The sequence below is a fragment of the Buteo buteo genome, chromosome 22 (assembly GCF_964188355.1).
Source record: "Buteo buteo chromosome 22, bButBut1.hap1.1, whole genome shotgun sequence".
Taxonomy (NCBI): Eukaryota; Metazoa; Chordata; class Aves; order Accipitriformes; family Accipitridae; genus Buteo; species Buteo buteo.
This window is the reverse complement of record NC_134192.1, coordinates 12,724,311-12,994,798: the sequence shown is the minus strand read 5'-3', so window position 1 is coordinate 12,994,798 and position 270,488 is coordinate 12,724,311. Positions and strand designations below refer to the sequence as shown.

The 270,488-nt window shown below is 53.3% G+C and overlaps 19 protein-coding genes, 1 long non-coding RNA gene, 5 other non-coding genes and 1 pseudogene across 46 annotated transcripts; 10 read left to right on the top strand and 16 right to left on the bottom strand.

Annotated features, from left to right (window-relative positions):
• Positions 1 to 1,158: 1,158 nt before the first annotated feature.
• On the top strand, positions 1,159 to 21,748 carry MPP1 (MAGUK p55 scaffold protein 1). Of its 2 annotated transcripts, XM_075054497.1 has the most exons (12): positions 1,160 to 1,425; positions 8,104 to 8,247; positions 8,595 to 8,673; positions 9,685 to 9,770; positions 11,009 to 11,077; positions 14,886 to 15,082; positions 15,341 to 15,447; positions 16,376 to 16,456; positions 17,079 to 17,159; positions 17,640 to 17,842; positions 18,474 to 18,548; positions 20,374 to 21,748. In XM_075054497.1, exons 1-12 carry the CDS (start codon positions 1,324 to 1,326, stop codon positions 20,548 to 20,550), a joined length of 1,401 nt encoding a protein of 466 aa, XP_074910598.1. In that variant the 5' UTR covers positions 1,160 to 1,323; the 3' UTR covers positions 20,551 to 21,748. The 2 variants fall into 2 exon arrangements, with proteins under 2 accessions (XP_074910599.1, XP_074910598.1); XM_075054498.1 differs by lacking the exon at positions 17,079 to 17,159 and having other exon boundaries at positions 1,159 to 1,425.
• Positions 21,749 to 22,191: 443 nt separating this feature from the next.
• On the bottom strand, positions 22,192 to 34,618 carry DKC1 (dyskerin pseudouridine synthase 1). Of its 3 annotated transcripts, none has more exons than XM_075054496.1 (15): positions 34,317 to 34,618; positions 33,429 to 33,490; positions 33,065 to 33,151; positions 32,394 to 32,485; positions 31,666 to 31,850; positions 31,095 to 31,159; positions 30,391 to 30,517; positions 29,876 to 30,006; positions 28,753 to 28,896; positions 28,169 to 28,289; positions 26,769 to 26,887; positions 25,523 to 25,626; positions 24,995 to 25,061; positions 24,073 to 24,231; positions 22,192 to 23,569 (listed from the first exon to the last, which is right to left on the bottom strand). In XM_075054496.1, the coding sequence occupies exons 4-15, from the start codon at positions 32,462 to 32,464 to the stop codon at positions 23,501 to 23,503; spliced, it is 1,362 nt and encodes a 453-aa protein (XP_074910597.1). In that variant the 5' UTR covers positions 32,465 to 32,485; positions 33,065 to 33,151; positions 33,429 to 33,490; positions 34,317 to 34,618; the 3' UTR covers positions 22,192 to 23,500. The 3 variants fall into 3 exon arrangements, with proteins under 3 accessions (XP_074910597.1, XP_074910596.1, XP_074910595.1); XM_075054495.1 differs by having other exon boundaries at positions 34,076 to 34,537; XM_075054494.1 differs by lacking the exon at positions 34,317 to 34,618 and adding an exon at positions 33,796 to 33,866.
• LOC142043421 (small nucleolar RNA SNORD83) lies at positions 26,375 to 26,450 on the bottom strand. Its single transcript, XR_012654042.1, has one exon. It is a non-coding gene; the product is annotated as a small nucleolar RNA SNORD83 (small nucleolar RNA).
• Positions 27,671 to 27,920, bottom strand: LOC142043418 (small nucleolar RNA SNORD17). The gene has a single exon (XR_012654039.1). It is a non-coding gene; the product is annotated as a small nucleolar RNA SNORD17 (small nucleolar RNA).
• On the bottom strand, positions 29,568 to 29,702 carry LOC142043424 (small nucleolar RNA SNORA36 family). Its single transcript, XR_012654045.1, has one exon. It is a non-coding gene; the product is annotated as a small nucleolar RNA SNORA36 family (small nucleolar RNA).
• LOC142043417 (small nucleolar RNA SNORD83) lies at positions 30,110 to 30,185 on the bottom strand. The gene has a single exon (XR_012654038.1). It is a non-coding gene; the product is annotated as a small nucleolar RNA SNORD83 (small nucleolar RNA).
• Positions 30,743 to 30,992, bottom strand: LOC142043419 (small nucleolar RNA SNORD17). The gene has a single exon (XR_012654040.1). It is a non-coding gene; the product is annotated as a small nucleolar RNA SNORD17 (small nucleolar RNA).
• Positions 34,619 to 52,242: 17,624 nt separating the features above from the next.
• On the bottom strand, positions 52,243 to 54,076 carry LOC142043073 (40-kDa huntingtin-associated protein-like). The gene has a single exon (XM_075053772.1). It carries the CDS (start codon positions 54,046 to 54,048, stop codon positions 52,954 to 52,956), a length of 1,095 nt encoding a protein of 364 aa, XP_074909873.1. The 5' UTR covers positions 54,049 to 54,076; the 3' UTR covers positions 52,243 to 52,953.
• A 5,998-nt stretch (positions 54,077 to 60,074) lies between these two features.
• LOC142043221 (putative G-protein coupled receptor 34) lies at positions 60,075 to 61,469 on the bottom strand (annotated as a pseudogene).
• Positions 61,470 to 69,900: 8,431 nt separating this feature from the next.
• On the top strand, positions 69,901 to 71,419 carry LOC142043216 (40-kDa huntingtin-associated protein-like). The gene has a single exon (XM_075054112.1). The coding sequence runs from the start codon at positions 69,929 to 69,931 to the stop codon at positions 71,021 to 71,023; it is 1,095 nt and encodes a 364-aa protein (XP_074910213.1). The 5' UTR covers positions 69,901 to 69,928; the 3' UTR covers positions 71,024 to 71,419.
• Positions 71,420 to 89,328: 17,909 nt separating this feature from the next.
• Positions 89,329 to 98,311, top strand: TRMT2B (tRNA methyltransferase 2B). 4 transcript variants are annotated; one of them, XR_012653933.1, is made up of 13 exons: positions 89,329 to 89,650; positions 90,228 to 90,495; positions 91,819 to 91,873; positions 92,286 to 92,405; positions 92,828 to 92,927; positions 93,936 to 94,006; positions 94,455 to 94,601; positions 94,742 to 94,836; positions 95,378 to 95,592; positions 95,721 to 95,822; positions 96,007 to 96,165; positions 97,127 to 97,226; positions 98,047 to 98,070. XR_012653933.1 is itself a non-coding variant. In XM_075053782.1 (13 exons), the coding sequence occupies exons 2-13, from the start codon at positions 90,314 to 90,316 to the stop codon at positions 98,171 to 98,173; spliced, it is 1,434 nt and encodes a 477-aa protein (XP_074909883.1). In that variant the 5' UTR covers positions 89,336 to 89,650; positions 90,228 to 90,313; the 3' UTR covers positions 98,174 to 98,311. The 4 variants fall into 4 exon arrangements, 3 of the variants coding, with proteins under 3 accessions (XP_074909883.1, XP_074909886.1, XP_074909885.1); XM_075053782.1 differs by having other exon boundaries at positions 89,336 to 89,650; positions 96,007 to 96,126; positions 98,047 to 98,311; XM_075053785.1 differs by lacking the exon at positions 89,329 to 89,650 and adding an exon at positions 89,685 to 89,891 and having other exon boundaries at positions 96,007 to 96,126; positions 98,047 to 98,311.
• A 1,863-nt stretch (positions 98,312 to 100,174) lies between these two features.
• On the top strand, positions 100,175 to 104,860 carry TMEM35A (transmembrane protein 35A). Of its 2 annotated transcripts, XM_075053825.1 has the most exons (3): positions 100,175 to 100,505; positions 103,323 to 103,421; positions 103,521 to 104,860. In XM_075053825.1, the coding sequence occupies exons 1-3, from the start codon at positions 100,386 to 100,388 to the stop codon at positions 103,707 to 103,709; spliced, it is 408 nt and encodes a 135-aa protein (XP_074909926.1). In that variant the 5' UTR covers positions 100,175 to 100,385; the 3' UTR covers positions 103,710 to 104,860. The 2 variants fall into 2 exon arrangements, with proteins under 2 accessions (XP_074909926.1, XP_074909925.1); XM_075053824.1 differs by having other exon boundaries at positions 100,178 to 100,505; positions 103,323 to 104,860.
• Positions 104,861 to 106,530: 1,670 nt separating this feature from the next.
• CENPI (centromere protein I) lies at positions 106,531 to 124,504 on the top strand. The gene is made up of 21 exons (XM_075053818.1): positions 106,531 to 106,606; positions 108,374 to 108,701; positions 108,984 to 109,121; positions 110,094 to 110,212; positions 111,363 to 111,470; positions 112,710 to 112,758; positions 113,055 to 113,101; positions 113,796 to 113,885; positions 115,401 to 115,529; positions 115,792 to 115,956; positions 116,218 to 116,338; positions 116,544 to 116,635; positions 116,966 to 117,083; positions 117,181 to 117,245; positions 117,717 to 117,814; positions 118,217 to 118,352; positions 120,142 to 120,266; positions 121,353 to 121,401; positions 121,558 to 121,791; positions 123,404 to 123,445; positions 124,264 to 124,504. Exons 2-21 carry the CDS (start codon positions 108,503 to 108,505, stop codon positions 124,393 to 124,395), a joined length of 2,256 nt encoding a protein of 751 aa, XP_074909919.1. The 5' UTR covers positions 106,531 to 106,606; positions 108,374 to 108,502; the 3' UTR covers positions 124,396 to 124,504.
• Positions 124,505 to 127,015: 2,511 nt separating this feature from the next.
• On the top strand, positions 127,016 to 166,248 carry DRP2 (dystrophin related protein 2). 5 transcript variants are annotated; one of them, XM_075053812.1, is made up of 25 exons: positions 127,016 to 127,063; positions 135,442 to 135,561; positions 135,819 to 136,042; positions 144,364 to 144,517; positions 149,017 to 149,150; positions 149,973 to 150,129; positions 151,293 to 151,413; positions 151,938 to 152,206; positions 152,688 to 152,834; positions 153,350 to 153,428; positions 154,629 to 154,689; positions 155,093 to 155,154; positions 155,433 to 155,507; positions 157,534 to 157,735; positions 157,941 to 158,026; positions 158,758 to 158,915; positions 159,054 to 159,220; positions 159,537 to 159,648; positions 160,044 to 160,180; positions 160,470 to 160,535; positions 161,321 to 161,386; positions 161,684 to 161,827; positions 162,501 to 162,738; positions 162,881 to 163,001; positions 163,161 to 166,248. In XM_075053812.1, exons 4-25 carry the CDS (start codon positions 144,410 to 144,412, stop codon positions 163,295 to 163,297), a joined length of 2,847 nt encoding a protein of 948 aa, XP_074909913.1. In that variant the 5' UTR covers positions 127,016 to 127,063; positions 135,442 to 135,561; positions 135,819 to 136,042; positions 144,364 to 144,409; the 3' UTR covers positions 163,298 to 166,248. The 5 variants fall into 5 exon arrangements, with proteins under 5 accessions (XP_074909913.1, XP_074909917.1, XP_074909914.1 ...); XM_075053814.1 differs by lacking the exons at positions 127,016 to 127,063; positions 135,442 to 135,561; positions 135,819 to 136,042; positions 144,364 to 144,517 and adding exons at positions 146,939 to 147,035; positions 147,205 to 147,363; XM_075053816.1 differs by lacking the exons at positions 127,016 to 127,063; positions 135,442 to 135,561; positions 135,819 to 136,042; positions 144,364 to 144,517 and adding an exon at positions 146,926 to 147,035.
• An 899-nt stretch (positions 166,249 to 167,147) lies between these two features.
• LOC142043258 (aryl-hydrocarbon-interacting protein-like 1) lies at positions 167,148 to 171,352 on the bottom strand. 2 transcript variants are annotated; one of them, XM_075054209.1, is made up of 6 exons: positions 170,857 to 171,352; positions 169,990 to 170,169; positions 169,591 to 169,779; positions 169,338 to 169,514; positions 169,065 to 169,206; positions 167,148 to 168,532 (listed from the first exon to the last, which is right to left on the bottom strand). In XM_075054209.1, the coding sequence occupies exons 1-6, from the start codon at positions 170,950 to 170,952 to the stop codon at positions 167,388 to 167,390; spliced, it is 1,929 nt and encodes a 642-aa protein (XP_074910310.1). In that variant the 5' UTR covers positions 170,953 to 171,352; the 3' UTR covers positions 167,148 to 167,387. The 2 variants fall into 2 exon arrangements, with proteins under 2 accessions (XP_074910310.1, XP_074910309.1); XM_075054208.1 differs by lacking the exon at positions 170,857 to 171,352 and having other exon boundaries at positions 169,990 to 170,555.
• Positions 171,353 to 171,516: 164 nt separating this feature from the next.
• TAF7L (TATA-box binding protein associated factor 7 like) lies at positions 171,517 to 177,179 on the bottom strand. The gene is made up of 11 exons (XM_075054212.1): positions 176,985 to 177,179; positions 176,195 to 176,273; positions 175,899 to 176,032; positions 175,387 to 175,513; positions 175,120 to 175,178; positions 174,031 to 174,103; positions 173,514 to 173,630; positions 173,124 to 173,312; positions 172,912 to 173,024; positions 172,543 to 172,602; positions 171,517 to 171,949 (listed from the first exon to the last, which is right to left on the bottom strand). Exons 1-11 carry the CDS (start codon positions 177,048 to 177,050, stop codon positions 171,905 to 171,907), a joined length of 1,062 nt encoding a protein of 353 aa, XP_074910313.1. The 5' UTR covers positions 177,051 to 177,179; the 3' UTR covers positions 171,517 to 171,904.
• On the top strand, positions 177,021 to 182,105 carry LOC142043259 (magnesium transporter NIPA2-like). Of its 2 annotated transcripts, none has more exons than XM_075054210.1 (5): positions 177,021 to 177,579; positions 178,179 to 178,235; positions 178,932 to 179,022; positions 179,162 to 179,322; positions 180,621 to 182,105. In XM_075054210.1, exons 1-5 carry the CDS (start codon positions 177,021 to 177,023, stop codon positions 181,253 to 181,255), a joined length of 1,503 nt encoding a protein of 500 aa, XP_074910311.1. In that variant the 3' UTR covers positions 181,256 to 182,105. The 2 variants fall into 2 exon arrangements, with proteins under 2 accessions (XP_074910311.1, XP_074910312.1); XM_075054211.1 differs by having other exon boundaries at positions 177,328 to 177,583.
• Positions 182,106 to 182,878: 773 nt separating this feature from the next.
• TIMM8A (translocase of inner mitochondrial membrane 8A) lies at positions 182,879 to 184,353 on the bottom strand. The gene is made up of 2 exons (XM_075054214.1): positions 184,142 to 184,353; positions 182,879 to 183,727 (listed from the first exon to the last, which is right to left on the bottom strand). Exons 1-2 carry the CDS (start codon positions 184,262 to 184,264, stop codon positions 183,566 to 183,568), a joined length of 285 nt encoding a protein of 94 aa, XP_074910315.1. The 5' UTR covers positions 184,265 to 184,353; the 3' UTR covers positions 182,879 to 183,565.
• Positions 184,354 to 184,446: 93 nt separating this feature from the next.
• On the bottom strand, positions 184,447 to 197,260 carry BTK (Bruton tyrosine kinase). Of its 5 annotated transcripts, none has more exons than XM_075054206.1 (20): positions 197,207 to 197,260; positions 195,206 to 195,273; positions 193,038 to 193,220; positions 192,766 to 192,864; positions 192,434 to 192,499; positions 191,777 to 191,858; positions 190,103 to 190,231; positions 189,940 to 190,007; positions 189,226 to 189,407; positions 188,839 to 188,901; positions 188,526 to 188,580; positions 188,136 to 188,218; positions 187,899 to 188,026; positions 187,674 to 187,748; positions 187,131 to 187,302; positions 186,641 to 186,857; positions 185,929 to 185,993; positions 185,317 to 185,435; positions 185,030 to 185,187; positions 184,447 to 184,926 (listed from the first exon to the last, which is right to left on the bottom strand). In XM_075054206.1, the coding sequence occupies exons 3-20, from the start codon at positions 193,176 to 193,178 to the stop codon at positions 184,840 to 184,842; spliced, it is 1,989 nt and encodes a 662-aa protein (XP_074910307.1). In that variant the 5' UTR covers positions 193,179 to 193,220; positions 195,206 to 195,273; positions 197,207 to 197,260; the 3' UTR covers positions 184,447 to 184,839. The 5 variants fall into 5 exon arrangements, with proteins under 5 accessions (XP_074910307.1, XP_074910308.1, XP_074910306.1 ...); XM_075054207.1 differs by having other exon boundaries at positions 184,447 to 184,894; XM_075054205.1 differs by lacking the exon at positions 197,207 to 197,260 and adding an exon at positions 196,616 to 197,135 and having other exon boundaries at positions 189,226 to 189,308.
• LOC142043264 (uncharacterized) lies at positions 185,326 to 190,338 on the top strand. The gene is made up of 4 exons (XR_012653981.1): positions 185,326 to 185,458; positions 186,116 to 186,249; positions 189,884 to 190,031; positions 190,122 to 190,338. It is a non-coding gene; the product is annotated as an uncharacterized LOC142043264 (long non-coding RNA).
• A 23-nt stretch (positions 197,261 to 197,283) lies between the features above and the next one.
• On the top strand, positions 197,284 to 200,010 carry RPL36A (ribosomal protein L36a). The gene is made up of 5 exons (XM_075054213.1): positions 197,284 to 197,320; positions 197,624 to 197,729; positions 197,976 to 198,043; positions 199,734 to 199,856; positions 199,941 to 200,010. Exons 1-5 carry the CDS (start codon positions 197,318 to 197,320, stop codon positions 199,959 to 199,961), a joined length of 321 nt encoding a protein of 106 aa, XP_074910314.1. The 5' UTR covers positions 197,284 to 197,317; the 3' UTR covers positions 199,962 to 200,010.
• Positions 200,011 to 201,501: 1,491 nt separating this feature from the next.
• Positions 201,502 to 207,577, bottom strand: GLA (galactosidase alpha). The gene is made up of 7 exons (XM_075054070.1): positions 207,389 to 207,577; positions 206,884 to 207,058; positions 206,473 to 206,650; positions 204,865 to 204,956; positions 203,771 to 203,932; positions 202,951 to 203,148; positions 201,502 to 202,742 (listed from the first exon to the last, which is right to left on the bottom strand). Exons 1-7 carry the CDS (start codon positions 207,568 to 207,570, stop codon positions 202,479 to 202,481), a joined length of 1,251 nt encoding a protein of 416 aa, XP_074910171.1. The 5' UTR covers positions 207,571 to 207,577; the 3' UTR covers positions 201,502 to 202,478.
• A 4,976-nt stretch (positions 207,578 to 212,553) lies between these two features.
• On the bottom strand, positions 212,554 to 221,255 carry LOC142043168 (glycine receptor subunit alpha-4). Of its 2 annotated transcripts, none has more exons than XM_075054000.1 (8): positions 221,141 to 221,255; positions 220,694 to 220,761; positions 219,678 to 219,901; positions 219,463 to 219,545; positions 219,130 to 219,270; positions 218,814 to 219,028; positions 218,360 to 218,509; positions 212,554 to 214,664 (listed from the first exon to the last, which is right to left on the bottom strand). In XM_075054000.1, the coding sequence occupies exons 1-8, from the start codon at positions 221,217 to 221,219 to the stop codon at positions 214,377 to 214,379; spliced, it is 1,248 nt and encodes a 415-aa protein (XP_074910101.1). In that variant the 5' UTR covers positions 221,220 to 221,255; the 3' UTR covers positions 212,554 to 214,376. The 2 variants fall into 2 exon arrangements, with proteins under 2 accessions (XP_074910101.1, XP_074910100.1); XM_075053999.1 differs by having other exon boundaries at positions 212,554 to 214,661; positions 221,141 to 221,249.
• A 16,498-nt stretch (positions 221,256 to 237,753) lies between these two features.
• Positions 237,754 to 245,165, top strand: PLP1 (proteolipid protein 1). 2 transcript variants are annotated; one of them, XM_075054072.1, is made up of 7 exons: positions 237,754 to 237,887; positions 240,256 to 240,442; positions 240,932 to 241,088; positions 242,020 to 242,188; positions 242,404 to 242,477; positions 242,587 to 242,652; positions 243,119 to 245,165. In XM_075054072.1, exons 1-7 carry the CDS (start codon positions 237,884 to 237,886, stop codon positions 243,188 to 243,190), a joined length of 729 nt encoding a protein of 242 aa, XP_074910173.1. In that variant the 5' UTR covers positions 237,754 to 237,883; the 3' UTR covers positions 243,191 to 245,165. The 2 variants fall into 2 exon arrangements, with proteins under 2 accessions (XP_074910173.1, XP_074910172.1); XM_075054071.1 differs by having other exon boundaries at positions 240,932 to 241,193.
• Positions 245,166 to 249,979: 4,814 nt separating this feature from the next.
• Positions 249,980 to 256,636, bottom strand: RAB9B (RAB9B, member RAS oncogene family). 3 transcript variants are annotated; one of them, XM_075053988.1, is made up of 4 exons: positions 256,573 to 256,636; positions 254,298 to 254,367; positions 252,972 to 253,442; positions 249,980 to 252,036 (listed from the first exon to the last, which is right to left on the bottom strand). In XM_075053988.1, the coding sequence occupies exons 3-4, from the start codon at positions 253,405 to 253,407 to the stop codon at positions 251,825 to 251,827; spliced, it is 648 nt and encodes a 215-aa protein (XP_074910089.1). In that variant the 5' UTR covers positions 253,408 to 253,442; positions 254,298 to 254,367; positions 256,573 to 256,636; the 3' UTR covers positions 249,980 to 251,824. The 3 variants fall into 3 exon arrangements, with proteins under 3 accessions (XP_074910089.1, XP_074910088.1, XP_074910090.1); XM_075053987.1 differs by lacking the exon at positions 256,573 to 256,636 and adding an exon at positions 256,066 to 256,124; XM_075053989.1 differs by lacking the exon at positions 256,573 to 256,636 and having other exon boundaries at positions 249,980 to 253,442; positions 253,997 to 256,021.
• A 9,794-nt stretch (positions 256,637 to 266,430) lies between these two features.
• On the bottom strand, positions 266,431 to 268,081 carry LOC142043036 (thymosin beta-15A homolog). The gene is made up of 3 exons (XM_075053704.1): positions 267,925 to 268,081; positions 267,403 to 267,507; positions 266,431 to 266,927 (listed from the first exon to the last, which is right to left on the bottom strand). Exons 2-3 carry the CDS (start codon positions 267,500 to 267,502, stop codon positions 266,890 to 266,892), a joined length of 138 nt encoding a protein of 45 aa, XP_074909805.1. The 5' UTR covers positions 267,503 to 267,507; positions 267,925 to 268,081; the 3' UTR covers positions 266,431 to 266,889.
• Between the last annotated feature and the right edge of the window lie 2,407 nt (positions 268,082 to 270,488).

The window sequence follows — 270,488 nt, the reverse complement described above, 5'->3', positions numbered from 1 at the left end:
CTCTTCCCCACGTCTCACAGCACTCTGGGCTTTCTGATAGCCCAGTCAGTCAGGAGCAGTTTTATTCCCACAGGGCAGGAGAAAATTGCTGTCAGAGCAAGATGGATTTTCTTTCTTTTCTTTTTCTCCTCCTCTTACTCCCCTGCTTTCTTGTTTCCTTTCTCTAGGGATTTATGGTCGTCTTTTTTCTTGTATTTCTTAGGGTAAATTTAGACCGAGGCAACCTGGGGAACTCGTCGAGCAGCAGTGTGGGAGTCCGGTGCAAGGAAACCTCAAAACCTGCAGGATCCCAGGGATGGCGTGAAAAATCCTTTCAGTGATTATCTTAAAGAAGATTCCACCAGAATTAATTTCCCATGCCCAAATAAAGCGCAGACTTCACCTGTGCTCTGGCGTCAGTAAGACTCACAGCAAGAGCACAAAAAGTTTGACAACAGCCCTTCCCACCACACACAGCTCTTGAATGCAGGGGTCTGCCATCCCACCCATAGCCATGCAAGTCACAGATGCACGAGGAGGTGGAAAACCCAGAACGGCACAAGGAGAAGACAGCAGTCTCTGCCGCAGCACAGAGAAAGCCCTCCTTCTTCTCCCCTCAGAGGCACTCTGGCGCACAGCACACCCCGCTCTGCGCACCAGTGTGGCCCAGGGATGACTGTTGGCTTATGAGAGCCAAGTATGCACCAGTGCTGCTTGGGAGAGGTGCTCCCGGTGTCATTGCTGGGCCTCTGCCCTGGCTGTGAGGGGACAAAGCCTTTCTCAGATCCAGCCTCCTGCCCTGGTTTTGGCAACCACGCGAGCTGGTGCAGCCAGTCCACCCCAGCAGGGTCCCATCTGCGTCCAGGCTTGTCGGCACCCTCCCTGGTGTGTGCAGGCTAACGGCTCTGCTAGTGCTTGGCCACGTCCAGGGGCTGGCACGGGCCAGGGGCCGCTCCCAGCAGAGCCATGACGGGGACACCGTGTCACGGGGGAAAAGACCCCACGCGGGCAGCGAGGCGAGGCTCCGACTGGCAGCTGGCGGTGCTGACGTGCCGCCTGTGCGGCGACGCCGTGCGCCATCCCTGCCACTTCCGGCACCACCCGCCGCCGCCGCCCGCTCGGCAGGCGGCCGCACCCCCCGTGCGCCGGCGCGGGGCCGGCCCCGACCCGCCCCCGGCCGCCCGGCTCCGCCCGGCCCGGCCGCCCGCAGGCCTCCCCTGGCTGCCACACGGGCGGAGCGTGCGGGCAGCCCGCGCCGCTGCTGGAGCCGGGGCCCGGGCACTCTGCTGGAGCCAGCGGAACCGGCTGCAGCTGCCGGCGGCGGATCGGCGGATCGGCGGCGGGATGACCCTCAAGTCGGGGCGCAGCGCCAGCGCCGGCAGCATGCGGACGGCGCTCTCCGACCTCTACCTGGAGCACCTCCTGCAGAACCGGGCCAAGCCCGAGGTGAGCGGCGGCTGGAGGGCAGCGCCGCCCTCCAGCCCCGATCCGCCCCCCGCGGCGGCCCCGGCACCCCCAAGGAGAGCGCGCCTGTGCCCCCTCCGGCCCCCTTCCCCGCCGAGGCCGGGCAGGGAGCCCCCGAGTGCCCGCCCTTCCGCGCGGGCCCTTAGCCCAGCCCCCTGCCCCCAGCTCTGGCCCGGCACAGAGCCCCCGGGGGTCCACCTCCGTCCCGCCCCTCCCGCACACGCAGCGGGGAGCAGGGCCCCTAAGGCAGAGACCTTACGGCGGGAAGGAGGCGGGCGTCCAGGTCCGTGCCCTGTGTGCGCCACTGCCGGTCCCCAGCACCCCAGGAGCAGGGCTTCTCGCTGGGGAGCGGGAGGCGCTTTGGGGGAATGGCCAGCCAGCGTGGCCGGCACAGCGTGGGAAGAAGGAGGTGGGTGCAGGGGAGGAAGGCTTCAGCATCCTGCCACGGAGGAGCTTGTGCTTGTTTTGCTGCAAAGTTTTAGCTGGTCTGAACTGGAACTGCCTGTCACATGAGCTGATTCAGCTGCTGAGCAATCTCCAGGTCCACAGCATGGGCTGGAGGGGGATGGTGGTGGTGGGTCTCAGCCCCGGAGAAGGAGGATGCAATCAGCCCTTCCCACACCTACCCCGGGGCAGGGAGTGAGCTGGGGGGGGCACATGCATCCCACCTCCAGTGGAAGGAGAGCAGGCTGCACTAGCCGTCTCGGTTCTGCTGGGAGGGCTCCTTCCCCAGCTGGTATCATTTGGGGTAGCTTGGGTGCAGCTGGGAACAGGTCAACAGTTCCTGGTGCTTTTCTCCCAGCAGAGATTTTCAACTTTGAACAGGAGTCCCTGACGAAGCCATGGCATAACGTGCCTGGGCTGAGGTTTCCAGGTTTCCTTGCAGCTGTGGGGAGCCTCTGAGAGCAGGGAGGAAATTTCCCTGAAGTGCTGTCCTTGGCCCGTCCACCACACAAAAGAGGCTTGTCAGATCTGTCCCACACCAGTTTGTGCGCTTTTTATGGCTCAACCCTGGTAGAGTGCTTTAAAAAAAAAAGAAAAAAGCTTTTAAAGCAAAGTGCTTGGATCAGGCAGCTGCTGTGAGAAGCTCTCCCATCCCTCTGCCTGCAGGATCCAGGCAGAGGACCTTCCTGACCGCAGGCAGAGCAGGGATAAATTGCCAGTGGCAACAGGGCATGGAAAATGCAGGAGCTGGCCTACAGCTCCCTGGCATTACGGTATATTTATTCCACTAGGGATAAAGAGAGAGATGACAAACTGGGATCTGCCTGGGGCCTTTTAAGAGGAGCTCTGTAGAGCTGGCACCCAACTGGCATTACATGTCCTGAGCTTGCCAGTTGCTCACACGCTCATCTCTGTGTCACGTGCATGCAGAGACAGTGCTGGCCCAGTGTGGCTCTGGGCCGCTCTGTGGGATAGTAGGGACATTGCCCAGCAGCAGCTTTTGGGAGGGGTGCTGAGTCCAGCTGGCTGCTCCTTGGCTGGAGTCAAACAGGGTGGCCGGGAGGTTCTCTTCCCCATTTCCTCTGGCAGAGCCACGTGCTGGAAATGCTGTCCTGCGTTCCTCCCATGGTGGCAGGGCACACAAACCCTCGGCAAGTGGAAGCTGTGTCATTGCTAGAAAACAAGCCGAAGTGGAGGAAGCCACTTGCTGTCTTCCCTGGAGCCCCACCACATGCCTGCATATCTTTTCCTTATCTCCCAAGCTGCAAATACAGATTTACCAAAGAGGTGTGGGCTTTATTCCCAGCTGTGTACCTGGTTGGCAGGGTGACCTTGGGCATGTCCTCTTATCAGCCATGACTCAGTTCCCCAGCTGTAAAATAGGCAGCAAATGTGACCTTTGAGAGTCCGGTGGAGAAAAGGAGGGTACTTCTGGAGAGAGCTGAGCCTAAGGGTGCAGAGGGAACACTGTGCTTCCCTGTGGGCAGCAGATCCCAGCATCCAACTGGTGCCAGCTCCAGAGTAGACTGAGGCCACAGTCCCCAGGGACCAAATCCTGAAATGACTGCAGGCAAAACGAGTGGTTGAAAGCCGAGCAAAACTTTTGGGCTTTACCAAAATGAAGTGGGGAGGGCCGGTTCCAACTTTTTCATCTCAAATGCATTTTGCAGCGTTCCAGTCTGTAACAGCTGCAGGGAAAAAGCCATTTTGAAGGGCTTGTTCTGGAAGGTGGGGATGGAGCAGTTGGGCAGCTCCTCAAGATTTCTTCTGTTAGTGTTGTGGTTTTACTGACTCTCCCTTGGAGGTGACCGATTTCACAAACACATCTGGAAGGCTGCATCAGCCTTTCCTGGTGGGAAGATGGTGCCTCAGCAAAACTGACTGTGCTCCCTTGAAAATCTGGCCCTTCTCCATTGCAGCACTCCATGATCTGGAGTCAGTGCGAGGGCATGCAGAGCCAGTGGCATCTCCTGGCCTCCACGACTGCTTATATTTCTATTTCTCAGTTCCCCTTCCCACTGCGACTTGTTGGTGTTGCTGGGCCTTTTCTCAGTGTCAGCAATGTAATCCTGTTTGGTTTAAATGTTTGTTTGTTTTAAAAAACTGGATCATGTTGCTGGAAGGGGTGTTGGGTGAGGTTGCTCCTGCAGTTGTGCTGGCAGACCTGAGAAGGCAGTAGCCCCTGGCAGAAAGCAGGGATGAATTATTTCTAAATGTGCATATGGCTGTTGCTCCCCAGCCTGCTGGAGCAGCCCAAAAGCAACTCCCAAGCTCAATTTTTTTTTGCTAGTTTGCTCTTTTTACACATTGCTGTGCTTTATAAGCTGTACTGAGACCATGATGGACGCATCTGCTGGACAGTGAGGTTGGAGCACTAGAGGGCCAGAGGAGATGTTGCTGAGCCAGGACATCTCTGCACCAAGCAGTGCCCCAGCCTCCCTGCACACGCCTACAGTGATTATAATGTGAGGGGTGATGATTCCTGGAGGGAGCTGGGATTTTGTTGCTCACTGTGGGCAGCGGAGCATGTCTCCCTGCCAGCTGAGAGGGCAATCCTGGGGGATCCCAGCTCCAGGGTTCCCTCCTGACTCCAAGCTGCTGTACTTTGGAGGCCTGCTTTGCAAAGCCAGCATCATCTGACCTTTCTCCATGTGCTCACCAGGGCGCCGTGCTCTTCCAAGGCTACCCGATACTGAAGTCTCTTGATTAGAGCAACAAGGAGAGCCCAGGAGCCAAACCACCGAACGTGCCCTTTGCACTACGGTGCTGCTTTTCCCAAGTGCTGCTTCAGCCTCCTGCAAACAAGCTGCCCAGTTAATGTTTGATTTGCCCAGTGACGTGCAGCCCAGCTGAGCCAGCACAGCAGCAGGAGCAACCCTGGCAGATAACGCTGACCTGCCAGGGGACAGGATGCCAAGCCCTGGGGTCCTCACCGGGGATTAATCCACACTCACCAAGTTCCCTGGTGGCAAACACTCCCCAGGGAGCTGGTGCCCTTCCCTCTGCCCCAGGATACAGGGCATGCAGCAGTCTGGGGTCTTGAGCAAAATGCAAGCAGGGGACTGGGGTGCACCTCTTTGACCCATGGAGCTGGTGTCTCTGCACATTGCCACCTGGAGCAGGATTTGTGTGTGAGGATTTGTACCCTCACCAGCCCGCTGCAAGGTACCCGTAGGGTTCGGCCCTGCCCAGAACCCAGCAGCCCTATTGCACAGCTCAGCCCCCCAGACTCCTCGTCCCATGTCTGCCCCAAGGCTGGCTCCAGTGGTGACCAAGCCCAGGGCTGTGCAGAACTGGCAGTGGCTGGTGGCCACAGAGCTGGCTGTTAGCAGCACTCGCAGATGTTTCCTGTGGAGCAGCACATAAGTAGCAGCGTCTGGCCTGCTGCCAGCATGCCTCAAAAGGCTCTTGAGGTCACAAGCTACACCAGGCCAAGCTGGCCAAGAGCATGGCGGCGGCCAGGAGCATGGCAGCTGCCAGGAGAGTGCACAGTAGGCAGTCCTGTCGGCCGGCTCACATGCATGGAGCATGAGAGCCATGCACATCTCCTGTCTCTGGCTTCTGGATGCCCAACACTGGGGCTGGAATCTGCCACCCTGTGGGTCCTGGTCCTCCTCATGAGCTGGGCACTTTCCCATCCCCATCCACTGGCTGCCCAGTGCAGTCAGCAAAAGCCCACACCATCCCAGCGTGGCTCTGTTTGGGGCAGAGGGAGTTGCCAGAGGACCCTGCTGGGTTCAGAGCTGCCATCAAGTGCTGGTGGCCATCTCCAGGCACAGCAGAGATTCTCTGGTGACAAGGCTTGCTCTCTGGGAGTCACTAGGGTGACACTGGTACTGCGTCAGCATTGAGGGCTGGGTGTTTTCTCCAGCTCTCAGCAAAAAGCAAAGGTCAGGGCTGGGAGGCTCAGCTAGTGGGGATGGTGGGGACTGTGGGGATGGGAACTTCCAGCATCTGGAGCAGACTGTGCTGTGTCCTGGGTCACTGGACTCTGCTGAGCCTAGAGGTTTGAAGCTGGAGATTGCGTGGTATAACACTTTCCCAAGGCATGACCAAGATAAGTGTGATCTGTGCTGAGTCAACCACCACATGGGCACTTTGGCCTCGGACAGGGCTGGAGAAGTTCCTCATCCTCTTCCACCTCCCACCCGCTCAGCAGAGCCAGGACAGCCGGCAGAGCACTGAGAGCCAGCTCTAGGCACCCGCACTGCTGGATCTGTCCCTCTGCCCTGTGAATGGCATGGTAGCAGCGTGCCCTGCTGGGGCTGGCAAGTCAGGCTAGGGGGCTGCGAGTTGCTCTTCCTTCCACCCGTGAGTCCTGGGTGCTGCTCTGGGCTGGGATTCAGCTTCCTCCTTCACGTTTAAGCCGTTGGCAGCCGGAGCCCACGCAGTTGCCTTTTTCCTCTGAGGAGGAGGTTGGTTGGCTCTCTTAAAAGTAGTTGGCTTAAAAATAAATCGCACATCTTCCCTGTTGCTGCAGCATAGGCACACACCTCGCTGCACCCTTCCTGCCCCAGCCGGGCCCCGCCAGCACCTTTTCGTTGAGGCTGCAACAGTGCCCATGCCTCGATCCTGATCTGTCCCTCTCTGCCAGCGCCTCTCCCACTGGCCTGGCTAGTCCTGGCTCTGTTGCCCCTGCCTTCAGCTCCCTCCCTGCTTTGGGCCATTGTGCAGGGCTGGACCGCTGTCTCAGCCCGGCAGCACTCCAGCACATCCCTACCAAAGGTAATGTTGTTGTGCTTTAGTGCTGTGCTGCACCCCACCAGCAAATGCTCTTCACCCCAGCTGCACCTGCACAAACCTCCCCATGGCCTGGCTGGATCTTACCGCTTGGTGGCATGGTGCTGCACCCTCCTCCACACTGGGTCCGGTGCCTGTGGTGGGTGAGAGCAAGCTGGGGTGGCAGGTCAGGCTGCCGCTTCCCCAGCCACTGGCACGGAACCCTGGAGCCTGGCAGTCAGTCAGGTGTTGGCAAGTCGGCAAGCAGTGGGGAGAGGTTTTGGCTCTGTCTGGCTGGGCATGGTGTGCCGTGTTGCTGATGCAGGACTAAAGCCAGCGAGGACCTTGCTGGGTGTCCCCACGGGTTTGCTGGCTGTGGCTCCCAACCCAGGTGTTGCTGGGAGTTAGGGTGCAAGGTGCGAACTGGGCAGCAAACTGGGCAGCAAAGCTGGGAGCCTGGTGTAGAGCGGGGCGGCCAGGAGGGTTTGCCATGCCTCGCAGGCTGGTGTGGGGATTTGAGCATGCTGACAAGGTGGGCAGGGGCTGCAGATCAAAGCTGGCCTGGGTTTTGCTAGGCCAGCACTGATCTGGGAGAGGCTCAAGGGAAGTCCACTGGACTTGGCACTAAACCGGCACATCTGCAAGCTGTGCTGAGACATTGCCCAGCGTGCCCGAGGTATTGAACGGGACTGTGCCAGGCTTTCTCAGACTGGGAGGTGGCAGCTCACTTTGCAGTGTCCCTGCTGTATGACAGGGTGGGTTTGGAGGTCTCTGCCTGGGACCCCATGCACCCTCCACCTGCCCTAGTGCCAGCACCTGCTGGAGATTAAGAACAGAGGTTTCCCCGTAGCTGAAAGCCCTTGCTTGGCCTCCCAGTACTGGCCAGCATGAACTGGCCTGGAGCTGGGATCTGGGGAGGGGAATGGGGAGTTTCTGGCTGGTTTGGGAGCACATTGCCTTCAGTGCCTGGATGTGGACACGGCTCTGCACTGTGTTGGTTGCCCATTGACGTAGATGAAGAAAGGTTGAACTTGCACACTGAGCAAGAGCAGAGCCTGGCCCCAGTTCTCAGGAGTGAGTCCCAAACTGCTCCGTTCACTTGGTGAAGCTGTCCTTGGCTTTATGCTCTGCAACAAGCCAGCTGTGGGTCAAGCGCTGCTGCGACACAGAAGTAGTGTTTGGGACTTGTTGCTGCAGAAGATGATCAGCTGTGGACTCTTTTGGCTTCTGCTACCTGTAACTTTTCCAAAGTTGTCTTACCTCCTGTGTTTCCCAGGCTGGAAAACTGCAGATCAAGCCCACATACACATCTTCAAGGGTGAAGCTCTTTTGCTCTTTTTCTTTTCTTGCAGCCAGGTCTCTCCTCCCTCTGTGCCCCACCTGCACCCCAGGCACCCTAACACGGTGGAGTAGCTCAGCCCCAAAGCAGGGAGCCAGCACTCCCAGGCCCCATTCAGGTAGAGCCCCTAAACCCTGGTCTTTGTTTTGCCCCGACAGGCCATCACTCAGTCCCTGAACACCATGACTGAGGACATTTATACCAATGGCTCAGCGACTCTGGGCAGCCCCTCCCACAGCAACGGCCGTGAGGTGCGGAAGATACGCCTCATCCAGTTCGAGAAGGCTACGGAGGAGCCCATGGTGAGAGCTGGCAAGATCCCAAAGCCTGGTGGCACCCAAGGGGGTGGAGGGGCAGGTAGATCTATGCCAGTGGGCTGGCCTATAGGGGGAGCAGGAGATTGCTGGAGACCTTGGCCACAGGAAGAAGGTGCTGGATCCTGCCTCCTGTCTGGGGACCTGGAGCGAGCCCCATCAAAGAGTGGTGACGCTTGTGCCAAGAGGAACTGCAGCAGGCTGAGCTGGCCAAGCAGGGGGCTTCCCCCCAGCCACTGCACAGCCCACCGTGGACATGGGCCTGGAGAGGACTTTGCTCAGAGCGCAGGAGCTCTCCCCTCCAGCGAGCAGTCATGGATTTTCCTGTCTTCCAGGGAATCACGCTGAAGCTCAACGACAAGCAGAGCTGCATGGTGGCCAGGATATTCCACGGGGGCATGATTCACAGACAAGGTAACAAGGCCCTCATAGAAGCAGTGTATGGGGTGCATGTCTGCAGCTCATTTCTTTCTGTGCAGAGATGAGGCAGTCCCCCAGCACTGCTGGCTTTCCCCTGTGATGTGGACATCTGTGTCTGTTCCTCCACTAGGAATGTCAGGAACTCAGGACTCGCTGATCTTGCTGCATGGTTGTCATGTTACTATACTGGAGGCTTTAGGGAGAAATGAAGGGTTGGGGGAAGGGCTCTTCCAAAAACGAACTGGAGACTGTCTGTCTCTGTCTCGTGATGGGGTCACTGTAACAAGAGATGGATCATACCCCAGAGACTGCAGGGAAAGCTCTTCCAATTCCTAAAGTGCACAGGTGGGACAGGCTTGCTGTGGATTGGCTCTGCAGACCAAAAGAAGATGCCAAAAGAAATGAATAGGTGCTATTTTCTGGTTTGGGGTCCTGCCAAGGGGGCATGGAAATTAGATGTTCTGTTCTTAGAAGAGGCCCCTTTTCCAGCCTTGGATCTAAGTGGGAAGTCTGAGCTTACCCCTGGCAAAATAACCCAGGAGCCATTCCAATAATGCACTGGAGCCTGATTTATAACAGTATATCTGAGGCTGTAATCTGGCTGGGTATATAAACTGAAAACACACAAAGTCAAGAATGCTTGTGTTAAGGGCCCTGTAAGGAGGCTGTCATTTGGCTTCAGGTGAGGTACTTGGGGTTGTACCTGAAACAGGTGCTTTGACTAGTCTAAAGTGCTGAAGGACACACAGTGGAAAGCAACCTGATTATCTTCAGACCAGATGAAGTGTGTGTATTGGGTGGAGTGGGAAGAATTCATTCCCCTTGTGCTTTGGTCCCATGTGCTTAGGTGATGTGTGGCTCTGCAAGCATTGCCCAGGCAAACACCACAGTGTCCTGGCCACAGCTTGCCCAGGGGGTTGGGAGGCTGGTGGAGCTGTGTAGTTTGGGTTTGGTGAGCAGCTCTTGTTCAGTCCTGCATTTTCATGTTTCTCCCATTGCTGGCAGGCTCCCTTCATGTGGGTGATGAAATCATAGAAATCAATGGGCAGAGTGTGAGCAACCACTCAGTTGACCAGCTGCAGAAGATGCTGGTAGGTATTTGTGTTTGGCAGGGCTGTTCCCCAGGAAGGACCCATTTGGCCTGCAGATGTGCGTGCTGGCTGAACATTCACCCCCTTCCTAGATACCAGACCCAACACACAGCTGCCTGCAGCAGTGTGATGTGGCAGGAGAAAGGGCCGCTGTGCCGTAATACGGCCAAATGCCAGGTCTATGTACACAGCCTTGGTGGTCTGTGCTTGCTGCTTGTTTCTGTCCTCCTGAGACCAGCAGCGAAGGCTGTTGGCTGGGTCCCTGACATGTGCTTGATGGGTGTGGGGCTTGGAAACCACCTCTGTTTGCCAAGGCTGGTGTGCAACTCCAGCCCAGGGGCCAGCTGCTCTTGCAGACCTAAGCTGCTCCTGCAGGTCATCTTGGTGCCATTTTCCTGCTGCTGAGGTCATGGTGATCCTGCCAGACCCTTGCTAGAAAGAGCTTTAGACAGAGTCTCAGACCTGCCTTGGGTTCTCACACTAAGGCCATTCTGGTCCATGCCCAGCATGTGGGACCTGGCTGGAGGGAGGTGGTGGTGGTGCTAAGGACACCCACCAGCAGCCTCAACAGGAGGCCTGGCCCTGCTGCAGTGCCATGGTCCTCTCCTGCTTGGTGGCAGGACATCCCTGCTCCAGACAGCAGGACCAAGGAGGAGCTTGTCTTTATCTGTTTCCTGAGAAGGGCAGTTGGCCCAGGAGGCCCTCGAAGCCTCCAAATGTGGTTGTCCCCACAGGATCGTGTAGGTCTTGTGAAGCACGTGGGGCAACAGTGCATCTGGCCTGTGGCAGGCAAGGGAGTGCTGTGCCTCTAATGTCACCAGGAGGGCAGGAGTGAGAAGCCAGCATGGAGAGGACAGATGGAGGGGACCTGGCAGAACCAGCCTCTCCTCCCAGGCTCCTCACTGGGGCAGCCAGGCCGGAGACAATACAGATCTCCGTGTTTGTTCCAGTGATGTTTAGCAGTGCCCACAGCCAGTCCCTTGTGGGGGTGTTGGTGTACCCCCATGGGGATGGGACAAGCATGGCAAAGCTATACTGCCACAGCTCTTAGCCCCAGCAGAGCTATTTCTGGCCAGGCTGTGGTGTCCCCAAGCATCACAGCATGGTTGGGAGCATCCAGGATGCTTGCCTTTGCAGGTCCTGGCACTCAGCAGCTCCCTACACAGGTTGCTGCTGTCAGGCTGCCTCCAGGCATCACCTCCTCCAACTCTTCTTTCTCCCCTTCCTTTGTTCACTAGAAAGAAACCAAGGGGATGGTCTCAATAAAAGTCATTCCCAACCAACAAAGCCGCCTCCCTGCTCTCCAGGTAAGTGCAGCCTCCAGACCTGTGGGCTGTGCTGGGACATGGTTGTGGGGCCGGGTGGGGCCAGAGCAAACCATGAGGGACCAGCGCTGGGGAGAGAGCTGTGCTGAGCCAGGGGAAGGACAAGGAGATGGCTGCCCAGTCACCTTGCCTGAGCTGCTGGAGGATGAAGGGACCTGTCCTGTGCTTACATCACTGCAAACGAGCAGATTTTGGCCCCATGTGGATGTATTTACCCAATGTGTATGTAGGAACGTGCACCTGGGATGCCTGAGCCACAGTGGTACGTGTGCAGTGTTTGGTGATGGGACAGCAGTGGCACGTGCACACCAGGAAGCGTGAGAGAGTTTCCTGCCACCTTCAGAGCCACAGCCATTAGAACCACATCCCTGTTACAGGGCCACAGCAGCACCTCCAGGTGCACCACCAGGCTCTCACTGCTCCCCGCCATCATTGATGACCAGTGCATCAGCCACAAGGAGGGTGACGTAGGTCCGGATGCTGCCAGCATGCTTGTGACCAGCAAGTGGCAGGAAGGAAGTGGTGAGGGGGAGGAAGGCAGGTCCTTGCACCTGCTGCCACTGCCAGGGTGGGGGTGATGTGCTGTGGCAGGGGGTGACACCTGCCTGGCTTTGCCTTTGAAGTCCTGCTGTGGCCAAAATACTCAGGATAGTGGGGAGGGCTAGCTCCTCTGCCAAGACTTAAGTGCATGGTGGCTGGGATGCTGTCCTATCTCTGGGTGCAGGAACCAACCCAGTGCTGTGGAGAGGCAGGAGTGGGAGGGTAGCTCAGAGACAGAGGGTGGGGGTGGATGGTGCTGGGCTGGGGGAGTCCATGTCACCCTCCTTCCTTTACCCAGAGAAGCTGAAGTTGAACATGATGGCAAGTGAAAACTGTCTCTGATTCTTGCTCAGCCCATGCTGTCCCCATTCCAGCTCAACCAGCCTTGCACATTTGTTTATTGAACAGTGGCCCATGTCTGCCCTTCCCTGCTGTCCATCTGCTCTCCCGGACCTGACCCAGCCAGCTCCAATTGGCCAGGCCAGCTCAGTGCCGGGGGGGAAAGTTACCTCAGAAAAAGAACATAGTTGCTGGCTTCCTCAAGGCTGGCTGTGGGCTCAGGGAAGGATACAGGGTCAAACTCCTTCCCAGCAACAGTTGTCCTTCCTCTTCCTGTCTCCAGGGCCGTGGTGCTGTCTGCTCCCCAGAAACACAACTCATGGGCTGCCCATGTCTCTACTTGTTGCAGTCCACTGCCAAGAATGGAATTTTGATTTTGTTTAAACTCCTGGATCCGCATGATCACCATCATTTCAGAGCCTGGCAGGCAGGATGGTGCAGATCCTGGCATCACGATGACCCCCTGCCCTGGCTTGCCCCACAGCCTGGCAGCCAGCCATTTTGAGGCCAACTGAGTGTCCCTTGGGGCAGGTCTCCTTGGGAGGATCTTAATGAGGAGAAGCACTGAGCACTCAGGGCTCTCGAGGTCACCTCCAACATGTTCCCAGGCTCAAACTGCAGCCTTTTGACTTTAAAGACCAGGGCTTCTCATGCTGGAGCCTGCTCAGTGCCTGGGCTTCTAGCCCCAGAGAGGTGGCTGGCAGCAGGCAAGCAAATAAATAGCTTGCATTTGGAGCTGGCCCTTTGCAGTCTGTGGGTGGTGCCTGGAGCTGTCTAATGCTAATTCATAATTGGTGTAAGGGAAGGTCTTTCCAAAAGTGATGTAGCTATGTCTGGTTGGGGGTATGAGGGCCGAGAAGCGGGAGCAGAGGGCTCCAGGCAGGCGCCTGGGTAGTGCTTGTTGTATGACCCTTGTGTGTTTGTGTTGATGACCAGCTTCCTGGTGCCAGAGAGTGCTTTCAAAGCAAGCATCAGTCCTCATACTGAAAGGAGATTCCACTCGTCTTCCATTGTGAGAGATCTCATGTCAGAGTTTGATCCATATGCTCTGTTTTTCTGGCAGTGAAAGAGAACCACGTTTGTTCACAAACCTGCCGGCCCTGTGCCTCCAGCAGCACTGCTGAAGGAGGACATGCTGTGGGAAATTGTTTTGATGTGGAACAATGACAGCATGGTATACCCTACCCAGGGAGCATGACTTTCCAGGCCCTGCCTGTCACATCTGAGGACAGGACATAGGCATCAGCCCACATGAATCCTTTTGTCCGCTTGCTAAATGCTGCATTTCTGGGATAAATAACTTGATGGGGTTGTACCTGGGGAAAGCCTGCATTAGAACAAGAATGAGGCTGATTCTGATGGTGCTGCTTCCCCTGTAGAAGGATCTCCTGCTGATGGCACGACTGCTGGGCAGCCCTTCAGGCACGCTGCTGGCTCAGGGCCCAGCACCCTCCTGAGTGATCACAGAAGTCTCAAACAGGAACCACCCATGACTTGTGGGAGAGCCTGCAGGACTTTGCACCATGACTGGGGGCTCCCAGCAGCCTCAGGCCCACAGGACAAAAAAACCCCAGGAGGGTAGCAAACGCAATGTGAGGTTTGTGCTTAGCCACAGCCTTACTTTGTTCCCTAAACCCTGCCTTTCACTCCCCATCCTCCATATCCTGCCTTGGCTTTTCCCCCACCCTAGTCCTGACCTGGTCCTGATCTTGCCAGTAGCACTGGCCAGAGACAAATTGCAGCATTTTAGATGAGAAACTGTTCATCCAGGCATTGAGAGCAAGCAGTAGTGCAGAAAGTGCTGGGTGCACATGCGTGGTCTGCCCTCCTCCTGGGGATAGGTGACTCTCATCCATCCTGTTGCTCTCTGATGGTCTGTTCTTCCTGAACAGGCTTCCTGGAAAACAAGGTCTGTGTGTGAAAGCCACATGCTGTTTCTTTCCTGACCTTGCAAAGACATTTGGGGGGCAGCAAGAGCCCAGAGGTGCCCAGCTGCCTGCTGGCTTCAGGCCTTGAGGCCAGGGGGAGGCAGCAGGGTGGGCTACCCCAGTGGGAGCAGGTGCCGTAGACTCCCTCCAAAAAGCTGAGTGAGCAGAAGGGAGAGGGAAAGGCCGCTCTGTCATGCTTTCCTGGTTCCCAGCACTTCCCCAGCCCCAGGAGGGTGGCACAGTGGCCTGGGAAGCAGCAGCAGCTCCTTTCCAGTTGCAGCTGTGATGAACATAACATTGCAAGAGTAGTTGATGTTGAAGAGACCAGACACAGGCAGGGATGGACATGACACTGCAGCCTTGGCTCCCCAAAGGCCCCGTGCCACTCAGGGGAGTGTCTGCTGCTGGGGAGAGGCCAAGGTACAGCTGAGATGTGGCCTTTCCTGGGGTCCCCAGGACACGGGATTGCAGGGTGCACTGTTGTGATGGCTCCTCTCTGCTCATCCCATTGCAGACCCCAATTGCTGTGCGCCCTGTTGGTCCAGGTAGTGGGACTCATCTCTGGCTGGCTCAGCTCACCAGCACTGTGCAGCACATGTGGGACTACGGGGGGGGCTACATGTCAGGGTTCGAGCACCAGCTGTGGGGCTTGCAGGCCTGCCTCGAGGCAGCAGCCATTTCACTGGCTCTGAATAGGACCAAGATGTTGTCCTCCTCCCTCCCTCACCCACCAGCACGTCTCACTGCAGCTCCATGCCTAAGAGCTTCCCCCAAGGCTTTGTGCATCTCCTTTCTCCCCACCTAGCCTTGTGAGGCCTGGAAAGCGGCAGGGACTGGGGTCCCTCCTGGAGCAGGGACCTTGTGCCTGGACCCAGCTCTGCAATCACTGCCAGGGGATGCAATGTGGGGTCAGCAGCTAGACGCGACCAAGTTTAGCCACCCTGCATGGCCATGCTGACTCCAGCCTGCTCTCTTGTTTGCAGATGTTCATGAGGGCACAGTTTGACTACGACCCCAAAAAAGACAACCTAATCCCCTGCAAGGAAGCAGGGCTGAAGTTTCAGACCGGCGATGTGATTCAAATCATAAACAAGGATGACAGCAACTGGTGGCAGGGCCGGGTGGAGGGGTCCTGCACCGAGTCAGCAGGACTCATCCCTTCTCCGGAGCTGCAGGAGTGGTAGGTCCCTGGATTTGGCCAGAAGGGCTGGATCTGGGAGTGGAGGCGGGAACAGGAGTGTGACTGTGTTGGGTAACGCCAGCGTTACTGTTAGGAAAAGGAGGCAAACGTCCCCTTCATCTGCCACAGAGTGAGCCTTTACCTGTCCCAGCAGCCACCCTGCTCCTCTTGCCCTTGCATGTCTGAGGGACAATCCCACTGCTCCCCCAGGTCTTGGGGTAACAGCTGGACCATGGTGGTGTCCTCCTCTCTTGGCAGGCGTGTGGCGAGCATCACCCAATCCAGTCAGAGTGAATCCCCAAGCTGTAGCCCATTTGGGAAGAAGAAGAAGTGCAAAGATAAATACCTGGCCAAGCACAGCTCAAGTAAGTGTGAGCAGGGCAATGGGCTCCATCCCCAGCCCTGGCCATCACTCCTGCCTCTGGGCAGAGGCAGGTCTGTCCTCCATGGGAGTCAGACAAAACGGCCCACCTGTGTTGGCAGTGGGTCCTCTGGAAGATACCCCACAGCTGTCAGCTTTTTTGAGTCCCTTCTCCAAAGTCCTCATACCCCTCAGGTGGCCACAGCTGTGTACCCATGCAGCTGTGCAGTGCACAAGGCTGGGGCCAGCTCATGCAGGAGCCAGACACTGAGCTCCCATACTCTCCTGCAGTGACAAGCCCTGGCACTCCTGGCCCCGAGCTCCTTGGGACGTCAGGCTCCCAGGCCTCAAACCTTGCAAGCTGCTGCATGCAGGGCAGGTAGTGGCCTTGCTGCTGCTCAGCAATGAGGGAGCAGCCTGAACTGCTCCCCACAGCTGCCAAACCATGTCCCTGGTGGGGCAGGGAGCCTGCCCCTCAGTCGCCCATGCAAACACCTCATGCTAAGCATGCCCTGGGCCAGCAAACATAGGTGCCTGAGGACATCCTGGCTCCTAGCCCAGCCTGCAGCTCCAACCAGCAACAAACATGGCCATAAATCAGGAAGATAAATAAAGCTCCGCCAGCAACAAGCTCCCTGCAGCATCCTGCCCCATGTCCTAATGTCCTGAGCAGAATTACTGAGCAAGAGCAGCCCTGGCTTCTCCTTCAGCAGCTGCTGGTCCAGGACTCCAGCACCCCCTCTGCACCTCACATGCTGCTTGCTGCTGCCCTTTTCCCCAAAGCAGCCAAACAGGGACAAGCTCCCAGCCCAGTCCTGATCACTCCCTCCATTATGCCCAAGGACCTGCCTGTGGTCCAACATGCATGCAGTCCTGCTGCTGTGGCCAAGCCAGCTCTGACCACTTGCTGTCTTGTTTCTCCTCCACCCCAGTTTTTGACCAGCTGGATGTGGTTTCATATGAGGAGGTGGTGAGGCTGCCTGCCTTCAAGAGGAAGACTCTGGTGCTTATCGGTAGGTCCTGCCCCAGGCATCCTCCATAGCACAGGGGCTGTGTGTGGTGGGTCCCGGGGCGGAACCAGGACTGGACAGGGGCTAGAGCAGTGCTGCCCTTCAAAACCTAGTAAGCTCTGGGGAGTATTTTTTCCACCTGCAGCAGTCACCAAGCAGGCTGACCTCCTCCATGCAGCATTGTGCATAGTCTAGCCACCTGCACTGTGATGCTGAGGTAGAGTTAATTCAGGAGTTTCCAGCTCCTATGTATTTTTATGGATAATTTTTATTAAAAGCAGCTGTGGTCTGCACAGCTGCACCAAAGCAAGCACTCCCAAGCTGTGGGTGCTGAGCACTTGTCAGTGGATGCCATGGGCATAGGCAGCCCATGTGGCCCAGCTGTGGTGGCCGCTCAGCAGGCACAGGTCCTGTCTCCAGCTGGGGCTGGAGGTGAGTACACCCAGGGCAGGGAAAGCTTCTGCGAGGGCTGGAAGACACCATGGACCAGCTCAGAAAGCAGATCCTGGGCAAGGCCCCAGGAGCTCTGCACCTTTCCTCAGATGCAAAGCTGCAGAGGGGCCCCAGCATCTCCTGCAAGGCTTCTCTGAGCCCAGCTCCAGCATCCATCCCTCCTTCTCTGCAGGGGCCAGTGGTGTGGGCCGTAGCCACATCAAGAACGCTCTGCTCAGCAACAACCCAGAGAAGTTCATGTACCCACCCCCATGTAAGTACCCAGCCAGGGTGAAGGGCACAGCACAGGACACGTTTCCTCTCACCTCCTTGAGCTGGGACCTTCTGACAGGAGATGGGAGATGGGGAGATGTTCCTCCAGCACCACCAAGCCCCTGATGTCAGAGGCCACCACAGAGGGCACTGTAGGACCTCCCTGCCTGCTGTCCCATGGGCTGAACCTACCCACAGATGGCTGCAGGCCTGCTACCGCACACACTGCAGAGACACCTCACTCTGCATATCCCAGTGGCTCTCCTCAGGCTGGCCAAGTTCCCTACTTGTCCCAAGCAGGAAGGAGTTGAAAGGGGACTAGTACAGCCTAGTCCTGAGGTACACAGGTCCTCCATGCCATAGCCCCATGCTCAGAAAGGGGAGGCAAGACACCCAGGTCACCCATAACAGAGGCTGTCCACTCTGCTCTGTTCCCCAGTCCTTTTGGGGGACAGCACTCACCATCTCCCTCCCTCCCCAGACACCACACGCCCCCAGAAGAAGAATGAGGTGGATGGGAAGGACTACTACTTTGTGTCTACTGAGGAGATGACCCGGGACATCTCGGCCAACGAGTTCCTGGAGTTTGGAAGCTACCAGGGAAACATGTTTGGCACCAAGTTTGAAACAGTGCACAAGATCCACCAGCAGGACAAAGTCGCTATTTTGGACATTGAACCCCAGGTAGTAAGCAGGGGAAGGGGTGGGCAGGATGGGGGCTGCCACAGATTGAGCTACCTGTGTGCTGGCTGTAACTGTCCCTGCCTTCCCTGTTGCACTGCCCACTGGCCCTTCCCAAAGGAAAAAGCCAGGGAGTGCTGGCGTGCCACTTCCATTCCCAAGATACAAGAGCAGTGAGGGTATTCCACATCACAGCAAGACCAGGGCCAGGCTGCTGTGGTGGTGCAGGGCCAGCACAGGCCCCACACAGGGACCCTTTCCCCCTCTCCAACACCAAGCATCTGGGTGCTGCTTTGCAAAGAGACAGTTGTGTCCAGTAGCCAGCCCAGAGCGGGGCTGGCGATGCCCTAATGTTCTGCTCCATGACATGCAGGGGAAGCCATGCTGGAACTCCTACTCCAGCTTTGCCGAACTGTCTCCACATCACCCAACTACACCCAGGCTCAGGAGTCCACCCAGAGAGCCCACGGACCCAGACTAGGGGTGGCCCCTTTAGCCCACCACTGCATCAAGTGCACCATCGCATCCTGGCTGGGGGGGGAAGCATGGGGTAGTGGGGGACAGCAGCCAGCCAGCTGCACTTGCTCCCACCCTGAGGAATGGCCACATTCTAACTACACCCCTCTCTCCACAGACCCTGAAGATCATCCGCACGGCTGAGCTCTCCCCATTCATAGTCTTCATTGCCCCAACAGACAAGGCAGAGCAGGTGGGTGGCAGGGCACCAAAGCTGTCTCCCTCTGGCCAGGCTTGCCTGCCCATGGCAGGGGGGGCAGGGAGCCTGCTGCAGCAGCCCAGGACTCTCTCCCTGCTTCACATCAGCTTCTTCCTGTCTGCATTGATTTTTGTGGTCCAGGAGAGCACAGCAACTTCCTCAGCCCGGACCTGAGAAACAGGAATTGGCGATTCCTGCAGCTGTAAATTCTCCCAGATTAACACTGCCCAGCAACCATCATCCCTGCAGCATAATCAGCTGCTAACATGTAGTAGGGAGCACAGCACAGCCCAGCCCAGCCCAGCACCCAGGGTCATTTCCAGCTGCAGCAGTGCTGCAGAGCAGGAACATTTATCCTGCCATCAGCAATGCAAATGGGACACACAAACAGCAGCTCCTTTCATTCTTTGCCTCAAGATGCTCATCCCTCCAAAATTAGGATGACAGAAGCACTGATGACACAGTTAACTCACACAGCGCCAAGCACCGCAAGGCTGGCAGCCACACACTGCTATTTCCTGGGAAGCCCCCCAACACAGGGAGCAGTGCTGCCTACCCTGCCCTGCTGCAGCCTGCAACCCCTGATGGCTAACCTCCACAGGGAGACGGGAAGCAAAGGGGAAGCAGGGAAACCCATAGAGTTGTGCTTCTCCTGGACTCATGGCCAGCCACCTCTTCCAACCTATTAATTTGGGGTTCACAAAGCTTAAGATACCGATATTTATGCAGCCTTCAGAGCAAACACTGCACAGGCATTTAGAGCCACGTTAACCTGCAGAGGATTGTAAACCCAGATGCAGCAGGCTGGGGAGGGGGGGAAGGGGGGCCAGTGTCAGGGCAGAAAGGGCAGTTAGGCAGCCTGCTACCCCCACCTCCATATCCCATCACCCACCACTGCCTCCAGAGGAATTAAGTCCTGCCGCAGTGGGCAGGGCCAGCTCTGCTGGTGCAAGCACTATATATAGCTAGCTGCCACAGCTCAGGGAACTGCTTACTAGAAGGCATGCAGCAGAGCCAAAATGTGACCCAGCAGAGCTCACATGACCCAGGCAAACTGCTTATTGCTCTCCCCTCTCCACCCCCAAGAGCTGCCGGGCAAGACACAGCAGAGCTGCAGTGAGAACGGCACCCCAAGCTCATGCCCCATCCCACCCCCAGCACTGAAGCATGGAGCCACCTGCGTTTCAAGCTCCGTTAGGGAGCTATATGAGTGAAAATCGGTCTGGGCTTTGCTATTGAGGGCACAGCTGCCCACAGGGACACACTCCCAGGATGCCCCTGCTAGCTGGGGAGCTGCACAGGACAGCAAAATTGGCAGGAGGGAGCAAGCAGCTTACTTTTACTATGAAGAAATTTAACTCTATCCCAGCCCAAACCAGTAGAGAGGCTGGTACAGCACTGCCAGCAGGGAGACACCATCCTGCAGGGATCCTACCTTGAAACCAGCCTTAGGCCTTGAGCTGTCTATACTGCATAGTGTAGTAAAGAGCAGCCTGCTGCTCAGTGAACATTCTCCTCCCAGGGAGCTGCCGCAAAGCATTTTGAAGATAAATATGAGACCAAGCAGGTCTGGCCTCACTTAGCAGGTAACCTGATGCCCCCAGCATTGCATGAAAGTCCAGCAAAACCCCCAGACACACTCCCAAAGATCACACAACAGCTCCTAGCTTGTCAGACAAGCTGCAGGGATGGGCTGTGCTCTGATAGTTAGCAACCACTTGAGTTGGTTTTGGTGGTGGGAGGGAATTTGCCTGTTGGGGTGGGCTGTGAAATTACCCTCCTCCCCAGCCTCCTGAGCACTCTCTCCCATTTCTTGCAGTCAGAGGCTTTGCAGCAGCTCCGGAAGGATTCAGAGAGCATCCGGAGCCGGTATGCACACTACTTTGACCTCTCACTGGTCAACAACGGGGTGGAAGAAAGCCTCCAGCTGCTGCAGGAAGCCTTTGAGCAGGCCTGCAGCTCTCCGCAGTGGGTGCCTGTCTCCTGGGTCTACTGAGAAGGCATCTGACCCCAGCTGCTTCCCATCAACCATCCTGCAGCCATGGGGAGAAACCTTCTCTTTAGCTTCCACACACAACCCAGCACAACTCCCCTCCTCTGCTGCTCCACAGACATGGTCTCAATTGGTTGACACACATGGACACAGAGTCTCTGGATCCCCTCTCCCAGGGGAATGCAGGTCAGGGGCTGCCCAGGAGATGGCCACCTCCCTCGGCACTGCAATGCAGCACTAAGTGGCTACAGCAGAGCCCAGGGCACCCCGTTAGCTCAGAGGACGGCTCCCCACCTCACCAGGCAAGGGAAAGCACAGTCCTGCTGTAGTACCCGGCCAATCTTCTCGGCATCAGTCCCAAGGGAAGTGGTAGAGCAGGACCTTTCCAGGCAGATGTCCCCTGCAATCATGGGAGTGCACACTGTGCCACAAACACCTTGAAAGCCTGGCTGGTGTCTGCAAGGCTTCAAGGATGCCCACGGCTTAGGAGGTTTTGCACAGACCATGCCAGAGCTCCTACATCCAAGGGTTTCCCCTCACAAATGGGGAAGAGCAGAAAAAGGCAAGCATGGATTTGACAAAGGTGGCATTCTCCATGCCACTCCCAGGCAGGTCTCACCCTGCGTTCTGACCTTGGGAGTTCTGATTCACCCTGTGCAACTGTAGTTGTAAAAACTCACTGTATTTAAATTCTCACTGTCCAGCTTGGATTGTTATTGCCTGGCCAGAGAAACTCGGCAGCAGCTGAGAAGTCCCACAAATCAAACCCCAGAGGAACAGTTCAATGGGTAAACTGGATCCAGCTACAATTATCTGTTGCATGCAGTAGAAACAGTGTCTCTACAAAGATCATCCAGGCATGCTTTCCAGAGTCTAGGGTGTCTCACACATTGTATGCAAACATAAAAGCCACCCACACAAAGGGGTTCTTTCTTCTGCAGGAGCATACTGACGCATAAGCCCCACCATGACCATGTCCCAGAAAGCACCACCATGCCTCCCGGGCAAACTGTAGCCATCATTTAGGTGAAAATCTCATTTGTGTTCAGCAGTCAGCTAGGGGAAAGGGGAACGGGGTTAAGAAGTCTTGTGCAATTTTTTAAGGATGCCAAAAATAAAATCTGTTGATGTGCAATAGGGACCTTCGTTCTGATCCACTACAGGGAAACAAAGAGCAGCAATAAACATGTGCTGAAACATTGCTGTGACTGGTGTTTTGCCTCTTAAGCTGAGCACTTGCTCAGAGCTGAAGTCTGCTCCTGCCTCTCTGACTCTGACGCTCAAGGTTCAGCAGGCCAGGGCCAAACAGTCCCTCCAGCCACCGTCAGACCTCTCCAGAAGCTCACTTCAGCACAGGCAAAGGAGGAAAGAGAATACCCAGATTCCAAGCACACACCCCAGTGGGTTTTACCGAAGTGGAGGGTGGCCCCTAAGCACCTGCAAAGTCCTGACCAGCAACAAAGGCCCCTCTAGTGATAGTCCACATCAACATGACCACTTCTCTGCACCAGCAGCTTCTTCAGGAAAGCAGCACAAAGGCTGGGCAGAAGGGGCAGCCATTTACATGCCCAGCTGCAGCACGCACATGCATTAAGCTGCTTCCCCTCCCCACAAACAGACCACTGACCTCTTATAGGAACCAGATGAGCAAGAAAATCACCCATTCAAAAATAGGGCTTTTATTTTTATGTAAAAAAGTAAATAAAAATGGACTTTTTCTGCTCAGGTTCTGACAGCTACCAGCTGCTGGCCCCACTGCCTGCATGTATCTCTAACACTGGATGGGAGAAAAGTCACACAGTTAAGACAAAAGCAATGCACGAGGCTAAGACAAACATTACAGAATCTCTGCAGGGATGAAGCAGCCTGGATCCTTCCCCATTAAAAGGGGCTAAAATCCTGCCTCAGCACTACCCCTGTGCCAGAGAAGCGACCTCCTGCCCCCAGTGAGCCACCCCAGATAAGGAAATCAGGACAAGTGTTTCTGAAACTGCTCAAGCCCCACACCCAGTGCCCCTTGCAGAGCTCCCTCTAGCCAGGCTTTTCCTCACAAGGACTCCAGTCCCAACAGCCCTTTAGAACAGCATACTGGCCAGCTGCCTTCTGGTCACTTCACTTCTGCCACCCAGCAACCTTCAGAGCATATTAGATATCAAAACCAGGGAAGGCAACTGAAAGCGCTGCAGTCCCATTCCAACAACTGGGTAGAGAAGAGCCAGCAAAAGGTACACACTGACAAGGTCACTGGGGCACTGGGTCTGGGGATCAGCCGACAACTAACAAACAGGTCCCTGCACTATAAAGTGAAAAGCAGGAATTTAACATTCTAATCCTTTTATGATAAAGTTAAAAAAAAAAAGTACTTAAGAATATCTGGTGGACTATTTGATCTCATCTAGCTGAGGGTCAAGCCAAGCACATGGCCAGGTTAAAGCAAACCAGAGCCCTTCAAATAACCAATTTGACTGTCCCCATCCAAACCCATTCAGATGGGCCATAACAAAGCCAGTCCTCCAGACACCAACACATTCTGTGACTGTCAGGTAACAGCTCCAACCTTGGAAGAAAAGGAAGAAAGAGGCAGGACAAGAAAGGAGAGAAACAGTATTCCTCCCTCTCAAGGTGAAAATTGAGACACCAAGTAAGAGCCAGGAGCTACAACTTCCCTGAAGATACCACTTCTATTGGCATCATGGTGTTCAGCTTTAGAGAGCAAGCCAGTGCAGGTGCAGTCAGGCACCCCGCTCCTCTGGCAACCCTTAAAACAGGATGAGGAGGGGTACTGGAACAGGGCATATCCTGGGCAACCACACCCACTTACTCATATACACAGCAGAAAAGGAACTTGGAACTTGATGGCCCCTCTGCCACACAGCCAGTCCTCTTTTTCTCAAGGCCTCAGACTCCTCCCTCCCTACCAACGAGGTCTCCTGCTTTGGACAGATCCAGTCGCTTACTCCAAGCTCTCTTCTACCTCCTTTTGTTTCTTCTTCTTCTTCTTCTTGGTGCTGGTCTCACTGGTCTGTGAAGAGGTTGGAGACGTCAGGCAGGAATCAAAAAGGAATCCCCCACTGCTCATTTCAGTAGGAACAGCCTCACTCTAGGCACAGTGCAGGCTCCCCATGGCCATAATCCTCCCTCACCACCATACAAGCACTCAAGCACGCTGACCAACCACCAGCACCATGCCAGGAACCATCCTCCCATGGGGCACATTACAGGGCACCAGAGCACAGAGGTGGCCTGGCAGGAACATGTACCCTGCAACTGCCCCAGGGCATAGATAGCTGTTCACCCCATCCCTGCCCCACTGCAGATCAAGCCTCACCTGCCCAGTCTCCCACCACCCTCAACCAGTTCAGTTTACAAGTGCACCTATACAGACATCTTTCTCTGACTGTGGGGAGCCTGGCACTTTGGGGACATGCACAGCAGGATGCTGATGCATTTATCCTGGAGGTATTAGGGAGAGACAGCAATGTCTGCCATGCTTGGACAGGACTGTGGCACCACCCAGTTACATACCACTTCTATTTGCTCTCCCCCACTCTCAGCTGCCTCTCTGGCCTTCTTCTCTTTCTTCTTCTTTTTCTTTTCCTTTTTGCTCAGCTCCTCTGGTGGTGGGGTGGCAGAGGATGGTGGGGTCACAGCCTCCTCATTTTCACTCTCCGACTCTCGCTTCCTCTATTAGGGGAACATGTCAGACACACCGTCTTCCAAAGGAACTCAAGTGATGGGAAAACTTTGCAAGCCCATTGCAACTATTTTACCCAATTCAACCAAACTTCACAGTTAATGCTTCAAGTAGGAGGGTGAGCTACAGACTGCCAGTGGTCACCTCCAGCATACATTGTCTAGGATTTGCTCCTTCCAGAATTGCACCCCATATTTCTTAGTGCTTCCTGTACCCCAAATGCTCCAGAGATTGAAACACTGCTGCACCTTTCCAAGTGCATGCACAAGCCCTGACTTAGATTCTTAGATCACAGCACAAGCTCCAGCTTAGGGAACTTTAGATGCAACTCTTGCACAGACATTTCTGCAACTGTCTGCAGTCTCCAGAAAGGTTCTCTGGCACAACAAACCTCCACCATGACTCCATACAACGTATTTCCTTGGATGCTGCAGTTTGTATGCCACAAGTTAGAGCTCCTCATTCTCATACTGTGCTACAGGACTTGCACCCAAAGTACAACGTCCCAGAGACAAACACCCAGGGGTAAGGCCCTAAACAGGTCACCTGACAGCTAGCTCATGGGCCACGCAACCACAACACACATCAGGGCACTAGGCTCCCAGAATACTAAACACTTTCACCTGTAAAACAACCAACCAAAGCAGCACACAATCCAGCACCTGATACCAACTGCCTAAAGGAACAGGTGCATATCCACCCTTCATCAGAGCCCAAACAACCTTACAGCCAGAGAACACTAACAATACTTACTTTTGGAGCCCTCTCCAGCTCTGAAACACCTCGGGGAACAGCAGCTGCCTCTTTCTTGGAAGCATCCCTGAAAGAGAAGATCCCCAGGATAAGCAGGACAGCCACTGCCTCACGCTGCTTTATAAAAGTACAAAGCCCTATCCCCCTCACAAGGGCTCCATAACCCATGCCAAGCACTGGGTGGGGAGACTGGTGTGTGGAAGACCTGCCACCTGCACCAGGCCCAGCTGGGCTGGGTAACAGCAAGGCCTCCCCCGTTTAATTTAGCAGACTGACTCCCTCTAAAACCACAAACACAGGCTAGAAAGGGACAACCATCTGCTCAGGGCCTTTCCCTCCGGCACTGCCCACTAGCAGCACATTCCCTGGGACTGCAAGAAATGCCACTGCACCCCACAGGTCCAGGCAGCCGACTGCCTTGGGCCAGGCCTAACGTGCTCCAAGCACAAATGGCAGCACCCAGCCCAGCCCTCACTGCACAGGGCTCCCCTCTGCCCACTATGCAGGAGCCACACACCCTGTACCCACCTGTAATCCACGTACTCCTTCTTCCAGGAATCTGGTGTGCTCTCGTTGGGCTTTCCGTGCTTGTCCAGTAGACCCTTCTGGATCATCATCTTCTTTTGACTGGCCTGAAAGCAACGTGCAACAAATCAGACTGCCACTCCAGGGAGGAGAAATCCTCCCTGGGGCTTCAGCCACTCAGCCTAAGAGGAGGTAATCCAGGAACAAGCCAAGCCAACTACAGTGTTACTGATTTAACACTTCTCCAAGGACCTTCTAACAAATCACACAAAACATCCCTTGCACAGCAGCCTAACAATCTCAGAAAGGAAGCATCTTTATCAGTAAATAAGGACTAATTTGTGGGGGAAGTAACAACAACAGAGTAAGATGACTCTGCACATCATGGAGCTCAGATCTTTGACTGGGTTCCTCCAGCTTAATGACCTGCCACATTTCAGCTGAACCACTCCAGCTGCAAATAAAAGGCTTTGCTAAAGACTCTAAGATGCTTGAACTGGCCCACATTACCTCACATTTGCTGTGAGATAGATGTGCATGCATCTCCACAGCTTTCTACATTTCACCTGAACCACAGGAATGGGAATAAGCCACAGCAACTTGACACTGAGTTTTAAATCCAAGCTGCATCACTTGCCACAGTGAAACACCAGTCTGGCTGCAGTTAAGCTAGCACTGCTGACCTGCTGATTTCCATGACTACCACATATTTGAGACAGGAGAGGAACCCAATAACAGGTGTTCCGACTACTCCTGTCCTTCAGGCACAGTTTAGTGTCTCACGAGACAGTTTGCATTTTGGCACTGTTGTAGTTGCACCAGAAGGAAAAGCAGCTCCTTGCCCGGCCCCTCCAGAGCCATCAGTATGGGGTGATGGATGAAGGTCATCTTTGCGCAGAGTGCTAATGCCATCCACTTCACATCATTTGGCTCTTTACCAGAGGAAGGCTGGTGCTGTACAGACCTGAGGAGCCCGTGTCTGAGCACCAGTGGCAGCCCCAGCTGGGCCTCGGATAGAGCTGCCCAGGTTCCACTGGGAGGGAAAGCCTCACTCCCACTGTCACTGGGCTGGCATGGCCCCGGCACTGGGAAGCACCACCATTGTGGCTCCAGGAAAGCACAGCAGAATTACACTGAAGCCCTGGAGAAGACATGAGCACAGCTCTGCCCGAGGGGCCCAGAGTCGCACATCCCAAGAGCCAGGCTCCCACCTCTGCTCTGGGCCTGACCGCACCTCCACACCACTCACCTTAGGACCGAGACCCCATTTGCGGGGATACGTATCTCTCTCCATGATCACTCTCTTGATCTTTGCAACAATACCATGGTCGCAGGTAGAAATGACTGCTGTGGTCATCAAGGCAATAGCTGCAGAAGCAGGCAGAGAGTTCATTAACTCTTTAACAGCAGAACGGCAACAGCGACACAGGAACCTGCTGCTTTCAGCCTGTTCTTCCTCTGTCAGCACAAAGAGGAGCAACACACCCCACCAGTGCCATTTCACCCTAAAACCTCACTGGAGGTAAGTTCTGGATGCTTCAGAAAGCTGCCCTGCTCAAAGGCAGAAAGAGCATCAGTCATGGATTAACAACACCATAAGCACAGGCCTCTCTGGCTTACACCAGAAGACCATTCTGGATCAGTGAACCCAGTATAGACCATTTCCCAGAGCAGCACCAACACCACCACTGGATAGGGAAGAGCTCTGTGAACAGCTGCTGGAACACTTCCAGGCAGCTCAGAGAACCACACCACTATAGAAAGGAGCAGTGTTGCTCCTTCATCAGCTCCCAAAACCTTGCAGAGCCAAACTAGAGGAGACTAAGCCTACCAATAAATTATGCTTTTCTTGCCAGGTCCCCGAGATGACCAGAGTGCAGGCAGTACAAACAACAGGGTGGAACAGCTTGGCTGTGTTACACCTCCAAGGCCCCTCAGTTCCATGGGTCTGGACAGAGTGTAAGACCATGCAGCACTGAGCACCATAACAGACCATCTGTACAGTATGTTAGCACCCATCATCTACACAGCTTCTTTGAAGACCCTCGTTAAAACAAAGCACCCTTTCAAGTCACTTCACAGAAGCTGGTAGCTGCTCAAGCCCTTTTACACTGATCTGCTCAGGAAATGTGATGTGCCAGGCAGAAGTATGTGATCAGACATCATCCCTCATCCCAGTGAGGATGGAGCCCCCCCACAAAGAGGGGCTCCAACCCTGCCGGCACCACTTCACTCCTGCAGGCAGCCAGCCACACACCACAGCAGCCCCCAGTAGGACACTGGGAGACTGGAGAGTCTCTGGAGGCTGCACAGCACCCAGACCCTAGAACAGGAATCGGGGTGCTGCAGGAGGGCGGCGCCACTGCACTCAGAGAATGGATAAACTTTGTCATCACCTCACACACAGAGCACACCTGAGCATCATGCAGCTGAAACCAGACTGAGGAACTCTTCACACCTTGCCAAGGACTGATGCAGCTGCTGTTTCTTAATATCCTGCCCAGTACCAGCTGCCTTGGGCCATACTAACCCACAGTCCCCATCAGGAAGCACTGTTTAAACCTTCTGTATATGGGGACTCATTTGTTGTGCATTCACTGGAACGCAGTCTGTTATTTCTGCAGTTAGTTGGGCACAAGAGTTTCATACCTAGGCAGATAGCTTCTCCTTTTGTGGTGATGACAACAATCTCCTGATTAACCTCAATACCATCTTCGTACCTCAGGACACCAGGCAGCATGATCTTGGCTCCATAGCAAATGGCATTAACCTGAAAATGTAGGGAACAGGAGGGCTTATAAACTATTAGAGAATAAAAACAAGGTAAGAAGTGCCTCTAATATTTTAGTTTCCCATTGCCATTACTGTCCCAGCAATAACATCCCTCTGTTTCTATTTCTTATTGTCCACTGTAGAAAACTTGGGGGCTGTGGAAAAAGCAAGCAAAGCAAAGCACCCATCACAGAAAACAACATGCGAGGTAGATCTCTTATAATCATCAGCATCCTCCTGAAGTGATAGCAGGAAGAGCAGCTTCTCTGCCACTTAATTCTTGGCTCTTGCATCTTACTGCTGACCTGGCAGTGGCCCATACTAGATCCTACACAGCTCATAATCAGGACAGCACTGCACACCATGTGGATCCTGATCCTCCATTTATTACATTAGCTGTACAAGTTAGGAGGATACTTTGCAGCCTCTGGCTGTCAACTGGCACTATCTCAGGAACTCACCGCACTGTCTTTCATGACTAGCCGCTTGTGGGAAGTCAGCAGTTTCTCCAATGGCAGGATAACTCTTCGCAGATAGCTGTCATCCTTGTTGTTGTCGTATTGCCACTGTGCATCCAGTACATCGTGCATAGTCACCATGTTGTCCTGCAAAGACACAACCCCTCTAAACTCTCCTACAAGCCACCAACTTGAAGCATAGACAAGAAAACAGCTGAAGTCCAACAGCAAAGTGCGCTGAAAGGGAGTGAAAAACAGATGCCCAACTCAGAAGCACCAAAGAAGCAACCTAAAAGAGGCAAGAATACTTTCCATCAACAGCTTGAGGTCAGCCTGACTTGTGCTACCACAGACTTCAGCCTTTCTAATCTCAGACAGCACTTGGATCTAGTGTATAAGGTCTGTCTACATGAAACTTTGGAATATGACCAAACTTTAAACAAATACCTGGGATTTCTAGACAAAGAATAATGAGTAGAAGTTTAAATCAACCAGGTCTTCAATCTGTGACATGGAATAAATTCTTGAAGCAGTTGTAAGCACCCAACACTTGGAATTCATTTCAGTCATGCCAGTGATTACAACTGTGGTAAGAGCACAGACAAGTGGAGCCGCACTTGCACTCTGATATGCCTACTTTGCAAGGAAAGAAATTAATTCTGGAGCTGAAGAGACTGTATGAGTGTTCAAGATCACACAAGACTGCATCTCCCAGGTTCATTTAAGTGAAGCATGTTCCCTGCATCGTGCCCTGACACCAAGCAGTCACAGATTGCTAAGCAGACAGCTCACACGCCTGAACTTGTAGCATGTGCGTGGTTTGTAGGCTGAGAAACACAAGTGGCATAAAACAAACTTTCAGTCACCATGGTGCACTTCCCAGTCACTTACTGTCCCAAAGCTTAATTACCAGAACAGGGGCAACACCCTGAACTGAACTCAACACTTTGGTTACAAACAGTCTATAGCAAGAGCTCCCATGTTTTCAGGGCTACTCACAAAACTCCTCCCAGCCACCATGCACCTATACCTTCTCCTAACAATGTAAAACTAACACAGTTCCAAGGAACTCTTGCAATTCTGACAATTTCAAATTTGCTAGTTATAGTCAGAGCTACTACTCTACCTTCTCTCCCAGGATGCCTGAGCGCACTCTGCGGAGCTCTTGCATCTGGCCCCCCACACCAAGCAGCAAACCAAGGTGAACACAGAGTGTTCGAATATATGTGCCTGCTTCACAGCTCACCCAGAAGATACCTGAAATGCAAGATAGGACAAAAGAGTATTTAAATACATATCTAGAAATGAAATACATCTAGAAGCTCCCTTCATGAGAAGTGGTATGTCCAACCCTTCATAGAGCCATCAGCCTGGGGTGATAGATCAATGTCATCTTTGCACTGAGTGCTAATGCCATCTAATTGACATCATTTGGCTCTTCAATGAAGGATGCAAGCAGTACAAAAAATAGATGGGATTTACTTCTCAGCACACCAACGTAATGCATGAAGCAGCTACTGCTTGATGGTGGTGAGGATTTAGGTCTTAAGACATCTGCCAAGAACAGGAAGCAGCCGATTTCACAGGAAATTTTATCAGCTGTCAGCTTAATAGGAAGAAGGCAGGAAAGCCCTGTTTTACCTAATCTTCTCTCAGGATCATACTCCACCAGCTTGCTCTCATAGATGGTTCGGACTCTCAGTTGTCGTTTGACAGCAGCAATGAGGGGTGGTCGCTGAAACAGCGCACCTGTCAGAGTTTCTATTGCCTGAGGGTAGAAGCAGAAGAATTAACAGCTCATACCTATGCCCTCAGGAAGGAGCACCTTGGGGTCCCCAGCAACGACAACCACTTCCATGAGTAAGAAACCACACGGTCCATCATAATTTGGTGATGTCATATTTAATAAAGCTGATATGAACCAGTGATGTGGTCAAAATGCTACCCCAGCTGCCAGTGAGCACAGCTGGGCTTTTTCATCAGGTGGCAGTATGTGATCAGACATCATCCCTCATCCCAGTGAGGATGGAGCCCCCCCACAAAGAGGGGCTCCAACCCTGCCGGCACCACTTCACTCCTGCAGGCAGCCAGCCACACACCACAGCAGCCCCCAGTAGGACACTGGGAGACTGGAGAGTCTCTGGAGGCTGCACAGCACCCAGACCCTAGAACAGAAATCGGGGTGCTGCAGGAGGGCAGCGCCACTGCACTCAGAGAATGGATAAACTTTGTCATCACCTCACACAGAGTGCACCTGAGCTCCGCTCCTACCCTCTCATCTCCCACCGATGCTGAACACTTTGCATGTAAAGTGCCAGCATGGCTAAGAGCATGCCGAGACTTACCCTGGCAAGCTGAGCCTCATTTTCAATTGCATTGTGCAGCCGAACAATTCCCACATACTCTTTGCCTGAAAGAACGACAAGAGCAGTCAGGAGTGGCCACTTACATTTAATATTGACCTCAAGGTCCACAATGCTTCACAGCCACACATCCACAAAGCCCTGAAATTTTCACAACCACCTCTCCTAGGAATTGCACCCAGTTTATGACAGAGTTGGTTATTCTTCCAACAAAATAAATCTAAGCTACATTTATTTCTTCACCAAGTTTTATTTCACTGGACTGGTAGAGGCCAAGGCCATTAAGTTCAGTTAGTCCATGAAACCAGTCTGTCAGAAGTGTATTCACTGACTTAAAACAGCACAAGCCCAAGAAGCAATAAAAATAAAAAAAACTTGTGACACTGTGGATGTGCCCTCACTGGCTTGGAGTGAGGATAAGCAGCCCTTAAGCTCAAGGCACTGAAGACCAAGGGTAGCCCTTTCAAACAGTGGAAATCTCCATTTTGTCTCCAAAAGAACTCCACACCTCCCCAGTCATTTAGACTGTAAATGGTCCTGGCAATAAACATACCTGCACTCTGCTGAGATTTGACCAGTCGTGTTGCCCTCTCAATGCACACAATGAGGCATCCAGTCACCTTAGGATCCAGAGTGCCACTGTGTCCAGTCTTCTCTACCCGAAGGATGCGTCGGATCCATGCAACCACCTCATGGGAAGATGGATTGGAAGGTTTGTCGAGGTTAATAAAGCCAGACCTATAGGGCAAGATGACAGAGAGTAGGACCTAAGCATCAGGGCAAACACAGCAAAAGCGCAAAAACTTTGACAATATTTGTCATGGCTTTAAAGAAATGTATTTCTATACAGCCAAATAAGCTATGAGCCTCACAGCTGTGCCCAGTGAGCACATGTCAAGCTGCTCTGGGGACAACAGGTGATATAATCCACAGTCAAAGAATTCTCTTCTCCCTAGACTGCTCATCACTACTCTGCACTTAAACCAAACCAAATGCTACAAACTCCAAGCAGTGCGCCAAAGCCTAGCAGGCTAAAAGACTTTCCCCAAGACCCCTGAGAATTCCTCAAGTGTTTCAACTGAGGAATCACAGACCACCCACAACCCCAGAACAAAGCAGACTTTACAGGAAGTGACCAGTGGGTCCTATTTAGACATTTACTGGTTAGTAGCAAGACACCGAGTCAAGCAGAAAGTTACAAGAGGAATCCAGAACAGAAAATGTTTTGAAGATATTAACTCTGAAAGAAAAATAAACCACTCTGGCCCTTATTGCACTCACCTAACATAGTCAGAAATCTCTCTCTTCAGGGGATTAGCACCAGAAGAAAGAGGTGTGTAGTGTGCTGTCATCACATTTAACTTGTCAAAGTTCTACAAAATCAAAGCAAAAGTTACAAGCGTTCTTGAGCTCACCTTGGTTTCAGCATTGCTTTGCCCCAATACACCTCCCTAGCTACGCAACATCTGATTTGTACATATAAGTGAAAGAGCATCTTCCAAAACGATAATGGCCCAACAATGAAACCACAACAATGTTTTACAGAAAGAGAAAGAAACAGAAGTCCTGCACTGAAAGAGATGGGAAAGCAGAATACCAACCTTTACAATGCAGGATAAATCCAGTGTGCCCCAGAAACTCAACCTCAGCAACTCAGAAGTCTACACAGACCACTATCAGACCAAAATAAATAGCTGAACAAATCTGGTGGGGTCTTTACAGGAGACAGTAAACTTAGAAAGCAGGCATGCAAATGATCCTGCCAGACAAACTTTATAGCATGATTTCTGCATGCAGAGTTTGCCTCTGCTTTGAGTGTCACACATGCTATTTCTTAGCAGCAGGGTTACACAGAGATTGAGCTGTGCATCTCCAAGGGCCTGCACTGACAGAGGACAGAAGAAGGAGCAGGAGCAGGGATGGGCCACGAGGTTGTCTACAACCCGCTCTACCTTCAGCAGCAAGGGCCACTGAGACGTGTCCAGCTGGGCGACCCGGGACTCGGGCTTGATGAAAAACTCCTCCGTGTGCTGAATCTCCTGAGAGCAGATGAAGTTACTCGAGATCAGAGAAGGGAAATCCGCAGGCCCGCGCTCCCGCCCGCTGCCACGCGCTGCCTCCACGCGGCGCGTGAACCGCACCCGACGGGGCGGCTCCGCTGCCCACCGCGAAGCGCGGCCTCTGCTCGCGGAGCGACCACGCTCCCGCCCGTGACGGCGGGGAGAATCGCCTTTGCGCACGCCGCGAGGCACCGCTACTCCCGGCCCTCCCCCGGACCGTCCCACCGAGGCACCCCCCGCCCGACCCCGCACTCACCGCTACATCCTCATCGGGAAGCGCCCGCTTCTCCTTCTTCCGCCGCTTCTTCACGCTGGAACCTGCCGGAGCGACACGCTGAGCGTCCCCGCCGAAGCCCTCCCAACCCCACCGCGCCGGGAGCGGCGCAGGCGCGGGAAGGCACCCGCAGCCCCGAACCGCTCCGGGCCGGACGCGCCGCCGACCCGCCCCCACGTGCCGCCACGGCGGCCCTGAGCCCCGCGCGGGCGCCTCCCCGCCGGGGCTCGCCGGGACGCCCCGAGGCACCCCCAGGCGCGCCGCCCGCCCCCCCCCCCCCCCCCGCCGCCTATGCACACCGCGCCCGGAGAGGCGAGGGGCCGCCCCGGCGGTTCCCGCCACTGCGCACCGTCCCCGTCCGCCATGGCCGTGCCGCGTGGTGCCGCCGCCGCGCAGGGACCGGAAGGGCTGCCCCTTCCCGACAAGCCCCGCGCCGATACGTGACCGATGCCCGCCCAGCGCTACGCGGAACGAGACCGCCCCCTCCCCCGGAGTAACCGACCGCCCTGCCCGCGGGGACCCGCCCGAGCCCAGCCCGACCCGGCCCCGCCCCGCCCCGCCCCCCCTCCCCTCCCGATGTGCCCGGCGGGCGCTCTCATAGTTCGGTGCTGCCGTAGCTCGGCCCCCACCTCGCCCGGCGAAAAGCTCGCTCCTTCCGCTGGCGGCCGGCCGCCTCCCCGCGCTCCCGGGTCTCGCCGCCCTGCGCGGCGTCCGCGGCCGAGAAGCCTCCCCGGCCCAGGGAGCTCCACGCCGCGCCGCGCCGCGAGCCGGCCGAGCCCCGCGCCAGGGCCAGCTCCCCCCGCCCCGGGGCGGGACGGGGCCCTCTGCTCGGCGGCGAGTCCCGCCGCGCTCCCGGGGCCCGCGCCTTACCTCCCGGCGCCGCGCCCCAGCCCCGCCGCGGGCTCCGGCCCGGCGCTCTCCGGGTCCGGCCGCGGCAACGGGGCGCGGGGCGGTGCCCGAGCCGCTCCCCGAGCCGCCCCGGGGCGGCGAGCCGTGCCCCAAAGGCGCCCGCCTCCTGTTCGCGGCGCGGAGCCCCGGCACGCCCCGGGGCCGCCGCGCTGCACGCCCCGGCCCTCTGCGCAGGCAGGAGCGCAGGGCGGCCCGGCAGCCCCCCCCCGCCCCCTACCCCGGCGGCCGGGAGCGCCCTGCGCGGGGAAGGCTGCGGCGGAGGGCGGCAGCCGCGCAGGGCCTGAGAGCAGCCCCGCCGAGCGGGGCGAGGGGGCGGCACCGGCCGATGTCACCGCAGCTCGCCCCGAACGGGCGCCTGAGGCAGAGAGCGCCGCAGCGGGAGCGAGCGGGCTGCCATCCGTTCTGCCCCGGGCTGTTGGCGTCCCGGAGAATTCTGCGAAGGAGCGGCCCTGGAGCTCCCGGCGCTGCGGGAGAGGGAAACTGCCCCGGAGCAGCTGCGGGCAGACGAGGCTGGCTGCTCCGTTCTGCCGGCACAAATGGCGATGACTGCAGCTGCGGTCGCTCCCAGCCCTGGTGCCTCCAGGAGGGCTCTCGGCAGCGGCCCAGAATTACCTGTGCACACTTTTTAAGTATGCTGATTTCAGACAATCTAGGCATCTTGGAGAGGTCTCTTGTCTGGGACTTCACACAGCCAGCTGTCGCTCGAGCCCCTAAAAAGCGAGGGTAGAGCGGTCACGGTCTTTGGATAACCACCACATCATAGTGTAGTAACAGTTTCATCTGTTTTAATTGAAAAGGAGAGGCTCTTAAGTACTTCCGATGCACGGATTTGGCGTTTTTGCTTCACGGCATGGCACGTCCGTAGCTAACTTCACTATAAAATAACATCAAATTCTGAATTAAGCATCTATCAACTGTAATTTTTATCTAGGCAAAAAAAAAGCTTTGTGCTAATTGGCTCTTCTTGGGTACTGTAGGGATGAATGGCTGCCCTTCGGCTAGGAACACCGCAAGTTCCTAGTTATTTAAGTGCGGAACCTGAAAAACATTTGAAAAAAACTGCTGTCTCTCGACCCAAATATTAAAATCAGAAGTGCACGTAATACCACCGTTATACCAGAATTACCTCTTGCCTCTGTCTTCTCCCCTAGCTGTGCAAACGGGACTGCTCTCTCTCCCAAAGCCTCGGCCTTCTGCGGGGACTCTGGGGAGCGTTTGCTGCAAGCGTTCGTTTCATTTACCATTAGCCGGGTGTACTAGAATTGCTCTTTATTTGTGCGACACACACAATTATTCGGGGACCGCCAGGGCATCTCTGGCTTCCAGAATAAAGCATCCCCTTCTTGAGATTGCATCTTAAAGCTGAAGAAATTTGGCTAGGCCTGTAGGCAACAGCTGGGTGCAGCAAAGACAGCGGGTTCCTTTCTTTTCTCATCTAAAGACAGACCGCCTTCACCTAGGTACTGGAAAAGGTCCCAATAAGCAGAAGGCAAGAGGCAGAAGTGCCCAACAGCAGTCAGGAATAGCAGCTGAAAGGAACTGAGCAAACAGTCCATTCAAATAACTCATCCTTCTCCACCTCCACCATTAATTCTTGTTCCTAATTACCCTCAGCTGTAGTGGATTTGCCATCTTGCAATCTCAGTTCTCCAGGTTGCCAGCTGTTCTACAGAAAACGTAGTCAGGCCATGGTTATGGATTTATGCACACTGGCCGCCCTAACAGGATCCAGCCCTAGGATCCTGCTGAAAATGCAATCAATGTCCGAGTGAAGGTTTCCGATGCCTCTTTTATTAGTTCTCAGGTCACAGCTCGAGCTGCGTGCCTCTGGAGAGGGACCCCTACCCCAGATTGCACCCCTCAATTATACCCAGCACCCAATCCCCAAGTCTAATCACTTAATTCTGGTCAGCGGTCTCTTGATTTCTTACTGGTTTTCACTGTCGCCGGGCCAGCCTTCTTCTGAAGTTACTTCATTCTCTTGGAATTGTTTCCTTGGTCCTCATCTTCTTCGTTCTGCTCGTATCTGCCAGATTCAGCTAGTTCTGTGTTAGCAGCATTAGTTTTATCAAAAAGTTTACTCTCAGTCGCCTCTCGCGGCCTAAGGCTTCAACTACTTTAGCTTCTACTGCCAAGCTACTAACGCTAAACGAGACTCTTCAGAGAGAAGAATACAGTTAATCGCATTTCTTCTGTAACAGTCCTCCCTTTGTTTCTTTCAGGCATCCCTGCCTGTCTATAGTTGGTCTTGTATGAGGACTCTTCGATACCCATGTACAGATTTCATAAGCATATTCTGTAAACAGTTCCAAATGCAAGTAAAAACACAGCAGGCCACCAGAAGCATAGTAACCACAGCTAAAAGACTCTTTAGCAATGAACTAAATAAACTGCTAAACCATGAGGATAATCCCCATCCAGAGAACAAGTTTTGTAACCAGGGATTCAATGGCTGTTCCTCGATCACTGATAGAGTCTCCAAGTTCTAAAGCAACCTTTTCTAAGGCCTTTTGTAGTATATCGGCATGGTGGGGCCGGTCACTTACGGAATCATTCTTGAAATGGAACATCCTATTAGTTTTCCCTCTGCTGGTGGATTTTTCCATGTGCTATTGTCCTGGTTTCAGCTGGGATAGAGTTAACTGTCTTCCTAGTAGCTGGTACAGTGCTATGCTTTGAGTTCAGTATGTGAAGAATGTTGATAACACTGATGTTTTCGGCTGTTGCTCAGTAGTGTTTAGACTATAGTCAAGGATTTTTCAGCTTCTCATGCCCAGCCAGGGCACCTGACCCAAACTGGCCAACAGTGTATTCCATACCATGTGACGCCCCATCTAGTTTAGGAACTGGGAAGTGGGGGTGGGGAATCGCCGCTGGGGGACTGGCTGGGTGTCGGTCGGCGGGTGGTGAGCAATTGCCCTGCGCATCATTTGTACATTCCAATCCTTTTATTACTACTGTTGTCATTTTATTAGTGTTATCATTATCATTATTAGAATCTTCTTTTCTGTTCCATTAAACCGTTCTTATCTCAACCCAGGAGTTTTACTTCTTTTCCCGATTTTCTCCCCCATCCCACTGGATGGGGGGGAGCGAGTGAGCGGCTGCGTGGTGCTTAGTTGCTGGCTGGGGTTAAACCACGACAGCTATCTAGTGCTTCTTCTAGTCTTTGGAGAGTTTGTTCTCAAGTTTCAATGAGGGAAGTTTCTGTGACGTTTCTAATTGTTCCCTGAGGTAACTTAGAAGTAATGTGTAAATAGGGCACCCCGCGGGCAACCTAACAACTGCCAGTCCAATTGGCTGGTAGTATTTTATAAGCTTTTCGGCCACAGGCAAAATAATGGCCTTGTAGGGCCCACAGTGGGGAGTGATGTCTACTTGTTAGTACACTGGTGTGTAAGATTAAAATCCCATATCTTCCCAACGGAAGGTCAAAACCATCTTTGTCTTCCGATATGTGCGTTCCACTTAGACTACGTTGTCCTTTACCTTTCCACCACTTGTAGCTCGTTCTGGTGCCATACGTTGGGACGCTACTGCAGTTGTTCCTCCATGGCCTGAAGCTTATAGTTTCAAAAAAATGGGGTTTGACCTTTACAGAAAGTGTGGGTGTTCTTAAACCAGTAACCATCTCTCCACTGGGTTATGAGGCATGAGCTGTTTCCTGCCGGGTAGGCACATTGGTCAGACTGGTTGCGAGTGAAACAGAAAGTTCCTTCTGTGAGCATGGCGGTGGTATATTCCCAAGCCTGACGTTTGGTCCGAGTTAAGAGTCTTATTCCAGAAAAGTGAATTGGAGGGGTTGTTTATAAGTATAGTTCCCTGTCGCTTTCAGTTCAACTAGGGTCAAAGGATAATAACGGAATATTGGCGAGGAGGATTGTAAACACCCTCAAGTGACCTGCAGCTGGAGTGTAGAAAAATAAATGGATCATATTGATAGTCGTTTATCCTTGTGTGCTGGACAAGTAGAACATCTGTGTTTAGGTAACACAGGCAGATGGCAGACTTAGAGGCACCCTATTGGACACGCTTGAAATTCCTGCCCCGCTACGCAGAAGGCCAAAGCACAGGGGTAAACCACACCTGCGCGAATCCCTGATAAACACGCAAAACCAGCAGGGTCGGCGATCCTCCAGCATGGACCAAGCTCAGCGGTGCCTGCGTCCCTGCTTGTGTGCCTCTGCCTGAGTGCTGCTTCGGGGATGCCCCGGCTGGCGAGGTAAGAAAAATAAATTCACTCTTTGCATTTCATCCGTGGGCTTGTGGTTGTTCCTGTGTTCTGCCTGCGCTCACTCACACAGCTGCTTTATCTGCCAGTTCATTATTTCTTTCAGTTTCGCTGGATCCTTTGGTATGAGCTGGACAGTGGACTACAGCGATTTCCCTTGGAAGCTTAATAGCTTCCAACAGCATTTGGACTTCAGTTCCATGAGAAATATTTTTGCCCACCAAGGTACGGAACCCTCGTTCTTTCCATAGCATACCCGTTGCATGACACACTCCAAAGGCATATTTAAAGTCAGTATAAATAGTTACCTGCTGATTATGCCCCACCCAGGCTGCTCTTGCTCATGCAGTTAATTCAGCCCCTTGGGCGCCCACCGAGAGTTGTAGAGGTTCTGCTTCAAGTACCTCTAAGTTTCTCACCACTGCATAGCCGCGTGTCGTTTTCCATCCACACAGTATGACGATCCATCAGTGGAAAGGGTTAGATCCAAGTTCTCTAGAGTTTGATCCCGCAGATCTTCCTGTAGGCGGCTGGAGCGGAACACGACCTTAGCACAGTCATGATGCGGCTCACCGTCGGAGGGAGCGGGCAGTAAAGTTGCTGGATTCAAAACATTACGTCTTTTCAAAGTAACATTACCTGCATTTAAAATCGTTAATTCACAACGATGTGCTCTTTGTGGGGACAATGCTCGTGTAGCATGTTGCTTAAGAATCAGTTCCACTTCATGCGGGACACACACGGTTGTTGGGTGACCCAGGACTAACGGTCTCCTGCTTTCTATGGCAGTCGCTGTTGCTGCTATCACTCTAACACAGGAATTATTCCCTGCAGCTACAGGATCCAGTTGAGTCGAGTGGTAAGCCACAGGGCGGCGGTGCGGACCTAGCTTTTGAGTAAGGACTCCGCTGGCACAAATAGTTTAAAGGGCTTGGAGTAATCTAGCGATCCTAATGACGGAGCAGAAGCTAAAGCTCCTTTTATAGCTTGGAAAGCCTTTTCTCTCTTTGGACCCCACCGTACAGGCTCCACTTCCTCTGCCTTGGTAGCTTCTGTCCATGGCTTACTTAACTTCCCTAGCCCCGATAGCCATAGTATCCTACTGCACCTAAAAATCCTCGCAATTGCATCTTTGTTACCGGGTGAGGTATTTCTACAATAGCCTGGACCCATTCTGGGTCGACTAACCTTTGTCCCTCTTTTAATACAAATCCTAAATATTTCACTTCCTGGTGACACAGCTGAAGCTTAGAGAGAGATGCACAGTGACATTTTTCTGCTAAAGCAGTACATAGACAAATAGTATCTTTCAAGCAATCTTCGTATGTCTTGCTGGCAACTAACGAATCATCTACATATTGTACAAGTGTAGAACCTCCAGGTAATACAGCATCTTTCAAATTTTCTCCTTGCCACCCCAGCATGTGATCCTTAAAATAGCTGCAGATGTCAGAGGTGGCTTGGTCCACAAACACACTTGCTGCCAGTTCATTATTGAAATTCTGAAGAGTCATTCCCCCATAAGCCAACAAAGCCTGTCGCAATCTTCCCCAGTAGTCGCTGGGGTGTTCCTCTGGCCTCTGTCTGCATTCCTGTACTTTAGTTTGCTTTACTCTCATCTCCTCCAAAGCTCTAATCACATTTATCAGATTTCTAACCACTGTTTGGCAATTATCTCTGTCTGTTTGATTATTCTAATGCCAACCGGGATCAACCTGAGGCCAGGCAGTCCAATTTCCCCCTGCCTGTAGTGTTAATTCCACATTCTTTTCAATTACCCTACCTTTCTGTCTGGGTGGAACAACTCACTCAAAAATGACTTGGGGGATGGGAAATTAATTCTGGTGGAATCTTCTTTAAGATAATCACTGAAAGGATTTTTCACGCCATCCCTGGGATCCTGCAGGTTTTGAGGTTTCCTTGCACCGGACTCCCACACTGCTGCTCGACGAGTTCCCCAGGTTGCCTCGGTCTAAATTTACCCTAAGAAATACAAGAAAAAAGATGACCATAAATCCCTAGAGAAAGGAAACAAGAAAGCAGGGGAGTAAGAGGAGGAGAAAAAGAAAAGAAAGAAAATCCATCTTGCTCTGACAGCAATTTTCTCCTGCCCTGTGGGAATAAAACTGCTCCTGACTGACTGGGCTATCAGAAAGCCCAGAGTGCTGTGAGACGTGGGGAAGAGGAGGTGTGGGAGCTGCAGGCGTTGATGCGACCGGCTCCGACAGCTGCTGTAACGCTGCCGGGAGGAAAGAGCCCCAGCAGCATAGCCTGGGCAGGGACCGAGGGGAGAGCTCTGCTGCGGCAAGGCAGCCCAGCCCTGCCCCTCACAAGGCGGGTGCTCAGAGGCGGGAAAGGTGCTGGGGGTCTGCCCGTAACAGATCCCAGAGGGGAATTCAGACCGTGTCACCGGGAATGCTTCAACTTGGTACGCAAATGGAGCCAGAAAGCTTACTTCTTGAGCAGACGCCCTGATCTGGAAACTTGGGGAAAGTTCTGATGTGAGCTTTGTGCTCTGGGGCCCTGTCTGCTTTTTTTTAAACTTACTTTTAACTGTGGCCTCGTAGACTGGGGACTAGCTTTTGGTCAGCATCCTCCCTTGGGAATCTTCTCCTGCTGCATCTTCCAGAGGTGGCCAGAGGTGCACCTCCTCGCTGCCATGTCTTGCGCATGACAGTGGGGATTTCGGAGCTATGACCCAGAGAGCAGGACCCTGAGGAGCAAACCCGCCCCAGAGGAAGGGACCACCACACACGTACGTGAGGCAGCAGAGGAGCAGCAGGGTGCCAGGGAGGATGTACGGGAGTGCCTGTGGGAAGTTCTCGTACAGGTGAGAATGTTCCCGAAATCCGGAATAAAACTCCTTAACAGCAATGAGAAGTTAAGAAGCAGGCACTTCTTTATTGCAGTGCTGGGCACACAGGGGATCACTCCACCTAGTGTGTGCACCTGTCTGGTTTAATCATGGAGGTTAAATACACACCTGTTATACATATTCACTAAATTTCTGGGAAATGTCATACATAATCATCAACTGTCCGATAAATCATTAGCATATGTAAATATCCCTTTTACGCAGGCGTGGTGAGGTCTCTGGTGGTCTTCAGAAGCCCTCTGGTGGTCTTCCACAGTCTTCCTCACTTTGTCCGATAGTTGACCTCTCTTATGTGATTCTGCGCAGTATGATTTTCGCCATCATGTATTAGATTTACATAAAAGTACATTCAATGTTAATTCTTAAATTTAACGTTTCTAGTGATTGGCCCTCAGTCACACCACCTTATCAATATTCTTATATTAAAACATTCATTGGTTAATCTTACTTAATTCCACTAACTGGAATCTTGATCAAAGTGGGGTTTCTAAGCAACAGAACTAAGGTCCATAACGATCTCTCTTAGTTTCTTAGGACAAAACACTACAAACTAACCAATCGGTCGAAGTTTCTATGGTTAACTAATTTTAGACAATACTTATTTTCTTATGACTGTATACAGCACATTTTGTATGTTCCTAAGTTTCGATGACTACATTGCAAGCTTCAAACCCCTATATTCTACAGTCTTTACCTTTTGATCAAACCCAGCTTATATAAAATTTTAACTTATCAGAATATTTGTAACAAGAACACACGTCGCTCAGGTAGTCCAGGACCAGCGGACGCCTGCGGAAGAGACGTGTCCTAGTGACTGCGAGGAAGTGATGGGAGAGGGATATGAGCCAGGGCCCACCCTCCCAGGAGATCTTTGTGGGACAGGCGGTGGTCAGGGCCGCTCGCCGCGGGGGGTTTGCTGGTGGCAGACCCAGGGATGTTCAATCCTGACTCAGATTTCACACACCCGATGCTGCCAAAAAGAACCCCTCTGATCCCAGAAGCTCTTTTGAGTCTTGCAGCAAAACTCGCTACTGGGGAGAGCAGAGGGACACTAGACACCCTCCTTTTTCATAGATCCGAGTGTATTTTGAGGCAGGGCCAGGCCTTCTTCCCTGTGCTGGTGTGCAGCATCCAGCCCCTCTCACTACACACGCACACACGCGCGCACACACGCACGCCTGTGCGCGCGCCACTGCCCTCGCTCTGGAGCCACCATAAGGAACTTCAGCCCCGGGACAAAGCCGGTGCCCTCTGTGCAAACCGGTTTTACTTGCGTGCACAGCAAGCGGAGGAGCGAGCCTGGTCGTGCAGCCACATACATGGAGGACAAGAGGGTCATTTGGGGCAGCACAAAGAGTGCTCCCTGCTTGGGGCTGCTGGGTGCCTCGTCTGCTGCAGGCTGAGGCCAACAGGGTGGACAGGGAGCCCCCAGATCACGAGGGGCAGTGTGCCCACCCCTCCGGTGCTGCAAAACTTCATCCTTCCCAAGGAACTGCCTGGAAAACTCCAGCCCCCTGGGCTGAAGTTCCTGCAGTGCTCTCCAGCCCAGGACTGCCCCGTAGGGCTAGCTGCCCACCCCTTATCTCCTCCACAGCAGGTAAGTCAAGTGGATGGGGATGAAGAGGCAGAAACCCATGGCTCTGCCGCTCAGAGGCGGCTGGGGTGGGCAGTCAGGGCTGCTCGGGGCAGGCTCCTCCCGTCAGTCCCTCTCCTGTGGCAGCTGTTGCGCACTTATGTGGGATCACCTGGCTGGAGTCTTCTGCATCATCCACGTGTAGCTCCAGATCCACTTCTGGCCCTGTCCTCAGCCTCACCACTGCCCAGCTGGGAGGTGGCCTTGGGCTTTGTTGAGGGAATTATGCCGCTTGCCAGGAATTATGCCACTCTCAACAGGGCTTAGCCCTCGGTTCCTGCTCAAAGAAGACTAGTCGCCAATCAATCCACCGAGTAAATAAGTGGCATATTTATCTGACCTGCAGAGCAGCTCCAGCTGGGTGCCTCCAAAGAGGGATGCCCAACTGTCCTGGGTTCAGCTGGGATAGAGTTAATTTTTACAGGAACCTGGGAGGTGGGGGGCATAGCCGGGGCAGCTGACCTGAACTAGCCAAGGAGCTATTCCATACCATGTGACATCATGCTCAGTATATATATAGGGAGCGGGCCGGGGGGGTGGATCCTTCTTTCGGTGGGGGAAGTGGCAGAGCGTCGGGTCCCGGGTGGTGAGCAGTTGCACTGTGCATCACTCTTTTTGTATACTCGTTCATTAGTACCGTTGTTATTGTTGTAATTCCTTTGTGTTGTCCCAGTAAACTGCCTTTATCTCAACCCTCGAGGTTCCAGGTTTTTTTTCTTTTCTCTCCTCCGTCTTCCCCCCATCCCACCGGAGAGGGGCGGGAGGAATGAGCGAGCGGCCGCGTGGTTTTTTGTTACCGGCTGGACTAAAACCACGACACCAACAAAGACACCCCTGGGCAATTATACCCTTACAGTCCAAGTTCCTCACTACTCACGCAACAGTTCTGACCAGTAGCAGTAGTATTAGGGTCTGGGGTCTTGCCGTTCTTCACTGGGTCCCTTCGTTGTCTCTAGGCGGGCTGTTTCTTCTCTCTAAGGTTGCTGCGTCAGCTGACGACGGTAGCGGCCTTCCTTGCTTCCTGATCTTCCAGCTCGAACCAGCTCTGGGGCCTTCTTTTACTTAACTAGGTAAAAGTTCAGTGTATCTGGATGCAAGTTCACAGCTTGCAGCCTAAGGCTTCAGCAAATTTAGCTGCTAATGCTAAGCAAGTTATACGAAGCAAGTTCTGTGTAAGTAGTACACCAAATCGCACAACAGGCTTGCAGTGACGGTAGAAGATCAGGGCAGTCAGCACCAGGAGCAGAAGACAGACAGCTATGAGGGCCACGTTTTGCAGCTAGGCATGGTGGGACCTGTGGCCCGGACTTCGTCTGCAGGGTTCCCTGGGAAGCCTGTAAAGTCAGATTAGGATGAGAAAATACTGGAGTAGGTCGGGGGCCTAGAAAAGTCCCGGGGTGCCTGACTGCATTCAGCACCAACAGATGTGCCCAGTAGGCTGGAGGATGCTGCTTGGACCGTCATCTCCCCTAGCCCTGCCCGGCTGACCAAGAAGGATCTGCAGAGCACTTTGGAGCATCCTTACGCAGCGGCTGAGGCAGCGTGGGAGGCGGAGTACCCATCGAGAGCAAGCCTTGCGTCGCCTGGAGAGAGCGGGCTAGCGGGAGAGTACAGACGTACAGTGGGATGGGGGGGCACGGCTTTGAAACGTGCCGCCCTGAGCACGTCCGGGAAGCAGGACGCCTTGGCTCCAGGCTCCTCTTGCACTCACGGGCTAGAAACAGGCTGGCAACAGCGTTGGGTAGGAGGCAAGAGGTACAGAGAGCAGAGAGAAGGCCTGCAATTAATCGTGGTACACATAGTAGGAGGGAGAAATGTGACAAGAGACACCTGACAGACAGAAAAGGGAAGTCTAGGTCTGTTCATTCCCTCTTGGTTACGTAGCGGGAAACCGAGGTGCAGGAGGTGGTGAGCCGCTTGGCCCTAGCTCCATGGCTGAGCTGGGAGTTAAGCTGTGCTTTCCTGAGTCCGCTTCGCTCCCTGTTGGCCACGGTCCCTGCTCAGGTGCTCTCTTCAGCACGCTGCTGCCCGTTTCTGTTACGTGCTGGCAGCTTTTCCGAAAATGGTGCCCGTCTGCCCAGCTGCAATACCTGCATACATCTCCCACGTCTGGCTCAGGTGGGGGCTGCATACGGGGGGCTCTCCATCCAGCACAGGAGAAGCCAGATTCAGAAGCGGCCCTGGCCCATGGCTCATCTGGCTGGGGCTCAGCATTGAAACACTTTGCACACTTTGGACTGCAAAATAATCTCTGCTTGGGCTATGCTGGAAAGGGAGGGCAGGGATGTGTTTTGTCTTTCTGGAGACACCAGATAGCTTCGTGATCACTGGATTCCCCCAGCCCAGGCAATCCTAGCAGCCGAGCCACAAGAAAGAGTAAGATCCCCAGCGCCCGGGAGGATTCGGCCAGGCAGCCCCTGCCGCAGCAGGGCTCTTTGCGGGGTGGTGACCAGGCAGGGCATCCCCTGCCCGAGAGGCAGAGGGCTTTGTGCTGGTCCAGCCCTTCCCCTGCACAGAAACGTCTGTGGCTTGGGGGAGGCTGTGATGCATCTCAGGTCTGCATCACGCTAGGAGGAAACAGCGCCTGGTCTCCATTCCCCACAAGCTAAATGTCAAGAGGCGCTTCCAGTAATGGACACCAGAGCTTGGCAGGCTCGGACACGTCTGCCCACCTGCCCACAGCCCCTTCCCGGTGCTTTCGCTCAGCACAGCCGCCCCTTCACTGCTTCCCGGGCGGCTGAAGAACATCCTGGAGCTGCTCAGGGCTGGTTGGTGGACACTGCTCGGTCACCTGCAGAAGATTTCAGCCCTGTTTCCTCTTTGAAAATGATCCAGAGGGGACTCCGCTGCACACAGCTTTCTCTCTGACCTAACCCTGTGTCACCGGACAAGTGTGCCGCAACACGGCAGCCTGTTTCTGGAGGCGGGATGAGCCCAAGCATCCACTGGTACAGGCAGGGACCGTGTCCCTGCTTCACCAAGCAGAGCTGGGTACCAGCCCTGAGAGACAAGGCAGCCAGGACCATACGGAGCAGCCAGTCCTGTGTGGCTGGCTACGCCTGCATCTGAGCCAGCTCCTGGGTGGGCCTGTGGGCCTCACCAACTTTGTGTTGCCAAAACCCCCTGCTCTTGACCAATCCCTGTCAGCCCCTCACCCTGATGGGTATTTAAGCTTCAGCTGGTCAGGCCCAGCCTGGTCTGCAGTGGTAGCCATGGGCAGAGGGTGCAGATGTCTGCCCTTGTCCAAGGGCATCAGCATGGGGGACCGGGCCAGTTCCTCAGCGAGTGCGTGCAGGTCTCTGTCTACAGTCCAGCTGCTGTTTGGGGCTGAGCTGATGTCTCGGCTCTGTTCTCTCTGCCATCAGGCCCTTCGCCATGCCCGGGATGCTCCTCTGCACTGCTGGTCCAGAGACTGCAGCCAGCTGTCCTTGTGCAGCATTGGCCACTGCGCTCAGGAGAGATGTACTTGCCTTGGAGCTGAGGAAGGCTGCCTTGAGAAGGGCCCAAGGTGGCAGGTTTTGGCCTCCCAGGCTGAAGGCTACCCTGCCTCAGGCAGGCATGCTCCCCTCTGAGAAGCTTATGGCTCCAATTCCTCTCTTCAGGCCCCACTTGCCAGGCAGCCCCTCCTCACATCTGTGCCTGGTGATTGTCAGAATGCAATCAAGCCAAAGGGTGATTGCATCTCCTGCTTGTTGCTGTAATGTAATCACTGCCAGGGCCACTGCAAAGGCTCCTTGTACAGCAGTGTGGAGCCCGGCAGTTGCATGAGGCTTTTTCAGCCCTCTGTCACTTGAGACACCAGCTTCTCATCTCTGCTGGGTGTGGGTTCCCAGACAGGTCACGTCACCGGGCTGATCCGCAGCATGAGTCCCTGCTTACCCCGGACGCAGGCCATGGAGGGGAGCGTCTGCGTGCACCACAGCCAGCCCAGTGCACCTGAGGGCGGGCAGGAGCTGGGTGGCTCACAGCAGCCGTTCCTCGCACGACCACCCTGCCTCATGGCCTGGGGTCCCCACCACGACCCTCCCCTGGTGCTGCCGGCAGAGCTCTCCTCAGGGCTGCCCCAGGCCACATCTCGCAGGTGTGAGCAGAGACTACCTGACTCTGACGGGGTGCCGTGGGAATCCACAAGCCAATCGCTGGCTGTTGATGGGCTGGCCTGTTTGAGTTAATGCCTAGGCTGTGGTGATGCTGGGACGTGACCTGTTGTGTAAACTGAAAGCGCAAGCAACATTTTCTGGTAAGTCTATTCAGCTACACGTGCCTGAAGAAACAGCACGGAGACCCCAGTTGTGTCTATTGACTGAAAAGAAACAAGAGGGGACTAGAATCTCAGAGGAAATTTTGGATGCTGTAATACCCCTGGCATAGGCCTCCAAGAAACCTGGATGAGACAAAAACGCTACTCCGGTAAAAGTTGAATTAAAATTGGGAGCTCAACCGGTAAGGAAAAAACCACTATCCTATGAAGTTAAGAGGTCAGAGTGGGCTTAGAACCATTGATTCATACTTTTGTGCAGCATGGACTGCCGTGGGAATGTCAGTCAGAGCGTAACACCCCCATCTTAGCAGCTAAGGAACCTCGAACTCAAGAGTATCCGTTGGCACAAGACTTGGGAGAAAGTCACAGTTGACATACGCCCAGCTGTCCCAAATCCTTATACCAAGAAAATCACAGCTGATGTACACCCAGATGTCCCAAATCCTTATACCTTGTTGTCGGCAATACCAGAAGATAGTGCGTGTTTTACAGTGTTAGATCCAAAAGATGCCCCTTGGAAGAAGAAAGCCAGAAGATGCTCGCCTTTGAGTGGGAGAGTCCTACCACAGGGAAGAAAATACAACTCTGCTGGACCGCGCTGCCACCAGGATTCAAGAACAGCCCAACACTGTTTGGTAATGCGCTTGCCAAGGAATTGGAAAATTGGCCATTACTTTCCTACAGCATGTAGATGACTCCCTACTTGGGGCAAAGACTGAACAAGAATGTAAAATTGCAACTACAGAGTTGCTGAGGTTTCTTGGGACTGGCTGGATATCGAGTATCTCAGAAAAAGGCTCAAATAACACAGACCACTGTAACTTACTTGGGATTTGAGCTATCTCAGGGAAAGAGGGAACTAAGCGCAGAGAGAAAAGCAGCTATTTGTCTAATGGCTCCCCCGCCCCGGTCTAAGAGAGAACGACAAGGGTTCTTGGGAACGGCTGGAATGCTGTAGACTCTGGATACCAAATTTCAGCCCGATTGCCAAACCACTATACGTGGCTATGAAGGGGCCTGGAGAAACTTTGGAATGGACACCAGAGTGCCCGAAAGGATTTGAGTCCATTAAACCTGAACTAATGAGAGCCCCTGCTCTGGGTCTGCCAGACTCAAGCAAACCCTTTACGTTATATGTGCATGAGAAGCAACACATAGCACTGGGAGTCCTGACTCAGGCTCTGGGAGACTGGAAAAGACCAGTAGCTTACTTCTCCAAGCAGTGAGACAAAGTAAGCAAAGGATGGCCTGCATGTTTGAGAGCTGTGGTTGCAGTGGTGCTGTTAGTTAAAGCCCAGAAATTAACCCTGGGGCAGCCTTACCACAGTTTTTGTACCACATGCAGTGATAGCTGTACTTGAACAAAAGGGGCACCACTGGATCTCTCCTAGCAGGTTAGCCCAAGGTCAGCTGGTGCTGATCAAACAGGACGATGTCACTTTAAAAATGTCTTTGACCTTGAATCCTGCCACTTCTAATGCCCACAGACAAAAAGGGAGAGCTGGAACATGACTGCCTGCAGGTTATGGAGCAGGTATACTCTAGCCGACCTGATTTGAAAGACGTAACAACATTAATCAACCCAGAAATTGACCTTTTTACAGGTGGAAGTAGCTTCACGGTGAATGGAGAACGGAAAGCTGGGTATGCTGTGATAACCCTACAAGAGGAAGCTGAAGCACGAGCATTGCCACCCCAATACCTCCGCTCAGAAAGCAGAAATCATAGCTCTAACTCGAGCTTTAGAGCTATCCAAAGATAAAAAGGTAAACATACACACAGGCTCCAAATTTACATCGGGAGCGGTCCACGCACATGGAGCCATTTGGAAAGAGCGTGGGCTGTTATCCTCTCAAGGAACCCCTATCAAATACGGCCCAGAGATTTTAAAACGGCTGCAAGCTGTTCTAGGACCAAAAGAAGTTGCAACTGTACGTTGCAAAGCTCACCAGAAAGGACAAACCGAGATAGTCAAAGGACATCGAAAGGCAGATGGAACGGCTAAAAGAGTTGCAGAAAGGGCATCACCGACTGGGGCACTGATCCCACCAAGAGAAGTTCAGTGGGAATCTCCAGAATATTCTGAAGAGGAGGATCGGCTTGCCAAATATTTGGAATGTACCGTATCAGAGGAAGGTTGGTGGGCAACTAAAGACGGACAGGTGTTGATCACCACCCCAGCGGTAAGAGAAATACCGAGGAAAACCCACAATGCATCCCATATGGGAGCAGATGCTTTGGTTGCAAGCGTTAAAAGATATGCTGTAGGAACAAAAATGCAAAAATTAGCCGATATAATTGGAGGACAAGGTCAGCGGTATTGCAAGAATAATCCAAAAATTCAAAAAAAGCCTCCGTTCGGAGAAGCAAGACAAGGCCGAACCCCAGGGGAATACTGGCAAATAGATTTTTCTGAATTACCAAAATGTAATCAGTTTAAGTATCTTTTGGTTTTGGCAGACACTTCTTCTGGGTGGCCTGAAGCCTTCCCGTGCCATACCAACAAATCTAGAGAAGTAGTTAGAATATTGCTCAAAGAAGCGATTCCGAGATTCAGCATCCCACAAAGGATGTCATCAGACAGCGGGCCTCACTTTATAGCTGAAGTAGTTCAGGGGGTCACCAAGTTCCTACAAATACAACAGGATCTACATACACCTTGGAGACTCCAATCAAGTGGGAAGGTAAAAAGGATGAATCGGACCCTAAAGAGACAAATCTCAAAGTTGTGTCAGGAAAGACAAATGAAGTGGGTAGATGTCCTACCTACAGCATTAATGAGAATTCGGATTACTCCTAGAGTAAGAGAAGGAGTGAGTCCTTTTGAAATTCTGTACGGGAAACCATATCCTGTAAACCGGACAACAGGAAAACGGGACCAAATGCACATGAAGGGAGAGGAAACGTTTATCAATTATTATCCTTGTCGCAGACTTTTATCTTCCTTACACGGGTACCCTAACCAGTGAGCTCCTTCACCTTTAGACTCGCTGGTGCACAAATTTTACCCCGCAGATGAAGTCTACATCCGTACCTAGAAAGATGAGCCTTTGAAAGAAAGGCGGAAAGGACCTTACCTGGTGCTACTTATTACTTATACTGCTGTGAAAGTAAAGGGTACAGATTCGTGGGTACACTATACCCGCGTGAAGAAAGCTCTGCAGAAGGAACGGACCTCTGCAAAGATGGGACCACTGAAGCTGAAGCTCTCTCGATCCCAGTGAACTGTGGCTGGGACTCTGAACAAGTCATATATCGAGTTAGACTGTACACAAGGCCTAGTAACATTGTATTGCGTTTTGATAACTATTTTCATACCTTTGTGAGTGTAAATTATGTAGACAGACAGATTTCTTTAAGAAAAAAACATGAAGGAACTAAGGGGGGGGGGGGGAGGGGTAATACTCCTCTGTTGCCTACGGATAAAGTTAAAAGATGCCAGGGTGTTCTGTGGGGAACCAGGAAATCCACAGGAGCAGAACTGGCATTTTACTTTGATGCAAAAACCAAGATAAATGGCAAACAAGTCCAATTGTTGGATCTGTACTCATTTCCCCCATTTAAGTTTACGGGTAAAAAGGTTATTGAGCCATGTAACAATTGCTTTAATAGCTTCTGCATGTATTTACGCACTAATATCTTGTGTTGTTAAAGGCTGTTCTACTATTGGATCTAAGGTTTATGGGAAAATAATTTGAGGTGAGACCGATATAAGAGAAACCACACTGAGGTTCCTCTTTTACAGTCTCAAATGGCGGGGGAGGGGGGGGAGGGCAGGGTAGCCGTGTTTGAGTTAATGCCTAGGCTGTGATGATACTGCTTAATTTAGGGTTAGACGTGATGCATTGTCCTTTAAGGAGGAGCATTGCTCAACAGTTTCACTATGCAGGCCTGATTACGTAGTAAGGTATGATACAAACGACTATGCCCTTGAAGAAGAACTAAGAGACTGATAAAAAGGGAACATGCTGCCCCAGAAGGCGCCAAAGGCCAGATGATTGCCAAAGAAACATGAAGTCAGAAAAAAAGAAACATGAAGTCAGAAATACTGCAGGAACTAAGGGAAAGGTAAAGGCAGCAGGAGGAGATCACGACCGCAGCCTCAATTCAAGACTGGAAAGACTTGCTCTTGCCATACCACCACCCCCCCCCCCCCATCCCCTGCCACCTGCAAGGGCCATGCTTCCTAATTTACATAGCAAGCAAGGCTAATTGAAATACAACTGACCAACAGTAGGTGAGATGGTGTCTACCAATGTGCCAATAAACGTAAATTTAGGCGGGTTTTTACTAATCATGTAACAGGATAAATACGTTGTAGTTCTTTGGTGTGGTGTGCTAGCTTTGTGGAATGATCACCTTGCATCCACCTTTGCGCAAACATGAAATAAGGATCTCGGCTCTGCGTGCAAGATTGGCTTATTGTGCACCGGGTATCGAACCCCACTTATGGGACAACAGGCACACCTACCCTGCCCCTCCCACTGTGATGGCAGCCAGCACCCGGCTGACCCCCCGCCATTCTCCAAAGCCCCCTTGTAACTGTGCTTCAATTTACTCTCATCTCCTCGCAAGCTCTGATCGCATTTATAATCCCAATTAGGATCAACCGGAGGCCAGGCAGTCCCATTTCCTCCTGACTGTAGGGTTAATTCTGCATCCTTTTCAATTATCTTATCTTTCTCGTCTGGACGGAACAACTCTCTCAATAACAGGTTAACATCGACCCAGGATGGATTATATCCCAAACAAATATTAGAAAATAATGACACACATCGACCCACATCTTCCCTTAACCTGCGCATCGTCTTCCCCACACAACCAAAGCCCCGGAGTTCCACGGTGATGGGTGTACGCATGTAACACACTGGAGGTGGGGGTGGAATGTTTCACACACAGACACATGTCCCCCCAGCTGCACTGCAAGAGCATTAGGGATAACATTAGACACCTCAGGGTGAAGCCCAACAGAAGCAGTGGGGACAGCAGAGGCAATCAGGGGCCGGGGGGGGGGGGGGGGGGCATCAACAAGCAGTACAGTGGGAGGAGTATAGGGTGGTGCAGAGACCGACTCTGCCAGCTGTTCTACAGCAGATGTAGTCAGGCAACCGCTTGCAGGTCAGCAACCAACTCCTCCGGTCCACCCCAAGAGCCAAACGCATGGCCTCACGCCGGCTGCAGTGTCTTTCTTCGGGAAGCACACAAAATTAAAATCTCACTTTAATGTGGTGGGTTTTTTTTAAAAGGCAACTCCAGCAACACTTGACTCCCAGATGTGCAAACCCTCCAACACAGGTACCCGGGGCGATACGCTCCCAGCAAGTTTTCCTGTCTGCAAACTGCAGCCGGTTCTTTAAGGAACAGCCTGGTTCTGCCTCAAACCAGCCTTTCTGCTTTGGGATTACGCTTTTTCGGTCATGACAACTTCCAACACGTACAGCGAGCAGTTTACTACGACGCAAGATAAACGAGTGGGTGAAGGCATTCGCTTGTCAGTTATCACTCGCTTCTGTCGGAGCACTCCTATTAACGCTGACACAGCTCGTGGCTTAAGTAACAAGTCCAAGCCTGGGCAAGGTCCGTCTGTGCCGGCGGCGCTCAGAGCCCCTGTCCAGCGGGGCTGAGCATCTCCTGCAGCACCAGGTGCAGCAGGTGGTTCTGCTCGGCGCTGAGCAGCGGCCACAGCTCGGCCTGCAGGGCCTTCAGCGCCTCCGCGTCCTTCTCCTGGCACGCCAGCACGGCCGACTGCAACAGCAGGAAGAGCTCAGCCGGCAGGTAGCTCGCCGCCGGCGGCAGCCCGCCGCCGGCCCCGGGGCCACCCCCGGGCCCGGGCCCCGGCCCCGCGCCGCCCTCCGGCGCCTCCCAGCAGTACTGCTCCAGCGTCCGGGCGTGCTCGGGCAGCAGCTTGGCGGGCGGCGGCTGCAGCAGCAGCAGCAGCAGCACCCGCGACACCTCGCAGCGCGCCAGCACGTCCAGGAAGGCGCCGCCGGGCGCGGGCGCGGCCCCGCCGCCGCCGCCGCCCAGCCCCAGCCCGGCCCCGGCCAGCGCCTGCGCCCGCGTCAGCGTCGCCAGCGCGCCGGCGTAGTCGCGGCCCAGCAGCAGGCAGGAGGCGCGCTCGGCCAGGCAGCGCAGCGCCTCCAGGGGCAGCCGCGCCGCCGCCAGCAGCTCGGCCGCCCGCTGCAGGGGCGCGGCGGCGCGGGCGGGCCGGCCCGTGTCGCGCAGCGCCGCCGCCAGCTCCAGGCACAGCCCGGCCGCCAGCGCCGGCTGCCCCCGCTCCAGGTGCAGGCGGGCGGCGAAGGCGCCGCAGCTCTGCGCCGCCGCCACGTGCTCGCCGAAGCCGCCGCGCAGCCCCAGGCGCTGCCGCAGGTCCCGCTCCTGGCGCAGGAAGAGCCGCGCCGCCTCAGACAGGGCGGCCGCCTCGGCGGGCCCGTGGAAGAGGCTCTGGGCGCAGCGCGCCACGGCCAGCTGGCACCAGGCCGCGTAGGGCAGGCTCTCCTGGGCGCGCAGCTCCCGCGCCAGCGCCGCGAACTGCTCCGCCGCCTCCGCCACGTTCGGCTTCCGCAAGAACCGCCGCCGCAGCTTGGCCGACACCAGCCGGTACCGCGACAGGAAGTCCCCGTCGCCGCCGAGGCCCGGCCCGGCGCCGCCCGCCCCGCCGGGGCCGGAGCTGGAGCTGCCCGCCGCCGACAGCATCGCGCGCCGCCCGGAACTGACGCGCGCCGCGCCGCTCCGCGCCGCGCCGCCTCGCGCGCCGCTGGCCAATCGGCGCCCGCTCCGGGGTCACGCGGACGGCGGGGCGGGGCTATTACAGACAGACGCGATCTCGGCGGCGCCCCGCCCATACGGGGGCGTGCTCATTTGTGGCGGGTCCCGCCCCCGGACTGGGGCGTGGCGCCAGGGTGCTCCTCCGCGGCTGGGGCGGCCCCGGGGGAGCCGCAGTGTAGGGGAGCGAGGGCTCTGGGGTTAGGCCGGTAGCAGCCACGTCCAGACAAGAAGAGTTCACCCAAATGGTAGCAAGTGGGTGAGACTCTGGGCCAAAGGCTTTGTGGGGACAGGAATTTTACATGAGTTCAAAGGGTGACAGATAAACACTTGGATGAGAGAGCCGTTGGGGTTCATAAATGGATAAATCACATCTGACTCTGGAAATCCCCAGCGCTGAAAATGTTTGGTCCCAGACCATGTAAGTGGGTGGGGGAACTATCACGTGCTTGCCTGCTTCTTGCTTTTCCCTGAGCATCTGCTTACAGAACTGCCAGGGGCAAGGTCCTGTGGTGGGCAGGCCCTTGGTCTGGCTGAGAGAGGGTGTTCTTACACTCCTATATATATGAGCACATATGTGAGCTGAGGTGCAATGGCTGGGGAGCCCTGCGGGGTCCTCTGCAGCCAGACTTCCCTTCTGCTCTCCCCCCACTCCTGAATATCATATTGCACAGGCTTGGTGGCTGGCAGCACTCAGCTTTCAGCTCGTCCCAAAAAAGCGCAGAGCAGCTGTGTGGTTGCTGTGACATGTAGGCATTTTCCTACACCATCCTACTGATGTCCCATGAGTACACTGGTAAAAGGTTAGTACCAAAGGACAACATGAGTGTCAATGCCTGAAACTGAAGTTCAAGTTCAGTACTTCACTTTGATGCTCAGAGTTCAATTCCTGTAATAAAAAAAACCAAACAGAATTATAAGAAAAACCCACTCTGACCTATGCTCTTGGCTCACAAAAGGTACCGCAAAGCTGGCAAGTGAAACTGAAGTGTGATTGATAATGTAGCTCATCCCTCTGTGAGTCTTCAGAATGAGTAAAAAATTCCCCAAGCAAGTGATGATGCTGCAGCATAACAATGCTCACAAAACACCAGCTCGCAACAGCTGCGGAGACCACAAGCTGCCAGTGTCTCACTGTGCTGCAAGACAGCCTGCAAGCTGCGGGTCACTGTGCTTCCTGTGCTTCCTGAAGCTAAGCACGGGCAGTAGCCACACATCCTCAGGACTACAGACCTTATTCCTGCTCCCAGTCCTAGCAGATCCCTCTGCTCTGCCAAACTCTGGACTGGGCTGCACAGCCAGGCTGGTGCCAACCCAGTGGTACCAGCCAGTCTAATAGAAGACGTCCCTCCCTTCAAACCTGGCCTTACTTCTCTCCTTTATGCCCTCATGGCTCCCACCCAGGGTGGTAGGGACCGAGAGCTCACTCCTCCCAGCTCTGTCCCTGGGCCCTTTCAGGAGCTGGGTTGCTACAGAAGGGCTGGGCAGGAACACGGGGGACGCAAGTGTGGCAGTGTGCTTATCCATATGGATATGTTTGAAAGTGGCTGACAACCAGCCAACTGGTGCCGTAGAAATGCCCTTTCAAATCTCCTGGCCTTTCTTGGTTTACAGTTCCTTCTCTGCCTGCCAGCTGGAAGGTCTGCTTAGGTGTATCTCTCCTAATATCATATTGCATTACTCAGCAAGGGCTAGAGGTCAAGCTGATACAGCACAAGATGCTGGGACAAGCTGGAGAAATCAGGAGTTTGACAGCCTCTGACCTCCGTTCTTCAGGTTTTAAGATTTCCATGGCTGGAACAAACCCTCCTTCCTTACTCATTTCCTACACTGGCCCTGCAGGGAAGCCGTGGTTTCTCTCTGGAGGGAAGCAGCACCTGGAGCTCACTCACCCAGGGCAGGGATGCTGTCGGGGCACAGGTTGTCCGAGGAGCATAGCCAAGGTGTTTCAAATCAAGCCACATGCACCTGCTGGTAAAGCAACCTGTGGATCTGGATTTCATTCCTGTTTCCCAGAGCCACTAAGTCGGTATGTGATAGTGCCTTGTGGTGGAACAGAGGATGGCAGGTGACCCAGCCCATCCCCAGGTCTGGGTTAGGCTTCAGTGTCAAGCCTGAGGCTGCTGATACTGGGAAGGCAGGCTGGGGGGCTCCTGCCGAGGGGAGACAGATGAGCAACAGATTTCCGCTGGCCTGGGAAGCGGCATTTCTGCAGGAGGGCAGCTGGTGCTGACACAAGCCCCGGCAGCACAGCGCCTGCCCGCAGGCTTCCTGTGCAAGTCCCTGCCAAGGGTTAAGAGCACAGGCAGGTACAAGCAGGAGTTTCTCTCCAGACTGCGTGACTGGTGACTTGTCCTATTTTTGAGGGGTCTGAACGCATCTGGACCTAAAGTCTCTCACAGGGCATCTGCAGGGTGGGAAGCAGGAGGGTAGGATGTAGACACCTTTCTCCAAGGGGCTCAGACCCCTGTTAGCCCTCCCGAGCTGCCCTGCAGTCCCCATGCTGTGGTCACAGCAAGGATTTCTGGTGCGGAGAGCTCTGCGCTGCCCACGCTACTGACAGACGTTTCGCACTGCTGACATTCAGACGCATGTGGCCAGAGCACTGACACACTCCTTGAGACCTGCTTCATTTACTGCCCTTTGGGAGTCATGCTGGAAGACGAGTAGCAGATTAAGAGATCCTGAGTTCAGGTCCCTCCAGGGGGCACGAGGAGCTGCCTGTGTAGCTGGAGACAGGTGTATTTGTGGGAAGAGGGGCTGCAGGACTTGCCATAGGACTGGGAGGATGCTGGGCTCGACACTGAGCTCTGCCCAGCCACCTCAGCTGTTGTTGCCTCCCCTTGCTTGCGTGTACAGCAGTGCTGACAGCACAGAGGGTGCTGCCCCATCCGTGGTCAGGACAACTGTGTACAGCTCCATTTGCTCTCTCAACCCCGGCCAGACCCTGCAGCAGCAGGCGGTGATGAGCAGCATACAAAAGGATTTCTCCTTTCCACTGCCATCACCTGCCTACTCCTCCCCTGCCTGCTGGCGCTATTTGCATCTGTGTGGGCGCACCTCACGCTGCTCTGCGAGCTTAATCCGGTAGTGTGGAAACAGTCTGCAGAATGATCTGCTCCACACAAGTGGCTGTTGTGCTTTCAGTCTGGAATGAGGGCTGGGGGACAAGCCACCTGTCTCCTCTCTGTGCAATTCCCATGCCCAGAGGAGCTGTCCTGGCAGCTCTGGTCTGTCTCCACACCACCCCAGCCAGACACTTGGTGCAGGCAATGCTGGGGATATCACTTGGGCAGGGCTGAAGCCAGTGCAGGATCAGGCCAAAGGTCTCCAAGAAAATAGATGCTTCAAGGACTTCCAGCTGAACTGCTTCCACCTCGGCATGTGCAAAAGCTGGGAGAACTCCCCTCCTTCTGCCCGCATAGACCTATGCTCGCAGCCCCAACACCATGGGGTAGCTGGGAGTAGCAGTGCACCGCTGTGCCCCACCTCCCTGTGGCTGAGCTCTCCCATAAGTTCGTGGCATCCCCTGTGGTCCCCAAGGGCAGTGGATGATGTGGCATGGGGTGCTTTCATAAGGCATATCAGGTTTGGCTTGCAGATTGACCCATGCTGGTGCGAATGAGCTGATTTGGAGAGGGCAGCACTCTGGGCTGGACCACTGCTCTCTCCAAATTGGCTCACTAACATGAGGTGCTGCTGTGGCCAGTGCTTGCTTGGGGAATTGGGTGCACGGGGTGCATTGAAGAGCCTGCATCAGGATAAACCCCTGCAAAATGCACCCCTTCTCCAGGGCCAGAAGGGGAAAAACCCACCAAGCCCACATGGGAGGAGCAGGGAAACCACAGAGGAGGTTTGTCACGGTGAGACCTGTCACCACCAGCCAAGGGGTTATCGGGGCCCCAGTGAGAACAGGAACCACTGTCACAGCAGAGGAAGGAGCAGAGGAGAGGTGCTGAGAGAGGTAGGTGACTCTGGGGTGGCTTTTCTTCTTGCTATGAGTCACTGGGATGTTTTTGTCATAGGGGGTGAGTGTTGGGGGGAAGAGGGAGCGGGGGCTACTGAGGCCACCTAACTCAGGTGGGGGCTATAGCTGGTGGGAAAAGTGGGGCTGGGACTGGGTGGGGAGGGCTGCGGGCTCAGCAGAAGGCACCCAGGACAGGCAGGGACACCTGCCACACACATGGCCGGGAGCTGACCGTAAAGAACCGGATCGGTACGGCGGGCGGGGTTGCCCCGCGGTCCGCTGGGGGCGTGGCGGAGGACGGCTGCCCCGCCTTGGGCCGCGCCCCCCTCCCGTCCCCCCCGGCTGTTCCCCGGGCCGGCGCCGGCCGGCCTCCTGCTGTGCCTTCCCGTTCCGGGCGCGCTCCCGAGGGTCGTTTCCCGGGGCCGGCGCCCAGCTCTGTGAGTCCGGGACGTTCTGCGCTGCGGGCTGGGAGGTGCCCGTAGCTCCGGAAAGGAGCTGGCTCAGCCCGCCTCTCTCCGGGCCGAGGGGAGCAGCGGCAGGAGCTCCTTTCTTCGTCAAGGAAAAGACATGGCGTGGGGCACCTGCCTCTCGGGAGTGAGCGTCAGCCCCTTCGCCCTGTGACTTCTACTGCCCGGGGGCTGTCTCCGCTCCTCTGCTAGCGTCCTGCTTCCTCCTGCCTGCTGGCCCCCCACCTGCACTCGGGGTCCCATCTCCTCTCACCGCCACCACCGTCTTGTTTCCCCCAAAGGGGAAACCTGCACTGGTACTTCGTGTCTGCTCGGACCTCCGCTGTGTGTGGAGCGGGGCACGGGGTGCTGGCCGGGTGTGGGCTTGTGAGGATTTCTAGCCTCTGTGCTACTCTACAGGCAGGGAGGTGTAGAGGGACTCCGCTTTAGGAGGGGGGAAACTTGACTTCCCACAAGGGAAGGGCTGTATAGGGTGAACATACTGTGGTGTTGCGATGCTTCAACTCTTGTTAACACTAGTCGGAAAATGTGAACGGGTTTGTGACCTTTATTTGCAGCTTTCCACAGGAAGAGCTTGGCTTTTAGTGTTTCCCCCCACCCCCATTAAAGAGAAAAATATCCCTCTCCTGGTCTTAACGTTTTTAGTAGCTGAGATGAAAAAGCACAGTGAGTCTTGTTCTCTGATTTTTAAGGTGCTCCTTCAACAGAGCTACAATGCGGTTTGGGGTTGCTCAGACCTTAACTGCAAAGGTCAGAGGGTTCAGTCTTTAACGAAACATTTTATTCTCCCAAGTATTATTCAAGTGTTTGAGCTAAACAGTTACTAGAACAGTTCGCAGTCTGAGTGAAAATCCTCCTCATACCCCAGGCTGTGTTTGCCTGATGTGTGAATGGCTGTCTCTGTCTCCAAGTCTACAGTCTTCTAAAATAAGCAAACGGATGAGCGTATAAAATGGAAAAAATACAAACAGGGAAATGTTCTCTTTTGCAGGAAGAGAATGGACACCAAAGAAGAAGAAAAGCAGAAAATCTTGTTAGGCCCTTCTGTGGTGCATTCCCTTTGGCCATTGGACCCCTTGCTGGATGTTCTTGGCATGGTTCAAGCACCAAACAAGTGCTGTGCAATGGCCAGGCATGGCTGCTGGTCCTGGCTGAACATGCCAGTGAAATGAGTAAAGGAAAATTGCTAAAGAAGGCCTGGAGCTATCTGTTTGAGTACACAGAAAACCTGGAGTTACAAAGACTCTGGGAACAACAAGAGAGGAAAAGTTATCATTATCCTGGTTTGGGGTTACAGGTTTGCAATGTTTCCTGGCATGCCTGTCCTCCAAACCCCACAGTACACATTTCTGGGCCCCATCATGGAGCAAAATACTCACCCACTCCCCAAGTAATGCTCTGATGGGTGTCTCCCTCTTCCCAATGCTTCTGCACTCTTCATCTCCCTTTCCCTTTTCCTGCTTTCTCTGGCGTGGAGATGATGTGGTACTTAGGAAACATTCACAGCAGATTCTCATTCCTCCCATCGCTCCCCTTCCTCGCGTTGAAGGAACCTGTCTCAGTCCTGGGCTCTGTACCTGCCCTTCCCCAGGCTGGGTGGAGACCCTAGGCCAAGGCTGTTTCTCCTTTGACACTTCCAGCCTTCATTCTTCCTGGGAAATATGTTCTTCAGCTATGTCAGCAGAGCTGGTGCAGGAAAAAGTAAGGTCCCAGTTATCCTTTCCTCTTCATCTACCCCCCTCAAGGAAGCTCAAGCCCTGGTGATATCAGTGGAAGAAACATGAAGTGGTTCCAGTTTCTTTCTCCATCTTCCCAGCAAGTCTTGTCTGGTAAATACCAGCAGTCAGAGCAAATCCTTGATGAGAAGGTCCCATGCCTGAGACCTTGGGCCCACTGGAGAGCCTATATCTCTGTCACAGACCTGCTGTGGCTTAGCCCCCATTAGTTCCTTAGAAGAGCTCTCTTCAGCCTGCCCTGGATGGTGCAGAGGACAGCCCTCCGGAAGCTGCTGGACAGGAAGAAGATGACTGGATCAAGGCAGCTGTTGAGAGCTGAGATGCAGAGCACAGGCTCATTAGTGAGGTGGAGACCCTGCTTCCAGGGCAGACTAGAAATGGCCCCCTCTTGCACGAGGATGTAAGGAATGCAGATAATGTGATAGGGAGTGAAGCATACAATAAAGATGATCAGGACTGCGAAGGTCTTGGCAACGCCTCTCATGCTGGTCCTCTTGTTCAGCTGCTGAGCTTTCATTGAGGACACTCTGTGGAGCTTGGCAAATATCTTGCTGTAGAAGTAGAGGAAGAGCAATAGCAGGATGAAGAAAGTAGCTACTGCAACCATGTTAAAAGCTGCTGCTGTGGTGCTTTTGCTCCTGAAGTGGAAGCATTTGTGGTCACAGGGCCCCTTTCCTCTTGTCTCAAAAAAGAAAGGCAGCATGAATGCTGTGTGCACCAACCAAACCACCCCAGAGGCCATGGTGCTACAGGATTATAGTATGAATCCTAAATTTCTACAGGGGCCAGATGATCTTCAGGTAGCGGTTGAGGCTGATCAGGCTGAGGAATGTGATGCTGACTTACATATTGAGGTAGAAGAAGGCCCCGATGATGTTGCAGAAGATCAGAGGCTCGCTCTTGCTTTGAAAAGTGATGCAGAACGGCAGGCAGAGGGAGAGCAGCAGGTCAGAGAGTGCCAGGTTCTTCATGTACATGGTGTCCTGTGCTGCACACTGCATGAGAACACCCAGAGGGCCAGGGCATTGCTGAGCAGCCCAATAATGACGATGAGGGAGTACATCACAGGGAGCATCACAGAGAGGAACTCGTCTTGGATCTGATAGCAGGAACTGCTGAGTCTGTGCTCTGTGAGCTGGCTGGCAGGAAAGGGGGTGCTCTGGGAATCCATCGTCAGGGCCATGGAACTGGAAAGAAAAATGCAGGAGGTGTTGGAGCAGACATCTGCACGAGCTGGCTCTATACATACCGTCACTTGTAGGTATTGAAGACCCCTGCGGTACCTCTGTCGTTCCCTGGTGCCCCAGGTCACTGCAAACACAACTTCACGGTCCCCAAACTGTTATGTGAAGGCCACCAGCTTGTATAGCACATGGAAAACCGGACTGGGGACTTAAGAGCATGAGCCTGCCAGGCTCACACACTGGCTTTTTAGCACTGCCTTCACTCCTGTGGGGCTCAGGCCTGCAGGGAAGCCTGCACAGAGAATCTTACAGGCCACCACACTGCTGCCACAGGCTGGTCTGGGCAGCCAGCAGCACTCTGCTGTCCCAGGTGTGGTAACCATCTTTTCTCCTGGCTTCTCTTGTGCTGTTCCATGCTACCCTCTGCTAAGGAAGGATGTGAGGCTGGAGTGGTGGAAGTTGGCTGCTGTGTGCTAGGTAAGCACACCCTGCTAAATAGCAAAATCTGCGGTTCCTCAGCAGGGGAAAACCTCATTTTTACTTGTACATGAGCAACCCAATGGGTATAGCAAACATGAATTCAGACGACATGCAGCATGATACATATGGGTATCTTGGTGTTGTTAAGGGACACTGCTGAGGTCTGTCAGAGCTCCCTACCATCCTCTCTGAGGTTGGGAAAACAAACCCACACTTGGCTGTTCCTTCATTGCCATTCCTCTGCTCTCACGTGAGATACCCGGGCTTCACTCAGGAGCAAGACCCCTCCACCAGACTCCCCTCCCACCCAACTCTTTCTCATGCCCATCCCTTCTCCCCCTGTGATCCTGGCATTTGCAAGGTGCAGGACAGTGGCACAGGTCTGCAGTTCTCCACCAGCAGTGATGGTGCAGAGGGGTGCAGTCATGCTGCTGGTCCCAGTGGCTAGGCTGCAGCTCTGATGCCGGGCGCTGCATGCATGTGTGTGCCTGTGTGGTTTTGGTCTCAGTCCTCTTCTCATGACTTTACCCATAGCTGCTTTTCCATCCATGGTGCAAAGCCATAGGGCTCCTCTGCCAGCGACAGAAGGCAGAGAGTAAGCCCACATCAGGGATGGAGGCACTGCAGCCGTGGTGGCCCAGCTCTCCCCAGCCCTGCTGGGGACTGACCCCAGAAACACTTTGCATGCCCACAAGCTCCTGTTTCCCCTGATCAGGGATAGGAGGCCTGGCTCCTTCCAGTCCCTCACGCTTGTGAGAGACTGAAAGAGTTAATATCTCAAACATTGTGGTGAGGCAAGTTCTGCTTAACTACGAACAACGAACTCTTCATAAAAATGAACTCTGCCTAGCAAGGAACCACAGGTGAAAAGAAGCCGATCAGCAACAGGACAGAAAGAGCATGCTGGAGGGTGCACTGCTGTGTGTTCTGAGATGCTGTTCTGAGGTGCTGAGCAGGACAGCTCACCATACATGACAAAAGATCACGTTTGCGGGGAAGGGGAAGTTACTCCCCAAACAACCCCCAAGTCCCAAAGACTCACAAACCACTCATGACTGTAGAAGATTTTAGAAATTTAGGACTATTAAGACTGTTAGAAATTAATATAAAATGAGTTAAGGTTATTATTGGAACAGAGCTGCTCAACAAGCCATGAACAGCTTTTTCAGCCCGCCCCCCTGTATAGCCCCAATCCAGGACTGGTTTAAGACCCAGTCAAGCTAATCAGTAGAGACAGATCAAACAAAAGATGAAAAATCAGCAAGATACAGGTGCTTAGCTGGGGAGTGATTAAAATATGTAGAGTTTACAAAGATAAAGGTGAAATAGTTAATGGAACAACCAGAGAGGTTTTCTCAGAATTGTGTAGGTATCAGACTTCAAGGTAAAGGGGATGAGAAGACGACTGACCCAAGATGGACTTCAAAAACCAGAGGATGATGACCAGACTGAATGAGACAAGAATTGATGAGATAAGATGATGATGAATGATAACAACATGGGAACCCGAGATCAACTGGAAAATTACAAAGACTGGACTGAGATAATGAACTACCTAAAGGGTATATAAAATCAAGAGAAAATTTTGTGGGTTGCCGTTCACTGCAGTGGTGGCCCAACTCTGAGTTGTTAATAAAGCAAACCTAGAGAAACCCATGACTGGGAATTCTTTAACAATGACACCTAATTGGCCTAATAAATTTGAGTGCCCACCCAAAGGAGGGGGAAGGATGATAAAAGGACACAAACTGAAGCCCCGGGTGCGCAAGTCCACTGGAATTGGACCCCTTGGCTGACCGAACCAACGCTGGACTCAGGACCATTGAAATCTTTCTCTTTTCCTTTTTTTCTTGTTGAGGATTTCTTGGCTGGGCAAAGGCATGTGAGCAATCCAGCCGCTATGTGGGAACGAAGCATAAGTTTACAAAATACTGGAGCAGACAAGGACGCTGTGTCCTTGTACGCTGGGAAAAAGGAAGATAAGAAGAGCCTGACAAACAACACCTGGATGCTGAAGAATGAGACAAGTAACTGCTGGACGCCTCGTGAAGAAGCTTGCACAGCCAATAGAGATTAAGATAGTGTCGCATGAAACGGGGTATTGTACCAATTAGAGTATTGTATAAGGCGCGTGGACAAGTCAGTTTTGTATAAATGTCAGAATGTCTGAACAGTAAATGAGCAAGATGTTAACTCATATTGAGTGTGATTCTTGACTACGGCCGTTTTTCCCGACATTTTCTCTCTGTCTTAGTCTCTCTTTCTTTTTCCTTTTCCATAATCCCTACACCTCATCCCTTTAAGACATAAAACTGTTGACCAAGTCTGGGACTAAGAATGAATCCAGCTGCCCCTAGGCCCTTCTCTGAGAAGGAATCTAGAAAGCAAGCTGGTCTGCCTTGAACCTCCTGACTCAACGGGAGGGATCTTCTTCCCTAAATTGATGTATATGGTTACCACGGGTTATCTGGTTTACTGAGATAGTTCCATGCTAATTCCTGTTGTGAGAAACCTTATGCCTCCCAAGTTCAGTTTGCTTCTGTCATGAATAAGATGTTTAACTGATTGTTTGGTGTCGTTTCACTTTAATTTAGCCTGAGGGAATTCCAAATTCAATACGACTTCCTGGTCTGTCCAGTCTGGGTTGTGACAATGCTTCACTCCCCTTCCTGCTTTTCATGATGTCTGTTGTGGAGGAATCACAGGGGACATCACACACAGACCAATGTGATCAAGTGAAGCCCATTTACTACAATTTTAGCACAGTTATATACCTTACGCGTTTGTGCACGCGCCTTATACAATACTCTAATTGGTACAATACCCCGTTTCACGCGACACTATCTTATCCTCTATTGGCTGTGTAAGCTTCTTCACGAGGTGACCAGCAGTTACTTATCTCATTCTTCGGCATCCAGGAGTTGTTTGTCAGGCTCTTCTTATCTTCCTTTTTCCCAGGTACAAGGACACAGCGTCCTTGTCTGCTTCAGCACTTTGTAAACTTATGCTTCGTTCCCAGCTAAAGGCTGGATTGCTCACATGCCCTCGCCCAGCCAAGAAATCCTCAACAGATGTCGAGTGACCCATAGCTGCAAAACCCTCCAACTTTCTTCCCACTTGCCCCAACTTCTCTAACAGACTGCTCTGCTCCCTTCATACCTCCCCAGCATGGACTGCAGGGCAGAGCCAGCCTTGGGCACTTTAGGACAAGGCAGCAGAGCTAGCTGGATTTGCTGCTTGCAACACACAGTGCTTTAAAAACGCTATGGATTGAATGCCTCAAATTCACAGTTCTGCCTTGCTGCATGGGGGTGATGCCACCGGGTACCTCATTGCTTCAAGCTGGATCCTAGCAGCATCCATGTGCGCCTGCATATGCACTCACCACAGTGCCTCTTAGCTCGGCAGGCTGTGCAGGTCCCTGCAAGGGCAGGAACTGCGTGTGTGCATAGACTGACTATTGATACAAACGTATAGAGAGCTGCGTGTGTGTCGTGCAGGGGTGCATGCATGTATGTACAGCTCTGTGTGGGTATGTGCATGCATGTGCAATTGCATGGCAGCGTGACCTTCACATGCAAGTGAGAGTTGGTACAGCAATACACACGCTTTGTGTGTGTCTGCACACTTGTGACTACTATGGAGCTGTGACAGTTTGCCTGAGCATGCACAGCTGTGCTACAGTCCCCATGCCTGTGTGTGACTCCAGCCATGCTTGAGCCTATGTGTGTGGCAGGTGTCCCTGCCTGTCCTGGGTGCCTTCTGCTGAGCCCGCAGCTCTCCCCACCCAGCCCCAGCCCCACTTTTCCCACCAGCTATAGCCCCCACCTGAGTTAGGTGGCCTCAGTAGCCCCCGCTCCCTCTTCCCCCCAACACTCAACCCCTATGACAAAAACATCCCAGTGACTCATAGCAAGAAGAAAAGCCACCCCAGAGTCACCTACCTCTCTCAGCACCTCTCCTCTGCTCCTTCCTCTGCTGTGACAGTGGTTCCTGTTCTCACTGGGGCCCCGATAACCCCTTGGCTGGTGGTGACAGGTCTCACCGTGACAAACCTCCTCTGTGGTTTCCCTGCTCCTCCCATGTGGGCTTGGTGGGTTTTTCCCCTTCTGGCCCTGGAGAAGGGGTGCATTTTGCAGGGGTTTATCCTGATGCAGGCTCTTCAATGCACCCCGTGCACCCAATTCCCCAAGCAAGCACTGGCCACAGCAGCACCTCATGTTAGTGAGCCAATTTGGAGAGAGCAGTGGTCCAGCCCAGAGTGCTGCCCTCTCCAAATCAGCTCATTCGCACCAGCATGGGTCAATCTGCAAGCCAAACCTGATATGCCTTATGAAAGCACCCCATGCCACATCATCCACTGCCCTTGGGGACCACAGGGGATGCCACGAACTTATGGGAGAGCTCAGCCACAGGGAGGTGGGGCACAGCGGTGCACTGCTACTCCCAGCTACCCCATGGTGTTGGGGCTGCGAGCATAGGTCTATGCGGGCAGAAGGAGGGGAGTTCTCCCAGCTTTTGCACATGCCGAGGTGGAAGCAGTTCAGCTGGAAGTCCTTGAAGCATCTATTTTCTTGGAGACCTTTGGCCTGATCCTGCACTGGCTTCAGCCCTGCCCAAGTGATATCCCCAGCATTGCCTGCACCAAGTGTCTGGCTGGGGTGGTGTGGAGACAGACCAGAGCTGCCAGGACAGCTCCTCTGGGCATGGGAATTGCACAGAGAGGAGACAGGTGGCTTGTCCCCCAGCCCTCATTCCAGACTGAAAGCACAACAGCCACTTGTGTGGAGCAGATCATTCTGCAGACTGTTTCCACACTACCGGATTAAGCTCGCAGAGCAGCGTGAGGTGCGCCCACACAGATGCAAATAGCGCCAGCAGGCAGGGGAGGAGTAGGCAGGTGATGGCAGTGGAAAGGAGAAATCCTTTTGTATGCTGCTCATCACCGCCTGCTGCTGCAGGGTCTGGCCGGGGTTGAGAGAGCAAATGGAGCTGTACACAGTTGTCCTGACCACGGATGGGGCAGCACCCTCTGTGCTGTCAGCACTGCTGTACACGCAAGCAAGGGGAGGCAACAACAGCTGAGGTGGCTGGGCAGAGCTCAGTGTCGAGCCCAGCATCCTCCCAGTCCTATGGCAAGTCCTGCAGCCCCTCTTCCCACAAATACACCTGTCTCCAGCTACACAGGCAGCTCCTCGTGCCCCCTGGAGGGACCTGAACTCAGGATCTCTTAATCTGCTACTCGTCTTCCAGCATGACTCCCAAAGGGCAGTAAATGAAGCAGGTCTCAAGGAGTGTGTCAGTGCTCTGGCCACATGCGTCTGAATGTCAGCAGTGCGAAACGTCTGTCAGTAGCGTGGGCAGCGCAGAGCTCTCCGCACCAGAAATCCTTGCTGTGACCACAGCATGGGGACTGCAGGGCAGCTCGGGAGGGCTAACAGGGGTCTGAGCCCCTTGGAGAAAGGTGTCTACATCCTACCCTCCTGCTTCCCACCCTGCAGATGCCCTGTGAGAGACTTTAGGTCCAGATGCGTTCAGACCCCTCAAAAATAGGACAAGTCACCAGTCACGCAGTCTGGAGAGAAACTCCTGCTTGTACCTGCCTGTGCTCTTAACCCTTGGCAGGGACTTGCACAGGAAGCCTGCGGGCAGGCGCTGTGCTGCCGGGGCTTGTGTCAGCACCAGCTGCCCTCCTGCAGAAATGCCGCTTCCCAGGCCAGCGGAAATCTGTTGCTCATCTGTCTCCCCTCGGCAGGAGCCCCCCAGCCTGCCTTCCCAGTATCAGCAGCCTCAGGCTTGACACTGAAGCCTAACCCAGACCTGGGGATGGGCTGGGTCACCTGCCATCCTCTGTTCCACCACAAGGCACTATCACATACCGACTTAGTGGCTCTGGGAAACAGGAATGAAATCCAGATCCACAGGTTGCTTTACCAGCAGGTGCATGTGGCTTGATTTGAAACACCTTGGCTATGCTCCTCGGACAACCTGTGCCCCGACAGCATCCCTGCCCTGGGTGAGTGAGCTCCAGGTGCTGCTTCCCTCCAGAGAGAAACCACGGCTTCCCTGCAGGGCCAGTGTAGGAAATGAGTAAGGAAGGAGGGTTTGTTCCAGCCATGGAAATCTTAAAACCTGAAGAACGGAGGTCAGAGGCTGTCAAACTCCTGATTTCTCCAGCTTGTCCCAGCATCTTGTGCTGTATCAGCTTGACCTCTAGCCCTTGCTGAGTAATGCAATATGATATTAGGAGAGATACACCTAAGCAGACCTTCCAGCTGGCAGGCAGAGAAGGAACTGTAAACCAAGAAAGGCCAGGAGATTTGAAAGGGCATTTCTACGGCACCAGTTGGCTGGTTGTCAGCCACTTTCAAACATATCCATATGGATAAGCACACTGCCACACTTGCGTCCCCCGTGTTCCTGCCCAGCCCTTCTGTAGCAACCCAGCTCCTGAAAGGGCCCAGGGACAGAGCTGGGAGGAGTGAGCTCTCGGTCCCTACCACCCTGGGTGGGAGCCATGAGGGCATAAAGGAGAGAAGTAAGGCCAGGTTTGAAGGGAGGGACGTCTTCTATTAGACTGGCTGGTACCACTGGGTTGGCACCAGCCTGGCTGTGCAGCCCAGTCCAGAGTTTGGCAGAGCAGAGGGATCTGCTAGGACTGGGAGCAGGAATAAGGTCTGTAGTCCTGAGGATGTGTGGCTACTGCCCGTGCTTAGCTTCAGGAAGCACAGGAAGCACAGTGACCCGCAGCTTGCAGGCTGTCTTGCAGCACAGTGAGACACTGGCAGCTTGTGGTCTCCGCAGCTGTTGCGAGCTGGTGTTTTGTGAGCATTGTTATGCTGCAGCATCATCACTTGCTTGGGGAATTTTTTACTCATTCTGAAGACTCACAGAGGGATGAGCTACATTATCAATCACACTTCAGTTTCACTTGCCAGCTTTGCGGTACCTTTTGTGAGCCAAGAGCATAGGTCAGAGTGGGTTTTTCTTATAATTCTGTTTGGTTTTTTTTATTACAGGAATTGAACTCTGAGCATCAAAGTGAAGTACTGAACTTGAACTTCAGTTTCAGGCATTGACACTCATGTTGTCCTTTGGTACTAACCTTTTACCAGTGTACTCATGGGACATCAGTAGGATGGTGTAGGAAAATGCCTACATGTCACAGCAACCACACAGCTGCTCTGCGCTTTTTTGGGACGAGCTGAAAGCTGAGTGCTGCCAGCCACCAAGCCTGTGCAATATGATATTCAGGAGTGGGGGGAGAGCAGAAGGGAAGTCTGGCTGCAGAGGACCCCGCAGGGCTCCCCAGCCATTGCACCTCAGCTCACATATGTGCTCATATATATAGGAGTGTAAGAACACCCTCTCTCAGCCAGACCAAGGGCCTGCCCACCACAGGACCTTGCCCCTGGCAGTTCTGTAAGCAGATGCTCAGGGAAAAGCAAGAAGCAGGCAAGCACGTGATAGTTCCCCCACCCACTTACATGGTCTGGGACCAAACATTTTCAGCGCTGGGGATTTCCAGAGTCAGATGTGATTTATCCATTTATGAACCCCAACGGCTCTCTCATCCAAGTGTTTATCTGTCACCCTTTGAACTCATGTAAAATTCCTGTCCCCACAAAGCCTTTGGCCCAGAGTCTCACCCACTTGCTACCATTTGGGTGAACTCTTCTTGTCTGAACGTGGCTGCTACCGGCCTAACCCCAGAGCCCTCGCTCCCCTACACTGCGGCTCCCCCGGGGCCGCCCCAGCCGCGGAGGAGCACCCTGGCGCCACGCCCCAGTCCGGGGGCGGGACCCGCCACAAATGAGCACGCCCCCGTATGGGCGGGGCGCCGCCGAGATCGCGTCTGTCTGTAATAGCCCCGCCCCGCCGTCCGCGTGACCCCGGAGCGGGCGCCGATTGGCCAGCGGCGCGCGAGGCGGCGCGGCGCGGAGCGGCGCGGCGCGCGTCAGTTCCGGGCGGCGCGCGATGCTGTCGGCGGCGGGCAGCTCCAGCTCCGGCCCCGGCGGGGCGGGCGGCGCCGGGCCGGGCCTCGGCGGCGACGGGGACTTCCTGTCGCGGTACCGGCTGGTGTCGGCCAAGCTGCGGCGGCGGTTCTTGCGGAAGCCGAACGTGGCGGAGGCGGCGGAGCAGTTCGCGGCGCTGGCGCGGGAGCTGCGCGCCCAGGAGAGCCTGCCCTACGCGGCCTGGTGCCAGCTGGCCGTGGCGCGCTGCGCCCAGAGCCTCTTCCACGGGCCCGCCGAGGCGGCCGCCCTGTCTGAGGCGGCGCGGCTCTTCCTGCGCCAGGAGCGGGACCTGCGGCAGCGCCTGGGGCTGCGCGGCGGCTTCGGCGAGCACGTGGCGGCGGCGCAGAGCTGCGGCGCCTTCGCCGCCCGCCTGCACCTGGAGCGGGGGCAGCCGGCGCTGGCGGCCGGGCTGTGCCTGGAGCTGGCGGCGGCGCTGCGCGACACGGGCCGGCCCGCCCGCGCCGCCGCGCCCCTGCAGCGGGCGGCCGAGCTGCTGGCGGCGGCGCGGCTGCCCCTGGAGGCGCTGCGCTGCCTGGCCGAGCGCGCCTCCTGCCTGCTGCTGGGCCGCGACTACGCCGGCGCGCTGGCGACGCTGACGCGGGCGCAGGCGCTGGCCGGGGCCGGGCTGGGGCTGGGCGGCGGCGGCGGCGGGGCCGCGCCCGCGCCCGGCGGCGCCTTCCTGGACGTGCTGGCGCGCTGCGAGGTGTCGCGGGTGCTGCTGCTGCTGCTGCTGCAGCCGCCGCCCGCCAAGCTGCTGCCCGAGCACGCCCGGACGCTGGAGCAGTACTGCTGGGAGGCGCCGGAGGGCGGCGCGGGGCCGGGGCCCGGGCCCGGGGGTGGCCCCGGGGCCGGCGGCGGGCTGCCGCCGGCGGCGAGCTACCTGCCGGCTGAGCTCTTCCTGCTGTTGCAGTCGGCCGTGCTGGCGTGCCAGGAGAAGGACGCGGAGGCGCTGAAGGCCCTGCAGGCCGAGCTGTGGCCGCTGCTCAGCGCCGAGCAGAACCACCTGCTGCACCTGGTGCTGCAGGAGATGCTCAGCCCCGCTGGACAGGGGCTCTGAGCGCCGCCGGCACAGACGGACCTTGCCCAGGCTTGGACTTGTTACTTAAGCCACGAGCTGTGTCAGCGTTAATAGGAGTGCTCCGACAGAAGCGAGTGATAACTGACAAGCGAATGCCTTCACCCACTCGTTTATCTTGCGTCGTAGTAAACTGCTCGCTGTACGTGTTGGAAGTTGTCATGACCGAAAAAGCGTAATCCCAAAGCAGAAAGGCTGGTTTGAGGCAGAACCAGGCTGTTCCTTAAAGAACCGGCTGCAGTTTGCAGACAGGAAAACTTGCTGGGAGCGTATCGCCCCGGGTACCTGTGTTGGAGGGTTTGCACATCTGGGAGTCAAGTGTTGCTGGAGTTGCCTTTTAAAAAAAACCCACCACATTAAAGTGAGATTTTAATTTTGTGTGCTTCCCGAAGAAAGACACTGCAGCCGGCGTGAGGCCATGCGTTTGGCTCTTGGGGTGGACCGGAGGAGTTGGTTGCTGACCTGCAAGCGGTTGCCTGACTACATCTGCTGTAGAACAGCTGGCAGAGTCGGTCTCTGCACCACCCTATACTCCTCCCACTGTACTGCTTGTTGATGCCCCCCCCCCCCCCCCCGGCCCCTGATTGCCTCTGCTGTCCCCACTGCTTCTGTTGGGCTTCACCCTGAGGTGTCTAATGTTATCCCTAATGCTCTTGCAGTGCAGCTGGGGGGACATGTGTCTGTGTGTGAAACATTCCACCCCCACCTCCAGTGTGTTACATGCGTACACCCATCACCGTGGAACTCCGGGGCTTTGGTTGTGTGGGGAAGACGATGCGCAGGTTAAGGGAAGATGTGGGTCGATGTGTGTCATTATTTTCTAATATTTGTTTGGGATATAATCCATCCTGGGTCGATGTTAACCTGTTATTGAGAGAGTTGTTCCGTCCAGACGAGAAAGATAAGATAATTGAAAAGGATGCAGAATTAACCCTACAGTCAGGAGGAAATGGGACTGCCTGGCCTCCGGTTGATCCTAATTGGGATTATAAATGCGATCAGAGCTTGCGAGGAGATGAGAGTAAATTGAAGCACAGTTACAAGGGGGCTTTGGAGAATGGCGGGGGGTCAGCCGGGTGCTGGCTGCCATCACAGTGGGAGGGGCAGGGTAGGTGTGCCTGTTGTCCCATAAGTGGGGTTCGATACCCGGTGCACAATAAGCCAATCTTGCACGCAGAGCCGAGATCCTTATTTCATGTTTGCGCAAAGGTGGATGCAAGGTGATCATTCCACAAAGCTAGCACACCACACCAAAGAACTACAACGTATTTATCCTGTTACATGATTAGTAAAAACCCGCCTAAATTTACGTTTATTGGCACATTGGTAGACACCATCTCACCTACTGTTGGTCAGTTGTATTTCAATTAGCCTTGCTTGCTATGTAAATTAGGAAGCATGGCCCTTGCAGGTGGCAGGGGATGGGGGGGGGGGGGTGGTGGTATGGCAAGAGCAAGTCTTTCCAGTCTTGAATTGAGGCTGCGGTCGTGATCTCCTCCTGCTGCCTTTACCTTTCCCTTAGTTCCTGCAGTATTTCTGACTTCATGTTTCTTTTTTTCTGACTTCATGTTTCTTTGGCAATCATCTGGCCTTTGGCGCCTTCTGGGGCAGCATGTTCCCTTTTTATCAGTCTCTTAGTTCTTCTTCAAGGGCATAGTCGTTTGTATCATACCTTACTACGTAATCAGGCCTGCATAGTGAAACTGTTGAGCAATGCTCCTCCTTAAAGGACAATGCATCACGTCTAACCCTAAATTAAGCAGTATCATCACAGCCTAGGCATTAACTCAAACACGGCTACCCTGCCCTCCCCCCCCTCCCCCGCCATTTGAGACTGTAAAAGAGGAACCTCAGTGTGGTTTCTCTTATATCGGTCTCACCTCAAATTATTTTCCCATAAACCTTAGATCCAATAGTAGAACAGCCTTTAACAACACAAGATATTAGTGCGTAAATACATGCAGAAGCTATTAAAGCAATTGTTACATGGCTCAATAACCTTTTTACCCGTAAACTTAAATGGGGGAAATGAGTACAGATCCAACAATTGGACTTGTTTGCCATTTATCTTGGTTTTTGCATCAAAGTAAAATGCCAGTTCTGCTCCTGTGGATTTCCTGGTTCCCCACAGAACACCCTGGCATCTTTTAACTTTATCCGTAGGCAACAGAGGAGTATTACCCCTCCCCCCCCCCCCCTTAGTTCCTTCATGTTTTTTTCTTAAAGAAATCTGTCTGTCTACATAATTTACACTCACAAAGGTATGAAAATAGTTATCAAAACGCAATACAATGTTACTAGGCCTTGTGTACAGTCTAACTCGATATATGACTTGTTCAGAGTCCCAGCCACAGTTCACTGGGATCGAGAGAGCTTCAGCTTCAGTGGTCCCATCTTTGCAGAGGTCCGTTCCTTCTGCAGAGCTTTCTTCACGCGGGTATAGTGTACCCACGAATCTGTACCCTTTACTTTCACAGCAGTATAAGTAATAAGTAGCACCAGGTAAGGTCCTTTCCGCCTTTCTTTCAAAGGCTCATCTTTCTAGGTACGGATGTAGACTTCATCTGCGGGGTAAAATTTGTGCACCAGCGAGTCTAAAGGTGAAGGAGCTCACTGGTTAGGGTACCCGTGTAAGGAAGATAAAAGTCTGCGACAAGGATAATAATTGATAAACGTTTCCTCTCCCTTCATGTGCATTTGGTCCCGTTTTCCTGTTGTCCGGTTTACAGGATATGGTTTCCCGTACAGAATTTCAAAAGGACTCACTCCTTCTCTTACTCTAGGAGTAATCCGAATTCTCATTAATGCTGTAGGTAGGACATCTACCCACTTCATTTGTCTTTCCTGACACAACTTTGAGATTTGTCTCTTTAGGGTCCGATTCATCCTTTTTACCTTCCCACTTGATTGGAGTCTCCAAGGTGTATGTAGATCCTGTTGTATTTGTAGGAACTTGGTGACCCCCTGAACTACTTCAGCTATAAAGTGAGGCCCGCTGTCTGATGACATCCTTTGTGGGATGCTGAATCTCGGAATCGCTTCTTTGAGCAATATTCTAACTACTTCTCTAGATTTGTTGGTATGGCACGGGAAGGCTTCAGGCCACCCAGAAGAAGTGTCTGCCAAAACCAAAAGATACTTAAACTGATTACATTTTGGTAATTCAGAAAAATCTATTTGCCAGTATTCCCCTGGGGTTCGGCCTTGTCTTGCTTCTCCGAACGGAGGCTTTTTTTGAATTTTTGGATTATTCTTGCAATACCGCTGACCTTGTCCTCCAATTATATCGGCTAATTTTTGCATTTTTGTTCCTACAGCATATCTTTTAACGCTTGCAACCAAAGCATCTGCTCCCATATGGGATGCATTGTGGGTTTTCCTCGGTATTTCTCTTACCGCTGGGGTGGTGATCAACACCTGTCCGTCTTTAGTTGCCCACCAACCTTCCTCTGATACGGTACATTCCAAATATTTGGCAAGCCGATCCTCCTCTTCAGAATATTCTGGAGATTCCCACTGAACTTCTCTTGGTGGGATCAGTGCCCCAGTCGGTGATGCCCTTTCTGCAACTCTTTTAGCCGTTCCATCTGCCTTTCGATGTCCTTTGACTATCTCGGTTTGTCCTTTCTGGTGAGCTTTGCAACGTACAGTTGCAACTTCTTTTGGTCCTAGAACAGCTTGCAGCCGTTTTAAAATCTCTGGGCCGTATTTGATAGGGGTTCCTTGAGAGGATAACAGCCCACGCTCTTTCCAAATGGCTCCATGTGCGTGGACCGCTCCCGATGTAAATTTGGAGCCTGTGTGTATGTTTACCTTTTTATCTTTGGATAGCTCTAAAGCTCGAGTTAGAGCTATGATTTCTGCTTTCTGAGCGGAGGTATTGGGGTGGCAATGCTCGTGCTTCAGCTTCCTCTTGTAGGGTTATCACAGCATACCCAGCTTTCCGTTCTCCATTCACCGTGAAGCTACTTCCACCTGTAAAAAGGTCAATTTCTGGGTTGATTAATGTTGTTACGTCTTTCAAATCAGGTCGGCTAGAGTATACCTGCTCCATAACCTGCAGGCAGTCATGTTCCAGCTCTCCCTTTTTGTCTGTGGGCATTAGAAGTGGCAGGATTCAAGGTCAAAGACATTTTTAAAGTGACATCGTCCTGTTTGATCAGCACCAGCTGACCTTGGGCTAACCTGCTAGGAGAGATCCAGTGGTGCCCCTTTTGTTCAAGTACAGCTATCACTGCATGTGGTACAAAAACTGTGGTAAGGCTGCCCCAGGGTTAATTTCTGGGCTTTAACTAACAGCACCACTGCAACCACAGCTCTCAAACATGCAGGCCATCCTTTGCTTACTTTGTCTCACTGCTTGGAGAAGTAAGCTACTGGTCTTTTCCAGTCTCCCAGAGCCTGAGTCAGGACTCCCAGTGCTATGTGTTGCTTCTCATGCACATATAACGTAAAGGGTTTGCTTGAGTCTGGCAGACCCAGAGCAGGGGCTCTCATTAGTTCAGGTTTAATGGACTCAAATCCTTTCGGGCACTCTGGTGTCCATTCCAAAGTTTCTCCAGGCCCCTTCATAGCCACGTATAGTGGTTTGGCAATCGGGCTGAAATTTGGTATCCAGAGTCTACAGCATTCCAGCCGTTCCCAAGAACCCTTGTCGTTCTCTCTTAGACCGGGGCGGGGGAGCCATTAGACAAATAGCTGCTTTTCTCTCTGCGCTTAGTTCCCTCTTTCCCTGAGATAGCTCAAATCCCAAGTAAGTTACAGTGGTCTGTGTTATTTGAGCCTTTTTCTGAGATACTCAATATCCAGCCAGTCCCAAGAAACCTCAGCAACTCTGTAGTTGCAATTTTACATTCTTGTTCAGTCTTTGCCCCAAGTAGGGAGTCATCTACATGCTGTAGGAAAGTAATGGCCAATTTTCCAATTCCTTGGCAAGCGCATTACCAAACAGTGTTGGGCTGTTCTTGAATCCTGGTGGCAGCGCGGTCCAGCAGAGTTGTATTTTCTTCCCTGTGGTAGGACTCTCCCACTCAAAGGCGAGCATCTTCTGGCTTTCTTCTTCCAAGGGGCATCTTTTGGATCTAACACTGTAAAACACGCACTATCTTCTGGTATTGCCGACAACAAGGTATAAGGATTTGGGACATCTGGGTGTACATCAGCTGTGATTTTCTTGGTATAAGGATTTGGGACAGCTGGGCGTATGTCAACTGTGACTTTCTCCCAAGTCTTGTGCCAACGGATACTCTTGAGTTCGAGGTTCCTTAGCTGCTAAGATGGGGGTGTTACGCTCTGACTGACATTCCCACGGCAGTCCATGCTGCACAAAAGTATGAATCAATGGTTCTAAGCCCACTCTGACCTCTTAACTTCATAGGATAGTGGTTTTTTCCTTACCGGTTGAGCTCCCAATTTTAATTCAACTTTTACCGGAGTAGCGTTTTTGTCTCATCCAGGTTTCTTGGAGGCCTATGCCAGGGGTATTACAGCATCCAAAATTTCCTCTGAGATTCTAGTCCCCTCTTGTTTCTTTTCAGTCAATAGACACAACTGGGGTCTCCGTGCTGTTTCTTCAGGCACGTGTAGCTGAATAGACTTACCAGAAAATGTTGCTTGCGCTTTCAGTTTACACAACAGGTCACGTCCCAGCATCACCACAGCCTAGGCATTAACTCAAACAGGCCAGCCCATCAACAGCCAGCGATTGGCTTGTGGATTCCCACGGCACCCCGTCAGAGTCAGGTAGTCTCTGCTCACACCTGCGAGATGTGGCCTGGGGCAGCCCTGAGGAGAGCTCTGCCGGCAGCACCAGGGGAGGGTCGTGGTGGGGACCCCAGGCCATGAGGCAGGGTGGTCGTGCGAGGAACGGCTGCTGTGAGCCACCCAGCTCCTGCCCGCCCTCAGGTGCACTGGGCTGGCTGTGGTGCACGCAGACGCTCCCCTCCATGGCCTGCGTCCGGGGTAAGCAGGGACTCATGCTGCGGATCAGCCCGGTGACGTGACCTGTCTGGGAACCCACACCCAGCAGAGATGAGAAGCTGGTGTCTCAAGTGACAGAGGGCTGAAAAAGCCTCATGCAACTGCCGGGCTCCACACTGCTGTACAAGGAGCCTTTGCAGTGGCCCTGGCAGTGATTACATTACAGCAACAAGCAGGAGATGCAATCACCCTTTGGCTTGATTGCATTCTGACAATCACCAGGCACAGATGTGAGGAGGGGCTGCCTGGCAAGTGGGGCCTGAAGAGAGGAATTGGAGCCATAAGCTTCTCAGAGGGGAGCATGCCTGCCTGAGGCAGGGTAGCCTTCAGCCTGGGAGGCCAAAACCTGCCACCTTGGGCCCTTCTCAAGGCAGCCTTCCTCAGCTCCAAGGCAAGTACATCTCTCCTGAGCGCAGTGGCCAATGCTGCACAAGGACAGCTGGCTGCAGTCTCTGGACCAGCAGTGCAGAGGAGCATCCCGGGCATGGCGAAGGGCCTGATGGCAGAGAGAACAGAGCCGAGACATCAGCTCAGCCCCAAACAGCAGCTGGACTGTAGACAGAGACCTGCACGCACTCGCTGAGGAACTGGCCCGGTCCCCCATGCTGATGCCCTTGGACAAGGGCAGACATCTGCACCCTCTGCCCATGGCTACCACTGCAGACCAGGCTGGGCCTGACCAGCTGAAGCTTAAATACCCATCAGGGTGAGGGGCTGACAGGGATTGGTCAAGAGCAGGGGGTTTTGGCAACACAAAGTTGGTGAGGCCCACAGGCCCACCCAGGAGCTGGCTCAGATGCAGGCGTAGCCAGCCACACAGGACTGGCTGCTCCGTATGGTCCTGGCTGCCTTGTCTCTCAGGGCTGGTACCCAGCTCTGCTTGGTGAAGCAGGGACACGGTCCCTGCCTGTACCAGTGGATGCTTGGGCTCATCCCGCCTCCAGAAACAGGCTGCCGTGTTGCGGCACACTTGTCCGGTGACACAGGGTTAGGTCAGAGAGAAAGCTGTGTGCAGCGGAGTCCCCTCTGGATCATTTTCAAAGAGGAAACAGGGCTGAAATCTTCTGCAGGTGACCGAGCAGTGTCCACCAACCAGCCCTGAGCAGCTCCAGGATGTTCTTCAGCCGCCCGGGAAGCAGTGAAGGGGCGGCTGTGCTGAGCGAAAGCACCGGGAAGGGGCTGTGGGCAGGTGGGCAGACGTGTCCGAGCCTGCCAAGCTCTGGTGTCCATTACTGGAAGCGCCTCTTGACATTTAGCTTGTGGGGAATGGAGACCAGGCGCTGTTTCCTCCTAGCGTGATGCAGACCTGAGATGCATCACAGCCTCCCCCAAGCCACAGACGTTTCTGTGCAGGGGAAGGGCTGGACCAGCACAAAGCCCTCTGCCTCTCGGGCAGGGGATGCCCTGCCTGGTCACCACCCCGCAAAGAGCCCTGCTGCGGCAGGGGCTGCCTGGCCGAATCCTCCCGGGCGCTGGGGATCTTACTCTTTCTTGTGGCTCGGCTGCTAGGATTGCCTGGGCTGGGGGAATCCAGTGATCACGAAGCTATCTGGTGTCTCCAGAAAGACAAAACACATCCCTGCCCTCCCTTTCCAGCATAGCCCAAGCAGAGATTATTTTGCAGTCCAAAGTGTGCAAAGTGTTTCAATGCTGAGCCCCAGCCAGATGAGCCATGGGCCAGGGCCGCTTCTGAATCTGGCTTCTCCTGTGCTGGATGGAGAGCCCCCCGTATGCAGCCCCCACCTGAGCCAGACGTGGGAGATGTATGCAGGTATTGCAGCTGGGCAGACGGGCACCATTTTCGGAAAAGCTGCCAGCACGTAACAGAAACGGGCAGCAGCGTGCTGAAGAGAGCACCTGAGCAGGGACCGTGGCCAACAGGGAGCGAAGCGGACTCAGGAAAGCACAGCTTAACTCCCAGCTCAGCCATGGAGCTAGGGCCAAGCGGCTCACCACCTCCTGCACCTCGGTTTCCCGCTACGTAACCAAGAGGGAATGAACAGACCTAGACTTCCCTTTTCTGTCTGTCAGGTGTCTCTTGTCACATTTCTCCCTCCTACTATGTGTACCACGATTAATTGCAGGCCTTCTCTCTGCTCTCTGTACCTCTTGCCTCCTACCCAACGCTGTTGCCAGCCTGTTTCTAGCCCGTGAGTGCAAGAGGAGCCTGGAGCCAAGGCGTCCTGCTTCCCGGACGTGCTCAGGGCGGCACGTTTCAAAGCCGTGCCCCCCCATCCCACTGTACGTCTGTACTCTCCCGCTAGCCCGCTCTCTCCAGGCGACGCAAGGCTTGCTCTCGATGGGTACTCCGCCTCCCACGCTGCCTCAGCCGCTGCGTAAGGATGCTCCAAAGTGCTCTGCAGATCCTTCTTGGTCAGCCGGGCAGGGCTAGGGGAGATGACGGTCCAAGCAGCATCCTCCAGCCTACTGGGCACATCTGTTGGTGCTGAATGCAGTCAGGCACCCCGGGACTTTTCTAGGCCCCCGACCTACTCCAGTATTTTCTCATCCTAATCTGACTTTACAGGCTTCCCAGGGAACCCTGCAGACGAAGTCCGGGCCACAGGTCCCACCATGCCTAGCTGCAAAACGTGGCCCTCATAGCTGTCTGTCTTCTGCTCCTGGTGCTGACTGCCCTGATCTTCTACCGTCACTGCAAGCCTGTTGTGCGATTTGGTGTACTACTTACACAGAACTTGCTTCGTATAACTTGCTTAGCATTAGCAGCTAAATTTGCTGAAGCCTTAGGCTGCAAGCTGTGAACTTGCATCCAGATACACTGAACTTTTACCTAGTTAAGTAAAAGAAGGCCCCAGAGCTGGTTCGAGCTGGAAGATCAGGAAGCAAGGAAGGCCGCTACCGTCGTCAGCTGACGCAGCAACCTTAGAGAGAAGAAACAGCCCGCCTAGAGACAACGAAGGGACCCAGTGAAGAACGGCAAGACCCCAGACCCTAATACTACTGCTACTGGTCAGAACTGTTGCGTGAGTAGTGAGGAACTTGGACTGTAAGGGTATAATTGCCCAGGGGTGTCTTTGTTGGTGTCGTGGTTTTAGTCCAGCCGGTAACAAAAAACCACGCGGCCGCTCGCTCATTCCTCCCGCCCCTGATGGGGGGAAGACGGAGGAGAGAAAAGAAAAAAAACCTGGAACCTCGAGGGTTGAGATAAAGGCAGTTTACTGGGACAACACAAAGGAATTACAACAATAACAACGGTACTAATGAACGAGTATACAAAAAGAGTGATGCACAGTGCAACTGCTCACCACCCGGGACCCGACGCTCCGTCACTTCCCCCACCGAAAGAAGGATCCACCCCCCCGGCCCGCTCCCTATATATATACTGAGCATGATGTCACATGGTATAGAATAGCTCCTTGGCTAGTTCAGGTCAGCTGCCCCGGCTATGCCCCCCACCTCCCAGGTTCCTGTAAAAATTAACTCTATCCCAGCTGAACCCAGGACAGTTGGGCATCCCTCTTTGGAGGCACCCAGCTGGAGCTGCTCTGCAGGTCAGATAAATATGCCACTTATTTACTCGGTGGATTGATTGGCGACTAGTCTTCTTTGAGCAGGAACCGAGGGCTAAGCCCTGTTGAGAGTGGCATAATTCCTGGCAAGCGGCATAATTCCCTCAACAAAGCCCAAGGCCACCTCCCAGCTGGGCAGTGGTGAGGCTGAGGACAGGGCCAGAAGTGGATCTGGAGCTACACGTGGATGATGCAGAAGACTCCAGCCAGGTGATCCCACATAAGTGCGCAACAGCTGCCACAGGAGAGGGACTGACGGGAGGAGCCTGCCCCGAGCAGCCCTGACTGCCCACCCCAGCCGCCTCTGAGCGGCAGAGCCATGGGTTTCTGCCTCTTCATCCCCATCCACTTGACTTACCTGCTGTGGAGGAGATAAGGGGTGGGCAGCTAGCCCTACGGGGCAGTCCTGGGCTGGAGAGCACTGCAGGAACTTCAGCCCAGGGGGCTGGAGTTTTCCAGGCAGTTCCTTGGGAAGGATGAAGTTTTGCAGCACCGGAGGGGTGGGCACACTGCCCCTCGTGATCTGGGGGCTCCCTGTCCACCCTGTTGGCCTCAGCCTGCAGCAGACGAGGCACCCAGCAGCCCCAAGCAGGGAGCACTCTTTGTGCTGCCCCAAATGACCCTCTTGTCCTCCATGTATGTGGCTGCACGACCAGGCTCGCTCCTCCGCTTGCTGTGCACGCAAGTAAAACCGGTTTGCACAGAGGGCACCGGCTTTGTCCCGGGGCTGAAGTTCCTTATGGTGGCTCCAGAGCGAGGGCAGTGGCGCGCGCACAGGCGTGCGTGTGTGCGCGCGTGTGTGCGTGTGTAGTGAGAGGGGCTGGATGCTGCACACCAGCACAGGGAAGAAGGCCTGGCCCTGCCTCAAAATACACTCGGATCTATGAAAAAGGAGGGTGTCTAGTGTCCCTCTGCTCTCCCCAGTAGCGAGTTTTGCTGCAAGACTCAAAAGAGCTTCTGGGATCAGAGGGGTTCTTTTTGGCAGCATCGGGTGTGTGAAATCTGAGTCAGGATTGAACATCCCTGGGTCTGCCACCAGCAAACCCCCCGCGGCGAGCGGCCCTGACCACCGCCTGTCCCACAAAGATCTCCTGGGAGGGTGGGCCCTGGCTCATATCCCTCTCCCATCACTTCCTCGCAGTCACTAGGACACGTCTCTTCCGCAGGCGTCCGCTGGTCCTGGACTACCTGAGCGACGTGTGTTCTTGTTACAAATATTCTGATAAGTTAAAATTTTATATAAGCTGGGTTTGATCAAAAGGTAAAGACTGTAGAATATAGGGGTTTGAAGCTTGCAATGTAGTCATCGAAACTTAGGAACATACAAAATGTGCTGTATACAGTCATAAGAAAATAAGTATTGTCTAAAATTAGTTAACCATAGAAACTTCGACCGATTGGTTAGTTTGTAGTGTTTTGTCCTAAGAAACTAAGAGAGATCGTTATGGACCTTAGTTCTGTTGCTTAGAAACCCCACTTTGATCAAGATTCCAGTTAGTGGAATTAAGTAAGATTAACCAATGAATGTTTTAATATAAGAATATTGATAAGGTGGTGTGACTGAGGGCCAATCACTAGAAACGTTAAATTTAAGAATTAACATTGAATGTACTTTTATGTAAATCTAATACATGATGGCGAAAATCATACTGCGCAGAATCACATAAGAGAGGTCAACTATCGGACAAAGTGAGGAAGACTGTGGAAGACCACCAGAGGGCTTCTGAAGACCACCAGAGACCTCACCACGCCTGCGTAAAAGGGATATTTACATATGCTAATGATTTATCGGACAGTTGATGATTATGTATGACATTTCCCAGAAATTTAGTGAATATGTATAACAGGTGTGTATTTAACCTCCATGATTAAACCAGACAGGTGCACACACTAGGTGGAGTGATCCCCTGTGTGCCCAGCACTGCAATAAAGAAGTGCCTGCTTCTTAACTTCTCATTGCTGTTAAGGAGTTTTATTCCGGATTTCGGGAACATTCTCACCTGTACGAGAACTTCCCACAGGCACTCCCGTACATCCTCCCTGGCACCCTGCTGCTCCTCTGCTGCCTCACGTACGTGTGTGGTGGTCCCTTCCTCTGGGGCGGGTTTGCTCCTCAGGGTCCTGCTCTCTGGGTCATAGCTCCGAAATCCCCACTGTCATGCGCAAGACATGGCAGCGAGGAGGTGCACCTCTGGCCACCTCTGGAAGATGCAGCAGGAGAAGATTCCCAAGGGAGGATGCTGACCAAAAGCTAGTCCCCAGTCTACGAGGCCACAGTTAAAAGTAAGTTTAAAAAAAAGCAGACAGGGCCCCAGAGCACAAAGCTCACATCAGAACTTTCCCCAAGTTTCCAGATCAGGGCGTCTGCTCAAGAAGTAAGCTTTCTGGCTCCATTTGCGTACCAAGTTGAAGCATTCCCGGTGACACGGTCTGAATTCCCCTCTGGGATCTGTTACGGGCAGACCCCCAGCACCTTTCCCGCCTCTGAGCACCCGCCTTGTGAGGGGCAGGGCTGGGCTGCCTTGCCGCAGCAGAGCTCTCCCCTCGGTCCCTGCCCAGGCTATGCTGCTGGGGCTCTTTCCTCCCGGCAGCGTTACAGCAGCTGTCGGAGCCGGTCGCATCAACGCCTGCAGCTCCCACACCTCCTCTTCCCCACGTCTCACAGCACTCTGGGCTTTCTGATAGCCCAGTCAGTCAGGAGCAGTTTTATTCCCACAGGGCAGGAGAAAATTGCTGTCAGAGCAAGATGGATTTTCTTTCTTTTCTTTTTCTCCTCCTCTTACTCCCCTGCTTTCTTGTTTCCTTTCTCTAGGGATTTATGGTCATCTTTTTTCTTGTATTTCTTAGGGTAAATTTAGACCGAGGCAACCTGGGGAACTCGTCGAGCAGCAGTGTGGGAGTCCGGTGCAAGGAAACCTCAAAACCTGCAGGATCCCAGGGATGGCGTGAAAAATCCTTTCAGTGATTATCTTAAAGAAGATTCCACCAGAATTAATTTCCCATCCCCCAAGTCATTTTTGAGTGAGTTGTTCCACCCAGACAGAAAGGTAGGGTAATTGAAAAGAATGTGGAATTAACACTACAGGCAGGGGGAAATTGGACTGCCTGGCCTCAGGTTGATCCCGGTTGGCATTAGAATAATCAAACAGACAGAGATAATTGCCAAACAGTGGTTAGAAATCTGATAAATGTGATTAGAGCTTTGGAGGAGATGAGAGTAAAGCAAACTAAAGTACAGGAATGCAGACAGAGGCCAGAGGAACACCCCAGCGACTACTGGGGAAGATTGCGACAGGCTTTGTTGGCTTATGGGGGAATGACTCTTCAGAATTTCAATAATGAACTGGCAGCAAGTGTGTTTGTGGACCAAGCCACCTCTGACATCTGCAGCTATTTTAAGGATCACATGCTGGGGTGGCAAGGAGAAAATTTGAAAGATGCTGTATTACCTGGAGGTTCTACACTTGTACAATATGTAGATGATTCGTTAGTTGCCAGCAAGACATACGAAGATTGCTTGAAAGATACTATTTGTCTATGTACTGCTTTAGCAGAAAAATGTCACTGTGCATCTCTCTCTAAGCTTCAGCTGTGTCACCAGGAAGTGAAATATTTAGGATTTGTATTAAAAGAGGGACAAAGGTTAGTCGACCCAGAATGGGTCCAGGCTATTGTAGAAATACCTCACCCGGTAACAAAGATGCAATTGCGAGGATTTTTAGGTGCAGTAGGATACTATGGCTATCGGGGCTAGGGAAGTTAAGTAAGCCATGGACAGAAGCTACCAAGGCAGAGGAAGTGGAGCCTGTACGGTGGGGTCCAAAGAGAGAAAAGGCTTTCCAAGCTATAAAAGGAGCTTTAGCTTCTGCTCCGTCATTAGGATCGCTAGATTACTCCAAGCCCTTTAAACTATTTGTGCCAGCGGAGTCCTTACTCAAAAGCTAGGTCCGCACCGCCGCCCTGTGGCTTACCACTCGACTCAACTGGATCCTGTAGCTGCAGGGAATAATTCCTGTGTTAGAGTGATAGCAGCAACAGCGACTGCCATAGAAAGCAGGAGACCGTTAGTCCTGGGTCACCCAACAACCGTGTGTGTCCCGCATGAAGTGGAACTGATTCTTAAGCAACATGCTACACGAGCATTGTCCCCACAAAGAGCACATCGTTGTGAATTAACGATTTTAAATGCAGGTAATGTTACTTTGAAAAGACGTAATGTTTTGAATCCAGCAACTTTACTGCCCGCTCCCTCCGACGGTGAGCCGCATCATGACTGTGCTAAGGTCGTGTTCCGCTCCAGCCGCCTACAGGAAGATCTGCGGGATCAAACTCTAGAGAACTTGGATCTAACCCTTTCCACTGATGGATCGTCATACTGTGTGGATGGAAAACGACACGCGGCTATGCAGTGGTGAGAAACTTAGAGGTACTTGAAGCAGAACCTCTACAACTCTCGGTGGGCGCCCAAGGGGCTGAATTAACTGCATGAGCAAGAGCAGCCTGGGTGGGGCATAATCAGCAGGTAACTATTTATACTGACTTTAAATATGCCTTTGGAGTGTGTCATGCAACGGGTATGCTATGGAAAGAACGAGGGTTCCGTACCTTGGTGGGCAAAAATATTTCTCATGGAACTGAAGTCCAAATGCTGTTGGAAGCTATTAAGCTTCCAAGGGAAATCGCTGTAGTCCACTGTCCAGCTCATACCAAAGGATCCAGCGAAACTGAAAGAAATAATGAACTGGCAGATAAAGCAGCTGTGTGAGTGAGCGCAGGCAGAACACAGGAACAACCACAAGCCCACGGATGAAATGCAAAGAGTGAATTTATTTTTCTTACCTCGCCAGCCGGGGCATCCCCGAAGCAGCACTCAGGCAGAGGCACACAAGCAGGGACGCAGGCACCGCTGAGCTTGGTCCATGCTGGAGGATCGCCGACCCTGCTGGTTTTGCGTGTTTATCAGGGATTCGCGCAGGTGTGGTTTACCCCTGTGCTTTGGCCTTCTGCGTAGCGGGGCAGGAATTTCAAGCGTGTCCAATAGGGTGCCTCTAAGTCTGCCATCTGCCTGTGTTACCTAAACACAGATGTTCTACTTGTCCAGCACACAAGGATAAACGACTATCAATATGATCCATTTATTTTTCTACACTCCAGCTGCAGGTCACTTGAGGGTGTTTACAATCCTCCTCGCCAATATTCCGTTATTATCCTTTGACCCTAGTTGAACTGAAAGCGACAGGGAACTATACTTATAAACAACCCCTCCAATTCACTTTTCTGGAATAAGACTCTTAACTCGGACCAAACGTCAGGCTTGGGAATATACCACCGCCATGCTCACAGAAGGAACTTTCTGTTTCACTCGCAACCAGTCTGACCAATGTGCCTACCCGGCAGGAAACAGCTCATGCCTCATAACCCAGTGGAGAGATGGTTACTGGTTTAAGAACACCCACACTTTCTGTAAAGGTCAAACCCCATTTTTTTGAAACTATAAGCTTCAGGCCATGGAGGAACAACTGCAGTAGCGTCCCAACGTATGGCACCAGAACGAGCTACAAGTGGTGGAAAGGTAAAGGACAACGTAGTCTAAGTGGAACGCACATATCGGAAGACAAAGATGGTTTTGACCTTCCGTTGGGAAGATATGGGATTTTAATCTTACACACCAGTGTACTAACAAGTAGACATCACTCCCCACTGTGGGCCCTACAAGGCCATTATTTTGCCTGTGGCCGAAAAGCTTATAAAATACTACCAGCCAATTGGACTGGCAGTTGTTAGGTTGCCCGCGGGGTGCCCTATTTACACATTACTTCTAAGTTACCTCAGGGAACAATTAGAAACGTCACAGAAACTTCCCTCATTGAAACTTGAGAACAAACTCTCCAAAGACTAGAAGAAGCACTAGATAGCTGTCGTGGTTTAACCCCAGCCAGCAACTAAGCACCACGCAGCCGCTCACTCGCTCCCCCCCATCCAGTGGGATGGGGGAGAAAATCGGGAAAAGAAGTAAAACTCCTGGGTTGAGATAAGAACGGTTTAATGGAACAGAAAAGAAGATTCTAATAATGATAATGATAACACTAATAAAATGACAACAGTAGTAATAAAAGGATTGGAATGTACAAATGATGCGCAGGGCAATTGCTCACCACCCGCCGACCGACACCCAGCCAGTCCCCCAGCGGCGATTCCCCACCCCCACTTCCCAGTTCCTAAACTAGATGGGGCGTCACATGGTATGGAATACACTGTTGGCCAGTTTGGGTCAGGTGCCCTGGCTGGGCATGAGAAGCTGAAAAATCCTTGACTATAGTCTAAACACTACTGAGCAACAGCCGAAAACATCAGTGTTATCAACATTCTTCACATACTGAACTCAAAGCATAGCACTGTACCAGCTACTAGGAAGACAGTTAACTCTATCCCAGCTGAAACCAGGACAATAGCACATGGAAAAATCCACCAGCAGAGGGAAAACTAATAGGATGTTCCATTTCAAGAATGATTCCGTAAGTGACCGGCCCCACCATGCCGATATACTACAAAAGGCCTTAGAAAAGGTTGCTTTAGAACTTGGAGACTCTATCAGTGATCGAGGAACAGCCATTGAATCCCTGGTTACAAAACTTGTTCTCTGGATGGGGATTATCCTCATGGTTTAGCAGTTTATTTAGTTCATTGCTAAAGAGTCTTTTAGCTGTGGTTACTATGCTTCTGGTGGCCTGCTGTGTTTTTACTTGCATTTGGAACTGTTTACAGAATATGCTTATGAAATCTGTACATGGGTATCGAAGAGTCCTCATACAAGACCAACTATAGACAGGCAGGGATGCCTGAAAGAAACAAAGGGAGGACTGTTACAGAAGAAATGCGATTAACTGTATTCTTCTCTCTGAAGAGTCTCGTTTAGCGTTAGTAGCTTGGCAGTAGAAGCTAAAGTAGTTGAAGCCTTAGGCCGCGAGAGGCGACTGAGAGTAAACTTTTTGATAAAACTAATGCTGCTAACACAGAACTAGCTGAATCTGGCAGATACGAGCAGAACGAAGAAGATGAGGACCAAGGAAACAATTCCAAGAGAATGAAGTAACTTCAGAAGAAGGCTGGCCCGGCGACAGTGAAAACCAGTAAGAAATCAAGAGACCGCTGACCAGAATTAAGTGATTAGACTTGGGGATTGGGTGCTGGGTATAATTGAGGGGTGCAATCTGGGGTAGGGGTCCCTCTCCAGAGGCACGCAGCTCGAGCTGTGACCTGAGAACTAATAAAAGAGGCATCGGAAACCTTCACTCGGACATTGATTGCATTTTCAGCAGGATCCTAGGGCTGGATCCTGTTAGGGCGGCCAGTGTGCATAAATCCATAACCATGGCCTGACTACGTTTTCTGTAGAACAGCTGGCAACCTGGAGAACTGAGATTGCAAGATGGCAAATCCACTACAGCTGAGGGTAATTAGGAACAAGAATTAATGGTGGAGGTGGAGAAGGATGAGTTATTTGAATGGACTGTTTGCTCAGTTCCTTTCAGCTGCTATTCCTGACTGCTGTTGGGCACTTCTGCCTCTTGCCTTCTGCTTATTGGGACCTTTTCCAGTACCTAGGTGAAGGCGGTCTGTCTTTAGATGAGAAAAGAAAGGAACCCGCTGTCTTTGCTGCACCCAGCTGTTGCCTACAGGCCTAGCCAAATTTCTTCAGCTTTAAGATGCAATCTCAAGAAGGGGATGCTTTATTCTGGAAGCCAGAGATGCCCTGGCGGTCCCCGAATAATTGTGTGTGTCGCACAAATAAAGAGCAATTCTAGTACACCCGGCTAATGGTAAATGAAACGAACGCTTGCAGCAAACGCTCCCCAGAGTCCCCGCAGAAGGCCGAGGCTTTGGGAGAGAGAGCAGTCCCGTTTGCACAGCTAGGGGAGAAGACAGAGGCAAGAGGTAATTCTGGTATAACGGTGGTATTACGTGCACTTCTGATTTTAATATTTGGGTCGAGAGACAGCAGTTTTTTTCAAATGTTTTTCAGGTTCCGCACTTAAATAACTAGGAACTTGCGGTGTTCCTAGCCGAAGGGCAGCCATTCATCCCTACAGTACCCAAGAAGAGCCAATTAGCACAAAGCTTTTTTTTTGCCTAGATAAAAATTACAGTTGATAGATGCTTAATTCAGAATTTGATGTTATTTTATAGTGAAGTTAGCTACGGACGTGCCATGCCGTGAAGCAAAAACGCCAAATCCGTGCATCGGAAGTACTTAAGAGCCTCTCCTTTTCAATTAAAACAGATGAAACTGTTACTACACTATGATGTGGTGGTTATCCAAAGACCGTGACCGCTCTACCCTCGCTTTTTAGGGGCTCGAGCGACAGCTGGCTGTGTGAAGTCCCAGACAAGAGACCTCTCCAAGATGCCTAGATTGTCTGAAATCAGCATACTTAAAAAGTGTGCACAGGTAATTCTGGGCCGCTGCCGAGAGCCCTCCTGGAGGCACCAGGGCTGGGAGCGACCGCAGCTGCAGTCATCGCCATTTGTGCCGGCAGAACGGAGCAGCCAGCCTCGTCTGCCCGCAGCTGCTCCGGGGCAGTTTCCCTCTCCCGCAGCGCCGGGAGCTCCAGGGCCGCTCCTTCGCAGAATTCTCCGGGACGCCAACAGCCCGGGGCAGAACGGATGGCAGCCCGCTCGCTCCCGCTGCGGCGCTCTCTGCCTCAGGCGCCCGTTCGGGGCGAGCTGCGGTGACATCGGCCGGTGCCGCCCCCTCGCCCCGCTCGGCGGGGCTGCTCTCAGGCCCTGCGCGGCTGCCGCCCTCCGCCGCAGCCTTCCCCGCGCAGGGCGCTCCCGGCCGCCGGGGTAGGGGGCGGGGGGGGGCTGCCGGGCCGCCCTGCGCTCCTGCCTGCGCAGAGGGCCGGGGCGTGCAGCGCGGCGGCCCCGGGGCGTGCCGGGGCTCCGCGCCGCGAACAGGAGGCGGGCGCCTTTGGGGCACGGCTCGCCGCCCCGGGGCGGCTCGGGGAGCGGCTCGGGCACCGCCCCGCGCCCCGTTGCCGCGGCCGGACCCGGAGAGCGCCGGGCCGGAGCCCGCGGCGGGGCTGGGGCGCGGCGCCGGGAGGTAAGGCGCGGGCCCCGGGAGCGCGGCGGGACTCGCCGCCGAGCAGAGGGCCCCGTCCCGCCCCGGGGCGGGGGGAGCTGGCCCTGGCGCGGGGCTCGGCCGGCTCGCGGCGCGGCGCGGCGTGGAGCTCCCTGGGCCGGGGAGGCTTCTCGGCCGCGGACGCCGCGCAGGGCGGCGAGACCCGGGAGCGCGGGGAGGCGGCCGGCCGCTAGCGGAAGGAGCGAGCTTTTCGCCGGGCGAGGTGGGGGCCGAGCTCCGGGAAGAGTGGCAAGGCCGGGCCGGGCCGGCGGGGACTGGCAGCGGGCGCTGCTAGCCGAGCCCCAGCGCGCCGGCCGCCGGAGGCCGGTCGCCTGCGGCCGGGGAACGAAACGCCGCTTTTTGCTGCTCCTTCCCTCCGCGCCTCCCGCTCGGCCCCGGGCAGGGCCCCTCGCTGCGCTACCAGCACCGCCCGGCAGCTCCGAGCCAAGGGAGAATGCACCCGCTTGTCAGACGGCCGTGGGTATTTTTAAACTTAAGTGGTTTCTCTTCTGGAGCGGACCTGGCCCCGAGCGTGGTGTTTTTCTCTACCTGCCTCCAGATCCGTAGCTGACGTGCCGCTTCCTGGGACGCTGACTGTGGGCCGGCTGTGCTGCTTGCAGGGGTGCAGCCCCTTTCCTTCCCACCATGGCTCTGTCCTGCGCGTTGAGGCTACCGCACCGGCGCCTTTGCCCTTCGGGTGCTCACTTGAGCAGCCTGTCCGGTCAGGACCACAGCCTGCTGACAGAGAAGAAGACAGCAGCAAAGTGGAAGGAGAAGAAAAAGGCCTGGCAGGGCTGCAGCCTGCCAGGTTCCTCCTGGGAGGAGAGGTACGGCAATTCAAAAATGACCAAGCATTCTTCCAAAGCACCAAGCACCTGAAGCGGTTAGAGCAGTCAGTTGGGGGTTTCACGGACGCCCAGCTCTCCCCAGTAGGAATAGAAGAGCCAGGGCTCAGCTGGCTTCCCTGGAGCTTCGCCTCGCAATAGGAATAATGGAAAAGAAACAAAAAGGTCTAAGAGGAAAGGAGCAGGAGCAGAGCAGTTGCCATACTGGCAAGCAAAAAGTAATAGTCTGTTTGATTTGCAGTTCTGTGCCTGAAAGTAGCTGGTGCTGGTTGCTTTGGAAGCAGCTCCAAAAATCCCAGGAAACAATAACAGCAGCTTATCCAGCTGTGGGGTGAGGTTCTCCATGGGCTCAGTGAGCCAGTAGTTGATGGATAGTTATGATAGTTTGGATCATATCCACCTCACGCCTTACTCTGTCTTTTTTTTTTTTTAAATCAGCTTGTATGTGTTTTGTTCTTGCTCGCCCTGCTTCAGGTGCAAGTAGTGGCAGGTTCCGAGGTTTATCTCTAAACTGCTGCTGTGTGGGTGGCTGAGCCGGTGAGAGTGGGCAGCCTGTAATTCCCTGCCTGCTACACACAAACTGTGCACTTCACTGCGGTGGATTTAATTAGCATTAGCAAAAAAGATGTAGTAGTGGCTGGAAATGTGAGCAGGTAGATGATGCAGGATGGATGCACTGAGTGATGAAAGGAAGCATCTTGCTCTTTTAGGGGAAAACTCCAGGGAGATAGGACTTGGGCAGTCCTCAGAGCAGCAAGGGATGGCCAAAGCCTCTGATTCAGTGGGACAAAGCAACAGAGCCTATCTGAAGCTACAACATGATCTCTTTTTTGTTCCCTTCTCTGCACTTTGGGGTTTTTTTTTCCCCTCTGACCCCAGTAACATCTGAATACTCATTCCCCTGGCTTTGCCAGCCTGGAGTCAGATCTCACCCGGGGCTTGGCAGGGCATCTCTGGGTCTCTGTGGGGGGGGGGGGAACGCTGTTCCTGGCCCTGTCTTCTAAAGAGGAATCAGAAAGATACCTGGGTTACCCAGGACACCAAGGCATTGCTGGTCAGTCTTCTGCCAAAGGCTCAGCCTGTCCTCTAGAGAGTTGGTCATTGTGGTTCCTGGGTCCCTCTTCCAGCCACAAGTATTCTGCACCAGGAAGGTGCCACGAAAAGGGAGTTTGGATGTTCACATCCAGCTCTGGTGCAGAGCCCATACCAGAATGGTCCTCCCCATGAAGGAGATGGTGGGGATGTTATGCCATAAGTATCAGAGGCAAGTAGCTCTGGGCACTACTGCGATGTTGTGCTTTCCAGGTTAGCGAACGCGGTGACTCCACTGTGGAGACTTCCCTATCAAGAGCAGCTGCAGGTAAGATGCGCTTACATGGACTTTTCTCTGTCGTGTTGCCCCAGCTGTCCTTCCTATCCCCCTTGAGCAACAACCCTTAGCATCTTAGTCACTTAATGCTGTAAACTCTTCAGACCCTATTTACTGCTGCTTTAATTCTTTAGTTATTGTGAAGGATAGAACTGGGAGGTTCCCTGTGGATGGTGTGTGTGACCAAGTGCTCCAGGCCAGCACTTGGGGACCATGGACACAGGATTTCTCTCTCTCCCCATTGCTCCAAGCAGCTGTGGTGATGAGAAAGGCAAAGTTCCTCTGGGACTATATCCCACTTGCAGTATTCCCTCCTGTTGCCCTTCCCAGAGGGGGGTGATGAAGAGCTGCCCCCTGTTGTGTGGTCCTGTAAGAGTGTTTCTGGCTTAGGACTCCTCTGCAGGTGAAGTATCAAAGCCAGAGGAAGATTTTGCAGACACTGGCATCTCGTCTTGAGAAGCTGGGCATAGATGCACAGAAACCTGATGGACTCTGCTGTCCTCTCCAGCCTGTAGTCCCTTCAGTGAGTATCCTGTGGGGACGCTGTCCCCGCTGAGCCACTAACAGTCTCCCACTCGACTTCCAAAGAGTCTCATGGCAGGGGTTACTTGGTTGCAGAGAATGTGTCTGTGGCAGTCTTTGCTAGCTTCTGCTTTGCAGCCTGTGACTGCCAGGGAGTGAAACAAGCCCAGTGATTAGGAGCCCTTTTTTGTGCCCAAGCCTTCCCTGATAAACCTGTCACTCTTATGTCACAGAGAGCCATTTCTTCTTCCTGAGTGGAAGTACTGGGGGTCTCGTGCACAAGTTCCGTTTCTGCATTTTGCACATTCATGTGTATCTTCCCATGTTGCCGACAGAACAACCAGGCTGGGTTTTGGCTTTCCTCCATTACTTTCTCTTTTTCTTTTAATCCAAGGCTTTACTTTTCCTTCTTTTCTCCTTCAGCCCATCATTAATGGCTACCGAAACAAATCTACTTTCTCTGTGAACCGAGGACCGGATGGGAACCCCAAAACCGTGGGGTTGTATGTGGGAACTGGCAGAGGTCAGCGCAGGACAAGGAGCTGGGTAGAAAACTGCTGGTATGGGCTGGGTTGGGGCAAGGCTCTGCTGTGACAGCCTCCACCCAAGTTAGAAGCCTGAATCCTGGGGGATGCCAACAGAAACACCATCAAGTCTGGGGCAGAAATTTTAAAACCTCACTTCATTAGCCTCTGAAGAAACACCAGCTTCTAATTTGCTAAATACAGCAGTAAGGACAACAGCTGTGGAAGCAGCCCCTGCAGGATTTAGCTTTGTTATTCTTAATTATGCTGTTCCTGTGTTTTTGGTGTGTTCCGAGGGCCTGTGCTGAGCAGGGAGAGCATTGGGGGGGGGGGGGGGGGGGGGCGTGTGTGCAGGTCCATAAGCAACAGAGCAACATTGGAGCGTTTGGGATGCATGAGACAGTTTGGTTTTGTGCAGCAAAGATGTGAGCTGTGTGCTCCTTGCAGGCTGCTCAGTGGTGAGCTTGTTCACACTGTCTGTACTGGGTTTTGCTTGCCAGCACCCATAGCAAGAGGTGCTGGGGTGGTTGCTGTGTACTTTTCTCATTGAAAAATAATTCCATGGATGCATTTTACCTCTGATAGCATTTAAACTGAAGTGGGAATGCTGTTTTCCAGGCAACCTAAACTGTTTTGCTGCTGTAAGCCCACACCATTATTCTCCAGTTAGAAAACCATCTTGCTCTGCTCTGGCTCCCTTACTTTAAGAACAGTGCAGTGGGTCATTTGGGAGTTGCTAGAGGACATTTAAAAAGCTCTTCATGGAAGTGAGTGACAGTTATCACTGGCAAAGGGAGTTCTGGCAGGTCCTGCAGACTGCAAGTACCCAGAACATCCCAGGATTTAGTGGGGCACGTAGGTACCAGGTGGTTTGTTTTTTTTCTTCCTTTTTTTTGTACAGTGGGAGAATTCAGGGGAAAGGCCTCTCACAGTTTATCATGTCAGATGCTACAGTGGTTTATGTGCCCTGAAACAAAACAATTAAATACCTGTCTGTCTCTCTCCAGCAAGAAATATTGTCTGTGTGAAAGCCAACCACGTGGAGAACATACCCCCAGAACACAAACAAGTAGCTGAGGTAAATGAGTAAGTCATGTCTGTCCCTAGACTGTGGAGTAGAGGCACTGCCATAACTCTTATTTGGGAGAACGTTGTAATTTTAGTTAGGCTGTTTTTTCAAGTCCATTTTCATGTTGTCAACAGTTTCAGGCCTGACTGGTTGATGGATAAATGTTTTTTTTAAACTTGCATGTTAATGTTGCAGCCTCTAAACTGTCCCAAAGAATGAAGTTAACCAAGTGACAATAAATTCCTGCCAATCTGTTAAAATACATAAGAATTGAAATTATTAAAATGTCTTGTCTTCCAAGAACTTGGAAAGACCTTTCACTCACGTGTATTGAAATCAAACAGAAAAAAAAAGATTATACTGGTGGAAGGGTCACCTGTTTGGGGTGCACAGAGTTATGCTAAGACCAGGCCAGTTGTCTTCGCTGTACCACAAGTGCCATTTCCCCTCTGCTCAGTGCTATGAGGAGTTCATCCGTCACTCCTCCCTGGACCCCTGCATCCTCTTCCATGAAGGTGGACACTGGCGGGAGCTCGTGGTACGCACCACCAGGCATGGTCACACCATGGCTATCATCACCTTCCACCCCCAGGAGCTGGGCCAGGTGAGTACATGGAGCACAGAGCACCCAGCAAGAGGCACATCAGGTATCTGGCTGACCTGAGCTTGCTAGGTGTATCGCTGGGGAGAGGTGTTTAATCAGATTACCCAAACAGCTAGGTTTTCCTTTCTTGCTCTTGACAGGAGGCACTGGCTACTCAGAAAGCATTGCTTAAGGAGTTCTTCGTGTGTGGACCTGGAACGGTCTGTGCCTTGACTTCACTATATTTCCAAGAGAGGTATATGTCTTGACACAGGGAAAGAGTGGAAACAAAATCACCTCCTTTTTCTCCCCCCTTCTCTGATCAAAGTCAAATTCTACCAGTTCAGGGAGTGCTTGAAGAGAATGACAGATGTTTGGATGCTTCTTGCAGATGTGGTTTTGAGATGGCCACATCTTTTGTTTTCCCAGACCTGAAATACTTGAATACACTATGGCTCTACCTCATGGGAATTATGAGCCTGAGAAACTAAAGAAAAAAACCTACAGTGACTTCCCCAAGATAGTAAATCCCATTAGCAGCAAAACTGGGGAATAGACCCTAGGACTGCTGCCTTCTGCAAAGTAATTTTGATCCTTTTAATGAATACTAGGCTGTGCAAGTTACAGACCCCTTATAAAGAATCAAAATTCTTTGATCCTGTTGAAAGGCTTACATGAAATAAAAGTTGGTGGGGGGAGAACCATCCTCCCTTGCACATAAGCACCCCAGGAATGGAAATGGAAATCAGCTGCCTCTCTGCTGCCTTCTAACAGCTAGGTTTGTTGTGCTCTGCTAGCACCATGACACGCTGCTCCCATGAGCAGTCCCCCTTCCAGCTCCTTCACGGAGAGCCACACATCTTTGAAGAAGTGCTAGGCCTGAAGTTTCGCATCTCTCCAGATGCCTTTTTCCAAGTAAACACGGGTGCAGCAGAAGTTCTGTACCAGGTGGTCGGAGAGCTGAGTCAGGCTGGTGGGGACACCATCCTCCTCGACATCTGCTGTGGAACAGGTGAGCGGGGGCTGTGTGAGCCTGGCTCCCAGGGCTGGTGCTTTGCGTGCCAAAAATGATCCCCACTATCTAAAGGCTTGTTTCTTCAGCATGGATGTACGGAGTATTTTTGTTTCCCTTGTTTCCAGGCACAATTGGTCTCTCTCTGGCTCACCAAGTGTCCAAGATTATTGGTATTGAGGTGGTGGAGAAGGCAGTAGAGGATGCCAGGTGGAATGCAGCATTCAATGGTGAGTTCAAACTAGCCATGGCAGAAAGTTTCAAACTAACTGCTGAAAAAATTGGAAGCAGAAGGGAGCAGAGGGATTTTAACAAGTTACCTCCACACAGCCCCTCCAGGGCAGTACTTCATGTTATACCTAACATCTGGTGAGACTGACTGCTGAGTTCATGTGGCTGCTTTTTGCTTCACAGGAATTTCAAACTGTGAGTTTCACAGTGGAAAGGCAGAGGCCGTGTTACCACAACTCCTGTCATCGTGGGAGGATGCCCGACCCCTTGTGGCTGTGGTGAACCCATCTCGGGCTGGGCTCCGTGAGAGAATATGCTGTTTATTTTCATCTTGAAAACAGAGTATTTTGAACAACTTCTGAGAGACCTGTTATACTGGCTCCAAACCCTCTGCTTGCTTAGCTTTCTAGTTTCTTGCCTTGTTGCTGACAGCAGCTAAAATCCCACAGAGCTGTTGTTTTCAGTGCCTTTATCATGCTTTCTCTTTAAAGCAGACAGCTCTAATCTTTTTTCCATCTTTTGTAGGCTCACAGAATTATTTAGGAGAGAAGGAGCCTCTGGAGGTCTGTGGTGCAATCTCCCAAATAAAGCAAGGCCAACTTCAGAGTTGTATAGGGTTGCACAGGGCTATAAAGCCCAGTTGAGGTTTGAATGTGTCCAAGGGTGGATACCCTTTCCTGAAAATGTTTTCCCTAGTATATTTAATCATAATTTCCCCTTGCTGCAGCGCATCTGTTGCCTCTCATCCTCTTCTTGTACCCCTCTGAGGAGATTGTGGCTCCATCTTCTCTGTAATCCCCCCATGAGGCCCATGAAGATAGCAAATGGATCCCAGCTCACCTTTTCTTCCCCAGGCTGAATAATCGCAGCCCTCACACTCTCCTTGTGCGTGCCGTGCCCCAGCCCTCTAACTGTCTTAGTGGTCTCCACTGGACTTGCTCCAGTGTGTACTGGGAAGTCCTAAACCAGTCCTGGTGCCCAGATGCAGTCTCACAAGTGTGTGTGGAAGGTTTTTTGTGCCTCTGTGTCCAATTTTTCTCTCATCCTTCATCCCTCTGCTTCCCAGAGGGATTTCTCCCGCTGCTCTACCCTGCCAAAACAGCTGAGCTGTTAGCAGCATGGGTTGCATCCCTGGCCTTCTAAAAGCCTGCATCTGTGACACGACATGGAAAAATATGTATATTCTTTTTTCCCTGTATTTTTGACAGTTCACTGCAGTTCTGTGATGCTTGCTGTGCGATCGTTCCTTCTGGAGAGCTCATGGTGGTGGGTCACTGGGAAAGCACGTTATCTTTTTTTGTAGATTACAGGGTTGTGCGAGCCATCCGAAACTGCAAGCCTATCCGAAGGCTGCTCTACATCTCCTGCAAGCCAGAAGGTGAAGCCATGAGGAACTTTCTTGAGTGAGCACCCTCCTCTCTTCCTTTCCACTGACCTTAGTGACAGACCCTATTATGTCCAGACAAGGACATAAATATCTGACCTTGGCTTAGGAGGGTTTTTGTTGTGACTGAATTTCACTGGGTGAGTTCTGCAGGTGTGATATAGGACTAGTCAGTGCATGGTAAGAAGTGGTTTATGCTTCTTTGTTACTTTGGGTTTACTTGCAAGCTGCGCTTACTGGTTTAAGGTAGCAGGTATTCTTTGGGTTTTATGTTCCAGCAGGATGCTTTAGTGCATCAGTAAGGAATAGAAAATAATGCAAACATGCTATAATGGTATTGTGCATCCTTCCCCAACAAAATAGCACATCTGGATGTGGGATGTGGAGTCCACTGGGTTCACTGCAGGAAGGTTGGCCCCTAGCCAATGAAGTGAAGCGAAAGGGATTAGTCACCTGCTTAGGGTTAACCATATAGCTAAGTCTTTATCTGGGGCAGGCCCGTTTGCAGGTGATAACTGTCTGCAGGTAACCAATGCAGGTAGTGCAAAACTGAGGATTATTTCCTAAGGGTATCAAGTACCTTTCAGCTGGGATTGCTTGTGAGAGAGGGAGCTTTAAAGCTGCCACTGACTCTTTAGCTTGTCCATGAGGTTTTCAGAGCTGGTTTGGGATTCAGTATTGATGGTTCCAGACCTCAGCCAGTGTCAGCCGCAGACTCTGAGGGATGTTAGCCAAACACACGATACCTCCTTAGTGCATCCTCTGTGCTATTGTGCTACCGATAACGGTGGGAAGGCTGCTGCTGCTGGTCTAAAGGATGCTTTCTTTGCTTTCCACAGGCTGTGCTGCCCACCTGACCCAGGGAAGAAGCTGGCAGGAGAGCCATTTGCCCCCACATTGGCTATACCTTTTGACATGTTTCCTCATACTGTTCATTGTGAGCTGGTGCTGCTGTTCACCCGCTAACAAGGAAGCAGGTATGCCAGCTCTGAGAGCTTGGGAAGCAACCGCCTACTGTCCTGAAGACTGGAGTCGATGTAGTTAGGATTTTAACTTGTTTTCTTGAAAGTTGTATAAAAATAAATAATTTTGCTTTTGCTCTTACTTTGGGTTGCCTAACTACACTGTTCTGTAAGGAAACACTTGGATTTCTGGGGTGAAAAGGTTCTCTGCAGCATTTCATCACCCTTCCCTCTCCTGCAAACCTTTTCTTGGGCTGCTGGTTAAAGTAGTCTGGAAAATACCCTCTCTCTGGTGTTGTGGTTTTTCACCGTCAACATGTGAATACAAAGTGCTAACATCTACTGTATTTTCTAATACTGCCATGCCATTAGTTCTCTGCTTGCTTCAAGGATATTTCAGGTGTTTTTCAAGTTGATAACAAACTTGCTATGAAGAAACTGTAGGAACTAGAAATCCTCATGCTTGACTGGGAAAATGTTGACTTTTGGGGTCAGGGAAGTATTTCCTGTATAAACTTCCAAAATCAATATCGAATGTCTATCAGTCACGTGGATAAGTTGGAGGCAATGAGAAAGTTTCTTCTATAAAACAAAATCAAGAGAGAACAGATTTCAGTGTCTCTCCTTCCACACCTGCCTCCCCCTTCCCCACTAATGCTTGCTGATACCTAAACATGAAGTGCCCTGTGAAAATGTCAGCAGCAAGAAGTTATTTCCTCACCAGGTTGCTCTGCAATAGCTAATTCAAAAATTTAGTGTGTTTTGTGTCTGTCCTGCCATGCTCACTGACTGGCAAGCTGTGAACCTCAACGTTACATTTAAGTTCTCTCCAGCTCTTCAAAAGATGGAGCTGCTACAACCTGGAGGTAGGTCTGAGTGAGTGGAGTTCCCTTGTGTTTTGTGAACTTCATGTTGTTTTGAGGGTTCCTTTTATTTTTATTTTTAAATTTTTACTTTTATGTTGTACTGAAGTTACCTTTTGGTTTATCCTGGTCATCTAGGCCAGACAAGTAGCAGAACACATTTCTACAGTCAGGCTGTTAAATTTGACTCTTTCATCCAAAAGAGGAATTCCCTATCTGATTTGGGTGAATCAAGGCTGGTAAACTCCCAAGGAAAAGGGGAGCTGCCTGTATTTTTCAGACTTGTAGCTCGAGTCTTAAGAAACCCTGAGCTTGGAATAATAACAACAACCACCAGTTCTCAAGCCACGGGGGCTTAAAATACATTTGTTTAGGACTTGAGACTTACTATGCCAGAAAGGGAGGTGATGGGGAGAATCTTGACAGGCATAGGAAGTGTCACTCTTGTACTATCCCATGAGTGTAAGATTTTTGCACACTGTTACTGCCTCTTATTTTCAGTTTATAGCAAAGGATGCAGTTTTCCAGCAGTTCTGTTTTGTATAATTATACCTAGGCTTCTCACTGCAAGATCTGAAGAATGGTTTTCTGCTTAGCTTAGCTATGCTTTTGTCAAAAGGAAATTTGTTGCAAATTAGAGGGGGAGAGATAATGACTTTAAATCAGAAAGTAACAGAGGATCAGGAAACCTTTCCACTAGTCTCTGGAGAGCTGAACATACAGGACAGGTTTTATCTGCAATGGGGGAGGGTGGCACAGTGGCCTCGCCGTCCCTTTTGGGCATCAGGTTCCAGGAGAGCCATAGGGGCAAGACATCTTTTTTGCTTTTCTGGGGCAAATATATTAAGCAATATGTTGTTTGCTGTGTATTAGTGTCTGAGCATCTGAAACTGAAAGCTGTCTATGTAGAAGAGACCTCCAACCACTTTTCCTCCATAGCAGGTTACTCTTGTGCCCTCTGCTAACATGTCCCCGTTTTCCCACTGTTGAGCAAGTGCTATGCGTTTGGCTGCCATCCGCATCCCCAGAACTGGCTCAGTTTCAGCTTTCTGTGGGTAATTTATGGAACGTGTAAGGAAACAGAGGGTGACTTAGAGGTAGGAGCGGTGGCAATGCTCATCGCTGGGCAGGTGCTAGAGCTGCCTGGCTCTGGCCGCATGGTTGCGGGGCATTAGGACCCGGAGGCTGCCAAGTGGAGGAGGCTGAATCCCCCTCCCGCCGTCAGCCTCGCCGCCTCTGCAGCTTTATTCCTCATCTCCTTCAATGGTGACTGACTACCTCCCGCCCGGGCTGGCAGCCGGAGCGAGAAGGCCTCGCTAGGACCAGTTCCCCGGACCGGTTCCCAGCGGCTCCATGGCATCTCCCAGGACTATCACCATCGTCGCCCTCTCGGTGGCCCTGGGGCTCTTTTTCGTCTTTATGGGGACCATCAAATTGACCCCTCGGCTCAGCAGAGATGCCTACAATGAGATGGTGAGTACGGCGGTGGCAGCATGGAGGGAGACGCATTAGTGCTCTCTCCCCTCAACCTTGCGGCAGCAGCAGTGTTTGCAGTGGGATACAGGGAGGGTGACCGCTCTGGAGCCCTGAGCCATGGGCGGGAGAGGGAAGAAGCTTATCTGTCTCCTTATTTGATGGATACGGAGAGAAACAAATAATACACAGTGCCGAGGATATCCTGGCAGCCCTCGCCTGGGCTCCATCTGAGCCCATCCACGGAGAAACCTCTTGTGGATAAGGACAGGGAGGGGAGGCAAGGAGGAGGGGGTAGCACAGCACACCGATGCCTGCAAAAGATGGGGACGCAAGGGTCTCTGAAAAGCAAGGTTTGAAGAAGTGCCAGACATGTAGCAGGCACGTACAGCTGATCCCTGGGAGAGTACCTACCCCCTAGACCGGGGGTACGAAAAGCAGATGCCTGCTTTGGCAGCCAGATGATCATCCTCAAAATTCTGTGCTTTAAAGCAAGGATACTGAGACTGACTGTCCCTGCCTCACTGGACTTGTGCAGGGGCTAATTCATGACTGTGAAATGCTTTGAGATTCTTAGCTGGCAGAAGAAGATATTATTAATAGTCACCTTATTATTCTCTTTAGCCTGGGAAATGAGCCTCTCCTCCTCTTGCCTAATGGGAAAGGGGTGAGGAGAGGAAGGGAAGTCACTGTGTGCATTTCTCAGCTGGTGAGCTAGTTTGTGCTCCCCTCTGCCCAGGGCCAACCCTGCTGCAGAGCTTTTGCCAGCTGCGAGCTGCAGGCAGGTGAGGGACTGGCTGCCACGTTTTGCTTCCTTGTCTATATTTATTTATTCTCCTGCTCCCCACTCCCACCCCCTGTTATATTTATTGCAGTGGCTGAAAAGTGTTGGTATAATTTTTGTGCCCATAAAAAAATAGTGCTGGCTGGAAGTTTCCAGCACATTCTGTTCTCTCCCTTTGCTCCACCTGCCCAGCTGCTTTTCCTTAGCTCTCAAATAACATCTGAATTGCAGTGCCTCATCTGCAGCCCAGCAGCACAGGGATCTCACAGAGGAGAATCACCAAAAAGTAACTCGGGAGCAAAAGACTGAGATAAAATGCCCAGAAAACAAAGCTCTTAAGCTTCTGCTACATAAGGGACAGAAAAAAACACTGAGACTTTAGAAGCATTGCAAAATCCTTGCTCTGTAAAGTATTTCTCTGTCCCTTTCTGCTTTACCAAGTCAGGCCTACAGGTAGGAATGATCTCTATTTCTACAAAGAGAAAGCAGAGGTACTTGGATATTACACACCGTCATCATTCTTAATAGCCCATATTGTAATGTGTTCATGGCTCGTTAGGCTTTCATGCTTTTGCTGTGCTGTGTACCAGGGTGGTCTGTCATGTAATGGAGACAGTTAGTGAAAACCTGATCTTGCCAATCAGTAAGCATGGCTTCTTGCCCCAGCAAAAAGAGAACCTCTGTTACCTACCTACAACACCAAACTTGCAGGTTTTTATTCAGCAAAAAACAGACACGCTAGTTTGTCTATCAAAACAGTTAAAACACCAGAGTACTCTAGGACATACTGATAGTACATTTCTTTAAAAAGCTGTATCTTTCACAACTGTTTAAAAATACTCTGCTCTGAGGTTTTATTCACTGAATGTTTAAAATGCATCCTTACAATGCATACACTTAGAGTAAATGTGTCATGAGATCTTCAATTATTTAGTAGCAAAAATGACAATGCTGTGTATTTGTTAACCACATGTGAAGTGTAAGCTCCTCATAGAAGGAAGCAGCAAAATTTACAGAGAAGTGGGGAAGTTCTGTGTGCCTGTAGTGCAGGTTTCCAAAATCACATGGCAGTAAATCTACAATCTGATCAGTGCCCATGAGAGCTGGACAACCTGAGATTCAGCTTCCATTTCCCTCTCCCTGATTAGAAAGCAGAAAACACAATGGCAAGAATATCTACAGGGATAGTACACTCAAGTGTAAGTGGAAATAATTTCAATGTCTCCAATAATTAGGAGCTTTATGAAAATATATAAAAAAGAGGAAATACTTGACTGAAAAAAAAAACCCAAACAAAAACAATAAGCCCACGAGTACCTGATGTTCACGTGCAAGAACTTGAATGTGTGTAAGGACAGAGGCTGTTTCTTCCCTGAAACAATGAGGCAGCTGTGTAAGGAGGCTGTCTTGCAGCTTACACTGCTTCGAAATCCAGCATAAACCAGGGAGCAAAGGATGTCATGTCAGCTTGCGTTCATCTGAGGAAAGAAAGGATCATAAACATCTGTAAGCAAAGGATAGGGTTGGTGAATCTCAGCTTTGACGTATAGTCCCATGCTAAGATTGTAGTGCCCATAAACACTGTAAGTTGCTTTGAGGTAGAGACTTCTGCTTTTATTTGCTGTGCCTTGGCTTTGCAGGGACTAGGTGTGTTATGAATTATAAAGGACAAGCTACTCTTAGAGAGAGGTACTTTTTTTTAACAACATGGTTCTGCATTGCTAATTCTAGCAATTGGAACTTCAGATTTCAGGAGAGGGTACACCTGGCCAGGTCCTAGCTCCACAGATGGGTGCTAGGTTGCCGAACTTTTTCCAGTGAGGAGACAACAGCTTATGAAGGGGGAATTGCAGGTTGATGGTGTTAATATCCCTCCAACAGAAGCTTTAGGGGTACAGACTGGATATTGTGCTAGAGGGGCCTGTGATGATTGAAGTGATCTTTAGGTCATATTGCAGATCAGTCTATTTCAATGGAAGTCACCTTTACTTTCTCACATCATGGTGTTCTACACTATTACTGCTTGATTTCAGAAACGAGCATACAAAAGCTACGTGCGGGCCCTCCCCATGCTAAAGAAGATGGGAGTCAGCTCCATCCTTCTCCGCAAGAGCATTGGTGCCCTAGAAGTGGTATGTGGCATTGTCATGACACTGGTGCCTGGTCGCCCCAAAGACGTGGCCAACTTTCTCCTCCTCCTCCTTGTGCTGGCTGTGCTCTTTTTCCACCAGCTAGTGGGGGATCCACTCAAGCGTTACGCCCACGCACTAGTCTTTGGGATCCTGCTTACCTGTCGTCTGCTGATTGCCCGCCAGCCTGAGGAGCAGCCACCAGAAAAGAGGATCCTGTCAGTGAATGGGGATGAGCAGCCACTCATCCATGAAGCAGCTCCTGAGAAAGGCAAAATGAAGGTATCCTAGTTGAGTGCGTGTGAGAAATACGGACCCTCAAGGCAGCTCTCTCCAAAATCACCCAGAAAATTTGTTTTTTATTTACCTATTCGTATTTTTTGTCTGTATAAATAAAGTTGCACTTGGGGTCTGAGAGACACGTTATGTCTACACTGTAGTCTTGCTTTTGCTGCTGCCCTGTAAGGTAGAAAAATACAAGCTAGTTTTCACCAGGACAGCTTGGAGGCAGTTAGCAGCCTGGCTGGAATAGCACTGGCCTCAGCAGGAGCTGCAAAACCAGCCTGAGAGCATGGGCAAAGACTTGGCCAGGTAGTCACGCTAACTTGGCAGTGGGGAGATTAGTCCCCGAGCATTTGCCCCAAGCCCCATGGCAGTTGAAACCTAGCCTGGATGCAATTCTGCTACGCGGCAGTCTTGGCAACAGTGGCTGGGTAGAACATAACCAGAGTGTCCCTGTGCTGGCTTGTGCAGCCCCATCCACAAATCTACGTTTCCTCTTCCACGGTCAAGGGGGGGGAAAGGACCCTACTCAGCATAAAAGTGTTGTTTGTTGTGTTTGAAAGGGATCCCTTAGCCTTTGCTGGCTCTGTGCCCAGTCCTTTCTTTGGACTGGTTATCCACGGAAAACATGGGATGCACTATTTGCATCTTCCTTGATTTCCACACTTTGCACAGGCTCTAAAACTGGGACAATGGCCTGATAACAGTAATTTTCTGCCTGCTTCACACAAGGCAATGGCATCTCTTTACCTCTCTTGGCAGAGAGTAGGGACCCCTGGTGAGGGAATGGGGAGCAGAACTGTCCAAAAAACTCCAGAATATGTCTGCTGTTGGCAGATAGCATCAGGCTCCCAATTTCCTTGCAAGAAAAAAATTCCTTTTTCCACAACTACTGCAACTTTATAGAATTGTCGGTTATTGCTGATAGATGAGGGACTGAATGTGTCCAGGTACCTCATTGTTCATCCCATATACGGCTTTGGTGAGCTGTGGGAGGTCCTGTCACCAGAGCCTGAATCCCCATGTGTTGTATCTGAAATCTTGCAATGTGTCATAGGAAGCATGTGTTACCTCTGAGTGAGTTTGTTTTTCTTGATGTTTGTCTGTTTTCAGTTCTTCCTTATTTTCTTAATTATTCATGAAAATAAACTTTTTGAAATTTGGAGAAAAATGTCTTGACAGAAACAAATTTTCTTTTTTTGAGAGACACATCTGAAAATATTTTTCCTGTGCCCAAACACTGCACCTAGAAGGGGCAGAATCATGTCAGGGGAATTTCAGAGGAAGACAAGGTGATGCAGGACGGAAGCCGCCTGAACACTACTGTGCTATATATTAATAACCACAGGCATTTTAATTGACCATTTTCATGAAACAGTCTCAGATAAATTTCTGCTTCAGTACAATGTGGCAGTGAGAAAAGACATTAAAACTGCAGTAAAATGTCAGTATAATATCTCTATAAAAATTGATAATGGATGTTCATATGCAGTATATCCAGTTTTCTTATGTTTTCTGCTGAAACAAATGTAATCCCAAATATATATATGCTGAAAAATCCTCCTAGAACCCTAAAGAGTGACCAGTTATCTCTTATCAGATGTGCACCCTGTACCAACAGGCTGCCTGTTAGACAATCTCTTGTCTTTACGGACTACCTTAAGGTCATCCCAAATGCACATAGAATTTGCTTTACTTCCCAAAACACACTTCATCTACCATGCCCTAACTGGAGTTATTCACTTTTAAATTCAAAACGAAATAAAAATACCACCAACTCAAAACCACACCATGATGTGTATTCCTACACAAAGTACTGACAACTGAATTGCTGCAACCTTTTGGCCAGCTGGCCCTCACATGTGCAGCTAACTCGGTAAACTTTTGGAAAAGAGTGTTTGTCTTTTGTAATGTTCTTCACCAAAACCTGTATAGAAGCCATAATAGTAAATGTAAAATATTCCGCATAGCAAAGCTTATCCCTGCAAAAACTGTAAGTGAATTCTGGAAAATGTCCCCCCCTTGTCACATTTCCAACAGTACGAATCACTGATCTGCAGTGGTGGCTACATATTCTTTATTACAGAGGAAGAAAAGATTCTTCCTGGAGCCCAGTAACAATAATTCTGTATGTATCTATATTAGGTTGACCTCAATCATTGCCCCCCAGCATTAGCAAACTATTTTTGGAAGCTAGCAGTCATCTTTGCTTGCTAGAGGTGATAAGGCGCCAAGAGCTGATTTAGTCCTTTTGTAAGGCCACGATGCCAATTTACTCTTCCTCTCCCCCCCCCTCCCCCGCGCTTTTCTTTCTTCTTTTTATCCCCAAACCCGTAGTTTCATTCCCGTCGGTCTCATCCAGCTGCTGCCATGGCAGGCACCTAATAGCGCCAAGTTGTGAGAGGAGAGGCGCCCGCAGAGCGTGCCGGGCGGAGCTGCGGCCTGCCTGAGGGAAGGCTCACCAGACCCGCCCGCGGCACCGCAGGACCTGCCCGTCCAAAGAGGGGTGAAACGGACCGCCGCTTATCGCTGCCCTCCTCCAGTTCCAACCTTTTAGGGCCCATCCCCCACAGGCCTTCCCCGCTGCGCCCCCCCCCCCGGCCCGGCCACCTCCCGCAGGCACGCCGAGACCGCTGCGCACGCGCCACGCCACCGCGAGACCGCGCATGCTCAGCACCGCCCGGGACAGAAGCACCGCCCTTCCCACCCTGCGCATGCGCGAGACGAGGAGGCGGCGGAGGAGGAGGGGGAGGACGGGGAGGGGGAGGGGGCGCGGGCGCGGGCGCGGGCCCGGGCCCGGGCCCTCCCATTGGCCGCCGTGGCCGTGGCTGGCGGGCAGTGCGCATGCGCCGGGTGTGGCGCGGAGGTTTGAACTGCGGGGCGGTTGGAGCCGGCGCTGACAGGAGGTAACTGCGGCGGGGGCAGCGGCCGTGGCAGTAGGCCCCGTGCCCGGGGGCCTCCCTGGGGTGGCTTCTCCGCCGGGGTGGGGGGGCTCCTTGCCGCCGCTCTCGGGCTTCGGAGCCGGAGTGCCTGAGCGCGGCGGTGGGGCTGGGTCGGGAGGGCCTCGGCTCCTTCCGTTCCCTCAGGGCCGCTCCTCTGCGGAGCATCACAGAGGGGTCTGCGGGGGCGTCCAGGGGGAGCCGCTGTGTGGAGTTGGAGGGGGAAGAGTGTGCGTGCGTCGGCTGGCGAGAAGGGGAAGGGATGTTCGTGCCAAATACCCGTGTGGAAGTGTCTAGTACTGAAAGAGCTGTGCAATGGCGGGCTCGCTGTTAGTAAGAAGTGGTGTTCCAGCCTGTCTGTTAGTTCTGCTTTAAGGTCTGGTGGTGCTCTCTTCCCCACCAAACCTTTCTGGTAGAAATCCTGCAGGACAAAAGAAAAAAAAATAGGCAGAGCAGGTGCTAAGGATTCTGTGAGAAAGCTGTTGTTGTACTCCAGAGTGTGGTAGCGGAGGACTGTTAGCTCGATCTGCTTTCTGAACCGCTTACAGTGTGCTCAGGTGATTCAAGGTGCAACAAGCAAGATTCCAGAGCATTTGGGGTTTTCTGTAACTCTTACATGTCAGTCCAGCTCATGTCAATCTAACCACGGTATAGTCACCATCAGGAAGTTTCACTGTTTCGAAGCATCTCAGTTATTCTTAGCCACCATCATGCAAAGCATCTTTGTAGGAGTTCTGGTGTGTTTGGTGTTATCCTTTAATACTGAGGGGGTACATTTCACCTGATGTCAGTAGGTTTCATTTGTAAATTGAATGCCCTGTGTGCTCTTCAGAGCAGGTCTCAACACATCTAGCCAGAGATTTGTTCTTAGTATGCTGCACAGGGAAGTTAGTGACAAACAAACCCGTAGGAAAATAGGGATGATTCTAACATCTTAAGGAAGTGAGAGACAAAGAGGGAGTAGGAATTGAAAATCATTCTGTTTTATTGTGTCAGGAAAGCTGGGAAGCAAAAGATAGGCTCTACCATCTAGGGACGCGCATGCATACTCTACCAAATCCAGGAAATTGTAGCAAAATTTCACATTTTGTGGGTAGAAGGTTGATGTTTCTAGCATATCGAGGAGAAAATGACACTTATCGTGGTTGTATTTTGCCCAGAGCTAGGCAGTTGTGTAGTGTTGGTAGCTCTTGTGCTTCACTTGGAAGTTTACCAAAATGTCATATTTCTTTCAATCCTAGCAGCTGGGTAGAAAGGCTGCAGAATAATCTAATTTTTTGTAAAATAGGAAGATAAGTTTCTTTATGATCTTCTAAAATCTGTACATTACCTTGCAGGAAGTCATGACCTGATGACTGATTACATTGGCATACACAATACAATTAGTGAAACTGATAATGCACAAACTAAACTCAGAAGAAAATTGTTGATTGTGTTTTGCTAACTTTCTGCTTATGTTAATTTTTGGATTAAAATACTATATAAAATTTTATCAGACAATTTTTAAATTGAAAGGAGTTTGTGTTAATTTTTACTTGTACATTTTTTCTTCCCTTTTTAATGAAAGAAAGACTGGAGTTTTGACACACTTGTCCGTGCATCTTCTGAATATATTGTCTGATCTTTTTGGTGGCAGGCAGCTCTAAATGATTTCCTCTGAAGTTACTCTGTTACGTTATGCAGGATCCCTCTAAAATCTGTTTGTCAGGAAAACAAATTTTTCTTTTCTTGCAGGGAACTGGCTCTCTGATGTTCTTCAGCTGTTGGATGCTGATCTATTTTCTTGCCTCTTCATAACTGAAGGATTGGAACCCACATGACAAATGAATAAAATTCTCCAGTCTCAGCTGAGAGTCTGAAAAGATGCCGCGAAGACAGAGTTTTAAGACCCAAAAGCAGCCTCTGCAAGTTCACCATAAAAATCAAACTGATCTCTCTGCATGGCGAAAAGGAAGGACAATTGACCCTGAAAAAAATGTCCAGAATAATCAGTCTCCTAACAATCAGAAAAACGACAGCAAGCAAGGCTCTCTTGAGCAAGCTTTGAGCTACTTTGAGAAAGGTAAGAGCAGTTTTAAGGTTAGCTACCAAGTACTGAAAAAATAACTGAATTCTTAATAACAACAATGATAAAAAAACCCTAATTTTACCTGCTGTTTTCCCTCTTCACTGCCTGAGATTTGTAATATTTCTTTAATGTCTTAAAAGGTTTTCCCCTTTCTGTTACTATGTAAAGAACCCAACAAAAAGGAATATATGTAGGGACAGTTCAGAGGAGTTTAAAATTGTTTTCAGTTCAGAAGTTGTCTCATCCTTGTGTTGTCTTTTTTTTTTTTTCCCCTAGTTCAAGACCGAGTTTCACTGAAAAAGAACAGTGTTCTGCAGAAACACTTGACTACTGTGGAAAGCATTGCCCTGCAAAGTGGGTTACCCCCTGAAGCATTTGATGTATTGCTAAACGTGGCACTCAGTGGCAAACTTGGTAAAATGTTTATATACTGCTAGTGTGTCTTCCGTGGATGTCTTTCCCCTCTAATCAAACCTGTTTGAGATAATGTGTTTATGGTGACTGTATTTTTAGGTACTTTAGTGTAAATTTAATCTTTCTGGCATGCTTTGGTGTAATTTCTGAGTTCATGCTAAAATAACCTCAGGTTTTGCTACAAGGGAGTGATATCTGGAAAAATATGAGGCTTGTTACAAATATTTTTTGAAAAGCTTATTTCCTTTGTTTGTAATTGCAGGTCTCTGAAAGGCTTAAAGTATGTCTTTAGCAACCATTGTGTCTTTGCCTTGTTGTAACTGTGTAGGTTACTTTTCCCCAAGATCAAAATAATTGAACAAACTGACGTAGTTGTATTAGTGAAACTTGCTAAAAGTAAAATGTCATCCTAACAATCAATTGAGCAATGTCAGTGCAGCTCTCATGCTGCTTTCTTAGAAATGGTGGCCACTGTTTATACTTCTAAATAATGAAATACTCAATGAAAAAAAACCTTAAACTTTCCCCTCCCTCCAACCCAAGAGGAGCACACAAGGTTCTTTCCCCATTATACAAGTGGTTTAGTGCTTTTCTTGATTTAAAATTACTAGCTTATCTCCAGAACACTAATCTGCTGATGTTTGGCTGACAGTCATATACTCATTTGCTGAAGGAATTGTTCGTTTAATTTTACCAGAAATTTGTGTTACTTTTGGTTGTCTTGCCAAGAGTTTAAAGGCTATTTCAATACTAAAATACTCAATATTCCATTTTCTTTCTTTAAGCTGGAAAGAAATATTTGTCATCATTTTTTGAGGTATACGTAAGTCCCTACTAGATTCTTGTGCACTGTTACTTCAAGCAATGAACCTCTGAATAATCTTGTCCAGAGGGAATTTTTACCTAAGCTGCAAAACCATGTCAAAGAACCTGATACATGGGCACCATCTTATTTTATTGTTTGTTTTCCAGCTGATACAGTGAATACTCGCTTACTGAAGAGCCTGCTTCCAGCCTCAGTAATACCAGAAACTTCAGTGGTTTCATCTGTATCTTGGCTCTGTGTCAGTAAATGCTCAGGCAACATCCAGGTAACTTAGTAAATGTTTATAGTAGTTATTGCTTCTGCACAGAAATGATGAGGACACATTATTTTAGGAAGAAAAAATCCTTAGGTTTTAATGTACGAGGTTCTTACGTAAGATACTGTCATTTAAAAAAATTGGCAGAGACGCCCATTGCTGGAACGCAGTGGGAACTGAGGAATGTTTTTTAAGTGTGAGAGGAAATTTGCACAGTTCCTCCTTGTCTTGTATCCCTGAATTCCTTAGGAATGGTTTCCCCACCAACATTTCTGTGAAATACTTCACCTATGTGACGCATTCCTCACCAACTTCAGCAAGGTATTCCTTATGTTCTGTGTACCTTGGCCATGGCATACATGACGACATGACAATGTTAGCAAAACAGTCTTGTTTGTCTTCATGTAGTCTGCTCAAAGGTTTACATCATAGCATCATTTAGGTTGGAAAAGACTTTTAAGATTGAGTCTAACCGTAAACCTAATGCTGCTAAGTCCACCACTAAACCATGTCCCAAAGTGCCACATCTACACATCTTTTAAATACCTCCAGGGATGGTGACTCAACCACTTCCCTGGGCAGCCTATTCCAATGCTTTAACCCTTACGGTGAAGAAATTTTTCCTAGTGTTCCATCTAAACCTACCCTGGTGCAACTTGAGGCCATTTCCTCTTGTCCTATCACTTGCTACTTGGGAGAAGAGACCAACACCAACCTTCCTACAACCTCCTTTCAGGCAGTTGTAGAGAGTGACAAGGTCTCCTGTGAGCCTCCTTTTCTCCAGGCTAAACAACCACAGTTCCCTCAGCCACTCCTCATAAGACTTGTGCTCTAGACCCTTCACCAGCTTCATTGCTCTTCTTTGGACATGCTCCAGCACCTCACTGTCTTTCTTGTAGTGAGGGGCCCTCAGATCATGTCTAAGGGTTAGCACATGTTCAGAACTGAGCTGCTTTTTCCATTCTGATACGGTAGTTGGTGCTCTTGGCAGGCTTTCTTCCACAGCTGAATTATCCCTGTACTGTTCATCTGTAACTATCTGGTTGTCCTTGAAAGTGGCATGTATCCTTCATGATTGTGTCTCTTAAACTGTCTAGTGACTAGTCTGTCTTGCTTTTACCCATCACTTAATGTAATACGGCTTCTTTCCTTCCTGCAGCTGCTTTTTTTAAGATGGCTGATCGCGGTGTTTGACTTCATTGATCATAAGGAACAACTTCATGCCCTCTATGGTTTCTTCTTTTCCTTCCTGCAAGATGAGAAGATGGTAAGGAGAGCTGAAGAATATATGGAATTGACAAAATAAACCTAAATGTTCATAAGTAGTATGCATATTAATGCTAGAGTTAGTCTAGAGTAGCTGTTGGTTAGAGACCATTTTCTGATGGCTGGATTTTTTTTTTTTATTTATTTATTCTAAGATTACTGGGTAATTTAGATTCAGAAACAGGGAAGTGCTGTAGGATTGTTTTAGTTTCAGTGCTGTGGTCTGGTTGTTTAAGCATGTTTCCAAGGATTGCCATTCTGCATCACAAACAGAGTGACAGTATATTCTGTCTAAATTCCAAAGAGTGACTACGATGCTGCAGTCTCTGGGATTGCCTTTGATGTCAGACATCAGCAGGTGAAGTCTCCCATTCCTGCGGAGAAACTGACTTGCACACCTTGGGCAAAAAGAAAAAAAAAACCTTTTAGAGCAATGTTTCTTTAAAGGTGAGGAACTCTAAATGGTGTTCTACTTAATTGATTTGAAATGTGGCTTAAATGAGAACAAGCAATCAGGAGATTTCTGCTATGGCAACTGTAAAATCCAGGTGCTGGAATATTGAAATGTTTGGATTCAGTTCATATTAAGATGATCTTGCCAGTCATGTTAGATGTGAAATTGTTAACATTCTTTCAGTTTAGAATATTTTCTGGTTAACTTTTAAAGTTCCTGAAGTTCTGAGTTATACTTCTTGCAAAGTTTTTAATTGTTTTAGGTTAACATTAGTTATAATCTTTTCATAAAACTGGATTTAAGTTCTTACTGTTTAAAATAGCATTTTCAGGCATGATGGGCCAATTGGAAATTGCACCAGAGTTGTTGTGAAACTAATCTAAGACCCTTACAGCCTCAACTGTAGTTAGAAGCTCTAATAAATTATTTTGATTCAAAGGTGCCTTTCTTTTTGAAAATGTAATTGTACTTTCACTGCTGACTCCTGAAATATCTAGACCATGTTCCAAAAAACAAGATCCAAGCTCCCTGAGTAGCTTGATTACTATGGGGACTGCTCATAGTGTAGATAATGTTTTTAAATAAAATTGACATGTGACATGTAAAAAAAATGCTACTTTCTAAGTGAAGCAAGGTGTGCTCTGTCCCAGTGGGGACACAGTGATGACTTGAGGCAGCCAACTGAATGAAACTATGTTAGCTTGTGAAGCCTGTATGTTGCTTTTAGTGTATCTTGGTTAGCAGTCTGCACCAGCAGGATAGTTCATTGCTGCCTTTTCTTTGCAGTGCCCTTACGTCTGCCACTTGCTCTACCTGCTGACCAGGAAAGAAACTGGTGAGTATATCCAATTGTATGAGACGGAATACCATTTTATTTCGTATTCTGTTTGCTGGCACTGCCTTTTCTTCCAAAGGAGCTAATGCAATGACTAGCCAATATATTGCTTTTAAGGTAAGAGAGCATGAGTGGTAGTTCAGCCTGATTTGGAAACCTGTCTGCTAGCCTAGAAATAAGACTGATTGGTTCTGCTCTTTGCCATGACTTTCTGTAATAAAAGTGATGTTGCATTTTTGCTTAAATATCTGATCCAGTGCTTTTTAAATCCATTATGTTCTTGATGGTGTTTCTAGTCAAGCCTTTTCGGATTAGGAGACTGCTTGACCTCCAAGCAAAAATGGTGAGTTTATTTCAAATCTTGTAGAGTTTGAACTGTGGTTAATAATGCAGTTTGTAAGACTAATGTCCTTACAGGATGGAGAAGAGTGGTTAGTGTCTCAGGACAGGGTTGGACTTGGAATTGTAGGTTGTAGTTGTAGCAGCAGGGCTTGTCCATCTTGCATATGCATCGTTAATTTTCATTTGTGTTTTATGAGCACACAGAAATGACATGCACAAAGCTATACGTTTTATGACTAGGTGTGGTAAAATCTCTGAAGCAAGGGGCAGCTTCATTTATCTATTACCATCTTTAATTTTCTATTCATCTTCCAAGTGGTATAAAAAAATGACTGAGAAATACACGGTTGTAGAGGATCTTGCTTCCTTTTTTGTAAGAAAAAACTATTATAACAACATGTTTTTGGAGCATTTAGACAGCAGAAGACTATTTTTCATAGTTTTGATTGTTAAACTTTTTATTAGAGTTATGACTACAGAAAGTTCTTTCTTCAATCCCCTTCCTATGGTATTTCATTTACATGGTTTCTGTTCTGCCTTTCATTTTCAGTTGTTCATCTATGGTTACTTACTGGCATGTAGCTTTAGAAAGCTTTTAGTAGTCACTGGGGTTTTTTTGCTTCTAGAATACAGTATTCACTTTCTGTATAAAAACATACCCCACGTGTTTTACCTCTTGTTCTGCTATTTGACAGGGAATGCAGTCTTATCTGCAGGCTCTACTATCACTTTACAAACTCTACTGTCCTGAGCTGGTGACCATAACCCTTCCTGGGAAAATGAAGGTAAGAATTAGATTTAATCTACTTGGAACCAGTACTTATGACAGTATTTGTACTGAGCTTTCCACGTAAGTTATAATATGATTTAGTGGTGAAGATTAATTCTATTTCCTCTTTTCACTGAGTAATATCAGGTTTAGATGAGGATTCCTAGCCTTGCATTTTGTTCCCTTTTCAGCACAAGGAGATGATTTGAAATGGAATGGCATGTACCTTTTTCCTTGTGAGGTTTACTTTAATACTCCTTTTGGTGTTCTTGCTGGTTTTGACTTGTTTCACACAGTGTTAAGTTCTTCAGGAAACAAACTGTCTTAATTGTATAAGGCACAGTCCAAATAGCTGACTTTCTCAAGTACAAATAATGAAGAACAGTAAGTAACTTCCTACTTGGAAAGTCTATGTCACAGGAAAGAGAAAAAAAGTGGGGAAAATAATGCGGTAAGCTGATTTGTCAGAGCCTCAAGGTAACAGCAAAAAATACGACTCTCGTTTTAGAAAGGCCTATGTGTGTGATTAGCCCCTTGACCAAGTAGAATATATGTAGCAGAAACTGAATATATAACAGAAAATAGCAGCAGGTGAGACCTAAATTCTGCAAAAAATTTTCTTTTGGTACTTCAATGGGATAGACTTAGGGTTTGGGTTTTGGGGTTTTTTCTTAGGGTTTTGTGGTTTTTTTTCTTAGAAGAGACATTTAATTTATAAGTAGGCAAGTTCTGTCTGTATAAAAGAATTTGTTATATTTCAATCTGCTTGTGTACTTTGCTCTATAAATTTATACTTTGCATTGTGTTGCACAGTCATGTGTTGGAGAATTTATATTTTTTGGCATGCACAGAAGTGAAGTAAATAACTAGCAACTAAAACTCAAATACATCTTCAGCTGTTTTTATGAACATGCTGTGTTAACTTGTATAATAAAAGCTTGATTACCTAGGCCCAAACCAGTCTGATACTTTTGTGATGATTTGGCATTTGATCGGGATTTAAAGACTGATTGCAACTGAAGTGGCAAAAAATAAGTTTTGTGCAGAAAAGGTGTTGGGTTCATTTTTCCAGTTTTCTTTTTAACTGTAGTATCCACATATTTGAGAATTCAATTACTCATTGAATTGTTCTGTTCGGTGGATATTACTGATGCTGAATTCGGGAAGCTTTCCTAGTAACTTGCATAAGCATACCTTTGTTATGCTTTATTTTAACATATGCTTGAGATTTACGCTATAAATTGATTGATCTGAATGAGGATTATAAATCAGAAGTGCTGGACATGTCTTCTGAAAAAGGGAACATTGTTTCAGCAGGAAATAAAAGTGTAACTGTTGAACTATAGTTAAAAGGTAATGAAACTGAGGAACAATGAGAGTTCTGTGCTGTGAAAACCTAGCCTCTTGGTCTGTCAAACAGAGTTGAGTGTATATACATTGCTGTGGTGATGTTTATCAGAATAGAAACTGATCTTTCTGTCATTTTGTCTTAGTTTGGCTTCTTGCATAGATGTCTCATTTATGTTTTCAGACTTACTTCAAGAATTCAGAGGGCCCATGGAAAGCAGGAATCAACACAGTAAGGCAAAGAAACCAGGAAAACTCTCCAGTGTTCCAACCACTGTTTTTAGGCACAGCCCAACCTCAGTCACGAAAAAGGGTAGGTTATGGGCCTGAGGTAGACCCTAAAAAGGTGCAAGGCAGCTGTTTTCATAATGAATATTGCCAAATAATGGGAGTCAGGCTTTATTGTAGCACTGGGGAGGGTGGAGTAGCTATATAGAAATGCTGCATTCCCATTATAATGAAAGCCTGGATACCATTTTTGCAAAACAGGGTCTTTATGGGAACACTGGTCACAAGTGCACTTGATTTCATTGGAAACCAAGTCATTGTCATTCATTTGTATTTCTTTTCTACAGAAATGGAATACCCAGTTGATTATACCTGCGAGCGGTACAAACACAAATAATTTAGAAGAGGACAAGAAAAAGAACCGTGTTGATTTGTACAGTGTGAGTGAGTCTTTTCGAGTGGAGCAGCTGCAGACCTTTTCTCAGCTTCTACAAAATATTCACCATCTAGAAGTGAGTTTCAGGAAGGTCTTGGTAAGCTCACTGAATGTTTTGAGAGATCAAAGGATATTCCTCTGTGCCCTGTTTATATGTGAATAGTGTGTGGGCTACCTAGTTCTAACAGAGCATCTAGTCCTACCTGAGGGTGATGAATGAGTCCTGGAGATGGTCTTGTTGCTGGTGAAAGGATTGGACAACTCTGGCAGAATGAGATTCTCTGGCAATTTGCTGATGTAAATACTGAATAACTTTTTTTCTTGATTTCTCTTGCAGTTTCCTTCCCAGATGGGTTCAGTGCTAACAAACCCTTTATTGCTTCACTACATGAATTGCATCAAAGATGAATCTGTTTACCTAAGGCTCTACTATTGGATGGGCCAGACTCTTCAGGAAGGTAGGAACTTAGTATTACCTTGCATGGTAGGGAGGTAAAGGATGCCTGAAGCTTTACACCTTTCAACAATGGTACTTTGCTATTCAGATTTATAGTGATAATCACATAGTGTTAAAACAGCTACTGGAGGAGAACTGAATTTTGTTTCTGATTGTGCTTATTCTTGCTGTGCTCATATTCAAATACAGTGTTCTCTCCTGTTTAGAATGCACCTGGTGTGCGGTTGATAATAACCAAGATGAAGAAGAATTCAAGGACTTCCTGGAAACTGTCTACAAGACCGAGTGTTTCTTGCAGGTAAGTGCCTGTTTTGTGGAAGCCAAGGGTTTCATGAAGTCTTCCCTTAAAATACTTTCGGGACTTACCTGTTTCCTGTAGTATCTCTGAGAAGTGACAGTGTCCTAAGTAATAAAAATACATATTCCTATAGAGAGTCAATATTCTGGGGATGGCCTTCTTTTCTGCAAGAAACATAATTTGAGAATGACATTGAGAATGATAATTTGAATGTCCTGGTGAATTGTATGGCAGGAAGGAGGTGTAAGCCTGTTTCTCCAGGGTGCAGTGAGTATGGCAAGGTGCAGGCATACGAGATGAGTTTTTGAGTGTTCATTTTCTGCTTTGTAGGAGGGATTTTCTTCATGTGAAGAGTTCCTGTATAAGAGCCTTCCTCTCTGGGATGGCTTCTGCTGCCGATCACAAATCCTCAGACTTGTGAGTTGGATCCCCCTCAGCAGCTTCTCTGGTATGCGTTGCAGATCCTTTGGGTGAGGCTGGACAGTGTCTGATCTTCGGGGCAGAATTTGTGCACAGATTGCATAATGCTTTCTTATTTCTTCCAGAAATAAAGTCACATCTCTATGATCCCCTGGCACAGTTCTTTTTCACATCATCCCTTTACTTTAAGGTAATTTAAGTGAGTACAGTTGCTGTTTACTTCTAGTTGATATTGCTATCTGCACTTGTGTCAGTTGTAGCAGTCTGAGGGATTGTATAGGGGACTTCTTTTGGGAAAGTCTGTGTCCAAATGAGGGTAAAATATATACTTACAACATAACTTTTTTTGGAATTTGAATGCCTTTAAGATATTTTCTTTTTTGACTTTTTTGACTGGAAAAAAGAACTGATAGTACACAGGACAATAGTTGGTTTGTTTTACTGTGATTTTAGTATTTGAAACTCACATTCTCCAGGAAAAACTATGTAATGCATACATTCAGTTCAAGGGGACATGCAATTATCTCACTGCTATTTGTGAGGTCCTGAGAAACTCTTGATACTTTTCCTTATATATATGTCAATTCTTGTGGCACTTTTTGTTTAGTATTATTCACTTACGTAAATTGTCGTCAACCTGTTTTCTTTTTGCCTCTTGCAGTGCAGTATTCTTGAGTGCCTGAAAGAGCTGTTGCAGAATTGGTTAAATTGGCATGTGATTCATCTGGATTCACAGTCTGATTCTCAAGTCCATTCTTCGTAAGTTTGTCTGAAATGAATGCAATACAGTGTTCTGTGCATGGTTCACTAGTGTATTTAGATACATATTCTAGCCCTATTACCTAGCATAAAGACCAACTAGAAGGTTAATAATGCTGTAACGTTTCTGCTGTGTATTGTAAGCTACTTTGTGAATCCTGTTCTTTCTTTAAAAGTATTTCTGTTGATGCTGAAAATTGAAATGTCCAGAAGTCAACATCCTTGTAACACTGACAGCTGGGTCATGTTTGTAATAATGTTGGTTACAATATGTTACTAGATATATTGAAGAGCAAATGCATGTTGCTGAACACTTAGTGGGGCAGAAGGATAAACTTCAACTTCTTTTTTACCACTTTTCCTTTTTACTGTTAGCAATATTGTGTCATGTCATTGCTGCAGGAATACCACCCATTCTGAACTACTGAACGTGGTGGCTGAACTAATCCACTTTGTTGGATGGATCTCTACTCTTGCGTTGCGTTTGGAAAACAATCCTACTTTCTTGCTATACTTCATCCTGGATTTCTATGAGACAGTATGTATCCTGTTAATTTTGGCTTTCAAAATCCCAATACTCTAATGCTGTTTGCATTTTTAAGCTAGGGCATGAAAACACCTTCCTTACTATAGCTTACAGAATTCTGTGAATAAATGCAAGAATGTTCCAAATACTTGGTAGATCTACAGGTGATTGCTGCTGTTGCATCCACAGGCAGAACTAAATATGCTGCTAGAAAGTGGTTGCTCTTAAGTCAGAGGTGTACTGTGGAAGAGGAAGTAACAATATGGCATAACGTGCTTTTTTAATGCTAATTTATAGAAAAGAACAATGTTCAGTTCAATTTTAAACAACATATCCTGATTTTTTTCCCTTAAATGTTCCCTTAAAAAATGAAATTTTTTCCCCAGTTTGTCCTGTAGACAAACTAAGCAGCACCAAATAGGCTTAAGCCTGTTCTCTTTTCGTCACGTCCTCTCTGTAGATGTGCTTACTGCCATGTGAACTCCAGCCATGCTGTTGTTGCTCCTACGATTTGGATAAAATTGTGAAGAGTTGAAAAAACAATGATAGTTCTGGAATCTACTTGTAACTAAAATGTCCATTAAAAATGCACGAAACTAATGGACAATGACATTTGCATAAGACTGTGTTTAAAATAAATGCTCATTTTATGGGAATATACAGAGAATAATGCACCCTTTGCTGTATGATTATTGGTGCTCTAGCAGACAACTAGGGTTTTCTTGATGTTTTGCTTATGTATTCAGAACTCTAGAGACTTCTAAAATCATGCAGTGGAGATATTAAGTAAAGAGTCTAGATTTCTGAAAATACCAGAAATTCAGTTACATGCAAATATCTGCCTGTATGTTACATGGTATAGCTGTACCAAAGGCAAGAGGAAAGGTGAAGGTCTGGAAAACAATCTTTAGTGAAAAGTCTGTTATGAGATTAGGAGAAGGAGTCCTAAAACGATTGTTGTACCTAATTTAACAAAATGTAAAAAGTATCCATGTTTGGGATGGTGGGCTGTCACAGCTTAATTGTTTATGGTCTGAGCTGTAGTGACTAGATTTGTATATTCTTAGATCACTACTCTTCTGAGAATGATGTGTACCTTCCTGAAGAGCATACCTTTGGGAATAGTTACTGTGGCTAAGCTACACAGGAAGCAATGTGTTAAGTTACAGCAATATTGCTTTCAATTATTTATCCATAATTTAAGACTGTTGTCATAGCTGAAGATCTTGTTAAATCTGCAGAAATTTTTAAATGTCTTTTTTACTTAAACTCAACCTTAAATTCTAAACATGAGTCTGATAATAAACCCATGTTTTATGACCATATCATCTTCTCTTAGAGCAAAGCTTTATTGTGTGTTCGTGCAATTCCAGCAAGGTCAAATAGAAAGATTTAATTTCCTAGTTGGACGAGGTGTGTGGTCTGTTTGGTTTGCTGCTATCAGCAAACCGGGCTAGGAACAAGGTCAAGTCTAGTGCAATCCCAGTGACGTATGTCGGAATGATATAAAAGATCAGAAAAAAATGGCTGCTGCTTTTTTATAGGGATCTGGGTAGATTTGACTCCGCAAGTAACGATGTCAAAACATATGGTATATCTAAATGGTTGAAACAGAGACCAAGATTTGAACTGATGAATATGTCTCATACCAAGAAGGAAACAAATGGAATTGCTTCACCCTGGCCTTACCTCCTAGGTGAAGTTGATGGAGCTAGCTGGAATTGCAGTGTCATGCTCTCTTTTGCTTCAGGGTTTGTTAATGGTAGTAATAGTCTGCCTGGATTTGCTTTCATTCCTGCAGGCGTGTGACATGTATCTGAGATACAATCTGCCTTTGTTGATAATGCCTCCTGCTGGAGTTTTCTACCCAGCACTTCTCAGCATGGATTCTGTCAGCTTGAATCAGCTCTGCTACATTATGTACAGGTACTACAAATGGTGTGGGCTGTAGGGACTCCTTGTCTTCTCTTTCTGTCTTTTGGAAATGAAATTACTTTGGTGTAAAATCTGAAATCTACTTTTTCTTACCATGCAAGGCAAAGGTGAAAGTTCCGGTTGTGTCCAGCTTTCATGATACAGGATTTTATAGCTGTAGTTCCTACTCTTCTTTTCAGTCTGTTATCCAAAATAGCAGGATTCTGACCTCTTTCCTAGTATTATTTCCATGTCTTTGATATGTGAAGGAAGGAGTTCCCATATTGTTTTGTGAGAACTTAAGTCAGCCAGCTGGAATCACTAGTAGTTAACTATACAACTTCTCACTCCTGTCCTTTGACCACTAAACTTGAGCTTTTCATTACAAATTCTGTAATGTGCTGAGTAGGAAGCACTTCTGCCACCTACAAACTGTGGGAATTTGGAACCGCCTTGTGCTGCCTGCAGGTCCAAAGACAGCACTGTTTAGTGCTCTGCAGGATCCACCAACATGGCCGCTGTGCTTGGCCTTGTTAGTTCCAGTGGTTGCATCTGAGAAGAAGAATAGTCAATTGCTGACAGCTGGCACAGGGCTCTCCATGTGGCTTTTTCTCCAAGGAGTTTGCAGGGTAATTAACATGACAGGATGGTCTCTGGGAAATAAGAGGAGCTAGTGCTTATTATATAGAACAACTGTCAAGTTGTGTTACTTTCAGTGGTTTCTGTTTCTCTGCTTAGTGAATGAAAGTCTCCCTTCTTAAAAACACACTGCATTTTTCTGCTGATTTTAAGGCTCTGTGTCAATTCTTGTGTATTGCCTTTATGAAGGTGACTGTCCCAGGCAAACCAGTCATGTTTTAGTCATTTAAGAGATGAATATTATCAGGTGTCTCCCTACTCTGCCTGGAAAGGGAGTTCTATGCCAATTGACAAAGTCCCTTTGAATTCTTTTTCATGTTTCTTTTTTACCAGTAAAGTTTGATGATCTCTCATGGAGGAAATAAGCTTTCTTTATACATTCCTCCAGCTTTTTTCAACACTGCTAGGTAGTAAAAATTTACAGGCCCTCAACTTTCTCTTTTGTTTGTTTTTTTTCAGGTATCGAACCAACTTGGTGGCTGCAAAAGAAAATGAGCTGAGTAAAAAGGTATTGTGGACAAATCTGCTATGTGCTAGAATGGACCTTAGCAAAGGGTTTAGTTGAATGGAGGGGAGGTGCTCTGATGGCATTCTTTTAAGGACTGGAGAGAGCACACAACTGCTTTGAGGATGCTATTTATTGATTTGTTTTCTTGCCCCTCAGGAAACGGTGCAATTCAGGTTCAGTAACCAGACATACCAAGAGTACAACCAGTACATAACAGCTATGGTGGGTTGTCTGTGGACATCCAGTGTGTTCCAGAAGGATATTCACCCTCAAGGTCTTCATATGGATGACGAACTGCTGAAGAAAACCGCAGTGCAGGAATTCAAAAACAGCTTTAACATCGTCTACCACCCAGCCATGATGGGCTATGCTGTTCTCTTCCTGCAGCAGGTAATGGTATAGGCCAACATTTAGGCCTTTGGCATCACCAGATGTTCTGGCTTGACAGTTTCTGTAGAGAAGTGTCTCTCGGTGTACTGGCTGATTTGTAGAGTCAACTGATCTTTCAGAAGCTGGTATGGCATTCTGTGTTTGTGTCAAATCAGTGGCACAATTTGAATAGTCTTTGTTGGCATGGTATGAAAGCATGAATGTAACAGTTTTAGATGTGAATTTGTGCTTATCATTTTGAGGATAGAACTAAAATAGCAAAATAATGAAATAAATTACTAATTCAGTAAAAGCTTTGCAATAGTGCATCCTGCCCCACAAAATATGGAGTGTGACCTAAACTTTTAAACTCCAGCAAGTCGAGAAATATTTAGTTAAATTGTATACAGGTGCACACGGTAACAGTGCTTTCTGGCTCTTGCAGTAGCTTTTGAGAATCGCCTATTAAAAAAGAAATACAAGTAGCTACTTCAAGTACAGAAGTTAAGATAATATGGTGCTCTCTTGTATTGTCTGATACAAGTTCTGCTAGAAGTCATCTTGAATTCTGGGTGCCATCATATATTCAATGCAGCTACTGAATGGTGAAGGGAGCAGCTTGCCAGAGTTGCTATTGTTCTGAGATGTGCATGCTGCTCTAAAAACGGAGGTTTTGTAGGGGGTGCACAAAGATGCCGTTTTGTTGCAATGAACACTGGCAGACTGAAGGTATGCGTAGGTGTGGCTCCTGGAATGAAGCAAGGGAAACTTGAGGTTAAAGTTGAAGCAAAGAATGCTGGTTAGGAAGACTTCATAAATTTTACTTCCTTTATATACTCAGTGTCCTCTATCTAGGTAGTTTGTCTCTTAGTGCTGTTTAAACCCAAGTTTTGTCTTTGCCAGAGGCGGCTATTTTATTTTTGTTGTATACAACTTCTTTTCCTTGGTCTTTCTCCTGTTGTAGCAGGATTAGTTTTTCATATCTTTTGTCTAGATCCTTTCTGTTCTGAGGCTTCCTGATTCTTCTTTGTAGCTCTTGCAAGTAAAAAAAGCAACCCCAAAAACCTAAACAAACAAACCAACACCAAACAACCGAAAAAACAACCCAAAACCTTCTGGTGGAGAATTTTTGCATTCTTCCTACTGCAGAACCAAGAAAGATTTTGCTTAGCAGCTATCATAGTAAATACTTAGTCGCAGTGCCATCTTTTCTTAAACACTTCAGTGCTGAGCACCAGAGGGCACTGCTCTGCAGCACACTCAAAGAACACAAGCAATAATCTAAATGTCAGTAGGTTCTCTCCTCTTGCTCTTTCTCATTGTTGGGAATTATGTATTTAATGTTTTGAAGGGGTAGCTTTTACACTGTAGAGAGACAATGGTTAAAGATACTTATCAATATTCTCTGTTGCTATCCAGTAATGCTGCAGCACAGGGCAAGAGGGTCTCCACATTACCTTGCCACTTACGGACACAGTATGATGCTGGTAGCCCATTCTGAAGTATGATTAAAAAACTCTGAATTTCTTTGCACACCTGCAATTCCTGATTTAAGAGGGGACTAAGCAGAGGCCCAGCAACTCTGGACATACTCATTATCTGACTTGATACTGTTTTTATTCCTCTCCTTAAGGCTTGGCCAGATGATACCACCTTCAACTTCAGTTTAATTAAGGTAAGATTTCTTGTTTTAGTGAAATGAAAACAAGCGATTTTCAGCAGCTATGTGGAAGAGGATGTGGTGATAATATTCACCAATTCCACAAATGCTCTATAAAAACTTTGAAAGAGGAAAATTCCAGCTGTAGACTTTGGTTCAGTCTCTTAATAGGGCCAAACATGAGGGCATCAACATCTGAGATGTTATGTATCTAGCCATCTGTGGGTAGTGGTCTGAGATTTTTATATATTTCCTCCATAAGTCAGTGCAGTATCAGGACAAGGCTGTTTGTTGTTCTCTGCAGGCTTCATATTTTTGGTGTACCTGAAGCAGAATTTCTATTATCAAGGAACTTAATATTAAATTCTGAGATGGATGTGTAGCTTTGTTATAGCTTTGAACAGGGATCCTCCACTTAGCAAATACAGTGGCAGGTTGTTTCGTTTCCTGTATCACAGTGTACTTCAAACCTGATCTGGAAGAATCACCATTAGTGATGAAAGGAAGGCTTTAATATCCATGTTCATTTGGTTCCTGACATCTTCACTGTTGATCCAATAGACTTTTCTCCTTTTAGAACTGGGATTTATAAACATCTTCAGTATTAAAAAAAGATCATGATTTGTCATGTTCAAGCTAAGAATGTGTAATAAGTAAGTGAAAAGTTTGGGCACTTGGGAAGAGGACATGACCCAGTATACCTGTGGGTATTTACAGACTAGGATGGATGTTGTCAAACTGTGGAAGGTGATATTTGCAGACCTTTTCAGATTGGCCTAAGAAAGAGACTAAGTTATGTCTTGTACATCTGACTATGCCTTCTGTTTTTATAGGGAAAGAAGTGGAACTGGTATCTGGAATATCTCTATGCGCATGGTTTAAAGGGCCTGAAGGTCTTTATTGAAAGCAGCATCAATCGTGTTTCCCGGGCCTCTCACAGTAAAGCAGGGAATGTGCAAGTGTGACCCTGGGACTCACTGGAGCCTTTTTATCATATGGAACAGGAAAGCAGAATACAATGGACAGTGTTACTAAGTCTTCCTTCTTCAGAGGAAAGAAACAGAGCAATTACACTTGTCTGCATTTTTGTACTGACATCTGTTTTAGGAAAGCAAAGACACAGAAGGAATGCTTAGGCTGGCTTGGTTCACTAACACTGAACCCTCCCTCTTGTACCTGTTGAACTTCTCTGGTCTGAAGATGCTAAGCTTATATGTTATGTATCATCCACATTTTTCATCCTTATTTTTCTGTTGGAGTAATTGCTTTGATTGAGAAACATTTTCCATCTCAAAACTGCAGTGAGCAGTGCTGCTTCATTTATAACTAATGTTGATCCCTGACCTGCTTTGCCTTCCTCGACAGTAGGTTATGAGAAACAATTTAATCAGCCTTTCAGGGATACCATATATGTACTGGATTGGAGCACTACAAGTTTACCAATTCCCCGTTGTACCATGTATATACTGGCTTTTAACAGGCTGACCAAACTGACCTTCCTGAACTTCATTTTCATTATGAAGCTTGCAAAAGAGACTTTTTGCCAACATTGCTTCTAATGTTCTTCTAATGAAGCTGGAAAATTTGGTGCTCAGTTGATGGTTTCTTGATGGTTTATTGATGATTGAGCACTTGAACAGAGTTGCCACCAGCTCACCATTTTCTATTGATAAGTGCAAATGTAGTTTTCCCGTTTGTGGTTTTAGCTCTGTACGTGTTGTATATTATACGTGTACATATATATAATTTATATTCTGTAAAATGTTTCCAACATGCCATTTTGAAGGAACTGCTACAAAATGTATCTTCTCCTGTCAATTCATTTTAACACTGAGTAGAAGTTGGGAGAAGCTGAACTCAGGTCTCCAAAATCTGAGTGAACTTTATTTCACTGCTGTAAAACGAGATTGTAACCATTTGAAAGATGGGTCAGAGTATACTGAATGTTGCATTTTGAATCTGTACTTTGATCCTGTAAAGGAAACAGTCCTGAGAGTGACTCCAGAGCCACTAAGGATGTGTTTGGTTTTTTCATCCTCTCAAAATCATACTGGCTCTAGGTTGAGTACCATACTTCTCAGCTCAAATAGATGATCTGGTTAATATGTGTATATATATTTATATGTGTATATATATTCTCCAGAGAATAAGAAAATCTTTCACTGAAGACTTTGAAAGAGAGATTTGCAGAGAGATCTGCTTAGACTAAAGTATTGCTCTTTCTCATCTGGCTGTGTTATTCCAGCTAGTGTAAGTGGAATGCTTATAATTTCTGTCAAGAGAAGCAGATCTTCAAAAACCCTGATTCTATTTACTCAAGAGGGGAAACTCCACAAATTACAAATTCTTCCAAGTGGCTATGTTTCAAGATGTGGTCCTAACATAGAACCAGTTATCTCCTTTAAAGGCCGGCAATCCCTGTCATAGTGTTGCCTGTTGTTTGTTAGACTTGTTAAAGGTTTCAGCTAAGGACCCAAGAAATAGACCTCGGTAGCTCCATACTTGTTTTTATAGTTTTTCTATGAAGCTACTGTCAGAAAGGTGTTGGAAATGCTAGCACTTACACTGGAAAGCCTGTGTACTGCATTCCATAAGGACAACTTAATCCTTAGCTCTTGTCCTCACACCATACAATTGTCTTCAGATGTTGACCAGACTTGTACTTCCATATTGCTGCACTGGAATTCTGTATAGGAATAGGGCTGGAGGGATTGACAGCCCTAGGGAAACATGAGATGGAGACATGGATCCAGTTATGGATCTGTGTACGGCACACTCATTCAGTGGAGAAAGGAGAAAATACGGAACACCTCGAAGAAGCATTTAGTTCTGGCTAGGAAGACAGACTTCATGTTACCTGGGTGCTGTTTGGAGTTTATGTGGAAGGAGCAGAGCTCTGTATCATTCCTGTCAGACTAGAAGGTGCTGCCAAAGTCTTCATTTCAGTTGTGAAAGGTGCCTAGATTCATAAGAGTGTGTGTGATGTATGTAAATGTATTTAAAGAGTCTTATAGCAGAATCCTTTAGGATATACTGAATGTTGTATAGTTATTGGTCCCTGAGATCAGTTTTCCCTTGAGGCTGGTGTTTGGTTGAGAAAACACAGAACAAGCATCACAGGTCTTTTATTACGCCCTGTGTTACAAAAGTCTTCAAACAAATTATGTACAATTTTGTCATTCAGGTGCACAGGCTGGATGCTTAGAGGTGCAGAAATAAAGAAACAGGGCAGATAATTTTCCTTTAATGTCAGCTTTGTTGGCCAAGATGGCTGTTTAAAATCCTTCCCATGCAGCAATGATGTGCCTAGGTATTACTGATCACTTGAGATGACTTTTAGCCTCTTTGTACACCTTGGTAGTTCTTGTCTTCTTTCACAGCTGGATTTTTTTCTTTTTTTCTCTAATTGTCTGACTTTACTAACATTCCACTTGAATGGATGAATGGTCCTTTTAGGGAGGAATATGCTGCTGTACCTCTTCCTTCCTCCCCTGCCCCACGCTTTACCATCTAATCACCATGGTAAATTTTGTAGACCATTTTCTATTACAGGCATGTGCTCAGAGACTTGGCTGACCACAGCATCTGCTCTGAGGACTAAAATGCAGATAGTTGAGACCCATCCATTTCATGGTAAGTGACAAATCAGCGATTTACTTCTAGTGCCTGTTTCTGCCCGTTGTAAGGTGCTGCCTGTATGTATACACTATGAAACTAGCAGAAACAACTGTTTTGTGGTACTATTTGATAAGAATGATGCAGGATGAAAAGTTCATTTAAGGCTCACTCACATGTTGTCAACCAGCACCCCAGAATATTTCAGTTTAGGTCAGGCCTGCAACCTCCCTCCGAGGGTATTATATTCAACATGATTCACTAGAAAGAAAGTGCATGCTTTCATGTCACTTGGGTCTGCTCTTGAGTGTTTTTTCTTTCTAAAGGATGCTGTTTCAAGATCCAAATTTCTAGTATCAGCAGATCTCAGGGAATGCTGGTTTGTGTCCTGTCTACCTGTCAATAAAAGTTGATGACTTGCTCCAATTCCTGTCTGGCCTCCCTTTTCGGGAGGCTTCTACATGCTTTCGATTTAGGGGTTTTGTAATACTACAAGCAGGCCAGGGCAGTGGTCATTTCAGCTTAACCACATTCTGCAGCTTTTCTAGTAGCCTATTCAGATGCTTCCAAAAAGTGAGGCCTTTCCCTCTAGAAAAATCTTTGACTGGGTATTAGATAGGATTTCAAAGTACAGGGCCAGAATCCTGTCTGGGGTAAGCAGGCATAGCTCCACCAATTTCTAATTGGATCTATGTTGAGTTGCACCAGCTGAACATCTGGTCCACAGTTCACAGAACCAAAGCCATTAACTCCTACCCTGTCAGACACATTAGCCTGAGCAGTATGCATCTGAAAATGCAAATACCTCAGGCTAGAGTTAAGCTGAATTCTTTTTCTGAAGCCACATTTGCTTTGTGTTTCTGTTAATCATTATCTTCTTTTGTGGGGAGAGATTCATTTGTGTATTTTTATGCATCAGCCTGTGTTGCCCTTTCAGAGAGAGCTTGCTCTGAAAGAGTTAATAATTTCAACCTGTTTTCAGCTGGAATGAAGAAACTGGTTCTTCTGTGTCCCTGCTTTCTATTCTCTTGTTGGCCTACTTCCCTCTGCTTGCATTTTGCATTCCTAATGCCATGAATAAATCAGGACCCAAGGATTTAGAAGGTGGTACAGCTGTAGCCACTCAGAAAATTGAACCTCTGAGGCTTGCACTGCAGCTCTAACAACTGCCAATATGTGCGCTCCTGAACTCTTCTAATAACATTTAACTGGTACCAAAATAAAATTCACTTTGGCCTTTTTATATAGTTTTAATTTTTTTGTGCCTCTACCCAGCGTCTCCTCACTTGGCTCCCTTTGTCTTTTAGTTAAAGCTCAGTTATAAGCCCTTTAGGGCAGGGCAATTGCCTCTCAGCTGCTGTGACAACATGGTTTATCACAAATCTTTGCACAGAGGATCAAAGAATAAGGGAAACTGAGGGATCTGACCTGGCTAAGGGTTCATCTTTACAGAATCACAGCACAGTGAAACTCCAGTCTGGCTGTGGTCCTAGATCCTCTGATAACTTGTCATTAATAATACACACTGGACTGCTTTTATTTGTAGTGCTGTGGCTCCTGAGAGTGAGGGAGCTCTTTATGTGCTCTTTAGTCAGAGGATACATCCAGTCTGGGTGAAGAACAACAGGCATTGGTAACAAGCTTGCTCTGGAGAATTAATATCTTGAAAGAACAATGTCTCCAAGTATTTTCTTTTTGGAAAGATTATTTATGTTGTACCAATCCCTTTCCCTCATGGCTCTGCTTTTTAGAATAAAAATAATCATTCTGGTCTGATGATGGTTTGATTTCACCAAACTTTGCTTTTGACTAAGAACATCTTTTATGACCTTAGCATATGGTGACATGGTTTTTGGCACAGGATTCCCAAGATCTGTATCTAGCTGTTAGAACTGCCCAAGTAACTCCCAAGTAATTATAGTTGGCAAGGGAGGTATTGAAGTACATAAATAATGTTCAGTAAAGTGCAGATCTTGTAATGCTGCTTCATTTCTCTGCTTCTCAGTTTCCTGTCTTGTAGGAGTAAAAAGTCTGCACAGCAGAGGGTAAGTTTTTAAAAAATGCCTTAATTATTTTGGCATCTAATTTCCATTTTCAGGCTCACTGTGGTCTGGCACAAACGTAGAAACAAACAGTTGGTCTTCAAAAAAAAAAAAGCTGCAGATACCTTACACAGGTTCTAAATACTATTTTAACCTTGACTGTATTTTGAAAACTAGGCTCAGAAGTGATCCCATTCTACAGCTTAATGAATGCACATGCATCAGGCAAGCTTTGGTACCTGCCAGAAATGTGACACAAAGTAGACTGTTCTAGTACAAGCTAGGTGGTGGGATATTAAGTCACTGTAATATGGTTGAGCTCCTGAGCCTCAGGCATTCGGTTTAGGTGCAAATTGCAACAGATAACTTTTGAAAATTTTATTCTCTGCCTACATCATTTGGGGTCTTCCTTTAAAGAATTCAGTGATAAGCTTCTTGTGTATATGTATATTTTTATATGCAGCTGTATTCCCATGCAGTTTGACTTGCTCTCCTCCAGTATCTGTGCTGCCTGTAAGTCTTGAGTGTGATCTCTGCAGGAAGAGGTTGCTCTCTGCAGGTATTCTCCCAAACCTCTGACTAGAGTCTCTGGGCCTGTAACATTCCCATCATAGTTTGTTGTACACGGATCACTAAGCAGTTTCCTTTCTCTTAGGGCACCTCTGTTCTATGTCGAAGTGAATCTTCGGCAGCTTCTGTATGATTGCTTTCCTTCTCCTTTGTGTGCATGGCCCAGTAAATAAGGAGGGGGATGGAAAGTACATTGTAAATGTGTTGACAGCTTTTGAAGAACAAAACAGCTGCTGAAACTGCCTGTCTGCCTTCCCCTTCTCTTCTGCATGTTTTTTTTTTCTTTACTACCATTTTCTCCTTTCTCTTTTCTTTCTCCATCTCTCCCCCAAATTCTTTTACACTCTTGACACCCACCCCTCATTCTTTTGGTGCTTGCTGCTCTGAAAAGATTTCCTCTCTCCCCTATAGTCCTTTTCATTCCTCATTCAGGGGGGACTGTTTCAATCTCTAGGAAGGAACAAATGAAAAGGGGGATTCATTCTGTTTCTGAGTGCATGTCAGCTGTCTGCTTGTATCAGTTCTCTACCCATTCTTCTCTCTCACCCCAGGTACTGTGCTGTTAGAAAGTATCCCGCTGTTTTTCTAAACACTTTTGGCAGGGTCGAATCTGTGCTTGGAAGATTTTTGTGCTTATTGATGCTAGCAAAGGAGGTGCAGTTATTTATTTGACATCAGTTATTTAAACAAAAAAAGGAACAGGATGGTACAATATCTGGGCCACTATTCTTAGATTCTTGTCAAGCTGAATTTAGGGCCCCTAATTCTAGTTTTGCTCCTTCTTGAAAAGAGGCTTTTTGTGCTCTACTCACAGGCATGTTTGCCTATCTAATGTACTGGAATTGATGAGCAGGTCTGCCCCTTTGTGTGAGATATGTTCCTTCTGGCTTTCCCTTTGCAGGTAGGCACAGTATACTGCTGTTTTGATATGGACGGCTGTGTGAGAACTCAGTTGACAATCAGAACGACAATCTGTTACTTCAGTTAGGAGGAGACCCAGATGAGGGAGCCCGATGTCTCAGGAAAAGAGGGATTCACAGGCTCTTGGGGAGAAATAGGATTTCTTGAAGCCATAAGGGACCTTGTCCTGGCTCACAAGCCTTTCACCAAACCCTTCTTCAGCAGCTGGATCCACAACAACATTGTTGGTGTATGGCTCTAGGGAAAATGCTCTTTTTTTGGTCTCTTCCTTTATTCTCCTTTTAGTGAGGATGCGCTTTCATATATATTCTCAGTCAATGTTTAGCTCTGTTCTTTGGTTTAGGTGTTTGGGGTTTGGAGACTGTTAGGTAGGATATCAAAGACTTGTTTCTGCACGTAGGAACTTCACAACCTCCAACTGCTTCTCCAGCACTAGTTGGGGAATTAAGCTCATCAGGCTCTACCAGCTGTTTCTCTGCTCAAAATGCCGCATGGGTTCCTCATCAGAGGTTGCTTGACAAAATGCTGCAGCACTCTTTGTGCAAGGAAAGATCAGTGGAATACAGGTGTATGAACATGCTCTAACCTACTGCCTTCCTTGCTGCTGTTGTGTTGTGCTCCCTAAAACCTTTCTTCGCTTTGCATTCTGTGTGAGGGATTTTTGACAATTTATTCCACACCAGTAAATTGTAATCTTCCTTGCATAATCTACATTCTAGATTCATAGGTAAAGGATCATTATCTAAGATATTTTAATTGGGATAAATTGATAAATTTGAGCTTTACTCAGAAAGGGAAAGAATCTAGCAGTTTCCAAAGGTTGGTGATATCACTTCTTCTGTACAAGAGGGAAGATGATCCTCCTCTTTCAGGAGATGTGAGATTTCAAAAGGAGGGAAGTTGCAGTGTTTGAAGAGGAGACAGAGTGTGCATTTTGGGAAACAATTCTCTGTCAAGGAGTCGGGGTTTAAGCCCAGCTGACAACAAAGCACCATGAAGCTGCTTGCTTGCTCCTCCCCCCCATGTGATGGGGAGAAAATACAAGGAAAAGCTTGTGGGTGAAGTCAAGAACAGGGAGGGATCACTCACCAGTTATCACCATGGTTAAAAACCAGACTCAACTTGGGGAAAAACCAATCAATTTAATTTGTTACTAATCAAATCAGAGCAGGCTAATGAGAAGTAAAACCAAACCTTAGAACACCTTCCCCCCCCCCTCTGTCCTTCCCAGTCTTATATCCACTCCTGATTTTCTCTACCTCCTCCCCCCCCCCCCCCCAGCGGCACAGGGGGATAGGGAATGGGGGTTGGGGTCAGTTTGTCACACATTGTCTCTGCTACTCCTTCCTCTTCAGGGACTCCTCACTCCTCCCCTGCTCCACTGTGGAGTCCCTTCCACAGGAGACAGTCCTACAAGAACTCTTCAACGTGGGTCCTTCCCATGGGCTGCAGTCCTTCAGTCACAGCCTGTTCCAGCACAGGCTCTCCCACGGAGTCCTGGCCATCTTCAGGGGCATCCCCCTGCTCCAGCATGGGGTCCTCCCTGGGCTGCAGGTGGGCATCTGCTCCCCTGCTCACCTCCATGGGCTGGGGGGGGACAGCCTGCCGTCTCACCACGGGCTGCAGGGGCACAGGGCTTTCTTTCACATTCCCATCTTGTCCCCCATTGCAGGTTTCCCTTCTTAAATATGTTATCCCAGAGGTGCTACCACCGTCACTGATGGGCTCAGCTTTGGCCAGAGGCAAGTCCAACTTGGAGCCAGGAAGCTTCTAGCAGCTTTTCACAGGAGCTGCCCCTGCAGCCCCTCCCCCGCTACCAAAAACTCCGCCACACAAACCGAAAACACAGGGACTATTTTTGAAGAGGAAGTCAATAGGTGGGAGGTTATGGGAAGCAAAAAAGTAAAAGTAGTAACAGCCTTTAATGGTGTCGACAACCTGAAGTGTTGAAAAGGCAAATACTAGAATTTTAGTTAATATTTTTATTGTTTGGTAATGCAAGACACTTAGTGTGTTGGATGGTCCAGCTTACAAGTGATTTGGCCAAATTAATATTGACTTTGAATAAAGAGAAAGTAATAGAGACTTTAGGGTCAGGCCAGACAGCCCTTGCTTCTAGCTTTTTTAAATTTTCAAACTAAAAATACTGTTAGTGTATGTCAAAATAGCATAGTTTTCACCATTCATTTTCAGCAAATGCATTTGTATTCAGGGTATTCTGCATTTTGTGACTTTGTATGTTTACTCAGTGTGGCTGATTCTGATTTCACAAATGTAAACTGGAATCTGTTTCAATGATTTAAATTTATTTAGACTCCAGTGTTTTAAAGGGAGCGATTCTGGTGTAAATCAGAACCTGACTTCAATTTCATGTCCGTGCCTTATAAAACCTGGCTTGATTTTTATCTATTGTATGTTTGTACACTGTATTTAGCATTGTGTGTCTTGAGATGTCCCTGTTGGGTAGATGGGGATTCTTAGTTTTGCTAAAAGGGTACATATTTGCCATTTAGTAAAACATAAAATGTCTGAAATGTTTTGTTAGGGAAAGGCATATGGTAGGTACCACTGTGTCTTCTGGAAGCTGGGTTCTTGGAGTTCCTTGGGAGATTTTTTTTGGACTAAGTTCTCTTCAGAACTTAAAGCACACCAAATTTAGCATCCCATCTCATAAACCTTCTCACATGCTTTAAAAAGTTGTAGTGCTTATGTGAAAGGCTGTGTTTATGACAAATTTGAGTTCGTCTCCCTGATTTCCTTTGAGTTCTGAATTGCTCGGCTGTTTGTCCTAATCTTATGCTTAAAACAGAAGGTATTGGGGGACTTAGGAAGATGCTCCCAGCCATGGAAGCAATTCTTTCACCAGAGATTCTGGTTTGTCTCAAAATTTAAGCTAAACTGACACAAGAGATTTTTTTTCCTGCTGCATTTTGCTGTCCCTAAACTATCAACAATTTAGGATGCATGTAGTGCAAAGCACCTTGTTTTTGTGGTTCATGCTGTCTGTTAATGTCTCTGTGCCGATGTCTGTCTTGTGCATGTGTAACTTGGCTTGATATGTAGTCACTTTTTTTATCCATGTTGTCATGTCCCTTAGATGCTGTTGGTGACAGATGCATGTTGCAGTTGGATTTGGTCATGTCCCTCTGTGAAATGGTGTGTTTGGAGTTACCTGGATAGCCCTTCCAGCACTCTGCTGTGTTTTTTTCCCCCTTCACTCTCCTTACTTAACCCAGGACTTACTATTTGTGTGTGTGTATGTATGCACAAAAATAGCCCAGAAGAGACTCTCCTCATTTCTGTCTTCCTAAACATATCTACTTTTTTTGGTCTAAATACAGCATTTCAGAATGAGTTTTGTTGAATCAGTGCAGCTGTTGTGGAAGCAGAAGCTATTGAAGAAGCTTTTAAAAGCAGAAGGTGTGTGGAGTGAGTACATATTCTTGGGTTGGTACTTGAAATATTCAGTGTTGCTCCTTTTGGAACCAATTATAAGGAGGTCACTATTTAGAAATCTCCTCCTTTCAGTGTAGTTACATGATGTTTCTGTGCATCTTGCCTCACTATGTGCTGATGGGCTCTGCTCCTGACTCCTGGTTCACCTACCTAGGATGAAAGGAGAGGTTCCTTGGGGTCAGCCACCCATCTGCTGGAAGTTCTAGCTGGTACCACCATAAGGAGCACACTGGTTTCTTGATAACTCTCTCAAATGTATTTTACTGAAAATCAACTATATTTTGACTGCCTTCTCCAGGTTTAAACTGGTGACCTAGAAAAGGTTTTGATCTGTTCACATCCACCTTCCAACAATGGTGTGGGATTAGAAAATTTTGTTCTTAGGGTCCCAAAACTGGCTGAAAGGTAGACTTGGCCTCCCCACCATGCTGGTCACAGCAGTGGGCAACTGAGGCGGGCTGGGCACTGTTGCTCTATGCAACAGCATTTCCTGACCAATGTTCCTCAATGCAGAGCTCATGGGAAGCCCCGTGCCACTGTGAGTAGTTTGCCAGTTGTGTTTTCCATTGCTGTGAGAGAGGTGTCTTGGCCAGAAATGATTTTCAGAAATGTAGCAGTATTGTGAAGCTGTCGTTATATATCGGTTGGCTGGGTCTAAATGAGCCAAGTGAACCTGCATTTTGAGGTATACCTGACCTACCATTTGTGAGGAATAAATGTATGAAAACGGCAACTTTTATAACCAGCAGTGATATTTCTGTAGAACATGACTGTATGAGTAGAAAATGAACATCTTTAGTCTGCCAGCTCTGGGAAAGGAAGGGCTAAGGCTCATTAAAGGTTGCTCTGACAAGGACCAGGAAGATCGTGTTTCCCAAGTTTTACTTTTTTCCAGGGAGAGGCCAAGACAGTTTAGTGGTGAAAGCATGGGGCTGTGATCAGATTTGAATCCTCTTTCTGACCAAGTCGTTTAACTCATCCTCTTTTCTTGTAGTATGGGAATAACATCACTGGCATCTTGAGCAGTTTGAAATCCTTGGGTGGAATGATCTGAAGAACTGCAAACTATTTGTTACGTATGGATTGAAATCCCAACTCCAGATCTGCTTGTGTCCTCAGCCAAGTTAGCAGCTCAAATCCTTCTGTTTCTCATGAGCTGAGACAAGATACCCTGACATTTAAAAAATCTTGGATCAGTATTTCTTCCCAGCTTGGGGAATTGGTTCTTCCTTTACTTATTTTCTTCTTTTGTAAGAAGAATAGGAAGCATATCTGAAATTAAGTGATTATCCTATTTTTGCTCCTTAACTTTAATTTTAAAATGAGCTATTTTTATGTTATTAAATCTTATGCCAGACACCCAAACTGCAGTTAAGAAAGGAGGTGAATGTGTCTGGTATTTTCCAGCACACGCATGGCCATATCTAACCTAAAATGAGAGCCGCCAGCCCTGAAAGGAGGTGGGGAGATGTCGGCAAGCAGCGGGAAGCGTGTCTGAGCCCAGCAGCCTGTGTCAGGTCTCCGGAGGTCAGACCACAGCGCCTTTTGTGCATTTGTATATCCCCCCCTCCCCCCCAGCCCCCGCTCTTTTCTTTCTCCCTCTCCGTGTGTATTTTGTCTCCTCCTCCTCCTGTGCGTGTGTCTGTCTTTGCATCTCCGCTCTTCTCCCTCCCCTCCTCCGGATCGATCGATCGCTGGCCGAGGAGACTTCCAAAGGGTCGGGCACTTTGTGGGATCGTCCTTGTTCCTCCTGCGTTTGCCAAGTCAAGGGTATCTCTTTGCAGGCTTGGGGAGATGCTGTTACTCCTGGTGATGTGATTGCATAGCAACACAGCAGCGCGGGGCGGTGGAGGAGGAGAGGCAGGGAGCGTGCAGACAGCAGCGCTCAGCCTCAGCATGCATCCCTGTCACAGGGACTCCTCTGCTGATTCACAGAGCCAGCCCCAGTCCCTGCTCCCGAAGCCCGGCGGCCGCTGCCCCCGTGTCTCAGACCTGGTGGACTCGGAAGGTAGGCCATGACAAGATTTGTTTCCCACTCAGATCCTGGCTGGGCTGGACAAAGGGGAAAATATTGACGGATGGTTAACCTCGGAAATACGCTCTTTGGGCGTGTGTGTGTGTGTGTGTGTGTATGTATCCCTTCACAGTAACACTGTCCATGTATGTGTGGGTGAGGCAACTTGCAGAGAAGAAAAGAAGGGTGTCAGGGGGGACACAGTGGGAGCAAGAGAGGTGGCCAAGACCGTTTCCACAAGGGAGAGGCTGGGAACCAGTAAGTGATGCAGATTTCCAAGGCAAACAATAGTAGCCAGCATTCCAATTTCACCAGGTTTGATTCTTTGCATGCTGAAGGCTTATTTACCCTGGCAGTGTTTTCACCTGAGCTGAAGGACTGCTCTGGCCAGGGTGTGTGGTGGCCTTCTAGCATCCTCCTGGGAGGATTAGACAGCAGGGCAAGGCAGGGACCCAAATATTTCTTGAGTAGTAAGCCAGGATCAGACTCTAGTCCCAGCTCTGCCCTTTTAATTCACTACCTTACCAGTAGTGCCTTGCTCCTTTTATGTGTCTGCCCTCCCCTCCCCCAGCTTCTCCCCAATCCATTTCACTCATTCCTCCTCCTCCTCTCTCAAGGCCTTATATTGCCACCACTGACCTTACCTTTGATGCGGGCAGCCCTGACCAGCTGCAGAACCACTCACAGGAGGCATGGGACTTTTGCTGCTCCCCAGGGCTCTGCCTCCCTCTTCGTGCCAGACAGGGCAGCCTGAGCAGCCATTCACCAAGATTCAGTGCTGCTTTGCACAACAGATTATTACCAGTCGCCAGCCCAGTCTGTTTCCTTCAGTCTTCCCTCTGGCATGGCATCACCGGCGTAGAGCCCCACTGGTGGAATTGCCAGCATCATATTCATGGGGTCTCAATGCTGAGATTGCTCCACACCCCTGTCACCATACACGGGTAATTACTTCCACACTTTTAAATGCTGTGCTGTCTGTGGGAGAAACCAATGTTTGTTTGGGTTTTAGTTTTTAGCATTGAAAAAAAAAATCTCTAGTCAAATCTTTGTCAGTCTGTGTTTTACCTGTGCCCTAATCTGAGGTCCTTCACACCTTCTTTCCTGCTGCTCACCAATGTCTCTGGAGCCATGAGAGTTCTTGCTTGATTATTGTCTTTAATGCCCTTTATTGCCCGACCATAGTACCCTACAACAACACACTGTGCAAAGTCCCAGCTACAAGGCTCAGTCATGCTGGGAGGGTTTCTGTTTTTCTGGCAGCCGTGTGTAGCCTGTGTGCCTGCTGTGGCTCTGGTGCCACCTCACATCCTCCCCTGCCAGATCCCCATGCTGAAAGCTGCTTTCTCTGCTGCTGCAGGAATTGGCCAGGCAGGGCTCTGGTGACAAGAAGTGTGTGATGGCACTCCGGAAAGGGACCAGACTATAGATGGGCAATTTCAAACTATCTTGTTTTGAAGCACTGTGGCCAGGAACATGGGTGCCTGGAGTGCTGGGATGGGAAGGCGTTGGAGTGGTCACTGTGATGTGATGCTTCGTTAGTTGAAGAAACTAAGATGAGGACCATCTCTCTCTGGTTTAATACCTGAGATAGATCAATCCTACTTGCTAAAATTGGCCAGGACTGTAACCGTGAATGGGTTTGCTCAGGTTGAAGTGACTCTTTTCAAAACTAAACAAAGTGAGATGGGGAAGGGAATAAATGAATGGGTTCAGATGAAAGCCCTGAGTTTTGGAGACGTATGGTGAATTTCTGATTTTAATACTATTTTGAGAAATACATTCAGGGCTTCCACTTGAGGCTGGATGCCTATGATAAAAGCAGAAAAGAGGAATTGTAAGTCTCGTGAAACAAGACATACTGATAAGAAAGAATTCAGTCTTTAAAAAATGCTTCATTTCCACAGGTGTATAAAGATGAAACTGAGCTTTTCAGAATTGAGCCAAAATATATCCATCCCATTTTCCTTTGCTGTTTCCCTTAGTATAAGAATAAGGTTGCTCTGATACATCTCAAGAAAGGAGAGGAAATGTGACTTCATGTGGCACACAGCCTGCTTATAAAATGCGTGTCTTCAGAAGGCCAGAGAAGCCCGTGCATTGACTGGGAGTTTATTATAAAGACAAGCTTGTTGGGGGCAAGGCAGAATATTCAGTACAGAGAAATAGATATTAGTTTGACACTGAGAATGAGAAACAAAGCGTCAAGGAAGCAAAAAGTTAGCACAGCATTACCTTAGCTATCGCTGTGTGGTGAGTGTGCTCTTCCCACTATTGCTAATCAGTTATACAGTATGGCAAATGGGTGATGTGTTTTTCACAATGCAGCAAGACTTGTTTCCTGCCTCTAACAGCAGGGAAAGGAAAGCTCAGGTTCCTAGAGGAGAAAGACAAAGACAAGTCTCAGGATTTTTAGTGGGTTTAAATAGGCTGGTTTCAGGGCTACAGGACATGACCAAGTCTATGAAAAATTGGCTTAAATTTTTATGGTTGGTGCAACCTTCTTTTGGTCATTAGGCAAGTGCGCCCTGCCAGGCCCGCACTGTCCCTTTTGGAAGGTTGGAGGATGTTTGCTGTTTCCCCTTGCTCCTTTTGTTTGTCAGGTCTACCAGACAGCAACTTCTCTGTGTCCAGCACAGCAGGGCTGTCTGTTTACAGCTGGGTCCTCAGGGTGCTTGGGTAATTATTTGTAGTACTTGTCTAATCGAAGGAGGAGGAGAAGAGATGGGAAGAATTCCTAGGCAAAGTGAGTTTTGGAGAGAGCAGCTTAAATCCCAGCTGGGAGTCTGAAATGGTGTGTGAAAGAAATTTAGATTTAAATCTTCCAAAATAATTTCCCATAAATTATTTTTAAGCAGAGAGAGGAGCAGTCAGTTCTGCATGGCTGTGTTGTGGGCATGCACCCACACTCACCTGGTTAGCTGGGAACACCATCGTCCCAGTTTTCTGGTCCAAGACTAACTGCTGAAATTTTTCAGCTTGAGTTTTTGTGTGCATGTGTGTATTTTGCTTGGGAAAATGGAGAGCAAGTGAGCCAGCAGAAGAGATGCTGCTTCTTTATTAGGACCTGTGGCACCTATTTATCCATTGAACTAAAATTACATTTTTGTTATGAGCTCAAACTCATTTAAGAATGCAGCTCATTAGATGCAAGAGTGCCCCACTTCACCCACCCTCAGTGAATATGGCATCTTCTGTGCCACTTGCTCACTACCAGATACAGCAAAAATTTTATATTACTTCTTAAGGACAGCTGCTTAATTTAAGGACCCTTCATTCTAATTAATGAAGGGGACCTGGTACTTAGGTGGAAGTGCAGTGTGAAGCCCAGCTGCAGCTTTGGCATCTGGGTTTTTTACCCCTTGGATGATGGGGTTGTAAATGCCCAATCCTGTGGAAGATTGCTGATAGTCCTTTTCCCATTTCCTTGTACACAGGAGCAAGTGAGAACCAGGAGACTGTTGGGGTGGTTTTTTAAGGAGCATGTTTAGGTATCTATTCCTGGTTTGTGAAGAGATGGAGACTAAGGGCCCATACTCTAAGAGGGAGTTGTGTTGTTTGTACGCTTGGTCCCAGTGGGACAAAGACTCCTCTTCCTTCTCTCACCAAACCTTGACCTAGCGGGGTCTTGGGAAGTAGGTCTGCTGGCCCTCGATCTTAGGCTTAAACTATTTACTTATATGTGCAAAAAGAAATTTTTGCTGGAACAGGATGTGCTATTGCGCTGTCAAGGGAGTCCTGCTGTCTGCCAGCTTGGGAATGCTCTCTTTGTTAGCGTCTACATGGGAGCTGAACTTTGAAATATCTACAAGCCTCCCACCTTTCCCCTTAAAGGACACTGAGCATGCTGAGCTAAAATGTTATTACTTCTCTTGTACAGTAAGTTAAACAACAACAAAGTCATTAACATTTCCAGCAGCAGGGAATGTGTTTATATTTCCATTCCCCTCATGGGATAAAGGCTGAGCTGCCTTGCCTCAAAATGTTGCCGTATTTTTTCCTTATTGGCCAAGATCTGAAGTGGAAAGTTTCAGTCCAGAAAGAACATTTTGGAGGAAATTAGCAATTCAAAGCATAAGCTTTTGTGATTGAGAGACCTCTTGACCTATATGCTGTATTTGCTGGTGTTATATGTGGCAGAGAGCTGGAAATTCAACACCTGAGATTGGACTCTAGCTTCCAGAGGAGGTCCCTAATCCTGGGGGTTACTTTTACCAATGCAGGTCAGCTGCAGTGTGAATTCCCTTGATGTTTAGGAGGGTTTGGATCTGGGTTTGTATCAGGAGGATTTTAAAGCAAACGCAGCAAAACAGCAGAAATACACTGTGCAGCATGTGCGCTGGTGGCAAGCTGTCATCTTACTGTTGTCTGGGACGGAGAAGAGATGCTACAGGAGATGGGGCATAGCCTGTGCACCTGCGCGCTGCCTCTCTGGCTAGCCAGCATTGCTGCTGCAACAGGTCTGTAAAGTAGGAAGAGTGTAGAGATTGCTGAGCGGAGCAGGAAGTTGTGTGGTAGAGCTGAAGCAGAACTGATTGGGCAAAGACTGTTCCAGCTGCCTTTGTCAGACTGCCTGGAAAGCAGTGTGGTGAGCCAGGCTCTCCAGTGCTGAATTTGTAACAGATACAGCTCATGTAGGAAGAGGAAAAAGGCAACTACTTTGTTTTGAATACACCCTAATGCCCAAGCATTCAGCTGTTGAAGTAACATCAAGATTTTTGGCTTTCTTACTTTTCAACTAGAGTCTCCAACTAGGCTAAAAAGTTGTGACTTGGTTACTAAAGTGTTTGGAAGCTGTAACACTGTGAAATGTCTAGTGCTTCATTTCTTAAGGTCTACTAAGGGCAGAGGCAAGTGTCAGATGCTTTTCGTGTGGGAGGATGCAAAACAGCATCATGTAACAAGGTTGTACCTGATCTTTCTGAGGAAGGGTCTGATTACCTTTGGGCCTGGAGTGGTGGAGTGGGGGCCTCCAGCAAAGACCAGATGAGACACACCAGTGGGAAAGGTTTCACTTCTTGTGCTCTCCACTCTATGGGTGCAGTGTCCCAGTGCCTGCTTCTTGCAATGTCTTCCTGTGGAAATTATCACCTGCTCCTGCTCACATGGGCCTTGATGTTTTTCCTTCTTGCACAGAAATGTGCCCAGAGGATTAATGTCGCTTTAAATCTGGTTGGACTGCCTGACCACATTGCTCCTTGAGTCCTCCAAAGGAGGATTTTTCAACTCCTTTTCAAGTAGATGCTTGTAGTAGACTGCGGGGATGGTAGTTTTAGTTGCCAACACTTAAATCTTTTTTGATGGATGTTGTCCCTTGGCTATAGCATACTGGGTCTCCAACACCAACCTAAAGCAGTGTGCAGAGGGTGAACACTGGTGTGGGAGAGGCAAGGTGGATTGCAGGCTAGTTCTTGACAGGTGTAGGCAGCAGGCAATAGACATTTAGCCAGGAAGCATCCACAAAACGTCTACTCCACATGCTGCAGTGCCCAGACACAGTGCTGTACTGAAGCACTGAAGTAAAAGCTCAAGAGTCAGGAGCTATTTTGTGTGCCACAACAGAGGAGCAGAGCAGATCAAGAGCATTTCTCCTTGCCTGGTTCCTGTAATAGCAGGGAATTTGGCAAGGGATCATATGTAGCTGTTGGTTTGCTTGCAGTCATGCCTCACAGTCTGGTTGTCTCTCTCTCCCACTGAATGTCCTCCTTTGTGCTGGCTGCCGTGCAGCTGAGTTATTTCCATATTATCTTGGGTTCTGCATATCTGGGCTTTGTCTTTGCAATTGCAGAGTGGCAAAGAGCAGCTGAGCCATTGCCATCAAACCTGCAATAAAGTTTCTGTGTCAGTAAGGTATTGCACAGGACATGCTTGAGGTAGTGGGTTTTGCTGGCACTTAGCTTTCCAGCTCAGTCTTGTTCTTTGAGTGCTGCCTCAGACAGGCTTTAGTTACCTTGTGCCATGGCTCTGTGTCCTGGCAGACCTTGTCATCACTGAAGGAGTTCAGGAGCCCGGCCCTTAGGAGGTGAGGCAAGGGCTATTCTTACTTCCATAATGCTGGCAGACAGCATGGAGACCCACCACGTCCTACATGTCGATACCTATAGGACATGGTTTACCCATCTCTGTTGCCAAGACAGCACCTGTGCTGTGCATGAAGACTTATCCTTGAGGAAAATGCAGTAAGATCAGAGCTAGCAACCTTCCCAGTATTGCTCCCATTCAGTGGTGCTGGTGGGAGGAACAAATCACCAGGCTGTGCTGGGAGGACTGGGAACGGAGGGCCCCTGTGTGTGGTGTTGAAGGGCTGGCTGAACCTGGCTGGCCAGCACACATCACTGCAATTACATTGCACTGTGCCACAGAAAAACTGAGGCCTCAGGATGGCAGCTGCAATGAGATGTCACAGAACCTCATTGGCAAAAGCTATGGATTTCCCAGTCATGCAGTAGAGCTCAATGGCATTCCTCTGATGAAGGCTTTGAGGCAAAATAACTTCATGCCCTGAGAACTGTATCTCTGCTGGACTGGCCCTCATCTAGAGGTCATTTAGAGGATCAGGGACAGCTCAGACCCCAAATAGCATAAGCACTGGAGGAATAGGACGTGGTGTTACCTGCTGTCAAAGATGGAAATCATCCACTGTACCCTTGGAGTTGCATGAGGTGAATTTGCCCCGCGAGGCTGTGGGGCTTTGAAGACCCTGGAATTTATAACTATTAATGTGTCCTGATGATCATGCCTGCACGGGGAAAGGAGCAGGGTGAGGGTGCTGCAATGCACAGTCTGTGATGTTCATTTGTGCAAATGGGCAGCAGGGGTAGAGGACAGGACCTTGGATTATCAGCATGTTGGAGAGCTCAGCACAGGCTGTTCTGCTGGAGAGAGAGAGAATTATGGCTGTAGAAATTACTAAGGGATTTAAAAAATCATAACAGGATAAGCTGTTCTCTTAATGTGTGTAATGGAAGGGAGAGAGGCAGTGAAAGCCCAGGCAGGGGAGTGAGGGATGTGAAAACATGAGGGGTGGGCAGCGTGTACCAGGTCCTGGGGGCTTTCTCCTCACCAGGCTGTCCAGCATGATTGCTGGCTGTGGAGGATGTGCTGCCTGCTCCTGCCCTGCCAGGACCAAGCAGGAAGTTTCTCAGCTGGTCCAAGTGAGCTGGGTGTGAAAGAGTCAACAACCTTCTTCCAGCAGCATCGCTCTGTCTGTACCTTGGAAGCAGTCCCATCTCCGCTTGGACTTGGAGGTCTGGCTGCTGGAGCCAGGTGATAGTTTCCTTCTAAAAGTAGGAAAGCAATCACCACGTTAGGTAGTAGGTTGGACAGGAGGCAGCACAGTCCCTCAGCACTGCCTCTTGACCCATCACAGGCAGTATTCAAGCATCACTTTTGATTTGCTCATCTGACCTCAGATGTGCTGAGTGTGGTCTGGGCAAAGCCCTGTGTAGTGTTCACAGCTTTTGTACGTTAGGTCTCCATCCTGCTGTGAACATGTTTGTGCTCAGCTCCTTTCATGGCACTACCACCAGCCAAATGTAGAGTTGTGGGATTGTGCTTCAGTTCTAGAAATTTGCCAGATTCAAGTAAATATTACTTTGCACCTTTTTCTCTAGGCTTTATTTTCTCATGTCTTTCTGTAAAGCCAAGATGATTCTAGCAGTGGGATAAATCACTATTTTAGCTTATTCAGAGTACAAACAACAAAAAAACCAGCATTGTGACCAGAGGCTGCATTTCAGATCTATAGAATAGACAAGAGGCCGCTGCTAACTGGCTTTATAGGTCGTACAGTTTTAAAAACAGAATAAAAAAGGGACTTTTATAACTCAGAATGAGTAAAAACTCATGAAAAGGAAGCTGATAGTGTGAGATGCATATATGGGGGACTGAGGTTTTAGGCAATTTTCCTTCTGAACATAAAAGGGAAAAAGAATGTTTGAAAATATTGTTGGTTATGGGGATATGTCTATTATGTCTAAACATAACTGGACATGACAGTGAGATCCTCTCTCACCTCCTCCTTTAAACCCTGGGCATCTCCTGTAGTTCAATAAACTCAACCCTTTTTAAAAATGCAACATAATCTGTGGGACTCACTAACACAGGATATCATTACAGCAAATTGTATAATTAGATGCAAAAAAGAGTTGGACATTTAGGTGAAAAAAGATTGCAACATTAGTACAAATATATTAAAACAAATGCATCCTTTTAGTCTTCAGCCTTCGTGAAGGCGGCACACTAGGCACCTGGGAAGGGCGTCAGCTCCATGAGGAGGTGCAAACTGACCCAGGGATTCTCACGCTGCTTTTCAGGTGTTCGTGCCCAGAGTTGTCTCTGTCCCCATGAACATCGGTTCTGATGCAGCCCCTGGTGATGCAGGAATGGCCCTATGTCCTCCCACGATGTCCTGAGTGGCACATTACAGACCAGGCGCAGCACAGCAGCACTTCCCACCCACTGCCTCAGGTAAGAGCTGGGTCTGGGAGCTTTTCTCATGGCAGCTTTTTGTAGTGGTTGCACATGTCTGTGGAGCAAACCGGGACCTCTGTTCCTGGTGGCAGGGAAAGCTGTTAGCTCCAGCCCCCCCATCGACTTGCACTTAATGAGAATGTTAGCTCTCCTTGAGCATTTTGACTGCAGAGTGTTTTTGAAAGTAAAGCAAGAGTGACAACCTGCAGAGGTGGATTTCAAGCTTCCTTCAAAATAAAGAGCAAGAGACCACCATTAACAGCTTTTGTGTATTTGGTGGGTTTACTTTTTTCCTGGAAACTTGGAAGAACGTCAGCTTTTGCTGAAAATGTAGGTTTCTAACCTTCCTGCTTGCAGAGAAGAGTTTGGAAATAAGCCCCTGGTGAATGCTGTAAGGCAGAGGAGGCGCCTGACCTCTTTCTAGTCTAGTTACCTTGAGGAACAGAAAGTGGATGCTCACACTGTTGGTCAGGGTCCTCACAAAAACCAGGCAGAGAGGTGAAGGTCTCCAGGATCGCTGGGTAAATGGCAGGGCAGAGTGGAGAACAGAAAGGTATGATGGTGACTGTCTGCAAGGCTGCCTGCCTTGTGCTCTGCACTGAGCTGTCACAAGGTGGTTTAGCACCTTGTCCTGAGTCACCCAGGACAGCAAGGCTGGGGAAACGCTGCCTCAACTCTGCTAGAGTATGGTTTCCCCTTTGCTGCCTGTAGCTGTTGGCCCCAGGGTACCTCTTATCTGACAAGGGATGATGGACAGTGCCAGTTTTCCTTGGGCACTGGCAGTGTTACTCCCGGGACAAATGAGGTCCCTGGCTCTGCCTTCTCCTTCTTCATCATGCTTCAAACATGAAAAGCAAAGGCTGAGCCTGGGGCTCTCCCTGCTGTGGCTTGCCATCTGTCTGGACCCATCCTGCCCCAGAGAGCCAGGGTCTACAGGAGGAAGGCAGAGCTGTCTCTGGAATGGCTGCAGCATGCAAGGATGAGGCTTGCAGATGGAGCAGGCTTTTGCTAGCTGAGTTAGGGCTTATTGGCCCTGGGGTGGCTGTTAGGTAGCTGCTACCGGGCCAGTGCATGGGGGTTAATGAACAGCCCAGCAGATGAAGCAAGGAGGGAGAGGGATAGATGAGCAGGGAAGCGCCCTCCTGAGCTGCCTGAGCAGTCCAAGCCTCTATGAGGGGGTCAGAGTCCTGTGAGGTTTGCTGGGAGAGGGGAGGGGAGCAGGGGCAGGACACCCTGTGGGACCCACAACCACTGAGCTGCAAGACAGCGCACAGTGAGGGTGCAGACGTTCTCAGCTCAGGTCATATCTGCTACAGGTTTCCCCCATTCCCTGCCTGAGCCTGGCTTTCTTCTGTGTGGGCATCAGTGTGTTGGGTGTCATGCACCAGTTGGCTGCTAGCTCCTGCAATGTTAAATGACAGCCTGCCTCATTCAAAGGGTCTGCCATACCCTCCTCCTCACAGGTGTAGGTGTTGCCACCTAGGAAACAGCCTTCCTCTCTTTTCCTTGCTTGTCCTGAAAGTTCTCTGCAGGCTGCAGACAACTCATCCTTAGTTGTGCCCTGGCCTTGCTGAAGCCCCCTCCTTCAGTCTGGGAGCTGGTTCTGCATCTGTTGGGCCTGGGAGGTGGTGGGGAGAGGAGCCTGGCCGTGCTGGTTTTAGAGGGAGAGATGGCAGCAGTCAGATGTGCAGGCAGGGAAGGAGGGGAAGAGAGGGAGAGAGAGATACAGGGAGCTTTTCATTCCCTCCCTGTAGGTGGAGGAGAGCACGGAAACAATGCTGGGCAGCAGGACTGTGGGGAGCACAAGGAGCCAGCCCAGAGCCTTCTGGCAAAAACAAACTATTTGCACCCAGTCTAGGTGGGCAGGAACATCTGTGCTGGCACCCAGTGCTGGGCTGGGGCACATGGTGGGCACAAGGGCATCTTTGGCTTCTTGGGGGTTAGGTCTCAAGGACCTGACTATTTACATTCCAGGTAGCCAAAGCTTGCTGGGGCCATTCCCTGGGTAAATCTCTTCCCTGGCAAACACCCCTGTCTGCCCTGCACGTGCTCCAGCATCTGAGGGCAAGGTGTCTGCTGGTCACCCCAGCCCAGCCCACCATCACCTTTGTCATGCCCTTGCAGAGGTGGATCTTCCCCAGTGCCCAGAGCAACCCCTCTGTGCACAGCCAGCTTCCCGCAAAGACCTTTCCCACGCCAGGGTGCCCTGCAGCACACAGATCTCTGTCCCCTTTGTGCTTTGCGGGCAGCCACGATGGCACCACTGGGGTTAAGGCAGGTTGGAGGCTGCTGGAATGCCACCAGACAAAGCTGAGATTGAGACTGGCTGCGAGGCACAGCCGCCCCCCTCCAGATTCCTGGGGGGTCAGTTCTCAGGGCGGCCCCGCTCTGGTAAGCACAGGGCACTTGCCTGCTTCCCTGCCGGGTGCCTGGTGGCACCCGGAGGGGTGGGAGGCGATGCCTGCTCCTCCAGCAAAGCTGAGCAGCCCTGCAGTGGATCTGTGGCTAAGCACAGGTAGATGCGCTCGCCAGAGCTTCTGTGAGTGTTCTGTGCCTGAAAATAAAGCTGTTCAAGGGTGGAGGGGGAATGCAGATCCAGGCTGCTGCTGCTGGGGCTCTGGGGAAGGGATGATTAGGGGATGCTTAGAGGGAAAGCACTGCTTTTTCCCTCTGCTTGCTTGCAGGGGTTTTGTTCTAGGGGAGCAGATGCCCTGCTTGGCCACTGTCACTGGCTCATCTGCTGGGGATGGTCTGTGAGTTGCAGGCTTGGTGGGCTTTTAACTTCTTCAAACAAGGCTGGGAAGACTGTATTGTCTACTGAGCTGTGCTGCAGTTGCACCCAGGTAGAGCTGATCCCTTCCTTTGGTATCTTCTGGGTTAGAGGGGAGGGCTGGAGTGTTCCCTGGCCGCACTATGGGGCTAACCTACTTCAGTGTCATGAGGATGTGCACATGCAGAGTATTGAATTTTCTACATGCAAGCAGCAATTTTAGCTTGAGTGGTTTATTATTCATGGCCCCAAGATTCCTGTGAACTCTGTGGGTGATGGTTTTCTTTGTTTTCTTGATGTTCTTGGAGTGGCAGGATGGGGAGGCAGAGAACAGTCTAGCGTTAGATGTTTTTAGATGAAGCAAACTTAGCACCAGTCTCAGTGATCATTTGTTTTCTCTCTGAAAACTGGGATGGAGGGGGTATTCTTTTAGCTGTGCAGCCAAATTCTTTGTCTGATGGTTTCCTCCTGCCTGTTGTTCTCCTTGGCTTGACTGGATCTGTCCCCTGGACACCTCCAGGAGCCCTTGGACAGGACAAGTAACACGTATCTCCATGTTCCCTTTGGAAGAGCTGCTGCTTTCCCCCAGAGGTGGCTGCCCTTCTCTGGCAAAGTGGTGCCTGTTGTATGTGCTGTTTAGAAAGTGCTAATGCAGTTAATTATGCTTGATTAATCACCTGGGGATAATTATCATAAATGAGCTCTAATATCAAAGTAGCATTAGATCAAAATGGTGCCATTTCCACAACAAAGCGCATCAACGTCTCACTTGTGGAAATGCAATGTGTCTGTGTGTTTTGCACAACAAACTATTTTTCAGAGAGGAAATCCCCTCTCACTCACCGAGTCCTATGTGAGGTGCTTCTAGTCCTGCTGGTGTGTGTTACTGTCGCCAGCAAGTACAATGATGTCTTTGCTGCCATCACGAGCAGGAGCATGATACAGTGCTAAAAGCTCAGGAGAGGATTCCTTCCCCCAGCCACTGAGGATTTGTTGTCCAGGTATCAGCAGCCAGTTTTGCAGGCTGAGTGGCACGGTACAAAGTGTGCTTCCTTTGTGTGGCTGGGTTAGGATTTGCTGTCATCTGCTGCACGGCCTCACAGAGCATCCTTCCCACCACTGCTCATTCTGGAGAGGAGCAGAGGAGAAGCAGCATCTGTGGAGGAGAAGCGGCATCTCAGATTTGCTGTGCAGGCAGGGAATACCCTTGTGCTTCTGTAGAGGAGCAGGTGGCAGCTCCCAGTACTGGGGATGGCGTGAAGGAGGTTGGCAGTTCCCCTTGTTCCCTAGGAATAACAGGACCCATGGTGCTTGCCTCTTCTTGAAGCACAGCAGCCCTGTATGGCGTGGAAATAAATCACTGTTAGCCCTGCAGGGACTGTGACACACAAGGGCCAGCTCTGATTTAATACCTAGCAGTGAGAAAAGTTCATTGCTGGATAACTGAGGAGCACAGAGATCCTGCAGAACAGGAGATACGCAGTAAGCCCTTCCTTCAACCTTTGCTCTTAGTGCTGCTGGAGCTGGCACTGCATCCTTCCTCCAGGCATGACCATGAGCTTCCCTGGAGCTGCTAACAGACCCCTCTGGAAGCCAGGCAGCCCCCTTGCGAGTTGAAAAGCCAGGCAGGGTCAACACGGGGAGCGGGGGGGTAGGTGTCCACAGGCAAGTGTCATAAGCACTAGGCAGCGACCTCTGGATACAGTATGGTTCTGTTTCTGCCCAGGTTGAAGCCTCACAGGATGGTGCAGGACCTTTGTGTGTAACCTCCCGGGCTCCAAGCAGTGCTGCCAGGCCCCGGGCCCCTCTGGAGATGAATCTTTGCTGGAACGAGATCAAAAAGAAATCCCACAGCCTTCGGTAAGAGTCCCTGCCCGGAGCAAGCTCTGGGGCTGGCTTGGCCTTCCAGCCTTGCCTGCAGCACGTGTTTGTCAGGAGGTTTTTGAACTTGTTTGCTTGATGAGCCGTATGAATCCACAGTGACCTTGGCTTGGTTTCCCCTCTTGTCCACAGACCTCTGAGTCTTTCTCCCTACGCTGAAAAGCATCCCCTCCATTTCCACCCATCCTGTCCTCCTCTCCCCTCCCCTCCTTCGCACTTTCTGCTGCTTTCTCCATCCTCTGCCGCTGCTGTTTTTGCAGCTTGTCTCTTTTTGTCCCACGGCCTTGCTGCCACCTCCTCTGCGCTTGTCCCTTTGCTGGGAGCCCCCTCCACCGCGCAGGGGGAACATGCCTTCCAGACTGTCAGAGGTTGCAGCTCCACAGCCAGCATGACAGAGAGCTTAACTGGGGCGTGTTAATTGTCTCCTGCCTTAATGCAAGGCTCCTGGAAGCTGCCCAGTCATGTAAAAGCTGAGGCAAGCCCTCTGTGCTAGCCAGAGCACAGCCCTGACCCACAGGCAGATGCAAAGTGACTCTGTCCTCTGCTCTGGGCTCCAGGGTGATGAATAGTCTCAGAGCTTCCTCTCCCCAATGCCTCCATGCTTCACCTCACCTAGCAGTGCAGCATCTGTGCTGGCGGAGGGTCATGCATAGACCATGCTGAGGCATGCTGCCAGTCACTGGTGGGGTCCTGTGGGTGCCTGGGGTCACCACCCCAGCCATGGTGCTGTGCCTTCTCTCCCTGGGGAACCTGCTCCTCTCATGTCTGACCTCCATCCTGCTGTCCTCACTCTCCTGCCAGGGCTCGGCTGGAGGCCTTTTCCGACCACAGTGGGAAGCTGCAGGTGCCTCTCCAGGAGATAATAGACTGGCTCGGGCAGAAGGATGAGGAGCTCTCTGCACAGCTGCCCCTGAGGGGCGATGTCCTCCTGGTGCAGCAGGAAAAGGAGACACACGCGGTACGTTCCCTCACACCTCCCCTGCAGCCGTTCACTGCTAAGATGAGCTGCAGGTGGGCAGCCCTGCCTGGGACCGCTGCCTCGTGTCACTGCCCATACCCACAGCCTGTGAGTGCACCAGTCCTTGCCCACCTCCATCTCTGCTTCCTATAGAATGGCAGAGCCCCAGTCCCGTAGCAAATATCCATAGCATGCAACAGGTGGAGCCCATCTGGTTTTAGACAATAAATCTGCATTATGACCTCAAGTCATCTGCAGCTGCTGCAGCTGGTAGTGGGCCCCATCACTTCTCTCCTAGTTTCCTCCTTGTGTCCTACCTCTGCAACAGAGGGAATTGCCTCTTACTGGCCTTTGCTTTTGGGATCTCAGGGCCTGAGGAGGTCAGTTGGTCTAAAGGCAACCTGGTGGTCAGGACATGAGTGATTCCTGCAGTAGCATGTTATCATCATACCTGGAACTGGGGTAAACCCAGACAGATCAGTTTCCTGCTTCCTTGATCAGTGCATTTCCTTCTTACTGCAAGTGGCTGTTGGGCTTTAGTTGTTTTTACCTTGAAAACAAAACTAAACTGCTGCTTACTGTTGCTATCCCTCATCCTCGCTGGAGCTAGCCACTTCCCCGGCGCACTAATAGCCAATCCAGCAGACAGAACCAGTGGGGGGCTGCAGTTGGAGAGGAGGAGAGGCCATCCTAAACCAGCCTGCCTCCAAGGTCTGCCCTGGCATATGTGCTGCTTTGGGGCATCCTGCTGTTCCTCTCCTTGCTCCTCTGGCAGCTGGACCTGTTGCTGAACAGCTGCTGGAAGGACTGTTTGCACGACCATGGTCTCGCTGCATGAGTGAGGAGCATCTCCAAGCAGTCCTGTGAAAGCATCATCAATAAAGCAGTTCCTCTTGCACAGCCCTGGCTCAACACACCCTTTTGGGTTTGCTGTTCCACCTCCCCTCTCCAGCAAAGCTGCAGTCCAGACCTCTGCAGGAGCCACCTCCTTGCAGGTGGTCATTCCTTCCACGAACTGCAAAAATATTTCTCTGTTAACTTCTCTCTGTGTCTCCAGTGAGGTTTGGGCCCTGGAGTGAATAAATCACCCCAGCCCTTGGTGAGAGGGCAGCAGGGGCACGATTCTCCAGCTCAGCCTGCTGTCTCATCTCTGTGTTTTCCAGGCTTTCATGGAAGAAGTGAAGTCTCGGGGACCATACATTTACTCTGTCCTGGAGTCGGCACAGGCTTTCCTTTCCCAGCATCCATTTGAGGAATTAGAAGAACCAACTTCAGAAAGCAAAGGTCTGTGGAGCTCCCCCTTCCTTGTTCTCCCATAGCACAGCAGAGGTCTTCCTGGGCTGAGCTGGAGAGGATGGAATGGAGATGGTTGGTGTGGCACAAAGCAGGACATCAGTGCTCTGCCTCGCACCATCATACACCAGGCTGTTTCCAATCCTTTGCCCAAATGTCAGACCGGCACAGAGAGGTGCTTCTGTCCTGGGCAAAGGCAGAGGCTGCTGGCACAGCCCGTGATGGGGTGCATCTCATGAGACAGTATCAAATGTGCTCTGGGTAGGTTTTTAAAGGGCAGCAGGACTTCTGCTTGTGAGGACAGACAGCAGACAGAGGTCTGTGGACAGGCTGGATACCTAGAGGAGTTGGTGCAGAGATGGATACTATTATCACTTGGTTTCCCTCCCTCTTTCCAGTTTTCCCTAGATTTTTTTATCTCCCTTTTTCCTGCCCTCCCTCCCTCTCTTGCCCACTCTTTTCTGGGCTGGGATCTCATTTTTGCTCTCTGTTCCCTTTCTGCTTTGCCTTCACAGATGTCTCTCCCCGGCACCGGATCCAAAACATCAGCCGCTTTGTCTGGAAGCAGGCAAACGTGGCCAGTGAGCTGTGGGAGAAGCTCACGGCCCGGTGTGTGGACCAGCACCGCCACATTGAACGGACACTGGAGCAGCTGCTAGAGATTAAAGGGGCCATGGAGGAGCTCAGCACGACACTGGACCAGGCTGAAAGCGTGCGTGAAACCTGGGAACCCATTGGGGACCTCTTCATTGACTCCTTGCCAGAGCACATCCAGTCGACCAAGGTACTTCTGGCTCTGAGAAGGTGATGAGATGCTGCTTCACAGGAGAGCAATGCTGCTCCTCCTGGCTGCTCAGTCCAATGCAGCCTCCTTACTTGGGGTCTCAGGGGCCAGTCCTCCTGCCGACAGCCCCTTAGCTTTGCGAGTGTGGATTTGGTCCGCAGTGTCCTGAGCAATTGGCTGTGCTGAGCACCTTGTCATGGCACAGACCTTACACAGGTACAGTGGCTCAGCATAGATGAGCCATTGTCCACATCCCACTTCTCAGGAGATTTGAGTAATCTCCAGTCTGGCTGGTTTGTTTTCTTGTTTTTTTCTTCCCCTGCTAAAGTACACTGTGGGAAGGGTTAGTCAGCAGCATGTTGCCAGTCACTAGACCACCCTAGCTTGTAGCAGAGGAATCAGATCCAAGTCCTGACCACTCACCTGCTTCTTTTCTTTCTTACTCTGCCCTGTGCCTGTTCCCCTGGGCATGGGACTCCAGCTGTTCAAAGAGGAGCTCTCCCCCATGAAGGATGGGGTGAAAGTGGTCAATGATCTTGCGCACCAGCTTGCCATCTCAGATGTCCACCTGTCCATGGAGAACTCCCGTACCCTGGAGCAGATCAACACACGCTGGAAGCAGCTGCAGGTGGGAAGGACCAAGCACTGCAAATAAGTTACAGGCAGGAGGACGCTGGGGAAGGGCTGTCACTGCTGAGCTTCAAGGACGATAAAGTAAGGCTTGGCATAGCAGGGATGGTATAGTTGGTGTTCCTGGAGGAGGAGAGCATCAGTTCAGTGTGAGGAAAGTGTCTGGTAAATCTGTAGAGGTCTTGAGCAGGAAAAGGCAATGGGAGGAACAAAGGATGCTGTCTTGAGAAGAATCAGGATCTGATGGAGGGGTCAGTACCAGCTGTGGTTTTGTTGATGTCTGTGGAAATATGGATACAGGTGAGCTGGAGATGTGGCCTGTGCTGCTTCAGCCTGTGGGAGGAGGTGTAGAGGGCTGAGTGGACTGGGGAATGCAAATACCAAGGCAGATGAAGAAGGAAGAGGACCTGCGTGCTGGGGCATGTCTGAGTCCACGCACAAGCCTTCCTGAATGGGGCTTCAATCTGAAATGCCTGATGGGCTGCCATTGAATTCTTCTGTCCCTTTCTCCAGGCCTCCATAAACGAACGCCTGAAGCAGCTCCAAGATGCCCACCGGGACTTCGGACCAGGCTCCCAGCACTTCCTCTCCTGTATGTGAGAGGTTCCTCCTGGCTTCCTGCCATGAGGCTGCCTCTGCAGAGTGGCTTAGCATGGGCTATGGCACAGGAAAATTGGGTGCAGGGTACTGTTGCCGGGCCCAGAGCCACACACACAGCTAGGAAAGGGCCCAGGCCAGTGCCTGGTGCACAGAAACCAGAGCAGAAGGCATCTCCCAAAGTCAGCGTTGTGCTACCTCACCTTGTGGGACCAAGGGTGGGACATGAGTGTGGTTCCCCTTCAGAGCGCAGAGCTGTGACACTTGCAGCAGCAGCTCCTAGGTGACGCTGGTAGCCTGCCAGCCTCAGAGACTGGGTGGGCAAGACAACAGATGGCAGAAAAAGGCAGTCCCCCATACCCCATGTTAGTCATTCGGAGGCCAAAAATGTGCACGTTAAGGAGGCTTTTGTTCACGTGGTGAGGCAGAGGGATGCTGTTCCTACAAAGCTGAGCTGCTGCTGGCTGGTGGCTCTCAGTTCTGCAAAGGATGGGCAGCCGGTTGTGCTCCAGAGTCTGGGGTCCATCCTTGGAAATGCTGAGCCCAGCAGTGGGGTTTGTTGGCCTGTGTTTCTCTGCAGACTATGTCCTCCTATCTGAAAGGAAGAGTGACTTTTCCAGTTGCAGGAATTGACAAACTGCCTGTGACAAGGGAAAATAGCTGAGGATCATAAAAGGGCTTTCATCCTCTAGATAACAAACATAGGGTGGCCGGCAACTGGTATGGGATGCGTCCTCATCTTCCCTAGATGCTGCAGCTGACACACAGAGCATGAGTAATGGAAACAGCAGATGCTGTGGGTGCCCAAGCCTGGCCATAACAGGCAGTGCTCTGTGTGTGTCCAAATCCCAGCTGCTATGAGTCCTGCCCGCTGGTAACCACGGCGTTTCCTTGGGCATCATCAAAGCATCATGAAGCATCTCTTCCTGAGTTCTGAGCTCAGCCAGATTCAGTGCCCCCATCTCAAGAGAGGCAAGATGCCTCTGACAAGACCAGCAGTCTTGCATCTTATAGGCAGCATTAACTTGCCCGCTCCAACACCCCCAGCTGGTGATTTGGGAAGGTACAGCCTCTTCAGAGGCTGCTGGCCTCTGACCCACCTGCTGGCACAGTCCCACTGGGCTCTCATCAGAAACAGAATCAACGTAAAGGAGCATTTGGTGTTGATCCGACATCTGTGTCTCTCTCCTTGCAGCCTCTGTCCAGGTCCCCTGGGAGCGAGCCATTTCCCCCAACAAAGTGCCATACTACATCAAGTGAGTGTGCTCCCAACTGCAGCCCGTGGTCTTCTCTGGCCCAGTGGGAATAGGAATTAGGGACCAATTAGGAGCGGGGGGCAGTGAGCAGACTGGCCTAAGCACTGACCTCCAGCAAAGCATGTGACCCCCAACCTGGCAAAGCCACTCTTTTCCTGCCTGCTGAGATGCCCCATATGAGGGGGGACACTGGCTGGAAGGAAGGGGGCCTGGCAGCAAGTGGTTCTGTGGGCATCCTCCATGCTGCTGTGGCTGGGGAGTGGGCTCACTGGGGTGCAGCAGCCCCAGTGTCTGCAGGCACTGGGGGACTTGCTTCCAGGGCTGGCCAGGTCCTTTTTTAATCTCTCATGGCAGCTGCTTAATTCCCAGTTTGACTCTTGGTTTCCTTCTATTTTCCTTCCAGTCACCAGGCCCAGACGACATGCTGGGACCACCCAAAGATGACAGAGTTGTACCAGACACTGGGTAAGGAGGCTGCCACAAAGCCATTCGAATAACATCCGCCTTTTCGCAGTTTGGGGTGCTATGTGAGATCCCCCCAGCCCGCCTGCTCCCCTCTGTGGCACAGGGCCCCCCCAAAGCAATGGGGTGCAACCACCTGCCAGGCTCTGCCCCTCCTCCTACTGCACACACTCTGCTTCTGCTGGTGGGGCTGGAGTCTGGGAACTGCAACTGCTGCTTCCTGCCCTGGAGATAAGGATGTCGAGCTGTGGTTTTATTCTTCTTTTCCTGTGTTATTGCAGCGGATTTGAATAACATCAAGTTCTCAGCATATCGGACGGCTATGAAGCTACGACGGGTGCAAAAAGCCCTGCGATGTGAGTGCAGGAAGTATTTCCCTCCTGCTGAGTCTCCCTTGATAAAGGCATTAAACTAACACAAGCTTTTATCAGCACATCAAAGGCAGGAGCCCACCAGGGGACAGGTAGCTGAGGCGAGAAGCGCTAGGAAGATGAGTTGTGGCTGGAAAGCTGAGCAAATCCACCAGCAATGTCTCTGTGTCAGCTTCTTTGCAGGCATAGGGTGGAAATGCCTCAAGGGCAGGTGTTAGTCAACGAGATTTGAGAACAAAGAGGTCCATCTCAGAGTTACAAAGTTGTGGGATCAGGCAGAGGCTCACCCAGTACCTCCAAAGGAGCCCGGAGAAGCCATGGATGTAACCAAGAGTAGAAACCAGCCTTGCTGGCAGGGGCAGAGAGGGCTCCGCTACTTAAAGAGGAGGAAGGGAGCCAATAAACCTGACTTCTGCACTGTTGGTAAAACTCCAGTTGAAACGAGGATTAATAGCGAGGTGGATATGATGCGACAGGAGTTAAACACAATGCGTGGGTCTCTGAGAGGAAGCTGTTCCTCGGGAGCTGCTGAGGAGTTTCCAAGGGAATTGGTGAGCAGGTGGATGAGAATCTGATAGATGCAGCATCCTTGGCTGCTGGAGAGCTTTTGGTAAGGCCTCTTGCCTAAGGCTCTGTCAAAATGAAACAGCAGCAGGATGAAGGAAAACCCCTCCTGAATTAATCATTCCCAATGGGGAGGAGACACAGCCAGGCAGCAGTGGGGTCCCAGGCAGACCTGTGCTCCGTGACATCTTGTGAAAGGCCTGGAAGAAGGTTGAGTGAGGGTGAGAGGAGGTTTGGTACTCAAGGGAGTTGAACCCTGGTGGCAGAGTAGTTTCATGACGCTGTGGTGACCAGGCTGCCCCATACCTGGGGATATTCAGGGCTGATGTAGTGCAAATGGGGGAAAGCAGCAGTTAGCTTTCGCCACCCTGCAAAGTTGCCATGCAGCAGTGGCTGGAGAAACACCAGACATGGTGGGGAAAAGGGCAGAGAGCAAAGAAGAGCCCTTCCATGTGCTGCTTGTGCGTCTTTGCCCATCTCTTGCATCTCGCATGCTGTGCTGGTGCCTTCTTCCCAACCCAGAAATGACATGGAAGAACATGAATAAGTGCTTCTTGTTCAAGACATACTTGAGAAGGGCAAAGAGGCTGCCAAGACAGCTTCCCCATGATGAGAAGTTTGGTGGAATGAGTGGCCATGTAGGAAAGGGGCAGTGTGCAACATGCCAGAGCCATATGCAGTCATGGGCAGTATGGACACAAGGGTGAGCAGGAGCGATACTGGTGTATGAACTGGGGTGCCCCAGTGCAACTGTCAGCAGCTTTGACAGGAGAAGGGAGGAGTTTTCCACAGAGTGAAGTTACAATGTGGAAATGGCACGTGATCCCCCCAGGCACTGAAAATATAAATAGTCTCAGAAATTGAAAGATTTTCAGGAAAGTAAGATTGTTGGCTGCTAAACATGATAGCACATACAACCTGTGGCCATAGAAATCTGAAAGCAGGGTAGCCAGGGTAGCTCACACTGTCCTAGCCCCATTTTAGGTTTGTGCCCTGACACCCGCAGCCAGTCAGAGCTGGAGACAGGACTGCTCCACCTCTGGGCAGCTGTTCATATGGTCTGTGTGGCTCTGTGGCCCCTCACCTCCCCACACCAGCCCCACAGGGACCCAGCATGTGGGAGGCTGGCTCTGGGCACCTGTGGTTCTGCACAGTGCCTTTCATGGGTAGCATTTTTGTGGCCATGGTTGGCCACAGCAGCAGGGAAAGAAGGCCACACAGAATGGTGGTCCAAGTTGACTATAGGTGGAGATGTGGCTATTTTGGGAGGGGTTTATGGGTGGGAGAGCAATTCTGGGAGCTGTGCCCATCCTGCCAGCATCTTCCCCACAGCAGTGGGGCTGAGACTGCCCCAGGGCAGGGCAGGACTGTGTCTCCCTCCTCTTGGTTTTCACCTCTCCCATTTTCCTCTGTGCCTCTGATCCCTCCACCTGTGCTTTCTGTGCAGTGGACATGGTAACCCTGGCCACGGCCTTGGAAATCTTCAATGAGCATGACCTGCAGCCCAGTGACCGGGCGATGGACGTGGTGGAGGTCATCCACTGCCTGACTGCCCTCTACGAGAGGCTGGAGGAGGAGCGGGGCATCCTGGTGAATGTGCCACTCTGTGTGGATATGAGCCTCAACTGGCTGCTGAATGTCTTTGACAGGTACCACTCCCTCGGCATTCTCCTGAGCTGTGGAGCTGCCATGCTTGGAAGGAAACCTCCATGTTATTCTTCCAGCTGGCAGTGCTGCAAAAAGGCCCTGGCCACTAGCGAGGGGGCTGCCTGGCGCAGGCTTGCCTTGCTGACCCCCCTGCATAAAAAAACCCTCCAAAACATTTGCAAATCTGTGCAATATCTTGCCTTGCAGTGGCCGCAGTGGGAAGATGAGGGCTCTCTCCTTCAAGACGGGCATTGCATGTCTGTGTGGGACAGAGGTCAAGGAGAAGTTTCAGTGTGAGTGCCCCATCTCCATACCCCAGGACCTGGTGTGGAGTTACCTGGGGAAAGCAGAACTGCTTTTGTTTCCTGGCTTAGCCTTCTTTGCCCAGGAAGAGCAGAGAAACAGCTTTCCTGCAGTGACTAATCTGCTTGCATCACCACCTCTCCCTCCCTTCCTCCCTCCCTCCCCAGGCCTACGCTGCCTAAATTAGGAGGCATTTTTGCAGACTGACTAGTGCTGCGGTGATCTTGCTTGCATGGCACTATAAGGAACAGCACAGAGAAGGTTATCCAGTGCTTCCCAGAAGGAAAAAAACCCAAGGGTGCATGGCTGGGAAGTAGGTTTCAGCCAAATTAAAGGAAGCCCCTTTCCTCACTGCATTTTAACCATGGTACTCTCTGCCATGGGATACTGTGGAGAAGTTAGCATAAGAAACATCAAGGGGTTAAATAAAGGGATTGGGCAGATTCATAGAGGGCAAGCCAGCTGTGGCCATTAAAGAAGTGATGTATGTAACCTGTCTCAAGAAGACTCTAAACTCATGGTTATTGGGAGCTGGAAGGATACTGGTGAAGGTTATTTAATCATAGCTCAGTTTTTCCTTCTGATTTGAGCTCCCTGCTGGAGACAGGCAATGGGGCCTCTGGTCTGATCGACACACTGCTCCCCCGTGCCTGCGTCCTGCCCAGTGTATTGGGGCATCAGCCATGTCTCTAATGGGGCTATGTGTCCGTCCTGCCGGCAGATCTCTTCAGCCAAGTGGCGAACACTGGGGGACTGTGTGACCAGCGGCACCTTGGCGTCCTGCTCCACGAGGCCATCCAGGTCCCACGCCAGCTGGGGGAAGTGGCGGCATTTGGGGGCAGCAATGTGGAGCCCAGCATCCGTAGCTGCTTCCGCTTTGTAAGTAGGGTGCCATGGTCCGTGCCGCCCCCTCTGCAGCAGCCATGCTGGGGAGAGTCTCTCGGAGGTGGCAAGGAGCTTGCACACCATCACAGCTGGGTCCCAGCTCTAAGTAGCCCCTTCCTCTCCCCTCCCCAGAGCAATGGGAAGCCTGCCATCGAGGCATCCCAGTTCCTGGAGTGGGCCAACCTGGAGCCACAGTCCATGGTGTGGCTGGCCGTGCTGCACCGGGTGACCATAGCTGAGCAGGTGAAGCACCAGACCAAGTGCTCCGTCTGCCGGCAGTGCCCCATCAAGGGCTTCAGGTAGGGGTTGTGATATGGGACCTTGGCCCCCAAGGGAAGTACATGGTGTCCTGCAGGAGGGAGCTGAATTTGCTCTGTGCTGTTGGGGGAACCTAGAGCTCTGCAGCAGCAGTGTTTCAGGCAGGCCAGACCAGGTGCCAGCAGAGGGGAAGGAGCAGGATGCTTTTCTGGGGACTTACCCATCAGCACTGTGGGTTCAGTGGGGTGCGAGAGCAACACAGACCACCTCTGTCCCCTGCTGAGCTCTTCTTGGGCTCCAAAATGATGTGGTTTTGCTGACTCTTGCTGCTTCCCTGTGGCCTCTTGATCTCTCCAGGTATCGGAGCCTGAAGCAGTTCAATGTGGATATCTGCCAGACTTGCTTCCTCACTGGGCGGGCCAGCAAGGGCAACAAGCTGCACTACCCCATCATGGAGTACTACACCCCGGTATGGAGCTGGGCTGCGCTGGGAGGGTCTTGGCTCAGAGGAGCTCCCCATCAACGGCAGCAGCCTTGCGATGTTTAGGCTGGTGCAGCTCCAGAAGTGGATCTCTTGTGTGTTTTTATTTCCCTCTGCATGCTGGAGGTTGCCTGTATCCCTGCTATTCTGGGGCTCATGGTGAGCAGGATGCATGGCACCCACCAATGCCCAGTTTGGCTTGCGCAAGGCCCCGTGACAAGCTGACAGAGCTGCCGTGTGCCCTTCCTGCTTCCTCAGCTGTGTCTGCCTCTTCCTCTGTGGAGTTCGTGCCCAGCCTGAAGGGACCTCTTTCCTGTGGATGCTGACGTGTGGTCCCCCACTTTTCATTAAGCAGCCTCTTGGTAATGTTTGTGTCTCTGCAGACTACATCCAGTGAGAACATGAGAGACTTTGCCACAACACTGAAGAACAAATTTCGGTCCAAGCAGTATTTCAGCAAGCACCCGCAGAGAGGTTACCTGCCCGTCCAGTCGGTACTTGAGGCTGACTTCTCCGAGACGTGAGTTGTCTGTGCCCTGGGCTGTGTCTTTCAACCCTGCCTGATACGTGGGCTCCATGGGTGGAAGCAGCATCTTAGCTGCAAGACAGGGCTCCCCTGGGAGGGCTGGAGGGGGCACTTGCTCTGGGGGTGATACGGCACCTAGTTCTTGGAGGAGCAGAGATTTCAGTCTCCCTCTCCAGCCTGTCCCTGGCTATTCTCAGCCCACATGAGACCAGGGCAGCCTCTCCAAGCCCTAGCTTTGAGCGAGAACTGCCAAGCCTTTCCGACCAGTGTACGTCTCTTCCAGACCAGCCTCCTCCCCGATGTTACCACATGCTGACACCCACTCCCGGATCGAGCACTTTGCCAGCAGGTATCACCACTGGGCACTCCTGTCACGCCAGGGCACGGAGCATGACTCCAATGGGTGTGGAGGGGTTTCGGGGCAGACGCGTGGCGAGCTCTTGCTGCCCGCAGCCCCCTCCACGCTTCCCAGCATGCTGCCTGGCAGGCAGAGGCTGGCTGTGGTGGCTCAGGCTGCAGTGCTGTTGGGAAGAGGCCTGCACCACTTTGCTCCTGCCTGGGACATGGCTAATGCCATGCAAATTGGCAGCAAATGCCATGCATTTGACAGCAGGTGTCTTGGTGATGAAGCAGCCTCCATGTACCCTCCTGCTCTTCTCAGTATGAGCTGCTAGTTGGATTCTCATCAGGCAGATCCCTCAATGTCTTGCTCTGCCTGTGCGCTCACCAGTGCTGCTTGCACACTTCCCATGGCTGCTGCCTTGTTGTTTGTAATGCCTCTGCCCTCACCACGGGTTCAAGCAGAATGGGGACCCAAGGAGCACAGGGAGCCTGTAGCTCAGGCCCTAGGCTGGAGCTGGCATGCTTTCAGCCCTTTGCTTATGTGAAAGGAGGCTGAGCGAGCTGCATGGCAGCAGACCTTTATTCCAGAGACTGTCACCCGAGAGCAGCAGTGTCTTTTGTTTTCTAAAAAGGCAAAACTCTCTAGAGCCTGTAAAGGGGGGCAGATTGGTGCAGGCCTGCTGGGAGACCCTGCCAGAGAGGGGTCTTGCAGAGGCTGCCATAAGTAGGGTGCATCAAGCAGACATTCAGGGTGTCTCTGACCATATCTCAACCTGTTTCTCTTTCTTCCAGGCTTGCAGAGATGGAAAGCCAGAACTGTTCCTTCTTCAATGACAGCCTGTCCCCTGACGATAGCCTGTGAGTTCTGCCTCCTTTCCCTCCTCCTCACCTCCTGCCAAGTCAGGGCTCTTGTGGCTCCATCCCTGTCTAGCCAGGGCACAGAAATGCTTTCCTTCCCAGCTCCTTTGAGTCTGAGGCTCCTGGGCACCCCCAGCTACCCAGTGTTGCTGAGCCACTTCTGAGCTCTAGACCTGGAGCAGCCAGAATGAGCTTCCATATGAAACCATCTCCCTCCAGGCTGTCCTTCCCCAAGGGCACACAAATCTCATGAGACTGATGTTTCTCACTAAGGTGTTTCTCCACCTGCTGCAACAGGGACGAGGACCAGTACCTGCTGCGCCATTCCAGCCCCATCACCGACAGAGAGCCTGGGGGCAGCCAGCAGGTTCCAGGAAGCCTCAGCATGGATGACAAAGGAGAGCTGGAGCGAATCCTCGCCCACTTAGAGGATGAGAACAGGTAGGGGCACGGGCAACTCTGAAAGTGGGGTTTATAGCCTTAGGTGAAAGGGCTGGAGAAGCCTGGCATAGCTCAGAGTGGAGCCAGGGGATAACTGCTGGGGCTGGAGCTGGGGATCGGAGGAGCCGAGTGGGCTGGTTTGGAAGGTGTCTAGGCTGAGCCCTAAAATGTTTATGGGACCACTCAGTGAGGGTGTGCTCTCCAAGGAACGGAGAAGACTCTGTTCCCCAAAATGTTCCTGCCTCCATCCCCAGAACCTGTTCCCCTCCTGAACCCCAAAATAGTTGAAGTGCACGCAGGGCACTGCTGTCTCTCTTGTCCCTGAGACCCTTGCAAACAGTTGTTGTGCTGCTCTGGACCACATGAGGTGAGGCTCTAGGCAGGGCACATTGGCTCAGGAGGAGGTGATCCTTTCGCTGCCCTTGTTTTCAGCCTCTTAGAAAGCAGTTGCATGTCTTTTTGTAAACTGCCTGAGGGGTAGGGCTGCAGGCAGGCCACCCTGTGGTGCAGGGACAAAGTGCAGGAGTGTGCTGGTCCTCAAGCTTCACATCTGGCAAAGCCTCCAGGATTGTTTTGTCTCTGAGTCATGGGCCATCCCCAGTGTGCAGCTGTTGGGTGTTTCCAGCAGGCTTTAGAAAGGAGAGTGGTGATGCTGACCTAGGCTATCTTGCAGGATACTCCAGGGAGAGCTGAGACGTTTGAAATGGCAGCATGATGAGGCAGTGGAGTCTCCAACCTTGGCTACAGGCTCCCCCGAATCAGTGCAAGACCCACATAACGATGAGCTCCTGGCAGAAGCACGAATCCTCCGGCAGCACAAGAGCCGCCTGGAGACCCGCATGCAGATTCTGGAGGACCACAACAAGCAGCTGGAGTCCCAGCTGCACCGGCTGAGGGAGCTGCTGATGCAGGTACTGTCAGAGCAAGGATCCAGGGAAGCCCATCCTTGGGGTGGCCTTTGCCATAACAGAGTTGGGGCAGTGGCGAAAGGGATGATCAGAAGTGGGGGAGGACAAGGACAGAGGATGGTGACAACCCCCCTTCTTTCTCCAGCCTCCAGCAGAGTCAGATGGCAACAGTTCAGCAGCCTCTTCCTTGGCTTCCTCTCCGCATCAGTCTGAAGGCAGCCAGGCAAAGGAGAAAGAGCACAACACCCCTGACACGGAAGCTGCAGGTGAGGATTGGGGTTGGGCTGAGCACTCAGCCCCGCTCCCTTGGTTCAGTGCTGCAGGAAGCTGCCTGCACCTTGCCATCCTGCAGAGATGCTGGCTGGTGAGGTGGATGCCCAGAGAGCCTGCTCACCACCACCCCTCTGCCCTCTTTCCTGCTGCAGATGATGTGGAAGCCAAAACCCAGGAAGTCAGCGTGTGCCTGGAAGACATCATGGAGAAGCTGCGGAACGCCTTCCCCAACTCTCGAGGTACTCAAGTGAAATCCCCCTCTCTGGCCTCTTACTGCTCCCTCAGATGAGGTTTCCCCACAGAGCCCTGCCCCGATCCCAGCTTCCCTGCGACAGCCGATCCCCTGCAGCACCTACAGCCAAGAGCTATGCTGCCACGGTGCTGCTGGGACTGGTGTGTGGCCTGGGCACAGAGAGGATGAGGAGAAGGTTTCACACCTGCAAGGAGAGGCGATCAGAGCTGCCAAGAGTATGGACCAACTAGATGCCCTCAGATGAGCTGCAAGGCAGCCTCCTGCGCTGCTTGGGACCCCACACCTCAGGGGGCTCCCCACTGCGAAGATGGACAGACCTGCCAGCATTGAGTTTGCAGCAATCACCTTGAGTGACCTCCTTGCTTCATCCCTGTCCAGACCCCTCTCCAGGAGAGGTCAAGGCCCCAGTTACCTGGTGAGATGGAAGCAATGGTGCATGCTCTCCTGGCTGCTCATGGACGGCTCTTCCCAGCAGGGATGGGGACTGGGGGATGTGTGTGCGGATGGTGCTCCACTCGCCCAGTGGGTTTTGGTGTTGGTCTTCCTGCTGTCCCTCTGTGCTCCAGCCCAGGAGCTGCCTTCGGTCCCTCACCCAGGCTACCCATGTGTGTGCTGGGGAGAGACATTGCTTGGTGCCAGCACTAACACAAGGGCGGGAAGAGCTTCCCTCTCTGCCCATGCAGACCCTCACCCACTTTCTGCCATCCCTGAGCAGGATCCTCCTGGCTCTGCACCAGCCCTGTTCTAACCAGGTGGCTCTGGGTCCTATTTTCCTGACCTCTTAATTTCTCTTTCAGGTATGACCTCCCTTATCTAACACCTCCTGTGAGCCAGAGGCTTTTCCTAACCAGCTACCTGGCTGCTTTCCTCCCTCTCCTCTCCCTGCCATGCTCCCTGTGCTGCAGCAGACCTTGCACAGACTCCCTCTGAGCTGATCGTGCAGGATGCTTGCTAGCTCCATAAGATCTCAGGGGAACATAGGTCATGCAGGAGCGGGACTGTGGGCTCCACAGGAGGCTGGCTCGGTCACTCAGCCACAGTGTCCAAGCCTGGGTGGAAAGGTTCAGAAGAAAGAAGCGAAGCCATGAAAGCTGCCTGTCTCCCCCAGTGCTCACGGGCTGCTGCCTTTGCCCGCAGCTCTCGGGGGATGCAGAGCTCAGCATCCTGTTCCTCTTCAGTTGTGCCCAGGGGTCTCCAGGTTTATGGGCACCAAAACACTCCTGGAGCCACTGTTTTTAAAAAAACTCTTTCTAACAGTATTCAGCTGCCAGCCTTACGGATTGATCTCTCTCTGCCACCCAGGCCTCCGCAGCCAGCCAGGTACATACCTTCTAGTGGGGAGAGTCCCTGAGGTTTATGGAGTGGGGATGAGTCCATGTTAGAGCTTCAGCCCAGCTAGTAGCCTTATCTTGAGAGGGTCTTTATAACAGAGCCTTATCATTTAATTTGCATATATTTCTATATATTATATTTATATATATTCTGTACTTAAATACTCTCATGGACTCAATCCATAAAATTCCAATACTGTAAGTGCAGCTGCCCTTCACTTTCAGTCCAGCCCAGCATCTGCTCCCGTGGGGACCAGCACCTTACCCATTGCTGGTGCTTGCCCTGGAGCAGGGCCACTGCAAGAGGAGCTCAGCAGAGGGCTGGCGGACTGGCAGCAGGTACTCCATCCCACCTAGTTTCCTGGGGAGCTGTGCCTTTGCCATGGCACTGAGAGCCTGTCCTGCCTGGACCTAGCTTCATCCATGAGGAGCCCCAGCTTCTGCAGCTGCCAATCCCCACGGCACTGCAGAAACGGGTTTCTCCAGCCATAGCTCCAGCCCTGGGGCCACCAGCATGTTGGGCTGTGATGCAGGAGCATAGTGGTGTGGGCAGGCAGCAGGACAGGCAGGGCACCTCATTGCCATGCCCAAGGAGCAGTTGCCCTGCTTCTGTGCCCCAGTTTGAGCTGGGCTGAGGGGCAGGAGGCACTCATTGGAAGCAGGTGAGTCCTGCCAGGCAGTGGAGGAGGCTGTTCTGCAAGCTGGCAGGGTAACTCCGTGGTGGCAGCTCCTGGTCCCAAAGGCTCCCTCAGGCTGGCTGTCTCATGCTGTGTTATGTCGAGAAAGAGGTAGAGTCAGGTGCTGTGGGGTGCCCCAGAATACAGGCTGAGATGGCCCTGGTGCTCTGGGGCCACAGGCTGAGGGATGAGATGCCGGAGCCCTCTGGGCAGGGCAGGGCGCAGGCAGGGCTGCATGCTGGTGTGAAGCATCCTGCCCAAAAAAGGGCTTGCTGTGAGGACAGGGATGGGGCTGTTGTCACTGGCTGGGATGGGATGCAGTGGTGAGCTGGTTGGGGAGGTTTGGACCAAGGCAGTGTGTGGCAGCACAGGACAGTGCGGTTGTCTTCAGTGTGCTCTCAGAGGTACAAAGCAGTGCCCACTCCAGGGATTAAGTGGTGCAAGCCTTACAGCCAGGTGTTCAGGGTCTTGTGCTGCAGTGTCCACTACCAGTGGTGCAGGTTGCTGTCCTTGACATCCCCTTTCACACCCAGGCGAGCGGCAGGAGTACAGAAGCAGTGGCATTGGTGTTAGGCTGGCTGTAAGTATGCTGTGTGTCAAGCTGCTTGTTTGACTGTGGTGAGTGACCACATGCCAACCTGTGAGACCTGGCTGGAACCCCCTGTTATTCCAGTGGCAAGATGGGGGGACCGTGGGGAGGAGCAAGGCCTTGGACTGAGGATGAGGTCAGGAGTACCCGGCCTGGTGGGAGCTGGAGGAAGGAAAAGGCAGGATGAGGGCAAGAGCTTCTGGCCCCAGTGCCAAGTGTGGGAAGCAGTGGTGGCCAGGCTGGGTGCTTGGGCTGTTTGGGAGCTGGGATGCGGCAGGGAGGGGAGCAGGCTGGCTAATGCTCTGGTAACCTTGTACTGTGGTGCTGCTGTCCTTGCTGCTTCACACCATGTCTGCTCTGGAAAGAGAATAAATTTGTATTTATACTGAGACCCAGACTGGTGCTCTGGCCTCTTCTATTCATGCACCTTGGCTGAGTCAGAGCAGCTCCTGGTGCTGTGCTATCCTGACACTGTTCCTGCAGGGCTGCTGGGACACAGATGTCCCTGTGCCCTGTGTCACCCTGGCTGTCCACACCATTCAAGGCAGAGCAGAAGCTGTGAGCAGAGCCCTGGGTTCCCCAGACACAGGTGCATGCCCCAACCACCATCTTCCTTTGCCCTCTTCCAGCAAGGTCTGCTCAGGGCCACGTGGCAGGCTGAGCGCTGGGGCAGGGTCTGTGTGGGGACAGTCCCTCTTCCTTGCCCAGGAACTTCTGCTATAGGAAACCCTTCAGCCCCAGGAATGTTATAAGCAGCAGTGGGATGCTGGGCAGGCAGTCCTCTCCCTCCATACTTTCTCCTGGGAGTCCTATTAGGTTTCCAGTGCCCAGAGGTGTCCAGGTGCCTCTGCTGTAAGCGCTGCCCATGTTTCCCATGTCTCCATGGCACAGTGAGGGGCTCAGCTGAGGACTAGCCCAGGGCAAGGCTGGGGGCTCTCAGTCCCTTCCTGCCACACAGAGTGCAGCCCAGCCTTGGCTGATGGTGAAGCCTGCCCAGGACTGATAGTTGTAGGGCTGGACCTGCTACCACCCTTGCCTGGAAAGGCTGGTGGGGCTGGGCAAAGGCCTGAGATGGTGCTACTGCAGGGAAGTACAGGGACAGTTCTCTCACAGGAGATTCAGGTGCTTAAATGGGGGTGAAATGCAGCCTCTTGCTCTTCCCCTTTCAAGGGTAGAGCAAAATGCCCCATCCCTGTGCCACAGGCTCCAGGGCAAGGCAGGAGGTGTGGGCTGTGATCAGGGAAGCCGGTCACGTCCAGGAACAAATCCAGCAAATGGTGCCAGGGAAGATCTTTTATTTCTCAGCCAGCAAAGCTCAGGGGGGCCCAGCTGAAAGGTGCTGGAGCCAATGAGTTGGGGCAGGGAGGCAGCAGGCACTGCTGCACAGCAGGGCTGGTGGTCTGTGGCAGGGTGAGGACAGCATTGTTCCAGTGTCACTTCAGGGCCAGCCCCCAGCCCTGGGGGTTGCAGGGTACAGCAGCCCCAGTGGTCCAGCAGCCTTTCCTGCATCCAGGGGTAACTGGCCCTGCTCAGGGCTGGCCGTGCCCCAGGGTCGTGGCCTCAAGCTCTCTGCCCTCACTGGGCTGCCCTGGGGGTGCATCACCCCCTTCCCTGGCTGCTATGGGGCAGGGGGGTACTTCTGCCCCTCCACCCAGCTCCTCCTCTGCCTCCGCGTGCCCAGCCTGGAGCACTGTCCTGGGGGTGAAGCTGTCTGGGGGGATATTGCCTTCCCCAGCATTTCCTTGGCCACTGCCTGCTGGCTGCTCCCCACAACTCCCCTCTTCCAGTGCCTCTACAGGTGTTTCATCCTCCAGCTCCAGGGGCCCCTCGGCTGGCCCCAGCCTCTCACTGGATGGCCCGGGTGCTGGGGTTCTGCCTGGCTCAGCCCTGGCCGTGCTCCCTGTGCCAGTTCTCTCTGCCCCACTGGCTCCCTGTTCCAGTCCCTGCCCAAACCCTGCTGCCTCTGTCCTCCCTGCTGCCTCATATTGCCCTACAGCCAGCTTTTCCCTCTCTGCTGCTGGGCTCTCTTCCTCGTCATCCTCCTCCACTTTCTCCTCCTCTGCTTTCTCCTCCTCCCTCTCCTCTTTTTCTTTCTCTTCCACCTTCTCCTCTTCTTCCCCCTCCTCCTCTACCCCCTTCTCTGCTCCCCTGCTCTCTGGCTCTGCCCCAGAGGTGCCCGGGTTTCCTTCTTCCCCCAGTCCTGTCCTATCCCTCACTTCCACCTCCACCCCTGCAGCCTGCCCCTGGGCTGCTTCTCCTCCTGGCACTGCCCCTTCGCACCCAGCCCCGGGGGTCCCTTGTTCTGCTTGGTCAGCCCCTGGTTGTTCTGCTTCTTCGGTCCCTGCACGCCACTCCCCCTGCCCAGGGGTCTCCGGGACCCCAACCTTACCCTGGGGTGCCTCTTCCCGCAGCATTGCCCCATCGCCCACCTCCCTGCTCTCCTGCCCCTTGCTGGCCTGTGGCCCCCGGGGCAGCTGGAAGAGCCCCTGGTAGCGTTTCTGATCCTCCACATGCTTCTTCCTCATCCTCTCCCCCAGCTGCTTCAGCTCCTTCTTCACAGCAGCCGCCATGGAGGGGTCGAGGTGAGCCACCCGCAGGAAGTCCTCCCGTGCCTCCCGCTCATTCCAGACAGCAGCGTGGGCCTTCGCCCGCTTGAAATAGGCCTTGGCGTTATCTGCCAGGAGAGGAAAGCCCCCGGCGGGGGTCCTGCAGCTTGGGGCCACTAGCCACAGGAGTTGGAGACCCTGGGTACCCAGGGGACACAGAGCAGAGGTACCATCATAGGCAGGGGAACGTAGCGTGGACACACTTGTAGGTAGGGGTACCATCATGGGCAGGGGCACCTGGGCCATGCACATACCACCATGAGCACCAGGGGACATGGGGTGCAGGGATCATCATGGGCAGGGGGAACCATGGTGGGCAAGGGCATCTGGATGATGTGTGACAACATCGTAGGCAGGGGGACCTAGAGGACACAGGGTGCAGGTGCCATCATGCACAGGGGAAACCAGGGACATGGGCACTGTCATGGGCAGGGGGACCTGGGACACAGGTTCTGCAGTGGACATAGGGAGCCAGATGACATAAGTAACATCACAGGCAGAGGGATGTGGGATGAGCATTGTCATAGATGGGGGATCCAGAGGACAAAGTCCCTGAGGGCCTTGGGCACAGCAAGGGGGTGGGATGCAGGGCACAGGTACCGTTGTGTTTCTGGAGAAGCTCCGTTGTGTGTTCCAGCACCTCATAGTACTCGCCCAGCTCCAGCTGGCACTGGCAGTAGTTGAGCACCAGTGGTGTGACCAAGCTCTCCAGCTTCAGCCAGCCATCCTCCCATGGCTTCTCCTGCCCCAGGGAGCCACAGTGGGTGGTTCACAGCTGTGGCTGTCTCCTCCTGGGCACCCAGGGCCCACAGGGGAGTGCTTTGCTGAGGAAACCCAGGCAGGGATGACAGGAGGTGGCTGGATCCTGCTCACCTTGGCCTGGAGGTTCCTCAGGCAGATGACAGCCTCCTGGTACTTTGCTGCTGCCTGCCCGAACTCCTTGCGGAGGACGAGGCGGTTGCCCTCACTGTGCAGCACAGGCACTGCCGCCAGCTTCTCCTCCTTGCTCATGGCCCAGGTGTCACGCTTGTATGCTGAGGGGTCCTCCACCTGCATAGGCAGGGGGACCTGAGCTGCCTGCCCTGGCCATCCCTGCGCTGGCAGCCATCCCCACCATCCCCCTTACCCGGAACAACTCCATGATGAAGATGAGGGGCTGCGGTGTCCGCTGCAGCTCATCCAGGTCATCATAGCCCGTGCTGTGGTAGTCAAACATGTTGCCCATGCCACAGCGGTGCTTTTGTCCTTCTAGGGGGTCCCGGCCCTCTGCAATCCTCCGCATGCCCCTGGAGACCAGGGCATACATGCCCGTGTGCTGCAAGGAGGGGGAGCACCATGCTCAGCCTCATGGGGCCAGCCTGCACCCTTTTCCTATGGGGCAGCCCCCCTGGTACTATGGCTAAAAGTGACACCTGTGCACCCTGTGCTTGCACCAGGCAAGGCTGGAGCATCTCTGGGGTGCACGGTCCTATGCCCTGGCTCTGCAGAAAGGAGGGGAGTGGGTGCCTGCGGGCCCCTCACTCACGATGGCGTCGCACCAGAACTCGGCCACCTCCCCGGCTCTCATAGAGCTGAGCAGTGTCTCCCAGATCTCCAGCTTGAACATCTTGCCCACGATGATCTCCATGGGGATGCCAGCTTCCCGGCTGTCATCGATGACTGTCCGCTCAAAGTCATCCTTCAGCGTCTGGAAGTGGAAGGTGATCTGCCCCAGAGAAAGCTCAGTGTTGAGCCAGGGCAGGCACCGCAGTGAGAGCCCCCTGTCCCCTCCCCAGCCCCAAAGCCCTCTGCCGTAGGGCCAGGACACAGGGCCAAGCCTGCTCCGGGTGAGGTGGTGGTTTGATTGGCAGCTCTCCATCCACAGCAGGAGATTGTTCCTCCTACCCACTTGTCTAGACAGTAAGCAGATGGTGGAGTGTCTTAACACCCATCAGTGCTATATCCTGCTGCTCTCTTTGTATTCCCCCTTTATAACCCAGTACAAATTGTTCTCCCACAGCATACACCAGGGCCTGGCAGAAGCCACGCTGATCTGCCCATACCCACGGGCTGGGCAATCTTGGAAAGACCCAAGAGGTCCCCATTGGCACCACTCACTCATTCGACACGTCAGAAAAGGCAGATTTCCAGCAACCCATTGTGGCTGCTGAGCTCCAACAGCCCCAGGACAGAGGGAGGAGGTGGGTAACTGCACCAATGCAAGGTGAAGGCAGTGGGCAATGTGGCTGCCTGCGCCCAAAACAGCCCCTCCTGCACCCCACTTGCGAGGGATCTCCTGGAGATGGGATTTTCCCATACCTGGAGCTTGGCTTGTGAGCAGGGAATCTAACCGTAATGTTGCAGACCCGCTCCCCTCTCCTAGGGCTTTGGGGTAACAACCAAGACAACTTACCTTGCTCCCATCCTGCAACTTCGGCAGCTCCCCTTGGCCTCCATGCAGAATCTTCTTTTTGACCCCTTCCACATTCAGCAAGTATGTTTCCTCCATGGCTGCTCCTGCCAGCCCCCCGGAGCAGGTCACAGGCACATGCACACAGGCACGCTCTGGCCCTTCCTAAGCTCCGCGTCTTCCTCAGGGTATCTCCCTTTCTTGTCTATCTGGACACACATGTCATGTCCCAGGGCTGCTGCTGGCCTTTTGCTTTGTGTGCTGGGGGCAGAGCTTGGAAGCTTTCTCCCCTTTCCCTGCCCTTCAGGTTGTGAGAGGGGCACACCCTCACTGAAGCCCACAGTGCCCTCTGTTGCGTTCTGGAACTGCCTTTCTAATCCTCTTCCCACCCTACCAGGTTAATCTGGGATTTGCCTGCCTAGTCTGTGAGGAATTAAAGAAACTCCCTGATCAGGAGGGCATTGTTCCTGCCACAGAGTGACAGCTCACAGGGTCCCCTTTGCACGCAGTCTCCCTCTGACCCAGCCCCGCAAGGAGCATTTCAGTGAAGGAGCCCAGCAATGCTGGTGCAAGTGCCAGCCAGGGGCTGTGTGTGGTCAGGCACAAGCTGGCAAGAGGCAGTGCTAGTCTGTGCTCCAGAGACCACAGAGGAACAGACCAGGGTTGGAAACAGTACTTTACTTTATTAAGTCTGGTTTGCAGAGACAGCATTCCTCAAACACAAGAACAAGCTCCTACCAGGCCACAGCCCATCAAGTCCACAACTCAGTAAGATGCAGAAAGCTGCATGGCACTGTCCCAGGGAGAACTAAACCCCTCTGGAAGAATGGTGCTGAACATTTACAGTAAATGCTGTATGACTGCTCTCACAGGCATAGTCCAGTTCTTTCGCTGAACCAGCCAAGCCTAGCACAATGTATGTGAGAGCAAGTCTGGACACGTAGCCTCTAGCACTGCCCAGCAGCATACCTGGCAGCAAAAGAGCAGACTTCAGCATGGCAGACAAACACTTCCAGCTCTGCTTGCAGGTACCAAGACCCAGGGTCACTCCTCACTTCTCCATGAGGGACTCCAGCTGCTCCTGCAGGGACGTCATCTGGGAACAGAGAGTGAGGTATTACAGTAAGGTATGGCTGGGACTCCTGGCAGCTCCAGCCCAAGCGCTTCTGTGTCTGCAGATCTTCTACCTATGCCAGTGGCTGCTTTGCCTGTACATCACAGGGAGGCAGGCCTGGGCACCTCTGGGGCATAACTCAGCGCTGCCCACAAGCTGAAGCGGCACAACAGGAACCTGGGAGTAGGAACCTCCTGCCTTGGTACCTGGCTGAAGCTCAGCAGAGCTGCCCAGGCAGGAAATCGGCCAAGACCCCACACCTACTGCCTTTCTTGTACACGAGTGCTAGTGGGTTTCTGTGTCATGTTTTACCCCATACAGCAATCCTAGCAGCCTTGTACTGCTGACTAGACATGTTTTGGCTCACTGTTCCTCCAGAACAATCAACCCCATTTCCCATACCTCCTTGTGCCTTAGGAAGCTCCATGCAACTACAGATACAACCACACCTGACCTGTAACACTGGAGTTCAAAGCAGCTGGTGTGGTACAAGACTCAGGAAACTTTGTCAGAGGCCAAGCCTAGAACGGTGTTGTGCCCCAGTGCTTCCCACTCCACTGTGGGAGCTTCCTCACCTGCTGCTTCTCACGCTCTTCCTGCTGCTTGAACTCATCCAGCACAGCCTGGAGACGGGTCTGCAGAGACAAACATGCCAGACCACAGTTACCAACATGTTCTCAACTGAATGAGTGCTGGCACACGTAAAATGGTGCAGCAAGTCTCAAGCCGCACTGACAACCAGCCCCCTCATCTCCTGCAGTTTCATGGATTGTTTTGCCTTCATGGGGAAATGCTGGAGTGTGTATGGTCACACCACAATTATTTTTAACCCAGCAGGCAAAGGCCCCTGTCTTTTCCAGGGCAGCAGCTGCATCAGTCTGCTGGATCTAATGGCAAACCCCTGCGAAGGAAAAGACTTGAAGAGACCCCAGGAGAGCTCTCACCTTGAGGGCTAGGTTCTCCACTTTCATGATGAGATCTTCCTGGCGCTTCCTCCTGTCCTGGGTCTCCTGGAGTTTACTTTTCAGGTTGTCAATCTGTTTCTGGATGCCCATGACTGGAAGAGAGTGAGCTCAGACCCAGAGCAACAGCAGAGCTGGGCAGTGCAGCCTGCCTGGCACCCTGGTGATTCTGCTGTACTCCGCCACCCACTCACCTATCTGGTTGGACCCCTCATTCTCCTGTTGCTGCCCATCTGACTCATTCAGCTTGTCCTGCAGCTGCCTCTCCAAGTCCTCCTCAGTGTCCATGATGTTCAGGTCTTCATCGTCATGATGATCCCTCTCATCTTCATCTTCACTGCTGCTGCTGATGTCATTAAATATCTCCCGCAGTTCATCATGTTCTAGTGGGGTGCAAAAGGGAAGAGTTAAAACACAGCTAATGACCTCCTAGCACCCTTTGTCTGCCAGGGATCACATCAGTACAGGGTGCCTGTCTCAACGCCCTCTCCCCTTCGCTCTGATTAGGGCTTACCCCAAAGGGAATGAGCCCAACCGATTAATTAGTGGCTAGAAAGAAAAAAAAACAGCCTTCCCCACTGCACCTGAGGACCCATGGCCTTGCTTATGTCCCGACATCCCTGGGGAGGAGATGTCCAGGCTGGTGAGTGAACCATGGTTGTCTACTTCTTTTGTTTCATCTTCAGCAATGACTTCCCAGCCTAACAGCCAGAACAGATGAGTCAAGGGAAAAAGAAAAATGCAATACAACAAAAGAATGCTAAAAACTGCAGATCACTGCTCCTCCAACAAGACTGGTCTTGCAGCTATGGATACCCAGGGCGAACCACTCCAGCCCCTTTTTTTGATGACTTCTCCTCTGCTGTTACACAAGTTCCTGCTCAGTACCACAGTACAGTCCACAAGGAAGGTCACCTTGAAGAAACAATGAGCTTTGAACAAAGCAAAGATGAAGATCCAAAACTTCAGTGCCTCTTGCATGCTTATCTCCCAGTCTCTCACGCCCACACAAAGCTGAATTTGTCTCTCCTTTCCACAACCCCCAGGTCACACATAGTGTCCTGTCCCCCATGTGAGCTTTTTTTTCTCCTAAAAGGATACGGACACTGACAGCTTCAGCATCTGTGCTCAGGAGACGCTTCACCTCTTTTTCCACATCAGGAGACTCAATATACTGGGTGAGGGAGGGGAAAGAGAACAAAGACACTGTGAAATGCCTCATGCACGCTGCTGGTGCTGGTCAACTCCAACCCTCCACCTCTGGACAGAGCCCTATTTCAAGCCTCTCTTCTCTTATGCTTTCTGCTCAGCCTTTGCTCGTGCTCACCCTAAAAGTAATTTATGCACCTCCAGAAAGCAATCCATCTTTTTTGTGCAGACCTCCTTGGTGGGTTGTATGCTCTCACTTTTCTACTTATGAAATAAGACTTTCTGCATGTATTCAGAAGTCCTTGAGGTGCTGTTTCCCGATGGATGGTCAACTCGACTCCTCCCCATCTCACTCAAAGGAAGGTTTCATTTTTCACTTTTAAATTAGCCAGGAATCTTAATGCAGTGACATCAAACCTCTCCTGTGGGCTAGAAGAAAGTCTCAAGTAATTTGTTTCCCAAATGTCATGCAAAATAGCACCCCATCCTGTTCTCAGAAACTGCAAAGAAGAGAAGAACAAGTCTTCCCAGCTTCACTGCGCTGCACCTCCCCAACACCTTGCCTGGCCTGTGCATATGCACAGAGACAGTCTCTGAGCTCCATCTGTTGTCACTCCCCCAGCTGAAATGACAGTTATTCTATTTGTAGTGTTGCTTGTTGGGGAAGTGAACAGGCTATGCATAGAGAGATTTCAGCTGGGAAAGTAGGAATGAGTGATGCCTCATTTCCATGTGAGTCCCCCTTTCTTCTCAACGAGCAGGAAGAGATGCACTATAGCAAGGCAGCCACAGGAACAGAGTCCAGCAGTTCTCTGCACAGAAGATTTTGCCCTCAGGAGCACTTTGGAAAACATGGAGGAAGCACCCAAAGAAATGTTTAAATCTACTGCCCTCTCTTCACCCTCATCTTGGGCAAGGAAACATGTGAAGCAGTGTTAAGAAATTACATGTTTTTTGGACTAATAGACAGTCATAGCTCTAATGCCAATGTCTTCCTATCCCTTGGTTATTGCATCTGCATCTGTGTGAGACGCAACTCACCTTCTTCTTAGCTGTCTTCCGGAATCGTCTCTTTCGTACATTTTTCAGGGGAAGAGTGACTATGACAGAGGAAACAGATTGCATGTGTCAAGCAGATGGCTTAATGGGAGAGCTGCATGCCAAAAGGGAGACGATCCCCTCAGGAACAGAGAGTGCTCTGAAAACAGAGCAGCAGCACCCCCAGGACATGGCAGTGGTGAGTGCCATGCACAGCTGTGGGGACACTGGGGTGGTGGGATGGAGGGGTTTGGCACAGCCCCTACTCACTGCCATGATTCCAGATGAATTTCTTCTCTCTGTCCTTGTCCTTCTTCTTGTTTGCCTTGGGGTCAGTGCTCACAGTTTGCTCTTCCAAAGGCGGGTAGAGATCACCATCCACAGTGCAAACAAGCATCTGGAATCCCGGCATAAACACAAAGGGTGCTTATCGTAACGCAGGGACAAAAGGATGTGAAAGCTTTTCTGGAAAATGAACAATGACTGCCCACTGCATGTTGTGAGCCAAAAGAATTCATGGGTACAAGAAACAAAATGTTTCACACCCAGCTCAGTTCATATCTAAACACAGCAGCAGTTAAACTGTTACAAGGACAATCACATTTCATGCTTCAGAAATGGGATTTCTAAACACCAAGCAACGTGGGGAATTTTGAACTCCTAATATTGTGAGAATACAGAAACTGGCCATGTTATACTGGGTGTCCAGCTGTACAAGGGTTTCCCTGGAGAGGGGAAGAAGGAATTAAGCTGTTGGGGCAGGCAAAAAGGACAGCCCATACCTGGCAAATATCTGCTGTCTTATAGAAGGTTTTCTTGTCAATGGTTTTTAAGCTCTCGATGATGCAGGGCAGATCCACCAGCTTGGCTGCCAGTGGCACCCGGTCTACACGGACAATCCCGTGGCGCCCATCCGCTGCAGAAAGCCACAGGAGAGGTTAATGCTGTTGCTAAACAGCTAAACTGAGCAATACCTTCATGGGCAACAGAAATTTCAGGGGAAAACACACGCAAGTTGCACAGCTTCACTTGTAGACAGCCAGAGGAGTTTTAAGATGTCCTGATCCTGCTAACTCACCATGTAGCTCAATGGTGAGCCTGTCCTTCAAGTTGACATTCCCAGACTGTACTGCTCGCCGCACAGTGGAGGCATATTCCTGGGAAGGTTGGACAGACTTACATCAGGACTGGGTGTGCTTCCTCTGAGAATCACTGAAAGCTTCTGTCCAACCTACCCAGCTATAAACAACCCTGCCATCCCAATGCAGAAAAACAACTGCAAGAGCCACAGTGAAAATTGCACCCTCCTCCCAGTGTTAATCCTGTGGCTCTGCTATTCCCAGTGCCCTTCACACCCCGTGACGTGATACAGCTGTGACAGTGGTGTGAGGCCTCCGACAGATACCCTGCCAGATGACCACAGCTCTGGGGGAAGTTATGGCTCCCCTCACCAAGCTCTCATGGTCTCAGCAGGACACAGTCTCAACTTTATGCCGACCAATAGCATAACAAATAGCATCAAGTGCACTGACAGGCACAGCAACTGAAGACCCAGCACTTGCTAAAGCTTTACCCTTACAGAAATTTCCTCCCTAATCCTCTAAATTGTCTTCCAAGCCTCCTGCTCTGTATCACAGAAATGCCTCTCAAGAGGAAGCCGTGGAAAATCTGTTCAAATGAGCGGGAATGGGCTGCCCAAGGCCAAAAGCACCCAGCCTGCTTCCATGTCCCTTGCCAGGTGCACAGATTTCCCACAGACTTCACCCACCTCGCTAATACCTCTCCCAAGCCCGGCGCTCGCCAAGCAAACTGGACCGAGCTGCCTGTAAAACGTGATGGCAGCCACTTCAGACCGAACAGCCTCTTACCGGTGGCAGTCGCAGCACGAACTGGCTCTCCAGCTCATGCGGAGCATCGTCCTTGCTCTTACTCATCCTTTCTTCTTCAGCGTGGAACACGAGATACAATTACCTCGTCGCCAACTAGGCTCCTACCAGGTAACCCCAGCCCAACACCCCCAGGCCCAGGCTCTCGCCCACCGGCGTCCCGCACAGGGGCGGCGGCGGGGGGAGCCGGGGCCTTGCCGGGGCTGCGCTACCGTCGGGACGACACCCCCGGCAGGGCCTGTCCGGCGCCCGCGGGCAGCCCCACGCCCCGCCGCCACAGCCTCCCCCGCTCAGCGGCCCGCGGCGGAAGCCAGGCCCGGTGCGCCGGCATGGGCCCGCCCGCTCCGTTGCTCCGCTCCGTTCCGTTCCGCTCCTCTCCGCCCGGCGCTGGGGGAAGGGTGCTGGCGGCGCACCGGAAGCGGCGGCCGGCGGCGGCGCTGCCATGGGGGGCGCGGGCGGTCCGGCCGGCTTCTACGTGGGGCTGGGCCTGGCCCTGGCCTCCAGCGCCTTCATCGGCGGCAGCTTCATCCTCAAGAAGAAGGGGCTGCTCCGGCTGTGCCGCCGCGGCCGCGCCAGGGCAGGTACCGCCGCCCCCGGCCCGGGGTGGGGGGCTCGGGCTGACGGGGCTTTGGGGGGCGCAAAACGCCGCGGTGCCCCCCCCTGCGAGCGGCCCGTCACCTCCGCCTCCGGTTGGTGGGCAGGCGGCCCCGGGCTGTCCCTGCGGCTGCTCGCCCGCAGCCGCGTTCCCCGGACACCGCAGGCCGCGCCAAGCCTCCAGCCGCCTCCTTCGGCCGCCCCCCTCCTTGCTTGTGGGGCTTTTTGGTGTAAAAGTAGACTTCTTCCACAGGGAAGAGGCTTTTTGGTGTAAAGGTAGACTTTTTCCAGCCGTTGCCCACAGCCAACAAAGTCACATTTCTAGAACGGCTCACACGTTCTTGAAATTGCGGTCTTTCAAATGCGGGAGAACCAGGGGATAAAATCTTTGCTTTTAGGGTAAAAGAATCGGTGCTTGCCCATGTCTGGGTCAGGCCAATATATGAGAAAGCAGGCAGACCCAAGGCAGCCTTGAACTTAAGAGATCAGGCTGCTTCCACTTGCTTCTCTGTTCTGGCAGGACAATGAGCCTTTTGTGTAGCTTCATCTGAGGTTTCTTCTTACCCTTTCTTCCTGACTTAGGGCAAGGAGGTCACGCGTACCTGCAAGAATGGCTTTGGTGGGCAGGGCTGCTGTGCAGTAAGTACCTGCTCTGAAACTGTAGCAAGACACACTTAAGAGTGTGGTTCTCATTGTTTCCAGTTGCTTTTGTGTTTTATTATCATGATTGCTGTCTGACTGCTTGATTTTTATCTGAGTGTCTGAGGATGTTGTTGATCTAGTTATAACTCTAAAATATTCTAAAGTCTCATGCATTTCCAGGTTTCCCTGCTAAACAGGAGTTGAGGAGCTGGCCTGACTGTGTTGGGTTAAGTGCTTCTGAAATGGTCTGCCCAGATGATGTAGTTATAACGGCACATCCAGCACTGTGGGTTTAGTGCTACAGCGATTTCAGCAGCTGTTTTACACTTTTCAACATTAATAACAAATTGTACTTGATTTACCCTTTAAAAAGCTGTAAAAGCTGTTCCAGGAGAAGAACATGACTTGAAATACAAAATGGGTCAAAACTCCTTTCAGCTTTGAGGACATTATGGAAATATTTTTCTGTGGTTACTGCTCAGCTGCATAGCCATGTGTGACTAAGGATCACCATGCGTAACCACGAGTCTTCTCTTCCCAAGAGAACCTAAATTGGGCTTCTGCTTGTTCTTGCTGGTGCTGTTCTTCCCTGGTTGCACGACATACCTCAGAGGAACATGGGATGCTTAGGTGGAAACTGAGGCTCTCTTCTGACTGCACTCTTTGATGCTCACCTGACAGTTTCTCTTGCAGTGGGAGTTGGAGAAGCAGCAAATTTTGCTGCCTATGCCTTTGCCCCTGCAACGCTGGTAACTCCACTGGGCGCTCTAAGTGTCCTTGTTAGGTAAGCAGCCTCAGAAACACCCTTACCTCACCTACCACCCCTTAGTGGTGAAAGCAGTTGCTCTGCTTTCCTCTCTCTCTTCCCTCAGCTGCTCCATCTCTTGGCCTAATTGGTTTGGGGTTTTTTTACTATCTTTCAGTGCAGTTCTGTCCTCCACCTTCCTGAATGAGCAGCTGAATGTTCATGGGAAGATTGGCTGCATCCTGAGTATCCTGGGCTCCACGGTGATGGTGATCCATGCTCCGCAAGAAGAAGAGGTTTCCAGCCTGGAGTCAATGGCAGAGAAATTGAAAGATCCAGGTACTTAAATAAAAGGGGTCCTGTCAACTTCAGGCTTGGAAATGACAGCAGAAGGTAGGATACAACGTGGCTAGATTGGGAAGGACTGAACTAAAGGGTAATTAAGCTGCTTCTTGTTCTGCGTGCCAGTGGAGGAAACATTCCCCTGTGTCCAGGATAGCATGTGGCTTGCCTTCTGTGATGGGAAAAGGCTGTGGTCTCCACGCTTCTAAGCATGAAAGAATGATGACAGTCAAACAGCATTTAATGGACATGCTCAGAGGAATTACACCTTATTAACTAGCTCAAAAGATAGGGGGACAAGTCAGCTTCAGAATAGCTTTTTAGGACTGTCAGGTTCTCTTGACCCCAGATGAAAGAGGCAGACAGGAAACCCTCTTTGCAGAGAGGGAGTCTGGGCGATGCTCTTAAGTCACTGGGTCTGTGCTGAAGCAAGGATGAGAACTTGGGTCATTAACAGTTACCAAGTGTGTTTTTTTTGTACTGTCTATGAGGTATAGATGCAAAAAGTGAAGAGCATGGGAATTAGCTGCAGCTGGCAGCAGAAGGGGTTGGCCTGTAGCAGTGCCGGGATAGGAGGGGGAATTCCTGTATATGAGGGTGGCAGTGATATGGCTGAGGGAAGACAGAGGAGGAACTTCAGGCAAAGATGAACAAGCAATTCAAGTTACAGCCAAGATCAAGTAGTCCTGATATTTAGAGGATGAATCAGGTTGCAAGGATATGATTTAAGCAATAGCATGAGTGGCAAAATAAGCCACAGGAGATGGAGGAAGGAAGTGCAGGGAGAAGAGCAAAGCAAAGTAACACGTAGATGCTGCTGCTCATTAGAGGGAGCGCTCTGGTAGGGCCTCGCATTCCTGTGATGTGGCGCTTTCCTCTTTATCCCACCACAGCCTGCAGGGTTCAGCTAGGGCTTCCTGAGCCACCTGCCTCCCTCCTGGGCCTCCTGCAGAGCTGTGCCCCCCATCTTCCTGGTCAACAAGCCCCCCACCTCCACTAGTGCTGTAGAGCCTGGCTGTGCCCCTATCCCTTCCACCATGGGTGCTGTATCCCCTGACAGGCTGAATCGTGGGGCGGTGCTGTGATCAGCACCATAAAGAGCTGCTGTTGTCTCTGCAGCTTTGCTCAGGCTGGAGACCAACTCTGCTTCCCAACCCTGGTCCCTACAGGTGGAGGCTAAAAAGACAGACTGATGGGGCAGTTACCTGCCTGTCTTCCATCACTACTTGCTGTTCAGTTACATCTATCACTGGTGCTACTGTTCTCTGATAGAGCTCTTTAATTCTTTCCCCAAGGATTCATTGTATTTGCTGTGTGTGTCCTGGTGAGTTCCCTTCTGCTTATCTTTGTGGCTGGACCCCGTTATGGGCAGAGCAACGTCCTGGTTTATGTTTTGGTCTGCTCCGCCATTGGCTCGCTTTCTGTGTCCTGCGTCAAAGGCTTGGGGATTGCCCTGAAAGAACTGTTTTCTGGGAAGCCAGTCCTGAAAGAACCACTGGGCTGGGTGCTCCTGGTGTGCCTGGTGATTTGCATCAGCGTCCAGATCAACTATCTGAACAAAGCCTTGGACATCTTCAACACATCTGTGGTCACACCTGTTTACTACGTGCTGTTCACCACAGCAGTCATGATGTGCTCTGCCATCCTCTTCAAGGAGTGGCAACACATGGTGCTAGACAACATCATCGGCACCATCAGCGGCTTCCTCACCATTGTGTCCGGCATCTTCCTCCTGCACGCCTTCAGGGACATGCCCTTCACCCCCGACCTCCTGCCCCTCTTCCTGCAGCAAGCCAGGGCAGACCTGCACACCTCATGGAGGAGTGCAGACAGACATCAGTCATGTCAGCACCAGCCTCTTCTGCCCTCAGAGGACAAGGGCTCTGAGAGTCCAGAGGAGGAAGAGGAGGAGGAAGGTGAAAGTGTGTGAGGAAGCCTCTGAACTGCTAGCTTTCTGCTCCCACTGCTGAGCAGCTCCACTGCAAGGTTGAACATGCTGCCTCAGACACTGCTAGCTACTGCTGCACTAGCAGGAGTTGGCAGTTACCATCTACCTGCATGAGATGGGTGACCTGCAACTGCTAGGAGGCCAACAGGGACAGCAGCCTCCTACGGTTACAGACAGGAGCCCTGGGAACTGCCCAGTTCCTGGGATCCGGTGCCTCTTCACTGTTCTTTTACTTGAAGAATTGATCCGCCCTCGTCAGGACACAGGCTTCAGCTGCGCAGAGGCCCAGAGCACTAACACAGTGCTAACCCTTACTGAATGCGAAGACCACGTGTTTGGGGAGGCCTCGCAGCATTTTAAGAAAATATACTTAGAAGATTAACAGTCACAAAATAATCTAACATGGTGCTAAGATTACACAGAGAGAAGATGGATGTCTGGCTTTAAAGATGACATACCCAGAATATTAATTCAAAAATTCCTCTGTCAAGAACTTGTTTTGCTCACTCTGCTAGAATTTATTTACAGATTCACATCCAAGAACAGAATACAGCCAAAACTGGAAAACTTCAGTGGTGCTGCCACATGCTGCTGTGGCTCTTACAGAGGGACCAGCCTCTTCACACAACATCTGCAGTGCAGGTTGATGAACGACCTGCTTACTGTATTCTATTAAAAACCAATTTGTTCAGTTACTGAGTAGCCAGTGATACATTTGTACCAAGAGCTGGGCCAGTGCTGAGAGGCATGAAGGATTACAGGGGTAGAAAGAACCGTGCAGATGCTTGAGAGAAACTCAAGATAGGGACAGGAGAGGGAATCGCTTACACTGGGAACAGGAGTGACCTAAGAGTCCTTAGCTATTGAGGTAAGTTTCTGAAAGGTAACAGCTGTGTCCTCACTTACGTAGTAAGGACTTATGTCCTCACTCATCTGCACAGCTCTGTTTAATACATCCCGAATTTGTTCCCAGGAAGGCTGCTGGCTACAAGCCACCCATGTTAGGAACTCACAGGCCCTGTCCAGCCACCCACAGCAAATGGACATGTGCAGAACTGCTTTACCAGGTTCCTGTGTAAAGCTCCAAGCCACTGTCAGTGGGTCACTCCAGGCTTCCCAGAGCCACGCTGTACATAAACACTGCTGAAATGCTATGCTGCCTTTCCAGAGGGCAGATCAGTAGTTTGTTGTTTTTCCAGTTAGAAGCTCCTGTGTCCTGGGAGCAGAGGTCCAGAATACACAGCCATAGGCCTCCCTCCAGTGATCTCCACAGGTAAAGGTGCATGAGGTTATAAAGTAGCTGGTTACTTATCTCCTGCATTTAGTCTCTCTAAAGAAACTACGCCTTGACAGGGCAGCAGGAGCTGTTAACCCTTTGGGGAAGAGGAGGAAAAGCCACAGCCTCTCCCAGAAACAAGTTTGATTTATGGGACCAAATTGAGCAACAAATCAGACTTCAGAGCAGACCTTCTAGCCAGAAGACAATTATGCCCCCTCCCTACTAATTTTGCAATAAACAGGATCACTGGGAAGGAGGGGGAGTGATAAGAAGGCCAGATTTTCAATTCTCAGTGGTCATCCGCCTGAACAAAGGAGAATCTCATGTTAAAAATTGACCCAGTTAATATTTATTACATTGACCAGGGGAAAGCAGTTAATGGAGCAAGTCAGTATTGACAGAGTTGTGCTGCAATCTGAAAATTTGTCACTTGGCCACGTGAATGATTTACCTGTGGAAGCCTGAAAGTATTTTCCAGTAGTGAGACTGCCTGGGATGAACAGCGTGCCCAACAAGCTCTTCTTGCTAAGGGTACCTGTACCGGACTGCACAGCCATGGCACCTGCAGGGCTTGTTCGCATCCACTCAGGAGGGTTCATTTTGTGCAGCACCGTTTAAGGCAGCGGTCGCAGGCTGACCTCGCCTAGAGCTGAGTGAGATTTGCGTCAGCGCTGGGAGCACCCTGACGCGAGCATCGACACCCCTCCATTCAGCTGAGCGGGTGCATTCCAGACACTCACATAGCATTGGCAGCCCCGAAGTCCCAATCCCAGCACAAAGACGGCTGCTGGCCTGTGGGGCCAGGGGCAGCACATCACCCCCAGGAGGAGCGACTGTGCCTCTGTCGTGGGCTCTCATCTGGCTGCAACTTCCCCGAGACTGGCATTTAATTAAATCCTAAACCCCAGAGCTCATCCTGGCTCACTTGGGTGTCAGAGTGACCAGGAACTGGCACGGCAGAGGGCCTGGCCTCGTGGGGGGCTGGCCGGTGTCCCCCGGGGCGCGGGTCCTGCTCAGTCGGACAGGCTCTCCGAGAAGGCCGACTTGGACTTCTGCGTCTGCTCCAGCCGGTTCAGGATGAACTGGCTGGTATCGATGAAGCGCTCCACGCAGTTCACGAAGCACGTCTCGGCCCGGCTGTCCAGCTTCGGACCCGGCTTGTCCATGCACTTCTCCTGCACACAGCGGGGGACCCGTTGGCCCCGGGGGCGCCGCGGCCCGACCCCCCCGGCACACCGGGGCCCTGCCTCCTGGCCTTCTCCAACCCTCGGGCACACCGGTGTCATCCCCCCACGGGAACCTCATCCTCTCGGGCGCATACAGCTCCCGCCCCGCCCCATCCAGGGCTCTTCCCGGCCCGTTCCCCCGGATCGCGCCCCCCCCCCCCCCCCCCCCCCCGGCGAGAGCGTCCCCCGGGCTCACCGGGGCTGCGACTGCTCCCACGGCGCCTCCATTTTGTCCCCATCTCCCTCCTCCCCCCAGGGGCAAGGGTCAGCGCGACGTTCCAGCCCGCCTGTCCCACCACCGCGACCCGCCGCCCCGGTCACCGGGGCCGGCGGCCCCACCCGCCACTCGCGGGCCGCCCGTACCCAGCAGAGCTCGGTCATCTGGTGCACTAGCTGCTGGAAGCGCTGCTTCTGCGTCTCCACCTCGATGAAGCGCTGGAGCTGGGGGTCGGCGCCGCCCAGCCCGGCGGCGGACGGCGCGTCCATCCCGCTACCGCTGCTACCGGTACCACCGCTATTACCGGCACCGCCGCGCCGCGACCTTCACGTGCCGCGCCGCGCCGCCGCCGCGCATGCGCGCCGCCCGCCCCGCGCCCGCCCCTTCCGCGCGCCCTGCGCATGCTCGCCCGCTGGCCGCGCGCCCCCTGCCGGCGGGGCGGAGGGCGCGGCGGTGCCGGGGCGCGGCGACAGCCAGGGAGGCGTCGGCGTCGGGAACCGTTTATTGTGCACAGGCCCGGCCCGCCGCCGCCGCCGCCGCCTGCGGAGCCCGGCGGGGCTGGTCGGCACCGGGGCCGCGGCCGTCAGGGTCCCCGCCTCTGTCCTTGGCTGTGAGGGACGCCGCCGGTGACGGGGGCTGCGGCGTGGCGGCCCCTCGGGCTCCTGCTCGCCCCGGGGGTGCGGCCAGTGCCGTGTCCGTGACAGCGGTGCTGAGGTGCCGTCCGGTGCGCAGGTCAGTCCCGGCGGGTGGTGGGGCAGCACCAGCCCAGCAGTAGCAGCCACCGGCACCACGCAGGGGTCAGCGGGCCGGGCCGGCCCAGCCTAGGGTCAGGGCTCCTCGTCCGTCATGTCCCGGATGCTGCCCAGGAGTGCCGTGAAGGTGGGGCGCTCCTCGGCCTTCTGCCATGCAAGAGGGGGGGCCCTGCTGGAGCCTGCCGGCCATCCCACTGCTCCCCGCACCCCGGGGGAGCCGCAGAGCCGTGTCAGGCCCCCCAGGGCAGCTGGGGGTGATCACCGAGGGCAAGAGCAACTCACCTCATGCCAGCAGCTGTACATGATGGCATAGACCCGCTCTGAGGCCTGCTGCGGCCGGTAGAGGCGCAGGCCTTGGATGACGTGCTCTGTTGTCTCGCTGTTGTTAAACCTCTCGTAAGGCATCTTTCCCAGAGAGTAAACTTCCCACATCAGAACGCCTGTTACAGGAAACAGCAGGTACAGTTCGTGGCATGGGAGCACCTGTGCCTGAAGCTAACCAGCAGAGGAGCTCGCTGTTGGGGCACCCTCTCTTCCTGATCCCCGAGTCATTAATGCCACGTTCTTACCAAAAGCCCAGACATCAGACTTGCTGCTGAACTTGCTGTACAGAAGCACTTCAGGGGGAGACCATCGCACTGGAAACTTTGACCCCATGGAGCTTGTATACTCATCATCTAGAACATACCTGCAGCAGATAACCGGATCAGGGTACCTGTCTTGGATTTCACCTTTCATTCCTCCATTTCTCTGTGCAACCAACCAAGCCCAAAAGAAATCAACAGCTCTCAGAGTGACCAGAGGTTGCACTCCGCACGGGCTTTAACAGGCAGAAATGTCCCTTTGCAAACAAGTGTATGTTAGTCAAGATTGGGAAGGGGATACGGTGACACAGAAGCACAGCCAATTTGGACAGATGTGGAGAGAAAGCTGCAGCCAGGAGACTAGAGGTGGGGGAAAGAAGCAGCAAAGAGAAGGGGAAAAGGGACAGGGGAAATAAGAAAGGGATGGTGGAAAGTGGAGAGGCAGAAGGTTAAGCCAGATATATGAAGCAGAAAGACAGGAGAGGATGGAGGAAAAGCAGAGCTGGAGGATGGTGGGGAGAAAGACTAAAGTGTAGAAGAGACTGAAGGAGGAGATGGGGGATTGAGCAGGACGGTGACACAGACTATCTACCAGACCTGGAAAGGCCAAAATCTGATACTTTCACAATCCCTTGGTCGTTCACCAAACAGTTGCGAGCAGCCTGTGAATGGAGAGAGGGAGGCAGTCACTCCTACCTGCTCCTGCCTCTCCCATTCCCCTGTATCATATGGAACTTCATCTCGCCCCCACCCACTTAACACTTTGCCTCACTTTGTCCTGCAGGTTCACCTGGGTTGGGGCAACCTACAAAGTCCTCAGCAAAGATAGCAAGAGAGGCCTCCAGGCATCCTGTTTATCTACAGAGGAGCAGCTTCCCTGGTGGGATTTGGGTGAACACAGCAGCACCAGCAGATCAGGTATGGCACCTAGCAGGACTGCAAGCTGGCAATGGCAGCCTAAGGCCTGACAAACTGCAGGCTCAGCTTTTCATGGGGGTTGAGAAGTCCCTTTTCGTGTCTGAGTCAGCAGTGCTGCCTAACGCAAACCCTGCCTTAGCCACAAATGCATTTCCCATCCCCTGGAAAACTACCTAGTCCTGCCCCTTCTGCAATCTCTGCTAACTTACTGCAGAGCAGTGACTTCAGAGCATCCCGCCCATGCTGAGGTGGGCAGGGAAGCTTAAAGGGATGTTCTGCAGAGAAGGCTGCCGAGCTGCCTCTCCTCATGCTGATGAACTAGCTGGACTCTGTCTAGGACATGCTGTGGCTGTCGCTGAGCTAGAGATGTGTCCTTCAGCCACAGCCCTACCAGGTCTCGGTGCAGGAACTGCTTGGATTCCAGGTACTCCATAGCTTCACAGACATCCTTGCACATCTCCAGCAGCTCAGCAGGCTGGAACCGCTGCCGAGTTTCCCTCAGGAAGTTCAGGAGGCAGCCGTTGGCCATGTACTCTGTGATGATGAAGATGGGACGCTGCTTGGTGCAGACCCCATAGAGCTGCACCAGCTTCTCATGAGACAGGTTCCTGTGTTGGGGACAAGAAGGGCAATTCTAAGCATCTTGAAGGCCAAGCAGCAAAAAAAGCATCTGTGAATAAAGAGAGTTTGGGAAGGGAAGGTGCTTCTGGCCCAGCTGATGGTGGAAAAGCTTACCACGGAATCGGCACAAAGGCAGTAGGTTCTCAAATGCATTTTGCAGAGTGTGAGGGTGCCTGAGACTGCCCCTCCACACTACCCAGGAATGCAGCCATTCTGGCGAGGCATATGCAGCACTGACCTGGAGACTGCTCACCACTTACATCATAACTTTGGCTTCATCGATAAACTCATCTTCTGACATGGAACCTTCCCTGATCATCTTGATAGCAACGTCGTACTGGCCTCTCCATTTCCCGTACTTCACCACGCCAAACTGCCCAGTCCCCAGTTCCTTCAGGAAGGTCAGATCCTTTGGGTCAATCTCCCATGACCCTAGGACAAAGAGGGCAGGACAAAGAGCGCAAGCGTAATGTGAGTGCAGGTGACCTCCCTGCAGGATTCTCCCAGTCGTCTGATCTGGCAAGCCCAAGAAGAGCTCATGAGCATGTGCTGCCTAAAAAAACATCCAAAAAAATCCATGAAATCTGAGACTTGTTCCCCCAGGGGATGGGGAGCAAAGTAGCTTGTGGTTTCTCTTGGTCAGTACTGTTACCAGAGGGCCAGTGATTGTTGGGAAGTGATTGTTGGGAAGGCTGTAAGCCCTGCTGCCATGGGACAGCCAGGGTCCCAGCCCCAGAAAGTTACTGCCAGTAGAGATGGGCCCTGCAACCAGGGAACTGTTGAGATAGCCCAGGCCAGCTTACCATAGCCAAGGCCAGCTGTGGAAGGAGCACTTTTCTGATGTTGAGACACAGGGTACTTCAGTCTGGATATGAGTCCTGAAACACAAAAAGGTAGATTGCTGCACCACGCTTACCCGCCACATTCCCACAGGGAACACAAGCATCCTGCCTTCAGTGCAGGAAGGTAAGGATACTGTCGTGTCAGTAAAAACACTGCTGGCCTCACCCTGTCTCCCAAACACTGACCGGCAGAGTTGTGCTGATGGTATGTGATGAGCTCCGGGATGGTGTTGAAGAGGTGCTTTTCTGCCAGGTAATACTGATTCTGGGGCGTGCAGCATACAACATAATGGCGGATCGTGCCTTGGGGGTCTCTGGAGAGACATTATGTGGGGTCAGCGGCATGCGGAGGATAGGCAGAGGGTGAGGGGTGCCTGGAGGGGCCCTCTGAGGTAGGAACAAGCTGTTCTGAGATCCACTTACACAGAGGACTTGGCATAGACGGAGACAGTGTATTTCCCTGTTTTGCTGGTGGAGTCTCGGACAATGAAGCCCCCTTCCTTGCCCTAAAACAAAAAGGGGACAGGATGGTTGCGGGGAGGCACGACTGTAACAGGCAAGACTTAAAGTGAGTGCAGATCACAGCATGGCTGGAGAGGGTGCAGTAAGTCAGGAGTCCTACTTCCAGTCCCTGCCTGGCGGACCACCTAACTGAAGTGCCTGCCAGGAGGGTAAAGATGGTTCCTGGGGCTGTTGGCATTACACTCCCCTGCCAGCACAAGCCATGGTTGGTCCCATGATAGACACAACGTGACAGCAGCCCATGGAGGGCTGGTGTGTAGAAAGAACACAGCCTCAGGAGTCAACACTTACCTCCTGTTTCAGCAGTTGCTCCGCTTGGCTCCGAGTGATATTCTTTGAGTACCACCTGGAACAGGGACACAGCCATCAGGGAGATCACTGCAGCCGCCACTGTCCCCAGCCTGGTCTGACCCTGGCCCAGCCAGGATAGGCAGTGCAGGGGGCAGGGATGGCTGTCACAAGGCCAGAGGCTCTCAAAGCGTGTGCAAGAGGGAGAGTGAACCAGCCAGGCTGGGCTTGCAGGCTGCACAGGTTAACAGAACTGAATGTAAGTTGTCTCCAACCACGCACAACTTGCCATGTCCCTGCATCTTCTCTTACTCACTCAAAGATCTCCAGGGAATTGCTGGTTTCAGTGACATAGTTGCTGGGTATGTATCCTTCCCTCCTGCAGGACAAAAGGGGCTGGTCACACACTGATGGAGGAGGCCAAGGGGAAAGCGGGTTCCTGTCCCAAGAAGGCTGAGTAGAAATGGGCTCAGAAACCTTGGCACAAACCCGTTTGGGTTCATGCTTGGGGAGGGCTGATACCACAGCCTGCTTCAGTCTCCCTCGCCCTTCTCATGTGCCATCCCATGCAGGAGCCTGCAGGCAGGCAGGCAGCCTGTCCTAACCCCTGCAATGCTGAAGAGGTGTGTTTGCCCACCAGTGACTTGGCATCAGGAGAAGGCACCATTGTGGGTCGAGTGCCGTGGGCAGCAGGAGCTCTTACCCGTTCTTGTCACGGGCTTTCCACCAGGGCAGGTGGCTTTCCTCCAGGATGAAGTACTCCTCGCCTTTCTGCAGCTGCAGGTCCTGTGCGTTCATCGGAAGGTAGTTGTAGAGAGCCACCACCTTCTTCATCTCGCCTGCTGTGCTGGGGGCTGGCTCGGGTGGCAGGGGCTTCATCACCATCTTCCCCAGAGCAAGGAAGAGCGTGGGACACAGTGAGGCTGGCAGACACACCGTTTCCCAGGCAAGACCCTCCCCAGGCCTGGTAGGGCAGTGGGCTTAGGCCAGGTCGGCGCAGCATTCATCTCAGCTCCCACATGCATCTACGCCAGGAGACCAATCACTCCCCAGCGCTTTTTATTGCAACATTTCCTCCTTGGAGACCCATCCTCACAAAAGATAAGTGTTTTCTCTCTACCTTTTGGCTTAACCCGTGACTTCTCCACCCTATATCAGGGCTTCTCTATCCTCCCAGCTCCCCCTGGGTTACCTCAGGGGTAAGATCATTTGACTTTCCTCCAGGCCTTTGAGCTCCATCCCCTGGCTCAAGCTCCTCCTCCCTTAGGGCACCATCTTGACATCCCTTTCCAGAGCAGAGCCCTGGCCTGTACATCTCTCAGCAGTGCCCTTTAGTCATTGAACATGTTGGCTTTTCCCAGGTAGACCTTTCCTTAAACACCTTGGAGCAAACCCACATGCTGATGCTGGCCCCTACCTGGTCCTCCTCAGGAGTAGGGGGAAGAGGCTTCTTTGTCTTGCGATGTGACCGCCCAACTTTTAAACCTTCAGATCAGAAAAGGGACTAAGGTGAGAAAAGATCACCAGCGTCATGCTGCAGTGGTCCCCAGGGGCTGGGGAGGGTGCCCCCAGTGTCTTACTGCCATTCCTGCTCTCCAGGATCTGGCAGCCCATGGCGTTCTTGGCTGTCTGGGAGCAGCACAGGTACTGGCCGTCGATCCAGAAGCAGGGGTGATACTTCTGTACCAGGTCGCTGTTGTACCGGATCACTGTGGCAGAGGACGGGAAATATGTGTGACACAGGGCTGTGTCCCCAGCCTGCTGCAGAGAGCTCTCTGCTCCCTGAATGTAGATGATCAGCCCCATTAAATCATTGCACCCTCTGCTGTGCTACTGATACACAGTCACATGTGGCCCTGCTACTCAGGTTTCCCTCAGATCATCGCTTGTGTTTTGGTGCTGTGGCTACTGCAAACCCTGTGCCACAAAACCCCTAGCTTGGGGAGGGCCCGGCCTTTCCTCTCAGATCTGATCAAAGCTCTTCAGCAGCTCTGCAAAGGGATACGAGCATGCTTGGAGGGCCAGGTCCTGCTGTGACCGGCCCTCCAGCCCCCCAGAATGTCCAGCATCCCCCAGGCTGCTGAGGCCCATGGTTTACAGCTCTTTTGAACCCTTTTTTTCAGAAGTGGGGAGGGAGGCCTGTGTTGTGCCTGGCTTTTCCATGGGGAAAGCAGGGCACTGCCATCATCCCCTGCCTGCTCAGAGACTTCCCTTGCTGGGAAACTGCTCACTTGCCACCGGCTTCCTCATACTTCTCCCCAACCTAGAGGGACAACTGGATGTGCCTAAACACCACCGCACCACAGCAGCTCTGCAGGGTGCAGAGAGCCCCTTCTCTGGTGGAGCAGGATGAGGGCATCCCAGCAGCAAAAGGCCAGCATTTTCTCTCCCCTTTTCCCTGTGGATTTTACACTGGCTTCAGCTGCCACAGCACCCCCCCTCCCCGTCCCGTAGCAGGGAAGTGGAGAGAGGGCTGCCTGCCTGCCGGCACAGAGCAGCAGGGCTCTCGTGAAATAACCGACTTCCCCGTTATCAGCCTACTCTGCTTCCGCCCCACTTGGTCAAACTTCCCTGTGTCAATTTGAGCAGCTAATCTCGCCCCACCAGCACAAAGCCACAGAAAGATACACATGCACCAAGAGACACATATGGGCAGCTCCAGCAGATTTTGGCCGACGGCAAGCACCCAAGTCCCTCTGCGCACTGCTGCTGCAACATGCTCTCAGCTCCAGGAGGTAGCACCCACACAGCTGAATGTTAGCTCAGCAGCACTGAATGAGGATCAGGATGGGTTGGGAGAGACGTTCCCTGACTTCCAGCAGGCTTTTTGTCATGTTTCCTAAAGCACTGGGGGCCCTACCCTCGCCTTGCATGGCAGCACAGCTGCGTGCCCATGTCTGCTATTTCCTCTTGCCCTCAATAACTTCTGAGCCTGCTTGAGCTAATTTGGAGCAGGCTTGTGAGAGGGCAAGAAGCCTCAGCCAAGGTGGCTGCAGTGCTGCAGAAGTCAGGGGGTGACAGAGGTGTGTGTCCACCTCCCCTGCGCAGGAGTGGCTGGTGTCAGCTCAGGGATGTTAGGGAGCATGCATGTGGGGGTATGGCCTTACAAGCGCCCTCATCACGGGAGAAGTTTCTGATCAGCGCTTGCTCATCCGTAGACATAGGATAACGTAACCACAAGATAGCAAGCCCCCGGAAACCCGGTGCTCTAGGTTGTGCCGCACGCATAGCCAATTGTTTGTGTTTAAACTCACCACTCTTCAGCTGATGGATCCAGCGTTTGCGCAACTCCTCTGTCGGGGAGAAGACGTAGAGGGGCCCTTCGTCATATACCACCTGCAGGACCACATGCCTCAGTGCCCCGGCTGGGGGTCTTCCAGGGAGGACAGGGGCAGCCAAGGCTTGTGGCCACCCCGAGCAGCCGGTGCAGAGCACAAGCCGTGCTGGTGTGTGCTAGCCCTGCACTGTGCTCGCGGGACCATGACAGAGAGGTTATAAATAAGCCCCCTCCCCCGAGACTTTCCACTTCCTTCTCTGACTTTCGGTGTGTCGGGGGGCCACACTGGGTGCCAGCTCAGGCAGGCAGCTGGGCTGGGGGCTGAGCAGGCAGCCAACAGACAGCATACCTCCAGGATCAGCCAGGGGACTGAAAGGGGCAGGACAGAGCTCAGAGCAGGTTTCCATCTAAGCAGCCCCCTTAAATAGAGCTGCACAATGCCTCGGGGCTTGCAGAGGCTCACCTGCCTGCCCCCCACACTGCGGACAGCAGCAGGGCCTCCCAAAATGGCTGAGTGACAGCTGGCACTGGGGCAGTGATGTTGTGTTTGGCCCCAGGTTCCTCTGGGGTCCTCCCCCCAGCACCCTGCAGCCAGGCACAGTGGACTGGCAAAAGGGGTGCAGTGAGGACTCACCTGGAAGGGGTAGGGGAACCTTTCAATGATTGAGATCTGCTCCATGTTGTAATCGTCTCCTTTCCTCTGGAAGAGAGAGGCAGAGGCGGACGCTGGCATCCTGCTGCTCGGCTGCTGGCATCTCCCCTGGGACCCACAGCCTTTAGCATCCCCCTGCTCCCCCAGCCCTGCATCAAGCCGGACCCCTGGTATGGTATGGGCTGTGCATGCAGAGCCCCCCATGCCAAGCAGGGCTGTCCCCCATTCCCACCACCTCAGGGCAGAGTAACTCTCCCTCCTTCCCCATGAAGGGGACAGGGGGACACAAGTGGGGACCCCAGGACCCTTCTCACCGGGACCTGCCGCTCAGGGGGAGGGTTGTTTTCAGGCACCACCGTCTCCACACAGGTGATCTTCTCAATGTCCACTGAGCCCTTCTTACTGCCCCGGCGCTGCAAGAGATGGGGTTGGTTCAAATGATCGCTAAGGGGCAGACCTGGGGAGACTCAAGCCAACCACCATCCCCATCCAACCACCCCCGGGGCTGGGTGCTGGCGAAGGACAACTGGTGACCCTTGGGCACTGCCACGGCACAGCCCCTGGGGCCCTGGGGCCGCTGACTCACCCCCCGCTCAAAGTCATACTCGTAGTAGGACAGCTTGCTCTCCGTCAACAGGAACAGGCGCTTCTTGAAGTTGAGGGGAGATGTCTTCTTCTTCTGCTGTGAGCGCTTCAAGAAGATGCTCTCCAGGATGACACTGGCCATGTCAGCCCCACCGGCCTCCTCCGTGCCGTGCTCACCAGGTTGCTGTGGGCACAACAATACTGACACAGTGCTTGCTCAGCCAAAAACCTGGCACTGCTGGACCTTGCTCAGGTGCACTCTCCCCACACCTGAGGGGCAGCCAAGGGGTGCTGGGACCCCCACGAGGGGAATCAGCTGCAGAGGTCTGCAGCTGGTCAGTGTCGGATATTTGCGATGTGACCTCTCCCTCTCACATCCCCTGTCTGATGCCAGGCTGCAGACCAAGCCACCACCCAGCCAGCTTTGGCTCCCACTGGATGCTGGAGGGGGCCCCTGGGTCTGCAGGCGGACAGACAGACACAGACGGCTGGAGAGGGAGGGAGCCAGGGAGGCTACGAGAAGCGTAGCCCCGGGGAGGAGCACACAGCCTGAGCAGCAACACCCAGCAGGCTCCCTCCTCCCCTCCAACATCGTGCGTGTGTGTTTGTGTGGGCTGTTTCCTCCTGCCACACCACAGGCACTCTGTGCCGGAGACATGCTGACTTGGCAGTGTGCAAGGGACAGCCGCAGAAGGCCAGTCCCTAAAACACTGTGGTTAGGTCCTGGCCCCCAATAGCCACAGTGCCATGCTGCCGAGAGCTGTAGCCCTAAAATCATCCTTGCCCTCTGCGTCCATGGAGCCTGCAGGAGTGCAGGGATAATGCTCAACCCCCTTTCCTCCCCTGTGAGCAGTGCTCGCCAGAGGCCAGTCTCAAAGGGCTGCCTCCAGCCAGCAACCAGAGGAGCTAAATCATCCCCCAGCTCTCCTCAGTGAAGCTCTCCTCCTGAGCCTCTCCTGGGATGGTCTGGGCAGGAAAGGGCTCAGATGGGAGCCCTGCATCCCACTGCTGCCCTGCCTTCAGGGGGCTGGAAATCTGCCCTGGCCCATCTCTTGGAGTAGCCCATCCATCTCGCCCTGTGCCCCTCCATGCTGCACCCAGGCACTGTGACACCCAGACAGTTCCAGCACCTCACAGAGCCACGCAGCTGGAGCTGTGGTCTTCTCCTCCTCTGAAGGCTGTAACCAACACCTGACTCCAGGCTGGACCTAACAGGCAGCTGATGAGCTACGTGGAGCCACTGCTGAACTGTCATCCCCTGGAGCCCTCCTCCACGTCTCCTGCCCTGAACACCTACATGCTCCGCTCCCCTTTCACCTCCACCTTATTCCCTTTTTTCTTCTACAAACACAGCTTTGGAAAGCAACCTGGGAGAAGGTGTTCCCCTCCCTGCTGCCCACAGCCTGTCTCTTCGGGGGAGGCTCAGAGGTGGGCCAGAGTCAGGGGTTGAGCCCCCCCACTACCCGGCCGGGCAGTCCATTCACTTCCTCCCACACAAGAGGCAGCATTGGCTCACTCCCGACAGTGGCCAGCTGGGGACCAAAGATGCCAGGAGCTGGTCCCACCCACTGTGCCTCTCTCCAGGGCATGCCCCAGCCCCAGAACAGGAGCATCCTCCCATCCACTGGCAATGCCCAGACCCTCCCAGCACAGATCCTGCTGCTGCAATCCTGACCATGCACCACTGCGGTGGCTGTACAGAGAGGCTGGGAACAAGCAGGGTTCCCCCCTCCCAGGGTCCCCCCTTCTGTCCCCTTGTGGCCCTCATGGCTCAGGCCTTTCTGGCTTGTTTGGGTGGTTTAAAAAAAAAAAAAAAAAAGCTTAAAAGATGAGCCATCAGAGTCTTTTAGAAAAAAACAGCAGCCTCCGCTGCCTGATCCAGGCCTGGGGAGGAGGGAACTGGGGTCCCTGCTGGGCACAGGGCAGGTAGCTACGGTGCCCACTGACTCCAGACTGCTGGAGGGGTGGTGGGAGAGCCCAGAGCAACCCCAGCATGCCCCTGTAGCCTCATGCCTCAGTTTCCCTAGCTATAAAATGTGGCTGCTCATCCTGCGTCCCAAGAGCAGGAGGGCTCCCATTGCTCCCCCTGGCACAGACACGGGGGCTGAGCAGAGCAGCCACGGGCTCCCACCCATCCCAACTGCAGCGCTGGGTCCCCAGAAGCTTTACCTTGAGTCGCAGAAGCTGCGTCACCGCCAGCAGTGCCGGGCAGATGGGACACGTCCTCGCTGTGTCCTCTGGGACAGCACCACCAGAGAGGAAAGGACAATGAGTATCTCAGAGGGCTGTTCTGCCCCAGTATGGCGCAGCAGCCCTGTCCCCAGCACAGCCTCCCTGTCATCAGCACTTGCCTCCTTGTCCCCAGCATGGCACAGCCTCCCTCTCCCCAGCACTGCCACCGGCCCCTTTCTGTCCCTGCCTGTCCTTTGGGGTGGTAGGTGCCTCACAGGACTCACCCCCGCAGCCAGCCATCACTGCCACGCTGTAACAGCAGAGGTGGCGAGTGGGTGGGTGGAAGCATGTCCTGTGTGTGGTCCCCCCCCAGCTAATGTGACTTCCTGCCACTGTCACACCTCGGCCAAGCGTGCTCTGACACCACCACCGGGCCTGGCCCGGCACACACCGCTAGCCCCATGCCACCGGACACTATGCCCCACCGCAGCCCTGGGGCCACCCCCCTGCAGGCAGGCTCCCTGACCCCTGCCTGTGTCCTGCTAAGGAGCTGAGCCTGTGTGCCACCACTGGTTGATGGGGGGCTGGCAGGGGGCTGGCATGCTCAGGGCAAGTGGGAAGAGTGACGGCGTGTCTGGGAATGAGAAACTCCACAGCCCCCGTGTTTCAGGTGCAGCCTGGAGGGTGACAAAAGTGAAGGCCAAGAAGGACAGAGGACGGAATCTCCTGTGTGGGAGAGACTTGGGAACAAACCCAGAGCTGCACCCCAGCAGCACCCACTGCAAAAAGCACAAGCAAGGAGTGGTCAAGGGCACTGTCAGCACCCCAGGCCCCTGCTCTGGAGCACCCGTGGGGTCCCCAGCACCCACAAACCACCCTGTTCCTGTGCTCTGCTGCAGCCCTGGGGTCCCTAGTGCCCATACACCACCCTGACCCCCTGCCCCAGTGCACCCCTGCAGTCCCTGGCACCCATGCACCACCCCACCGCCCTGCCCTGCTGCACCCCATGGCCCCCAGCACTGTGGCCCCATGGCAGCTGTCCCACACCCAGTCAGATGCCGCCTGCTCTAGAGCTGGCCAGGCTGCGGGACAAGGCTGAGCCTTCCCAGCTCGGCTCACCCGCTGCTTGGCAGCGTGCGGCCTGCACCAGGGATGGATCTCCAGCCCCCGTCAGCCGCCACGGCCCCCCCGGCACTGCTGAGGAGGCGACCAGAGGTGCGAGGCCACAAGCGGGCGCCGCATGGAGGCTCCGGCCTCCCGCTGCCATGCCCCCAACCCTGCGACATTGACGGGGCCGTGCTGGCGCCCAGGGCACGGCCACCCTCGTGCTCCCTGCAGTGCCTCTCCCCACGCCATGCAGTGCCAGGACGGGGCTCCCCTGGGCCCTCTGCGCCCCGGCGCACTCACCGAGCCCTCCCGCCGCTGCTCCGGCCGGCCAGGGTCCCACCGTGCCCGCTGCTCCGCGCCCGCCTGAGCGGCCTGGGCCGGCAGGTCAGGGTGGCTGTGGTGGCGGGGAGGCAGGGAGGCACGGAAGGACGGGGCCGGCCAACCCCACCCTTTCGGTTCCCCTTTTTTTGGTTTCTGACTCAAAAGCAGCAGCTGTGTTTCCTCCTGGAGGCAGCCAGGCCACCTCTGTGGGGCCGCCGGGGCTCCGGCCGCAGCCAGGGCCTGCCGTGCACGGAGGGGACGGAGGGCCTGGACGCAGGTCCAGGGGCGCGGGGCCGGGACGCGGGGACCGGAGCGCAGAGCCGGGGCTGGGGCCGGCGTCCGGGCCGTGAGGCGGGCAGGGGGCAGAGCCGCGTTCCCGCTGGCTGCCTGCCCCTGCTCCCCGCGTCCCACACCCTGCTCGTCCCACAGACCCCCTACCCCAGTCACCCCCTGACACCCCCCCGCCGCGTACCCCCCCCCGCACCCCCACTCCTCCGCAGCCCCCTGCGCCCCCCGCCCGGGGCCGCCGCAGCGCTCTCCTCCCACCGAGAGGGGGCGCTGCACGCCTACCGCCTGACGGGGCCGCTGGCCCTCCCTGCACCTTTCCGCTCTCTATGGTCCCCCGCTCCCAGCTGCTTCCGCTTCCGGGGCGCTCCTTCTCTTCGGGAGGCGGTCGACAAGATGGTGAGTGCCGGCGGCAGCGGCTTTGGTTCTATCTGCTGCCATCCGCCCCGGCAGCGGCTCGCTCCGCCCGCCCGAGGCGCCGGCCGCTGTGGTGGATGTTCGGCCGGTGGCTAGGCCGGGTCGGAGCGGCGTGGGGAGGCCCTAGGCCCGGGGTGGTGGGGCAGGGCCTCCCCGGGGGGAGGGGAAGGGCGGCCGGGCTGCGCTTGGCAGCGCCCGGGCGAGGGAGGTCCCGGAGCGCTCCGTGGCGTCTCTTCAGTTTCCTGCGCGGCTCCTGGCCGTGCTGACTTTTCCCTGCTCCTCCAGGTGAACGTCCCGAAAACCCGTCGGACCTACTGCAAGAAATGCGGCAAGCACCAGCCGCACAAAGTCACCCAGTACAAGAAGGGGAAGGACTCCCTCTACGCCCAGGGTAGGGATGTGTGCCCTCCGGGGGCTCTGGGGCATGGCCCGGGGGAAGTTGCGTGGTGCCCGGGTGGTCATGCTCTGCGCCAGGGTGATGGCTGTGGGGTAAGCACGGGGCTGTGGGAGAAGGGGGGATTGCTTCTGATCGGTTGTGCAGCTGTAGGCTGAAGTCTGCTAGAGTTTGGTAAGAGTGCCATTTGCACTTGTAGCATGTCTTGAGCTGTTGCCTAAACAGAGCCATTTCCTCCCGTAGGAAAAAGACGCTACGATAGGAAGCAAAGTGGCTATGGGGGCCAGACAAAGCCCATCTTCCGTAAGAAGGTGAGTGCTGCTCCTGGAAGGAGGACCTGGAACTTTTTTGGCAACCCACATGCCCAGCTGAAGAGGGACATTTCAGCCTCCTGCAGCCTTGTGGTGGTCCTGTGCTCAAGCCGTGTAACAGCAGCTTTTGTGCTGGTAGTGCTGTCTGGGGAGTGTACGTTCTCCATCCACATCTGCTCATCTTTCCTGCTGCTCTGGTCTCGTGTAGATGTTCCTTTTTTTTTTGAGAAGTGAGGTAGCATGTGTTTGCAGAGCAGTTTCTGCAGGGAGCCTTGATGCTGTAGGGGAGCAGGGTCTTAGTGGAAGTGATACTTTTAATGAGAGTAGTGTTTTCCTCACTGCTTGCCAAAGGCGAAGAGTATGGTGACGGGAAAGGGAGCCTGCCGCTTGCTTTCCTTATGTTCTTGAAGTGGCAGTAGTTTATCACTGAAACTTTTTGCTGGGTTTGTGACGCTCTCTGCGTAGTGAGGCTGCCTTCACTGACAAGGGTATGATCAAAGTGAAGCGTGTGCAACTCCTGGGGGTACCACAGAACATGACATCATTTCCTTGCAGTCCACTGTTTCCAGAGAAATCCATATCATCGAGCCAGGAAATGAGAGCTGCTGCATTAGGCCTTTCCTGAGAGTAGTGGAAGGACAGCAGTGCATTCTGTTAGATGAGTTGCAGAAACCTGCTGCTGTCATCCTTCCTCTTCAGTGCGGGTACCTGGTACCTGGGAGTGCAAACTTGCAGCATTTTTTTGCTCTGTACCTCCTGCCAAGGAGTCGGGTGGGAGGGAGCAAAATCTGTGGTATTTACAGCAGTGAAGCAAAACCCGATGGGCTGTTTTGTTATAGTTTTTGTGTGAACTGTTTAGTTACATATATAGAGCTGCTTGGTTTGTTGCTGGAAAGCCCTGGTGTTCTGCTGGAGATGTTCAGGAAGCCTTCCAGCAAGGAGAAAAAAATGAGGCAGCAGTTTCTCAAGTTGACTTTCAGCCAGGAAGTGGGAAGACCTTGCAGAAAATGCTTCTGTAAGCAGGGTACCCAAAGCCGCTATACTACTCTCACAGGTTGGCACTCCACCTGTACACTTTCATCCCCTTTTCTGTTTCTTCCCAATCAGCGTTATATGAATGATTGGACAAAGCTGTAACTGGTGGTTACAACTCTGTACAACTGCTACAGTAGCCTCGCAGCTTTGGATTCTTCCCTCTGTAGTCTTTTGAGTTTCATCTAACTTCTCAGTAGCTGCAGGTCTGCATTGAATATGTTGCTGCTCTTTCCAGGGAAAGTTTGTCACTTGTGCTGCTTTCAGGTGTTTCTTCTGCCTGGCTTTATGCTGAACTTCTGAGCCCTGTCAGTCTGTTCTCCCACACTGAACAAGTGCCTCTTCCTTCGTGCGTTCACTGGCACAGATTTTCTTCCAGCTTGGCTGATCTCTGCAGGGGACCAGCCCTGCCCCACTGAATGCTTTTACCAGCATCCTTTATTGTCAAGGTACAGATCGACTGTACTCGTGTACTGGTCCTTAAGGTGCCCTCTTGTTTTTAATGGAGAGAGCCTAACTCTGTTGATACTCTTTTCTTTACACTGAGAACAAGCTGCTGAATCTTCAGGAGTGCAGATAACAAGCTTTTCCTGAGAGTGACAATTTGTCCGCTTGTGGATGTTTTGTTCATTGATACACTCTGCTCCTCTCCTCCCAGGCTAAGACCACGAAGAAGATTGTGCTGAGGCTGGAGTGTGTGGAGCCCAACTGCAGGTCCAAGAGGATGCTGGCGATTAAGAGGTGCAAGCACTTTGAACTGGGAGGAGACAAGAAGAGAAAGGTAGGTTTGTGTGCTGTGAGTAGCTGAGAAAGGGTGGCAACATTCAGTGGTGAATAAACTCGCTCTGTCTCTTCCTTCTTACAGGGCCAGGTGATCCAGTTCTAAGCTCCATCCTACTTGTTGTTATGGACCATATTAAAGTATTTGGAAGTGATCTGTTGCTTGTTTTTGTGTATCTTTTGTTGATGGGGTGGGACTTGCAAGTACATCAACCCAGGAGGAAGGTGTTGCTTGCAAAGCTGCTTAGTAAGTAAACAGTTCATAGTCTGAAGGCTTTTGAAAAAACACTGCCAATGGCTGGGATCTCCTTACTGTGTTACCAAGAGGTGGTTTAGAATATGTAGAGCCTGAGGCTCTGATGGATTTTTGCACCAGTGGCTTCTCTGCCTGAGTGTTGTGTTGCTACTTTTCTCCAGGCTTATTTATGAGCTTCCATGGTGGAAGGCTGTCTTCAAAAGGGCCTCCTCTAAACTTCTGGAGCTTGTTTCATTTTAAACAGTTCGTGACTCCATTAGAGTGGTTCTGTTTCAGAAATGCTATGGTGAATTTGAATTGTTGGTAGATGAAGTAGTGATTGGAAAAAAAAAAGCAAAAAAAAAGCAGAGGTGTCCAATTAGGCCTTTTTCCTCTCTCAAGCCCTTGCCTGAGAGGAGAGGTGGGTAAGATTCCTTGCACCCAGCAATGGTTTCAACACAGTGGGGACCAGAGTAATCCAAACTCCGCCCAACAGCCCCTGCACATGACTGTAGGCCACTCTTGACAAACAGGGAGCAGTTGCACTGCCCTAAGGGGCAGCACATGAGCAAAGGCCCTGGAGCAGCTAGTGGGTGCAGTACCAGGGGTTCATCTGATGAAACATCACACGCAATGTTAGATGGGTGTTATGTGCTGTGGCTCAGCTATGACCTGTGTGCAGTGGCTGTGCTACAGTAGCTCAGAGACAGGAGAGGGACAGTTTCATGCCCATGGTTCCTCCAGCTGCATGCTGTCACACTGAAAATGATGGCGTGACAGGCCTCAGCTGCCTGCCCCGTGTCTGACTGCTGTTGGGACCTCTTATTGGAATTTTCCTTAGAAGAAAAAGCCTAGGCACAGCACTGAAGTTTCAAATGAGTGGTGACTGATGGACAACTACTGAGAGCATGCTATGTTACAGGACAGCCTACCCTGGGCTTTGATAGGATCATCCACTTGAGGTAGCAGTATGCTGCCTGTGAGAAGGAAGTCTGCTGTCAGCAGGTGCTGAGAATGCAATGTGGATCTTGCTCTCTCAAAAGTAACTTTCATGTAGTGGAAATAGAGCTGGAAGATGGAGAAATGCCTCTGCACATCTTCATAGGGACTGAGAGCGCTCAGTTACTGAACAGTAACAGAATTTGTATCTTTGCTTATTCAGTACTGGCTGATGTGATTGGCATTTTCAAACTCCTGCTGCTCAAGCTGTTAGCAGCAGTGGTTTGGCCTTGGCCTACAAGATGGACTGTATGGCTGCATTGTGTCAGCCTTACTGAGCGCTGTTTGTAGTAGTCGTGACAAATTTCACAGGACCTTAGTGACTGGAACAAACTGGCCTGTTTTCTAAAACCTGATTTAATTTCAGATACCATGCTGTACTGCTGTACAGTGGAACAAAGAAAAAGCTTAGCCTTTTTAAGGGATGGTTTAATCCGTGCTCAATCATGGAAATAAGAACAAATCAAGATATCCTGATTGTGTAGTAGTCAGAAGAGAACATACTTCATCACTTATGCAATAATCACTTTCGCAACCGTCATGTACAAGTATCCATCCCCTGTATTGGAGGGACCTGTGTTATTCAACCTACAGGCTACTGCCAGCAGTGGAAAGCACACAGGTATTTCTGGAAGGCAGCTCACTGAGGAAGGGGACTCCAGTGGCTCCATGAAGGGTGGAGAGGGAACTGTCATCTAAAGGGAAGTGATAGCCACTGGTGGGAGGAAGACTCTTGGGGTAAGGAGAAACCCTCAAAAGCTGAATCCTAAGCCATGATACTTAATCACATTTGTACTAAGCAGGCAGCTGTCAAGAAAACAGGTCCTAAGAAGTGCAGTGATTTAGGCCAGTCCCTGAGTTGTTCAGAAGGTAGAAGTAGACATCCACGCTATGAGGACACTTGTTGGGTTTCTTCAGCAGGGGTAGGAGCAGCTTTTCTTGATCTTGGACTGTATGCCCCAGCCTGGCAAAGCAAAAGCAAGGCAGCCAGCCAAGGCATGTTTCCCTGTTGTCCCTGAAATGCTCAAGGAGAGCTGTCAGATGCTGCATGTAGCCTTTGCATTTCTTTGGTTGGTAGTGGCAGTGGGCATTAACAGGAGTTGCTGCCCTGCTGGGGCCCTTCTAGCTCCTTGAAGGAGTTCACTGAGATGCCAGAGAAAGGGTAAATGGAAGAGAAGCAGCACCCCTTTCTCTGTTATCTCTTGGTGATGGAGTGATGGGTATTTGTCACATTAGGCTTGAAGGTTCAAAGTCCCGGTAGAAGCACTTTGAGTAGTAAATGCCTGAGGAGAGAACAAAGGCACCCCGTTTGGAGGAAGGAGACAGGCTTCTCGGGACAAGATATTTAGACAGAGTCTGAGGCTTACAAAAAGACTGTCTTTGTGCCTCCTATAGTGCCACTACTTTCAGCAGCACAGTGCCTGTTGGGTTCACCTCCACGCTCAGGGAGGAGACCCAGCTGTAAACCCCCCAGTCCCTGCTGGCTGGCAGGATCTGCTGGACGGAGCATGCTGGGTTGCAGGCTAGCCCGTTGCCAAGGAAGGTGAGGGAGAAGGTGAAGTTCTGGGGTCCCCCGATCTCCTGCTGGTTCAGCACTGCCACGGCATAGGCTTGGCCAGCCAGGGGCCGCTCCCACAGCTCAAAGTTCTTGTCCTGCCAAGGAGAAAATAAACCTGTGGCTTACATTAGGGGAGGTAGAACTGATGGTCTTCATGCCTGTCTAAGTAGGCTTCAGGAACAAGTGGGCTCACTGGGCTCCTGTTCCCAAACCTGAGCACTCCTCTATACCCTATATGTCCCCTTTCTGAGGAGGCTGGTTGCTGGTGCCCCACACCACGCCCCCAGCCCGGTCCTGCCATACCTTAGTGATTTGGTATCCCTGCTTGCCCAGCGGATCCTGGTTGATGGCGATTGTCTCTTTGTTCTGGAGCAGCCACTTAGCCTCAGGACTAATGCGCCGCAGATCGTTGGACATGAAGAGGGGAGCTGCCATAATAGCCCACATTGCCATCTGAGTCACCGCCTGGTCCCAGCTCAGTCCAAAGTTTCCAATCACCAGCTGTGACAAGAAAACAAAAATGCCTAGTAATGCTGCCTGCCGAGAAGAAACTGGGTCACCAACCTGAGCACTGGTAAATAACAGGATGCTGGGCGTGGGAGCCCTATGTGGGGACTGGTTAGATAGCCTGAGTGCCAGGAGCAGGACCAGCTGGTTGGGAAAGGCAAGGCATGCCTAGTGTGGCAATTTAGGATGAACCACTGGTGGCAGTAAAGAAGGATCCTTAACTGGCTAGGCAGCGTTTAAGAATCTGCTTTTGGATGCAGCTATTCCTTCCTTGCAATGCTGGCACCCAGCCTGGCACCCAGGGGTTTTCCCTGTGGTGGGAGATCAGCACTTTGGAGACTGTCTGCTGCTGCCACAACTGTGTTTGGATCTGGCACTGCTGGTGGAGGTTGCAGTACACAGAGACAGCGCTTCCTCTGTACTGTCTGTAGCTGTAGTTCTCTTTCCCTTTCCAGTGAGGGACCCTCTCATCGAGTTCCTGATCCTAGGTCCCTGTCAGAGCCCTTCCCCTCAACATTTCTCCCCCAATTCTCTCCCTTCCCATCCTTCTCAGCCTACAGCCAAGGAAAGGATTTTTTGCTGGTGCTGCAAGGGAGGTGGGCCTTGTTCTACTTGCCATGTCAGGATCATTCCAGCCCCCTGGCCCAGCTATCTTCACAATGCTGTCCTGGTGAAGTGCTGTCCAGTCCAAGATACTCTTGATGCTGCTCCAGGAATCATAGACATCAAAAAAGTTCCTCCAGTGATTGCAGTACTGTTTGATCTCCGTGTAATTGGGCTGCCAAAACAATGAGTGTGATTAACTACAGAGCCTGGCTGTATAAGAACAAGACCATACACAAGGCTAGACTGGATCAGGGATAATTTGGGGGAGAACTATGGTAACACCTTCCATCACCAGCTATCTGGATGATCTAGTGCATGTTGGTTCCCTAGGATGTCTTGTGCCCAGTAACTACAGTCTGCCATTCTCCAGACAACACTATTGCTTCCCTTGGGAGAACAGTTGTGGCCACCTAGCTCTGTTAGAAAATTCCTTTGAGCGCTATTTTACTGAAGGTGTGATGGGGCCAGTGGGATTAAACTGTGACATCCCGGTAATTACTGCCATTTCTTGGGTTTACACCCTTTGGTGACTAATGCTTTTAACTCCCAGTGGGAGGGAACAGCACCATCCTGTCATGGTGGAACAGGGGAAGCCAGCTATGGGTGTAGGGCAACATGTCAGTCACGCACCCTGGCTGGCAGAAATCTGTCAGTAAACAATGTGGAGAATTCCTATTAAATAGGCTGTCCTAAAGTCTCTCTCCTGGTCCCTAGAGGTGACCATAAGGCTGAGTCTGCAGCACTCTGTGTCCAAGAGAAATAACACCGAACTATCTGCTAGCTGTGTGTCTGCATTGCCAATGTTTTTTGCTTGGTTCCTTGGAGACAGAAAGCAGATGGATCCTGCTGTATTCTTTGGCATGCTCCAGCTGGGCTGTGCCGTCATGCTGCAGGATACTACTGAATTCTTTTCAGCAGAGTAATGACTTGCCTCAGGTATACTTCAGGGCTCCAGAGGAAAAAGTGGTTTTCCCCCACCTTATAGCCTTGTTCTCATTCAGACCAGAGAGTGGCAAGTTTCTTGGGAGGCTGTTTTGCAATCTTAATGATTCTCTGTTCTTCCCACTTTCAGCCCCAGGATAAGCCTTGAAAAAAACCCCTTACCTGCTGCAGGGGCCTCAAGTAGAAAGGCCACTCACAAGAGTACACGATGCTCCTTCCGGTCTTGTTCAGGGCCAGAGACATGCGCCTGTAACCTAAAGGAAGAGGACAGACAGAGGTTACACAATCTCCCTGGTCAAACAGAGAAACTAATCCAATGTCACAGGTTCAACTCTTGTGAAGTCAAGGCTGAACACATTATTGCGGCTGAAACACCACAGGGAAGACAGGGGAGCTTATAGTCTGCAGCCAGTCTTCTACCTCCCAAGGACAGCTGAGCTTCTTCACAGCTTTGATACAGGTCACAGGCAGGCTTATTGCTCTGAGACTGCTGATCTCTTTGTACACAAAGCCATGGGAATAGGCTGAAATTTTGCTGTATGGCATTTTTTCCTCTAGACACCTAGGAAATACAAGTTGGTATCTATCAAGCTGCTGGATACAGCTTCACTGGGTAATGTTGCAGGATTATGTTCTTATGAGGCCTTTGCACCATATGGATGGGGCAGGAATGCAAAAGCACTAGTTTTTTCCTGTCCTTGTCCCCAGACAGCCTGGTTAAGTCCCTTTTAATCAGCAGAGAAGGAACAAAAAGTTTGCTCCCTCCCCTGGAACTGCTTCAATACAACTGGATTGTATCTGGGTTACACATATGATCCAACAAGAGCTTTCAGCTCAGCTGTCCCTTATGGTGTTCAGCTGTGCTCCTGGCTGCAGCAGCAGGCATAAGCCCCACCAACTGGCTTCGATGGGATTGTCACTTGGGCAGGTTCTCCTTGTCAGGCAGAGCTAAGGCTGTGTGCAAGACTCCTGCTGCCAAACACTGTGGTGCTGACTGTGCCAGCAGTGAGAGCCCAGTCAAGAGAAAACCACCTTCTGAGTTGCATCGTTTCTTCCCACAAATCTGCTCCTGTGGCACTGGGATTTGCTTGTGCTTGCAGACAGACTGTAGCCAAGCTCTCTCGGCACAGCGAGCTACTGAGCTTTCAGCTGCTGACTTGCCAGCCTGTGCACAAATAACTTCTGAACTGGGATTTACACTGGCGTGCTTTAAAATGAAAACCCCAGTAGGACTTTCATGCCAGAATTCCCTTCATTTTTTTCCTGTTAAAAACCTGATAACTTCCCTTTTTACAGCTGACACAAGCTGTTCTAGCCTCAAGCTGATCCACGTTGACATGGCCTCACCAAAGGGATTAAGGGTCAAGTGTGTGAAATGCTTTGAGCTCTCCAGTAAAGGCACTGCTGAAAGGCAAAGCCTCTGCTGCATTAAGAGCTGAGGCAGCAGTCTGCACAGAGAGCCCCCAGAGTACACAGTTGGTGTTTCCATGCTCGGCATGATGAGGTCTCTGGTGTGAGAAAACTGCTTTTTCAAGCTGTGCACACCAATGAAAGCTCCAGGAGGCTGAACAGGTGAAAGACACTTGGGCCAGCAACACTTACTACCTTGGCCTTAGGCATAGAGTCCTGTACTTGCTTTTGTAACCAAATCTCTTAAATGAGTAGGGTCAGGGAAAAGCAACTCCCTGGAGCCCACCCTGGGCCTAGCATTGCTGCTCCCTGCAGAATATTCCACCCCGTAGCACAGCACTGCCTTGAATCCACACCTACCTTCTGCCAGCAGCTCCAGTGTGCCAGAGTTGCAGCCATCAAACTTCAGCAGGTCCACGCCCCAGGAGGCAAATGTTTGGGCATCCAGGTCGTAGTGGTTGTAACTGCCAGGGAAGCCAGCACATGTCTTGTTCCCGACATCGCTGTAGATTCCCAGCTTCAGCCCCTTGGAGTGGACCTGTGCTTGCAGACAGAAAAGAGAACTGGGGATGGGGCAGCTGTGAGGCAGTAGAGAACAGAGCTGGGCCAGCAAGGGATGCAAAACCCCACTCCAGCAGGCAGGGCCTTAGCTCAGCAGCTACGCAGCTACTACCCCCCCCAGCCTTCCTTCTCTGCCCCTGCTCCCAGCATGGCTGCAGGTCAGGTCCCCAACTGCCACCACTGCCCTAAGCCACGGCGGGTGGCACTCACGTAGTCGGCCAGCCTGCGGATTCCGCTGGGGAACCGTTTTGGGTCAGCCTGGAGCCTGCCGCGTTCATCCCGCGTCGGGGCCATCCAGCAGTCGTCAATGCAGACAAACTCATAGCCTGCGTCCCTCCAGCCCTCGGCAACCATCACATCGGCCATCTCCACGAAAAGCCGCTCACTGGGCAGGGGGACAAGGCACGACCAGGAAAGAAAGTGGAGAACGTGGCAGCCCGATTTCTAGCACCGGCACGGCAACCGCGCCACCCTTCTGCCACGGGGCTGGCCCGGCCGTGAGCACGAAAACGGCAGGGGAGCGCAGGGAATGCCCTGGGCCCGGCACGGGGGCGAGCCTGGCTCTCTGCGCTGCCACGGGGAAGGCACACCGGCTGCCACGGGACCGGGCCGCAGAGCGCCGAGCCGGCTGTCCCCGGCCCAGACACCCCCAGTGCCGGTAGCCGGCCTGCCCCGGGGCCGGTACCCCCCGCCCCGCTCCCGCCGCCGGCAATACCTGACGCAGCGGCGCGGGTCGGCGGCGCAGTCGGTGCCGCAGAGGAAGCGCTCCCAGTGCAGCCAGCCCATCGGCGGCGTCCGCGCCAGCCCGTTGTCCAGCGCCAGCCCGTTGTCCAGCGCCAGCGCCGCCGCCGCCGCCGCCGCCAGGACCCAGCGAAGCGCCCTCCGCGCCGCCGCCATGTCTGCCCGCGAGCCGCCGCGACGATGGGCTGTCCCACCGGCTAATCGCCGCGCGGCGCCCTCCACCCCTCCGCCAATCGCGGGTAGCGGGGCGCACGGCGGCCCGCCCTCTCTCCGGGCGGTCACGTGGGAGCGGTGGTCATGTGAGCGAGGAGGGAGGCGGGGGGTGGTGGGCGCGAGGCGCGGCCCGGCTGTAGCTTCTCCGGGGTCGGTTGCTCCGTGCCCGCCGGGGGACGCGTGTGCCAGGCCGGCCTTTCCCGGCTGCTGCGCCGAGGCCCCACGTGAGGTGCTAGGGGAGCTGCGCCCGGCGTGGGAGCCTACGCGTGTTCCTCTTCCCTGCTGCTGAGCCCGGTCCTGCCGCAGCGCGGCACCGTGCCCGGGCTCGGGTGCGCCGGAGCTGCCCGGGGGGAGGGCCGACTCGGGGCTGCCGTGAGCATAGGGTCGGTGGGCTTGTGCGTGCTCCGTAGTGTCAACGCTGACCGGGTGAGCACAGGGTCCTGTGGAAGGGGATTTGTTCCCCGTGGGCCCAGGGCTTGGTTTTGGCTCCACTCTTCAGCTCTGCCTCAAACACTCCCGTGAGCAGCTCCTGAATGAACCCTCTGATGGCACCTTCCTCCTTGGAGTGCCTTCTTCCCCCGAACTCTTTCCTCTGTCACCACTCCCCTCTTGACCCACCTGGGTTCCTTCATGCCTCTGAGACACACTCCCCTCTTGACCCACCTGGGTTCCTTCATGCCTCTGAGACACACCGCTGGGTTCATCTTCCTCGCTTTGCCTTGCTTACCTTGAGCACTACCACGCCTTGACCATGACAGCTTGTCTGACATCAATGGAGGAGGAGGAGTTTGGTGTTACAGCCTTTCTTCAGACAGCATCTTGGGGCCTACCTGTCCTGGCTGCATGGGGTGTTTGGAGGACAGGGCTCTCGGGTGCCTCAGCTGTGCTGAGGAGCTGGCGGGGTCTCTACCATGAGCTCAGGGTGCTTTATGGTACTGTAGGTTAGGAGGTAAGGAAGGGGAACGGGGTCTCTGCAGAGACTGGCTCTCTTGCAGGGATCCAAAGATCAGAGTGAAGCCTGGAGCTGGATCCAGCACTGGCAAGAGGCCAATACAGAGTGTAGGGTATGGGCAGGCTGTTCACTGCTGCTCTGCCTGCTTATGGGGTTTCCTGAGGGGCTGGATCCAGTATGTCTCTGCCTGAGGTGCCTGTCCCCATCCAGATCTTTGCACTCAGAGATTGTGGTCTCTCTTCAGACAAATTCAGCCATGTGAATAAGTCATAGTCACTGGGCATTGCCCCATTTGCACTAGTAAAATCAGCTTGACTGGGGGGTTGAGATGAGAACCTCTGGCAATGCTGGTGTTAGCGCATCCCAGAGGGCTGTAAGGGGCACCTGCCTCCCAGTCAATGTCTCTGAGATGAGCCCCAGATTTAATCCCTGTTTTTGCAGGAGTCACGCAGCTGTGAGCACTGCTGGGCCTCACCCTGCTGGAGGTATCAGCTTTGGCAGCATGTCTGGCCTGTCAGGGAGGCATAGAGGCTCTCACTGCCAAGGCAACAGTGGGAAATGGGAAAGGAGGAGCTGATTCTTCCCCCTGTCCATCTCCCCCAGGGCTGGACCAGCCCCTGCAGCCCCACTGGAGCTCTCATCATGGGCCCCACCACAGCAGGAGGAGGCAACCAGGATGCCGGGCCTCAGCAGGACTGCTGTAGGGCTGGGGCCACCAAGGCGTTTGGCTCTGGGTGCCGCTGGTGTGTGGGGCCATTGAGGCATCTCGCTAGGTGTCCTCCGATCCCTGCTCTGGCACATCCAGCGAACAAAAGCTCTTCAGAGCCCATGGTTTGATAATTGCTCCTTGTTTCAGCGCTGGGGTCCTCCCCCTGCCCCTTGAGGGGCTGAAGCGCAGAGGCTTCTCAGAGTCGGACAAAACAAGGCACTTTGGGGGCTGGAAAACCTCATCGCTTTGTTTTTTCTTGTGCAAAACCACAGCCCGGAGCTGGGCAGTTATCCCATGTTCCCAGGGCTTGGGAGCGCTGCAAGGCTGATCCCTGCTTGTGTCTGCGCTCCAGCCCTCCCTCGCTGCCCCTTTCCAGGTGTCCTGCCTGCCCCAGCAGTACCTGGCACACCCACACCCCTTGGGCTGGGGAGCATGTGGGGTGCCTTGTGGCCTGCATGTGCTGACTGGCTTCCTGAGTGGTGCAGATTGATCCCAAAGCAGTGCTGGGGAGTGGATGTGCCATGGGCATGTGGGGTTTGGCAGGGCACCAGCAAAGCCCCTCTGAGCGGGCAGAGGTGATGGGCTGTGGTGTGATGCTGCAGCTTAGATGGCAGGGGCATGCTGGGGGCCAAAGTGCCCCTTGGCTCCTGGGGCTCCTCTGTCGGGGGGGCAACGCTGCCAGAGCCGTGCTGAGGGCTGGGATACCAGCACAGCCATGCTGCCTGAGCACCCTGCAGCTGGACCTTCCCTGTGTGGAAGGATCCTGCCCCCATGGGGCCGACCACAGCGGTTCTGCAGTCCTGCTAGGGCCCTGTGCACTGTGGCGTGGCCGGATCCCAGCAGGGCACACTGTCAGTCCAGCTCCTGGTACTTTCCTCGTGACTCAGTTTCCCCATCTGTAAGGAGCAGCCCTGGCCTGCTCAACACTGGCTGGCTGACTTTGGAGCTTGATAATTTCTTTAAAAAAAATCCATGCCTGGGCAACATGCAAGGGGCGCTGAGTGCTCAGAGCCCCAGGAGAGCTGTTGCCTGCTCTTGCTGTGTTGAACTCACCTGGATCCAAGCCTGGTGTCCCAAACAGCATGGGACATGCTGTGCTGCAAGCATTGGTCCATCCAGACAGGGGTATTTGCTAAGCCTCTGGCACTTGTTGCCCCAAGGCAGCTCCAGGCTGTGGGTGCAGGTAGGAGGCCCTGGTGAGGGAGGGGGGGAGAAAGGGAAGGTTTGGAGTCACGATGCCACCATGCGCAGCGGCAGATCTTGGCTCCAGCAGGATCAGGCCCTCTGTTGTTGGTGGAGCAGTGGCCTGGCTGGCATGCCATCGCAGTGCCCGGCCGAGGGCACATTTCCTCAGTCCCACCCAGAGAGACCTTGGGGCTGGTGAGGGGCCGTGCTGCCCCAGCGTGGCCCTGGGCATGCTGTTGGCAGGCTGTCTGGAAGCTGCCAGTGCTGATGATGCTCATTTTACTGTCTGGGAGTCCTGTTATCCCGGTGTAACTCCATTAACTTCCATTTAAACCAGCAATTAACTTGGCCATGGCTGTTTGGTCCCATGCTCACAGCTGCTTCCCATGGTGGCTAGGATGCGTCTCCCAGTGCAGAGCCTCTGGCAGGAAATAGAAAGCTGACTCCGTCTGAAGGCTGTGGGCTTTGCTGGGGGACGGAGCCACCTGGGCTGGCCCTTGGCCATGCTGCAATCTGTGGGAGGGCGCAGGGCTCACCACCCCCAGCCTCTGTGCTGCTGCTGTCTCCAAGATGTAAGGGACCCACTGGAGCTGTGTGCTGGAGGGCAGTGACAGCCCTGCAGCTGTGGGGGTGTCCCAGTGGCTCCCAGTCCAAACTTGGTTGCTGGGAGGACCAGGGGTGGGGGCTGAGTGCTGCTCCTGGCCCCAAAACTGCTCCTGGGGACACCCAAACTGCAAGGGGCTGTGGGGCTGCACTTCCCTCATGCCTTTGCTAGTGCGGTGCCAGCAGCAAGGCCCCCCTGCCTTGCTGTGACCAGCATGTGGGACCCAGGGGCTTTAGCTTAGGAAGGGTGTGTTGGGTTTTTAGCATTTTTGTTTTTCCGGGATGCACCAGTTCCCAGAGCCATGTGGCTTAGAGCTGACCGCAGCATTTTTCTCCAAACAGGCACTGGGTGCCCAGACCTGACGTTTGGCAAGGGAGAGAAAGGAGAGCAGCAAGTGAAGAAATGGGGCCCACCATGCTGGCATGAAATGGCTCCCTGCTCTCTCCTTGGCCGTGTCCTTTCTAGGTTTGGGGTGGGGGCAGGAGCAAGACCTCAAGGGGGTTTGGTTTGTCCCATCTAAACAACAACCACTGCACCGAGATGGCATGGGTGCACCTCGCTTTCTCTCCTCCCTGCCACAGAAGACCCCGATGGGGCTGGGCGGGCGATGGGGCTGCGAGGTACCAACAGAGCCAGTCTATGAAACTTGGCTGGGAGGACAGAGGGAGATTGATGTTTGCTTGGGCACTCAGCCCTCAGCTGCGGGCTCTGCCTGCCCCTGCACCAGCTGGGGACAAAAGCGCCGGCCCCGGATGGCACTGCAGGGCTGGTGTAAGCCCCCTGGGACAGCTGGCAGCTCTGTAAAGCTGGCGCCCGCCCAGCAAACCAGCGCAAAGGGACCACGCAGGGAGGCTCGCCCGTCGGGATGCTCACCCATGTTCGGGTGTCTGAGCTCCACTGCGGAGCCGGCGCACCCCCCCGCCCCGCATCTACCCCATCTTGGGTCCTGTCCCCTGGCCAAGCCTGGATGGGGTGGAAAGGAGCTGGGGTGATCACGGGGAGCACGCCGCAGAGCTGGCAGGGGGAGGAGAGTGATGGGGTTTGGGGCTGGGAGCTTGCGGAGTCTCCTGCCCAGCCCTGCTGGCATCTCCCACATGGGAGATAAAACCTGACAGTCACCACCAATTATGTCAGAAAAATCACCCACGTAGGTAATGATGTCTGGGTGTAATTGCAGATCAGGGCTCCTGTCCCCACAGGGCTCTTGTGCCCTCGTCCCCATGTCCCTCCCACATATGGGGGGCCCCACCTGGAGCTGGCCGCAGGGTCCTTGGCAGAGACAAACCCCCAGCACACCACTGAAAAATCCCAGAAAGGCTTTATTTGCGTAGGAAGATTGATGCTGTTTTAAAACCCACCGCTGCTAGAGGGTGGCTTGGCTGCCCAGCACCTGCAAGTGCTGCCTGGGTGCTGGCACCTCCCTGTCCGGCACTGCCTTGGGGGGGGGGGGGGGGGGGCAGGTGCTGGGCGAGCCAAGGAGACAAGGTGCACCCTTCCCTCCACCCCCAAATGGGGCCTCCCCAAAAACAAGTCTTGAAAGCCTGGCCTGGACACACGGTGGGGCCCTGCAGGGACCCTCACAGTGGGGAAGGCATGCACTGTGGTGGTGGGATGGAGCTGGTTTGGCCCATCCTGGTGGGTCCCAGGCATGGCCTGGGGCCAGTTCTTCTCCACTTGTCCTGTCTGAAATAGGTGCATGCAGCTGAGCAGTCTGCAGGGTTTAGGGGGCTGGGCAGGGGGGTGTGGGGCTTTGCCCTTGGGAAGTTGTGCAAGGGAGAGGGTGATTCCTGCCCAAGGAACGGGGCCAGGGGCCATGGCGGGGGTTTCTGCCCAGGTCTGGCTTCAGTGGGCTGTGCTGGCCTCCTGCCCACATCCCCCTGCCCTACAGGGTCCCTTTTGCCATGCCAGGCAGGTCACCGGAGCCCTCGCCATGCCATGGTGGCACCACAGCCTCCAAAGAAAGGGGCGAATCCCATTTCCATCCTGCCCTGCCTGAAAGACCCTGGGCCCTCTCCTGCACCCACGGCCATGGGGGGATGGACTCCACCAGGCTGTGAGCAGGGGGAAAGGAGAGCATCAACACATTTCTCTCTGTAGGTCCTACATGAACATCACCTACTGCTTTTATTTCCTGCTAAGCACGGAGGATATCCAGGTCTGGAGGGCTAGAAGCCTTGCTGAGCTTGTCCTGTTGAGGTTTCAAATGCTCTCCTCTCCGGTGGAGGAGCAGCAGGGGTGAACCCACTCAGAGGACGTCGTGCCTGGGCGCTGGGGTGGGAAGAAAGCTGGGGAATGGGGCGGTTTTCGCCTCCAGCTCTCTGCTGGCACTGTGGTGCAGTGGGAACGCAGCAGTCTGGGGATGCCACCACTCACTCTACTCCTCCAAAGGGATCAGCCAAGATGCCCCCGCTACTTTGATCCCCAAAAATCTCCCTTGGAGGTTGGGCTGTGGGCCCTACGCTGCAGGTAGTGCAGTGCTGGCTCCGCAGTGCCACATGGCACCTGTCTGCTGCTCCAATGGCCGTCTGTGCCCCTTCACCATCAGCGAGACTGGGCTCGCCTGCTGCCTGCCTGAGGGCTGGTGTTTCCTCAGAGGAAATAGGAAACGGAGCCTTCTGCCCAGTGTCCCTGCCACAGTCCTGCCTGTGGCCACAGGTATTATAGGCAGCTCTGGGCTCTGCAGGGAGGAAAGCATCCGCAACCTGCTGCTTTGCTGTGGATTGGAGCTGGCTGGGGGCTGGAGGGGCCCTGTCTGTTGCTGGGCTGGGGACTATGGGGCCATAGCCAGCACCCCACATAGTCCAGGTGCAGGCAGGGGTGCTGCCTGCTGTTTCCTGCAACCGAGCTCCGGGCCACGGGACGAGAGAGGGCTGCAGCCTCTCACCTGGCTGCTCATGGTCCACAGCTCGGTGATGCAGCCTGAAGAAGCAGCAGCCTGATATGGAGGGTGTTTGGCTGGAAGGTGGTGTTCCATGGCCACCAGCTGTCCAGCACCCCAAAGTACCAGGGGCTTCCCTGTGCCCTGGCAGCACAGCATCCCTGGGTACCTGGGGGTGACACCATGCAGGAGGCAGGAGGGGTCCTTCTCTCCAGTTGACCATGGGGACCTGGGGTTGCTGATCCCCCCCTCAGTGCCCCGGCATCCAAAGGGACTTGGGGGCTGCCACATGTCCAAGCTCCAAGGCCCAGCCCAGCTGTGCCGCTGCTCCAGGACAGAGGGAAACGTGGTTTGGCTGAGCTCGCGGTGCCTAGGCACGCTGCGGGGGTCAGACTGAGAGGCAGTCATGCTTTTCTGGGTTTCAGGGCACCGAGTGGATGTCCTCCGAGCGCAGCACTTTGTAGACAACCCAGTAGAAGATATTGAAGACCAGGAAGGTGAAGGGGAAGACAGCTCGGGAGATGGTGTCGATGCGCTTGGCCCGGTCGATGTAGCGCCTGCGGAGGCCCTCCCCTTCCCGCAGCAGCATGCTGGCTGTTGGGGGGCTGTAGATGCCAGGGCCCTCCCCACCCCCATCCTTTGGCTGCAGGCAGTGGCCGAGCCCGTAGCCTCGCAAGTAGAAGCGGCTCTCGCGGACAAGCTCTTCCTCCTGGCGAAGGGAAAGGCTGTCAGCCGGGGCATCCCATGGGCGCCAATACTGCAGGGCGAGCAGGCGCTTGTGCATCTCCTATACGCCCCCCCACGAGGCAATACAGTCATGTAAGTGCCCAGCACAAGGTTAGGCACTCTTTCAGAAAGCCCGAAGCGTGCAGGCAAAAGCACGGGGCCGGCAGGCTGTGGGCAGTGGCAGGCAGCAGTGTGCATTGGGCGTGGGGGCGAGCACTGACGGACTGCTTTGTCATCTAGGATGTGTTTTAAGGGTGCATCCAAGGGCAACCTTGACCCTGGCAGCCCGACACTGATCCCCCCGACCTCCTCCCAGCTCTGGCTCGGGGACTTGGGAAGCCCCGCTCTCTGGCAGCCAGGGGGGACAGGGGCAAACTGGGGGGGGGGGGGGGGGGTGGGCATATGGGGTTGCAGGGCACAGGGGTGCAGGGTGCACTGGGGTGCAGGGAGCTGGAGGGTGCAGGCACTGCTGTGGCAGCTGTGTTCACTCTGAGGTGGAAGTGTGCCTGTGCTGGTGAATAGGAGGGGGCAGGCAGCTTGCCGGGGCAGAGCTGGGCAGGGATGCAGGGGCCTGGCTACCATCAGGGCTTGCAGGGCCTCCCAGTCCCTCCGAGGGCCTAGGCCCCGGTTTCTCCCCGTGGCTGCTTGGCAGGGACTGCCTGGTGCAGCAGAGGAGAGAGGCTGAGAGAGCTGGACTCCTTGCTGGTCTCTGCCCTTGCTTACCCCATCTGCCCCCATGCTGGCGGGGGGCTGCAGGGAGGGCAGCATGCCCGTGGGGCTGCATGCCCATGATCAAGCCTGCAAAAGTGCCGTGAGAGCTGGGCGCCTGCCCTCACCTTCGGGTCGCAGCCCACTGCCATCATTCGCGGCAGAGCCCTGCTCGCCTCGCAGCCCCTTGGGTGCTGGCCAGTGGTGCCTGTGCTCCTCTCCACCGACAGCTGCGCATCATTAGCAACTTGCCTTGTCCTGCTTTTTTATGCTTGGGGGGGGTCTGTGTGCAAAGATTTGGTGAGGGACCAGCATGTGCAAGCCTGGGCTGCTCATCTGGCATCTCACCGGGCCCCCAGGCCACTCATTTGGTCTCTGTGGCTCATCCCCCCTATGCCCTGCCAGTGCCATATCTGGCTGTGGTGGGTCTCTTCTCCCAGGGCGTGCTGCGGGCCAGGCCCTCGCCTCACACCATGCCCACACGCAGCCTGGATGCCAGATCCCAAATGCCATCTCTGACCGGCACTGCCTTCCAAATCGCCTAGAGCAGCCTCCTCGCTGAGGTCAGCCTGCACAGGCGCTCGGCCGGCAAGGGGGCTCTCATGCGGAGAGCTTGTGCCCTGGCATCTTTATTTAACTCAGCAATCCGCCGGCTAAGCAAGATTTCTCAGTGGGAAGAGCAGCAGCGGCTCAAATTGCTGAGATGATTTGTTCTCATTTGCAGCGGAGTTTTATTCCCCTGCCCCAGGCTGAGCACTTGCAGCTGCCCTGAGGGACTTAATGGAGGGGAGCCGGGGTGCCCTGGGGCCAACAGCTATTCCCCCAGCCTGGGGAGCCAGTGGGCCCAGCCACGGTGTTTGGGGCAGGAGATGGCAGACTGGGAGTGCTGGTCCTCCCAGTTGGGTCCCTCTGGGCTGGGGCAGCCCTGGGGTGCTTACTGGGGGACGAGGCTGGGTGCAGGGAGCTCCCTGGGCCCAGCTTTGCAGGGTTTGTGGGAGGGATTTGCCATGGGGCTGCGGCACCCAGGCTGTGCCGCTGCGTCAGGCAGTGCCGGCACGGGAGCTGCGAGCAGCGGGGCTCTGCTCCGGTCTCTGACTGAGCAGCAACCCGGGATGCTCCTGGCTGCACTCAGTGCCTTGCCAGCAGCACCCCAGGGTGGCTCTGCAGCCTCCACCTCAGGGTGACTGCACTTCAGTCTCTTTTAAGCAGATGGTCCCTGGGTTTGGCAGAGCCTCCCCCTCTCTGCTCCCGTTGGGTTCATCTCCAGAAGCTGGCGCTCAGGGGCTGTGAAAGGCAGGGAGCAAGGGAGGGTGCTGGGGGGAGCCAGGAAGATTCTCCCTGAGTTCAAGGGCTTATGATGGCGGAGGGGAAGCTTGGGGCAGCCTGGCTGGGTGGGGAGGCAAGAATGTAGCAGGCCTGATCTCCCTGGAGCTATGGTCGTCCCCCAGTATCTCCCCCCAGCCTGGGAGCCTTTCCTGCCCCACCGCTCCTCCCTATGCCTCAAGCTGCAAAGTGCCCCTGTGCCCTGAGCAAATGCCTGCACTGGAGTTTCTGCAGGCAGCCACGAGTGCTTCAAGCCTGCCTGTGCCAGGAAAGCCAGGCAGGCAGAGACCTCACCCTGCCAGAGGCATGGGCATAGCCTGGGGAGACGGGCAGCAGCCCAGGAGCGGCCATCGGTCTGCCCTAGCATCACTCACACCTCGGCAAAGGGGGCTGCACTGGTCCTGCTTTACGGAAGGAGAAACTAAGGCACGGAGCAGGGGTGTCTCCAGGGAAATCTGCTCCATTCTCGTCCCTCTCACACATCTCTTTTCAGCCCAGGGAGCGGCAGCTCCATCCTATGGGCACATGCTCTGTGCAAATCACTGCCCTGCTTCTTCCATGGGCCCCTGCTGGCGCCCGGGGCGGGTTTCTGGGGGGGCTTGTTTTGGGGAGGGGGGGGTGAGACTGGCTGGGGGTGTGCTGCACTGCACAGGGGGCTGCCAGAGGGTTGTGCTTTACCCGGGAGCTGGAGAGCGTCGCGTAGGTGTGCTCGCTGCCGTGCCGGCCGCTCAGCTGCTGCAGGGACTCCAGGCTGGCTGTCCCGCTGCTCAGGCCCTTTTGGCATCCGACAGTGTGCACCAAACAGAAACAGGACAGCAGGTGACCGATGGCTCTGCCCTGGCCCCGGGGACAGAAGCTCTGGGCACCGGGATGGGGACAATGGGGGGACAGGCACGCCACGTGAGGGGAAAAGCCCCCCCAGCAGTGCCCAGGCACTGGGATCCATCTTCAGCATGTGCCAAAGGGATTTGGCTGCACAGGCCACTGCGTGCCTGTGCAGTGTGTACATGTACTCGTGTTTTCCATGGAGGTCTGGTGCCTCGCAGTGTGCTTATGGCAAGAAAATGAGAGTGGGGCAGCTGCGTGCCTTCCCTGAGCATCTCACAGGCCTGATGCCTGTGCCAATGGGCTGACGGAGGGGAGGGCTGTACCACGAGCATGGGACCCTGCCTCTCCAGGCCTTGGTGTGCTCTCATCTGCAGCTCAGACCCTCTCCCTGAGTGCCACCAGGTCCCCTTGGTGCTTCACTACCCTGATGCAGCAGTGGGCCCCTATCACCGCTGCAGCACAGCGAGGAGCCCGTGAGTTTGGGGCTGCAGGGGAAAGGCCATTTCCCCCACCTTTGCTGTTTATTTTTCTGCTTTTTTAGAGGTAGCAGAGCCCTAGTATGTCCTGGCAGGAGGAGGACAGCACCCTGGGTGTGTTTGTGCTGGCAGGGTCTGGGGGACCCATGGGTGCTGCTCAGGCAGGCAGAAGGACTGCAATGCCTGTGGGTCCCTCATGTGCTGGAGGGGCCGGCTTGGGATACAGTCCAGCGCTGAGCCCTGCCCCGGTGGCTGCTGAGAAACTGGCCCTGCAGCCCCAGGGTGTCCCCTCAGCGGCTGAGGACAGACAGATATTGTGACGGTGGTGGCGGGAGGGACTTACCATCCTCTGCCGCCGCTGGCGCCGGCGCAGGCGCATGAACTCCTTGTGCTGGCGGGAGACAAAGTTGACTGCTGCGTACTCCAACAAGGCGGCGAAGACAAAGAGCAGGCACACGGCCATCCAGATGTCAATGGCCTTCACATAGGAAACCTGCGAGGGCAAGAGGGGGCTCAGGGACCCGCTGCCTCCCACCTCACTCATCCCCCCCACTGCCAGCTTTGCCCCACTGCCAAGGGGCACAGGAGCCCTCTCAGCTGGGACACATGGGCCAGAGCTCGCCTGGTCAAGCAGTGCCGTGTTTCCCCTTGGCACATGCGGTGCCCCAGCCAGCAGGGCTACGGAGCCAGCCATTCCCAAGGGAATGCTGCCCCTGGCACGCCGGGGGCAGCAGTGGGCACCCCAGCTGCCCCAGACAGGCTGCAGTGCGGGAGCCCAGCATGGAGCCAGCACTGACCTTGGGCAGGGAGGCACGGGAGCCGGCACTCTGCGTGGTCATGGTGAGCACGGTGGTGATGCCCAAGCCCACCCGGGCTGGTGCTGCGTCCATGTTGATCCAGAAGGAGACCCAGGAGAGGATGACGATAAGCAGGCTGGGGATGTACATCTGGATCAGGTAGTAACCCATCTGCCTCTCCAGGTGGAACTTCACCTCAATGCAGGTGAACTTGCCTGCAGGGAAAGAGCCCCAATGGGTGAGAGGCACACCCAGGCCATGGCGGGGGTGTGGGGGTTGTGGGCGGTGTGTGGCAGCAGGTGCCTGGGGTGCTCACCTGTGTTGTAGTACTTGGTGCAATAGCCCAGGTCCTTCTCATCCCTGAGGATGAACTGCGGGAGCGTCAAGCCCTCGGCCACCTGCACAGCCTCCTGCTCCTCCAGCCACTCAAAGATTAGGTCATTCATGGTGTAGCCAACTGTGGGGGGATGGAGGGAGCCATGGGATGGGGGGGACATGGACCCCATGCATCCCCACCCTGAACAACCGGTCCTTCCTTCTCACCTCCCTCAGAAGCAGGGAGATGCCAGCTGTTGGGATGGGATGGGATGGGATGGGATGGGGGTGGGGGGTTGACAAAGCACAGCTTGAACCCCCCCTAAGTACTCACAGCTCTCCAGCTGCATGGTGCATGTCTGGATGTCCATAGGGAAGTTCTTGAGGTCCATGGGGCAGGACAGGATCAGTGTCAGCCTGGAGGAGGCAGAAGAAAGGATGGGGTTGCTGGGGGCTGGGGCAGTCAAGGGGGAAAAGCTGCCTCACAGGAGGCAAGAGGAAAGCTTTGCCTCCCCACTCAGGCACTGCACCAGAGGAGAAGAGTTCTACCTAATGCTGTAGAGCACGTTGCCATTCTTGAAGATGCGCAGCAGCTTGTTGTCGGTGGTGACCTCGTGGAAATTGGCCCCTTTCTCGTTGGCGAAGAACAAGTCTGGCTTCCAGATGGAGTCGAGCATGGAGGGGTCGAGGTCGAGGGAGTCGTCAGGGTACTCACGGTAAGCCAGGCGGGGGTCGTTCCACTGCTGCCGCAGGAAGACATTCACCCGGTAGTCCTGGGGCAGAGGGCACCACCTCAGCCGGGAGCACCCCATGGTGCCCAGGGAGGAGGAGGAGGAGGAAGAGATGGAGGATGAAGAAGAGATGAAGAAGAAGGTGGAAGGGGGTGTCTCGGTTGAGGCTCAGCTCTACAGGCGCTGCCTGCCTGACACTAACCACACACAGGGCAGGGGCAGCTCAGGAGCCTTCCCATGCTGTCAGCAGCCAGGGGAAATTAAAAAGCCAAAGCCACAGCAGCCAAGAGGAGGAGAAAGAGAAGGACCAGTAGCTGCTGCCTGCAATGTTTGTCGCAGGGCTCTGTGGCCCTGGGGGGGGGCTTGATGTGATGGTTGATGGTATTAAGGCTTTGCAGCAGCACAAATAGGGAATTTTTAGCCTTGGGGCTTCCTCAGAGGAGTTCCTCATGCACCTGAGGAGGCTGGGGATCACAGGGACATAGAGCTTGCTTGCATTGTATGGCACCTGCTGAGCCTGCAAACAGCAGGGGGTTACCACCAGCTGCCTTGCTGCAACCCTTTGGGGTGTTCTTCCCAGCTCAGGCATGGGGAAAGTGGCCCACACAGCCAAGTTCTGGTTAACTGACCCCAGAAAAGCCACAGCCAGTTGCTATGGCTCTGCATGTCCCCACCACGGTGCCAGGGCCAGCTCCAGAGAAGGGCTCACAGGACCCCTGTAAGCACGGCCACCCCTGTAAGGCTTGGGCACCAGGACCTGCACACTCCCTGGCAGAGCCACCGCCAGCCCCAAGGCGCTGGGAGAGGAGCCTGTCACACTGGAGAAACCCTCACCATGGTGGTCTCGGTGACGGAGCCGAAGCTGTTGATGAAGATGTTGCACGTCACGTTGACGGGCGGACCTGAAAAACAGCATCAAGCCTCCTCTCACCACTGGCTGGGGAGACGTGCACTGCACGGGCACACGTGGGGATGCCACCTCCTGTGTGCATTGTGCAGGTGAATGCACATGAGCATCCCCCTGCCTGCTGGGGTCACCCCCAAAGTGTGTCAGGGTGAACCCCAGCACTCACTGCAAGTACTGCAGCTGCCCACACTGCCAGGCAAAGCAGGCACATGCAGGGTGGCTGTGATCGCTGGAGCAGCCAGGACCCTGAGGAGGGTGTTGGGACGGAGGGACATGGGTCAGGCTTCTGCCTCCATACCTGCCCATTCCCTGGTTTTGGGCAGCCTTAAGCATGGGTTGCTGCCAGGTCTGGGAGCCTCATGTCCTTCCCTTACCTTTGAAGTTGGGTCGAATCCGGGCATCATACCCTGATGTTCGTCCCATAAGCTTGTCCAGGAAATCAGAGGGTGACATGGGCTGGGGTGAGCTTCGGGAAGCAGCTTTAATCTCTTCCCGCCCTGAGACCAGCCTGTGGGGCAGAGGAGGCAGGTTAGCTGCCTGCCAGCACCAGGGGTCTGCAGGCACATTTCGGCACCTCGGGGTGATTGCCAGCTGTCACGGGAAGCGGGTGTGCCTGCGCCGCACCCGCTCCAGCGCTGAGTCAGCGCACTGACCCCAGGACCCCTTCCTCCTTCAGCTGTGATCCTGGCGGCTTCCCCTCCTTGCCTGCCACAGCCTGAGTGCTGTGTGCCGGCGTTTTGCCTGTCCCCCTTGCTAGCAAAGCCCCTGCCCGCCGTGTCCCCTGGCATGGTGTTCGGGGCCTGGTGCCTCCTGGCTCCAGGGCTGCGGTGGGGACTGGGGCAGCAGGCGATGGCCTTGTGCATGACAGCCGGGCTCTGTGTGGGTGCTGGAGGGGGAAAGCGGACAGAGTCCCTCCCGGCTTCAGTTGCCAGCCTCGGCCTGAGTTGCTGAGCAAACATCCATAACCTGCCTGGCACAGACTCGGGGCTTGGGGGACAGAACAACCCCCCGAGCCATGGGCTGGCCTGGCATGAGTGAGGAGGTGCCTAGAAGCAGAGTTGGGGTTGTGACACCTTGCCAGGGGCCAAGACGATGTGACAGGAGAAAAGCAGCAAAGCCCACCTCTGCACTGACTGTGGTGTGGAGCTGACATGAGCTCTCCCACGCAGCACTCCCAGTGATGATGGAGACTTATTTAACCTGACCTTGGAGGGGATATTTCTGTGAACGCATCTTAGCCTGCCAGTTTCTCTCCTGCCAGTTTCTCTCCTTCTGTCAGTCTATAATGATCATTTCAAGGAACAATGCGAGAGACATTCACTCACCACATTGCCAGGCATGTGGCTGTGATGGAGAGGAATTAGCCAGAGAACTCCAGACACAAAGGCAGCTTTGAGCACGCTGCTGGTGCTGCTGCACACAGCCTCATGACTCTGCCAGGTCCATGCCCAGGTGGGTCCCACTCCTGCTTGGAGCTACAACCCCATTTTCACAAGCAGAGAATGATGCTGGGAGCTGGGACCCCCTGGGGTCCTTGTTCCTACCAACACACCTTGTTCCTACCTCCTCTCAGGGGAGCAGGATTCATCCTGGAGGGGCTTATGTGCATCCTTGCCAGCTAGAAATGGCCACAATGGCCACCCCAAAATGATCTAGCCAAGCAGGTTTTCCTTTAATTGGAGATGGGCAGCAGAGAGTACCCAAGACTGGTCCTGGCCAAGAGCAAAAGGCTCGGAGAAATTCCCCCTCCAGGAGCTGCATTAGAAAGGTGCAGCTTTGGGAGGAGGGCTGCGAGAGGCCAGGGCAACAAAGAGTTAAGTCAGGCCTCTGCCTGCCACATAGCTGTGAACCATGTCCTCCTCTGCTGGAGAGGAGGATGAGGGTTCTTCCCTGGAGCATGTGGGAGGAAGGGTCCCTTGGCACAGTGGCAGCTAGCTCCTTGAAGAGGCTCAGCTACCTGGCCGAGCAGCAGCGGATCTGCAGCCCCAGCAATGCTTGGACCTTGGGGACCGCAAGGCATGCAGAAATGCCCTGGGTGCAGCCACCTCCAGCGGCATCCCTGGCAGGGCCATGCTGGCACACAGCCCCTGGGTCCTGGCTCTTCTCAAGGTTTGGCTGCAGCTCCCCATTTCGGGCACTGCCTGTCCCAGGGGACTCTGCCACTAACCTGGCCGGGACACTGCGGGGCCCTGGAGCTCAGCACCTCTGTGGAACGAGGGGATGGTGGGGCTGGAAAATGCTCACATCTGCCTAATAATGCCACCCCAAGACAAGCAGTTTCCACATGTGAAGCAATGACATTTTGATACGATTTCCCCCCTCCCCACCACAAATGCTGTGGTTCTCCGCTGCGCTGCTCCAGCCGTACTGTCTGAGTGATGGGAGGAAGAGTGGGGGCAGGGAGCAGGCTCAGCCCAGGGGCACTGCAGACCCCCAACCCCACCCTGCCTGGCCCACTCTCCCCTGCATCCCACCTTGTCCCAGATAGCATCCAAGGTGGCTGGAGAGCGAAAAAAGGACCTGGGGGCTTTGGATTTTCTACCCAAGTGGGCCAAGAGTTCTTCCTGCACCCATGGGACCTGGGACACCCACTGGCTTGGGCGACCCAGGGGCTGGGTCAGGGACAGTCCTAAGCCCCCCCACCCCAAACACCCTGAGCCAGAAGAGAGTCTGGGCATCACAGGGGCTTTGCAGCACTGGAGAAGGAGCTGCCTGGGCCATGACCTGGCTCAGGTCGCCCCTTCTCCCACCGTGGCAAGGGTCCCCAGCTGGCCTGGGGCCAGGGGGGACCATCAGGGACCCAGCACTGGGGTAGGGGCTGCTGGGGACAGGCAGAACCCGGCTGCGTACAGCTGGGGCTGGAGGGAGAGGGTCTGGTGGATCCCCGGGGTGCTGGGTCAGGGTCCCAGGGAACAGGGGGCGAGGCCAGATTTGCGGGGGAGCTCCGGCAGCCTGTAGGGAGGTCTGGATCGGAGCTGGGAGAGTTCTGGCTGGAGGGAGCAGCCCCCAGAGAGAGGTCTGGGTCGGGGGTGGGGGTCCCGGAGGTCCTCCGGGTCTGGGAAGGGGGTGGCCGGGTCCTGCAGGAGAGATCCGTCTCCGAGAGGGGGTGATGCCCGGGTCCCGGCGGGGAAGAAATGCGGCTCCCGGGGGATGGGGGTCCGGGTGCCGGAGGAGGGGGTGCCGGGGGAGCGGTGCGGAGAGCAGCGGCCCCCGCAGACCCACGGCCCGCGAGTGGGGGCTGCCCCGCCGGACGCGCAGCGCCGAGCACCCGCGCCGTGCGCTCACCTGAGCGGGCCGCGCCGGGGCAGGAGGCAGCCGAGGAGGAGGAGGAAGGCGAGGGCGCCGGCCCGGAGCGCGCCCATCCCGCCGCAGCCCGCAGCCCCGCCGCCCCGGGCGCACGGGCATGACCCGGCCGGCGCCGGCGGCGCCCCCGCTCCCGCTCCCGTCGCACCGGGGCCGCTACCGCCGCCGCCGCCGCTGCCGCCGCCCCCCGCCCGGTCCCGCTCCTCATAGTCCGGGCGAGCGGGAGCCCGCCGCGGGGTGGGCGCCGGCCGGCTGCGGGCCCCGGGAGCCGGGCGGAGCCTCGCCCGCCGCGGCGGGGAGGAGGCGGGCACGGCGGCGGGGGGCTCCCCGCCGCCGTGCCCGCCTCCTCCCCGGCGCCTCGGGGACCTCTGCCGCCCCGTCGGGGCTGTCCTGGAGCCCACGTCCCCCGCGGGGGGCTCCTCGGCGCGGGACGGCAGGGCCCTGCCCCGGTGGCGGGGAGGGAGGTGGCTCTCTGCGGGGTTTGCGAGGGTCCCGGGGCGCACCGGGGCTGGGGGATGCCCTGGGATCGAGGGATGCGCCGGGGCTGAGGGATGCGGCAGGGCTGATGGCTGTGCTGGGATCAAAGGACGAGCAGGGCTGAGGGACGCTCCGGGGGCGAGGGATGTGCTGGGACCGAGGACTGTGCAGGGGCTGAGGGACGCCCTGGAGGTACTGCCCGCCTGAGCGGGAGGGAGCGGCTGGGGACGGCCGGGCTCCTTCCTCCCTCTGCCTGGCCTGGCGGTGCCTGTCCCGGGGCCGCAGGTCAGGGCCGGCCCGCAGGCAGGCTGGGGCACAGACCCCTCCTGCTGGGACCCCTGTGCTTGCCTTTTCCAGAGGCTCAGCGGATGGGCGAGCCTGTCCCTCCGTAGGGGCCGGTAAGCTCCTTGGAGAAGACAAGATGGACAGTCACGTCTGCGTGATGCGGGCAGCTGCAGTGGCTGCCGGGGAGAGGGAAACCGAGGCAGAGGGAGGGGAGCTGCTTGTTAACCAGGGCAGCACAGGCAGGGCTGAGACTTGGGCTGCTGGGCTGCCTCTACCCTGTCCCCTGGGGCCACCCGGCCAAGCTGCAGAGTTGCCTCTAGTCCTAGGCAATCTGTGATTAATTTGTGCGGAAGCAAATAGCATTAAAAAAAGAGAAAAGCGCAGAATAAATGAATCCCAGAGGATATGTCATTCAGGTTTCCATTCACCCTACCGTGGCGAGCTCATCTCGTTTATTTGTATTAATTACAGTTTGGTAATGGCTAGGAGCTGCTGTATGAAGCCATTGCTGCAGGCGCCCGTAGAGGAGAATCTCAGCGGAGGAGGAGGAGGAGAGCGTGGTAGCCCCCACGCCTGCTCTCCCCAGGGCAAGTGAGGGGCTTGGGTCTGCGCCTTCTTCTCCTCAGCAGAAAACCAGCACAGGATTTTGAGAGCTCCCTCCTGAATTTGCTGTAGGGAGGCAGTGTGAGTGAGGGCTGGCTGTGTGACACCAAGCCTGGGATGCCTTGTCCAGCGCCAGGGAGAGAATAGCGGGCTGAAGGCAGCAGGCACTTAGCTGCGAGGCAGCGTGCAGGAGTCCTCGTCCCCACTTATTGGCTGTCCCAGCACCAGGAGCTGGGAGAAGTCTCCTCCGATTACCGTTGCCATTAATGTTTACAGGGCCGCGGTGCTGAGAGGCGCAAGGCAGGATCTGGAGCCCCAGGGCACAGCGCAAACACACACTGTGTGACAGCTCCTCTTCCAGGGGCTGTCCAAGTTAAGTGGACTTGACACCGTCAGGAGGAGGGGAGCCACCCGCATCCTCTCCACCCTCTGGGGAAACCGAGGCACCCGCGTGTCGTGCCTGCATCCATGCCTGCATATGCTGAGGGGCCTGGGGATGGTTGGAATGGCTGTGGAGCTGGTTCTGCAGGTGGTCATGAGCGTGGACTCTCAACATAACCAGCTACAAGCCTCAGCCACATGTGCTGCGGTCAGCAGGGCACCAGGGCCAAGCTAATGAGGCCCTTGGAGAGGCCGGTGAAGCCAATGCGGAAACGCAGCTCCCTGATGGGTAGGGCTGCGGGGAATGGTGCAGCCATAGCCCTCCTGCCCGCCTTGCAGCTCTGCAGGCAACCAGCACTGCGAGGAGCAAAGCAGTGCTGAAAATAAGCTCTGAGAAAATGAAGGCAGCGAGCATCCCATCGGGAAGGCGAAGGCAGCACTGATTTGTTGCTGGCCAGTTCAGGGGGATGGAGCAGGAGCTGCAAAAGCAGAGCCTGCCTGTGCCTGGGGGACCCCAGGCACTGCGCCGCATCCCGGACAGGGATTTTTGGGAGTGACAAGAATAGGCTTCTTCCCCATGTTCCTCAAATCAGAGCATGAGGTGTTTTTTCTGTAAACAGCAAAGATGCCAGCCAGCAGGCAGCTGCTGGCGATGGGCTCCGGGAGACAGGCATCTACCTCCAGGCTGCCCTGCAGCTGGTCTCCCCAGGGACAGCAAGACCGGGGGGCCAAGGACTGCACTATGACCCAGGCTGTGGGCAACTGCTGCCAGCCTGGTGCAGTCCCTAGGGCTGGCATGGGCATGGCCCTCTCTGGGGATCCCTCTGTCCCTGCCCTGAAGCCATCCTCATCAGGGTGCCAGACTCTTCTAATAAGAGAGATGCAGGCAGCAGAGGCTGGGGTTGCTAAGACAGGGACAAAAGCATGGTACCTTTTTTCCCTTTCCCTCTGCTATCTCTGAGCCCACATCAAACTGTTCCCCTGGGACTGGACTCTTACCTGCTGCAAATCTGCCTGGATCCAGAGCCTGGAGGAGGGCTGTGCTAATCCACACTGCCTGGATCCTGACCCCTCTCTGCTGCTCAGCCCCTGCATTGCCACATCTATATATTTAATCCCACCTGATAAACCCTGTCGTGCATTTGCAGACAACACAATTCTGAAGGGCTGAGTGATTCAACCCTTTGAGAACAGGTTTGGTTTTTTTCCAGATTGAGGTGCTTAAGCTCGATTTGAGGATGAACAGTCGCCTGTAAGATCAATTTTGTGCTGTTTGTGTTGTGGGGGGGAGCGGGAGAGAGGGCAGCAGGTGAAGAAGCGTGCTTTGCTCTTCGTGTAGGGCCACAAAGATCCCCTGGGCTCGCAGCCCCACTCGGGGGGGGGGCTGGGGGCCAGGATGCTGCTGCCCACGCTGCTCCTTGGTCTGTCCTTCAGAGTCAGCTTGGATCTTCGCCTTTGCCCCAGAGCCAGGAGATCCTGCAGCACCAGGAGGGGCAGAAGCTTCAGCTGGGCACAGGTTTGTGGTGAGCTGTAAGCAACCTGCTCCAGCTCCCCTCCAGCAGACTTGGAGGGTGGGAGGACTCCAGGGTGGGTTTGATAGCAGCTTAGAGGCAGCCCCCATTTTGGGGGGTGTCACATGCTCTGCATCTTGCAGTCCCAGCCCCAGTGACAGGCCAGGATGTGGGCCAGCCTCCCGCCAAAGACAGGATAACAACTGCAATTAATCAGAGGCAGAGGCAGATGCTCTAGGAGACTCTGCTTATTTTAATTAGAGAGCACCACATAGCACGCACCTCCATCCCCTGTCTCCTAATTCCCTCCTGCCTTCCTTCCCCTCTCCAAGGCTCCCAGCCAACGCAGGCGACTCCGGACATCCTCCTCTCTCTTTCGCCCTAGGACTGGGATTTTTTTGCAGAAACCAAGGCGTGAAACAGAGATGCTGAATGCAGAGGGCTCTGCCAGCCAGCCAGTGTGCAAGCACTGCCGTGAGCTTCTGCTCTGTACCAATTGCTTAAATGCTTAATGAGCACTGGGGAGCAAAGTGCTCCTTGTGAAAGATTCAAGGCCTCTGTGCCTTCAGTTTAGGGCTATGTGAGCTCCCCTTTCCATTTTTTAATCCTCTGACCAGTGAAAGCAAGGGAAAGCAGACACAGTCTCATCGCTGTTTCTAAGGAAAGCAGGAAAACAAATAGGAAAACCTGCATGCCTGCATTCAGGGAGAGGACAGCCTCTCCGCCCCGGGGTGGACATGGTGGCAGGCTCCCCCAAAGCAAACATTTCGAGGCATCTAATCGGGTGTGAAATTAATGCCAGGAAGACACATTCATTGCTGCCAGCCTGAGGCTCTCCCTGGCCACCCAGTGTGCACCCAGATTGGGCGCTTCATTCTCATTTAATGGCACATTCGTCTAGTTCCCCAGTGTTGTGCTGCTCCCCATCTTTCCCCAGAGAAGCTGTATAATGGGCTGCAGGTGCTTTCCTTTCCCAGCAGGAGCAAAAATCATCTCAGGGCAATAAATGCGTGGCTAGGGGACGAATAACTGTGGTGCTGTTTTGGTGGGGAGACTGGGGCCCTGCTGGCATCAGAGCACAGGCAGAGAGCCTGAACTCCTACCACGCCTCAGCAAGGCAAGCGGGCACTGGGTTTGGGTGTAGCCGCTGGCAGGATGTTCCCTCCAGTGGCCCAGGAAGGTGCTGGGGGGATTTGAGGCTGCTCCTAGGGAAAGGTGGCACTGTGGCATGGGAGGAGGGGACAGGATGGCAGCAGTGCTGGGGAGCCCAGTAGGTGCCTGGTGCTTATGCAGCAGTGCCAGTGGGACCCAGTGCCTCGCTGAGCTGGGCAGGGTGACCCAGAGGAGATTGCAAGGTGAACCAAGACATTGGTCCCAACTCCAGCTAATGTCACTCTATGATTTTGTGGCGCTTTTCCAGGCTAAAAATACCCCTGCTGTTGGTGCGGCGCGGCATGGGGCGGGTTCTGCACGCAGTGGCTGCGGAACCAGCCAAGGGCAGCCAGCCGGTGGGGCTGGGGTGGCCCTGCAGCAGCCATGGGGCTGACCCTCCCGCTCCCTGAGCAGCCAAATGCAGAGGTCACCTATTTTCTCCTCCTTCTCTGAGGTGACCTGGCACCTCTCTCCAGGGCTGTACCGGATGCAACCGCTCAGCCAGTAGTCGCCAAAATACCGTGTGGGGAGAGAGAGTCCTCAGTGACGTCTCTGAGCTGTGTTTCACCCCAGCACCGGGTCCTTTGCTGATTCTGGAGGGTGACATCAGCTCCTCAGGGTGCGTCTGGCCCATTTGGTGACCAGCCTGGGGGTGGGATGCTGCAGCAAGCCTCATTTCCCCAATGAGTGGCAGCAAGGCCTGAGGAGCTCAGCCCATCGCTGTGGCTGTGGGGCTGCTGCGTGTGCTAAGGAAATGTGCCCCCAGCCCCTCCGTACAGCTGAAGGGGTGGGTGGCACCAGGCCAAGGGGCCTCACCTGTCTCGGTGTGTCTGAGCTGCTGGGGAGCTGAGTTTGGGACACTTGAGTGGGTGGCTGGAGGGGACAGGTCTGACAAGCCTCTCCCGGGATTGGAGGCAGTCCCAACACGGCAGGATGTGGCTGGGCCAGCCCCATCCACCTTCACTACCCTCCTTGCCATGGGGGCAACTCAGCCCTGCACCGCTCTGCTGTCACAAGCAGATCACTCAGAGCTGGGCAATGAGAAATGCAGGATATGGCCCTGGGCCCACATCTGCGTCCATGGTGGGACTTTTTAGGATGATCCATAGGGATTCAGTCGCCTGTGCCATCGTGCAGCCTTGGGGTATGTCATGTCATCCTGGGGACCGCTGTGATGGAGGCCACGTGGGCAGAGCGTGGCTGCCGTTGGGGCCAGATGCCGTGCTGGGTGGGAGCCAGCCATGTGGCCGAGGAAGGGGCAGGCCGTGTTGCAGCAGCCACACTGCCAGTGGCTGTGCAGCTCAGTGCTGCCTTGGGGAGCTCTTCTGTACTCTGTCAAGTTGGTCATGCAGGTTGGAGGGTGTTTCAGATGTTGGTCTCCTGAAAGCTATCAAAGAAAAGAGAGTGTAACACTTGTTCTTCAATACCCAACCTCACCTAACAGCGCTTATCCTCACGTCTAACATATTTCTGACATTTTATGGCAGGTTTTCAAGGAAATACTTTGTGTACGTTGCCCCATCATGTATGAGCAGGGGACTGCCACCCTGGACTGAAGACAGGTCCTAACTAAGCCTAGATCATCCTAACTTGCCTTTTCCCATCTGGGGGTGGCGGACCTTGTGCCTCCTACCACGGATGGTGCTCTGCTTTGGGTGAACTACGTGGATCGTATTTGCAGATAGAGCACGCGCAGAGGGAACCGGAGGCAGAGGGAAGGCTGGAGCAACGGTAGCAGCTGATCCCGTGACCTTGACAAGCTGGACATGCTGAACGGGGAGATTTAATTTAGATAAGTGTGAAGAGAGACTCTTGGGGCCAGCAGCAAAGCCTGGCACAGATTCCAAAACCCTCAGTGGGTGCCTCGCACCCCAAGGGTGACCTGGCCCTTTCCCATCTTCGTGTTCCTTCTCTTTTACCATGGGTCACCCCTTTGCTGCCTGCCTTGTCCCCAAATTGCCCCACGGTGTGGGCTGGTTCCCTCCTGAGGCTGGGCATGCGGGAGGGGAATTACAAGAGGGAAGCTTGGACTGGAGCAGAGCTCTCTCTTGGCTGAGGATGCTCCCATCTCTGCTCCCAGAAATGGCCCTGCTTGGCGAGGATGGCGATCGGATGGGGTTGGGATCTGTTGATGGGCTGCCGGGAGCAGTGCTGGGGGCTGCAGCAGTAGCCTAACCCCTGCTGCAGTTGTTTCCAGCATTTCCAATTACCCTGGGGAAAATCTATTGGATTTTGACACTGCAAGACCCCCCAGACCGTAACCTCTGCCTCCCCCAGCTCTGCCCCGCAGCTCTTCTCCCTGCCTGAGCCTGGGGAGGAGAGGAGCTGCTGTGCAAAATCAATGCCTTGGCCAGTGCCGGACTAAGGGGTGTTGTGTCAGCAAAGGCAGGTGGGGGATATGGGACAGGGTCAGCGTGGTCCCCCAGTCTCCTCCCCACTTTGGGGTACCCAGCTCTGTGCATCCTTGGCCACGGTTGCCATGGTGATGTGCATCCCTTGCTGCAGCAGGAGCGCTTGCAGAGTTTGATGAGCTCTGTTTGCTGTTCTCGCCTCTGTGGCTTTCCTGCCCTCGACCCTGGCGGTCTCCAAGCATGAAAGCAGGAGATCACTGGGAGCAAAATGCGTGGTAGCATTGCAGGGTGTTAACCGCAGGCTGCCTGCCTCAGTTTAATTGGATGGGACTGTTTTTTTCCACTAGAGACCCCCAGAAGGGACAAGTTTGGAAAACAAAGCGTTACACATCTGTGGCATTAGGCGGCAAGCAGGGGGGAGAAGGAATATGAAATCAGCCCCCCTGCCCCGTGCCCCCTGCGCCGTGCCCCCCTGCCGCTTTCCCCCCCGGCACGGCCAGCGTGGTGGAGATGAAAGATTTGTTTAATTAGATGGCAAATCCCCCTGCTGCTGCACAAATGCAAACAGCAGTGGCTCAGGCAGCAGCTGCTTCCTGGGGGAATCTTGGCTGCGGCAGTCAGGGTACAGGGCTGCCATGATGGCACCTGCATCCCATGGAGCTGGTGGGTGTCACAGTGCCCATGAAGCCATGGCTTGCGGAGGGTCATCATGCTGGGTGACACCCTATGTGGCTGCAGAGGATGGTGCCGTAAGAAGCCTAGTGTGACCCTGGGTTTGCTCCCCCACTCCATCCTCTTCCTCCCATGCTGTTATGGGCTCTGGGGTGGCTGTCCTGGGGTCCCTGATGCAAGTGGCACCCTGGCAAAGGCATCTCATCAGTCCCCATGTCATCACCTTGCCATCCCCAGGGAGCAAGGTTGATTCTCCCTGTGCAGCTGCCGGCACAGAGGGGCTGCACAGCAGCGTTACCTAAGTAAATGTAACAACTGGAGCAGCAAATGAGTCCCTCGTCCCCAGAGCCACCCCGGGAGAGGAGCCTGCATGGCATTCGTGGGTTGTTTCCACCTGGCCCAGCTGGAGGGGATGCAGGAGGGCTGTGTGGCTGCTGCTCTCCACCCAGCTCTCCGAGAGCCGCCTGCATCTGCGACTCTGGGAAGAGACAGCGGGTGCCAGGTAGGAAATGTCTGCATCTCTGTCACCCTACCATTGGGTTTGCTATCCAGGAAATGGCACAGTGTGCCCAAGGTGCTGTGGCAGTAATGCCACCCGGGGGCTCTCACTGCTGTCCTTTTGCCACCCCATCGAGCAGTGACCTCCCCAGTGCTCACTTGCTCTTCCTTCGGGAAAGCCCCACCACAGCTGGCACCCACTGGCTGTGGGAAGGGTCCTGCCAGTCCAGGGACAGGGTCGGAGCAGCCAGGTCAGACCCTGTCCCCTGGTCCCTGGGATGGGCATCAGCCCTGGCACGCGTAAGCAAGTTGGGGCTGGGGCTGGCATGGGGGTGAGCAAGAGGATAAGAATCTTCCTGGGCTCTGGAGGGAAATACAGGGAAAAGCTCCCTCTCTGGATAGATATCCAAGACAAAACACTACAGACACAACCTCTGCTGCTCAGGACTGTGCTGGCTAACCCAGGACCTCCCTCAGCATCACTGTCCCTCCTCTGGGCTCAGGAAAACCATGGACAAGTTAGCACCTCCTTGGCTCTTTGGAGGCATGCGAATTCACCCTAAACTTCCACAATGGGGTCCCATGGGCGGCAAGAAATAAATGAGGGTGCCCTAGAGCTAAGCCCGTCCCTGGTGCTGCCTTCACCCTCCCTTTACAGAGCCCACTCTGGCTTCGCAGGGGCAACTAGAAACAGAGTGATCCTGGGCTGTATTTGCTCTTGTCAGACATCGTCGGCTCCAAGGAGGCAGAACGACGTTTGTGTTTCCCTTCCAAGATTTTCTGAAAGGTAAATGAGAACAGTTCAAGAATATGACCCCACGAATGGCAGAGCAAGAGAGTAATGAACAGCCCAGAGAACATCAGCGTGAGGCGTCTGTTTACCCTCCTTTAGGAAGCAAATCAAGGAGAAAGGCAGTGGACGTGAAAGGCAAATCTGCTGGAAAATCAGCCAGGGGAAAAAAAAAAAAAATCATCTTCTCCCCAAACCTATAATTAACCCAGGGGACTCACTGTACCAGGTGAGGAGCTTGGTAAGAATTTTGGGGGGAAATTAGAAACTAGAATAAGAAAGCAGTTTGGATCAGCATATTATCGCCAATTTCTGCAGTAAATAACGGGGCTATTTGGTGGGTAAAGGGAGCAGCGAGCAGCCAGCAAGCCCTCTGGGCCCTGGGCTGCCTCTCACATCAGCTGGACCCTGGGTTGTGCTGCCAGCAGCTGCCTGTACCCCTGATTCTCCCCCAGGCACAGGCAGCCGTGCCTGCACACGTGCACTGTGCGGCCCTGCCACCCTGGGCTTCACAGCCTGTGAAAGATCTGGGGACAGCAAGGCAGCAGCAGCGCTCCTGCATGCATCACCTCTGGGGTGCCAGACACCCTGCCCCAAGCACGCCTCGGGGGCTGGTGGTCTCCTCTGCCCTCCAGGCTCACAGCTCCTCCTACACCAGTGAGCCCAGGCACAGAAGAAGACCTTCCAAATCTTAAAACTTGGTATTTAAAAAATTTAAGTTACAAAAATTTAAATTTAATAAATGTAAAACTTGGCTCCTGCAGGGGAAAACATCAGCCAGGCTCACCAAAAAGGAGGCATGGTCATCTGCTCATCTTCTCCTAAGGGTGACTAGGTGGGGAGGTGAACTCAGCTCAGGTGTAATCTCAGCTGCCCAGCACCTCCGTGGGTGCCGCTGGGGTCCCAGATAAAGTCCGGCAGCTGATGCAGGCAGGAGATGGGCACTGGTGCCAGGGAGGAGGGCTCTGCCCCAGGTTATCCAGCAGGGCTTTGTTGCACTGCCTGCAGCCCTGTTTGCTGGGGTGTCCTGAGAGCATCCCTGGGAGACTCAGGGTGCAGGATCCCGCTGCTGCCCACGCCCAAGGCTGGTACCCATTGCCCAGCCCTTGGCTGAGCCCGGTGAGGGTTTTAGTCCACTCCTCTCCTGAACAGCCCCTGCCTTTCCTCTCTCATCCCACAACACTGGCCTATCCATCTGTCCTTCAGCGTGCCTCCCCTGTCCTCTGCCAGCAGCTGCCAGCTTCCTTTTTTTTTTTTCCAATTTAATTTTTATTAGCACATTTTGCAGCCTTGCAGCAACCCAGGAATACAAATAGGACAGCGAGTGCAGCCAGGCCCAGGCAGCGGTGAGCAGGGCCAGGTCCAGTGGGCATCCTTGGCACTAACGGGAGGAGGCAGCTGGACAGATGCTGCCGGTGCCACCATGACCTTCCCGTGGTTGCCATCTCCTCTCTGCCTGGATGGGGCTGCCTGGGAGAGCAGGAGATTTTGCACAGCAGGAAAACCCTGGGCATCCCTGGCTGCTGCAAGCAGCTGCCTGGCTTGCCCTGGCTGCAGAGCTGCTCTGGGGCACCTGATAGCAGGACACCTCTCGGGGTCCCCAGCTGGGGTGTTTTTACCCTGCTGATGGATGAACTGAGGCATCAAGGCAGGTGAAGAAGGACAGTTAAAATCAGCAGCAGATAATGAGAAATTCAGCCTGGTCGGGGAAGCAGCTGCCTAAAAATAGCAGCAAGGTTCTCAGCTGTGACAAGATACACCCAGATTTCTCCCGCTGCCCCATCTATAATGGATAAGGGCACTGCATGCACTGTCACTGGCTCCTCTTGGGAGTACCAGGGCTGTGCCTTCATTTTGGAGGCTGCAGGGCGGAGGGGCTTTCTGTGTTTTGCAGGATCAGCACCCACGGAAGCATGTGATTTTGGCCACCATGTGGGGACATAAGCAAAGAAATCAATTGGGCGGGGGGGGGAAATCCTCCCTGAAACTGCGGGGCTGCAGCAGCCAGAAGCAGGCAGGAAACCTTCTCCCAGCCAGCCCCCACTGCGACTGGCCTCCCTGCTGCCTTCTGGCTCACCCTGGGGAGGGCTGCCCGCGTGCCCAGTGTGTGCCAGGGGGCCAGGGCAAGCAGGAGGCTGTCCCATGCCATCAGTGTGATGGGAGCAAGTGTGACAGGCTGTCTGCGGTGATTACGGGTGAGGTGGCTGCATATGGGGACAGGGACAGGGGTGATGCTTTGGTCTTCTGCCCCATATACTCCTGCTTGCTTTCCCATCTTGCTTCTTTGTGCTAATGTGGTGGAGCAGTGCAGATCAGCAGTGCCTGTGTGGCTCTTCCTTTGCCATTGCTGTCACCTGCTTGTCCCTCCAGCCCCAAATTTGCCTTCCCAATGGCCCAGGGAAAGCTTGAGTCTGAGCTGCAGCTGTGAAGCATCAAGGATGGAAGAGAAAAAACACACAAACATCCTAGAGAGGCCTTACCATGCAGGGGGTATATTTAGAGATATATGTGTGTGTGTTTTCCTCCAGATACTTCATTATGGTGCAGCCTGTCCCAGTGTCTTAGTGCAGATTGTGGGTGGCTGGGGAAGGAAAGCCTTCTCTGTGTCCAGCCCCCAGCACACCTCACAAGGGGCAGCATGGTAGTCCCAGGCTCTGTTAATGAGTGCAGATAGCTAAGTCCTTTATTGCCCTGTGGGGGGTGGTTTTGGACATAATTGGCCACTGCCGGTTTGTGATGTTACCCAGCTACGGTCACCTCTAAATGGCCATGAGAGGTCATGATCCCTACAGCCACTGGAAACCAGCAGGGCCCAGTCTGCAGCGCAGGGTCAGCACAGCAAAGGGTCAGAACACATTGCAAGGTGATCTGGATTGATTTATAAGCATGTTTATTTTTACCAGCCTGGCATGGCCCTCTCCTGGCTGGCAAACAGGGATGCGTCTTCCCTTCGCCGCCTGAGAAATAGCAGCATTTTCTCTGGCAGGGACAAGCTGACAAGGAAGCTTTTATGCTGGCTGGCAGGCTCCCTGCAGCCGCACACTGCCCTGGGGGCCTCATCCAGGAAGGGGCTGAGCTGCAGGATTGCTCCAAGCATGCGAAAGCATGCAGTTACACACTGAGGATTTGCAGGAGAGGCTCTCAGCCTTTCCAACTGAAATGTAAAGGGACCGGGATGCAAGAAAGCCTTTTCAGCATCCCTGTGGCCACACATACCCCTGAGCCTCTGCCCCCCAGCACAGGCAGATGGTGCAGTGCTCGGGGTCCGCTGTTGGCTGCCCACCCAGCTGCTCAGTGCACGGTACCTGCCGTGCTGACAGAGGAAAGGCAATTCCAACTATTTTCCTGCATGCTTTCTTCTACCTTAAGCCTTAGAAATCCAGGGAAGGGATTTCCCCCTTTTCCCATCTCCCTGTGTTGCAGCTCTGCTCTGGAGCACTCGCGGGAGCACTGCTGGGAGATGGGCTGGTCCCTACAGCCAGCAGGTGATGCTAGCAGCAGCACTGAGGGATTTCCATCCCAGGAGGGAAATCCTTGCTGACAAAGAGTGGCCATTCACCAAGAATTTTAAGCCATTTTGTGTAGAAATCACAGTCCCTCTTAGCTGCCCACCTTTTTCCAATGGTGTCAAGCTGCTGCTTCCCTCCAGGGTGTTCCAAAATTGCAGAGTGAGCAAGACTGGGCTTTCTATGGAAAGAAAAAGAAGAACTTACATTTTTTTTCCCTGTGTAATTTTTTTAAAAAATATATTATGTTATATTTTATATATTTTATTTAGGGGGGGGTGTTGTGTCATATTTTTTCCTCCTGGTGGCCAGAGGTCCCCCTGCGCTGCAAGCTGGGCCCTGCTGGTTTCCAGTGGCTGTAGGGTAGTCCTCTGCCACCCTGCCTCGCAGTTGGAAACTAAGGCAGGGAGTGGTGCTGGGGGGGTGAGGAGCTGGGTCCCACGGATATGGGGTGCAGATGGCCACCATGAAGCCCTGGCAGCATTTGCACAGCTGCCCAAGTGGTGTTTCCCCCACAGCCCACTTGTGGGCAAGCCAAGGGGTGGCTGTTTGGATGGGCAAGGAAGGGGCAGGGGTCCCCACAGGGTGGCCCACCCTGCTCCTGGCCTGCCACAGCCCAGAGACCCCCCAGCCCACCAGCATCCCCAGCCCCAGGGACAGCCAGGCCCTGCCACCTCACTGCCTGGCACAAAGCGGGGCATTGAGGGACACAGCGGGGCTTTGTCCAGCCCGTGCCCGCCGGGAAGGGGCCGGTTGCCCTCTGCAGGCTTCCCCGGTCCTGTGCTGGCTCTGCAGCCGCAGCACCCAGGCGAGCTGGGGACACCCATGGGAGCTGTGGCAGCCATGGGACATGGGGCATCCAAGGGGGCTGGGGTACCCATGGGAGCGGGACCACCCCAGGGAGCTGGCTCCATCTGCTGCGGCCCTGGAGCCGTACCTGTCACTTGGGGACCCCATGGCTGTGCCCACCTGAGCGCTCTTCCCCCACGGGGGCCAAGGGGCCTGGGAAAGCGGTCTCAGGATTCCCATTAAAAGGGGTAAACCTCCCAGTTTGGAGCCCCCAAGGCTGAAAGCAGGTCCCTGGGACAGGGGACCCTGTACCCCACTGGCAGGTGCTGGGGTGTCAGGGAGGTGTCAGAGGGGTACCCCCGACCGTGGGGCCAGTCTCCCACACTGCCACAGTGGGCAGCCCGGGGCAAACACAGCCTGGCCGGGCCGGGGGTGCCCAGAGCCACCGATGAGGGGACACCCCATGAAGCCTCCCCACTCTCTTTCGCAAAAGCCTTTTCCCCTCAAAGCCCTGAGCGGGGCTGTGGGGAGGCTCTGCCCACGCAGCTGCCAGGCACCCAGGAGCTGGCAGCCAAGGGGTGCTGCTGGGGGGGTCGAGGGGGAGGGGCGGGGTCCTGTCCCTTTAAGGGGGGTGGCTGTCACTCAGAGAGCCCTTTTCTTTGCTGGAGAGCGGGACAGGCCCCCAGAGGGGGAAATACAGGGCGAGGGACCGCCAGGCAGGCGAGGGCTCCGAGGGCTCCGGCAGACAGCACCAAAGCAGCCGCGCGGGTGGTCGGGGGAGTTGACCAAGTCCAGCACAATGGGTGAGTATGGGGTGAGGGTGGCGGACGCCCGGAGAGCTGTTGCTGGCGGCTCTGCGGACCCCGTCCCAGAGCAGAGGCCCCTGAAACTTTCCTCTGGCGCTGGTCTGGTCGGGTGGCCCCTGCGTGGCCATGCTGGCCATGGGAGCTGCCGGGGGAGGATGCCTCGGCGCGGTGGGAACGGCGTTTTCTTTCCCAATGTGGTTTTCTGTCCCTGTGTGCTCATGCGCTGTCTGTGGGGACAGGTGCCATCCCCATGGCTGGTCCCACCCAAGCCCTCGCCACACAGGCGGGAGAGATGAGAGTTCCTGCCCAGGGCCGGTGGGAGCTGGGAGGTCCAGGGAGGATGCTGAGACCTGCCACAGCTCGTGCCACTTGTACGCTGGGAGCCGTGGGAAAACAGAGGCACTCCTCATGCCTCAGTTTCCCTATTGATACGCCAGAACTAATACTTACCAGCATACCCCCCAGGGCATCAGGGGTGCTCTGCTCCCAGAGGTGACAGGGGCTGCCGGCACCCTGCCTCCTCCTCCTGTCTGCAGCATATTGTTTGGCTCCAGCAGCAGCTGAGCCTGGGTACAAGGCCTGGGATTGTGTGGCACAAGGGCTCTTTCTCTCCTCCCTTCCCCTCCCCAGGCTTCCCCAGCGCAGCTTCCCAAAGCTCGAGGGGCCGGAGCTGTGGCAGGGAGCCTGCCAGGCCCTGCCGCATCCTGGGACCCGCAGGCCCCCAGGAACGGGGCTATTCACCATGCCCCAGTCCGGGCACCTGCCACGCCACTTCTCAGGTGGCCAAAAATAAAAATGAAAAAGGTGTGTTTGGCCCAGCACCCCGCTGCTGCAGGTCCCAGTGAGGTTCGAGGAGCAGTGCTGGCCAGGAGGAGCAGGACCCCCCTGGACCTGCCACGTCCAAGGCAAACAAGCGGGAGGGGGTCCCAGTGCTCCCCCGTAGCGCTGCCTTTGTTCCCTGTTTGCTTTCAGCATGGGGCAGCCGCCAGGGCGTCAGTGCCAGGACAATCCCCCATTGTCCTCGGTGCCACCGCACGACCTTGCTCCCAGTGGGGAGGGGAGGGCACCCCATGGTTTTCTTGTCCTTTGAGGGAGGAGATAAGCACTGTGGGATCCGTGGAGGGAGCGTGGGTTTGGGAACGCTTCCCACGGGTGCCTGTTTGGCATTCAAGGCACAAATGCTATGCCCAGATGGGGTATGCCCTGGCAGCCACCATGCCCAGGACAGTGGGGTGCCGAAGCTCACATCTTGGGGAAGGGGAGCAGCTTCCCTGCACAGAGGTGTTGCACAGCCAGGGCAGCAGGTTATTGCAGCTTAGCTGGAGCCAAACTGAAGCTCCAGAGCCAGATGCTGGTGGGTGCAAACCCACCTGGCTGCCCACCCCTAAACTGTGCAGGAGAGTGGCTGGCTGAGCACCTCCGAACACAGCCCATCAGGAACCTGAGCTAATGATCCTGTATGTTAGAGCCCTGACATGCAGAAGGAGCAGGTGTCCATGGCCCCACTGCTGAAAAAAATCCACCATTTAGGCAATCCAAGCAGCATACTGGCATGTGCCCTCGCTTTCCATACCCACACACAGGTACACATGCCCTCTTGCCAAATATCTGTCCCTTAGGACTAAATCTATCACACAAGCACCGACGTTTGGGGAACTAACATGGCTCCTCTCCATAAGCACATCTGCCCGTGGAACGGGGCTGCTGCAGCATGAGCTGCCCATGGGGTGCCAGAAGAGGGGATGAGTGCACCCCAACGTGCTGCCTGGAAGCCCAGTGTGCTTGGGGCATGTGCCAGGTCCTCCTGCGCTGCCCCAAAGCTGGGCCATGTTGCTAGGTCTCCAGTGCAGTTTGTCTCTGTGGAGGTGCTGGGCTCCCCTCCATCTTCAATGGCAAAAGAAAAATGCAGGCAGCTGGCATCGCCGTTGCCTGCAGCTGGGCTGCGCTGGCAGCGGGGAGCCCATTAGCAGCTTGTTTCCTGGGTCCCACTGGCATTACGCTACATCGCCTTGTATTTTCATCTTGTTTCGCATGGGTCGGCACAGCTGGCTTGCCTCAGCTCCCCGGCCGCCTCACACCCAAGGGCTGACTTGCAGCCCTGGTGCCCCACACTGCCGTCACCCCTGTTCCTGGGCACACTTGGGTGCAATCCTGCCTGGCTGCTTAGAGAGCTCTTGGGGAAGCTGCTGGGCTTCCTCTCCAGCATTGCAATGAATCACTTAATCATTTCTGGATTTTCCTTCAGCCTGCTTCCCTCCTCCTGCTGGGCACCTTCCTTGCCCTGTGCTTCCCTGCTCCTGAGCTGCAGGCTCCAAGCGCTCCCTGTCCCGGCAGCCCCATCCCACCTCACCTCTCTTCTCCCTAGGTTTGCTCGAGTGCTGTGCCAGATGTCTCATTGGGGCACCCTTTGCTTCACTGGTTGCCACTGGCTTGTGCTTCTTCGGGGTAGCACTGTTTTGTGGCTGTGGGCACGAAGCCCTCACAGGCACCGAGCAGCTCATTGAGACCTACTTCTCCAAAAACTACCAGGACTACGAGTATCTCATTGACGTGTAAGTACCCTGTGGTGGTGCATCGCCCTCGCACTGGGGCCCCTCGCGTCTCTGTCTTGCTCTGTGCTGGGAGGAGGTGTCTGGCCAGGCTGGCTGGGCCGATGTTGTCACCCAGGCACCATGGAGACCCCAGGCTGTGTTTACCGTGTGCCAGTGCCGCGGCTGCATGGCAGTGTCCAGTGGCCACTTGTTTCTGTTTCACGCCTGTTTTATCTGACCCTCGCTAGGTGCTCTGGCTAGTGCTGGACCTCTGCAATGGGTAGGTATGGAGGGTACGGGGCAGCCGGCAGGGGCCCACAGCCTTGCTCACCACAGCTTTGCCCCTGTTCGCTCTTCTTGCGACTTCACCCTCTGTTTCAGTCCCCCCAGGGTGGCACGGGGAGGGTAAGTCGCTGCAGCCAGGCTGCCCCGGCCATGCTGCACGTGGGGCTGAGCTCTCCAGCACCACCCCAGCGTCTGAGCATCCCTGCCCACTCCTCTCCCTGGCAGCATCCACGCTTTTCAGTATGTCATCTATGGCACAGCCTCCTTCTTCTTCCTCTACGGAGCCCTGCTGCTGGCCGAAGGCTTCTACACCACCGGTGCTGTCCGGCAAATCTTCGGGGACTACAAGACCACCATCTGCGGCAAGGGCCTCAGCGCAACGGTAACTGGGGGCCCGAAAGGGAGGGGAGCGCGAGGCCCCCAGCGAGCTCACTCATTGCAGCGGGTGTGTCAGTGTTTGGGAAAGTGGCTAGGACATCCTGACAAGGTGATCTTAACTGGGGTTTGGCACCCCTTCGCGCGCCTGCAGCGGGTTCGCCACGCTCGGCGTGGCCAAAGGGCAGGAGACTGTGGCCGTCCGGGTTTTGGGGTATCCCAAAGGGAAGCGCAGCCCGGCCGCCCTCCCCCAGACCTGCTGTGGCCTCTGGGGACCAAAGCAGCCCAAATGGCCACATTTAACAAAACCGCTTCATGTTTAAGCGTTGGCGGGGAGAGCCAGGAGCATCCGTGCGGTGCTGGCAGCCCAAGGCTCTCTGGCACCTCGTGCCCCTGGCGTTGTCCCCTCTGCTGTGCTTGGGGACCATGACAAAGTGCTGGTAAGAGGAGCCCGTGGCCTGGGGGAGTGGAGGGGGATGGCTGCGGTTCCCTTGGGGGCTGGTCGGGGTGGCACCGCAGAGGGAGGGCAGGAGAGCCGCATTTGCACGCCAAAGCGGGTTTTGCAGCTGCCCTCCCGCAGAAGCCAAGCCCTGCTTGCCGCGGCCGTGGTTACCTGCCCTGCGCGGGACGTGGCAGCCATCCTGCTGCCACCACCGGTCACCCCCACGCACGCGTAGCCGGCCGTGAGCCCGCGGCGAGCCTGGCGCTGGTGCTGGCCCCGTGAGCCGCAGGGATGCCCGGCTTGGGCTGCCGCTCCGTGCTGGCTGCTTTGGGGATCCGCCGGGTGTGGTGGGTGGCATGGAGCCGGATGCAGGCAGCATCCCAGTCCCCTGCCTGCCCCGCACCCTCTCCTGCCCGGGGACCCTCGCGCTCCCCTGTCTGTGTCCCTGGCCGCTCGGTAACCACGGCTCTGCCTCGGCTTGTCCTGCCCCTTGCAGTTTGTGGGCATTACCTACGTCCTGACCATCATCTGGCTCCTGGTATTTGCCTGCTCCGCGGTGCCCGTCTACATCTACTTTAACACTTGGACCACCTGCCAGTCCATTGCCAACCCCAGCAAGACCTCGGCCAGCATCGGCACCCTGTGTGCCGATGCCAGGATGTATGGTGAGTGACTGGTTCACTGCCCAGGAGCCTGGGCTCAGGGTGGAAGAGAGGGGATGGAGGAGAGGGTCCAGGTGGATAAGGCTGGGATAAAGCAGGGGCAAGTGCTGAAGAGCCCCGAAACGCTGGGGCGTGTGACACACGTGGCTGTGGGAGGCTGAGCAAGGTGGCTGGCTGGTGGCCATGCCTGGCTCACCTGGCTCCCCGTGTCTCACCAGGTGTCCTGCCCTGGAACGCTTTCCCCGGCAAGGTGTGTGGCTCCAACCTGCTCTCCATCTGCAAGACCAGCGAGGTGAGGACCTCCGTCACCCCATGTGCACTTCCCTCAGTGAGTGGTCTTGGCACTGGCCTTCCTGGCCAGCACACAGGACCCTGGGTGCTCACCCCCTCTTCCCTTGCAGTTCCAGATGACTTTCCACCTCTTCATCGCAGCCTTCGTGGGGGCAGCCGCCACACTGGTCTCACTGGTGAGTTGGTGCTCCCCCTGCCCGGCTGTTCTCTTCCACCCAGCGAGGATGTGGGGGCAGAAGACAACAGAGGTGGTGGGCATGGATGTGACAGAGCCTGTACTCATGTCATTTTCTGGCACATAAGTGCAGATGGTGAATTCGGGCCATAAGAATGTAGAGGTGACTGCTGGAGGGGATCTGCAGAGGCTTTAGGAGACCACCAGGGAGAGGTCCCGCTGCCCATGCACGAGTCTCTTGCCTTTCCCTGGCTCTTCTCTTGCTTTACATCAGTGATGAGACACTACGGTGTCCTGTCGGTGCAGCGGGGCCACAGGGCTCCATGGGACAACTGCCCTGTTGGGGTTCTGGGCTCAGGGATGTGACCTCAAGTGTACCACAGTGAGGTGTCCCCCGCTTGCACTCCTCACCCATGGGAGCTTTGTTTCTCCTCCTCCCCTCTTGCTCACTCTCTTCCCACCCACAGCTCACCTTCATGATTGCTGCCACCTACAACTTTGCCGTCCTCAAGCTGATGGGCCGAGGCACCAAGTTCTAGCCTGCGCGGTGGAGTCCAGCCAGACCAAACGCCCTTCTTTTCTCTAACCCCGAGGCTTTAACACTGCAGCCACCTGACACCAGGTCTCCTGCGTTAACTCTGCCTTCGCCGCTGACTCCCCTCCTCTTCCTCCCTCGCATCCATCGTGCTGAGCGTGACCAGGAAGGAGAGCTTCCCACCAATGGACACCTCTTCATGCACTTTTCTCTCTCTGCTCATCCGCAACCGGTTCGCTCTAGGGCCAAGCCCATCAAAACCAGCCAGAGAAGAGGAGGGACTTACTCCACTGTCCTGATGTTGCCTAGGGACAAGCAAAGTCCTTCATGCTCCTGGGAGGAGGAAATCCATGTAGGTTGCTCCATTAGTAGCAAGAGGCTACCTAGAGAGAAAAGGAAGTTGTCCCAGTCGCGGTACCATTGCTAGAGACTCTCCTGGAGCTGTCTGCTGTCACCACCCATGGATGGAGAATAAGAGAAGGATTGTTTTTTTTTTTCCCTTAGCAAAGAAAGGTGAATTTACCCCAAATTGCCTGCTGCAGCCAAGGCAAAGGGAGTTTAGGGCAAGGATCTTCCCATTGCGGAGAAGAGAGCCCTGACCCCAATGCTGATAAAGCCCTAAAACAGCTGCCCTTATTAAAGCCTAAAGGAGTTTGGTGTCTCTGTAGACAAGGGGGACTCCTGGCTTTACACTCCAGGCAGAAGAGAGGCAGCAGATAGGTTTGATCGAGAAGGGACATCTCTGCACTGAGCCCCGGGAGCGTAAAGCCAGAGCTGTCCCTCCGTAGGCAGGGGATGACCCTTTGGACTGCGCACCTTTGCCCACCCTGCCCTGCAAGTGCCACGCTCACCACACACTCTCGTCCCTTCACAATGGTGCTCTTCTCTGGGGTGACGTCTGCTTCTCTAACCTCCGCTGCGTCAGAGAGCTTGATTTGTTTCTCACCTATGTCAAACATAACTTTCCCTCATTCTGTCCCCCTCTTCCCCTCACTTTTCTTCCTGTGCTTCCTGCAAGTCAGGACAATTGTCTTGTGTCTGCCAGAGCGGGAGGGACTGGCAGCATCTCACTTCCAGCCAAAACCCATGAAGGAGTTGAGGAGGGAAGGAAAGGCGGTGGTTTGGGGGTCACGAGGCGGAAACACAGCCTGTCTCTGCAAACCAGACCTTTTCCAGTGCCAGTTCAGTCTTTTCCCACGGAAGGGGGCAGCAGGGTGAGGGGTTTGGTGGAAACAACCTCTCCCCCATGATCGCTCACCATGGCAGCTGGAGGAAAGCCCCCTGGCTGGGTAGCATGGGTCCAGCCAGACCCACCAAAATGCTGTTTCCAGTCCTTCCCGCCAACCAATATTTTGTTTTGCTCTTCCTTGCCTCTCCTTAATGCTAATCTTTGTGTTTATTTATTGGAGAAACTACTTTCAGTGGCAGACTGTAGCTCCATCTTGCATGTATTTTTTTTTTTGTCTGTATTATTATATTTTTTTTAAGTGCTGGTTTCAGCAGGGGCAAGGATAAAGGAGCAGATCTGCTGAGCAGAGCGTTCGAAGGACCCTTGCTGCCAGGAATGCTGAAATAGGTTGGCCAGGCTACCAACGCACACGGGCTGGGGATGGGGGAGATGCCAGGAGGGACAGCAGGGTGGGGAGAAACCAGTCAAGATCCGGAAATTCATATTGACGCTATCTCTCTTGGGGGTTTGCTGGGGTTTTTTTGGTACCTGTTTAACAAAAAAATAACCAGATACTCCTTCCACCCTTGTCCCCAGACCCCAAACACACACACACACACACACGCACACATGTGCACACACACACACACGCGCGAAAAAGAGTTAATCAACTGAAAGTGTTTCCTTCATTTCTGATCTAGAATTTCAACTTGTTAACAAGCAATAAAAAGGAGCAAGTTTTTAGAGACTTATCTTACAAGATGTATTTTATAAAAATTAAAGGAAATAAATTAAAATTAAGAACATTCTGAACAAGAGATATGTCTGTCTGTCCATTTGTTGTGCAGGATCCCCCCCCCCCCCGTGCCAAAAAAAAACATGGATGGGGAGGCTGCAGAGGAGAAGGTCCCAGAGGAGCAGTACTCACCAGCCCCATGTGTGGGCCAGCAGCCCCTGCAGGACTCTGCCCACCCCTCCTTCCCACCCCAGCCATGAGGTTCATAACTCTGACTTCAAAATCTTGGTTCCCAGCTGGGGAGCCCTTAAAACCTCTATTTCTCTTTCAGCCACCCAGAGGAAAGCTGGGGTCTTGTAGGAGCTGCTTGCTCATGTTTGGCAATGTGCCACTGTCCTTTAATACTCAGCCTATGTGGTGACAGCCTCTGCCACATCTCCTAATGTAGCACCTACAGCACAACCACAGCAAAACTGATCAGCATGGCTCAAACAAAGCTTGCTGGCTCGCATCAGGCAATGCATGTAGTACAAGCACATCCAAAGCCACACAGGATGCACCATTCTCTCACTTGCAGAGAGCCCTGTGTGAAATAGGATGGCCTTTTTCAGGCACGAGGGCAGACTCAACTATCACAGGGTCCTACATGTCCTGTCTGCACACTGTGTGGGTGGCTGCGTGCCGTTTGCTGCAGGGTCGTTAACAGTTTGCACAGTGCCAGCACGTGGGGAGACCATTGGATGGTGTTTTTCTGCCCTTGATCCAAACACTGCCCGTAGATGCACAATTCCATGGCAGCTACTAAAAAATTATCGATTCAAATGTTGCTTCTCTTGGAAATTCCCCTCAAGAACTGTGCTCAGGAGCCTCCGGGGAGCAAGGCCATAGAGGGATGCTCTCAGCCCCATGGTCAAACCCCAGCACTACTCCCATTTGTAGCAGATCTGCCCAAGAGGCAGATTTCAGGCACAGCTAGGTGCCCACGAGCGGCAGGGCAGGCTGAGAGCCAGCAGGCTGCTACCTACCCACAGCCAGGACCAATGCTGCTCTTCCTAAATGGGACGCTAGCCCAAATCCCACTCTCCCCTCTCTCCCCTGGCTTCAGCCCCCTCCGGGCAGGCAGTAAGGCTTCCCATACAGCCCAGCCAGGGGAGGTTTACCTCATGCATTGCTGCTGCCCCAGCTCAGTACACAGCTGTGCCTGCACGCCGGCCTTGCCCCAGCTCACAGAAACCTATGGGGCTGCAGCCAGCATCAATGGCGCTCTTTGTTCCCTGCATTCCCAGATGCCATCACCCTCCTCTCCCCATGCTGAAAGGGCCCTGTGTGTGCACGACCAGCCGCTGGACAGGAGCGAGCCAGGGAACAAAACACCATCTCTTTCCCCTGGCAGCGACTGGTGCCCCCCGGCCGGGGTGAGAGTTGGGGACAGCAGCGCAACATAGCATGTGAAAGTGGCCAGTGTGGCCAGGACGCCGGGCAAGTCCGAGGGCCAAAGAACACATGTAGCCTCGTCGGGTGTGCCCTTGGCTGTGTCCTGCTGCCACCCTACCTGGGGACATGGGACCTGCCCTCACAGCTCCTTCCCTGGGCACCCTGTGCCCTCCGGGAAGTGGCTGAGAAAAGTCAGGGAATAAACCCTGCCGGGTACCAAACCGCATCTCTGTAAACTGGCCCATCATGAGAGCTCCAAGGAGGGGAGCCGGTGCGATCGAACACCTCTCCCTAACTAGCAGCTGAAATGTGGCTGCAGTTTGCTCCCACAGAGGCAGGACCAGGGCGAGGGACCCTGGAGCAGGTCCCATGGGCTGCCGTGCCGGGCAGCAGGCAAGGCGACTCCCACCCCTTCATCCCACGCCCTGCCACTCCGGGAGACGGCCCTGCGCTGCTGCTAGCCGGGGACACTGGGCAGCGAACCTCTGGGACGGCGAAGACGGAAACCTCCCCTGCGGAGGGAAAGGCGAGGGGAAGGGATGGCGGCACCCAAGGGTCTTCGTGTAGGCGCGGCCGCGGGTCCCCAGCCCCCCGCTGAGGCGGCCTCCACGGGCGAAGCCCCGCCACGCCGATGCTCCTCCCGGCCGCCTCCCTCGCCGGGCCGGGCCCGGCTCCCGCATCCCCGGTCCTCCGTCTCCTCCCCGCGGCCGCCGGCCGCAGCGGCGGCTGCCCGGGCTGGTGCCGCCAGGCCCGGCGAGGCAAGGCGACCGTCGTGCCCCGGCTTCCCCCTCCCCCGACCCCCGGACCCTGCCTCCTGCGCGCTGCCCGTGCTTCCCCGGGGAAGCCCTCCCCGCAAAGGCAGGTCTCCTGCTAAGGGTGACCTGGGAGCCTCCAAAACAAAGCCAGCCCACCAGCCACGCATCGGAAAAAATAACGACCGACTCCCTCCAGCGCCTTCATTTACGCTGGGCTCGGTCCTGCACAGTCCAGCAAGGGCATAGTAAATAAAAGCTACCCTAAACATCCAGGCGCTGCCACGCAAAGCCTGTGGGCAAGCCTCTAACTACATAGCAAATTCCTCTGAAGCCACACAGGCAGTCTCCTGCCTTGCTCTCTTAGCAAGGACTCAGGCTCAGCCCCGGGGGAAAGGCTGCGCAGGACGAGCAGGGAGGGTCGGGGAAACGAGACAGTGCTAGAGGCAAACCCGACGGCTGCCCACCGCCCTGCCTCAGCCCTCCATCCCTCCGCTGCACTAACAGCAGAGCGGACAGCAGACACACCGGCCGTGGCAGGGCATGCTCATGCTGCTCCTCACCAGCAGCTCCCCCAGCCCTGTCCTGGCTTCAGTTAGGGCAGGGGAAGGGCTGCGAGCGGCCAGCAATGCCCTGGCAGGGGTGGTAGCTGGTGAGCAGCCCTGCCTGCCAGGGCCACGGCATGGTAGTGCTGCCCATCTGCCCTAGATGAAGGTCTCACCTGCTGCCTCTCAGGCACCCAGCTGGTTTCTCTCCATTTCTGCACATGGTTTGGCTCTGCTAGGGAGATGCCTGGGGACAGAAGGGAATAGCAAGTGGCAAGTCCTCATGGAAAGGACTAAGACTGACAGATCTAAGACAGGCAGATGCTGAACTTGGCTGCTCATGAAGACAAGAGTCCTGCATCTGCATGTGGCCACACACACCAGCCCCTAAAGGACCCCTGGAAGCCACCAGGAAAGAGCGGCTCCACCAGCCATGCAAGCACTGCAGTCAAGGTGTATCTCTGTCCATCCCCGACTGCTTTTGCCTGAGCAATCACCTCAGCAGGTAACCCACCGTTTCACTGACTTCCCAGATTGTCCCAGGCCCCAGTCACCCAGTCAAGGGACTCTGACTCACCTGAGGCTTTTGGGCAACCACTGTTGGAGCTGCCATTGCCTCCCACCACATCCCTCCTCAGCAGAGAAGGGAGTGTTCCTTACTCCAGAGCAGAACATGCCAGTGCCCCCTGTGCCAGAGCTGCAACAAACTCCCTGTTAAGAACTGGAGCCTGGAGTGGGGTTCAGAGGCTCCTGAAAAGGCATTTTTAGACTCTTTGTATCTCTTTGCTCATCCTCAAACACATACAAGAACATGCAGTCCCCAGAGACCCTGTTCCCATAAACCTCCTTACAGCTGTACTGCTGTGAGGATCCAGCCTCCTGAGCTAGGGAGGAGCACTCAGGAAACACACAGTCGGTGAGCAACTTCAGTCACCCAGAGAGCAACTCCAGGGCATAGGCAGCCATTTGGGGCTCCTCAGCTAGTGGTTCTAGAGAAGATTTTGGTTTCCTCAGCCCACCAAGCAGCTGCACAGCCTTACAGCTGCACTACCTGGCCCAGAGCAGCAAAATCCTCAAGAGGCCTGTGGGAGAGGGATGGATGGGACACCTCCCCCCCCCAACACTCATCTTGCTTTGCAAGCACATAGGGATAAGCTACAGCATGTTCCATGCAGTGCAGCTCACTGCTTTCCTTTGGAGACACTCCTTTGCCCTCCAGGGATCCATCCTCTCCCCAGCCCATGACAAAACCCCATGAGCTACTGCTTGCAGTGGCAAAGTGGGGAATGAGGGAACAGCCTCACTATTGCTCCTGCCTCAGCCCGACGTTTTCTTACAAACGTCTCACATCAGGGGAGTCAGTGGCTCTGATGGTTTTAGACAGACCCTTGCTGACATGAGACAGCCTCACCCAACTCCCCTGACTCCTCCAAGCCTGGGACCATCTCCCACCAGGTCATGCTGTCTGTGTATTATCAGCTGTGTCTTGAAACAGCTGAAGTAAGATGCTGGAGGTCCCCAGATAGTCCAGCCCACACTTAGAAAGCAGGATTTTCAGGGACTTGAAACCCTACGCTGCCTCTGGAAGTACAAATAGGCAAGCAGACATGCGAGAAAAATAAACTAAAAGGTTCTGCCAACAGAAACAGCAGGCACAGACTCTGTAAGCACAGAGAAAGCCTCCCAAAATAAGCAACAATCCTGGCAGGACAGTGAAAGAAAACAGTCCCCATATGCTGATTTTTGTCTCGACATCCTGTGGAAACCATGCCTGGTTACAACCCCCTGGAGCCCAAGGAACCAGCTCCAAGATTGCAGGAAGAAATCAAGGGAAAGTACCCGGCTTGCTGCTGAGAGCCCAGGCTGAAAATTAAAATGTAGTGACAGAGGGAAGCAATGTGGAATATTTCTGTTATGAAAGTGTTTTCTGATACATTCTTGAAAAGACAAAACTGGTCACTGGATTCAGCTGGTAAATAAGTTATAGTCCTTCAACTACTGGCCTAGCTAGGTATATTCAGGAATAACCAACCCCTTTGATCCCTTCTTCACTTCTCTCTGCCAGATGCTGTAACCAACCCAGTTCCACATCCCTCAAGAGAACAGGAGCCATCTTGAACTTTGATAAACCAAGAAGGCAGCCACTTCTTGAGTTCACTTGAATACATCCATGTTTTATTTGCTTAAATATAGAATCTTGGCTTTACAATTCCAGTTCTGTAGCAATAGCAACAACCGCAGCAGCATGAGTAGACACAGGGAGGGGATGGCTGTTGGCACTGAACTTTGCAACAAAGAGTTCAAAATCCTGGCTCCTTTGGAAATTGTGCGTATCATTTAAAATAAATTAAGCAATTTAAATATATTATAATATACTTTTTTTTAATGTATTTTTAAAACACATAAGCCTAATAAAATAGGTTTTGTTTGTTTTTTTTTTTTTAAAAAAAGTCAATGATCCAACGTCTGTTAGGAATAAAAGATGCTGCATAACACTCTCCGGCAATACATACTGTTGCACAGCCTGTGCCCAATGCAGCTCTTGAGCTTCAGCTATCAGCATCAATACATGCCCAGGGTACGGCAAACAACTTGCTGCACCCGTGCCTCCTACACCTCGGCTTGTTCAGTCTCTGCCCTCTCCCATAGGAAGTGCCAGTCCTCACACAGATCCCATGAGATCCATGCTGGGGCAGCAGCAGTTTCACCTTCAGAGAGCTCCCTCAGCAGCTCCTCCAGCAGGGCTGGGCAGCGCACAAGGGCCTGAGCTTGTTCCAACCCCGGGACCCCTGCACTAACCAGTTCCCAGAGAACGTGTCTGTTCAGAGATGTAAATCAGAACCACAGGTCGCAGAGTCTTGGATCTTGAAGGAAATACCAAGCAGTGTTAAACTGAAGAAAAATCTAGAGGCCTGGGGAGGTCAGACATTAGTAAATAAACAGTAATACTAACTTTAATATCCTGTAAAAATCTGTTGCACCTATGGAGGCAGAGCCTTCTCTTATACCTCAAGGGACCTGGTTGTCCAGAGGCTGCAAGCACTCCCTATCTATCTCTGTGAATACAAGTGTTCAGCCCTGTTTAGAAATCAGATCCCTCTAAAGCACTTTGCATTAAAGCTTCAGTCCCTTTGACATGTGGCTGCCCCACAGAGAAGGGCAGGATCACCCTGAGTTCCCCCAGAGGAGACTCCTTGCATGCTCAGAGACTGCTCGGCAACAGGGATTAGCTGCCACCAGCCAGCAGGAAGGCAGAGAGAGCCCTGCTCTAAAGCACAGCACAAGTGAGGCTGCTTGATTTGAGCTACACAATTTACCATCTAGTAGCTCATCACAGTGGGAACTGCATTCAGCAGCTAGTGGATATGTACTCAGGGAAGCTCTCCCTGTGGCAGGCTCCTATGTGCTTATGGGCAAAGTCATAGTTTTGGACAAACGTTTGCATGGGAAGTTGCAGGACATGACGTTATAATGGCAAAGACTGCAGTCAGCAAGCACTCACCTCTTTGCTACACAGACAGCTTGGGACTAAACCTAGCAGGGGGCAGAAGCTGAGATCAACAAGGCCTGGCGTCCTTTTCTAGAAGGTTCCCTGCCCCCCACTACCACTTTTCAGCCATGGTGAAACAGAGGTGGAACCACTGCAGCTCTCTCCCCAGTGGACTGAACACTGCAGCCACAAACAAAGGCCAATTAACTAAGTGGACATCCTCTACCAGTAAAATCTGTCATATGAATTATAGATAAAACATACTGATTCCCCATTAGGGAGTAAGGGCCAGGACAATGGCATGAGTTAACTGTGTTCAGCTGCACTGCACCTGACACAACAGGTAATGAAGTGAATGGTTCTATGTTGCAGCATCCAGATGAGAACATCCGTGCTAAAGCAACTGAAGATACTGATCCACCAGCTAATGAAGCACAGTGGTCACCAGCCCCACACACCAAGTGAGGGGATTTAACAGCTGACCACGCACGACTCCCCCAGTCACCTGCACACCTAGGAGACATCCCACCCACCTACCATCGGTCTGCTAGAGCATATCACCTGGACAAGGTGATTCCTTGTGACAGAAACCAGCTGAAGTTTCATGGTCCAGATCTCCTGAACTCCTGGTAACTCTAAACCCTTTGATGTGACCTGGTCAGTGTCAACATAGGTATTTTTCATCGAGGGCTTCAAGGTATGAGAAGCGAGATCCGGTGTTGAACCTCCAGAAGAGACAAGGAAACATATATTAAACAAGAAGCAGACAGTCTCTCCACAAAACAACACTCACACAAGACAAAGTTAGATGTGAGGAAAAACAGTCAAGAAATAGGCAGCTACGAAGAAGTGATGCTGCCACATTCAAACACAGGTCCATCTCTCCTTCATATGTTGCTTCAGATCAGAGCTCTAACAATTCTCAGCACAATTCAGTCTCAGGACACAGTGCACTTCTCCCAAACAACAGATACACACACCTCAGCCACTCTAGTATTTGGCATTCTCACAGTGCATGGGCTAGTTTCTATAACAGGTTTCATTCAGTATGCTGAGCAGACTTTCCTTTGGCAGTAAGGTCATGAGTTTAGCGGGTCTAGTATTTTTTTTTTTTAGTTCAGGACTAAAATACTTCAAGGAGTGTCTAGAGTGCTCTCAGCTTTGTTCCACAGGCAGTTCTTGGTACAGATCAGATCACTACTGTCTTTAGTGAATTTAAAGGACTTTAACCCAGTCCTTGAAACCTGCTAAAACAGGCAGAGGTGGAAGCAGGACTATGCTCACATGCTCTTTTAACAGCTCCCTCGTGCAGATGCATGCTCTGTGCCTGAAAACTCCAGCTAGAATTCAGATGGTGAGGCTGCAACCCCCCCAGTGAGCAAACCACCTATTGTCCTTGTGGCCACTCTCCTCAGAGTGCCGCAGAGCTGCCCACGCTTATTCCAATCCAGCTGCTGGCTCGAGCGACATTCCCGAAGCAGCAGCCACTCTTAACAACAGGAAGATCCTGATTTGGAGCTGGAGTGCAGGTCAATGGTGTGGCCCAGCATGCAGTGCTCTAGCTGCTCCTCCACTGCCAGCACCTGTCGCACAGCCTCCTCAAAGGCCACTGCCACATTCGTGTCATCCTTGGCACTAGTCTCCAGGTATGGATAGTTACCATTTTCCATGCACCAGGCCTGGGCCTCCTCTGTGCTCACTTGCCTCTCAAGTTTGTCTATCTTGTTGCCCAGGACTACAAATGGGAAATGTTCAGGGTCCTTCACGTCAGCATAATAGACAAACTCCTTCTGCCAGTTACTGAGGTTCTCAAAGCTCTGCCGGTCGTCCACACTGAAGGTCAGCAGGCAGCAGTCTGCTCCCCTGTAAAAGGGGGTTCGCAGGCTCTTGAATCTCTCCTGTCCCGCAGTGTCCCAAATCTGGAGGGTCACAAAACGTCCATCCACCTCCAGGTCCCGGTTTAAGAACTCCACACCAATTGTGTGGAAAGCCTGTGAGTCAAACTTGTTGGTGACATACCGGTTCATGAGGGAACTTTTCCCAACTCCACCATCCCCAAGGAGAATAACCTTTAAGAGCAAGGACTTCCCACTCATTGCAGCAGGACGGAGGGGCGCAGTACCAAGGCAATCTGCAGGGTTCAGAAATAGTACAAAATAGCTATTTGACTCCTGGATTCGCAGAAAGTTGCACACAGAAGAAAAGAATATGGTATTTCCATCCCCATTTCTGAACAAGTTTTGTATATAAGAGGTAATCTCTCTTATTAGAAAGATTAGAGCTGGGAATTGGACAAGCTTTCAGGCACACAAGTCCTCCTCAGGTCCAAATTGGAAGCAGCAGGTCACCACTGTAAGTGCAAGGTGAGAACAACTGTTGGGAGTTTAGTATCAATTATACCACTTTTGGCGAAAACTCTGTATCTGAAAGCTCGTCTAGTTTTTCCAAAAATACCATCACTGGTTAAACATCTTTTTTGGCCTGTGTCCTCAGGCTATCACAGAAACAGCAAAATCACCAGGGATCACTGTCACCAGGCCTTCCCTTCCACCATACAATCACTAGCTAAATAATTTCTCCTATCTGACTTGCTCTACTGGAAGGATGTAAAAGATGTACAGGCTTAACATCAATACAAATCATCTGGCAAAACAGTTCTTAATCACCCCAAGAACGCTGACTCACCTTAAAAGTGGAGCTGTGCTTGTTCTCTGTGCATGATCTCTACAGCTCAGAAGGGGTTTCCCAGGCACAGAGACCCAGCTTCTCTGCTGCTCTTTTCTGGCAATGCTTTTCACAGGTCAGTTTGCTAGGGCACAGGTGCAAGTTCACATTGCAACAGCCCCGACACCACAGGTTCCTTAGTCAGCAGTTGCAAGAGAAAGGCCAAGTGCCAACCAGTCCCCCCTCCCAGGGACATTCTGCAAGCGAAGGTAAAGGCCTGACACGGAATAAGACATTTCTTTGGCTGCTGTCTGTACTGTACCTGCTCTAGAAACACAGTGCTTCTGTCTCCAGGACTGTTCAAGGAACACCTTCCTCCAGCGTAACAGTCACTAAAAAACAAACATCAGTCAACAAGGTTGCCAGAGCTCTGCTCGGTGCACTGCCTTTCAATTTGTAATGTTGACGCAGGCTGGAAGAACAACAGCAGAGCTCTAGGAAACTGAAAGTACAGTATTGATGGGTGGAGTAAAACAGGCAAGAACAAGGCACCGAGGACAGAGTTTCCTTTGCCCTAAGTAAAATGGAACACAGCCCATTTCTGACCAGAACAGAGCCAGTACCTTATGGATGCTAAACCCAAAATAAGAAAAGAATAAATTGAAGCAGCTCTGGCATGAGTGCACAGGCTGTGTAACCTGTATCTCCCCTCAAAGCTATGGACGTCCCCTGGATTGATCTGCTTGGCCTGCCTACCCACACACTCTGGAATCTGATCTGAGGATTGAACATGTACCTGAATCTGCTAACCAGAAGAGTGAGCCAGCTGGCAAGAGCCTGGTATGAAAAAAGACTGGCTTGCTTACACCTGCTACCAACATTCCTGGGAAGGGTGTGGACACATAGTGCTGCTTAGTGATGACGCCACCTCCAACCGATCAAAACAGGAGCATTTGACACTGCTCAGATCAGCACTCCTACTCCTTCCAGGCCAAAAATCACTTTCTGCATTAATCGCAGGGGGCCCTCTTCAACATTGGTTCTGCTCTTTTAACCAGTGCTTACCACAAAGCCAAAATCAGAAACTTCTGCTTCAAGTTAGTTTCTGTGGGAAGTGCAGAAACTAACTAAAGGCTCCCCAATTTCACTTCCCCTGCACAGAAACACCCCAAATCGAGCACGGCTAAACTAACTTGATGAGCCATGGGACATTTAAGAAGCATCTGTGCAACCCAGTGGTTCTAAAGCAAAGAACAAAATGTAAATGTCACAAGAGACAAACAGGAATGCAGCATAGCTCCCCGGGGCTGATGGCTTTGGGGAACTCTCCCCTGAGCAGGTGAGCTGTTCAAAACCCTTGCTCTCCCTTTTTCAAACCCTTGCTGAAGGGGCTTTAAGATGGTCCCTGCCCCTGCCACCAAAGCCCTTCCTGACACATGCCATCAGCCCTGACAAGAGTTTCCGTTTAGAAATGGTTTGTTAGCAAGTGACTAGCAGAAGTTTTAAAAATGACTAATGGGTTATGCTAGGCTACTCCAGAGCCTGGCAGGTCAGCAAACTACTGACAGACATGACACAGCCACAACACCGAGGGGCACGCTGCCACCCACGACACCGACGTTAGCAACGCTGTTTGCAACCTGCGTTCACCGGTCAGCCCCTTGCAAGCTATTTCGGAGGCTAACCTCGACTTGCAGCAGGACCGAAACCCCTCATGCAGGACGCCAGAACCTGTTTGCAGATAAAAACAGAGGGATGGGTGCGTGCGTGGGAGCTGCACGCTGGGCACCCCCCCTCCCCGCGCCCCGGCTCCCAACTGGACAGCAGGCGAGACCCTCCGGCGGGCCCTTGCCTGGCTGCCCGGCCCTCTCCCGGCCCGCAGCCGGACCCCCAGGCCGGAGCGGCCGATGAGAGGCGCAGGGAGGGGCGTGGGGGGGGGACACGACACGGCCGAGGAGCTGCACCCCGCGAGGGGCGGGGGCGCGGGGCCCCTCGGAAGAGGGCCGGGGGAAAGAGGCGGCCCGCCGGCCCCAAGAAGCGTCCGGGGGCCGGGGCGGGGTGGAAATGGCGCCGGGCCCGCCCGCCCTTACCTCCCTCCGCGCCGCCGCCGCCGCCCACCTGACCCGCCGGGCGCAGGTGCCGGCTGCCCGCGCGCCTGCGCAGCGCACGCGCCCTGCCGACGGCGGCGGCGCGAAGCAGCGGGGAGGGGCCAGGCGGGGCCTCACCCCGCACCCGCCCCGCCCCGCCCCGCGCCCTCCTGCGGGGGGGGCCGGGCCTGGCGGTCGGTGTGGCGCCGGTGCCGTCCCTGCCGCTCGTGCCATCCGCCTCAGCCCGCTGGGCCCCGCCTGGCCCCCTCTGCCCCGTCCTGCCGCTCCCCCTCGCTCCGGTCCCTCACGGTCCCCTCCTGCCCCCTCACCGCCTTCCTCGCGGTCCCCTCCGGTCGCCCTTCTGTCACTTCGTTCCCCCCGCCTGCCACCCCGCTGTCCCCGCACCAGCTCGCCGCTGCCGCCCCGCTGCCGGACCGGGGGCGGCCCTCTCGAAGCGGCGTGGCCTCCGCGTGCGAGGCCACGGCACCCTGGCCGCAAAAAGCCCCTTACCCGCCTGCAGAACGCAGTCCCCTGCGCCGTGTCACCGCAGGCCGGCGGCGGTGGCCGTCCCCAGCCCCGCGCATCCCCCCGCGCCTGCTCTGGCGTGCTCGAACGAGGGCCCGTCCTTCACCCCGCCAGCAGGATCCCAGCTGCCGCGCGAGGGGGGCGTACGGAAATAGATTAACAAATGCCCCAAATGGCTTCTTCCCGATTCCCCGGTTAGCGCTGAGGGCGGCAAATGGCTGGCAGCTGCCTGAAGGAGTGCGACTCCTCCCACCCTCGCCATCACCCGTGGGACCAGGAGGGAGAACATCTTAAAGAAGGAGGCTTCTGGGGAAGAGCAGCAAATACAGACGTTTCAGAGGGATGGAAGGAAAAATAGAGGCGAGGTCACCCCAGCTTGGGGCAGACAGCAATGGGAGAGGGACGGGGAGACCAGACCCCTGGGTGGCTGCAGGAGGGGGTTGGGGAGCCAGAGCCACCTGCCGCCCCCCCCCGGCATCGTCAGCTCTTCTTCCCACCCTTGCCTGGTGCCCACCCAGAGACAGCTCCAGAACCTGGGGACGCCTCTTGCTGGGGGCTGCAAGAGGCACCTTCCCCGGGGGGGTGAGAGTGGGGACCCCTCACATGGACGCCCAGGGCTTTTTGGCTGTCCGAACTCAGCACCAGCCCCAGGGCCAAGCGGGTGCCATGAAAGTGCATTGATTCCCCCTTCCCCCCCGGAAAAACATGAGATGGGAGGAGGATTTAAATTAAGCCAGGGATTATAGTAATACCAGCCTTGGTGATCTGTCAGAGGAGATGGGGAACAAGAGAAGCGTAGGGGGATGAGGAGGGGGCAGCAGGCCGAGGGCCCGAGGGTGCAGGGTGTTGGCAGTCTGGGACTAGGGGAGCCTGGGAATATGGGGGTGCTCCTCAGGCATGTATTTGGGGCACCAACGTATGCACCAGCACCAGGGCCAGAAGCACAGGGTGCTGCTGGTACAGGTGGCAGACCCAGCCTGCACCACCAGCTGGGGCTCGCTCCGAAGGAGTCTGGATCCCCGTGCCAGCCCTGCCAGCGCCACACGCCGCTGGGGTGAGCCTCCGAGCACGGCACACCTCCCCCTGCCAGCTCCCTTTGCCCAGCTGCCTTTTAATCCCATTATTTGTCATTACTTATTTATTAGAGATCTAATTTAGCATGTAAGAATACTGAGGCCAGGAGGGGTGAGACACCTCCTGAGTGAGATAGAGCCACCAAGACACATCCTGCTAAGGCAAGAGGGGCACAGTGCTCTGCAGCAGCACTGCGCTGTGCCCTGACACCCTGGACCACCCCAGGCAGGTCTGGCAAACACCAAAGTCTCAGGGGATGCTGCTTGCAGGGCTTAGGGAGGGCAGCATGTCCCCGCAGTGCAGCCAGGACAGCACAGGACCCGTGGCCTCAGCTGACCGTGCTGGTGCTCAGCAGGCCCCCCATGTTCCCCAAGGCTGAGCCGTGAGTGCCGGGAGCTGTTGGAGAGTCACCTGCCCGTCTGAGCAGGGATCTGCCTGGGCAGGTTTGGCTCCCGGCAGCTGTGCAGCTTGGCTGCCTCACTGAGCTGGGCTACAACCCATTTGGCATCTGTAGTGGATTGACCTTGGGTGAATGTCAGGTGCCCACCAAGCCGCTCTATCACTCCCCTCCTCAGTAGGACACTGAGGGAGAAAATAAGATGGAAAAGAACTTGTGGGTCAAGATAAAGACAGTTTAATAAAGCAAAAGCAAAGGTCGTGCACGGAAGCAAAGGCAAACAAAAGATTTATTCTCTACTTCCATCAGCAGGCCATGTCCAGCCACTTCCCAGGAAGTAGGGCTTCAATAGGTGTAGCAGATGCTCTGGAAGACAAATGTCATAATAACAAATGCCCCCACTCCTCCTCCTTTCTCTTAGCTTTTATTGCTGAGCAGATGTCCTATGGTATGGAATCTCCCTTTGGTCAGCTTGGGTCAGCTGTCCTGGCTATGTCCCATGCCAAGATCTCGCCCAACCCCAGCCTACTGGTCAGGGGGGAATGTTGGAGAGACAGCCTTGATGCTGTGGGAGCACTGCTCAGCAGCAGCCAAAGCACTGGTGTGTTATCAACACCTTTCTAGCTACCAGTACAGAGCACAGCACTCTGAGGGCTGCTAGGGGGAAAATTAACTCATCTCAGCCAGACCCGATACAGCATCTTAGGGAAAAACATATTTCATAAGTGAAAGGAGATGTCTGAGATGACTAACTGTGGCTTGATGGGTTTGCAAACAGTGTCACAGCTACTGCCCCCATGGCTCTGCCACCCTGGTGTGGTGACACAGCCTGGTGGCACAACCCGACATGGCTTGCTTGGCCATGCAGTGGGGAGGGGGGCCTGGACCCTCTCCTGAGGCGGTCTGGAAGGGGCAAGGGGAGAATTAAATAGGAGGTGAATTGCAGAAGCAGGGCTCCCCGCTGAGCCCCCAGAAGAGAGGAGCGGGAGGGAGCCAGGGGGAGATGCTGGGAGGGCTGGTGCTTCCCACGGTGCCTGAGAACCTGAGCCCTGGGCTCAAGGGCAGAGGAACAGGCTTATCTGGGCATGACCTCATGCTTGTGGGAAGCCTGCTGAGAGCTGGCATGGCCCTGGCACTGCAGGTGGGACAGGACCTTGCCTGCGGGCCCTGGGCACGGTCACTGGTTGCTGCAGGGGGGTTTGTCTGGAGATGGGGATGTTGTCCCGGAAGCACGTGCTGGGCAAGGAGCGCCAGGGCAGTGGAGGCAGAACCAGGGTGGGGGGGCAGGGGCTCTGCAGGGCACCAGGTTCCTGGAGCGTGAGATTTTACTCCCCTGGGCTTGGCTGCATCCCTACCTGGAGAGGCTGTGACACACGTACCCGCCACCTGGCTCTCGCTCCCAGTTCTGGGTGTTACAGCAAACATGGGGAAGCTGGTGCCAAGGTAAGGAGCCCTGATACAGCCTCGTCCCTCCTGCCAGCCTGTGGCCATGCAAAGTGCTGCCAGCTTGTGCCCCGATTAACTCATCACACGTCCCACGCTGCAGCTGGGGCCTGGGCCTCTTCCTTTGTTCCAGCCCCAGTTCACGGCTCTGCAGCTGTTTCTCCGAGGACTGTACCCAGCAGCAGCTCCAGCCCACGGCATCTGCTCTGAAACACTCCCCAGAACATGTCCCTCCTGAACAGCCCCGCCACCCCTAGCCTTGGCCACCCGCATTTCCCTGTTTCACAGCTCTGAGCAGTGTCTGCCAGGCACCCTGGCACCCATTTCCTCCCGCCTCCAAGGATGAGCATAGCCAGAGCAAAGCTCAGGAAGGCCCCCCCATGCATCTCCCTCTACCCCACACAGCTCAAGCTGCCCTGAAGAAGTGCCCTATGCGGTTTTCATGAGCTGGGCTGAGGCCTTGCAAACTTGACACTTGCCAGCCACCACACAGGCAGCAGTAGCTCAGGGGTGTAGCAGTGTCCCCAAACAGCATCATCCACTGCGGCAAGACCACATAGCTGGTGACTGGCTGGAGTTGGAGCGGCTGCCAACACTGCAGGGGAATTGGGACCATGGCAGCAGGGGTGGGAGCTGCCTCCTCCCCACCATGGCACTGGGATGCCAGAGGTGCTGTTGGAACCTTCCCTGCGAAAGCTACGCACACTGTGGGGTCCCTCCCTGCTGAGCTGGGAGTGGCGTGGGAGAGGCAGCAGGGAGAGGAACGTGCCTGGGCTGCTGAGTCGCCTCTCGGAGACACAACACTGCAAGCAGGGGCTTGTCCCAGCTTCACCACAGCCCCAGGGCTGGTAGCGGCTGAGCTGTGTGCCACCGCCACAGCCTTTGCCCTCTCCTCCTCAGCCAGACCCAGCTCATACTGGAGCCCCTTGGCCGGTTATCAGGGACGTGCTGGGTGACAGGGTGGTGGAGCAGGTAGCACCATAGGAGGAAGCACCAGCCATAATTTTACCCTGATGGAGGTGCGCAGGCAGGTTGGGGCTTTGGGAGACAGCATGAGGCGTCTGTTGCTACACGCTTATCTGCTGCCCATCGCTCCTGTGCTGGTTCCTGGAAAGCCGTGGAGGCGGCTGTCAGGCACCGGCTCGTGGCCTTGCCGGGGGGAGCTTGGCCCTGCTGCAGCAGGCTCTGCTCAGGGACTCACAGCAAAGGTGCGCAGCGGCAGAGTGGGCTTCGAGGCAGCAGGGTCAGAGGAGGGGGACAGAGGGGCACATAGCATCCCACCTGCCTCTTGGCAAGGAAAGTGCCTGGGCAGAGGGAGGGAGGGAAGCCACTCCTGCTGCTGCTTCAGAGGTGCCTCTGCCCTGCCCATGGATGATTTTGGGAGAAGCAGCCAAGGGCCATATTCCCATGCTGAGTCCCAGCTCAGATCCTGCACCACAGCCTCTGTGCCCAGATCGTACCCTGCACCGCACTTTTCCCACCCAGCCCAGCCCCAGTTCCCCGTGGGCAGCGGGACATTCCCCCACAGGCTCATCCAGGCAGGTTTGGAGCTGTGACACCACACGGTGCTGCCAGCACTGGCAGTGGAGCACCAGGGCTTGGGGACAGCAGTGTCCCTGGGGAGAGAACACTGACCTCTGCCTTGTCTGGACAAAGCAAGGCAACATCACCTCACGGGTGACACCCACCATGGAAAGGCTTTGATTTTGTTTTTCTACGCCTCAAGGTTTCCTCACATCATGCAGGCGCTCACACAGTCGATAGCAGTCTTGGGCACTCCTGGCAAACCCCACCCCACCGTGCCGCGGCATGGGTGCTGGATGCATCCCTGCTGCCATCACTGCCATGGGTTTGAGCCCCCACCTTGTCACCCTCCAGCTCCCCAGGGTGCCATAGCCCAGCTGCTGCCTGTGGAGAAGAATAAATCACAGAGTGGGGGCTATGCAGTGGGAGAAGGGGAACAAAATGGCTTTTCATGCCATAATCCTTTGTAATAAAGCACCAGGGGGAAGAAAGATGATAAACAATGTCTCCTGTGTGAGCCAGCTGCTTCCTAAAATAAAGCACTCCTCCATCAGCTGCCCAGGCTCAAGCACAAGTGCGGGCACTGCCACACGACACCGGAGCTGCATCCCCCACGGGAGCATGTGCTCCTGCAGCTCCCAGTACTGCCCCATGGGCCAGCGGGAATCTGCAGAATGCAACGGGGGGGGCCAGAAATGAGCAATTGATACTGGCCACTTTCAGGAGCAGGCTGTGAGGCATCGAAGGGCTCGGCACCCCCAGGCGCCAGCAACACGCATGCTGCTTGGCAAAGGCATGCAGCAAAGCTGCTCCCACCTGCGTCCCACACCGGCAGCAACCCGAGCAAATGTGGGGAGCAAGGCGGGTTGCAGAGTGGCTCAGTGTGTAACTCCCCAGCTTTATTTAGCCCTGGGTGCTGGCAGGAGCCCAGTTCTCACCAGGGCTCTGGAAGAGAGGGCCAGGAAGCTCTGAGTGCTCCTGGTTCATCGTTACTGAGGCTGAGCCCTTGCTGTCAGGGGATAAGTAAGCTCATGCTGATAAACCTGGCCTCCCGGGCATTATTTCAACAGCAGCAACAACTTCTTTGCTGCTGGGGAAGGTGTCGGGGTGTGCCAAGTGTGGCAGCCTGGCTTTGCCAGCCACCACACAGCCCACAGCGGAGTGTACCAGTGCAGGTGTCTGTAGGCGCCTGGTTCGCTTCACTGGTGCCTTTGCATCCACTGGTCAGGGATGGTGGCTTTCCTGCCCCATGGCCACAGGGCTCTCCAGCACGGCACTGCTCCCTGCTGCAGGATGGGGACAGCTTGTCTGTTAATCCTCCCCTTGTGTCACTGAGTGTCCCCAGGGTATGGTCTGACCTACAGTGCCACATCACACACTTTCTCCCACCCCGTGGTGGCTTCCCATCAGCTCCGTTCCCAAAGGACCATGGTCACCAGCTCGCACAATATTTTCATTTCCCCATTACTGCTTACTCTTTTCTGCTTTCCGTTTTTACAGCCAAACACATAACTATCCACGTGCAGGGATGCACACACATATCCTCCCCAAAAAACTCCCAGCAGGGGTTTTTCCCTGGCAGCTCGTGCTTGCTGCCCCCTCACCTCCCCTTTCCACCACGACCACTGCGGGGTTTGAGCTCTGCGCTTGGCAGTGTGTCCACCCAGGCAGGGGAGACCTGGTGGGGAGAGGCTGACCTGAGTGATGCAGAGGTAGTGACACATTTTCCCCGGGGATGTGGGGAGTGGTGGTGGGGGGAGGACCCACACATGAGGGAGCTGCAGCATCTGCCCGCCTGCACAACCTGGCTTTGCCATACCCTGTTTGCTCTGGTGATAAACCTACACTTTCCAAGGGAGTGTTTACTTGGACCAACTGCAGTGTGGCCTGGGACTGGCGATTTCCTGCCATCCAAACCCGGGAGCTGCCCCAGGCCCCGCTGACACCGGTCACTGCCACCTCTTAGCTCTCACCACTTTCTGCTGCAGCTCCGGGGGCTGCCAGATGGAGAGCAGCCAAGGGAAAACCCTGGCTGCCGGCATGCAAAAGCCTCCCTTGTGCTGGGCGATCCGTGCTGCAAACCAGCATGGTACTGCGGGATGCGTGGAGGGTGCCGCAGCCTGGCAGGCTGGGTGCACGGCTTGGAGGAGGGGGACACCGGGGTGCCCAGTGCAGGGCCATGCACAGGCTGACTCAGGAACGTCCTGCAAGAAAGGGGATTATGATCCTCCACACAAGCGTATATGGGGTCAAATCCTCTCCCGGCTGAGTCAGAGGGGATGGAGCAGCGGCGGGGGCAGATGCCCATCCCAGTTGCAAGCCCTGATCTGAATTCCCCCATGCTGCTGATCACCAGGTATTTGCCCAAATTCCTCCTGCGGGTGACTCAGCCTCCTCCTCCCTCCTCTGCAGCGTCGGCCACAGCTCACCACCCGATCGAGTGATGGGAAGAAACCGCCCCAGGAGCAGGGGGATAGGCCCTGGCTGGGGAGAGGCATGGATATTTCCAGGAGGAGCTGGCACATATAACTTAGATGGGGCCTGACGAGGAAAGGTGGCATCGAGCCCTGCCAGGAAGGCCCAGCTCCCAGGATGGCATCCTCCATGCGTGGGTGGCTGCTGGGGCAGCCCGTGCTGCTGAAGCCACCAGGTTTCTAGGGAACATCAGCCTGGCAGGCATCCTAGCCTCCCACACCACTGGCAACCGTGTGCCCATGCGTGCCACGGTGAAAAAGGGAAAGTCTGGGGCAGGGATGGAGGGAAAGTGTTGATATAAAAGGCTTTTCTGTAATGGTTCTCCCCTTACTGGCTAATCCTCTGCTGGCACCAGGGACATTTTGGGCACTGGGTTGCAAAACGGCTTTCTCTTTTTCCTCAGACCTGAGGATATGGGGTTTGGGCAAAGTGTCTGGTACTTTGCTGTGCACCATTCTGGCAGCGATGTGGGTGGGAGAAGTGCCTAGGCTGCCCTCATTTTGGGTGGGCACCACTGCATCAGCCATATGACCCACTGAGATGGGTTTGCTGGGGCTGGGGAGCTGCCCCCAGCTCCAACTGATGTCCCCAGTGCCAGGCTGGGGCTGCCAGCCCCTGGAGTGGTTTCATCGGGGTACAGAATTGGCCGTGGCAGCACTTAACCCCATGTCTAAACTTGCATCGCTGCATTCCTGGGGTGGCCACAGTGAAAAAGTAACCCAAACCGAGGTGCATCGACACCCCTGTCCTCACCCCGCAGCACCCCAGCATGCAGCAAGCTGGTCCCATGGGCTGGTTCCACAGGCTTGAGGTGAACGCTGGAGCATTGCTGGCTCCTGGCACCAGCAACCCTGCCATTTGGGGCAACCGCTGGGGAGCCGCAGCCCTCACCCTAGCTGGTGAACCAGTCAGCCCCATAGGAAGGGGCTGCGCGGTTGGCAGGCACCTGGGGTGCCCAGCACCCCTGGGCAAAGTCTCTACTGCCCATGTGTGCAACACAGGGCAAAGGGGAGGTTTTTGTGAGCATGGTGGTGCCAGGGACGGGGCACTCCTGCCGTGACCTTGCAGAGGTCTGAGTGACTCAGGGCGAGATAAGTCGACTGGTGGTTTTCCATGCCTGCAGAATGGCCCATTGAAGCACAACTAAAAGCACACAAGAGGGAGTGGCGCTGGGTGCAGCCAGGGTACTATGGGCAGCCACCAAGACCTCTCCGTCCCTAAAAGCCTGGCTGAAGAGAGGGGATCAGCTCTGCCACTTTGTGTTTCCATCCCAAAAGCTTCATTTGGTTCAGCTCACGGTCTGGCTTTCAGGGACAGGGAAAGGGCTCAGGCTGGCTTTACGTCTGGGTTTGACCCGACTCCCAGCCTGGGCACATGAAGCGGCCAAGGGATTGCAAAGCCTCTCTGCAGAAGGGAGAAATGCTGAAGCTGCGAGAAGGTGCTTAACCTTTAGTGGTCTGCAAGCCCTGCCTGCTGTTCCCAAGCCCAGCTCTTGCTGACATGACCTTTTCTACCTTCCGCTTTCAGAGAAGGGTCCGAAGAGGCCCCCTGCCCCCTCCCCAGCACAGGGCTAAGCCTGCCTCTGCCCAGTGAGAGAAACCACCCCCAAGAAGGGATAAGCCCTGCCAGGGCAATGAGTGGCTGCTGCCACCCTGGCAGCCCACCCTGGCAGTTGACACTGGGAAAAGGATTCCCATGTTCAGGATATGGTGCTGTCCTGGGGACATCAGGGTGCTGAGGGGCCACAGCCATGCTGGCATGTGCTGAGCTTCCCAGTGCTCAGCTTGGTGCAAGCAGCAGCCCTAGCTGGGCCTCAGCATTTCTCCCCACCACCCTCATCCCATGGAAAACCCCACACGCTGCTCTGACAGCACACAAACACCAACCTCTTACCTTCAGCTCTTTCGATTCTGCTTTTTAAGGGGCAAAGGCAGTTGCAGCCACACAAGCAGTGTTATTTGCAGTGTGGGTGGAGGTACTAGGCAGATAGGCACCATGTCCAGACAGGCGCAACAGCCCCATGTTTGTCTCCAGCTGACCAGGCTCACTAGGGACACTGGCCAAAACTGTTAGGTGGCAAGTCTGCCTCCACCTCCTCCATAAGCAGCCCGTTCGGTGATCCTGCAGGCCAGGTGGAGGTGAGGAAATCCTAGCAGCATCCAGGAAGCCTCAGCATAGACCTGGAAGCACTATCAGACGCCAGCTCCCTCTCGCCCACACTGCGCTGGAGGCTGACGGCAAGACACACGGATCTCCACTCCTGCAAAGCAGGGCCGAGACCAGCCTAGAGAGTACCCAAGGGGTCTGCTGCATTAATCCATCCTTACAAAGCTGCAAAAACCTCCTTCAACCAAGGGCAGGGGTGGAGATTGGCTCAAGGTGAAGAGAAGGGCTGCGCCAGGCAAGGGGAGAGCTCTGCTCTTGAGAGCTGGGTGGACAGAGCCAGCCTGGCCACAGCACCAGCAGGACCCAGGCCAGCATCCATATTACCAGCACAGGCACCTCCAGCCATGCACGTGAAGAGCCAGCCCAGCTCCACAAGTGATGTTTTTAAGCAGGGGACACTAACCTCTTTGAAGCAGGAGGCTCAGCCTTCAGGTGGGCAGGAAGGCTCAGGTTAGCATCTACTTGAAGATGCACCAAGAAACTGCTATGATGGTGGGACTGCTGGTGGAACACAGTGGCCTCAGCCAGCTGAGCCCCCAGCACCACAGCAGCAATGCTCCCAGCTCTGGTCTCCCACAGGCCACCAGGAACTGAGCCCTACACAAACACCAAGCTGGACTTGCCCTGCAGGGAACCAGCCCATATAGCCCTCCAAGCAACACCAAACCACCAGCACTGCTGCACCAGGCAGAGACCTTCCCACCCCCTGGGCAAGCCAGGCTGCAGCCTGAACCTTTGCCAGAGAAGAAGCCACAAGCCATAGGTAGGTCATTACGTTTTTTATTTTATAATAAACTTCTCATTTTTCCCCCAAGGAAGACAAAAAACTGTGAGTGAGGCTACAGAACACTGTCAGTGAAGAGTATGCGAGACAGACCCAGGCCACAGGCCAGGCCAGAAAGGATCCCCACTCCCCCAGGCAGAAGGGGTCTGTCCCCAGGAGCCTCCATAGCCCTTGCTCACCTCCCCACTGCATTAAAGCAACATCAGAGCTGTCAACAGGAGTTGGCTGAGCAGCAGAGATGGGGCTGGGTCAGGCTATTGATGGACTGAGTGCCACACTTTTTTCCCCCCACCCGCCAAAGCTGCCAGCAAGGTGGGACAGTGGGTTAGGTGATGCAGCTGTTTTCTATACATGTACATGATGTAAATTTAAAAAAAACACATGATTTAATTCAAAGCAAAAAAATCAAGTGGTCGCTCTTCCTGCAGGCCATCTCACTCTAGGAGGACTTCACGCATTCCTTCTCCTGCTCAATAGCTGCAAGAGAAGAGAGGTCCATTAGTCTCCAGCGCTTTTTTGTGGAAACAACCACTGGAGAAGGTTGCAGAGCAATCACTTGGGCCCTGGCACCCAGTTTTATGGTCTGACCCCAAGTGAGGTAGGCAAGCACTTCAAGTCAGAGGGTGATGAGACACACAGGGGTGACAGCAAGTTGGGCACCTGCCTTCAGCTCTCCTCAGGGAAGTCATGCCTTGGGGCAACAGCCCTCCGCACAAGATCGTGCCCGTTGCCCCCGAGGGCCATACCCTGACCCCTCACCTCGCACTCGGTGGTCTTCTCTGGGTCAGAGCCTAACTGCCCCAAAGCCTCTCTCCTCCGGACACCTCGGTGGTGAGACCAGCACCCGAGGGCACCCACTCCACCGGCCGTGGCCAACGCGTGCCTCCCACGCAGCCCAACGCCGGGGCTCCACCCTGGTCCCAGCCCGCCCCCCGCCCGCCGCTGCACTCACTCTCCTTGGAGGGCAGCGTGTTCTTCTCCTCCGTGTTGGTTTTCTTCAGCTTCTTCTTGTCGAATTTCTCCACCTCCGAGAGGTCTGGCTTGTCGCACATTTTGCCTGCGAGACCGCCCCCCGCCCCGCGGTCAGCCCAGGTTCCCGGAGATGGGGAGCGGCAGAACAAAGGCGGCCCGGCCCGCCCGGCCCCCGCCGCGGACAATAGCGCAGGGCGGGGCGCGCCGCCGCCGCCGCCGCCCCGGGCACCGCGCCGCTCCCCGGCTCCGGGCAGCCCCGGACCGGCCGGGCGGCCACCTGGGGCGGCCCCCAACCCCCCCGGTGCTCGCGTCCGCTGGGGGAGCCCTCCCCGCCCGCCGCGCTCCCCGCGGCACGCAGCCCGTCCCGCCCGGGACCCCCCCCTCCCCCCCCGCGTGCCCGCAGCCCCCGCCCGGGGGCGCCCCCCCTCGCGCGCAGCCCCCGGCCCGTCCGCCACCCGCCGACGCAGGCAGCCCCCCCGGCCAGAGAGAGCTGCCGCCGTACCGGTGCCGTGCCGTGCCGCGCTGCGCCGCCCGTCCCGTCCCGTCCCGTCCCGCCCCGCTCCGCTCCGCTTCCAGGTGAGGCTGGCGCGCGCGGCGTGGGGCGGCGCCTTATATAGGCCGGCCGCCGCCCAGCCCGCGCGCCCATTGGCCGCCCGCCGCCCGCTGAGCCTGCCGGGAAGCGTAGTCCGCCCGCCGGCCGCCGCGGCCGCGCCGCCCCCCCCGGGAGAACTGCCGCTCCCGAAGCGCCCCGCGGCGGTGGGGGGGGGGTAGCGGGGAGCGGGGCGGGGCGCGCTGGGGGCCGCGCCCCTGTGGGAGCAGCGGCGGGGGGAGCGCGTCAGCCGCCCTCGGCAGTCGCGGACGCGGCTGGCGCCGCCGCCGCCGCCGCCGCCCCCGCCCGGGGCAGCCCCGCGCGCTCACGGGTGCGCGCCCCGTGCCTGCAGGCTCAGCACGGGCTCGGCACGCCGCCCGCGGCGTGTGCGCGCGCGTGCACGCGCCCCCAGCTGGGATCCCACCCAGCCCTGCCGCCACCCCCGCTCCCCGCACCTGGGTGCCCCCCCCACGGGAGCGGGCGTCCCCAGGGCCGCCGTCCCGGCCCCACGCCCTCTCCCCCGAAGCAGGTGCCCCGCAGCCGCGGGGGCAGCTGCGCCCTGCGCGCGTCGCCGGGGGCGCACCCGCCGCTGGCCACCCCCCACCCTGCTGAAGCAGAACTCGTTTAAGCAAGCAAGCCCCGGGGATAAAAATAGCACCGTGTTTTCGCAGCTGTGGGAGATGCCCCACGGTCTCGCTCCACCCGCGGCCGCGCTGGCTCCAGCCGCGGCGCTTCCCGGAGAGATCCGGTCACTGGAGCAGCGGCGGCGCTGGCCGGCGAGGAGCAGACCACGCTCGCGGGCAGAGGCTCTCGCTGGGCCGTAGTGAGGCAATAGGGTGCCGGAAGCCCGGAGGGTAGCCAGTGCAGGCCGGAGGGGCTGGGGTGCCTGTGGAAAAAACACCTCTGGTGGGGGGGAAAGCTGAGCGTAAGTGCAGGCAGCCTATCTGTTGCTGGCTGGAGCGGGGAGCAGGAAGGATAGTGGCGGTCCGGGGGGCACCTGCGCATGGGCCACCAGGATGGGGAGTGGTTGAAGAGCCAGGATGCCTGGAAGGCCTTCCAGTAGGGTCCTGTAGGTGCTGAAGGGAATGAGGAGAAAAGAAAAAAGCATCCTGACCCCCACGGCAGGCTTGCCAAAAGCCTTCTGCAGAGATCCCGGCGTTCACGGCGAGCGGGAGCCCGCCGTAGAGCACCAGGGGTAGCAGCTGTGCTGCAGCAACTCTCACAACCACCTCCACCTCCTCCCAGCCTGCCGGCCTCTGGGTTTCTCTCTAGGCTTATCAGAGATTTTGCAGAGAAAATCCCCAGCAAGCATAAGGAAACACTTGCTTTGTGTTTTTTAGCTAGAAGGCTGCCATCTTGGGAGGGGGTGCTTGGTGCTCTCCAGCGACAGCAGGTCTTGGCCGGAGGTGGCCCTTTGCAGCAAGCCCCGAGAACACAGGCACCTTGCCCCTCCAGCCAGCAAGCGTGCTCCAAATTAAAGAAATGCCAATGGTTGGTGTACGCAGAAAAGGCAAAGGCTGAGATCTAAGGCTGGTTGCTACTCTGAGAGAAGTCTGGACAGCAAACAGCCTCCAGTCCCTGTCCCCCGGCGGAGTGGGGGAAGAGGAAGAGGCTGCAGGCAAAGCCCCAGGCCAGGCTGCTCCGGGAGCAGCTTTGATTTGGTGTTGTGGCTGCTCCCCTCCCCCGGCAGGGCCAGGTTTGGAGGGTGTCACATAGCCAGGAGCAGCAAGTCCAAGCAGGGCTGCCTTCACAAGCATCCTTCAAACCCACCCTGCAGAGCCTGCATCACAAAGCCCACCCTGAGCTGAGAAAGGGCTCATTTTTCCTGCACAGCCAAAAGGAAACAGAAAACCCACCCAGTTTCAAAATGAAAGCAGGAAATCCTTTTTGCCTTTATGCAAATAGTCAGACAAGTGTTTTACCGCGTGTTTACTCTCCAGCTGTGTCTGCCTTCCCCCCAGCTTCCCCCTCTTTCCCTGCCTGTTCTCCACACGCTTCTCTTTTGTGGACGCTGCATGGTGCGCTGTAGCTTCTGTCCCCATCAGGCAGCGAGTGCGAAAGGACCTCGTCCCCGTCCTCCCCCTGCACAGCCCCTCACCAGCATCAACTGCACCCACCCCAGCCAAGGCGCAGCCCCTGTGCGACATGTTGCATCTCCTCTATGCCGCAGCGCTTTGCAAACCCAGGGTCTTTGTCTGGGCACAAAGCCGCCACGGCAGACACGCAGGCAGGGGAAGGGGAGCTCCTGCTTCCCCAAGCCAGCCACAGCCACGGAGGCACCGCCACGCTCCTACAAACCACAGCTGGCGCAGCTTTAAAGCCAACCCTCTGCATTTCCAGCAGGCAAGGTGTGGGGCTGCTGTTGGGGAGCTTTTAAAATCCATCTGGCACAAAGAGCAAGAAAGGAGCTTATATCCCAGCAAGAGCTTTTTCCCCTGACAAATTTGCAAAGCCTCCCATAACCACACAACCCGCTT

Coding starts and splice junctions, on each gene's coding strand:
- MPP1 (XM_075054497.1), top strand. CDS start 1,324: ATGACCCTCAAGTCGGGGCGCAGCGCCAGCGCCGGCAGCATGCGGACG. Junction 15,448..16,375: donor CCTGGCCAAGCACAGCTCAA/GTAAGTGTGAGC, acceptor CCTCCACCCCAG/TTTTTGACCAGCTGGATGTG. Junction 17,160..17,639: donor GTTCATGTACCCACCCCCAT/GTAAGTACCCAG, acceptor CTCCCTCCCCAG/ACACCACACGCCCCCAGAAG.
- DKC1 (XM_075054494.1), bottom strand. Junction 30,007..30,390: donor TGATCCTGAGAGAAGATTAG/GTAAAACAGGGC, acceptor CTTGCATTTCAG/GTATCTTCTGGGTGAGCTGT. Junction 26,888..28,168: donor AGGAGAAGCTATCTGCCTAG/GTATGAAACTCT, acceptor CTGCTTCTGCAG/CTATTGCCTTGATGACCACA.
- LOC142043073 (XM_075053772.1), bottom strand. CDS start 54,048: ATGCTGTCGGCGGCGGGCAGCTCCAGCTCCGGCCCCGGCGGGGCGGGC.
- LOC142043216 (XM_075054112.1), top strand. CDS start 69,929: ATGCTGTCGGCGGCGGGCAGCTCCAGCTCCGGCCCCGGCGGGGCGGGC.
- TRMT2B (XM_075053782.1), top strand. CDS start 90,314: ATGGCTCTGTCCTGCGCGTTGAGGCTACCGCACCGGCGCCTTTGCCCT. Junction 91,874..92,285: donor CCTATCAAGAGCAGCTGCAG/GTAAGATGCGCT, acceptor ACTCCTCTGCAG/GTGAAGTATCAAAGCCAGAG. Junction 92,928..93,935: donor GTATGTGGGAACTGGCAGAG/GTCAGCGCAGGA, acceptor GTCTCTCTCCAG/CAAGAAATATTGTCTGTGTG.
- TMEM35A (XM_075053824.1), top strand. CDS start 100,386: ATGGCATCTCCCAGGACTATCACCATCGTCGCCCTCTCGGTGGCCCTG. Junction 100,506..103,322: donor GAGATGCCTACAATGAGATG/GTGAGTACGGCG, acceptor GCTTGATTTCAG/AAACGAGCATACAAAAGCTA.
- CENPI (XM_075053818.1), top strand. CDS start 108,503: ATGCCGCGAAGACAGAGTTTTAAGACCCAAAAGCAGCCTCTGCAAGTT. Junction 108,702..108,983: donor TTTGAGCTACTTTGAGAAAG/GTAAGAGCAGTT, acceptor TTTTTCCCCTAG/TTCAAGACCGAGTTTCACTG. Junction 118,353..120,141: donor TCCTGGATTTCTATGAGACA/GTATGTATCCTG, acceptor TCATTCCTGCAG/GCGTGTGACATGTATCTGAG.
- DRP2 (XM_075053812.1), top strand. CDS start 144,410: ATGCAGCCCCTGGTGATGCAGGAATGGCCCTATGTCCTCCCACGATGT. Junction 150,130..151,292: donor AGGAAAAGGAGACACACGCG/GTACGTTCCCTC, acceptor TGTGTTTTCCAG/GCTTTCATGGAAGAAGTGAA. Junction 157,736..157,940: donor CTGCTGAATGTCTTTGACAG/GTACCACTCCCT, acceptor CTTGCCTTGCAG/TGGCCGCAGTGGGAAGATGA.
- LOC142043258 (XM_075054208.1), bottom strand. CDS start 170,322: ATGGAGAGCTGCCAATCAAACCACCACCTCACCCGGAGCAGGCTTGGC. Junction 169,780..169,989: donor AGTTCTGGTGCGACGCCATC/GTGAGTGAGGGG, acceptor CCCTCCTTGCAG/CACACGGGCATGTATGCCCT. Junction 169,207..169,337: donor TGAGGAACCTCCAGGCCAAG/GTGAGCAGGATC, acceptor TCCCTGGGGCAG/GAGAAGCCATGGGAGGATGG.
- LOC142043259 (XM_075054210.1), top strand. CDS start 177,021: ATGCGGAGCATCGTCCTTGCTCTTACTCATCCTTTCTTCTTCAGCGTG. Junction 177,580..178,178: donor GCCGCCGCGGCCGCGCCAGG/GCAGGTACCGCC, acceptor TTCCTGACTTAG/GGCAAGGAGGTCACGCGTAC. Junction 179,323..180,620: donor AGAGAAATTGAAAGATCCAG/GTACTTAAATAA, acceptor TCTTTCCCCAAG/GATTCATTGTATTTGCTGTG.
- TAF7L (XM_075054212.1), bottom strand. CDS start 177,050: ATGAGTAAGAGCAAGGACGATGCTCCGCATGAGCTGGAGAGCCAGTTC. Junction 174,104..175,119: donor GGAAGACAGCTAAGAAGAAG/GTGAGTTGCGTC, acceptor TCCCTCACCCAG/TATATTGAGTCTCCTGATGT. Junction 171,950..172,542: donor AAGAGCGTGAGAAGCAGCAG/GTGAGGAAGCTC, acceptor CTCTGTTCCCAG/ATGACGTCCCTGCAGGAGCA.
- TIMM8A (XM_075054214.1), bottom strand. CDS start 184,264: ATGGACGCGCCGTCCGCCGCCGGGCTGGGCGGCGCCGACCCCCAGCTC. Junction 183,728..184,141: donor AGATGACCGAGCTCTGCTGG/GTACGGGCGGCC, acceptor CGCTGTGTGCAG/GAGAAGTGCATGGACAAGCC.
- BTK (XM_075054206.1), bottom strand. CDS start 193,178: ATGGCCAGTGTCATCCTGGAGAGCATCTTCTTGAAGCGCTCACAGCAG. Junction 192,500..192,765: donor CCCCTGAGCGGCAGGTCCCG/GTGAGAAGGGTC, acceptor TCTCTCTTCCAG/AGGAAAGGAGACGATTACAA. Junction 187,303..187,673: donor CACAGCTGGCCTTGGCTATG/GTAAGCTGGCCT, acceptor TCTTTGTCCTAG/GGTCATGGGAGATTGACCCA.
- RPL36A (XM_075054213.1), top strand. Junction 197,730..197,975: donor GGACTCCCTCTACGCCCAGG/GTAGGGATGTGT, acceptor TTCCTCCCGTAG/GAAAAAGACGCTACGATAGG. Junction 198,044..199,733: donor AGCCCATCTTCCGTAAGAAG/GTGAGTGCTGCT, acceptor CTCTCCTCCCAG/GCTAAGACCACGAAGAAGAT.
- GLA (XM_075054070.1), bottom strand. CDS start 207,570: ATGGCGGCGGCGCGGAGGGCGCTTCGCTGGGTCCTGGCGGCGGCGGCG. Junction 204,957..206,472: donor ACTGGAGCTGCTGGCAGAAG/GTAGGTGTGGAT, acceptor CTCTTCCTTTAG/GTTACAGGCGCATGTCTCTG. Junction 203,149..203,770: donor GCTGGAATGATCCTGACATG/GCAAGTAGAACA, acceptor TTCTTGTCACAG/CTGGTGATTGGAAACTTTGG.
- LOC142043168 (XM_075054000.1), bottom strand. CDS start 221,219: ATGTCACCCTCTGATTTCCTGGACAAGCTTATGGGACGAACATCAGGG. Junction 220,762..221,140: donor GATTCGACCCAACTTCAAAG/GTAAGGGAAGGA, acceptor GCTGTTTTTCAG/GTCCGCCCGTCAACGTGACG. Junction 218,510..218,813: donor CCCGTGCCTCCCTGCCCAAG/GTCAGTGCTGGC, acceptor TTGCCCTCGCAG/GTTTCCTATGTGAAGGCCAT.
- PLP1 (XM_075054071.1), top strand. Junction 240,443..240,931: donor TACGAGTATCTCATTGACGT/GTAAGTACCCTG, acceptor TCTCCCTGGCAG/CATCCACGCTTTTCAGTATG. Junction 242,478..242,586: donor CCATCTGCAAGACCAGCGAG/GTGAGGACCTCC, acceptor CTTCCCTTGCAG/TTCCAGATGACTTTCCACCT.
- RAB9B (XM_075053988.1), bottom strand. CDS start 253,407: ATGAGTGGGAAGTCCTTGCTCTTAAAGGTTATTCTCCTTGGGGATGGT. Junction 252,037..252,971: donor GGCCTGGTGCATGGAAAATG/GTAACTATCCAT, acceptor TCTCTTCTGGAG/GTTCAACACCGGATCTCGCT.
- LOC142043036 (XM_075053704.1), bottom strand. CDS start 267,502: ATGTGCGACAAGCCAGACCTCTCGGAGGTGGAGAAATTCGACAAGAAG. Junction 266,928..267,402: donor CACGCTGCCCTCCAAGGAGA/GTGAGTGCAGCG, acceptor CTTCTCTTGCAG/CTATTGAGCAGGAGAAGGAA.